We start from the raw sequence: 288358 nt of genomic DNA, 5'->3' as shown, positions 1-288358 counted from the left end.
AGTAGTGTGGTTCAGTGCTTAGCTGTGGGTGTCTGTTTTTGCTTTGAACAGCAACAGGATGAAGGCTGTCCTTCCTATCCCTGCTCCCAGGCTCCCACTTTGGTCAGGGGTTCTTGTCCCCATCCCCTTCTTCGACGGACTACGCAAGCTTCTCTTGGGGTCCTCCTTGTTTCCTAGCTCCTCTGGCAGTGTGGATTGTAGACTAGTGATCCTTTGCTCTATGTCTAAAAATAAAAAATGAGTGAGTACATACCATGTTTATCTTTTTGTGATTGGGTTACCTCGCTCAGAATTGTTTCTTCTAGTTCCATCCATTTTCCTGCAAATTTCAAGATTCCATGTTTTTGTTTTGTTTTGTTTTTGTTGTTGTTGTTGAGTAGTACTCCATTGTGTAAATGTACCACATTTTCTCCATCCATTCTTTAGTTGTGGGGCATCTATGTTGCTTCCATGTTCTGGCTATTACAAATAACACTGCTATGAACATAGTTGGACATATGTCCTTATTGTATGAATGTACATTCTTTGGGTATATGCCCAAGAGAGGAATTGCTGGATCTTGAGGTAGGTTGATTTCCATTTTCCTGAGAAACTGCCATACTTATTTCCAAAGTGGTTGTACAGATTTGCACTCCCACCTGCAATGGAGGAGAGTTCCTCTTTCTCTACATCCTCTCCAGCCAATGGAGAGGTGTTATTGATGTTATTGATTTAAGCCATTCTGACAGGAGTAAGATGGTATCTCAGAGTGGTTTTGAGTTGCATTTCCCTGATGGCTAAGGATGTTGAGCACTTTCTCAAGTGTCTTTCAGCCATTTTGGATTCCTTTGTTGAGAATTCTCTATTTAGTTCTGCACTCCAACTTTTAATTGAATTGTTTGATGTTTTGGTGGCTAGCTTCTTGAGTTCATTGTATATTTGGTGATCAGCCCTCTGTCGGATGTGGGGTTGTTGAAGACCTTTTCCCATTCTGTGGGCTGGCATTTTGTCTTTCTGACTTTGTCCTTTGATTTACAGAAAGAAGCTTCTCAGTTTTAGGAGGTCCCATTTATTAATTGTTGATCTCAATGTTTGTGCTACTGGTGTTATGTTCAGGAAGCTGTCTCCTGTACCAATTTGTTCAAGGATACCACCTACCTTCTCTTCTAGGAGGTTCAGTGTGGCTGAATTTATGTTGAGGTCTTTGATCCATTTGGGCTTAAGTTTTGTGCATGACGATAGACATGGATCTATCTCCAGTCTGAATCCAGTTATGCCAACACCATTTGTTGAAGATGCTTGTTTTTCCATTATATAACTTTAGCTTCTTTGTCAAAAATAAGTTGTTCGTAGGTGTGTGGGTTAATATCAGGGTTTTCAGTTGGATTCCATTGGTCTACCTGTCTATTTTTGTGCCAATACCAAGCTGTTTTCAGGACTATGGCTCTATAATAGAGCTTGAAGTCAATGATGGTGATGCCTCCAGAAGTACAGGGTCTTTTGGCTATCCTGGGTTTTTTGTTTTTCTATATGAAGTTGAGTACTGTTCTTTCAAGGTCTGTGAAGAATTGTGTTGGGATTTTGATGGGAATTGCATTGAGTCTGTAGATTGCTTTTGGCAAGATTGCCATTTTTTACTATGTTTATCCTACCTATCCAAGAGCATGTGAGATCTTTCCATTTTCAATAACAGATGTTTTAAAGTTACTTTTTTATTACTGTAGTAAACATGATGACCAAGGCAACTTATAGAAGAAAGGGTTTCTTTGACTCACAGTTCCAGAGGGATAATGGCTGAGAGGAGATAGCAGGTAGCAGGTGGCTAGAATAGCAGCTGAGAGCTTGCATCTTGACACTGCAAACAGGAAGCAGACAATGGAAATGGTGTAAGTCTTTTGAAGCATCCAAGGCTTCCTCCAACAAGGCCATATTGTTTAGTCTTCACCAATCAGGGTACCATCAGGGGTCCAAGTATTAAAATAATGGAGACCTATGGGGACCTTTCATTCAAACCATCACACAGACAATAAAGTTATGTTTATTTCCTTCATTCCCCACCACCCCACACACATTCTCAATATGCTTCCTATTGCCGTAATAAAGACTACAGACAAAAGCAAACTGGGCAAGAAAGAAGAAAGGGCTTTATTTGGCTTACATGTTCTGATCACAGTCTATCACAGAGAGAATCCCATGGCAGGAACACAAGCAGAGACCACAGAAAAATGTGGCTTCCCATGACTTTCTCAGTTTACTCTTTTCTGCAATCCAGAACCACCTGCCCATGGGTGGTACCATCCATGGTGATCTGAGCCCTTCTACATCAATCTTGAAACAAGAAAATTCCCATAAGCATGCCTATAGGCCAATCCCATGGAGACATTTTCTCAGCTGAAGTTCACATTCCCAGATAATCCAAATTTGTGTCAACTTGAAAAAACCAAAAACTAAAACAAGCCCCCCCAAACAACAATAACAACAAACAAATAAAACAAAACAAAACAAAATCTAGCCAGGCTCTCCCAAATTATCAAACTTTAACCCACGCAACTAAAATAACCAAGAATTTGGATGAGTCAACCACAAAGATAATCACTGTTTCTAATTGATGTAATTTGCCCTGTCAGCAAGCTCAGCAGTAGGATTCTGTATGTATGTCAATACATCCCAGGTAGGGACTATCTAGTATGAAGTAGTAGGTAGCAGAAGTGAAGTGCTTCAGACTAGGCACTCTATAAATATTCATGAAATAAGAGAGCCAGTATGCACAATAGGTGCAACAAATCTTCCCTCAATCCTATCCATCCCTCTCATATTTCAAGTTTTGTATCTCTATGCTGAAAGAGAAATAAAAACCTGTCCCTTGGCTGTGGGCAGAAAAGTCCAGGGTGTTAAACTGTTGGAGCAAGTACAGCTAGCTGCCAGGTGGATGCAGCACGCTCCAGGCTGAAGTGATGGAAGAGGCAGACAATCTGGTGCCCCAGTGTCTTCATGGATGGCCCATTTTTATTAAATTGTAACAAAAAGGAAACTCTAGAAACACATTATGTGGTTGATTTCACTTTGTAACCTAGAGGAACATTCTCCCATCTCAGTTTCCAAATGAGAACTTTTTGTTCTACACATAGTTTATTATTATTATTATTATTATTGTTCAAGCTGATTTTTTATAATTCAATTTTCTCAGGTATTTTGTCATGGTGACTTATACAACTACATTTTCTATACTCTATGAACCTATGTTGAAACATCATTGTCAAAAAAATCCCATAGTTTACTTTGGTGTTGATTCTTGGGGTTACTACTGACTAACCCCAATAATCCACCTCCAAGAATGTCACATAATTAGAATCACATTCAGTCTGGCTTTGTTCCTTTAGTAATATGCATTTATGTCTCCTCTCTTTTGTTTCATGACTTGATATCTCAGTTCTTTTGACATTGAGTAAGAATCTGTTGTTTGGACATACCATGGCTTATTTATCCATTGACCCACTAAAGGGCATCCTGGTTGTTCCAAGTTTTGGTGACAGCAAATATAGCTTACATCAGTATGCTATTTCATATGGACATAGGTTTTCAACTTATTTGGGATTGTTGGATTATATTGTTGTAAAGTTATGTTAAGTTTTGTGAGGAAACTACCAAACTGCTTTTTAGCCTGGATTCCACAGCAATGAAATAGTGGTTTTGTTGCTCTACATCCTGTCCTTCATTTGACTCAGTATTTTTCATAGATACATGGTGAGATCTCTTGGTTTTAATTTGAATTTCCCTAATGATACATAATGTGGATCATTTACATACATGCCGTATGTATCTTCTTTGCTGAGGTAATATTTTAGTTCTGGAATGAATTTTTAAGTGGATAGTTCATTTTCTTATTATGCTTCCTAAAGTTTTGTTGTTGTTGTTGAAGTCCCTGATGTGATGGTATTTGAAGATGGGACCTTTGGAAGATGATTAGGCCATGAGGTGAATTTCTGTGAATGTCTACTGCTTTTATAAAAGGTTCCAGAGAGCACTTTAGGTATGTCTTTTGAAAATACGTATTCCAAGTCCATGACCTGTCCTTTCATTCTTTTGACAAAATTTTTGTGGCTCATAAGCTTTTAGTTTTGAAGTCCAGATTATTAATTGCCTCATGGGTCATTTCTACACTGCTGTGTCTTGAAAGTCAACACCTTGATGTAGATTTTTTTAAAAAGAAAAAAAACATTATTCTTTGTGGTGGAGAGGGTAGAAGGCTCTCAAAAGTCTATTATTATTATTATTGATTGCACCTTTGTAATAGTCAATGAAGCAGAAGTAAGGAGACAAACTAAAATGGGTAGTTAAGATTTTACACAGAGAATTTCTACATAATTAGTTCAAAATAAAGGGCAAAATAATATGCTTTAGCCTCAGATTATTCTATATTCTTAGGTTACATTGCTCAAGAGAAAGTTTACTTAGAAAAAAATCCAAATTGGTCAAATCTTTTTCCCATATCATGGGAAAATACAATGAATTGAGATTCAGTGGAACTCATGAAAGCAAGAATCCCAGAGTAGCCCTAGTTCATAGTGTAGCCAGTCACTCTAGTTTTAACTTGAGGCACACTGGAACACAGGGAATAAGAGGCTTGGAGCAGCTTAGGGATGTAGTCTATTAGGGTGTCCCAAATGATGGTGTCCTGACCAGTGAGGGAGTGATTTTGGCCAGTGCTGAGACATGCAAGATCCCATACAAGGAGAAGAATATAAATGAAGTGCCTCTAAAAATGAACTATAGTTGATTGGTGTGTGTGTGTGTGTGTGTGTGTGTGTGTGTGTGTGTCTGTCTGTCTGTCTGTCTGTCTGTCTGTCTGTCTGACGTGTGCTTGTGCACATGTACAGGTCACCTGCATCTGTGTATGTGTGCATGTGGAAGCCAGAGGACCACCTCGGGTGTCATTCCATAAGAATGTCATCCCTTATGTTTTAAGACAGTGTCTTTAATTAGACTGGAGCTTGCCCACTATTCTAGGCAAACTGGTCAGTGAGCTCCAAGGACCTGCTTGTCTCCAACCTACCAGTGTTGAGCACAAAAGTATGTGCCATTATGCTACGTTTTCAAGCTCTACATATAATCATCCCAGACGAATACCACAGCCTTGGGAAGTTGAGATGAATGCCTTATCTTTTCAATTGGATGCATTAGTTCACCATTAAGCTATAGATAGTAGAGATTGTATTTCTTTATCATTATAACCAATTTTAGCACAATTTTAGTCACATAGTTAAACCTTTAGAAATATTTATTTAATGAAGTAGCAAATGACATTCTAAGTAGCTAGCTAGTCTAAGGTCACGGAGCCAATCATTTATAGAGCTGGGTATGTGCTTCTCAAGGAAAAGCCACTTTTTATTGATTTACCCAAAACAGTGACACAAAGTCCCAACAAATCTCTTCCCTATGTCCATAGAAGAAACACAAGCTTAGGCTTTATGTTCTTTTTTTTTTCTTTTTTTCTTTTTCTTTTCTTTTGTTTTTCGAGACAGGGCTTCTCTGTGAGCTTTGGAGCCTATCCTGACACTCGCTCTGGAGATCAGGCTGGCCTCGAACTCACAGAGATCCACCTGCCTCTGCCTTCCAAGTGCTGGGATTAAAGGTGTGTGCCACCAGCGGTTTTTTTTTTTTTTTTTTGGTTTTTTGAGTGCTTTATGTTCTTTTTTGCAAAACATTATGCAATTTTCAGGCAACTGAACAGAAAATAGTGGCATACATATTGTATTGTCATTTCAATGTTAAACACTTTGCTGTGACTTTTTAATCTAAGCAAATGTTTCATACTGGTAAAAATTGTAGGTCCTGGGGTGTAGGGAGAGATGCTCTGTTTTAGGAATAAAAGGAAGTTCTTGCTCAGATTGAAACATTTTGGCACAAGGCAACCCTTGTGGGCTTGCTACCCAGAAAGGTTCCTGCATTTGGGTATGCCAGAAGCTACTGTCTGCCCATCATGTGAAATCACACTCCACCAAGAGTATTGCAGGATTAGGATCCCCATCTATTCTGATCTTGAACTCTCTATGTAGATGAGGATGAACACAAACTTGCCATCCTCCTGCCTCCACCTCCCAAGTGCTGAGATAAGTATTATCCACTATGCCCATTCCAGAACTCACTAGTGATGGACTTTGAGGTGGTTGAGATGGGGTAATAGGAGTGTAAGGTGGAGGGCAGTACTGAAATTGAACAGGCATCTTAGTCATCCAGGGGCTCCAAGGGCTTAACTACTTGTATTTCAGGGAGTAGCACTAAGCTAATCATGGTTTCTTGGGGGATGGGCCAGAGAAGTTCTTTCTTATTATTTTATTTAAAAATAAACATTCATAGATGTGTGGGTTAATATCAGGGTTTTCAATTCGATTCCATTGGTCTATCTGTCTATTTTTGTGCCAGTACCAAGCTGTTTTCAGAACTATGGTTCTATAATAGAGCTTGAAGTCAGGGATGGTGATGCCTCCAGAAGATCCTTTATTGTATAGGGTTGTTTTGGCTATCCTGTTTTTTTTTTCCATATAAAGTTGAGTATTGTTCTTTCAAGGTCTGTGAAGAACTTTGTTGGGATTTTGATGGGGATTGTGTTGACTCTGTAGATTACTTTTGGCAAGATTGCCATTTTTACTATGTTGATTCTACCTATCCAAGAGCATGGGAGATCTTTCCAATTTCTGGTATCTTCTTTAATTTCTTCTTTACAGTCTCAAAGTTCTTACTGTACAGGTCTTTCACTTTTTTGGTTAGTGTTACCTCAAGATATTTTATGTTGCTTGTGGATATTGTTAAGGGTGATGTTTCCCTGATTTCCTTCTCAATGGATTTATCATCTGTATATAGTAGGCCTACTGATTTTTTTTTATTCTTTTATTAGTTCAAATTAGGAACAAGCTTGTTTCACATGTCAATCCCTTCTCTCTCTCCCCAACATCCCACCTGCCCCTAGCCATCCCCCCTCCACTCCCCAGGCAGGGTAAGGCCCTCAAAAGGGGCTCCCTAGAGTCTACCACATCATCCTGGGCCAGAGGGCTACTGATTTTTTTGAGTTAATTTTGTATCCTGCTACCTTGCTGAAGGTGTTTATCAGCTGTAGGAGTTCCCTGGTAGAGTTTTTCAGGTCTCTAATGTAGACTATCATATCATCTGCAAATAGTGAAAGTTTCACTTCTTCCTCTCCAATTTGTATCCATTTGATCCCCTTTTCTTGTTGTATTGCTCTAGCTAGGACTTCAAGGACAATATTAAAGAGATATGGAGAGAGTGGACAGCCTTGTCTTGTTCCTCATTTTAGAGGAATCGCTTTGAGTTTCTCTCCATTTAGTTTGATGTTGGCTATTGGTTTGGTGTATATTGCGTTTATCATATTTAGATATGTTCCTGTTATTCCTGTTCTCTCCAAGATCTTTATCATGAAGGGATGCTGGATTTTGTCAAAGGCCTTTTCAGCATCTAGTGAGATGATCATGTGGTTTTTCTTTTTCAGATTGTTTATATGGTGGATTACATTGATGCATTTTCGTATGTTGAACCATCCTTGCATCCCTGGGATGAAGCCTACTTGATCATGGTGTATGATTTTTCTGATGTGTTCCTGGATTCGATTCACCAATATTTTATTGAGTATTTTTGCATCGATGTTCATAAGGGATGTTGGTCTGTAGTTCTCTTTCTTAGTTGTGTCTTTATGTGGCTTGGGTACCAAGGTTATTGAAGCCTCATAAAAAGAGTTTGGCAATGGATCTTATTTTTGACAAAGATGCTATGGAAAAAAGATAGCATCTTCAAAAAATGGTGCTGGCACAACTGGATTCGGACATGCAGAATATTCCAGATAGATTCATACCTGTCACCATGCACAAAACTTAACTGCAAATGGATCAAAGATTTCAACATAAATCCAGCCACACTGAATCTTCTAGAAGAGAAAGTGGAAGATACCCTTGAACAAATTGGCACATGAGACCACTTCCTGAACATTATACCAGTAGCATAGACATTGAGGTCTGCAATTAATAAATGGGACCTCCTGAAACTGAGAAGCTTCTGCAAGGCAAAGGACACAGTTAGCAAGACAAAACAACAGCCCACAGAATGGGAAAAGATCTTCACTGACCCCACATCTGACAGAGGGCTGATCCAAAATATACAAGGTGCTCAAGAAGCTAGCCACCAAAACACCAAACAATGCAATTAAATAGTGGGGTACAGAACTAAATAGAGAATTCTCAACAGAGGAATATGAAATGGCTGAAAGACACTTAAGAAAATGCTCAAAATCCTTGGCCATCAGAGAAATGCAACTCAAAACAACTCTGAGATACCACCTCACACCTGTCAGAATGGCTAAAATAAAAAATACTAATGACAATCTATGCTGGAGTGGATGTGGAGAAAAAGGAACACTCCTCCATTGCTGGTGGGAGTATGAACTTGTAAGACCACTTTGGAAATCAGTATGGTGGTTGCTCAGAAAAATGGGAATCAGTCTACCTTAAGATCCAGCAATTCCTCTCTTAGGCATATACCCAAATAATGCACGTTCATACAACAAGGACATATGTTCAACCATGTTCATAGCAGCATTGTTTGTAATAGCCAGAACCTGGAAGCAACCTAGATGCCCCTCAACTGAAGAATGGATAGAGAAAATGTGGTACATTTATACAATGGAGTACTACTCAGCAGAAAAAAAAGCAATGGAATCTTGAAATTCTGCAGGCAAATGGATGGAACTAGAAGAAACCATCCTGAGAGAGGTAACCCAGTCACAAAAAGACAAACATGGTATGTACTCACTCATATATGAATTTTAGACATAGAGCAAAGGTTTACCAGCCCATAATCCTCTTCACCAAAGAAACTAGGAAACATGAAGGACTCTAAGGGACAAAGGAATGGACCCCAGGAATGGGAAGAGGCAGGAACTCCTGTGCCAATTGGGAGCATGAGGGTAGGGGAGAGGGAGCTGCCAGATTGAGAGCAGTAGAAGATGAGTGGAGGAGAGGAAATGGAGGAGTAGAAATATTGAGTTGGGGGATGAATAGAGGAGAGAGAGAGAGCAGGATGAGAGATACCATATTAGAGGGAGCCATTATAGGTCTGAGGAGAGATCTGGCATTAGGGAGATTTCCAGAGACCCACAAGGATGACATGAACTGACAATCCAGGCAATGGTGGAGATGATAACCTAAACACCCTTCCCCTAAAATGAGATTGATGACTACTTTTTATGCCATCCTAGAGCCCTCATCCAGTGTCTGATGGAAGCAGAGGCAGACATCCACAGATATACTCTGAGCTGAACTCTGGAACTTAGTTGAAGAGAGGGAGGAATGAAGATCGAAGGGGTCGGTACCACATTGGAGAAACCCACAGAAACAGCTGGCCTGAACAAGGGGGAGCACATCGACCCCAGATGCTGTCTGGGAGGCCAGTACAGGACTGATCCAGACCCCTGAACATGGATGTCAATGAGGAGGCCTCTGCACTCCATGGGGCCTCTGGTAGTGGATTAGTATTTTTCCCTGGTGTAAGAAGGGACTTTGGGAGCCCATCCCATGTGAAGGGATGCACTCTTGCCCTGGATACAAGGGGAAGGGCCCAGGCCCAGCCCAGGATGATGTGGTAGACTTTGTGGAGCCCTGGTTGAGGGCCCTACCCTGCCTGGTGGATGGGGTGGGGGCTAGGTTGGGGGTGGAGGAGGAGGGATGAGGATGAGGGGAGAGAGAGAGAGAAGGGATCAACATGTGAAACAAGCTTGTTCCTAATTTTAACTAATAAAAAACAAAAAATAAACATTCACTTGTTTTATATATAGAAAAGATTCCTTTTCAAACAGCAAAACTCAAGAGAATATAGGCTATTAGAATGGATTATCTGAGAAAGTAATTGAGCCCACATATTTTGCGGTTATCATGGTCTATTATTTCCTGTAGCATGACCTAACCAATGAACCAGATGAACTGTTAGTTTCTATGAATCATTACATATGTTTTTATTCTTTTCTTGACATGCATCTAAGCAATAGATAATAAGAGTTTTGATGACTCATCAAACACTGAAATACTAACTTCTAGGTTTCTTTGAATTTCAAGTTGAAATGGCCCCTATGTTGATCTCATTCAATTGTGGCTGATAGAAAATAGAAATATTAACTTTCATCAAAGTTATGTGTAATTTAGGAAAAGAATTACAAGACAGTGGCAGAGATTGACACTCTGATAATCCTGCTCAAACATATCTTCTCCAAATACTTGCAGCTATTATAATAGACATCTCTTTCAGAGTTATTTCAGTTCATTTCAATAAGAAACAATTGTTAAAAAAACGTTATTGGAAATCAGGAGGGATTCATAACATTACAGTTGATATTAAAAGAACCAATGAGTTTTGCCACTAATCCCACTTCAAAGAATGATACCCGATTATTAAGCACATTTTTTCCATTTTCGTTTTTCCTGGTTGGCGCCAGTTTTCTTGGCTTGTAATGGGATAGGCTGAATAGACCAACTTTCCTTTTCATTCGCATATTCTATGGGTCTAGTGATTCTGAATCCAAGTCACTTGAATAATGATGGAGCCATTATGTTCCTCATGAATACAGATTGATATAATAGATACTGCAGAAAGAAAGAAAGAAAGAAAGAAAGAAAGAAAGAAGGAAAGAAAGAGAGAGAGAGAGAAAGAAAACTTATGTGAACCAGAGTGGTATATGCAATCATCCATTGCTACCAAGCTGAAAGGATGCCTAGGCATACAGAGTCATGATCCTTTGGTAAGTGAACTTCAAAGTTGAGTAATTACAATGTTATAACATATTAACTATTTGAAGATTATTCTATTATTGAATGAGGCACTCCCCTCACATTCTAACTAGACCAAAGGTATCAGTTTTGTCTGGGAAGGAGTATGATAGGAGGGAGTGGGTGGAAACAAAAAACAATTCTCAGTTGGGATTCAAATTTTCTTTTGGGAAATTTATAGTTTGAAAGGAAGTTAGGATTTCCAAAGTTAAACATTTTAAGTACTGAATACATGAAAGTATTCATATTAAAATTCAGTAGATTGGGAGGAACACGTTAGCAGGAGAGAATGTTTTCCCATTGGAGAAGAGCTGTGGATCCTGAGGTTAGGGGAGGCAGAGAGCTGTAAGACATGCCTTGTTTGGCTGTATCCGTCAAAGGTCATGTGTTGTGAGCTTAATCCCAAATGCAATGTGTTGGGCACATCACATGTGTATTGGATTTCAAGCCTTCAAAACTGTAAGCCAATACATTTCTGTTCCTTATCAACTGCCCAACTGTTACCCTTTGATAGCAGAACAAAACAGATTAAGAAAGCAACACAAGCACTATTGAATCATCTCTTGAGAGAAGCTAAGTCCAATATGAAAGATCAGATGTGTGTATGCCCTATACCATATATATTTTCAAGTTTTGGACAGTAGCAAGATCTGTTCTTTGCTTTCTGATTGAAGTCAGACCTAGTGTCAAACAATTGGAAACATTTCAACGTTCAACATGCCTGGGAAGTGATAGAAGAGAAATCAGATATATGAAGTATTTGGGCAGATGATCTGAGAGCCCACAGAGCCTCTGGGACCTTCAGTAAAGCTCACGGAGCATCAGAGTGCTTGTTTCTCCTGTGACCATTATATCAAAGTCAGAGGACCTGGAAAGAGGCTTGAGGTTCAGCAGTGACAAGGTAGGCCTGATACCAGCCAGAATAGTAGAACCAAACAACAATTAAGTGAGGAGAGACTCATACAGTGAATGATGACCATGGACCTGACATTGGGCTCCATCTCTACACCCTCTTGTCCATTTCCCACCTTAGTGTTGCCCTCCAGTACAGCTCTCCTGCAGAATTCACAGGCAACTTCATGGAAAAGAAGGAAATGCAGATTAAATAGGAAAACTCTTCACCCACACAGGGGTTGACCCCCCCAAAATTGGTTCTGGCTATTGAAATAAATGAAGCAAATTGCAATTTCTTCACATCTCACTTTTGTTCTGAGATTCTATGCTCAATATGATGGCCAGCATGGGGGCCTAGGACAATGCAGGGAAATTTGCTTTAGAAATCAGTATTTCCTTCTTTAGGAGACTTTCAAACGTCACTAGGGTCCTGTACTGGCCTTTCTTCTGCCCATTGGTAGGAAGAGGCAGTGTTGTGGTTAGGGAGTATGTTGTAGTTACTTGACCACAAAGCTGAAAGCCTCACTTACACAGGATGAGAGATGTTACAGTATGATGTGGAAGGAGACCCAAAATAATATCAAACTATTAAATACGACCTAAGGACTTGAAAAGACATTTCTCTAAAGGAGAGGTTCCTCAACATCAGTAACCATCAGGGGGTGCAGCGTAAAACTACAAAAGGTATCACCTCATGTGAAACCAAAGGCAGGCACCAGCAAGGATTTGGAGAAGCCTCTGTGAAAAACACGATGCTTACAAACTATATTCAGAATTTGAATACAGATGCACTTCTTTGCAACGTGATGAGTGGGAATACAAACCCTAACTGGTAAATCATACATTTTAAGATAGAGACTGAGGAAAGGACACAAACACCTCAAAACGTGGTGCTGGAGCCCCAGAGTTTTAGTTATGCCCTACCTCTCTCCATGTGGTACCTGTCTGCTCAACTGAGTTTCTAGAAACAGATGAAAATGTGCCCCTAATATTATTCTTCCCAGACCCTGTGGTAACTTACCAGCTCAGATATATCTATATCTATATCTATATCTATATCTATATCTATATCTATATCTATATCTATATCTATATCTATATCTATATCTATGAATATGATATATATATATATATATATATATATATATATATATATATATCTGTACCTCGGACCTTATCTGAATGAGAGCACTTGATACTTGATACTTGAGCAGCTGTGATGGATATTAATAAGGGAACAAATGCATCAGGCCAGAGGAGCAGAAAACATAATTTGCATCTTCTCTCCACCTTTAAGAAGGAGGGGCTGTCTCTTTGTTTTCTGGATCTGATCTGTCATTTCTATTTCATTTGGGCCAGGTTTCAACATATGTTAAAGATGATCTCCAGTATATTAGAAGGTTCACAGTAGTCTCCTGGCCTGCTTGAGTCCAGGCTTTGCCCAACTGGATCTCATCTACCCACTGTACCTCTCAGCTCCTGTGTATCCAATAAGTGTCTGGGGATGAAATTCTTCCCCCTTTCCCAAACACTTCCAGCTCTCTGTCTAAGATTCCTTGTCTGCAATCTGTCCTCTCTCATCTGTCCTCCCTCCAGGACAGGCTACTTATCTCACTCTGCATGGCCCATACTAGTCATTGGTCACAATCCTTTGTGTACCCCAGAGACCAGGCCAGCCCATCCCCAGGAGACTCCCAGGGGTGTTTGTCTAGGCAAGGCAAGCTTGGAAGCCAGAACCTGCTTGGGGAAGTCTTAGCTGACCTCTCTGGTTCCCAGGGAGGTCGTTTGGAAGAATGCAGGAAGAAGATTAAATAGCACCCAGGGAAACCAGAACAATGGGCTAAAGCCTCAGAGATCTAGTCAAAGAAACTAGTTTTTAGGCTCTAAAGCTAACATTAATTATACATTTTCTTGAGAAATTATCACTTATCATTAGTATGCTGGATAGTTTTATGTCAACTTGACACAAGCTGGAGTTACCTGAAAGAAGAGAACCTCAGTTGAAAAAAAAATGCCTTCATATGTTTTTTCTGTAGGGCATTTTCTTAATCAGTGACTGATGGGGGAGGGCCCAGCCTACTCCCAGCCCAGTGTCGATGGTGCCATGCCTGGGCTCCTGGTGCTGAGTTCTATAAGAAAGTAGGTTGAGCAAGGCATGAGGATCAAGCCAGTAAGCAGCACTGCTCTATGGCCTCTGCATCAGCTCTTACTTCCAGGTTCCTGTCCTGTTTGAGTTTCTGTCCTGACTCCCTTCAGTGATGAACAGTGCTGGGAAGTATAAGCCAAATAAACTCTTTCCTCCCCGAGTTGCTTTGGTCATGGTGTTTCATCACAGTGACAGTAACCCTAAGACAGTTACCACATGTGCTAACAGTTATGTTTATCTTCAATTTATGTCTGACCAGTTTTGTTGTCTTACTGGACTGTGCCAATATATAATTAATAAGACTTTATTATTTACTGAACTCCTGCTAAGTGCTGGAGACCATGTTAAACACTTTCTATAAAGTTTAAAATTTAGTTTCAGATTCTGTTCCCAGTCTTCAGTTGCTGGGTGACTGAAACACAGACATGATCTCACTTGAAGACAATTGTTTTTATATATAAAACATTGGTTGAATCTTAATGCTTGGAAAGTCTTGAATACAAACAGGTTGTATGTTTAGACATTTTTCAGAATATTTGCTGTCAGAATTGCACCTGTGGTAATGACAAGGACAAAATTTTATGAAACTATCCCTAAATTATTCTTAGCTTAGGAACAAAACAATAAGGGAGGTTCAGTGAAACTCTTTCTCTCCCTTCCTTTCCCCACGAGAGTGCCCTCCGCCTTTCTTTCTCTCTATCCGCTTACCCCCTCCTTGACTCTCCTTCCTTCCTGGTCCCTTCTCTTTTTCACCATCCCTTCCCTTCTACTTCTTTTTCATCTTCTCTCTGCTCCCCTTTGTCTCTGTCCACTAGGTCTGCAGTAGTCAGTTAACATTCTATTCTTGGATGCAGAGTGGCAGCATTCTGGGAAGGTTCATGGTGGTCTCCTGGCCTGCTTTAGTCCCCCAGCTGAGTCTCATCCTCCCACCATGCCACTTAGCTCTAGTCCAAACTCTAAGTGTCTGTGGGTGGGTGGATGACCATCCTTCTGCCCTTTCTTCCAAACAGTTCAACCCCGCCCCTCTAAGGTTCCTGTGGGAAAGGGGACCAACTCTAAATGCAAGCAGAAAAGTTTCATGAGTCTTCACATTGTTCTGGGAAAAGACAAAAGCTACCAGTCTAAAATTTTCCGGCACAGCAGAAGAGCATGTATTCTTCTGCGGCATCCAGCCTCAGTGTCCTGGAAAGTGAAGATAGAATTCAGTTGAAGATCACCGCTTCCATTAACAAAAAGAATTGTACCAAAGGTCTCTGTGACATAGTATTTCCTTCGTGGATCAGGAATTGTTTCCATGGTGTGTGCACCGACCAGAACATTAGGTAGAATTCGAAAGAAGGTCTATAATCCTGGGGATTGCATTTCAAAATGAAAATTTTGTTCACTGACCTTTGTAAAAACAAAAGGAAGAAATTTTATGATATGAAAGCTGGAAACATGGATGTGAGAGCTTCTCTAATGGCATGTTTAAAGCTTGTGGGGGCATCCAAGAAAATTTGAATCATGAATAGATTCTACATGCAAAAGATAATATTCATCTGAGAACAGTATATTTATACTCTGTGGAGTTGTTCTACTTTGAGAATCACTTTCTTCTCTCACTGCAATGTTCTAACAGAGAAAATATTTGTTAGGACTAACAGGCTGAGAAGCCCCAACTCTTTTTTTTTATTTTTATTTTTATATTTTATTAGTTCAAATTAGAAACAAGCTTGCTTCAGATGTCAATCCCTCTCCCTCCCCTCCCCCCAACATCCCACCTGCTCCTATCCATTCCCCCTCCACTCCCCAGGCAGGGTAAGGCCCTAAAAAGGGGCTCCCCAAAGTCTACCACATCATCCTGGGAGAAGCCCCAACTCTTAATAGCATTTTCCTCCATCTCTAAGCATTTGAAGGGCAGGGGACCACAGAACAAATGAGATGGTAATAAAGGTGGGCTTTCTAGTTCAAATGCCATTCGTGGCCATTACCTAATCAACTGCTCTTAGTATTCCCATCTAAACCAAAGGCTAGTTGACATGTATGTTCTTCAAGTCCCCTTTCTGCACTAATAACGTATTTTGGAATGACGCTGCAGGAAACTATTTTCTTTTTTTTTTATTTAACATTTTTTATTTGAATTTGAAACAAGATTGTTTTACATGACAATCCCAGTTCCCTTGTCCCTCTTGTCCTCCCCTACCACACCCCCCCAACTAAAACCCTACCTATCACATATCCTTTCTGCTCCCCCTGGATGATGAGGCCTTCCATAGGGTGTCATCAGAGTCTATTGTATCTTTTGGGATAGGGCCTAGGCCCACCCCCGTGTGTCTTGGCTCAGAGAGAATCACTCTATGTGGAATGGGCTCCCAAAGTCCACACCTATGCTAGGGATAAGTACTGAACTACTACAGGAGGTCCTGTAGATTTCTGAGGTTTCCTCACTGAAACCCATGTTCATGGGGTCTGGATCAGTCCCATGCTGGTATCCCATCTATCAGTCTGGGAAGCAAGAGTTCCCCGATGTTCAGGTCAGCTGTGTCTGTGGGTTTCACCAGCCTGGTCTGGAGCCTTTGCTCTTCACTCATCCTTCTATGCGTCTGGATTCCAGTTCAGTTCAGTGATTAGTTGTAGATGTCGGCTTCTACTTCCACCAGCTGCTGGTTGAGGGCTATCTGGTGGCATATAAGACAGTCATCAATCTCATTATCAGTGGAGGGCATTTAAGGTAGCCTCTCCTCTGTTGCTTAGATTGATAGCTGGTGTAATCTTTGTACATCTCCAGACATTTCCCTAGTGCCTGGTCTCTCTGTAACCCTAAAATGTCTCCCTCTATTATGGTATCTCCATTCTTGTTATCTTCTATTTTCCCCAGACTCAACCTTTCTGTTCCCTCATGTCCTCTTCACTCCTCCTCTTCTCCCCTTCTCATTCTCCTCCCTCCCTCCCTCCCCCCTCCTCCCATGCTCCCAATTTGCTCAGGAGATCTTGTCACTTTCCCCTTCTCCAGGGGACCATGTATGTCTCTCTTAGGGTCCACCTTGTTTACTAGCTTCTCTGGCAGTGTGGATTGTAGGCTGGTAATCCTTTACTCTATGGCTAAAATCCACATATTAGTGAGTACATACCATGTTTGTCTTTTTGTGATTGGGTTACCTCGCTCAGAATGGTTTCTTCTAGTTCCATCCATTTTCCTGCAAATTTTAAGATTCCATTTTTTTTTTTTTTTTTTTTTTTTTTTTACCACTGAGTAGTACTCCATTGTGTAAATGTACCTCATTTTCTCTATCCATTCTTCGGTTGAGGGACATATAGGTTGCTTCCAGTTTTTGGCTATTACAAATAGTGCTGGTATGAACATTGTTGAACAGATGTCCTTGTTGTATGAATGTGCTTCTTTGGGGTATATGCCTAGGAGTGGAATTGCTGGATCTTGTGGTAGACTGATTCCCTTTTTCTTGAGGAGTCCCCATACTGATTTCCAAAGTGGCTGTACAAGTTGGCACTCCCACCAGCAGTGGAGGAGTGTTCCCCTTTCTCCACATCCTCTCCAGCATAAACTGTCATTGGTGTTTTTGAGTAAGATGGTCTCTCAGAGTTGTTTTGATTTGCATTTCCCTGATGGCTAAGGATGTTGAGGATGTTGAACACTTTCTTATGTGTCTTTCAGCCATTTTAGATTTCTCTAGTGAGAATTGTCTATTTAATTCTGAACCCCACTTTATTGGGTTGTTTGGTGTTTTGGAGACTAGTTTCTTGAGTTCTTTGTATATTTTGGAGATCAGCCCTCTGTCAGAAGTGGGGTTGGTGAATATCCTTTACCAGTTTGTGGGCTGCCATTTTGTCTTGCTGACTGTGTCCTTTGCTTTACAGAAGTTTCTCAGTTTCAGGAGGTTCCATTTATCAATTGTTGATCTCAGTGTCTGAGCTACTGGTGTAATGTTCAGGAGGTGGTCTCCTGTACCAATTAATTCAAGGGTAGTTCCCAATTTGTCATCTAATTAAGTTCAGTGTGGCTGGATTTGTGTTGAGGTCTTTGATACATTTGACTTAAGTTTTGTGTATTGTGATAGGCTTGGCTCGATCTGCAGTCTTCTACATGTCCGCATCCAGTTATGCCAGCACCATTTGTTGAAGATGTTCCCTTTGTTTCATGGTATAAATTTGGATTGTTTGTCAAAAGTCAGGTGTTCATAGGTGTGTGGGTTAATATCTATTCCATTGGTCTACCTGTCTATTTTTGTGCCAATACCAAGCTGTTTTCAGGACTATAGCTCTGTAATAGAGCTTGAAGTCAGGGATGGTGATGCCTCCAGAAGTTCCTTTATTGTACAGGGTTGTTTTGGCTATCCTGGGTCTTTTGTTTCTCCATATAAAGTTGAGAATTGTTCTTTCCAGGTCTGTGAAGAATTGTGTTGGAAGTTTGATGGGGATTACATTGAATCTTTAGATTGCTTTTGGAAAGATTGCCATTTTTCCTATGTTGATCCTACCTATCCAAGAGCATGGGAAATCTGAAACTATTTTCATAACTGCAGGTGACTGTCCTCACATTTGTGACCTGTAACACTCAGAGAAATCTTTGCCAATTTTTTTCCATAGGAGACACTGCTTTGATCACTTGTTTGAGGACCAATCATCACCCACCTGCAATGTTAATGTCAAATGGAAATCTGAGGCCATATTAAATCTAGGTTTCTGAAAGGAAGCCAGTCAAAGGCATATCCCATGGATATCTTCTCTGTATAATGCCCTACAAAGTCCAGGAAAGAACTGAAATTCAGAGCTTGGTAGAACTTTTCTGCATAGCCTTTGGTACTGCACATTCTTCATTTATCAGTTCCATTATTTTCCTTTTCTACAGATCTTGAATCTATCTCCACTCCTCTCTCTTGCCCTCATTCTTTCACTTCCAGACATATGTATCTCTGATTGATCTCTGTTTTCACGATGGTCCATTCCATTTCATTTTGGGCCTGAAAGCCATATTGGGTGAGAACGTGAAAAAATGATCATATTCACAGTTTTTCTGTATATTTATTGTGTTGACTCATCTTCACTATTAACTTGTCTGGCTTTGGAGTTATGTAGGACCCACATATCTGAGCATATCCTTGAACAGGTTTTCAGAGAGGTTTGATGGAGAAGGGAAGATCTACCTTGAATATCAGGGGCACCATCCTGTGGAATGATGTTGTAGGCCAGATTTTAAGAAAGAGAGAGTAGAGAGTGAGTTGACACCATCCTTTATCTCCCTCTTCTTGACTGAGGCTCCCTAATGCTCCTATAGTAGCACCTCCCACTTTAAAAGACTGTATCTCTGAACTGGGAGCCAAAGCAAGCCCTTTATTTTCTGATTTTTTTTGGTCATAAGAAAAAACATTTCTGTATTGTTCAGATTTTGTATACTGACCATCCATACATTAGGTACTTTTGCAAATTTAAGTGAAATGAAAAACTATAACTACAAATTGTTCTCTCTCTCTCTCTCTCTCTCTCTCTCTCTCTCTCTCTCTCTCTTTCTCCTCTCTATATATTCAGTTAGATAGAAGTAATAGATTTCTACACAGAGTTTAAAGTGTGCTGTATATAACATTATCCTACAATATGGAGATGTTGCTGGGATGTATACACAGCATATATTTTGATGCAAGTAACAGAAATCCATTAAAAACACATATATTAAGATTAAAGAGGTTATTAAAATGTCACAGAGGCATGTCAGGGCACTTGTGCTGCCTGACCTCCAGAGATGATAAAGCTCAGAGGGTCCTTTCCCCACCTCTCCCGGGCCCAAGGTCCTTTTCTGTTGTGTGTCTTTGTTCAGCTGCTCAGTTCTGCCCCATGGCTTACCTCCTGCATTTTATGATTGCTTCTCATTGTCTCTGATTTGTAAGTTACTGGACCATCAGCACGTAGGCAAAGGAAATTCTGAAAATGACTTGAAAGGGGACTTTGAATGTATCCCACCTAATATTTTTCTTTTTCAGTTAGCCTATAACTTCAATATTTAAAAGTTTATCCAGGTGTGGTGACTGTTTGGGGTTCAGGCCTGTCGGGAGTATAGCCAAGTTTTGTACAGAAAGGCCCCTTAAGGCTGTAGTGTATGGGTTGTGGTACAGAAGGAGGGGTTGGAAACAGTATTTGCTTAGAGTACTTTCCTGATACTGTAGCCAGTGTCTAGTGCTTCTTCACTCTTGGTTTTGTGTAACCTTTCCTGATTTATGGAAACTAATGCTGACTGAAAGGCCTCTGAACAGTCTTTAAGCCTGTCCCATATGACAGACCAGAGTGACTGATTGATGGTTGAGTGGCGTGTCAAATATTTGTTGACCTAACCTAGCAGGTACGCTCTTCAATCTACTCAGTCCTTAATTTGTGGAATATAAACCTGACTATTCAGGTGAAATAATGAAAAATCATCTTGATGAGAACTGAGAACTGTATGAGTCTGTGGATATAGAGACAGTTTGGCATCATGTCCACTTAGCTGAATAATAGTAGTAGGGTCCCTGGTGACTTTCTAGTACCAGGCAAGTGTTTCTTCCTGTGGAGTTGGCCTTTAATCAAAGCAGAAAGCAGCTGGTTATGCCCAAAAAATTTAAGAAAAGAAAAGTTTATTCTGGATTAGAGTCTGAGGGAATATTGCTTATTATGAGGGCAGGCATGGTGACTGCAGCATGAGGCAGCAGGTCACTCAGGTACTACAGTAGCAGAGAGAAACAAATTTGGGCACTCTGTCTGTTTACATTCTTTATTCCAGTCCTGGGCCCAATCAATGGTGCTGCCCACATTTGCAGTGGCTCCTTCCTCTTTACTTCCAACTTTCTGGAGACACCTTGACAGACATGGAGTTGATTGTAAGTCTAGTCATGTTGACAATGAAGATTAACCATTATATAGCAACACAGTAGTTGCTGTAACAAAATACCATAAAGTTGAATGGTTCCAGCAACAAGATTTATTTCTCTCAAAACTGGGAACTTGAAGGTCTAGATCAAGGTGCCAGCCACTTTGATCACTGGTAATGATATCAATGGGTGTCAGGGTTTGGTAGCACCTGCCAGGATTTTCAGGTTCATATATCTTGAAACAAAGAATTGAGCAGGAACACACACCCACCACAGAAACAGACCTTTTCATTAAGGAACAGTTTGCTTGTAAGGACAGAGAATGGGCTATAGCAGTGCAATGGCTTAGAAGCTCAGTGGTGGCCCATAAAGGACTGGGGCTCTTATAGCTCATTTTCATAGTGAGGGCTTTCTCACATGCTGCTGCTTGTCAGTCCTGGAGGGAGGTGGGGAGCTGGGGTCCAGGCTCTTTTTCTTGCCAACAAATTTCTCTTATAGCTTTTTGTATAAAACCTTCTAGACCTCACTCTCTGACCTACTCCCCTGCTTCAGTGAAAGTCCTCTTCTAGCTTTCATCTTTTTATCTTCAAGAGTTAGAGGGAAGGAGAAGAGAAACAGAAAGATCCTTGATGTATGCTCTTATAAAGGCATTCTTGTCATTAAACCTGGGCATCAATTCTCATGACTTAATACAAACCTAATCACCTTCCAAAGGCCTCATCTACAAATACTATCTTGGAACCAAGGTGCTAACATATGAACCTGAAGGACTCTTTAACACATATCCTCCTGCTTTGGGCTAGGAAAAGGAGGATGTCATCTTCCTTAACTTTCACGTGACTGCACTGTGTTTCCCCAACCCCTTCTCACCCTGGAACTACAGAGTCATCTTAGGCAGGGCAGATAAGCCAGAACAGAAGGATTAGGTCACATGGAATGAGGTTTCTCCCCAAATCTCTTGTTCTCTGCTCTGGACTGAGTCCTACACAGCCTGCACTGGGGCTGTGTATACTTCCTTCTCTGTGTCTTCTCTTCCTAGTCCTTTTGACCTAGAAAATGTTTCTTTCCTCCTTTATCTGCTTTCTTCATTGCTTTAGATCAAGCACAAGTTTAGCCCCATCATCAATGAGTCTCCTCTTGCCACTACCTATAGTTCTACCACGATCTCTGCCCACCATTCTGGGAATGGAGATGTATTCCTACAGTTAACATTCCATGTTGAAAGTTACAAATGCAGGAGCATCTCCAAGTTCAGACTGTCAGGATTCCCTGACAAAGCAAACTTGTTCTCCTCCCCAACCCACCCCTGTGTAACTGAGAATCAGCAGTGTGCTTGGCTTACAGTGGGTGGTCTATAAATATTTATGTTTTATCCTTAATAATTTTGTGAGCATATATTGATTGCACATAGTATGATTTCATTAAAGCATTTTCATATATGTATGTAGTATATTTTGATAACATTTATTTCTGTTTCCCTATTTTGTTCCCTTCTACCTCCCATCTAGGCATGCTTCTACTTTCCTTTCTATCTCTAGCTACATAAATGTTTATTTAAAAACAAAATTGAATTGATGATTGGCATCTTCACTCACTAGTGCATCAAGGTTTGCCTTTCTTAATATCTGATACCTTTGCTTCAGTGAGGCCTAAATTGTTCCCTACTGGTAAATGGTACTTCCAGTCAATAACAAAACTTGCTGACCATGCACAATTCACAGGCTCCAATATCCTATAGATGGGCGTCTCTGCTACACTTGATTTCCTTCTTAATGTTTCTTGTTCACAAGTTTGAATTGCCCTTCTGCCCATTGGAGTTTCCTTATACCAAATCAATGAAGGAGAATTAGTGAAAAGGGCAAATGATTCTAATAGTTACAACACTATTTCATGATGAGAAAACTAGACTGGAAGGTTCATGGCTAAATGGATTTAAAGTGTGAGAGGGTCTTAATCTTCAGTCACTTTATGGATAAATGGATAACCCAAGGTCATAAGAATACCCTTCTTAAAATGTAATTTCATCATTGCCCTTTCACTTCCCTGAGGCCTTGCAGCCTTTTATGAAAATAACTTTTTTTTCTCCTCACATAATATATCCTCATTACAGTTTTTCCTCCTTGTACCCTTCCCAGCTCCTCCCCACCCCCATCCGAATCTACTCCCTTTCTGCCTCTCATTAGAAAACAAACAGGCTTCTAAGGGATAATAATGAAATAAAACAAAACAAGAACTAATACATTGGACTAGAACAAACAAACAGAAGAAAAAGAACCTAAGACAAGACACAAGAAACATATATAGACACAGAGGCCCTCTCATTTTCACACTCAGGAATCCTATAAAAGTGCAGCAGAGAGTACCTGTAGGGTAAAAGAGAGAAAAACAATATATGCATAAATAAAATTAAATAGAACGTAAGCTAAAATTAAAAAGAAAAAAGCTCTGACATGACGAGACAAAGAGCCTCCAATGATGCCACTGAGTTAGTTTTCAGTTGATACTTTCTACTGCTAGGCAGGCAGTCTGGCCTTAAAAGTAGTTTGTTTTCCCAGTGAGACTCCCTTATAGAAAACTAATTTTTCATTTGCAAGTAGTTATCAATTGGAGATAGCTTCTGGGTTAGGGATGGGGACAAATGTACACTTCTTTCAACTCTAGGACTCATCTAGTGCAGACCTGTGCAGGCCCTGTGCATGCTGCCTCAGCCTCTGTGAGTTCATAAGTGCATCAATCATAGGCTCTTGTTTTCTTGGTGTCCCCCATCCCCTCCTGTTCTTACACTCTTTCTACCTTTTCTTCCACAGGGTTCCCTAAACCCTGAGAGGAGAGGTTTTATGGAGACATCCCATTTAGATATGAGTGTTCCAATGTCTCTCATTCTCTGCATAGTGTTTGGCTGTGAGTCTCTGGATTTGCTCCCATCTGCTACAGGGGGAAGCTTCTCTGATGATGGCTGAACAAAGTATTGATCTAGGAGTATAGCAGAATGTCATTAGAAGTAATTTTATTGTTAAGCTTTTGGTTTTTTTTTCTTTTTTAGAACGGTAGTGTTTAGTTTTATTCTAGGGCCCTGACAAGCTAGTCTCAAGTTTTTGAACATCCAAGCAGTGTTGGGTTTGGGTTCCATCTTGTGGAATGGGCCTTGAGTCAAATCAGATATTGGTTATTTACTACCACAAGCTTTGTTTCACCATTGCCCTAGCTTATCTTGTAGGCAGGACACCACTGTAGATAAAAGGGTTTGTGGCTAGGTTAGCGTTTACATTTTCTCTTTCAGCAATGTACAGAGTACCTTCCTGTGCTGTAGAATAAGCCCTTTGTACACTGTGAATACGTATTGCTATGATTGGTTTAATAAACAAGCTGACTGGCCAATAGCTGAAAAGAATAGTTAGGCAGGAGAACCAGACTAGGAGAATTCTGGGAGGAAGAAGGGCAGAGTCTCAGGAGTTGTCAGGGAGCAGGAGATGAACATGCCATGCTAATAAAGGTACTGCCACACATGGCAGAGAATAAATAAGGAATATGGGTTAACTTAAAAAAGATCTAGTTAGTAATAATCCTGAGCCATTGACTGAGCATATGTACTTAATATAGGCCTCAGTGTGTTTATTTGGAAGTGGCTTCTGGGATGTTTATATTCCTCTATCAAAGATACTATAATGTAGGGGTGAAGCCTGTGTGTAGGCCCTAAATCAACTTCTCCATATTCAATGAGCTATGTAGGTGTTGCCTTGGGGCCTTGCTGTTAGTTTGTGGAACACAAACAACCTGAGTTGTTTGGAGATTTCCATGGGACCCCTTTGACCAACAACTCAATTATATGAAACCCAATTCCAATACCGGAAGTTTCATTTTGTGATCAGAGGTGACTCTGTTTTCTCCACTATTTGGAGGGTTTGTTTGGATCCCTTACTGCTTTTGATGATAAACTGTTATATGGAATAAACCCTTCCCTCCCCAAGTTGCTTTTGATCATGATGTTCCATCACAGCAGCAGTAACCCTAACTAAGACACAGTCCCACCAGCAATGGATGAGAGCTCCAATTATCCCACATTCTTACCAGCCTTGGCTGTCATTTGTTATACTAATCTTGGCCATTCTTTCTGGTATAAAATGAATTCTCAAAGTATTTTTGATTTGCTTTTCTCTGGTGGCTAAGGATATTGAACATTTCTTTAAGTGCTTCTCAGCCATTTGAATTTCTTCTTTTGAGAATTCTCTATTCAGCTCTGTAACCCATTTCTTAATTGGATTATTTGTTTTTTGACATCTAGTTTTGTTGTTACTGCTGCTATTTTTTTAATCTTTATATGTTTTGGATATTAGCTATTTATTGGATGTAAAATTGGAAAAAAAACTTTTCCCATTTTATAGTCTGCTGCTTTGTCTGAATGATGGTGTCTGTCTTAGGGTTTCTATGGTTGTGAAGAGACACCATGACCACAGTCACTCTTATAAAGGAAAACATTTAATTGGGTGGTTCACTTATAGGTAAGAGGTTCAGTCTATTATCATCATGGCAGGGAGCTTGTTGGTGTGCAGGCAGACATGGTGCTGGCTACATCTTGATCAGATGGCAACAGGAAATGAACTGTCTGTCACACTGAGCAAAGCTTGAGCAAAAGAGACCTCAAAGTCTACCTCACAGTGATATGCTTCCTCCAACAAGGTCACAACTCCTAATAATGCCACTCCCTTTGGAGGCCATTTTCTTTCAAACCACCAGTGATGTTTGCCATGCAGAAGCTTTTCAGTTTCATGAGGTCCCATTTACTAATTATTGATCTCAGTGCCTGTGTTAATGGTGCTCTGTTCAAAAAGTCTTTTTTGTTTTCCAATGAGTTCAAGGCTATTCTCAATTTCTTCTTCTACCCAGTTTTGTGTATCTGGTTTTATATTGAGGACTTTGATCCATTTGGAGTTGGTTCTGTGTAGGGTGTTAAGTATGGATTTATTTGGATCCATGTAGTCATTCAATTTGACCAGCATCATCTGCTAAAGATACTGTATTTTTGCCAGAGTGTATTTCTGGCTTCCTTATTTAAAAATTCAGGTGTTTTACATTTTCTGGGTTCTTTGAATTGCCACATGAATAATTAAAAAATACTGCAAAATTATATAAAAAAACCCTACTGTTACATCAAGCGAAATAGATAAATCCTGAAATGTATTGTCCTAGGCCAAACAGGACAGGCTCATTATCCCATTGATGCAACATTTTGGAAAGGCAAGACAGCAGGAACAAAGAACATCTCAGTGGTTTTCATAGGAAGAGTCTGACTACATAAGGCCAGCAGAAAGGAGTTTGGGAGTTGAATGAAATGTTCTGTGTCTTATTTATGTGTCGTAGGTACATGACTCATCTAGAAGACAATGTATGCTAAAGTATGCAGATTTCTCTGTACAGCCATTAAAATGAAAAATATTGTATTTTCTACTGTTTTTCTCTGTGCATTTCTTCTTCACAACTGACAGTTGAAAGAGTGAGAGCTGGTTGAAGTTCTTGGAAGTTAGAAGTTGTTTTGGCTGCATCCCTCAAGATGTCTAATATTCACTGTCAACTGGATTTGGAATTACCTAGGAGAAACATCTTTGGGTATGTTGGTGAGACTCTTTCCAGGGAGGTTTAACCACATATGAATAATACTATCCTGTGAGTTGGGCACCCAGAGCTAGAAAAACAAACAAACAAACAAACAAACAAACAAAACAAGGTGGGGGGTAGGATGGGAGTCAGCCAAGTGCTTGTGTTAAATTTGTCTCTCTGCTTCCTTAACCACATGGGTAATGTGACCAGCCGCCTTGCACCTAATCACCATCATAATTTCATCCTTCCCTTAACTGTGAGCCCAAACAAACCCTTCCTTCCTGAAGTTGTTTTTGTCAGGCATTGGTCATAGTGATGAGAAAAATAATTCATACGTCTCCTTATGTTATTTTCCCTTTCCTTCCCTGTAGTATCTATTCATGAGCCCCTCTTCAATTATATATTTCCTCATCTCCTTTCCTCCAGAAACCCTATTCTTTTCCACAGTACGAAGATGTCTTTGTCCAAAAGGTTGTCTTGAATATTCTAGTGCCTCATTCTCCAAATGCTGAACAGTTTCTTCTGTGCAGCTTTGCTGGACTCAAGGCAGGTGAAGCAAGAGAGCATGTCTTTGGTCTGTAGGGTGACAAGAAGATAATGGATATCTTAGTTTCACTATAGGCGATAGCCCATTTACTCCATAATTACTGGAGGGTAACATGTCCTCACCACAACCAATATAATCTTTCTCTAGAGAGAAAAAACATCACCTTAAATGAGAAATTATTAGTCTTTCTTCATTTCTTTGCAACTTCCCCTTATAGAATAATCATCTTGGGCATTACTGGGTTAAATAGCACTGATTTCTCCTCAATCTTTTATTACATCTGAGAAACAGGACATTACCCTGAAGTTTAATAATTATCAAACACAATATTCCATTGTAATTCATGATTCCAAAGTGATATGGGAAGAATGAATTAATTACAAAGTTATGTTTCATTTTGATGAGCTATAAGATGGTGAATATCAGAAAGGAGCATAACTAATTTATCAAAAACAAAACTCCTACTTCAAATGAATATTATGTCCTTCACAATTGGTTCCATTAGAGGGTTAACATCGGTTCAAATAATAACATAATTTGTAAATATATTTGGATTAATTCTATGGCAATATTGTTTTGAGTATCCTTAGATAGGGAAAAAATCTGATGAGGATTTTAGTATCTAAAATTTCCATAGAACATTCAGAATCAATCCAGACATAGCAGATGAATAAACTGTGAGATTTTGTTGTTGTTGTTAAATGTGATCCAGGTCCAAGAAGATTGAATTTCCTAATGACCCTGAGAGTTGTTCCAGAGAAGGATTTAGAATAAACATTTAAATGATGCTGTAATAGCCCTGTAATACAGGACCCACCTTCATTTGATTTCTCAAGATTTGCTGTTAAAAGTCTCTTAAGTTGTAGTCACATGCCTAAGGTTAAGTGAGTGGTCTGATAATCTTTAAAATGCCAGAATATGGTAAGGAGATGAAATTAGATTCCTTTGTGCTCATTCTCACCACCCATTGTTCTATATATAGGTTAAGAAACAAAATGCCAGAACGTTAAAACACTCTTGATATCATACCTAGGTGATATAAGGGCAAGAATAATGAGTTTGTGTATAAGTTCTATTTTAGACCAAGGAGGTAATGTAGCAGATGGGCCTGGCATGGAGCCTGCTGTTTACTATTTCCTAGTTGGGTGCAAACATTCCTATATGTTTTTGGTGGTGAGCCAGGGATCTGAATCACAACGGTTGACTAAAATGCTCTCAGTGGAGAGTCTGATTAGAATTTATCACTCTGCTGTTGCCTTCTGGGACATGGGAACTTGAAGAAGGACTTCTCAAGCTAAGCAGACAGGGTGTCTTCCTCATAGTGGAAAGGATCCTTCAGGTCCAAGATTTCCAAAGTTTTCAGGAAGTAGAATATTTCTGAGTTTTTTCCCATGCTTCATGCATTGCTGTAGCCAGACTGAGAAGTAACCAAGATCCCAATGCAACATAACTGTCTCAGTCAAAGGGTTTGCTTGGTCTACTCACCACACTTATTCTAATGGTGTTTTATGCAGGACTTTTAGAAATCATGTTTTTCTCATCAAGGAAATAAAAATGAAAAAAGATTGTATTTTATTGTAGGGGGATGGGTATGTATATATGTATGCCACATGCATTCAGGTTCCTGCCAAGGCCAGAAGATGGCATCTATACCTTGGAACTAGAGTTGTAGGCTTGGGGTTGCTGTGGTAAAGGCCATCACCAAAAGCAACTCGAGGAGGAGGAAAGCATTTATTTCAGCTTACACTCTCAGGTTATACTTCGCCACTGAGGGAGGTCAGGACAGAAACTCAAGGCAGGAACTGCAGAGGGCTGTTTACTGGCCTGCTTCTTATGGCTTGCTTAGCCCATTTTCTTGTACAACCCAGGACTATCTTCCTGGGTGTGTCACTAATCAAGAAAATGCCCCAAAGACTTTCTTATATGGCAATATTAGGAGGCATTTTATTGACTGAAGAGTCCCTCTTCCCAAATTACTCTATCTTGTGCCTTGACAAAAAACTAACCAGGACACAGGTGATTGTGAACCATCACATGTGGGTATTGGGAATCAAACCAAGGTCCTCTGTGAGAGAAGTATGTACTCTTAACTGTTGAGCCATCTCTCCAGCCCCCAAAGAACTCATTTTAACAGCAAGGTGGAGTTGCTTCAGTGTTATGGTGTGTCTAGTCATGTTTTGTGCATGGTTACTCAGCGAAGATGCCCAAGGAAATACAGATCCAAGACCAACCAATGGAGGAGGAAGAGGTTGAGACTTTTGCCTTTCAGGAAGGAATAGCCCAGTTGCAGAGGGTATGAGATTGACACCTGCCCCCAACAAAAGAGTGTCTCTCCCTTCCATAGAAACCTAACCTACTTACACATGCAAAGGTCTGGCTCCTGGGTGGTTTTATATCCTGTCAATTTGACAATATTAACCATCACAAATTAAACAGACACACACACACACACACACACACACACACACACACACACACACACACACACACACGTTTAACTTTAAATTAGGCACAGTAGCAGACTAATACTGATAAATAATAACAAAGAGCACATTTATAATAACATCCTCTAATGAAATTCCCAGTAACACTATTTTGTTGCTTTAAAGATGTATTAAATGAGTGGGATTAGTGACCTTATGCAAGGCCTGGGAGGACATGTTTAGACCTTCCCTGTGGGCACACAATGAAAAAGAGTCATCATTTATTGTAAGAAGGTCTGTATTCATTGAAACAATAATAACCACAGTTAATGATGAGGATTTTCAACTTCATATATCTTAAAATTTTTCATGCCCTTGAATCCCCTGGCAAAAGACCAGGTTAAGCCAACAATTTAATTGAATTTGAAATAGACCTTTTGCATCTGACTTAACAAAAATGATGTGCTTTCAGAGTAGGCTAGCTAGCTGTAGGTATACTAGAATCCTTTCAGAAGAGGAAATCTCAATTGAGAAAATGCCCTCACCAGATTAGCTTGTGGGCAAGTCTGTGCAGCATATTATTGATTGATGGTCAATGTGGGAGGGCTCAGCTCACAGTGTGCAGTGTCGCTCCTAGGCTGCTGGTCATGGGGGCTATAGGAAAGCAGGTTAAGTAAGTCATGAAGAGCAAGCCAGTAAACAGCACTTCTCCGTGGTTTGCATCATCTCCTGCTCCAGGTTCCTGTTCTGACTTCCCTGGATGATGGATTACAGGCTATAGGATGAAATAAGAGCTTTCTTCCCTAAGCTTTTGGTCACTAAGGTTTATCACAGCAATAAAAACCATAACTATGACACAGATTAAGAGTGTAACTAAAGTATTATGGCAATGTTTAATCTTCTAGGAAGGAGGCAGGAACACACTTTCTCAACATTAAGGGGAATATTAGTGATGACGGTTAAATTCTCTCAAGCAACCTGCTGTTTTTCTTCAATGCTGCTAGCTGGGGTTGTTAGGAAGTAGGGCTCCCTACTTCTCCCTCAAGCAGCAATGACGGGCAGTGGCTGCCATGCTCATAGGCAGTTCTCCACTCTTGGGGGAATCCTTCAACCTTGTTTATAGGAAGAGGAACAGTGGTGCATATTGGGGGGTTAGGAGAGATCTCACATCTTCTACCAGAACTATGCCTCCCCCTAAATAGGGAAATGGATAAGTTCATATATGTACATAACAGTGGATATATGTATATGTATATATATTTGGTTTTCTATATTTTGGTACCAGGTGTGTTCAGGGCACAAGATTGAACTGTGATGAAGTAGTTCAACATTTAAATATGAGATTTCTATACAATATTTTCTGGGTGTCAATCAATTAATCACATAACTTTTCCTTTCAGGTACCAGGGACTGAACCCAGGAACTCCTTGCGTATGCTAGACGAAGACTATGACAGAGCTATAAACAGCCTGTTTCCTTATGTATGTTTCTGATCTATTAACAGTTTTTTAATTTAGTAAAAAGCTTATTAAACTTTCCTCAAATACCAAGAAAAGCCTATTGAGTTACTGCTTCATAAATGAGACCTCAGAGTGCAATGTGCAGTTCAAAACAAAACAAAACAAAACAAAGCAAAGCAAAACAAAGCAAGCAAACAAACAACCGTGAGACTCTCCACATACTCGGCTGTTTGCCATATGAACTCTCTAGAAATATCTTATAGGAAGGAATGTAGCCATGGAGAGTGGGCCAGTTTGAAAATCCGTGATTGTTATGTATGCTGTTTCCCCACTGCATGGCTTATCCCAATCTCACCAGAGAGAAAAATATGAATTAATAGCCACTGATGGCATCTTAGTTAGGTTTTCTATTGCTGCAATGAAACACCATGACCAAAGACAAGTTGGGGAGAAAATGGTTTATTTTCTTTTGCTTTCATATCACTTTAGGATGTCTTTCCATTTCAATTAACCCAAAATAATCCCTTCGAGTATGCCCAGAGGCTAACCTAATCTAAATAATTTCTCACAGTGTCCGGGAGACCTTGCCTAGGTGACTCCAGATCCTGTCAACTTGACAATCTACCATCACAGCTTCTCATAATTCCCTCTACTTTACCAATGAGATGTTGTCTGATTCATAAAATTACTATCCAAAGCTAGTTAGAGCTTTACAACAAACTTATTGAGGATTTTGTTTTTTTTAATACTTCCAAGAAATCCCTGGAGGCTCTAGTCAATATCTCTTATTTGAGTCAAAGCACGGCATGGATCACAGGGCTAAAGGGGAGTCTCACTCAGAACAGGAATGTTATGGAAGACATTGCACACTGCCCTGGCAGTGCATCTACCAGCAGATGACAGCTTTCACACCTGCTTACCGTCGGGACTGAGCCTGATTTCACCCCTGAGCAATCCCCTCCTTTTCAATGTCTTTTATCCCCCTCATCAGTCTGCATCAGTCTCTGTCTCTACTTGGTCATCCCATGTTTATCCTCCAGTCACTCTGCTTTCTCCACCTACCAATAGTACGTCACTACTGGCCACTCCCGGCTCTTGAGTATTTCTTCACTTACACAAAGTGACACCATTTTTCTTTTTCTTTTGGTTCTCTCTCACTAGCCAGAGTTCATAGTAATTCTTTGCTCAATAGTCCCATATTCTCATACTTGAAATAGTTGAGTGTCCCAGTGATGGCTTCTAAGTCCTTTTTCCTAGACACACTTACTACTTGGCTATTATCAAATATTTATACCTTCAAATGTTTCTTATATGCTGATCACTTTACTATCTCTCATGCTCCACCCGTTAAAAAAAGATGATTCATGATTTTTTATGTCTGAAACTGCACTGTGTCCCACACTGAGACTGATTGGATGTGTATGAAAAATATAATTGTTTCTATTATCAGCAACCAGTTGAACTGGACATTTTAGTTGCTACTACATACATTGATAGCACATACAAAACAATGCAGCAGAATGGAGAGAAATTGCCAAATACCTAGGAACTAGATAGATAGTATTTCAAGTCAAGAGAACTATCTGACTATATAGAACTATCTGTAAATGGTGAAATGTCAGGTTTTCAGAAACATGGGACAAAAACTATTAAACTATTAAACTTGTAGCATCAAATAACTCAATTGAAAGGGAAAATCATAAATTTATAATGGAGCTTAAAATTTCAGAATGGATATCTGAGGCTTGGAGGAGAATTCTGAAGACAGTGGCTGCCCTCAAAAATGATGTGATTATATTTTAATTTTAAACATAAAACATTACAAATAAATGCCTAGGGAGAATATCAATGATCAAGTGCTTATTTGTAATGTAGACTTTAGACAGAGTACACTAAAAATCAGATTTAAGTTCTATGTAGGAGAGAATCTTCAATAAACTGTGGGAAGTGGTATAGATAGAATTTTTATTTAATAATAATAATAGTAGCAAAAGGACCCACTATATTCCAGCTACCATACTTAAGTGCTTTGTCTCCATTAAAATAATCAAATGTAAATCTTGTAGTAAGCCTTTGAGGGTCTCTTACTAGGTCCGTTTTACAGACAAAGAGATTAAAACTAAGAGAGTAATTTACCCACTGTGGTGGTTTGAATGAAATGTCCCTCATAGCCTAGGGAATTTGAATATTTGGCCCCCAGTTGTTAGCAGTGTTTGGGGAGGCATGACCCTGCTGGATCAAGTGTGTCACTAGAAGTGAGCTCTGAAGTTTTCAACCCTCCCACCATCCTGTTGGTTTTCTCTGCTTCCTGTTTGTGGTTCAAGATGTGAGGCCTCAGTTCTCAGCTTTCAGCTTCCAGCCACATTGTCTGCTACTTGCTGTCGTGTTATCCCTATTATCATGAGCCTTAACACTCTGGAACTGCAAGTCTCAAATAAACCCTAACTTATACAAGTGCTTTTGTCATGATGTTTTATCACAGAAATAGAAAAGTAACAAATGTCCCCACCATAACATCAAAGTTTCACCTAACACAGGTCTCTGTCTCTGTCTCCATTTCCCAACCCTTCCTCCTTCCATCCCTTCATATCTCCTTTCTCACACTCTTTCTCTTTCTGTGGACCTTTCATAAAGAATTGGTATATGCAGGTGTGAGGACTGGCAAGGCAAGCTGGAAATCCTCAGACTACTGTCAGCAAGGCAGGCTGGATCTCAGCCTGGGTTGAAGTAGTATATCACAGACAGAATTTCTTTTCTTTGGGGGTGTCTTAGTTCTGCTCCCTGAGACTTTAGATCGGCCCACCAAGATTATCTCTCTCCGGTGACATTCTTTATTTATAAAGCAAATGGATTATAGATTTCAATCATAAAACATATTCTCTGCAACACCCAGAATAGTGATTGATTGACTCACTAGGGAGATAGATGTATAAAATGGACCATTTATGGTGGTTCAAATAGAATGCCCCCTCATAGTCTCATATATTTGAATGTTTGGTCCACAGTTAGTGGAACTGTTTGGGAAGGATTAGGAGGCCTAGTCTTGTTGGAAGAGGTGTGTCTGTCACTAGGGATGGGCTTTGAGATTTCAAAACCCCACACTAGGCCCAGTTTCTCTTTCTGTCTCTTAGTGTGAAGAGACACCATGACCAAGGCAACTTAATAGAGTTTATTGGGGGCTTGCTTGCAGTTTTAGAAAGTTAGACCATGACCATCATGGTGGGGAACATGGCAGAAGGCAGATAGGCCTAGCACTGAGATCTTATGTCTGATTCACAAGCATGGGTTAGAGAGTGGAGGGAGGGCAAAGAGGAGATGGGGAGAGTAGAGTGCTAACTGCAAACAATGTACACTTTTGAAACCGAAAAGCCCACCCCTAGTGATATATTGCCTACAACAAAGACAAACCTCCTAATCCTTCCCAAACAGGTCCACTAAGAGGGGACCAAGTATTCAGAGGATACAAGTTTATGAGGACCATTCTCATTCAAACCACCACACCCATTGAGCCATCTCACCAGCCTAAGTCTGTAATGTTTCATAAAGATCTGTAAAGGTCAAGGAAAACTGATAACATTTTCATTAACAGTAAGATTGCCATTCCCATAATGGCAAAAAACTGTGCAGGGTAAGCCCTTCCTCCACAAATGGAGGCAATAGGGGAAGACCCTTCAGCCAAATTGTAGTTACATGATGCAAAAGGCCAAACTAGTGACTTACCTCAGTAAGAAAACTGGTGCCCATGAAAGGATGCTGACCTAGCTGATAAATGTGATGCCAACAAATCACATGGGAACCCTGCCATTCAGGGAGATCTATCGCCTTTGTCAGTTCATTGGAATGTAAGGTGTTCCTATGAACTTTTGTACATAGTGGGTAGGAGTAATTCTTGTTTCATTTCCTTGAGGGGAGGACAATGTCTAGGTCAAACATGTCTAGCCTCTTGCTGCATGTTAGGTGCTATGTCAGGAATGGCATTAGTTTTTATTCTAGTACTTTCATATGAGGTCATCCTATCCACTCAATCTTCCACCGCAGTGCACAGTGAAGCTCTCTCAGCCTAATGGGTTCAGCAATCTCTCCTGGGCTGATAGCCAGAAGTGGATTGATGTGTTTGTTTTAAAGGACATGAAAAACACAAGGAACTTTTCAGGCCAAATGAGTAATAAGAAGGAAGGAAGGAAGGGAGGAAAGAAGGAAGGAAGGAAGGCAGACAAGCAAGCATTGCTGTTAACAGAACTATTGAGAAAAAATCTCAATGATGCTTCACAATGCAGCAAAAGTGATTCATAAGACAGAAGAACTGGCTGGGTTTAATAGGATCATTTAATTATAATGCCTCAAATAGAAATTTTCTATTTTTGCCTCAATAAAGAAGTCTGTGATGGTAAATATGAGTAAACTTTAAAAGCAGCGTCATGACTGTAATGTGATCAGTCTAGGAAGAGTCCTGAGGAAATGCTGGACAGACAGTGAAACATGAACTATGATCTTTGACAAAATGCAAAAGATCCCCAAAGATGCCCATATCCTTTGAGTAGACACACAAGACAGAGTCATCCTTTGATGTTCCATCTCTGGCTCTAAGGAAGAATTTTGGGGACCTGAAAACCTGTCTTATCAAACAAATATCCTTGCTGAGTTCTTTCATCTTCTCCTTTCTTATAATCCTTCCTGGATTTGCCTTTGAGTGGCAGTATGACCCCGAACAAAATAACTTAGAACTCAGCCTTTTTGCTGTTGAATCTGGTGGACGAAGAAACAGATCTCTAAAGTGACTTCAGTTTGATGCCCTTGTGAGATTGTAAAGGTCTACACAGAGAAATGCTTAAAATGGAGGAATATTTGGTATCAATGACTTAATTTTTAAAAGATGAATTAAAAGCTACCTTGTTCTAGAAAGAATTTAATATGATGCATTGCAGTTTTCCCAAATCTATGAATAATAGGGATAGAGGAAGGAGAAGAATCTCAGCTCAAAGGCCCAGAAAATATTTTCAACAAAATTGTAGAAGTAGTAGATGCTTATCAAGGAACAAGAAGCACAGAACACAAAATAGAGTGGACCAGAAAAGAAATTCCCCATACCGCATAATAATCAAAAGTCTAAGTGTACAGAACAAAGGAAGAACATTAAAATCTGTAAGGCGGAAGACCAAATGATATATAAAGGCAGATCCATAAGACTGACACTTGACTTCTCAATGGAGACTTTAAAAGCCAGGAGAGTCTGGGCAGATGTTCTTCAAACTCCAAAAGACCACATATGCCAGTCCAACTAGTATACCCAGCAAAACTTCCAATCACATTACATGAAGAAAGAAGGACATTCTATGGTAATACCTAATTTAAATAATCTCTATCTACAAATCCAGCTCTACAGAAGGAACTAGAAGGAAAAATTCAACCTGAAAAGGCTAGAAACACCCAAGTAAATAATACAAGCCAGACACAAGAAATAAATAATAGCAGATCAGCAAATTTAAACAACGAAATAACAAACACTGCTCATTGATTACTCTTAACATCAATGATCTCAATTCCACAATACAAAGACAAAGACTAATAAACCTAATTTTAAAAGAGCATGCATCCTTCTGCTGTGCCCAAGAAACACACCTTAACATCAAGGACAGATCTCATGGTAAAGGATGGGTAAGGAGAGAAGCAGACCTAAGAAGCAAGCTGGAGTTGTTATTTTAATATCTGACAAAATATACTTCATACAAAAACTACTCAGAGGAGACAGGGAAGGATGCTACGTGCTCATCAAAAGAAAACTGCAAAGAGGATAATTGTAATTCTTAACTTCTATGCACCATTTATTTTATGAACTTGGGTGTCCTTTTGTTTGATGCATAGATCTATGTTAACACTCAAACAGTGGTAGTGGGGGACCTAAAATCCAGTCTTGCTAATAAACAGGTCATACAAACAAAAACTAAACTGCCAAATGCTGGAGGTAACTGACATAAAAACAAATGGACCTACTAGATATTTACATAACATTTCACCCAAGCACAAAAGAATATACCTTTTCATCAACTCATGAAACTTTTTTCCAAAATTGATCATATACTTGGACAAAAAAAGCAAGTCTTAATAGATACAAGACAATTGAAGTAACACTCTGCATCCCATCTGACTACCAAGGATTAAGGCTAGGTATCAGCAATAGAAAGCTTACAAATGGATGGAAACTGAACAACTCAACTACTGAATAAAAATGATTCAAGACAAAAATAAGAAAGAAATTAAGAATTTTCTAGATTTCAATGAAAATGAATGCACATCACACCCAAACTTATTTAAGACACCATGAAGATGTCTAAGAGGCACACTCATAGCACTAAGTGCCTAAATGAGAGAGAGAAAGAGAGAGAGAGAGAGAGAGAGAGAGAGAGAGAGAGAGAGAAATCTCATACTAGTAACTTAACAGCATAATTGAAGATTCTAGAACAAAAAGAAGAAATCACACCCAAAATAGGTATACAGCAAGGAATAATCAAACTCGGGGTTGAATCAATAAAAGAGAAACAAGCAAGCAAAAACCAATACCAGGATTCAATGAGACAAAGAGGTGATTCTTTGAGAAAATCAGTAAGACTGACAAACCCTTTGCCAAATTAATTAAAAGTCAAGGGGAGAAAAAGTCCAAGTTAACAAAATTAGAGATGAAGAGAGTCATATCAGCAGACACCACCAAAAAACTCCAGAGAATCATAAGTGCATCCTTTAAAGACCTATACTCCACCAGATTGAAAAATCGAAAAGAAATGGATAATATTCTCAATAGGTACCACTTACCAAAGTTAAATCAAGATCAGATAAGCAATTTAAGCTGACCTACAGCCCCCAGTGAAACAGGAGTAGTAACTCAGAATTTTCCAGCCCAAGAAGTACAGAGCCAGGTAGTTTAGCGAAGAATTAGGGTTCCAGTAGACCAGAGTTTCAAAGAAAAGTTAACTCCAATACTCCTTAAATTATTCCACAAAAATAGAAACAGAAGAAACATTACCCAATTCTTTTTATGAGGCCACATTACTCATACCTAAACCACATAAAGACACGACAAAGAAAGACAGTTATAGACCAATTTTTCTTATGAATATAGATGCAAAAATTCTCATTAAATTACTTGAAAACTGAATCCAAGAACATATCAAAAAATCATCCAGCATGATCAAGTAGACTTTGAGAGATACAGGGATGGTTCAACATACATAAATCAATATAAACAGACTAAAATAAAACACCCCATGATCATTTTATTAAATGCAGAAAAGGCCTTTGATAAATCTAGTACCTATTCATGATAAAAGTCCTGAAGAGAATGAGGTTATAGTGGGCATACCCCAATATAATAAATGTTATTCACAGCAAGCCCATAGCCAACCTCAACTTAAATGGAGAGAAACTCCAAGTAATTTCACTAAAATCAGGAAAAATACAAGGCTGTCTATCATACCTATTTAATATAGTACTAAAAGTCTTAGCTAGAGAAATAAGACAATTGAAGGAGATCAAGGGGGTACAAATAGGAAGGAAAGAAGTCAAAGTATATTTTCTTGAAGATGATATGATTTTATTTAATTGTTCCTAAAAAGTCTACCAGGGAATTTCTAAATCTGATAAACACTTTCAGAAAAGTAGCAGGATAGAAAATTAACACACAATTTTATCAGTAGCCCTCCTAGATACAAATGACAAATGGACTGAGAAAGGAATCAGGGTAAGAACACCTTTCACAATAGCCTCAAAAAACATCTTGGGGTTACTCTAATCAAACAAATGAAAGTAAGCACTTTAAGATATTGAAGAAAGAAATTGAAGAAGATACCAAAAGATTGAAAGATCTCCCATTCTTGTAGATTGGTAGAATTAACATAGCAAAATAGGTCATCCTATCAAAAGAAATCTACAGATTCAATGCAGTCCCCATAGAACTTCCAACACAATTCTTCACAGAACTTGAAAGGTCAGTTTTCAGATGCATATGGAAACACACACACACACACACACACACAGACACCACACACACACACACACACACACACACACACACACACACACACACACACACACACAAAAGCAGGATAGCTAAAACAATCCTGAACAATAAGAGAAGGTTTTCTGGAGGTATTTCCATCCCCAATCTCAAATTGTACTTCAGAGTTGTAGCAATAAAAACAATAAAAACAAACATGCTATTGGCATAAAAACATACATATTGATCAATGAAATCAAACTGAAGATGTAGACATAAGTACATAAACCTATAGACACCAAAATTTTTATAAAGAAACCAGAAGTACACACTGGACAAAAGACAGCATCTTCAACATATAGTGCTTGTCAAACTAGATGGCTGTATGTAGAAGAATGCAAATAGATTCATAGTTGATATCCTGCACAAAACTCAAACACTAATGCATCAAGAACCTCAGTATAAAGCCAGATACACTGAAACTGATAGAAGGGTAAATAGGAAATAGCCTTGAACTCACTGGCACAGAAGAAGACTTTCTCAGTCGTATTCTATACGTAAATGCAGGCACTAGAACAACAATTAATAAATGGAACCTCTGAAAGGCTTCTACATGGCAAAGGACATCATCATTCAAAGTGGCAGCCTACAGAATGGGAAAAGATTTTTATCTATATATGATAGACAGTTATTATCTAAAATTTATAAAGAATTCAAAACTTAACATCAAGAAAACAAATAACCTAATTTAAGAATATGGTGCAGATCTAAATAGAGAATTTTCAAAGCTGAAACACAAATGGCTGAGAAACACTTAAAGGAGTGTGCAACATCCTTAGTCATCAGGAAAATGTAAATCAAAACTATTTTGAGATTTCATCTTACACCTGACCTGTCAGAATGGCCAAGATCAATAAAAACAAATGACAACTCATGTTGGTGAGGAGTGGGGTAAGTGGAACATTCACTCTTTCATTGCCGGTGGGAGTGCAAGCTAGCACAGCCACTATGGAAATTGGTGTGGCAGTTCCTCGGGAAGATAGGGATAGATCTATCTACCTACCACTTTTAGGCATATACCCAAAGGTTTGTACCTGGGTTGGTGGTTACCTTTCTTCTCTGGCATTGGGCAGAGACCCTTCCAGTACCATGAATACTAGTCAGTAGAGGTGAAGGCTGTAGGTAGGCACCAGTTTAACTTCTTGTTCAGGAAGTTATGTAGGTATTGTATTGTTATCAATAGCTTACCATCAGTTTCTGGAGAGCAACCAATAATACTGGTAATAGCCTGGTGCTTTGGGAGTTCCCATAGGACCCCTTTGGCCAAGAACTCCATTAGATGTAACCCATTCTCAGAAATGGAAATTTCATTTGTTGACAAGAGATCTCTAGTTGGGGCTTTACTCCCCCAATATTTGGTGATTGCATTTAGGTTTCTTTCATATATGTATATATTTTAAGAACCTTCTACTGTATTAGGTTTCCATACAACCCCTCAAATGGCCATAATTTTAGGTGTCCAACCCCTTTACCTCCCTGCCTGTTGGATGGTCCCATTCCAGCCTCTCCCTGACTCTGTGCATCCATAGACTTATGAGGCCTCCTCACTGACACCCACATTCATGGGGTCTGGATCAGTTCCATGCTGGTTTTCCATTGATCAGTCTGGGGGCCAAGAGCTCCCACTTGTTCAGGTCAGCTGTTTCTGTGGGTTTCACCAGCCTGGTCTTGTCCACTTTGCTCATCACTCCTCCTTCTCTGCAACTGGATTCTAGTTCAGTTCGGTGTTTAGCTGTGGGTGTCTGCTTCTACTTTCATCAGCTGCTGGATGAAGGCTCTAGGATAGTATGTAAGTTAGTCATCAATCTCATTATCAGGGGTGGGCATTTAAGGTAGCCTCTCCACTAATGCTTAGTTAGTGTCATCCTTGTAGATTTCTGGACATTTCCTTAGTGTCTGATTTCCCTTTAAACCTATACTGGCTCTCTCTCTGATGGAGTCTCTTATTTTTCTCTCCTCTATTCTTCTCCCTACACAGCCTTCCTGCTCACATGAGAAAATATTCTGGAGAAAGGAAAGAGCTGGCCAAATGAAATACAATTGGTAAACAGGGAGATAGAAGTTTAGTTTAATGCTATAATATTCCAAAGCTTCTATCTATAGCAGGGAAATAGGAGTGTGAAGTCCACCTTGGTTCTCTTCATAGTAGGGGATAGGAATATGAAGTCCACATTTGTTCTATCTATAGTAGGGGATAGGTGTGTGAAGTCCACCTTTTTTATGCCTTGCTAGAGAGTCTAGGGAGCATCACCCACATGACTAAAAGGTGGGGACTGACCAACAAACTTTCTTTTCCCTTATAACCCTGTAGATCTTCCCAGAACATTTTCTCAGCCCTTCTCGTATCCACATGTATTTTCAATTTGAACAATAATACTTTTTTTAGGTTATTTAAAAACTAGAGGCTGTTGAGTATTTCCAGAATTCCCTGAAGTGACTTATGACCAATATAATAGCTTTCGAGGCTAAACAGTTTTAATTTCCAACTTCATTCCATCTCTGTTTTCTATAGTTGTTCCATCTGTATCTCTATATGGAAGTCAGAATCCTATGTATTGAAGGGCTGAGGAGGTGGTTCACTCAATTAAATTGCTTGCTATGCAAGTGTGAGGACCTGAATTTGAAACCAAGAATCATGAAAAGCCAGGGTGGTAGTATATATCTGTGATCCCAGCATGAATCCATGAAAAACCAGTATGGTAGTACACATCTGTAATGCCAGCACTCCTGCGCTAAGATGGGGTGCAGATGCAGGAAATTCTCCTAGAAGCTCTTGGGTGAGAGAGTTAGGTGCATGCAGCAATGATCAAGAGACCCTGCCTCACACCAGGTAGAGAGCAATGCAGTGATGAAACCTGAGATTGTTCTCTGACCTTCACATAGACACTGTAGCATGTGTGTGCCTACACATACACACATCACACCACATATACTATTCATATATACATATACCATACACACACATACACACACACACACACACACACACACACACCACATCATGAACACACACACAGCACAATACACACATACCACACACACACACACACACACACACACACACACACACACACACATCATGAACACACACACAGCACAATACACACATACCACACACACACACACACACACACACACACACACACACACCACATCATGAACACACACACAGCACAATACACACATACCACACACACCCACATCATACACATGCATATACCATACTACACCACAGCATGACACACATGCACACACACACACACACACACACAAGAGAGAGAGAGAGAGAGAGAGAGAGAGAGAGAGAGAGAGAGAGAGAGAGATTATTAAGAACCCTGCATAGGAGATACCTTGTAGAAGACAAAAAGAGTCTTTGCTGCCAAATATATAAGCATTAAAAGTCAAAGCCTGGTAGAATGTTGTTAATACTTGTATTTATTTTCTCAAAACTATGCATTCAAATGTACATTATCTTCATTCCTTACATTCTAAGATTCCTGCATTCGATACATAATTGTCTGCTTCTGCTGTATACACTGGCCAGGGATTTGTTTTAATTTATAGAATCATGTCTAAGTCTGACATATTTTGTTTTTCGGAGAACATTCCTGTAGTAATCCCATGTCCCTCTAGGATGCTCACTCATTACCCAAACATGGCTGATCATGAATCCTATTATTATGCAGGCAACTGGTCCAGGAATGTGGCTGAAGTAGAATGAATTTGGTTTTCTTTTTCTAGATCAGAATGCTGTCACAGAGACGGAAAAGCATCTCAATGAGATTGCTAAATTGATAGGCATCTTAATATCACAAAAACAAACAGAACATTACTAACTAGTGAAAGCATGCAGGGATGAACAAACCAGAGAATGGTGGGAAAATCAGAGTCCAAGTAATGTCATCATTTGAGCAACCTAGTAGACTTTCCAATTTAAAAGAGCCAAGGTCATCCCATCAATCTTACCAATTCGTCATTGGTTGTTCGAATGGGTTTTGAGGCTCCATACAATACTCCTTTGTGTATGTTGGTGATGCTGTTGTGTGTAGTGTCTATTACTCTAAACATAGATTTCATCTGTTCCCTCAACCAAGATGCAAACTGTAGAGAGGGATCATGGCCTCCATACCAGTCCCTAGGACTCATGATGATTGATGTTTAGTTTCTCTAGGGCATGGGAATGCCTTCTGTTCTGGGAAAACAGAACAGTGCTTTGCCTGGTTGTAGTAGAAAGTGTGGGTTTAAGCTTCTCCTGATCTTGGCCTTGTGGCACATGCCTGTAATTCCAGTACCTGGGCAGTGAAGGCAGGAGGAATAGAAATATGAGGCCATCCTCAACTACAGAGCATGTTCAAAACCATCCTGGGTTATAAGTAACTGTGTCAAAGACAAACAAACCTAGCAATAAACAAACAAACAAACAACCCCAGCATCTTCTGGCAGCTCTGAGCAGCAACTAGCCTTGAGGCACACATGTGGTGAACATGCTCCAGTTCTGTCTTTATCTGATTTTTCTGTCACATACAGGCAGTTTCTGTGGCCTTTCCATGCCTACTCTCTTTCTCCGTGCTTCCAGTGGAAGGCACTACATGACAGTCAATGGAGTTTTATGGTAAGTAGTATGACTTCTTCCTGTCCTGTGTTGTTTCACATGTGGGATCATGTATAATAACAGAATTATACCATTTTGAGTAAAGAACTTGAAAAGAAAGACACTACTAGATAAACAGAGCCACTCAAGCAAGTTAGCACAGCTCCTTGGTAGAAGAAAATGTATGTGGCATAGAAGGGCCAGTCCCTGCACCTGGGCTTTGAGATGAAGATTTGGCCCCAATTGCCTTCCTGCCTCATCTGCCCCCCCCCCACCGCCGCCTCATTGTGATAGGTAATGAGGAGTGTCCATTAGTTTATTGGGTCCTGGCCGTCTTTAACATGCCCCCTTCAATGCATTTTATGCACACCATTCCATGAAGAATGGCCAACTTATATTCCAGCTGAACTTTATCATTGCAGTTCCTCTTCTGAGATGAATCAAAGTTTACGTCCTCCACTGTTATGCTTCCTGTGTCTGGGAACGTCTTCTGAGTTGTCAGGTGACAATCCATATTCCTCCCACTCATCCTTACAGTGGCATCTCTGCCTTGAAAAATTTTCTGAATTTTATCCTCAGCATCATAAACAGTATGCATACCATTAATAAATGTGTCTTGAAACAATTCCGCAGTACCTACACTAAAACAATCACTCATTTTATAGATCAGAAAAACAAGGCACAGTGAAGTCCAATAATTCCCTAAGGCTTCACAACCAGTGAGTGGCAAAGAAGGGTTTTGGCTCCATGTCTGCACTCTGATTTTAAATAAAACAGGTATAATTTCTCATGGTTCTTTTGGCGCCTTCTTATATTTCCATTATCTAGATGAGCCTTCCTCCTGTATAGCCTGAGAATGGGAATTAATGGAACGTATATGGCATTTGAAAGCAGGTAAGGGTTACCTGCAAAGATTATTGCAGTATTCTGAGTGCTATTTTCTTCAATTGTAGACTTGTAATATGTAATTTTCAGTATAATGGCAAGCAGGGTTAAAAGACATGATAGTTGGGAAGTTCTTGGTCTCTTGTACACCAAGGTATTCAGTTTCATTGGCTTCCCTTCTCCTTTGGGTTTCTGTCACTGTTACTCTTTGCCAAGTTATATCTCCCTTACTGTAGACTTTGTCAGATTGAAGTAGCAAAATCAGGAAGGAAATGAGTGTGTTGGTCATGCATTCGTTCATTCATGCCTCATATTTTGAGCATCTACTCTATTCAAGATACCTTGAAGTATGCCAAGGATCTGAGAGTGACCATAAGTCTTTGCCCTCACAAATGAAGCTTTGATTGAGAAAATTCTTAGGAAGCCCTATCTATTGTGTCTTCAAGCTGAAGTCTCCTATCTCATGTAATCTGTGGGTAACAGCCGCTAGTCACAAAGTATAACTACTAAGGATGTTAAATCTCTGTGCCTGGTACTGTTTGTATGGTTTGGAGAATGACTGACAACAACCGTGCTTTCAGTTTTGAATGAGAGAGTTTATTAAGTACATAGCAAAGAAAAGTAAGAGAACAAATAACAAGAGTGTGGATAGAAATAGCAGACAGAGGGCAAATCGTCTTGAAATCTAGTGCTTCACAACATCCAGCAGAGATGACTGGGGTGTCTGGGTAGTCACATGGAGTTTCTGATTATGCTTTCTCTACATGGACAAGCTTTCTGTGACTAAGCTTCTGGCTTCCTGCTACCACTGTGAGGCTTTTTTATATTATGGGATAAACAATAGTAACCTAGGTTGAAAATAGTTTGCCTGTAAGCTGCTTTCAGGACACAATGTTTTTACTCATGGACTGTTTTACAGTTCTCTTCCCTAATGAGGGATGTCCTTCTGTGTGCTGTGAATATATGTTTCTCTTACTGGTTGATGAATAAAATTGTTTTGACCAATGGACAGGAAGGATTTAGCTGGGCAGAAAAATCCAAACAGGGATAGAGAAAGGTAGTAGGTGGAGTCAAGGAGACACCATGTAGCTGCCAAGGAAGCAAGAGACCCAGGTATCACAGGTAAGCCAAGGCAATGTGGAGATACACAGATTAATAGAAATGGGTTAATAATTAAGAGAGAGATAAGCAATGAGAAGCCTAAGCAATAGGCCAAACAGTTTATTATTTATATAAATCTCTCTGTGTTTATTTGGGACTCAAGGGCTGTGGGACCAGTTGGGACAGAAATTTCCATCCATATTTCCCACCCCTGCTACAGAGTTAAGGGGCCAGCCTGATCCATGAAAAAAGCCCAAGCCAAGCTGTTTGTGGTAGGTTGAATGTAATTGTCCCCCATAAGCTCATAGGGATTGGTACTATTAGGAGGTATGGCCTTGTTGGAGGAATTATGTCACTGTGTAGGTGGATTTTGAGGTCTTATATATGCCAGACCACATCCATTGCTTCAGTCTACTTCCCGTTGCCATCTGATCAAGATGTAGCCAGCACCATGTATGCTGGCCCACCACCATGCTCTCTGCCATGGTGATAATGGACTGAACCTATGAAATTGAAAGCTGCCACCTCAATTAAATGTTGTAAAGTTGGCAGAGAACATACAGGGGAGGCAGATTCTTGTTTTCTGGGGTGAACTTGTAGAGCAGGCTTATCCTATACTTTGAGGATGATGGACCATTAGCTCAGAAGCTATGAGAGTGGATCTGGAAGCCACTGGGGATGCAGAGTGTTGTTAGCCTGGGCCAACCTGAACTCTGCGCTCTACAGTATCCCATCTCCATACCACAGGCAGTCTTTGCTATCAAAATATGCCAAAATAAATCACACTAGTTTTCATCTCTCCAACTATTGTTGAGACAAAATAGATGGAAAAAGTTAAGGAGACTTGAGAAGGTCAAGAAATTTCCCACTGGGTAACAGTCAAGGATTTAGATATAACTGCTGGGAAATCACTTTGAAGTTTGGATTAATAGAGGCAAAAATCCATTTCCTGAGAGATAGTTCAAGCAATATGTTACAATAGTAAATGAACCATGCTTCTGGTGGTTTGAATAAGAATGGCCTTCATAGGGTCATATATTTGCATGCTTGGTCCTCAGGGTGCTTGGTCATCAGGGAGTGGCACTACTTGAGAAGGATTAGGAGGTGTGGCCTTGTTGGAGGAAGTGAATCATTGGGGGTGGGATTTGAGGTTTCAAAAGCCCAAGCCAATCTCAAGAGTCTTTCTCTTACTGCTGCCTGTAGACCCTACATAAAACTCTCAGCTACTTCTCCAGCACCACGGGTTGTCAGCCTCCATGCTTCCTGCCATGAAGATAATGGAATAAGCCTCTGAACTGCAAGCAATCCCCAATTAAATGCTTTCTTTTGTAAGAGTTGCTGTGGTTATGGTGTCTCTTCACAGCAATAGCACATTGACAAAAATAATGCTTAGGGCTAAATATATGTGACCTTTGATTTTCACCTTACATATAAATCTGAAAAATGTACTTCACAAACCATCTTGGAATTTCATTTACAAAAGTAAATAATTTAAGTTAAAAACAATAAACCAGTCCACATTTAAATTTAATTTTGAGCTTTGCTTATCTTTGGACCTGGTTATAAATCATATTCATTGAGAATAACTTCAAAAGCCACAAAAACACACCTAGAACTAGAGAGCTATGCATTTTTTTAAATAACACCCTCACTTAAATCTGATCCGTAGTCAGACACGTTATCCATTGTGCCACTGTCCCGGTGCTGCCCTCACTTAAATCTAAATACATGCAATCTTTTTCCTAATAAATCCAATTTGCTCCTGTCTAAGCTACTTTCTCACTGGTGTGATAAAACACCCTGACAAAAGCAACTTAAGGGAGGAAGGTTTAATTTGACTCACAATTTGAGGGCATATGTTCTCTTAGGGCAGTGAAGACATGCAGGTAAGTCAGAGTGGCAGAATCAGTAAGCAGAAAGCAGATGTGACATGGGACCAAGCACAGAAGCCTAAAGACCTACCACACCAGTGAGATACTTTCTGAAATACTTCCTCAAATGAAACTCTACTTCTTAAAAGGCTCCACAGCTTTCCCAAACAGAAACACTAACAGCGGGCCAAGTGTTCAAGTGTGAGCCTATGATGGATGTTTCACATGCAAACCACAATGGCTTCATAGTGGCCCATCCTGGCGTTCTGAAGCATAGATCAAGTAAGAAATCCAGCCTACAGTGGGTAGTGTCAGCTCTATCTCCCACTGCTGCTATGTTCACATGTATTTAAGCCACCATTGTCTCCTGCTTGATAATTTCAGCAACCTCCTGTGACTCTCCCTGTTTTCATGCTAGTCCCTAGGTAGACCATCTCAGTCTAGATGGATCCTTCATGAACTTAATTCAGATCATGTCACTTCTCTAATCAAAGGCTGTATTCAGAGTAAAATGTCACTAGGAGCTGACTCTATGACCTGCCTGGCCTCATTTTTACAAACTCCAGTTCATCCAGTTTAGTCACAATACTCCATGCTGTTCTGACAGGCCTTGCCTGCTGTAGAAGCTTTCCTTTGTCCCCACAAGGGGAAGCTTGGAAGCTGTTCAATAGAGAGCATGCTACATATTCTTAGTTCTTAGGAATGTCACCTTCTATTGTGGACTACCCTGTTTATCCTCCAGTCCTTAGTTCTTAGTGAGAAGTTTCACCTTCCAAGGAAGTGTACCCTGCCCAGCCTTGGACAACTGCATCCTACTCTACCATTCCCAATATTATTTGCCATTTTTCTACTGAGACATCACCTTCTAGTATCATATAAAATGTTCTTGTATAGTTCAGCTTTTGTCTATCTTTTTCCCACAAGAGTATACCCTGCCAAAGAGGGATTAGTTGTTTTGTTTTTCACTGTTGTGTCCCCAGCACTGACCACACCTGTTACAGAGTAAGTGTTCAATGTCTATGCAATTTTCTTAAGAGAGGACCAAGTTGCAGCCCAGAATGAAGAGTGTGTGAGCGTCAGTGCCTCCTTTCAGGGTGCAAAGGAAGCTGTAATTGTAGGAGCCTATGTGTGCTGTGTGGCTCTCCACAAGTTTTTCAGGGTGGGTTGATCACCAGGAAAAAGATAGCTGGATTATGGTATTGCTTGTGAAGTACAGCAATTTGCCTAAAATTTGTTAATGTTAGTGCTCAAGGGCATGGATTTTGGAAAATTCCAGACTTCAATCTTATGGGGATTCACAAAAGAATAGGTTTCAGGTAGCAAGAGAAATGAACAGCAAAATTCTCTCAAGAAATCCACCCTTACACTGATTCTTTTTTTTTTTTTTTTTTTTTGAACCAAAGGAACACTGAGGAAGTTAAACACATCCTGATAGATCCATGTTAGCTACTCCTGGGTCATTGAAATTATTCAGTGCTCCTTCTGCGGCAGAGACATAAAAACTGTAGCTTTGATGCATTTTCTATAGTTTGTTTTATGTCACCACAGGGAGATAATTTCAGGAAGTCTGTATCTGGTCCATGGGGGTCTAGGCTTTGGGTTGGGAGCCTCTCATTTTGGCCATTTGGTAGTCACTCTATGAAACCAAGGAAGGAGGGCTGTAAAGAGAACTGCACAATGAGGTCTGCACTGCTAATCTCCAGAAGCAGCATGTTTTGCTGATGGGATCTTTACAACTTTGTTATGCCGACCCGAAGGCAGTATGTGAACAGCACATTTCCACCCACAGAGCCAAGCTGCCTGTTTTCAAAGAGCTTTTGAAGGCAGGTAACAATAGGGCCCCCTTCACACCCACTGAGATGGTGACTCTGTGGGTGGACTGAGCATTGTTAACTGGTAGTGTGTGTTCTGAGAAAGTGACTGTTTTGTAAAAGGAAAAAGGAGGCAGAGAGATACTGACAGAGAAACCCAGGGATTCTATATATACATCAAAACTTTTACTTCCCACAGCTGACTTGCAAGGCTAAACTAGAATTTGGAAAATAAAAAAAAGAGTCCCTACCAGCCCCTGCCAAGGAAAAAGGAAAGAAAAGAAGCTGTGGTTAGCAGGTAAGATGTTGAAAATTCTTCTGCTCTGGCTTTTATATGTTTTACACCGAAGTTCAGGTTTCATAAGTAATAGGGACCTTTGAAATAGGCGCTGTAGTCTATTGCTAGTTGCCACATTTAGAAGTCAAAGGAACTTGTGTTGGAGGACACACTCCCAGTCTGTAGATGAGAAAGTGAGGTTTAGAGATTCCAATATTTTGCCTAAGCTTATGTTTGAGATATCTTCCTGGGTTCAAAACTATGTATCCCAAAACACCCTACTTTTAAGTATTATGAGTTAACACCTAGACCTATTGTGTCTCAACCTTATCAGATCCAACGACTATGTCAATGTTCTTCTATTATTGTACTGTCAAATGCATATATATATATATATATATATATATATATATATATATATATAATCCTGTAATTTTAAAACACACTCAGCAGCCTGTTAAAAGGAGAAATAAAATGAGAGTGATTTATAATGTAACCATATAGATTCATATATGTAAATAAGCAAGCCTGACTACACTGGGAGGCTAGTGTCTCCAAATATGCACATGAATTTGTTTGGGCATGGAGATTCATTGTAAGAGAGAATATTACAAGCACCATTGACATGGATAATGTGACTTTCTGATAGAGAAACCTTTGGTGACATCTCTGAGCAAAGGACAATCTTCTGTGCATTTCTATGATAGCTGAATCCTTGAAATGCAATAAATATTAAAACCACCTCCTCAAGTTTTTGTGTTGATACATAATACACATACATACATACATACATACATACATACATACATATATACATGCTTAGATTAGGATACACATTGATGCAAAGTGGTACTTTTGCCAGTGGGTCATCCCAATTATTTTAATAGCAACAATAGCAACAAATCCACAAAGATCAAACCCAGAACTGTAACAACAATCAGCACAGATTTTCAAAACACTGCCTAAGGTGTAGTGCCACCCCCAGTAAGCAAGACTGCAATGGAAAAACCAATATGCATTTTAAGAGTTCAAATTACTTAAAGAGAACCTGCCCTTGGTAATTCTATAAAATCATGTCTTCATGTCTGAATATTCTATCTTCTTCTTATACACAGTCAAGTGAAGCTAACAAAGCTACAAGGCAGGCCCACCCAGAGCTCTGAAGATGAAGGTGAGCACCCATTAAAGGGCACACACAACCACATATATGCCATACACTGGGGTGGTTTCAATGAAAATGGCCACTATAGGCTCATATATTTAAGTGCTTGGTCACCAGGGAGTGGCACTATTTGAAAGGATTAGAAGCTGTGTCCTTGTTGGAGGAAGTGTGACACATAGGGTGGGCTTTGAGGTTTCAAAAAGTTCATTCCAAACCCAGAGTCTCTCTCTTCCTGCTGCCTGCAGATCCAGATGTAGAAATCAGCAAATTCTCCAGAACCATGTCTGCCTGCATGCTGCCATACTTTCTGCCATGATGTTAATGGACTAAACCTCTGAACTGTAAGCCAGTCCAGTGAAATGCTTTCCTTTGTACGAGTTGCCATGGTCATAAGTCTTTTCACAGGAACAGGACATTAAGACACACACTATGCCCTTTACTACCTGGGGGTGATTCTGACTATTGTTCTTATTTGTGTGTGTGCTGTGCATGTTTGTGTGTATGCATGCTTGCATGTGTATGTACACGTTGTGTGAAGGCCCAACTTTGACATCCAGTGTCTTATTCAATTGCTATCCACTTTATTTACTTATTTTTTACATTTAAAGTTTTTATTAAAATATAATTACATCATTTTCCTGTTCTCCTTTCCTCTCATCAGCTCCTATCATGCTCCATTTATCTTCTGAGGGCATCTGGGGCTCACTGATTTGGGCTAGCCTAGATAGCCAACTTGCCCCAGGGATCCCCAATCTCTGTCTCCTAAATGCTGGGTTTATAGGCTGCTAGCTGTCTCATCTGTCAGACTTTCACATGGAGTCTGGAAACTTGAACTCTTGTTCTCATGTTTGTATGGCAAGCACTTTATCCACTGAGCCAGCTCCCATTTTTGTTTTTTTGTGGTTTTTGTTTTGAGACAGGACCTCATCTTGTAGCTCAGGCTAGTCAATTGCAATTGCAATTGAAATTGCAATCCTCTTGCCTTAACATTCTGAAGTCTGGGCCTACAAACCTGTAACATCATGCCCAATCAATCGCCTAGGAGGCTCTGCCACACAACAAATAGCTCAATTCTCCTCAAGTACAAACTTCAGAGTCAGATTATCTTAATGTTTGGTTTTATTGCAACCATTCAGAAAGGCTTTTAAAAAAAAGAAGCCCAACTGAGCATGTTGATGCATCCTTATAATCTCACAACTCAGTAGACTGAGGCAGAGGATAGCCAGTTCAAGGATAGCCTGAGCTACATAGTGATACTGTAAACAAATAGCCTACACAAAGTTAACAGGAAATGGCATCTGTAACTGTGATCTCCTATAGGTAGATCCTCATCAGCAGACATATCACCATCCTCATTCTTTGCTCCATATCCACCACAAGAGACATGGCCAGTGTCAGTCCTCACTAAATACTATCTAGGGCCCACCATTGCTTCCTGTGTTTCTGGCTGTTAAGGTTGAGACCATGTGACTGGCTTGGGTCACATGTGGGTAGAAGCAGTGAGCATATCATTTCTCATGAGCAGCAGGAGTAATGAATGGAAAGCAGAGTTGAGCTCTTTCTTTCTCTTCTGTGTCGACAGATAAGAGACCTGAGTTTTCTAGGCGGCATAGTTACATGCTGATAGAATCTCCATTCCTGAGAGATTGTGTAGACCAGAGTGTCTTCTGGTCCACAATGAATGTGCTTTACAAACAAACAAAGTTGATTGAAAATGAAGCCAAGTGAAAATGATATGTGTAGTGCCTGATCCACCTGGCCTAATGGAAATGGCAACTTAATCACCACTTAGTGTGATATGAATAAGAAGGAACATAGATCCAACACCTTTTCCAACAATCCCACACCTTACCTGTCCTTAGGAGAGCCTGTGCTTCTCAGTCACATCCCATGGAGAAGTGGTACTCTGCCAGTAGGTGGGATTGTTATAATATTCTTAAAGAAATATGCTGTGTGGATACACTATTTCCTTAGACTTAAAAATCCTCTCAATTCACATTTATCATTGGCTTATGAAATGTGAACAGGCAGAACACAATGTTAAGAGTATGTTTATGATGAAACTATTGTTGACTGGAGAATTTTCCAATCAAGATTTTTGTAACATATTCAACTAACTTACCTATTACAAAACCACACAGGTGGTTTTTATTTTTTTAAAAAAATTGATAATTTCTTTTATAGACCATGCATGTATACAATTATTATATTAAATCTTATTTTGTTTTAGATATAGCTTCTGCCATGACACTTAAAGGAGTATAATCCAATGGACAGAACATGGGGTTTGGTATATGTACTATCTACAGTGTAGGAAGTAAAGGAATTTGTTTTCTTGCCTCAAAAGTCTATGAGTTCTTTGGTTGGGGATGTCTGAGTTTTTGATTATAAAACACACAATGAGGCCAGTCCGTTTCCATGCATCCTCTCTGCTTTGCACTGTGTTGGCCACATTCTTAGCAGGCTTTGCCTTTTGCTAATAAGAAAATAGCAGCCATTGAGGCCTATACCTAGAATATTCCAGTGAAGCAGAAAAGAAATGGAAATTTCTCTTTGATCCCCTACAAAACCAAACAAACAAAACATTTTTTTTTTTCTGAGCAATTGTGTCACAGGTTATTCCTAACCACTCTGGTCACGGGGACCCAGCGGTCTTAAGGACCATGCCTGGATCCCACACCAACCTCTGTAGCAGCAGTCAAAACATCCAAACCACTTGAGCTGAGGACAAGGAGAGGTGGTTCCCTAAATGTGCTTCTGTTAGAAGAAAAGGAAGAACAATAAGCAGACAAAAATAGTTTCATTCTACTACAGATTCAGACACATTTGCGTTTGAAACCTTTCAGCATCTCACTGTCTCCATGAACTTGTATAAGTTATTCTTCCTGAACCTAAGTTTCTCCATCTGCAAAGTGGTACAGGTGGTAAGGGTGGCAGGCCCTCCAGGGTTCTTACGGAGAAATGATGAGTAAAAGAGGGTGTAGCATCTTATTCAATAGAGTGTAGAAAGTACATGACAAATGGCTTCCTATAACCCCTTCACCTGGAATTGAGGAGGTAATGGAGTACTGCATTTGATGACTGATCTGGTTGTGGAAAGCATGAAAAAATGGCTTTCTTCCATGCCAATTTCATTCCAAGAGTGGACCTGGCCAGGTGCAGCAGGTGAAGGTGAGCCATGACATTAGCATCCTTAGAAGGCACACCTGCAGTGTGCATCAAAGCAGCTGTGTTTACCATCATAACTCATCAACCTTTCCACAGTAATTTCTCACTCATTATGGAGAGGTAGTTACATATTACCTCATTAGAAATAGCTCCCTATAATTTTATCATGAAAAATGAACTTGAATTAGGTCTGTGCTGCAGTCATCACCCGGCATAGGCTCCTAGCTTTACCTTCAGCATTGTGTTACTTTCCTACCAAATTTGCAATGTGAAGTCTGGCAAGAAACTGCCATTCTTCAGTGCCTTAGGCTTTATTAATAATAATGAGTTAATTTTTGTTTTTAAAAAATCTATATTTTTTAATTTAAAAAAAACGGGACATTGGTATTTCTTCATTAATCTTCATGGTGTAGCTGAATTTGTTCTGAAACTTCATTATGTAGCTAGCACAAAAAAAAAACATTTAACTTCTGTCATAGTTGGGATTTCTGTTGCTGTGAAAAACACCATGACCATGGCAATCTTATAAAGGAAAACATTTCCTTGTGGTGGGTTGCTTACAGTTCAGAGGTTTCATCCATTATCATCATGGTGGAAAGCAAGGCAGACATGGTGTTGGAACTGAGAGTTCTTACATCTTGATCCAAGGGCAATAGGAAGCAAACTGTCTCACTGAGAGTGGCTTGAGCATATATGAGACCTCAAAGCCTGCCTCCACAGTGAGGCACATCCTTCAACAGGGCCACACCTACTCCAATAAGGCCACACTTTCTAATAGTGCCACTCTCTTTGGGAACCATTTTCTTTCAAACCACCACAGCATCCAATTGCAGCTAGTTGCTTCTAAAATAGCTTTTTAAGAGTATACTGTTTAGAGGCTAATAGGAAAGAAGAAACCCACCTCCCTCTAAGCCCTTTGCAGTAGAGCTTCTGGATGCTGTTTAGGTACCAACCAGATGCTCCAATGCATCATCAGGGAAGTGGCAGCAAGAGGAAGCTGCGTGCATGGTACTTCTGTCACCTTTGCTGCAGGAACAGTTTGGGGAGATCATAATCTCGGGATCTACTCACAAACTCCATGGGTTTGGGGAGGCAATAGTGAAGATCCTGTTTGGTTTTTTGTTTCATCCTGTTGTGAAAGTCTCACCACTTCAGACTATGGCAGGGGCAGCTTCGTTCTAGAGCTGGTGGTTTTCAGACTGTTGACAAAGCAGCAGGTTCCTAGGTCTCCCAATTGTGTAGCATGGGCTTCAAGAATTTCCTAAAACCTCATCCAAGAGGTTCTTACCTCAGATACCCAGAGTGCTGCTGAACACTCCTTTCCATGCATAATTAGCATAGTGGTCACTGTGCTGTTTGCTGCTTAGTCCAAACCTTTTGTCAGAAGTGTACCTTTAGTTATCTGTTTTGCTCAGACATCAAATTGCAACTTGAAATAGAAATATACACCCCCACTTCTCTCTCTCTCTCTCTCTCTCTCTCTCTCTCTCTCTCTCTCTCTCTCTCTCTCTCCCCCTCTCTAAGAAAAACCATCATCACAGGCCTATAGTTCCCTTGTAATTTCAAATTCTGGTCTCTATAAACTTATTAATGATAATATGAATAAAAGAGATTTTTTTCAAACAAAAATATAACAAAATAAGCATGTTTGAGAAGGTGTTTATGGAGTAACATGAATTATCAGTGTTATGGGCACCCTATTGTTCAGATATTTGAATGTTTAAATCTAAATTTCACAACATGTAAGTCATAGAGATTAAGTCTGACATATTGTGGGCCAGTAGTCGACTTTCCAATAATGCTCCAGTGGTAAAGCAACTTCCCTTAATTTGGCTATTTTAGTGGTTTAATTAAGTGAAGCAAGGTTGAAACAGAATTAACAATGTAACAATGTTTCTTCCGAGGAAAATCCTGTTTTTACATGGACCCTAAGAAAATTTAAAAGTGGATGATTGGTGCTCTAAAGACTTGTCTAAATAAACTCAGTAGTCAGTCTCTACAATCTATTTTACTCAGTAGAAAAGAAAGCATTAAATGAGGGATGTTAGTGAATGAAGCGAAGACTTTCCTGGGTTTCTGGTCTGAGGTGGGAGTGGTCTAAGTGTGGTGTCAGGAGATGTCCTGATGAGTGGAAAATCTGATCAAGGTTTCTAGCATTTATAGTGGGGAAGGGAAACAAAAGGGTAAGCCTTACCTGGTGGAATAAATCTGTAATCCCAGTGACTTGGGAAGCCTGGGCAGACGAAGCAGAAGTTCAAGGCCACCCAAGCCAAGGCAACTTAGTGAGATGCCACCGCCGCCCACATGGAAATAAAAAGTAAAATGGGGCTGGATTCTGCTCAGTGGTAGAATACTTGTCTAGATCAAGATTTAATCATCAGTAATGGGGTATGGAAAAGAAGACATGAAGTTTGGGGAGCCATAAGTTTTGAGGACACACTACCCATACTGTATTATGTTGTAGAGCTAGAGAGACCACTGAATACAGTAATTTTCTGAGCATTTGTTGATCTCAGAGGAATTTTGATATGTTGTAAGAACAGAAATCCAACTGTGATGGGTTGAAAGGTAAATGGGGAGTGAGAAATGGAGACAGTGCATATACACCTTCCCTTGAGAACAAGATAGCAAAAGAATGGATGATGGCAAGTTGCTTGAGCACTGCATCAAGGAAAGTGAGTGTGTTCCTTCAGGAGAAAGTGTCAGGGAGGAAAGAAAACAAGTGTGAAAGTGCAGCGAAGATAAACAATAGCAGGTTTTTTGACTTGAATATGTCAATCACACGAGTTTAATGCAACATCTCCAAGTACTTGTAAGAGCAAACGCTTGGTAATAATAAATGAGTGTCCATTCTAGAAACAAGTTGCATTCTGTTATTAATAGAAGCATGTTTCTATTCAATTACCAGGATACAGAGAAGTTTTTATCCAACCCTTCAGCTGCCCCATCTCTATCTTACTTCACATTTATCTCACTGTTCCCCATACAGACAATAAGTTTTTACATGGTAAGGACTTTATTAGTAATGTGTAACTGAACTTAATTTGAAATTATGAAATGACAAATGATACAGAGGTCTCAGAATCCATTACATATTTATTTAACTGGTCACATCAGTTTTACTTCTTTCCTGGAAAAGTTGTCTATACTTGAAAAGATATTTTGCCACGCTTCCTCTGAAACTGCTCTACATTCCATTTCATCCTGTGAATCACAGGGAAGTTTTTAGCCTCATAACTTCATAGGCAAAGGTGGCTGGGCTATAGAATCAGGATGGAAGCTTTTACTTGGCCTTTGAATATATCAGAATCTTCTTGGTGAATAGATGTTTTGTGATCTTGTCCTTAAAATTAAAAGGAACATAGCAAAAAGTCATTGAAATTGCCATGCTGTGTCTTCCTACACTGTTCTTGGATCATTTCTAGTCCCCAGTCTGCAAGGCTGGCATTTTTTAATAATGGCATTGAGTGAACCCAGGAGCCTGCATTACAGTGATTTATCTCATGCCGTTTTTTGCAGCGTGGCAAGGTTAGACTGAGAGCCAGAGGCTCACTCAAACTGCTTTCTCCTGACTCCTGCTCACTCCCCAGTGACTAATACCTAACATCTGCATTAAATAAATACTCACAGGTGTCAACGTCTGTGTACCAAAGGATGGCTTGCTTCTCTCAACATGCCTGGTGCATCAGCAGATGCCTTCTTGGCCTTAAAATATTATATGTCATCCCAAGAAGCTGGCTTCCTGTGAGTAGTGGGTGCTAGAATAGAACTGTGTACAGTTGAAAAGCGCTAGTCCCAGCTTCACAACCACACTGCTCTAAACCTCTCTTACCCATGCCATCCATCCATGACAACAAAGTCAGCAGACATGCAAGAGAATTTATACCCATGTCACTTACCAGCTCCTTTCCATACTGATTCCTCTCTCTACACAAGCGCAATGTGTTCCTTTTCTATGAGGCCTCATCTTCCCTTAGACAGCAAGGCATGAGGCTGTCAAACATAGCAAGACCTGAACTCCAACAGTGGCCAGCTTGTCATGGGCAGTCGCTGGAAACTCAGTTATTCTCACATCTTTCTGGAAAGAAAAGTCCTTTCTAAGTGTCTTGTTGTGATAATTAATTCATGAACTTGCAAACAGATACATTAGCCTTAAATATTCCATGCCATTTGTTTGTAGGAAGTACTAATTTCAGATGCTTTTCCTGGACCAGCAACTCCACTGTATTTTTGAATCCAGTATGAATCATGGTTTCATGTAAGTTGTTCAAGATTCATACAGAAAAATGTAGGATTCTGCATACATTTTTCTGTAACTGAAAATTTTACTTCCTTAACCATCGGTGCCAAACATGTGATTGGGACACATTGCCTGGTGGTTTCCATACTGCTAATGTTTATATTCACATTTTCACCCACAGAACCAATAACTATTTTATAAGACAGATTTTTTATGACATTTAATACTTGAAGAGGTGAGTTTGTTTTTTGAATAAATCAATAAATATAAATTATATTTCTTTTCTCTGTGTTTTAAAACCACTGTATCTTTTTAGCTGATTCTTTCAGGTGTGTAAACACTACCCTGAGCCTTTGGGCGACTTTATTCCTCTATTAGCAGTCCTTCGCTGCCAGAACAGAGAGTTCTCCATGCTATGAGATCCTTTGTAAGGATTTAAATAAGAGGCAGCCTACTCTTTTCCAAAGAATAACCTTGAAGGGATGAACTCAGCATCTTCTAAAATATTTTCATCTATGATATTTGATGTTAGAAATTTCAGATGTGGCCAGGAAATATGATCATTTCAACAGTGTCTAACGGACTTCCACTTTAGCTAGTGGTAGTTTAGGAGTGTGTGTGTGTGTGTGTGTGTGTGTGTGTGTGTGTGTGTGTGTGTGTGTAGGAGATTTTCCTTCCACACTATTCCATCTTCTACACTCCTTCTCAAGGTAAGCAGTGCTATGAGTTGCTATAAATAGTTCATTACTTTCCTTTAGACACAAGTACTTTACACATACACACACATGCATGTACATTCAAATACACATATATAGATTTCTCAACATTAACACTATTGATATTTCCTCTAGGAAGAAAATATTTCTGATTGAGAGCCACTAGTGTAATTATTCAACCATTTCTCTCTCAGTATTGATTTGAGTTATTTTTTTATCTTGTTTTCCTCTACTCTGCAATAATAGCCTCTATATACATAACTTTAAATATGAATGTCTTGTTTCTATAGAATAGATATCCACAGATAAGACTGGGGAAAGCATTGCCAGGCCACTTCCTGACAGCTTATAGCAATTCACCTGCACCACAGTATCTCAAGTATCACTGTATTCTCACTAGCAGTAGATAATAAACATACCTTTCCACATTGTTTTTAAATGCACACAGATGATGCCCCAATATGCTTTGATTTATAATTTTCTTGCTTGTTCATAATGGATCATACTTGGAAATGAGAGGTTCTACTCTTAAAATAATCACTAAGTATAATGAATTTGTTGGTCATTTTTTTTGTTTGTTTTACATGAAACCTGGTCTTATCCTCTGCCTATTTTTTTCCTGTTTTTCTTAGTTCTTTGAGAGCTTCATACAATGTGGTTTGTCCTATTTCCCTCCAACTCTTCCCCAGTTTACCACCTTTCCTATCATCCAAACTTCATGTAATTTTAAAAGGTAAAAAATTCTTTCTAGACCAGTTTATGCTGCCCTACCATTCCTGGATGTGTCGTCTTTGGTTAGATAGAAGCTGACTTACAAGGGGTCACAATCCTTAGGAAACAATCTCTCTCTCTCTCTCTCTCTCTCTCTCTCTCTCTCTCTCTCTCTCTCTCTCTCTCTCTCCCCCTCTCCTAGTAGCTAACAGTTGCCATTAGCTCCAGAGCTAGTGGTGGGATTTGATGGCCAAGTCCCGTTTACTCAGAGAAGTGTGGTCTGGTTTGGGCTTGCACAGACTTTGTCCATGTTGTCACAACTACTGTGAGTTCCCAGAGCAGCTGCCCTGCTGTGTTCAGAAGATGTTTCCTTGTAGTCATTCATTGTCTTGGACTCTTAGTATTTCTCCCCCCTCTTCCACAGTGATCCCTGAGCCTTCAAAGAAGTATATGTTTTCTTCAAGCCTGAGTATTCTAGTTTCTGATTATCTACGCTGTGGCTAGTTGTGGGTCCTGTGTTAATCACAATATACTGCAAACAGAAGCTTATCAGGTGAAAGGTGAGATACATTGATCTATGTACATAACAAGTTGTTAAGAATTAGTCCAAATGAGAGATCAGGAAGGTTGAGTTGGGAAAAGAATAGAGGAGAACAAGATAAGAGATACCATAATAGAGGGAGCCATTATAGGTTTAAAGAGAAATCTGGCACTAGGGAAATGTCTGGAGATCTACAAAGATGTCACCAGTTAACAATCTAAGCAACAAAGGAGAAGCAACCTTAAATGCCCTCTCCTGATAATGAGATTGATGACTAACTTATATGCCATCCTAGAGACTTCATTCAACAGTTGATGGAAGTAGAAGCAGACACCCACAGCTAAACACTGAACTGAACTGCAATCCAGTTGCAGAGAAGGAGGAGTGATGAGCAAAGGGATCCAGACCAGGCTGGTGAAACCCACAAAAACAACTGACATAAGCAAGGGAGAGCTCTTGGCCCCCAGACTGATAGCTGGGAAACCAGTATGGGACTGATCCAGACCGAATAAATGTGGGTGTCAGTGAGGAGACCTTGGAAATCCATGGGGCCTCTTGTAGCAGATCAGTACTTATCCCTAGCATAGGAATGGATGTTGGGAGTCCCTTATACTCCCTAAGCCTAGACACACGGGGGGTGGGGGTGGGCCTAGGCCCTATCCCAAAGGATATGGCAGACTCTGTAGACTCCCTATGGAAGGCCTCACCCTCCCTGGGAGCTGAAAGGGTATGGGATAGGTAGGGTGTTAGTTGGGGGAGGCAGGGAGGGAGAGGAGGGAGAGGGAAATGGGATTGACATATAAAATAATCTTGTTTCTAATTCAAATAAAAAATGGACAGAAAAAAAAAGAATGAGTCCAATACCAAGGCTGTTCAGCAGCATAATAGTAGCTGGTTCTCCCCTAGGGCCTATGGCCTGTCTAGCCAAGGGTTCTTGGCCTGGTAGGGTTTAATCCTGTGGAGATTTATATGCAATCAGAAAGTGTTAGGTTACTCCCATGATGCTGGTGCTACTTTTGCACCAGTGAGCACATCTTTCCTGGGCAGTCATTATTATAGCTCACAAGGCTTATAGATGGATCTGATTGAGGATGACTTTTCCCAGCTAGTAGCTTGCAAGTATCTTCTGACACGGTGAAAGCTAGCCAGTAGGATAAAGTTTCCAGTCTGTTCTGTTCTGTCCCCATAGAACATAGATTTTCCATGTTCTATGACTCTCTGTTATGTCTCCAGCAGTAGGGTTTTGCTGTCAAGTTCTGAAGGGTAACCACCAAGAGCAATGACAATAGCCTGTAATGTCTGGGTGTCTATGGGACCTCACTGAACAACAATCACAAAAGAAATAGCTTGTACCAAGCCCTGAATTTTTTTTAATTGTTAGCCTCTGGTGCCTGGTAGAGGCTATAGTTCCTTTTTGTTTTCCCCTATTTTCACCAATTTGTAGGAGCTCTTTGTTAGAGATATTAATCCTTTTCGATATTTATTATAAATAAATTTAGGGAGCAGCAAATTGCTTGTCTTTTAAATTTGATTTCAGATGTAGTACTGCCTGTGCATTTTATGGGATTAATTTTGTGGAAAAACTAATTTTTAAAACAAGGAAACTAAAAAGGGAATGTCTTGCTCAGAGTTGTAACTTTAGCTCATAGTAGAGAAGAGACAAGACTGAGTTCCCACTAAGGGCTCCCCCTCCACACTGCCTTCGGGGAGCCATTACTCTCACTCTGCCCTTCTCCTTCTACACTCCATCTGTGCCTGTTTACAATAAAGAGCAGAATCAATTTGAAACTGCAGGACAGCAAGGAATAATAAAATATCACAACATAAAAACAGATCACATGCCTTGAGTACACAGCAATTCTTTTTTACAATGCCCTTTTATAGTAATCCAAGCAACCAAGTTGTGCTTAGGGAGAGATTGCTGCCCCACTGGAACACTGAGGGTACCAGAGATAGAGCAGATGGCTGTGGGGCATTCCTGACTGGGAATTCTGCCAGTGAGCATTCAGTAAAGAGGTTCAGAGATTTTCTGAGCAGGGCAGCCAGGAGACTAATATGTTCAGATGGCATGAAGCCTTTTCACAAGCCGCAGGGCTATTTATTCACAGCAGAAGGAAACAGGCCTTTTAGAAGCTCTGCCTAACATCCTAAGCATCCCATTGCATTGGAATTTCCTTCCCAATAAGAAAATGTCCTTTGAAATGTCGTTTCATCTACTAAAGTCTGTGATGGGGGGCTGAGAAATCACCCAAATTTTATTCTCTGTATTGAGACATTGAGCCTATTAATTTCTATGGGCACAATTTGCAGCACTATTTACAATACATGTCTGCAGCTAGAAACCCAGAGTGATGCTGAATAATGGCCAAGAACTTGGGTAATTGATAGAGCTGAGAAAAATGGAAACCAAGTGACTTTTTCTGCTTTCACTCTACCTGGTTTCTGTGTGGTCTTATGGAAGTCAGTCAAAGCATTATTGTTCATTCATGTTCAACTAGGGTGGTAGGAAATGAATAGAGAAGCATCTAGGATTCTGACATAACACACACACACACACACACACACACACACACACACACACACACACACACACACACACACACACACACACACACACACCACCACCACCACCACCACACCACACCACACGTAACTTCAGGTACAAGAAAATAAACACATAGCTCTATTACAGGCTCAAGAATTGAAATCAATGATACTTAGTTTAATCTGCATCCATCCTTCCTTCTCAAACCCATTTAATACAGGTTGTTTGGGGGTAAAAGTCAGCAAAATGTCCGCTTAGAGTTTAATTAATCTTTTACTAGAACTATGTGTAGCACCACCAGCTAGATTGTCAGTGCAGTGAGTTCCTGAAGTGGGTGTGCTCTCGACAGCAGTAACATCTTTAGAGTTTCACTGGACAGCATCCCAATTCCAGAGGCAGATTTCCATCCAGGTGACCTTGAGCTACAATTTAAGTGGGAATCACTTTGTAGGATTGAAGGCCCAGAAAGTTATTTAAAAGGGAAGGATTTATAATTGCCGATTTCTTAAAAACAAATAAACAAAATTAACAACAGTAACAACAAACAAAAGACCTTACAGTAAACTTTACATGACTAAAAAGGATTTAATTCTTAAAAGACAGGCTACAATAATCTAGAAAAGCAGAAAGCTTTGGTCAGAGATTTGACTGCTTTCATTCCCAGTAAGGTCTCTTTGGGAAAATTTACAACTTTGTCTAAATCGGGGCCTTTGAGAGGAGCCAGCAGAAATAGGTGCTGCTGATTCACTGGAAAAATGATGTCATATGCATTAGAGGAAACCTGCCCTTGATGGGTATATGGCTCAGGGCCAACACTTTGTGAGTTCTAGGAGGCTGACTCCGTGTGGTTGGGCATATGTAATCTAACTGACTGGATCTCTCGGGAGACCATCTATCTTGGAAATGGACCTCTTTTTGCAATAGAGGCAACCACTGAACAAATTGCTGATTCCAATCTGGGGCTCCTCCATGGGTGGTATTAAAAGTATTTCCAGAGAGCTTAGAGAGATGTCTCGGTGGTTAACAACACTAGCAGCTCTTGCAGAGGTTCTGTGTTTGGTTCCCAAGACCCACACTATGGCTTCAAATCATCTATAAAGTCAGCCCCAAGGGATCTAATGACCTCTTTTAGCTTCTGTGGGATTGTAAAAACACCGTGCACATATATACATGCAGGCAAACACTCATATACATAAAAGAAAGCAAAACACAAACCTTTGAAAAATTTTTAACAGTATTTATCAGCAAGAGTGACCTTTTCCAAATAAGCTAGAGAATACTCTTCCAAATAAGCTAGAATATGGCTTACTAGACCATATAAATGTGAAAATTATTTAGAAAAAAAGTTATGAATTTTCAAACTTTTAGATTTAGTCTTTCATGTGACCTGATTTTCACAGGCTAAATGATCCCCAAGTTACAGGTTGGTACTGGGACTGCACCGAGCTCCTCCTTCAACCTCCCCATTAACTGGATCATGTTGTGGTTCCTGGCTCTTGCTTCTCTTGCTCCAGTCACTGAGTCACTAGGCATGGGGCCTGCCTTCAGTGCCAGGTTCACACATGGTTCCGGCACTTTGTACAATCTAGCACTTTGTACCATCTGCATATCTGACCTGCTGGTCATAATACCTACTCCCCACCAGGAATACTTCTGACTGAGCTGTGGTACCACATAAGCTCCCCACTCCTTCCCCACCACTGACTGATACCTGGATTCTTTCCTGGCTGCTTCGAGGTCCAACTACCCAACTGTGCTGTTGGGCATCATCATCATATGACACTGTCACACGTAGTTTCCATGAGTGAGAAATTGCTTTTCTTGTTCAAGGGCCTGAATCCTCTTCCAGCATCTGCTGATCAGAGTAATTATACTAAAAAATGAGTCCATAAAAAGTTTTCCAGAGGCTTTAATATATCCAGTGTCTCTGTTATTACCCAGCTCACATTGCAACAGGATACGAATTTGTTAATGGTCAGAGTGACATTCAATAATAATCAGTTTGAATTAATGAGTTGACAGTGGAAATTATATTAATTGCATTTACTGCTCGTTTCACCTACTGTTTTATTCCTTGCAACTGGTACATTGACTAACACTTTTGATTGACTGATTGATGGATTGATTGATTGATTCATACTTTAACAATGTACCCGGGGCCCTTTGCAAATATTTAGATTTGAGTCTTCACAAAATTACCTGATTTCCTTGGCTCCACTCTTATGGTTGGCCAGGGGCTGGGTGAGACAGAACGTAGTTCAGTCATTAGATCAAAAGACTCAAAGCAACTTTGCTGAAACAGGAAGTATCTAAATTTGTTTGTTCCTATGATTTAAACAAACCATTTAGAGTCTTTTGAACATCTAGTATAAGCATACTTCATTAAATAATATAACTGTGGAAGTATAGTCATGCACAGAAAATCAAGCCTACAAGAAACCTTAACTAGTGCCAAATCATCCTTTGTATAAATGAGAATCCGAAATCTAGAGAACAGCAATACTCACAATGGTCCTGGGGATGGCACAACAGTGATTAGAAGTGTACCCATGTCCTCTCCACGTCACATGGCTGTAGTCCCGTTTCTAGGATGTCTATAGCTTGAGGGAAAATGTATAACCTGTCACCACCAAGATACAAGTAATCAGCAAAAGAAGTGACATCTTTCATGCAAAAAAAAAGAGTATGGCAAGTTACGTCTACATGTGTTTACACACTAATTTATTTACAATGAAGTATATTTATTACAATGCATTGCCTCTTTTAATTTTAAGTTTCAATAATAAAATGCACACCAAACATGTATGCAATATAATAGTTTAAAATGAGTGTAAAGCTCATTTGTTACCTATTTACAGATAGTATTACAGATTTTACAATGTTTCCTTACACTTAATTATAGAGGGAATTTATTGTATGGTATTTTTACTTTGAAGGATGCTAAGCAATGCAACAGTTGTTGTCTTGGATGTCACCAACTAGAAGATGCACAAATAGACTTCAGTTGCCAACTTAAAGCAGTCCCTTGATCAGCAGCAGTGTTAAATTCTGTGGAGACTTTGAATTACATGTGAATTGGCACAAAGAAAACAAGCAAGAAGAGGAAAATCAAGGGTATTGGGAGGAAACATTCTGCATGCTAGATGTTTCTGCTCTGTGTGTGTGTGTGTGTGTGTGTGTGTGTGTGTTGTATCTTGGTGTGTCCATATGTGTATATGGGTGTGTGCTTCTTGTGCATGGATGCCAGAGATCAATGTCATCTGTCCTCCTTTATCACACTACACCTTATTTTTCGAGACAGAATCTGCCACCAAACATCAAACTTGTTTCAGCTAGACTGGTTGGCCAGCAAGCTCCTAGAATCTGCCTGTCTCTGCCCTTCACCCCCTAGCACCAGGTCTACATACATGTGCTGTCATGCCTAGACTTTGTATGGGTGCTAGGGATCCAAATTCAGGTACTTTTTAATGAACGGATTCATTTTACTCACGTAGGTTATCTCTCCAGACCCTTGGGTGTAAAAAATAATTAAGAATAATTAAGAGAAGGATCCTGTTCAGAGGTTCATGGTGGTCCTGAAACTATGCTTAGAGCATTTGGGAAAGGAACCCTGGGACTCAAGTATTTAGATATTTGATATTCAAATATTCAAGTATTCAAGATTCCTTGAAGGATGGGGCCACAGTAGAGAAACAGCAGAGTCCTCTAACCTTGGTCTATGAAGGGTGGTAAGGGATTAAAAAGTGCTTGAAAGAATAATCTGGGTGCTGTATCTGACACCAGAACCCCGCTTCTCATCTCCATTGTGCACCAGAGTTGATCTAAGTTGATTCTATTAATCTGAGTCCGGTGGGGATTGCAGTACCCAAACCTCCTCCTTGCCTCCACTGTGCTCCAGAGTTGATTCTGTTGATCTGAATCTGGTGGGGATTTTTATCTTCTCCCATCATTCTTTACTGGTTCTTCCTAAAACTGTACTGGTTTTCATTGGGGATAGGCACTGTTCATAGGTGGGGCCAGAATTGTCTCATGAATCCATCAAAATCCAAAGACCTTGCTGTGCCTTCTTACCTGAACAGTGATTCCATCACCCAAGGCAGCTCCAATGGGTAAACCCATCAGCTCTTCAGTCTTGCCTTTTATAACTCATGTCAGCCCCTGTTACTATTCACAGTGTTGCTCATCTATGAGTCTTCTGGGTGTTAGGCAATCTTGCTACAAGTCAGTCCTGTAGTGTACATCAACCGGGTTTCACTTAAAACATCTGAAACCATGCTTTCACTGGGGACAACAGATGAAAGAGTTGAGGATACGGGTTTTTGAACAGACCCACATTTGAGCCCCAGATGGTCTACAACTGTGAACTTTAGAAAGATATCAAAGCTTTCTAAGCTTTGGTTTCCTCATCTAAAAGATGAAGATCACCTTGTCAACTTGCTGTAAGAAATAAATCAGCTGATGGATGTGCAATACTTAGCTCAGCACCCATCATGTGGTAAATGTTTTAGAAATGTCCCATTCGTTGCTTCAAAGACATGTTAAGGGCTCATTTACTCAAAAACTTGTTCTTCTGAGTCTGACCTCCCAATTTAGCATCCTTTGGTGGCTCCCTTCTGTCCTGTCTCCTGTCTGTTCTTATGTGCTCCTGCCACGTGATTCCCATGCAGCTCACATGTGGCTCACACTTTCTAGCCTCTTTGTCCTGTTGCTGTTATTTCAGCTGCACTACGTTCAGCCACTGAATGGCTATTAGTGCTGTACCTCCTTCCCCTGTTCTCAATTCTATCAAAGCAGCTTGGGACTCATTTTTACCAGAGAACCCTTCCAGTCTCTCCTTTGCACTTTCCTTTCTACTTAGAGAGCTAATTACAATAGCCTACTCTCTGCCTGAACCCATGTGGACCTGCTTTGCATAATAGGATATGACCAGGCACGGTTTCTAGCTAATCTTAGCCTTTACGAGAACTGGAAGCTTCCATGTGCCACTTTAGAATGCTCATGCTGGGTAAGCTAACTTGTGTATTGGAAACCTAACTACTTGAGGCTAAGGTCAAAGCTACCCATGTAGAAAGTCCACTAGAGAGAAGGATAACTTCCACCCCAGTCATGTTATCCACCTCTGCCTCCAAGATGGCCTCCAGTAAGCTCCACTACCTGGTCTTCTGTGTAGTGCTGGGACTGGTCTGCCTGGTGAGTAACAGACAACAGAAGTCCTTTCTAGTATATCACTTCCATGAATAGATATGAAAAGCTGTGTATGCTCTTTCTGGCTCTTGTTCTGTCTTAAGAAATCAAGCTCCCATGGAGATTGAGTTGTCAAAAGACATGTGTAACTTGTAACCCAGATTCAAGTTCAAAATCAAGCTGAAGGATTTCAAGTTCCACTTGACTAGCCACTGTGACTTCTACACCACCTAACTGAACACAGGAGATCCCTGAATAGACTTCATGTTGCTGAATATTTCCCCCAACCCTTCTCTCCTCCTATAGCAGCTAGTGCATATTTTATTTTCTAGTTTTAGATTTATAATGCTGGAAAACTTCATTTAGTGAAGTCGAATACCACAAAACACTTTTTTTTTTAAAATTTGTAGTTCCCTGTTAAGAGTCTGAGAATTTCTTTATGTGTATCTGTAGGCTATTCCTGCTGTAGCATAAAACAAACACAAAACAAATTTCTTCTAATAGCATCAGGCAGAACAACCTGATTCTCCATTTCTCATTCTTCCAAGTATTTATTGAATGAGTTAGCTGCAACTTTAAGTCAAACTGCCTATAAATTAACCAATATGACCCAGGATGCTAACTAAGACCCAAAATGTTGATACTCTTTTACCCCATTAGTGTCAAGTTTTGGGTGCTCTTCACTTGATTGTTTACATCTATTTTGGGTTGACTTTAAATATTAGGGCTAACAGCATGGTGGATTACTATTGTCTTCTCAAAAGGTCTCCTGTTTGAAAGACCCCTTGATCTCTCTTGACAGCATCTAAAAGGTGCATTAAAGGAGGCTCCTGCACTTCTGAAAGCTAATGATGGTATTAATAACAATGATAAAGAGTTAGTGTTATATTAATAAATCTACCAGGTTCTTGGGTGGAATGGTCTGGGAAGAAAAGTTCAATTGTTCTCAGGGTACTCTGGGTGCCCTATGGTGGATGTTACACAATGATGAATGTTGTACCGTGATGGATTTTGCACTGTGATGGATGCTGCAGTGACTTCTCTTACTTCTCTGGGCATTTTGAACTCATAAGCAGATAGAGCAATGAATACATGGGACTTTGTGAAGAGTGATGGTTACTAAACACTGAACTTAATTCATGAGAGCTTGTGCATGAGGCAACACAGAATTGTGAAAAATAGAGCAGGTTAAGGGGAAGTAATGTCTTTTCATGTCTCTCCTATGTTAAATACTTCAAGGCATTTTCCTTCTTCTTCTTCTTCTTCTTCTTCTTCTTCTTCTTCTTCTTCTTCTTCTTCTTCTTCTTCTTCTTCTTCTCCTCCTCCTCCTCCTCCTCCTCTTCCTCTTCTTCCTCCTCCTTCCTCCTCCTCCTCCTTTTTTTCTTCTGCTTCTGCTGTTTCTTCTCCTTCTCACTCCTCCTCCTCCTCCTCCTTTTCTTCTGCTTCTGCTGCTGCTTCTCCTTCTTTCTAGTCAGGGTTTCTCTGTGTAGCCTGGCTGTCCTAGAACTCACTCTGTAGACCAGGATGTCCTTGAATTCACAGAGACCTGCCTGCCTCTGCCTCCTGAGTGCTGGGATTGAAGGCATGTGCCACCATCTCCTAGCTCACAGGCATTTTTAATCATCAAAACAACCCTATCCAGTAACTGGCAGACAAGTAAAACTCTGGAAATTTAAAAACTTGGATTTTTATGATCCAAAAGCCACCATACTACTATATGATGCCATCAGCCCTTAAAATGCTAAAATAAAGATCTAGGTGAGTGCAAAAGAAGTAAATGAGAAAGTGCATTTTGGAAGACTTGTGTGAAGGGCTTTGCAGGAGGTGGTGTTTGACCTGTCTCTTTTATATTTTCTGAAATGAAAATATATTTTCCCTTTTCTTCCTCCAACCCCTCTCATATACTACTCCTACCCTAATTGTCTTTCAAATTCATTGCCTCATTTTCTTTACTTGTATATGTATATATATATAATATAAATTATTATATATATAATTGCATATATGTACATATATATCCCTAAATATGTAAATACAACTTACTCAGTCTGTATAATGATTCTCACAGGTGTATAGATCCCTCTTTAAAGAGGAAGCAAGGCTGATCACAGAGGGACTCTGAATAAATGAATACGGATCTGTTTCAAAACACTGGCTATTCTGCTCGAATCTGAAGGATTGTTTGAAGCATTTATTATTGCAAACAGAGGCTCTGAAAGGCTTTCCAACTGAACAGAATGAGGTTTTTCTAACAACCTACTGAACTCCACGGAGCCACAAGCATTCAAATAAAATGTGAAGAAAACAAAGCAATGCTCTCAGAAGGACTGGAGCCACCAAGTCGGCATTTTTCAAATTAAAAGGCTTGGGCTCTGAGCCCAGAAGACCTCTCCAAAGGTGTTTTTAGGGGTGGAGGCACAGACCCCGGTCTTTCCCAGGGGTGTGGCCTCTTAGCAGCAATCTCTCTCAGATCTTTTTAGGGAAGTCTGCTTCAGGACCATCCTTGCTCATTCTTTCTAGTCATAGCACTCTGCTAGTAGCTCTAACCATTACGGGAAATTGGGATTTTTTTTATCAGCCCTGTCTTTATTGCTTGTAATGATCTGGCTCTTTTCCAAACCTCTTCTGAACTGAGTGCTTCTCTGAATCTGCTGAAGAATATGAATTGAGATTTTCCCATTATTATCATTTCACATTCTTCAATCTAACGGATCTTCCCTGGATGTTTCTAATAATCCCTGTATACTTGTGATTGAAACATGATGTGTGGATTGAGTAGTTGTAAAATTGTAAGTGTCCTGCCTTGCAGATTTTTACAACAGCAATACATTTAAATAAGCAGTACCCAAAGCAAGAACAGAACCCTTCCCGAGCTCAGAGCCTCTTCTAGCCACTGTTTCTCAGCCCTGAAAGAAACCATGATAATGGGGTATCATTTTCCCTGGTTTGAACATATCTATAATTGGAATCACAGTGTGTGTTTCACGTCTGGCTTCTCTCTCCCAACACACTAGTGAGGTTGATCTAGGTGGTGTTCAGTGCTGCAGGATGTACAGTGTAACCATAGCTGTGGCTGGACCTCAAGTGTCTATATACCTGCGGGTGATGCATTTGGGTTATTCCCAAGCTGAGGCTAGAACCCATTAGCTAGTCCCTTTAAATCCATAAAACACATATGTTATTGATAAGAAAAAGGATTATGTTATTAATGGATATCCCATCACCACAAGCAGAAGTAACCTAAGTAAATTGTGTAAGATAGTAATTGTGCCTCAAAATAATCATATGACCTAATGCATGTGTTAATTAGCTAGAGTTAGTCATTTCAAAGTATGTATATAATTCACAATATTATGTTGTACTGTGTATCATGCATATATACAGTATAAGCTGTGAATTTGTGTGTGTGTGTGTGTGTGTGTGTGTGTGTGTGTGTGTGTGTGTGTATGAGAGGGGGGGGAGGGACAGGGAGAGAAGGAGGGAGAGAGAGGGAAGGAGGGAGAAAGAGGGAGGGATAGAGACTGAAGTTCAGTAATTGGCCACCTGCTGAAAATTGGTGGTATTACTCAATCCAAGTCAAAGACTCTGGAACTAGAAATAACTGGGTCCAAGCGCAGAAGATGGTTGGTCTCTTCACTTAAAAAACAGTGTTCCCTCCCTAGTTTGTTAATTACTTACTCATCATTCATTGGCTTCCTCTTTTTTTTTTTTATGCAAGTTTTAACTCCTTGGTGTACCTATCCAGCTCCTGATCTCCAGAACTTTTAAAACTGTGATATTAAAACCTGTTTATGAGTCAGAGAAAGAACTCAGCAGATAAAGGAGTTGCTAAGCTAGCCTAGCAGCTGGGATATGTCCTCCGTCCTATACATGTACACTGGTGTGTGCACACACACACATACACACTAAAAGTAATGATAAATGAAATAAATGGTTTATAATTCTCCACTTTAATTTATTGCACTTCTTATCTTGATGTTCTGGAATCAAAGTTCCCAAAAGAAATTATAACAAATCAGAATTGTATCAGGTAATAGAGTAAAGCTGGGAGCTGGAGAGAGAGAGCTCAGTGATTAAGAATACTTGCTGTTCTTGTAGAGGCCTGGTGGCTCACAACCATCCATACCTCCAGTTTGAAAGGATCCAGCATCCTCTTCAGACCTCCATAGGTACTGGGCATGTACGTTTGTGTGTGTGTGTGTGTGTGTGTGTGTGTGTGTGTGTGTGTGTGTGTGTAAGACACTCATATGCATAAAAATAAATAAATCATAAAATTTCAAGTAAAGTGATTTTCCTCCTGCTCATCAAATATAGATAAGTTACTTTTCTTAAGGACAGCCACAGAAATAACTGCGCCCAAGCTTCCCTGTTTTTCTGGATAAAAATCCAGTCATGAGCAGAATAGATCATGAAGTAAGTGTTCATTCATATGACCACATGCAAATTAAAAATGTTTGTGGTTCTTGGTATTAAAGGCATAGCCAACACAAAAATGGAAATATGAAGCCAATATAACTAACAAAAGTACAGTTACAAAACATTCACACAAATCATTGAGAAAAATTTAAAGCATCTGGGTAAGATGACAGATTAGCAGCCAACTCTGTGTGACTCAGAAAAATGATGAGTAAGAATTAAAAATAATAGACTCTACTCCTATGAGAGAGAGAACTGAAGAAAATAAGAAAACCTTGGTAATAGCCTTGCAAAGAAGCAAACAGGGGTAACCAATCTGTGGCCCAGCTGTACCACCCTGCTGTGGGGAAGATGGGGTCAGTGATGGCTGGAGATAGGTACTGAAAGAACAGTGAACCAGAGAGATTGACTGGGCCATGCATGTGGACCTCAAGGCTAAATACACCATGGGTGCAGAAATGACTGCAGCATCACAGACTGTGGTGATAGAGACAGAAGAGTGACACACTGGAGCTTGAAGGTGAAATTCTCCTTTGACACACTACAGAGAAGATCCTTGAGGCAGCCCCAAACCCTCAGCATACCTCTGCCACCATCTTAGGTGAGCAACCACACAGGAATGTAAGGAACCTAGAGCTGAGCTTGGTGCAGTCTTTCTGAGAAGATTACCCAAGGACTGCTGGGACAATTTTTCTGTGAGGATGTGTCTCTGTCCTTCCTCACCTGCCTAGGGAAACTTCTGATTGGTTTAATAAAGAGCTGAATGGCCAATAGATAGGCAGGAAAGGATAAGTGGGACTTCTGGGCAGAGATAGGAACTCTGGGAGAGAATCTGAAGCAGATCTGCTCAGAATGGGTCTAGCCAACCAGAGTCCTGAAGACCTTGGCTGGTGGGAAAACAGTGGCACCGAATATGAGGGCCTTATTACAATAAGGAAATACATGGTAGAGAAAAGGGAGAGATAGAGAAATGAACTGGGGGCCATGCCACAGCAGGAGTCATACAGATGTGGGTAGCCTATGCTGCCACCCCAGGGCCATGGTGTCATCTGGGCTCAGACTGCTGCCAAGGGCTGTGTCTGGGTTCATGGCCCTATAGCAGTCAGGGTCCAATTGACATATGTGACTCCTGTTGCCACTGAGAGCCATAAGGATACCTAGGGTCAGATCAGCTACCTGAGTACCAGATCTGAGTGGCCTTCGCTGCTATTCAATGTCATGGTGACAACCGGGCCAGAGTTGCAGCTGAGAGCCATGTCAGCGTCCATAGCCTTACTGCAGCCAGTGTCTATGCTGACATCCAATGCACCTGTTACCATTGAAGGCCATGCAGATCGAGGGCTGTGTTTGTGTCTTAGGGCCATACCGACACTGTGGCAATGGTGAGATACAGACCCAGCTGCTGCTAAGGACCATGCTGGGGTCCTCAGTCCTACTGCAGCTGGGGTCTATGCTGAAGGCCAGGTCTTGCCTTGCCCAGGGTTGGGGCCGCAATGTGAGGACTTGGTGGTGTCCAGAGGCCATATAGCCACCAGAACTATTTCCACCTGAGTGGCCATTTCTCCACCCAGAGGCAGGATGTCTTATGGACCCAAGCTGTTGCTGATGGTCCAAAGAAAGACATGCTATAAGGGACAAAACAAAAAGCACCGGGCAGATCTTCCACACTCCTTCAGAGCTGTTTTCACAGAAAGCCTAAGCCTCATGTGGACAGAGCACATGTGCTCTATGATATGTACCAAATTAAATACACATGCACACATGCACACACACACACACACACACACACACACACACACACCCCATGTGTGAAATTTTAACTGGCAGGTAAGGGTGTGTAATTCAGATTGGGCAACTCCTGAGGAAAATAGAGACCCACATAGAAATCCATGCCAGTAGGAAGAATGTACCAGCTTACCAGGTTTGGATTATTAAGACTAGTAACTTTCCCTATTGCCTACTCCACAGGTCAGTTGAAGAGGAAGGCAAAATTGCATTCATCACAAATAGGAAGAAAAACTGAGTTCACAATGTCTTCTATTTCTTTTGATTTGTTATTTTTAATCTAATTACACATTTGTACTTAAATTATGTGGTTGTTTTAACTTGTGTCTTGCCTGAATAGACTTCTATGACACACCTTTTTTTTCACTGTATCTACTGTAATACTTTCTTTATTGTTCTTCATAAGCCTGTGACATATACTTTTCCTATTCTTACTTTACTCCTTTGTTTCCCATTTTCACATTCCCTCTTCATTTTGCTTAATTATTGATGTCCGGAGTTCTAACAAAATCCTAAAAATCTACATTTTCCCATCAGAAACCAAGAGCCTCTGTCTCTGACCCTAATCAGGGATCCCATAGAAGCACACAAGAGAGAGTTCTGCCTGCCTCTGCCTCCCGAGTACTGGGATTAAAGGCATGTGCCACCAATGCCCGGCGAGACCCAACTCTTGAAAGATGTCCTCTGCTCTCTACACATTTGCTGTGGCACACATACAAACAAACCAACAAATGCAGTACAAGAAATCTAAAGGGAGAAATGACCACAGAGAGGATTTAAACAAGTGAATGAACTAAGAAAATCAACTCAGAAACCAGGCAAGAATGTTAACAAAGTGGATGGAATGGTCAATTTGGAGGGGAGATTCTAAAAACAGGGAGGAAAAATTTGGCAAGAAAGATAGAGTCTGAAAAAGAACAGAACATAAATAATGGTAATGAAAGAGCCAATACAGTTGTAAGCATCATCAATAAACAAATCAAACAGAATAACCAATGTCAGGGATGGGACAAAGTCAACAACAGTACAGTAATATTTAAAAAATGAATGAGCACAACTAAAACTTTCAAGACCTCTGGAATATAATTGAGAGACCAAACCTAACACTCCCGTGGGGGAGTGTGTCAAAGAGGAGATTAAATAAAGTCTAAAGAAATAGAAAGTTCATTCATGAAAACTTGGTAGAAATTTTACCAAACACAGAGAAAAAATCGACAACCAAACATAAGAAGCATTTGGACTCCAAACAGATATCTGGAGAAGAGCCGGTCTATGATGTACTATCATTAAACTGTCAACACATAAAGCAAAGACACAGTGTTAAAAGTAATAGGCATGTGTGGTGGTGGTGGGGGGTGGGATACCAAGTCTTGTACAAAGTCAGACATCAGAATAACATCAGACCTTTCATTGGCAACCCTAAAAGACAGGAAAGCATGGAATGATATATCCTAAGCCAGGAAAGTAGCTAACTGTCAGCTACAATTTTTATGGCTTACTACTGAATTAGCTTTTAGGATTGGTGAGAAAAAAATCAAAGAGTATTTCAAGGTAGGTGCAGACTAGGGCAGTTCGTGATGACCAAGTTAGTACTAGAGAAGACACTTAAAGGAAAGGGTACACAGTGAAAGGGGGAAAGCAACCTCATTCACAGGAACACAGGAAATAAAAGATTTTGTAAGAGGAATGGGTGGCACATATAAGGCTCAGGGAACACTGAAGGGGTGGAAATGTTGTTCCCAGACGATCAGGGAGTTTGCTGTCAGACAATGTCTCCTAAGAATGTCAGGAGCTAAAACCATAAAGTCTCACCAATATGACTGTCTGAACATGGGCTGGACAAAGATGGCACACTAACCTGGTCAAGGCAGAGGGTACACAAGGGAAGACCATGAGGCCTTAGTCCTAAACAAAGAACTACAGGCAACTAAGGAATGCTGACATCAGGAGAAATAGTCTTCCCGGGGGAGCATCAACTGCTTATCTGATATATATGATATAACATATGTGTACCATATGGACTGAGAACACTATACACATACACACTAAATAAATAGCTAAATAAATAATTTCTTTTAAAATGTGCAAAACATCTGACTGGATTAAAAAACAATATCCCAATTAGCTGTTATCACCAGAAAATATACATTACTGGCAAAACCAACTACAAACTGAAACCAAACTCCCAGGCAAACAGAAACCCCAAACAAGCTCATCTAGTTATTTGATAGCTGATAAAGTATATTTCAAATGAGAATTAGAACAGATAAAAAAAGCCATTACTTATGAATGGACATAAAATCATGTGATAAGACTGGGTGATTTCTATATTCCATTCTTACATTTAGAAATGTCTCCCAAATTAAAAGTCAATGAAGTCTCAGAAGTAAAGTATACTATAGAACAAATGGGCTTAACCAAATGTATTGAATATTCCATGCAACAGAAATGCAAAATCTATGAAATCTTTCTTAAAACAGAGCACGTATTAGGTCACAAACAAGTTTCATTGAAAAAAAGGTCTCTTGTATCCACTTAGATTATAGAGGAACAAAACCAAAATTCAACTGCAAGAGTAAACTACACAAATGAGACTGAACAATATATATTTGAATGAACAATCAGAAGAAATTTAATAATTCTTAGAATCAGATGAAATTACCCCCAATAAGATCTGGGCTATTGTATGAAGATCTGAGTGAAGGAATGAGATATCTCCCTAGAAGTTATTGTTCAAGGTGCCCCAGAGGCCACCAAACAACACAGCTCTCCTGCTCACCCAAACTCGATGGTAAAACCCTATTGCTGAAGACACAACACACTTTGGTTGCAATGCAGAGAAATCAAGCTGGAAGTGACCCAGTTGACTTCCACAGTGCCTGAGGATGCTATGTAGGTCACTCTATGAGAACATTATCAGGGGCATTAGCCAGCAGTGTACCCTTATGTTTTTATGTCAATTTGACACAAGCCAGAGTTGATTGGGAAGAGGGAATTTGATTAACAAAATAGTCCCACCAATTTGGCTCATGCACAAGCTGTCACACATCTTCTTGATCGATGTGGGAAGGCCAGATCACTGTGGGTGGTGCCAGACCTGGACTGGTGTTCCTGGAATATATAAGAAAACTGAGCTCTCCAAGGGAAGCAAGCCAGTAAGCAGCACCCCATGACTTCTGCAACAGTTTCTGCCTTCAGGTTCCTACCCTAAATCCTCTCCTCCTCAAGTTGCTTTTGGGCGTGGTGTTTTATCACAGCAATAAAAACACTGACTGAAACAACCCCATGTGCTAGGTTAATGTGCCCATTGATGTAATAGGGCTTGATGTCTATGAAGGTAACTAAGCACTTGCTGATTGGATTTGAGGTTTGCCTCACAAGAGAAAATTCATGATTAGTATTAAAAACCTCTTTTTTAAAAAAGAAAAAAGCAAAGCAAACATGGCTAAGGATGGCCTAAGCCTTAGGGAGAAATCTACCACTTGTAAGACAGCTCTCCTATAAGAGATGGGAAGTGGAGACAGGAGAATTTTATCTGTTGAAAGTGGCTAGCTGAACACCTGTTGCAAGGTGAACACCAACACCCAAGGTTGTTCTCTAACCTCCATAGTTGCACATGGTACCAAGGTCACCACACTAGATAGAACAGCTTTTTGTGCTCGTGGGTTGGTAGAATTAATACTGTGAAAATGGTCATGTTGCCCAAGCAGCCTACAAATTCCCCGAAGTCCCCATCAAAATTCCAGTCACATTCTTCATAGCACTATGAAAAATAATCTTAAAATTCACATGGAAACACAAAAGATCCAGCATAGCCAAAGCAGTCCTAAGTAGAAAAAAGAATGTTGGTGATATCACAGAATTATACTAATGAACCATGGTGACAAACAAGAATGTTAGTGAGACAAAAACAAACTTGGAGGCCAATGGAATAGAATAGAGGACCCAGAAGTAAGCCTGTGTAGCTACTGCCACTATTTAAAAGAAGTGTGAAAAACATTCTTTAGAAAAAGTCTCCTTTAAAATAGGGGGGTTCTAGAGAGATGGCTCAGTGGTTAAGAGCACTGACTGCTCTTCAAGAGGACCCAGGTTCAATTCCCAGCACTCACATGGCAGGTCAAAGCTGTTTGTAACCCCAGCTCCAGGGGATTTGGCACACAGACATACATGCAGGCAAAACACCAATGCACATAAAATAAAATAAAAAGTAATAAAAAAAGTCTCTTCAACAAATGATGCTGGGGACCCTGGACTTCCTCATGTAGAAAGTGAAATTAGATCCATTTATGTTACTCTTTAAAAATCAATTCAAACTTCATCAACAGCTTTAAAGTTGTTAGATGGAAACAGAGGAAGGACACTTTAAGATAGAAGTCATAGACAAAAACTTTTTGAGAAGGACTCCTATGGCAACAGAGAAATAAAAACACCAAGAATTGATAAATGGGAGTATATTAAACTAAAAAGTAAAGCAAAAGGTAAAGGAACAGCTTACAGAACAGGAAGAATTCTTTACCCACTACACCGACAGGTATGGAAAGGACTGAAAAGGGAATTACCAAAACGTCTTTCCATCAATAAACCGGCTGAGGAGACACTGTTCTCAGAGGAAGAAACACAGACGGCTGATAAATATTTGACAAAGTGTTTAACATCTTTAGTCAGAAGGGTAATAAAAATGAAAATTACTTTGAGATTCTGTCTCATGCCTATAAAAATGGTTAACATCAAGAATGAAAACCAACACTGACGATGGTGTTATGGGGAAAGAGAATGTTATGTTACAGTCACCTCATACTCACAGCTGGGGTGACTGTAAACAGAACCACTGGAAATAAATGTGGTGGTTTCTTTTAAAAACAATAAAAACAAGTAGCTTATGAGCTGGCTATACAACTCTTGGGTACACCCAAAGGATTCTTTTATCGCCCTAAGGCATCCTAAGATAACTAATCTTTGTTTTCAGATACTTATCTTCTCAGCTCAACCCTGTAGGTCAGGAGTCTGTGTCTCACTGTTCAACAAATCCTTGATTGACAGAAGCTGCAATGCTGGTCTCTGAGGTTGAAATAAGATAAATATATTTTTGGTTCAGATGTAGCAGCCATTGGATAAAATAAAAGATATTCTGATCCTGTGGTTCTGGATTTGCCTATCCATCAACTTGTTGTCACAGACTGGAAGAAAGCTAATTAATTAATGTGTGACATTGTGAGGTTGAGCTGCTTCCATCTGAACAAAACCCAACAGTCAGGGGTGATGTTTTTATCCACAAGCATTTTGTTGGAAATACTTCTATAATGACTTTGTCACTTGTAATCAAAAAGAAAAGAAAGAATTAGTTACTCCTTAGGTCTGGAAATATTACTGTGTCACACATTCATAGTGGATCCTGTTTTTGTTTTGTTTCCTTCTGTTTTCAAGTAACCTCTTTGTGTGTGCGCATGTGTGTGTATGTATGTCTGTGTGCATGTGTGTTAGTGGCTACCTGTGCTATACATGTGGAGGCCAGAGGACAAGCTTCAGTGTCATTATTCAGGCACCGTTTAACTTTTGTTTTTTTGAGACATTATCTCTCATTGGCTTGAAACTCCCAAGAAGTCAAGGTTTGCTGGCTAGGGAATGCTGGGGGTCCACTGGTCTCCACTTCCACAGTGCTGGGGTTGTTAGTATGAACCACTGTACCCATCTTCTTTACATGAGTTCTAGGGCCCATGCACAGGTCCTCATGCTTGCATAATGAGCACTTTATTGACTGAATTACCATTCAAATCTCTCAATTGTTCCTTTATTGCCACTGGGGTGAGGGTTAATTTTGAACTGGGATTTGTAGGGTGTGTGTTTCAAAAAGACCACTGGATTCTGGATCCACACAGTTTGTGACTGGTGAGTTTCATTTCCCCCTATTCACAAACAAGTTCCCAGTTTCTACTCTATGCATCTTATCGCCTGTGATGAGAATTAAATGTAACATTTCATGTTGAGTTAGTCCAGAAATTGAAATTACCAGAAACTAATAATTACTTTAAAGTTTAAGTGATTTAAAAATGAAGTTATCCAGGAGTTGGTGGTGCATGCCTTCAATCCCAGCACTTGGGAGGCAGAGGCAGGCCAGTCTGGTCTACAGAGTGCTTTGGACAGGCTCCAAAGCAATACAGAGAAACCTTGCCTCGAAAAAACAAAACAAAAAAGTGAAGTTAGCCTGATATTACAACCAGAGTTGCAACATAAATGCTGCATATGATAGTTTTAAACTTTTGTGTGCTGCTGACATGTGACCTTGAACAAACTATTATATCTCCTAGACTCAGTTTTATAACTCAAAATGGGTACCAACGTCTATTACTCAGGGATTCTCTATCAGGGACTATAAAGTGCAGAACAACATAACTGGCTGCAACTATTATTTTAGCAATAGTCTCTGTAAATGAAGCCAAGGTCACACAAACTGAACAATATGACCATGACCAAGGCCAACATAGAAAACTATGACAAACAGAAAACTGCATTTCCTTGAAGTGGGGCTACTATGTATGAGCTACCTGAATTATCCAGTAAGTTCCTTTACTGTATCCTTTTATAGAGTAACATTTTATAGGGATGACTCGATGGCCATATCTTTATTTTAAAGAAAATGTTTCTGTTAAGTGTGGCTAAAACTTTATTCTACACAGAGAAGCTGTTATGACACATTTTACTTCTCTTGTTTTCATTTCTATATTTGATAAATGTATCTTGATCCAGACATTCTGATGGGACTAATGCCAACGAAGCAGGTGCAGAGAGGAAATGGGCTATGGAGAGAGGAAAGGTACCAAGCAAACTCCCCAAACACCCAATGGCTGAGCTGTCTCATCTGAAGCAGCTGTGAGTAGGTCAGTCATTTTCAGGCTATGACAGGAGAATGATACATTCTTCCATGTAGAACCCATTTCAGATATTTGATCCACCTTGGAGTATACCAAATGTCCCCACATGCCCTGGAATGAACTCATTATTGCTTGAGTGCCAGGACACCCAATATAACCTATAATCTAATCATGCCCTCTTTAACCCTTACTTTCTTACTAAAATACCATCCCAGAACAAAGTAAGCTGTATTGCTCCAACTGCCACAGATTTTTAATTCTAATTTCTATGGAGTAATAGCTTAGACTTTTTAAAAAGCCAGTATTAGCATAGATATACTTTTAACTACTTATTAGAATACAGACATAGAATAAAGATTTCTTAAGAGATGAGGGAAAATATTCCAACAAGTACTTCATATTTCTTCATAATTACAACATTACATCTGGAGCAGAATGAATTAAGAGATCATTTGCTTTGTAATATGAATGTGACTGTTAGTCAAAATTTGAAATTAGTATAACAAAGCAAATTTGATCACTCTTTGAAATCTAAATAAGAGAGGCTGGAGAGATGGCTCAACAGTTAAGAGCACACGTTACCCTTGTAGAGGACTTGGATTTGGTTCCCAGCATCACATGATGGCTGACAACTCTGTGTAACTCCTGTTCTGGAGGATCCGTCCTGAGGGCACTGTGTCCACTTGGTATGCAAACACATGGGTATGGGCAAAACAGCCCCCCCCACAAAATTTTAAAAATAAATCTTTATTTTTTAATGTTCTTGCTTCAGTTTTTTAAATTTTTTTATTTTAATTAGAAAGAAAATTATTTTACATGTCAATCCCAGGTCCGTCTCCCTCCCCTCTTCCCCTGCCCCCCCTCAACTAACATCCTACCTATCCCATTATATAAGAATAGTTAGATATCATTTCAGAACACTAAATACATTTAGATTTTGTAAGATTCCTGTGGTACTTCTTTATAACACTCTACTGTGGTATTATGCATCTATTCAAGTTTGAAATGCTGTACACAATATAGTCACTCATTTCCGCTATTCTTAAGTGATCACAAATATTCCAATTTATTGAACATTTGACTAGATAAGTGTTTCTATTGTTTTATCAAAATCAAATAAGGTTAGGACAGGGTTTGTGCTGGAACACAGCAAGTAGCTCAGGCCAATGAGTTAGGAGCAGACATTGTATGAGTCATCAGGGGAAATCCAGTTGGTCTCATCAGGACAACCATGGATACCTATCACCCTGGGTCCTGCTGTTGTGATAATGCACATGGGGAACCTTGGAGGATTCCATGGCAGGTGAGGGTGACTGAGGTGGGGACAAGCATGCCAGGCAGACAGAGCTTAAGTGAGTTCATTCTGCCAGGTGACAGGGGCAGGCCAGCATAATGCCTGAATCCTTACACCTGGAAGGGAAGAAGTGGCTCCCCAGCATATCTTTGTTGGACCTATAGCATAAATGAAGAATAAACTTCTTTCTTCATGGCCCCACGAGTGTGTGTGAGAGCTGTCCTGGATGACACAGGCCTAGGCTCTACCCCTCACTGAGGGGACAGGTCTCAGCTTCATGGACTCACTGGCTCAGCTACCACCCAGACCCACATCCTAGACCTTGGGTTGTCCTATCCTAACATCTACCCCATCTGTGACCTGACAGAGTGCGTGAAGGGACTGGTCCTGAGGAACCATAGCTGCAGGATCTCCATGACTGGAGCAACAGCAGGACATTGGAGTTTTCGTGAGTGTCTAGTGATGATGGTGCGCCAGAGGCCACAGGCCTTGAACCAGACTCATTGCAATGAACATTTATGGGTGGGGTTGATTGGACAAAAGAGTATACTGTGTGACATACTGCGGCTCCCAATCCCGCTAGCACAAATGAAGAGGCAAGAAAGATGGAGAAGAAAAGTGTGTTTTTTTGTTTGTTTTGTTTTAAATTAATTTGAGGGGGTTTCTTTTCAGGGGGATGCTTCAGGGGTGAGGGGAGAATATGGAGAGACTGGAAGGTGAGCGGGATTGGGGTGCATGATGCAAAATTCCCAAAGAATCCGTAAAGAATTGTTACAAATATTTAATTGTATTAAATTAAAAAATAAAAATTTAAACTTACTTAAAAAATTCTCCTCCCCCAAGAAAACATTATTTCTTCATACTGTAACTCCTACTAACAGTTTCTTACAGCCTCTTTATTCCAGCAAAGAACATCTAGCTTAATTTAGAAATCTTCATGTTCCTCTACCCCAAGTTCTGTATTCTGGACAGATTTAGAGTTATATCTAAAATGTGGAAAATCATAGGACTTCTCTTTGTGCTTTTGTTTTTGGAGACTGAGAATCTACCCATATGCACTGAAGCCCTTCTATATATACATGGTTATATGGAATATATAGTATATAAAGAAAGCTGCCTCCAAACTTCATGCTGCTGCTGTGTTCATTCACTTAAAACATTCTGCAATGGACATTTTGAAATAAACATATGTTAAGAGAATTATAAACCATCAGATTGGTAAACATCAGAATGATGTCAGTGTCAAATGCAAAATGACAATTTCTTCAGAGGGAGTTGTGCATATTTTAGCTCATATTTTTATCATATCAGTGTAAAAAACAGGATGGCTTTTAACTAAAATAGTGGATTTTTTTCTGAATTCTCTTCCATTTCTGAGAATAGGAGCTTATTGCCGCCTGAAACATTTAAATCACCCATCACCATCTTCATCCAGTAAGGACTTGGTTATGTTTGATGTGCTTCTGAGAGCACTGGAAAGGGGGGACAAGGGAAGGATTTAGACGTTGCGTGGACTTGAGAATATGGGTTTGGTTGTTCTTGCAAAACTCTATGTAATTTTCCTGTGTTCAGTTTCTATTATTGCTTTCCACTCTGGGGATCTGGAGTGAAAAGCGTATGTGAGAACTAGGAATGGCTCTTTATTGAAGATCAAGACCCAGGCCTGGGTTAACCTGAAGACAAAAGGATAGAAAGTAATATCACATTTCTCTTTGTGCCAATATCCCAAGTCACTAGGGATGCTTCTAATTTAACCTAAGGGAGGTCTTAGAGAGGTGCGGAGAACTTCGGATTCCCACACCATGGAAACAGAGAGTAGCCTCCTATGCATGCCTTGTCAAATTGCCTCCCACAACAATGTGCACTGCCTTCATACTTTGACCACCTACACAAGCATCTCACCCTGCCTAGTAAAATACAGACCTTACTTGCACTGGCAAGCAGAATTTGTTCAAGAATTCATCATGTGTGGCTTTTAATCCACACATTAACTGTAACTGTCTCCTTCCTGGAGGCCATGGATTGCTTCATCTTCTGCTTGCTCTACTGGGCCATACATTTCTGAGATTCCATACATTTTGTGGTCCATTTTTCTTATGGACAAACTAGAAAGGTGTTCCCAGCTTTCCCTTAAGCGAAGGCTTAGGTATTTGTCCTAGCTGTGTGCAGACCCAGGATGCCTTCTTGACAAGTTCTGATTCAGAAGGCAGCATGGGAAAGCAGAGCCAGGTACTGACGATGGTTAAGAAAAGATGGCTGTGGAGGCAAAGGTTCTGGATTTCTATCCAAGGTGGAGTGACAGAACCAGTGCTCAATGTTAGCCATTGTAAGTGCCTGTTCTAAACCTGTTGCTGTGATCCTCTCAGAGATCTTAGATGTGACATCACCTGTTTTTTTGTTTTTCTGTCCATTTTTATTTAAATTAGAAACAAGATTATTTTACATGTCAATCCCAGTTCCCTCTGCTTCCCGTCCTTCCCCCCCCCAACTAACACCCTACCTACCCCATACAGTTTCTGCCTACAGAACACCAAATAGAGTGGACCTCGAAAAAAGGTCTCCTCACCACATAATAATCAAAACCCCAAACATACAGAAGAAAGAAAGAATATTAAGAGCAGCAAAGGAAAAAGGTCAAGTAACATATAAAGGTAAACCTATCAGAATTACACCTGGCTTTTCCATGGAAACTCTGAAAGCCAGAAGGTCCTGGATAGATATTCTACCTACACTAAGAGACCATGGATGCCAGCCCAGACTACTATACCGAGCAAAGCTTTCAATCAATATAGATGGAGAAAACAAGAAGACATCACCTATTTTTACAGATTCCTTTCTGAATGAATTGTCTTGCACTCTTGTTTACAACTAAGAACACACTGAGAGCTGCTGATGGTGTTTTCTTCTTATAAGACATTTTTTATTCATCACTACAATTTTGTAACTTTGTCTGTTAGACACTTGCATTTGATTTCAATCACCTTACTCTTCTTATTTTACTTTGAATGTTTAAAAATCTGTTTGAAATGGTCTAAACAACTCATAAGGTTCGTATTACCTTTATTTATAACTGTGTTTGTATGCACTATGGAAAAAGGACAAATTATGGAAATTGGTTTTTACTTCTGTCATGTGGGTCCCAGGGATTAAACTTAAGTCGTTACATTGGTTGCAATTGCCTGGGAAAGGTACTTTTACCTGTCTCAGAAGGTAGTTCTGAGACTTCTTGCCAGTCCTAAGTAACTTTTAAATGATTCTATGTTATACCCTTAAAGCAAAGTAAGGCAGATAATTCCCAGGTGTCTGTGAGCTTTATTGACCAAAACATACATCAATGAGATAAAGAGGAGGAGGACATAGAGATGGAGGAGAAAGGGAAGGAGGGGGAGGAGGAAATAGCAACAATAAAAGATTTGAGTTAAGGAAGGAAAATAGCAGAAAATCCTAAGATGTGTTAACATAAATACATGAATGGGGCAATCCTTACTCTATGCTACTTATTTAATAATAATAATAATAATAATAATAATAATAATAATAAGCCTCATTGTGGTAGAATGTGGAAAGAAAATTAACAGTAATGTAAACATCAGGAGATAAAAGCATGGAATAGAAAAAAGAAATTGGACTGGAGGAGAGAGTAGATTCCAAATCTCTATGCAAAGCCCTTTTCACTGTTCGTTTCTTGGATGGTTTAGAAGGTGTGCTCCAACACAAACTCCTCCGAGTGTGAAGGAACCCCTTCCAAAGGTGAGTATGGCAAACAAACATACAAACTGAACATGAAACAGCACCATGTGCAGAAAAAAGAATAAACATTATGCATTTTCAATGTGTTACATAAACATCTGTGTGAGGGGGTGTTGTGCTCTGCCCTACTCACACCACTAGGCATTTCTAATTCAGGGCTTAACAAAGGGTCCAGTGCTCACCTTCCTTTGCCAGACCCTCTTAGGAGAAGGCATGTTTATAGCTAGGCAGGTACTGGATCAAGATACCCAGAAGGTTGAAATCAACCTATCCTCTTCTAAATATCACTATTCTGAAAACATGCACATGTTCTAACTGTTGCACTTTCTATTTGAAAGTGATTTTAAGATCAAATACAAATTCAAAGCATGGTGTACTTATGAATAATCAAAGGAACAGCATCTAAAGCTGTTTTTCTTTTTTTCCCTCAAAATATCAGATCTGAGAGAAATGTTAAAAAGGAAATGAACCTTGCAGTTTATTGATGTCTTTGATATGTGGTTTGTTTTTGTTATTGCTGGTAGGCTTATTTAATATTACACTTTCAACATCAATAGGGAAGGAAATATCTCTGCCTTTTGGCTCTCCAGAATTGTGGCGTGCAACATAAGCACATGATTTTGAGTAGGACCAAAATACTGATCTGAATTTTTAGTGTGTGTAATGTCAGATAATAAGGGACATTAATGGTTGTTAAAATGTCATAATGCCCTTGTCTGATCAAGTTTTCCCGGAATACATTACTCATTGTAAGAGCCAGAGGATCAGGGACTTTGCTTTGAGATTATGTCTCCTAATAATATCAGAGAGGCTGTAGTCATCAAGTCTCACCAACACGACTGCTCAAACATGAGCTTAACAAGGATGACACCAATGGACATGCTAAAGTGGATGAGGAGAGCCAACAAGGCCTCAGTCCTCTACAAAGAACTATAGGCTGGGGGAATTTGAGAGCAGGAGAGAACACAGCAATTCCTTGTCCAGTGCCAATCCATCCTAAAAACATACATACAAGTAACAGTATATGGACTGAGCAAGCTACATTTAGGAATAACTAGGTATATACATATACATATATCATACAATAACGAGTAAAAAGGGGGCATGAATTTGAAGGACATTGGGGGTATGGGGGTAGCAGAAAGGGAGAAATGTTGTAATTATAACATCAAAATTAAAATTAAAAATTGTGCCAAGCCGGGCGTTGGTGGCACACTCCTTTAATCCCAGCACTCGGGAGGTAGAGGCAGGCAGATCTCTGTGAGTACGAAGCCAGCCTGGTCTCTAGAGCGAGTGCCAAGATAGGCTCCAAAGCTACACAGAGAAACCCTGTCTTGAAAAATCAAAAAAAATTGTGCTGAGAAAGAAAACCCAGGGAAGAATTTCAGTGTTAAGGAAAGTGGTGCCATAGATAGTTGGTCTCAACTGTCAGCTAGCTGGTGTCCAGGATCCCTTGGGAGACAAGCTGCTAGGCATGCCTGTGGGAGATCATCTCAATAGGTTTACTTGAGATGGGGAGAACTGCTCAGTGTGGGTGGCATTATTCTCTGAGCCAGGATCCTGGATTGTATAACAAGGATAAAGCAAGCCGAACCCATGCACTCATTGCTCTCTGCTTCCCTCCTGACTATGGATGCACTTTGACCAGCTGCCTCACACTGCTGCTATGACTCCCCTGACATGACAGACTGTAACTGAAAACTGTGAACCCACATCAACCCTTTCTCCTGTAAGTTGCTTTGTCAGGTGTTTCATCAGAGCTACAGGAAAACAACTAAGAAAGTGCCTTGTGTAATCAGTAGGTATCTACAGTCAGATGACATCACATAGTTAGTTGTTCCTTCTCCTGATAGGCACTGTTTCAGAAACCAAGCACAACTCACTTCCAACATCATGGAAGGCTTATATTTGACCTCATTTGGATTTGGACTTCTTTTCTTAAGAAATAATTGTTGTTCTATTGATTGTTTTAAGTGATTAAGCCCCTAAAGGAAAAAAATATGGTGTCAATTCATCAATAATTTCACTTAAAATATTTTGATAAGGTACAATATATTATGAACTTAAATTATATTTTGCTAGATATCAGTGAAATTAAATGCTTGTCCATTACTGTTTATAGTTCTTCCACTGTAGTTTAGAATTTTACATTATTTTGTTTATTCCTTTAGCTAATGGGGCCTTATTTTTCTCTCAGTGATTTGTGTAAAAGCAGGGTTAGTTAGGTTATTTGTTTTGTCTCAGATTTGTTGCAAATGTTTTCAACCTTCTTTCTTGGCTTTTCTCTTTTTTGCCTTGTAATACAAACCAATTTTCCAAAGCATCGTTGGAAGCACCCAGGCCATGAATCATAATATTTATAATATTTCCTTTGATATTGAACCTAGAAATTCCTCACTAATCAATAGGTTTGAAAAATAGTTACTTCATTTTTAATCTAGTATTTAATGGTTGTTTAATAAACTTTTCATTTGAAACTTATTTGGGTAAAAACTAATGAAATAAGGATATAGATTCAGTTTTGTCTCTCGAAAAATTAACCTAGTTGTTCTTCCTTATTTGGATGATTCCTCATTGTACAGTCTTTGTATTTTCATGTCAATTTTGGCCAAATATTTTACTGCATTGGTATTGCAAACTATTTCAGGATAGTACCAAACTGAGTTAATTATTTCACCTTCATGTTTACCGGAGAAAGTATCCATTCTTTTACCACCACCCATCTCCCAAATGCCTAAATAATTCAGGCCTGATTCTTTTTGATCTGAGCCCTCTTCTACTCAATGCAATGGTATCTCCTTTGAGTGTGTGCCTTGTTAAATCATAACTTTGGGAGCTGAGTGTGCTAGTTGCTGTAATTAACTATTTGCCACAAAGCAATTTAAACAAGGAAGGGTCTCTCTGACTCACAGTTTGAAGAGATGCAGCCTTCATGGTGGGGAAGGCTTGCTGACAAGAGGGTGGTCTGGCTGTTGCATTGAGTCTGAGGTAGGAAGTAGACAGCGACAGGAAGTGGGATCAGGCTAAGAAACTCAAAGTACCCACTCCACAGCGAAGTTCTATATAAAGCCTGCTCCTCAGCAGGGACCAAATGTTCACATGTGTGAGCTTGCAGGGGACATTCCTCATTCAAATTATAGTAAATAGTTATCTTCAAATATTGACATTTCTATTTAAGAATGCATGTTTCCATGTATTCAACTTTTAATTCTTAAAATTCTTTGATTTTGACCGTGTGGTTCTCACAGTTTTCTTGTTAAATTTATTCTATCCACTTGAAATTTTTTCCCTGTTTTTATAAATGAGTTTTCCCCCAATTATAACCCCATAGTAGGTTATTGCCAATCTGTATTTTAGATCTGGATCTGGGGATATTTATCTGCGTTCAACCATCTCCTTTATTAACTTTCTCATGATGTTCATACATATGCAGCCTGGATAATAACAATGATTTTCCTCACCTTTTTCTACTGTTATAATCTCAGATAGTTGGTACATGCTTTTATTTCATTGTCTAGCTTTTGTAAGGCCAAGTTCAATGCTGTTCATTTATTTCAGTCTTGATTTTAAGAGGGATAACCTCAGTGTTCACTCAATAAAGATAATACTGCATATTTATCTTCCTGAGAATTGTACTTTTCTAGATCTCAGTTTCCTCTCTCTCTCTCTCTCTCTCTCTCTCTCTCTCTCTCTCTCTCTCTCTGTGTGTGTGTGTGTGTGTGTGTGTATCTGTGGGGGGGGCACATGTGCATGTGAGTCCAGGACCTGTGGATGCTGAAGAAGGCACTAGATCCTTGGGAGCTGGAGTTACATGCATTGGAAGTTGCTAAACATAGGTGCTAGGAACTAAACTCTAGTCCTCTGGAAGAACAAGAGATGCTTTTAACTGCTGAGATGATTAAAGCCCCTCAAGTTCTCTTTTTAATTCACAAATAATGAAAGTTAGGATATTTTCATACAGAAATATCATACAGTTTGATCATATTCACCTCCTATATTGTCTCTTGAGCCTCATTCTTGCTGGTTCCTTTTCTCTTTTCAAATCCTCCCATCTCTGATTTTCTGTGTTTTTTTTTTTTTTTTTGAAATCTAGATTCTATGAAGGAAAATACAACATGTTTATCTTTCTGAGTCTGTTTTATTTCACTTCATATGATTTCCAGACCCAGCCACTATTGGGAGCCAGTCTTTCTCAGAGACCCTGAAGAAAGAAAAAAGAGAAGGCGAGTTCCGTATCCTTGCTCAAGGGTGGACTTGGCAAGGTCCAGGCTGAGGCTGTAGTCTGGGCCTTGAAAAGGTTATGGTTTCAGTTCTTAGGAACATGATCCCCCACCTGCCAAAGAGACTGGAATTATCAGCCATAAGCCTCTGTATTCTCAGTCTGGAATGCACTTGAGATGTCCTGTGTCCCTTTGTGCAACATCACTTGGTTAGCTTCCTGAGGGCATCATCCATTGTATGATGACTGTTTGCTGACTCTGTCACCTACCCCTCACCAACTGTATGCTGTACTTCTTTATAAACTTGTTTGTACAAGACCTCCTAACCCCAGCTTTTCTGTCTTCTTTATCCCTTGGTTCTCTCTCAGGAACCTGTCACTGAAAAATGACCTGCTGGTTCAGGTCAAACCACCTTTCTGCAAAGTTCATAATTTTGTTCTAAATTTCTAAAGAACCATGGGTGGACATGAAGTATTAGATTAACCTTTCATCATATAATGAGATATAGCTAAAAGATTTTGTTAGGTGGCCATAATATTGTTGTTAATACATCCCTAATAATCAAATATACTTTCATTCCAGTTAAAACTGCAAGCTTATAGTATTCCAAGTTCAATTTGCTTTGATCTTATTCTGGGTTTTGGAATGTGTATTCACAACTGAAATTGCTCTGTAGTTTGGGAGTCTGCTTTATCCTTCAAAAAATTAGCATAGAGGAAATTATTTCCTCATAAAAGGAATTATTTCCTGACAAAATAATTTTGTCTATGTCCTTAATTGCTCCCACCCCAAATCTTGCAGGAAGAGTATGAGAAGTTTATCCAAAACCTATATCAGGGGAGAAAATATAACCTGGGCAAAATCAATGATCTATATAGCTGCTGATTAACTTTTATTGCTACTAAGAATTAAAAGAAGAAAACCTTCCTTAGTTCTTAAAAGACAGACTCCCTGACCTACTGACCAAAGAATTGGCTACCATCTGAACAATGTGTCCCTCGATGCAGGCTGATGGTATAAGACAGATGCAAAAGTGCAATTAGCAACACTGGCAAAGCACAGGCATGAAAAGGGACAAGAGGAGACAAATGGAAAGGAATGTAATTGGGATGTGACATTCAAAGTATCATCAGCTGGCTGTAGGGTGTAGTTTTTAGTTCTTCTGTAGCTAGGTATTTGGTCGATATTTTTAAAGCACAATTGGGCTTTTGATAAGGTTTGAAGTTGTGGTCCCTCTCTGCCAAGAATCAGGGGTGCAGATTTTCTGTCTCAACACCATATGCTTTGAGACTCAACCAAGGAGCACAAAGGCTGTCATCCTCTTACAGCCTGTCTAAATGATGTCTGATCTCTCTGTCTAAACTACTTCCTCGTGGCACATCCCCAGCTTAGTTGGGGGTCAGAGGAGCACAGGAGAATGTGTTAGAGAATGACCTTTGCCTGGGCATCTTTCCTGTGCCAGTGTTTACTTTGTTCCCAAGCCTCTGGCATTCTTGGATGTCATTCTGCTCCTTGTGGTTCTCCGGGTCTTCTATGATTTTGTTTTCCTCCAGGCCTGCACTTTCTTTGGCCTATGGTCAGCCTCAGGTTCATGATCTGTTGTTTGCATCCTTTCCCTGATGCAGGCCTCATCTCTGGGTTCCAGCTCTGACAGCTTTATTGGACAGATGCCTCAGTTGCACTGACTGCTGCCTTGGCACTTAAGCTCCAGTCTTGGAACTGTCTCTTCATGTTTTGAAGCCTGGAGTTCAGTTTTACCCATATCTGGGAGCAGCCCAGACCTCTAGGGCCCTGGTCCTCACCAGGCTGCTGGCCTTTCCTCATGTTGAGATGACAGGCCAGTGAAATCTAGCAGTCCACACTCTAATCAGATATCTGGTGTCTACAAACCCATGACTGGAACAGAGATGTGCCATTTTTTTCCTAGGGATTCTCAACAGTCACCCCATTTGCATGAAAGTGCTTTCAGACAAGCAGAGTGGAAGGGCCCCCATATCCTACCACAGAGATAGCTATGGAACCAATGAGTTTCTTGTCTAGAACAAATTCTATCAGGCATTTGTCTACTGTGCCTAAAGCAAGGCCTTCTACGAGGTTGAAAATGGAAACACAGCTGTTTATAAAATGGTACCCTTTCTATGCCCACTTGGAATTGATGTGAACTTGATTTGGCTTTCTATCAGTCATAAATGTGGACAGATACTTTCTTATGATTTGCAAGAAACCATGGGAAGGATGTGGAGAAGAAATACATACAAGCACCAACAGTTCTACACTGCCAATTTATATATATACAAGCTCAATTGATCATGGGAGGTCTAATTTACATATGGGTGTGTTGTTATTCAGGAAACAGTTAATAGGACACCAGAACCCTCTTCCTGAGACTAAGAGTGGTGAATATAGGGATGAATGGTGTTTCAAAATACTCTTTTGTCAGCAGGGAACAGCTTTAGTCTAAATGCAGAGGAAGAAAAAACAAATTAGACCAACTATTAATACCAACGTTTCCACCATTAACACACATAGTCTGGCTGCTTCTTAAAATAATAAGCCATTTGTGGCCCAAAAGTTGGTCAGCACCCATACCTATGGATGGATTGTCCTAAAAATAGAAGTGAACTTCTCTCCCCAGGAGTATACTACATGCATTTTAGTAGCTAGATAATACAGGGGAATCAGCGTGTCTATTATTAAAATAAAAAGTTTGAGTGTTAGAACACTAATTTGGAGCAGAAAGACTGTGCAAGATAGACTCTGAATGGGGAAACAGAAATTCCCCTTTGAGCAGGAAGATAATGTTATAGAACTCAGCCTGTTAGCAGACCTATGCTGGGAGCTAAGTAGGGGAATGGAACTGGTGAAAACGTGAGAGACCCAATGGACACATTCAGGTTTGAGACAGAAAAGTCATGTGTGTGTGCTCATAGCTGCAGTAAGGTCACTGAAAAAGGAAACCATGAGAGATTACTTTTGTAACAAAAGACAACTGTTCTTTTTTAAATTGAAATTAAAAAAAAAACTTAAGGATGCAGGAAATTTCCCAAGAATATTGTGTAATTTGTCTTCTAACGAAGTTTTTCAGAAGTTCAAGCTATAATCCATAAATGGAAAGTCGCTTGGAAAATCCTTAATTTAGGGAGCAAAGTTCAAAAAGGAACATGGCAGATTAATTGTTCTCTAAAGGCATTTAGGACCACTCATGTGGAAGGAATATTGTTTGTGTTGTCTAGGTATACGGGGCTTTAACATTGCTCACAATCTGATATCCTTGCTCTCACAGTGCTCTTGTACCACAGGAAATGAGGCAGAATCATTTCTAACTGAGCTGGTAAGTGATGAGTTCTGTATATGCAGTTGGACCTCAGAGCTATTAGAGTGTGGAGCCTGGAAGGACACTTTAGCCAAGAATAGTTATAAATGGCGAGAAAGTAGCATTTTGGTGTTGAAGGCAGTGTGCATCACACCAATGTAGATATGCAAGGCAGAGAAACCTACTGTGTCTTTGGGTTATGAAAAATGTCCAGAATGTCTGAGGCAGAAAATTCAGACAGGAAATGCTGGAGAGGACATCTGGAGCCAGATTACAGTTGGCTTTTCTTGGCCAGTGGGTTAGTGTCAGCTTAGGATTTGGGTGCACATAGTTCACTGAAGAACCACAGTCAGCAGGAAAGACTGTGGAGAAGGGAAGAAACTCACTACATGATAAATTTGTGACAGTGACTGCTGTGGGTAATCGGGTCCTAGCCCCACTGACAACTCTCTGAGAATAGTCCTCAAAACTTTCTCTCCATGGATGAGAACAGCAAGGTCCCTATGTCCCGCGCCCGCTCTGTATTCCTCGCCAGCAAGAAATACACGCAGGACACTCGGATCCTTCTGCAGACAAGCTTTAATGCATCTTGTGAGGGGAGAGCATAAGCTTTTCCAGAGCGGAGACTGAGCAGAGACATTGAACCAAGAAAACCATCCCTATATAAAGGCTGGCCAGCCGCCTGGGACGTGTTACCCTAATGAATGGCTTCAGCTCCTCAGGCTAAAATGAGCCACGGGATAGGCAGAGATCAAAGGAATGGAGATTACCCAGCGCCTGTGAAGTAATTCACATCTTGGTGTCTTCAGGCACCATTATAATGCAGGAACCGGCTTCCTACATCCCTATTCTCATCATTTGAAGGTTAATGGGCTTTTGAGCATCCCTGGGTGACTGGGGTCACAGGTAGACCAAGCTGTAGTGAGCCAACCGTTCGGTATTTTGTCTGTGACAATGGCTTTTTGCCGTGAAAGAGTCTTTCATCAGACTGGTTCCTGGTCAGTCACTGAGAAGCCCTTTTACCTACTCACATCTTTGCTTCTAGTTGTCCCCAACCAATTGTAAGCTCCTGTTATGCTTTGTGTGGAGGCTCCGACTTTGTCTGCCCAGTCAGATGTCAGGGACTGTTTCCCCCGCTTCCCCATCACCTCACGAGTTACTGCACGAACTTAAGCTAAACATGTTCCCAATGACAAATTTGACTTTATTCTAGACACACAGATAAATGAGGACAAACTACATGATGGAGAACAACTATAGTCCCACAAACACACCCAGGATACACCCCTCAACAGATTTGAGTGCTCCAAAATTCACCTTTCCCCTTCTCCAGAAGAGTTTTACACTCATCAAATTCTTCCTCTTTATCCTGAAGAAGATCTCTCGGGGTGCTTTTTCCACCTCATTTCTACCTCAGCAAGAGGGCTAAGTGACATTCTGCCTTCCCCTCTGTGTTACCCATTTGGCTAGAGGCCTCTTAGATTTCCCTGACTCTGTCTGGGGAAGCTTTTTCCTTGTCCATTTGAGCAGAAAGATTCTCCCAGAACTTGAATGTTCACTGAGCCAATTTTTCTCACTTCCAGTCTTCCATCTGGACTTCTAAATTTCCCTTTTGCTTGCTGAGATCCTCAAGCCATATTGGCTTTAAGCTGTTATTTCCAATGCTTTCTATGATCCAGGAACTGTGCTAGATGCTTAGGATATGACAGATGGACACATTCTTGTTTTCCCAACAGAAATGAACTCTGCATAAAGTTCAACTCAAATCAGTAGGCATTTGCAGTCTGTACTATGTACTAGATACTTTTATTTGGGAGTACATGAGGAGTATAGGCATAAAGACACTTCTAGTTAGGAACAAATAACTTTAACTTAAGATGGATTCTTTGAAAATAAAACAATGCATGGCCACAGTATAAGGAAGGCTGTTCTGACTGGTAGACACCAAGCTCTGACTTTTATTTCTTTGAAATTCACATGGTTTTGCTTCTTTCATGTGTTTTATAGTTAGACTGATTCTCTTTTGTGGTTATTGAGCATATAAAAAGGGTCTCCATGCCATGTCCTACATGAAGATGCCTCTGTGTCTGGAAATGTGGACACCTTAATGTCACTTACAAAGCACAATGTCTAAAAGCAAAAAGAGTTTTTTTTTTCATTTAAATTTTCAGAGCTGAAGAAACATCCCTTCAAAGCTCTCTAGAAGTGCTCCATTGACATGCTATTAGCCAGAACCATGTAACCAGCTCATGCCCAAAGCAGCTACCAGGAAAGAGAAAGGATTGCACAACAGAGTTGGACCTGGAAAGGAGTAATACCATGGTGCATGGAGACACATACCTGCAGTCCCAGAACATGAAATCCTGAGGACAGAAAGTTCTAGGCCAGCTTGGACTATATAGGAAATATCAAGTTAGCCTGAGCTACATAGATATGATTCAGGGTCAAAGGGGTGGGGCAGAGAAAGAGAAAGAGACACATAATGAGGCCATTCCCTAAAGCACATAGACACAGTATAGATCTAAGTTTGTGTGTGAGTCCCAACCTGGGCCAGTATTTCTAGAATATATAATAGGAAGAAGATGGCAGTAGAATCTGGTGTTACACTGGGGCAAATCAAGAAAGAGCAAGGGAAGCCATCTGACTTGTGCTTGAAAGATGGCTAGTGTTGTGAGTCCACTGTTACAGGACATTTTCCCCTGGTCCAGCAAATAACACATCTGTACTTGAATCTGCAAAACTCTGAAAGAAACCATCAGTTTAGCCAGGAAGTCGATGTAGAAGCTTAAAATGAAAGCATGTGAGTTGCATAACTATTTCCTCTTAATAGAAACACTCTCTCTTAGGGGAAGTTGAAAGGATTGCAAGGCTCAGGAAGTTACTGAAATTTAAGAGTCACAGGAAGCTCACATAGTTCTAAGTTTCACAAGACCCCACACCAAAATTATACAAGCTGTAATAATTCCTGGAGCCAGAGGAGTTTTTGCTCATAGAGTTGCTTGAATGGTGTGCAGGGAGCTCCGGGGATGTGACTTTCTTCAATCACCACTAGTGCTGAGGCGGGTGAGGTGGACTTCCCATGATACAGCTGCCTTAAATCATCCTTACTTCTCTATGTCAACCCAGGAAACTCACTGGCTCACTACATCAGACTTCAGTGAAATCCTCTCTTTGGTGTATCATCAGTGTCCTGCCTGGGTGGATAGACATTCACACCTCCCTTGGAAAGTCACAAAACAATATGCTTCAATTTTGCAGGGATCTGGTGTTGTTTTATTTTGTTACAAATTTTAAAGGACCTTGCTTTTGAGCAGAAGAGATGAGTAGACCCATGTCTGGCAGAAAGAGATGATTGCTGACCCTGCACTCACAGAAGTCCCAAGTCCTTTGGACATGTCAATCACCCTTTCAAAGGGTACAGACATTCAAATTTTATTTATTAGTTTTTTCATTTATTTTTAATCAGTTATATAAAATAATGTGCACATTCTTTCCCCTATTGATTTCCAACACTGAACCACTAAATTCTAAAACTAACAGTTCTGTGTCTATTTGGAAGTCATGTTTGGTTGTGCCATGTTTCTGAACAGTCATATATCCATGATGTTTCAAGCTTTTCTGTGACATAGAAAGAAAAACGATTTTAGCTTTCTGCATAAAGCCATATTGTCAAATAAAGAAGATCATGTTTTTAAAAGAGGGAGAAGCCTCAATAAAATAAAGGGAGTATAGAGTGTATTTATATGTATGGAAACTCAGATGGGTCCTGGGAGGACAAACAGTAGAGGCTGACAGAGGTTGAATGCCTCTTCAAACATGGTTGATCATTCCTTACAGTTTCCTTGTCCCTGCCAGTGTTTTTAACTGTTTTAAGTTTTTAAATTTTTCTTCAGATAATGGAAGATGTGTGACCGGTATTCCCAATGTCTTTGAGATTACAGATTCTTTCTGATGTCTAACTCGTAGCTAGTTTGTTATCACATGTTCACTGCTATCTTTCATTATTTGTGGGAAATTTTTGTAAGAGGGCTCCCCCCAGAAAGGAATTCTATCTGCTACTACCAGGGAATGCACTGTACATGCCTACCAGCCATACATTAAACTAGTATCGTCGTTTTGCATCTATTTTAAATAAGTTATGCAAAATATCTACAGCGTGTGTTCACCTAAAATTTCTTAAATGAGTGTGTTCTATCCACACTCCATGTCTACATTCTCTTGACTTAGTCAACTTAAAGCAACACCTTCAGCAGTGCTCTGCAGTGGATGGTGGTGAGAGTTATCTCTGGTTTCTTTTATATTCATAGTATAAGACTTTGGGGAATTCCATTGTTTGGAACTTGCATGTCCCACATGTTAAAGGATTGTTCTAGAGGGTGGTACTATTGGAAGGTGATAGCACCCACAAAAGATGGACCTAGTGAGAAGTCACAGGGTGATTAAGAATGGACTGAAGGGCTCTGGAGAAATGATCATTACAATATTTTTATTTAGTAAAACCCAAAGAAATAGTGGAAGAATAGCAATAATTATCAATAACTATTTTAAAAACGTACACTTAGATCCATATAAATAGTACATGCCTCTATGTATTAGTTTTGTCAAAAAATAAGCTTTTAGATTTATGTTGTGCAGTATAGGAAATTCCAGAGGATAATACTCAAGTGATATAATAAGCACGTGATCAGGCTACAAAAACAAACAACAACAACAAAAACAAAACAAAACAGATGCTGTCTCTAACAAAAGCAAATTGCAAGGAGTGAACAAAATAAAATAAAAGAGAGTAGAGATTTGGAGACGTATCAACCAGTTGCAGTGTACGGGGTCTTGTTTGAGTCTTGGTTCTAAGAAATTGAGTTTTTGAAACATTATAATCCAATAAGAGGAAAGTGGGAGAGTCCATTAGAATAATGAGGAAGAGTAGATTGTATCAGCCATTTATACATTATAAGACACAGCTAAAGGGCTTCAGGGGCTGGATAGGGAGGAAGGGACAGAGTGTGGGCTCAGAATGTAGCTGTAAATTGCACTTGAGATTCTGGGGCTGCTTGTGGTGATGGATATGAATGGCCATTAAGGGTTTGATGACACAGCAATTGGTAAGCAGCCTGGGGAAGAGTGCCAAGCAGGAAGAGGATGTGTCTGTAGGTAGATAAAGACTCCTGATGGCAGAGAAAAGATCTGGAGAGGAGTAGGCTTCTGGTTCAAAACTAAGGGGCTCTCTTTAGACCCCTGTCATGGCAGCTGGGTGCTATTCTGAGCTTTCAGGGAGCATCTTATAGGAGCCTTTGGGAAACTTTCCTCTGTTTAAAGGATAATCCTTGTTCTGTGGCCACTGTATGCTAGGCACCCACTGTGGTTCTTGTGCATATTTAAAACAAAACAAAGCCATAGCACCTGTACATTTGAAAAAAATGAAACCAGTTTGCAGATGCAAAGAGAGACCCTCCATGCTACACTGGAAGGCTTGCTTTTTAATATCACAAAAAGACGCCATGTTGAAGAATGAAATTTCTGTTTGGCAGAAGGTAGTGACTTCAAGAGCACTGTGGGGATTTTGTGGATACAAAGCAGGTATACATCTTTACTTGTACAAGCTCCTATGAGACAAATGTTTTTAGAAGAGAGGAAACATGGAAAATACTAGCAAGTAGGAGTGTTGTCTCCAAGGGGTGTGCCAGATAGGACCAATCAGAGCTGCTTTCCAGGCAGGTTCAGTGGGAAGTCCTTCCCTGTATTTCAAAGACACAATCTTTAAATGCCATTTCTAACTCCTGTCTAGGGTAGGGACTACAGGATCTGTTATCTCCAAGACATGAAAATCCAGAGCTAGAAAGCCTACTCACCCTGATAGATCCATAGACCTCACAAAGATTGACTTAAGAAAGAGAGCGATAATATAAAGCATGTTGACCCTTTTCTAAGACTTGTTTTGGAGCTTTCTAGACTTCTATCACTTGGAGAAATAATTAATTACTCTGCAACAACAACTAGGGGCCAGTTCTAAAAGAGGTATCCATTAGGGCACGGAATGAATTAACAGTCATTTTGCAGTAACACATGTGGGATCCAGATAAGATTAACATTTTTACAATTTCACAGTCCAGTCTTCTCCACACTGGCATACTCTTGTAGGGATACACACACACACACACACACACACACACACACACGCACGCACGCACGCACACACACAACACACACACCACACACACACACACACACATAATATATATATATATATATATATATATATCCATCCTTACACATTAGCAGCACAAACATTTTAGCTCAAATAGTTATTTAATTATTAAGCAAGAATGCATAGGAAAGGATGTCCAAGTGAGTGCATTAATGTTTCTGCCATCCAAACATCTCACAGCACCACACGGTAAGTGGAGGCAAACAGCAAAGCATGTAACCAAGACAAGAGCTAGACAAGTTTTCAAAGACCACCCAAAAAGTGTAGGCTCAACAGGACCTGAGAATCCACAGTCTCACAACGCCAGAGTTGCAAGGAGGTATATTCAGAGGCTGGGGGCTGGCTACATTTTCTTCTCTTCATTGCATCCTGAATGGTGGCACACATGTAGCCTAGCAAGCTGGAGTTACCTCACCGTTACTGGCGGCCACGTGGTCCCCACCAGCTTCTATGGCTCTGAGCAAAGCCTGACTGCTCTTCTCCAGCACGTTTACGTGCCATGTTTACATGTGTATCTGCACAGCCGGCCAAGCTTTTACCCACCCATTCAAACGTGCAGGCTATTTACTCTCATGGAGCACATTGCGGGAGAGATTGTGCGTGTGAGTTCCACCCACTGCGGCCTCCACTGGCGCCGGCCGCGCTTTGTCTGGCTCCAAGTCACCATTGCAAGAGTAATGACTGCATGGTGGGCACCTGCCTGTGGGGACCTTCCAAACCACGTGAGTTCCATATGAGCAGCAGAGATGGCAGGCTCTACCATGTGGGGATGCTGGACTTCACACTATGTCCCTTCTGGGTGGGTGGCAGGAGGGCGACTCCCTGCCTTGCTAAGGCAGAATAGATGCTTGGGTGTGGCCTCGAGGGTGAATTTCGGTTGGTAATTCAGCCCTGGAGTTTAGGTGAGGCTGAGGAAAAGGCGTTCCTGGGAACATAGCAATATTCTAGAGGCTTTCTCTTTTCTTTATTTTTAAAATGTTAAGCAGTTCCGTCAGTCCCGCCTGCTGCCTGTCTCTCCCTGGTTTGGGGACACACACGCGCACACACCCCGCGCGCGAAGTTGTTTCCACTGCTCCCCAAGTTTTCAGCACGGAGATTGAGGTAGGGGAATGATCAGCTAGCTACTCCTGCCTACTGACTTACGGAAAGCCAAGTCAAAATTAACCAGTTCCAGGCCCAGAAACAGACCACAAGCTTTCCCTCCCCAAGCATTGGCCTCCAACAATCAACAATTTCCTTGTGTCTTGCGGGACCCGGCCCAAAGGGCGGCCAAATGCGCAAGGCACAGTCACACACAGTGACTAATTCAGCACTGGCGCCTTTCTCTTTTCCTGGGCTATAGAGCCTTGATTTCTCCAAAAGTACCTGCCACTTGGTGGTAGAAGCCAACCCTACCACGCACCCTCTTCCCGGGACCCGCACCTCAGCTACGCCTCCGCATCACACCCAGAGCTCGCCCAGCCTTGCACAGCGCCCTCCTCCCCCGCGCGCCGTAACTCCCTCCCTGCGCATCGCTTGTACTCTCGCCACGCCGCCGCCCGCCACTGCAGCACCAAGGGGAGGAGGCGGCGGAGGAGGACCGCAGCGTGGCAGCCCGGAGCCACTTTCCCGCCCCTCCTCTTGCCGCCGACTCGCTCAAAGGAGTCACCACTGCGCGCGCTGCAGGAGAGAGTGGCAGAACCAGGCGGCCCCGGGCAGCAAGCGGAGGGGTGCCCGTCCGGCGAAGGCTGCAGTGCAGGCACTGCTCAGGGCAGGGGGTCCCTGGCGGCTGGAACGGTGAGTAAGGAATGCCCCGCAATCTTGGCGAGAGATCTCTCTCTCTGCTTCTGCTAGATTCCCCTTCTGAACCAGACTGAGCGTTGCAGCCAGGGAACTTTTTGCATCCTTGGAGAAGCGCAACTAGCTCAACTTTGCCGGCTCTGGCCCCGAGATAGCGGCTGCAGGTGTGGAAAGCTGTCCACTGGGCGCCTGTGTTGGGGTGGGAAGGAGGCAATCTCACGGAGGCAGTGGAATGACTCCCTGGTTTACTGGACTGGGCCAAGGCAAAGGCGCGCTATCTTCGGGATTTCGGGGCAGGTGGGTGGGCAGCAGCAGGCGTTCAGGGCTGCTCCTGCAGGCATTCCCAGGCTTCCTTTCTTGGGGTGGGGTGGGGCGGGGGCTTCAGGAGGGTCAGGAGAGAATATTCAAAACAGGCAGCTGGGAGCGCCCGCCATCACTATGCCATCACTGCAGCCTCTGGCTCAACTTTTCTGCGGGGATTCCTCTGCAGATGTGCGGGTGGTGGAAAGCATAGGGAGCCGCAGGCAACTCTATGGGAGGCTAACAGAAACCCCGTGAATTTTCAAACTCTTCCACAAAATCCCCCTAAACCCGCGAGTAGCCTCTGTGCGTCCGCATCAAAAGGCTGAGAGCAGGGAAGCGGGCGGGCTGTGGCCCTTTGTAAGAATCCACACTTCTCTTACACCGCACCTCCATTCACCAAAACCCTATCGAGCGTCCACTATGCGCCTGGCGCAGCGAAGCGCATCTGAGAGTGCGAGGTTCTTGGGGGAGAGACCTTCCCCAGTAAAAAATGATGATGATGATGATGATGATGACGACGACGACGACAGCAACAACTACTACTGCCAATGGTCTCTAATTTAAGGCCAAGAGGAAATGGGGAGACAGCCCACCATCTTCTCTTGGTGGACTTTTCTCCTCCGAACCGGCTCTAGAATTGGAGTACTTTCTCCCTCGTGGCTGGGACTCCTCTGATCTGCCCGGGAAGATTATAGAATACCGGGTTGAACTTGACTGGGGCAACCAGCACCCCTCCGCAGATGCAAGAAACGTCTCTGTGGGCGTGCGGGAACCTCAGGCGCCACGCGCGGGGGCGGAGAGGGAGGAGCTGAGTCACCAGCTCTGGAGGTACCGCCTGGTCCACGAGAGCGGGGGTTGGGGGGCGCTCGCGTCACCCTCTACGTGTGGGCGTGATGTCAATGCTGCCCCACGATGGGGCGGGCGCGGCGGGAGGGAGGGCTAGGAGACCCAGCCCGTCTGGGAGCGCGCCTGTGTGCGTCAAAGGCTCCCGGGTGATGGATGCCCCGCGGCGCGCCCTGTGCAGACAGCAGCAGACTGAGGGGGACTGGGGTGGGAGCCTGTGTGCGTCAAAGGCTCCCGGGTGATGGATGCCCCGCGGCGCGCCCTGTGCAGACAGCAGCAGACTGAGGGGGACTGGGGTGGGAGGATAGACTGCGGCAGGGGCGGCAGGGAAAGCCAGGCAGGACAGAGGCTGCTGGAAGGCAAAGGGCTCCGCAGTGCGCCGCAGTGGCAGGGCTGGGAAGGCGCGCAGCCATCAGGGCTCTCTCCAGGGTACTCAGAGATGAGGTGTCTTTTGAGTCTCTGAAGGAAGCCCTCACTGGCATTCCTTTCTCCCGCCAGACTGCCTTTCTTCCTGCTTAGCTGATTGACTACGGAAATTTTTATTTTAACTCTTTCCAGTCTAGTTCTTGTCCTTAGCTTGAGTGAGAGACAGTACTCTCAGAGCCTTCTCATTTTACCTTAGTGAGCTTCGAAAGGCCTAGTGCTCACCACAAGTTTTCAAGCCAAAGCTTTCCTGGATAGTTGAACTCATCAGGTTCTCGAAGGCCAAAATATTCCTTTGGGCTTTAGGCACAGGCCCGGTGTCTAAGTGGGATTTGAGAATGGCTTAGAAAACAACGTGGCGCTTTTTCTTTCTTTCTTTCTTTCTTTCTTTCTTTCTTTCTTTCTTTCTTTCTTTCTTTCTTTCTTTCTTTCTTAAAAACCACATTCTGGGAAGTCAATAGCAAAGCCTTGACTGAATGAGCCCAAATCTGTAGTGTGCAACAAAAGGAAAAACAGGGATGGCCGGCCAGCAAGGGAGAAAAGTAGTTATTAAGAACCTAGACAAAAACAACAACAACAACAACAAAAAAGACAAAGATCTGACTTCCCATGTCTCCAGAAATGATGTGTGACCTCCTAGTAGACTGCTGCCGTCCTTCCTCTACAGCAAAGAATGGTGAAAAACAGCCTCTGGCAGACCTTTCCCCACAGAGCTTGGAAGAACAAACTATGTATGAACACAAGATAGGAAATAATCCCCTTTCCGGAAAAAAGGAAGGTTTCTTAAAAAGAAAAGTTAGGGAGCCTTTCCCAGCCTTGGTTCCTTAATGAAATTTGGTGTTCAGTGCCAACATATGCAGACAACGGTCTTTTTTTTTTTTTTTTTTTTGACACTAAACTAAAAGCTAATGTCATTAGCTGCTATCTGGAGAAGGTGGGAGGGCAAACAAGGTTTGGAGGACATCTGGCTGCTTTGGGTGATGTAGTGGAGAAATAAATGTATTTATTTCTTGTCATGGCTCCATGGCAGGGAAAGTCCCTTCTCTGGCCTGACAAATAGATTCACCTAAGAGCTTTTAGGTAAAAATTGTGCTTATTCTGTCATGTTCCTTAAATGTGGATGATGCTTCAAAGAGCAAGATGCAGTTCCTAACCTCAAGGAGGTTCCCGGAAAGATGTCATAATGTGCTGCATGTCACATGGTTACTAAGAAAACCCATTTTCTTATGCTTATGAACTGGAACTCTTATTCTGGATAAATTTGTTGATGAGATTTTTTTTTTAATAGAAACATCCGATTTGTTGAGGTGTCATCTTGGCCAGCTCACTCTTGCTGTTCATCTTACCATGCCTAACATCAGATTTCTTGGGATGGTGAAAGTGAAAATGCTCTTTGGACTATGCATTTGCATTAGGGAAGAAGCCACAACCCACCGATGTGTTATCCTGGTTCCTGATGGCTGGGGTTTCTGTCAGATACAGGCTCACAGAGCCTGGATCTGTTTAAACTCATCCTTTAGTTCAAGTCTGTTTACTAACATATGAGAAACAGATCTTTTCCTCCATCCCTTCCTCCTTCGCTCCCTAACTATATACAGTTTTCATAAATCACTACATTTCTTCGTATTTGCTTTTTAAAAACCTCTTTACAATTAAGAATCCAATGTAAAATTTTGCAGCAGATTGAGGGGCTTTCTTGAGACAGCTAAAGATAACAGCAGGATGAGGTTACCATGTTAACTCTTGATAGAGCTATCTTAATGGTATAAGAAGATACCATTTTTAAAAAAAGAAATCACAAACACTGCCTCCACTGTGAGGGCCAGTTAGTAATCACTGCAAACCATGGCAGCTTACCCTGTGGAGCAAGTAGAACAACAGGAAGTAAATAAATAGATTGGGTGAATTGGGTAGTTTGATCTTTTCTCGTCCTAAAATCTTTCATGCTAGGAAATACAAAAATGTATGGTGAGTTATAGTTTAAATTTGAATCTTGTTTATATGTTGACTATAAGGCATTTTTATTAGCTCATTGAAATTTACATGGCGCTGGTTTTTTGTTTTTGTTTTTGAGAAAGTGGTCCATTCAATTCCGTGTTGTGCCCTTTATAGTATGTGTAGCCTAATTTCTAATGAAGCCATTTTCAAAGCTTTAATTTTTGCATCATTTTATGTCATTTTCTTTGTTCTGCTAATTTCACAATTAAACTGGGATAAATATTTTGCTGTTTTTAGCTCTTAGTTTTATAGTTTGGTCGACAACCCGAATTTAAGATGTAAGAGGACATTAGTAGATACTGTGACACTTTTTTTTTTCAGATTCTTTTTATTTGAATTAGAAACAAGATTGTTTTACATGACAATCCAAATTCCCTTCTCCCTCCTGTCTTCCCCTACCACCCCCCCAACTAAAGTCCTACCTATCACATATCCTTTCTGCTCCCCCTGAATGGTGAGCCCTTCCATAGGGTATCATCAGAGTCTATCATATACTTTGGGATAGGGCCTAGGCCCACCCCTGTGTGTCTTGGCTCAGGGAGTATTCCTCTATGTGGAATGGGCTGCCAAAGTCCACACCTATGATAGGGATAAGTACTGAACTACTACAGGAGGTCCTGTAGATTTCTGAGGTTTCCTCAATGAAATCCATGTTCCTGGGTCTGGATCAGTCTCATGCTGGTATCCCAGCTAGCAGTCTGGAGAGCAAGAGTTCCCCGATGTTCAGGTCAGTTGTTTGTGTGGGCTTCACCAGCCTGGACTGGACCCCTTTGCTCATCACTCGTCCTTCTCTGCATCTGGATTCCAGTTCAGTTCAGTGAGTAGTTGTGGGTGTCTGCTTCTACTTCCACCAGCTGCTGGATGAGGGCTATTGGTGGTATATAAGTCAGTCATCAATCTCATTATCCGGGGAGGTAGCCTCTTCTCTGTTGCTTAGTTTGTTAGCTGGTGTCATATTTGTAGATCTCCAGACATTTCCCTAATGCTTGATTTCCTCTGTAAACCTAAAATGTCTCCCTCTATTATGATATCTCCATTCTTGTTATCTTCTATTCTTCCCCTAACTCAACCTTTCTGCTCCTTCATGTCCTCTGCATTCCTCCTCCTCTTCCCTTCTCATTCTCCTAGCTCCCTCCTCCCTCTTCCCATGCTCTCAATTTGCTCAGGGGATCTTGACCCTTTCCCCTTCTCCAGGGGACCATGTATGTCTCTCTTAGGGTCCTCCTTGTTTACTAGCTTCTCTGGCAGTGTAGATTGTAGGCTGGTAATCCTTTACTCTATGTCTAAAGTCCATATATGAGTGAGTACATATCATGTTTGTCTTTTTGTGATTGGGTTACCTCCCTCAGAATGGTTTCTTCTAGTTCCATCCATTTTCAAATTTTGAGGAATATAGGTTTTTGAAGTATGAACTGATGATTCTCTGGATTTCCTCTGTGTCTGTTGTTATGTACCCCTTTTCATTCCTGATTTTATTAATTTTCATGTTTACTCTCTGCTGTTTGGTAAGTTTGGATAAAGGTTGTCTAGCTTGTTGATTTTCTCAAAGAACCAACTCTTCATTATGTCGATTATTTGTATTGCATCCTAGTTTCCATTTTATTGATTTCAGCCCTCAATTTGATTATTTCCTGGCATCTGCTCCTCTGGTGTGTATTGGCTTCTTTGTGTTCTAAAGCTTTCAGTTGTGCTGTTAATTCTCTAGTGTGATTATTCTCCTGTTTCTTCAAGTGGGCACTTAGCACTATGAACTTTCCTCTTAGCACTGCTTTCAAAGTGTCCCATAGATTTGGGTATGTTGTGTCCGAATTCTCATTGAATTCTAGAAAATCTTTAATTTCTTTTTTTTTATTTCTTCCTCGACCCAGGAATTGTGCAATTGGTTGTTACTTAATTTCCAAGAGTTTGTAGGTTTTCTGTAATTCGTGTGGTTGCTGAATTCTAACTTTAAAGTATGGTGGTCTGATAAGATACAGGGGGTTTTCAGTTTTTGGTACCTGTTGAGGTTTGCTATGTTGCCACGTATGAGGTCGATTTTAGCAAAGGTTCCATGTGGCGCTGAGAAGAAGGTAAATTGTTTTGTATTTGGATGGAATGTTCTATAGATATCTGTTAAGTCCAATTGCACCGTAACTTTCATTAGTTCCTTTGTTTCTTTGTTAAATTTCTGTCTGGTGTTCCTGTCCAGTGGTGAGAGTGTAGCGTTGAAGTCTCCCACTATAAGTGTGTGTAGTTTTATGTGTGATTTGAGTTTTAGTAATGTTTCTTTTACAAATGTGGATGCCTTTGTATTGGGAGCATAAATGTTCAGAATTGAGACTTCATTCTGATGGATTTCTCCTGTGATGAGTAGGAAGTGACCTCCTTCATCTCTTTTGATTGATTTTAGTTTAAAGTCCAATTTGTTGGGTATTAGGATTGCTACCCCTGCTTGATTCATGGGTCCATTTGATTGGAAAATCTTTCCCCAACCTTTAATTCTTAGGTACTGTCTGTCTTTGAAGTCGAGGTGTGTTTCTTGTATGCAGCAGAAGGATGAATTCTGTCTTTTTATCCATTCTACTAATCTGTGTCTTTTTATAGGCGAGTTAAGACCTTTAATGTTGATGGATATTAATGACCATTGATTGTTCATTCTTGTTTGTTTTTGATTTGGTGATGGTGGCAAAATTATGTGTGGGATTCTATTCCTTTTTCCTTTTGGCTGTTGGTAAAGTGGGATTATCTATTGCCTATATTTTTCTGGTTGTAATTAACTTCCTTGGGTTTCAGTTCCTTCCAGAACTTTCTTTAGGGCTGGATTGGTGGATATTTATTGTTTGAATCTGGTTTTGTCATGGAATATCTTGTTTTCTCCATCTATATTGATTGAAAGCTTTGCTGGGTATAGTTGTCTGGGCCGGCATCCATGGTCTCTTAGTGTAGGTAGAATATCTATCCAGGACCTTCTGGCTTTCAGAGTTTCCATGGAAAAGTCAGGTGTAATTCTGATAGGGTTGCCTTTATAAGTTACTTGACCTTTTTTCCTTTGCTGCTCTTAATATTTTCTCTTTATTCTGTATATTTGGTGTTTGATTATTATGTGGCAAGGAGACTTTTTTGGTTCAGTCTATTTGGTGTTCTATAGGCTTCTTGTATTTTCATTGGCATGTCTTTCTTTAGGTTGGGGAAGTTTTCTTCTATGATTTTGTTAAATATGTTTTCTGCATCTTTGAGTTGGATTTCTTCACCTTCTTCTATACCTATTACTCTTAGGTTTGTTCTTTTCACAGTATCCCATATTTCCTGGATATTTTGTGTTATGGATTTGTTGGACTTAAAAAGATTTTCTTTGGTTGATGAGTGTATTTCTGCTACTGTGTCTTCAACTTTTGAGATTCTCTCTTCCATCTCTTGTATTCTGTTGGTTATGCTTACATCTGTAGTTCCTGATCGTTTACCCAACTTTTCTTTTCTTCCAACATTCCCTCAGACTGTGCTTTCTTTGTTGTCTCTATTTCAGTTTTTAGGTCTTGAACGCTTTCCTTGAGATATTTGTTGATATCTTGTATTTTTGTCTGTTTTTTCTTCCATTTCTTTAAGGGATTTTCTCATGTCCTCTTTGAGGTCCTCTATCATTTTCATGAAGATGTTTTTAAAGTCATTCTCTTCTGATTCATCTGCATTGTGATGTTCAGGTCTTGCTGGTGTATGTTTCCTAGTCTTTGGTGGTGTCATATTGGGTTTTCTGTTGTTGAATGTGCTTTTACATTGTCCTCTTCTCATCGTTTCTTCTGGTGGGTGTAGCAGGAGCCTTTTCCTCTCCTGGCGGGTATAAGACCAAGGTTCCCTTTTGGTAGATGCAAACAGATCCAATACTCTGATGTCTGTCCTCTTCTCATGGATGAAGGTGGTACTGTTGCCGGGGCCTCGGGAGTGTCTGGGTGTGCTGGATCCCGCTGTGGAGTTCAGATCCAGTGAGCAGATACCTGGCATCAGATGTCTCTGTGCAGGGATGCCGAACCAGAACCGGAAACAGCCCCTGCCCTACCTGGGCCATTGGATGGAGACCACGTTTCCTCCATGTTTTAATATGTATTAGAATTTCCTCCCTTACTAAGGCTGAATGATACTGGATTGTGTGCTGATTATTCAGCTATGGACACTTGGGGTACTTTTATATTTTAACTATTATGAATTCTGATCTCCCAACTTATATAAATGTCCTTCTAAAACCATGCTTTCAATTCTTTGTAGCATACATCCAGAAATAGAGCTGCTGTACCATGTGTTCTTTAAATTTTTATTTTTTGAGAAACTGGTATCCTTTTTCCACAGTGATTATAATAATATTTACATTTCCCTCTAAAACATTGATTCTCAACCTTGCTAATGTGACCCTTTAATACAGTATCCTCATGTTGTGGTTGACCCCCCAACCATAAAGTTATTTCTGTTGCTACTTCATAACTGTAATTTTTCTATAGTTACAAAATGTAATGCAAATGTCTGCGTTTTCTGATGATCTTGAGTGACTCCCGTGAAAGGGGTCATGACCCACAGCTTGAGAACTGCTGCTCTACAATGAACAAGAGTACCAGTTTCTTTTCTCTATAACAAGTATTTTTTATTTTCTTGTTTTTGTGTGCATACTTATAGCTGTACATAAGTATGCACACACACACACATGGATGCCAGAGGTCAGTGTTGGGTGTCTTTTCAGTTGTGCTATCTGTGGCTTATTTGGGGGACAGATTGCTCACTAACCCTGGAGCTCACTGTTTCAGCTAGACTGACCAGAGAGTTCCCTGGATTTTGCTGTCTCCACCTACCCAGTTCCACCCAGTTACATGTCCATGCCGCTGCACCCAGTTTTTCTTGTGGATTTTAAAGCCCATGATCAAGAAGCCACTACACCCAGAGCATATTGAAGTTCCATTTGTCACAAAAGTATTCATGTGACAGAAGGAACAAGGCAGCTCCCTTCCACTTGTTTTTATAAGACACTAATTCCCACTCGTTATAGCAGTACTCTCACGTGTTTGTCGATTCCCTGAAGACCGAAATTGTTAATATTGTCATTCTGGAAATTAAGTTCTGGATATAAATTTGGGGACAAAAACATCTGACCACAGCAGGTGCATTTATACTGAAATATTGTTTGTTGTTTACATGACACTTGGATTTACCTTGGCATCCTGCATTTTTATTTCCAAATCCAGGCAATCTTGTGTATAAAGCTCATTAATTTCACCATTAAAAAATGAAATGAAAGTGGTTGGGTTGAGGGCTTAGTTAGCAACATTGCTTGATGTTCAGGCATGGGGACCTGAGTTTGGATCCTTGTAAAAGGCATGGTGTGGTGATTTGCATGGGTAAACCCAGAACTAGTGAAGCTGAGGCAGGGGGGATTCCTGAGTTCACTGGCCAACCAGCCTAGCTGAAGTTGTGAGTTTCCAATTCAGTAAGAGATTCTGTGTCAAAAAGTGAGGTAAAAAAGTGATTTGGGAAGACACAATGTAGACCACTAACACACACATATTCTGCCTCCCTCTCGCTCTTACACACACACACACACACACACACACACACACACACACACACACACACACACACGGTAGGGGGACTAAATTAAAGTATTTGAATACCAGTTTCTCTTCACTAAACTTTAGGAGGTTGAAGACAAGATTAACGAGAGGCCATTGCTTTGTTTTGTAATCCAAGTTCAAGAAATATGGTCACATGATTAAAATATGACACAGGTGAGAAAAATAGTCTAAACGTAACCAGTTTCTTGCTGATCTTCCATTCTTTTCTGATGTGAGATAATTTTTAGCTTTGGGGGTTGTATGTATAATATGCCACTGGCATTCTATTCATAGGTAGATTCTGTAGTTTTAAAGACATCTTTTCTACTTTGCATGCCAACTTTTAAAAAGAAGCCCCCCTTTTTTTCTCATGTAACATTTGTAAGAAGGAAGAGCATTCCTTTTTAATGAATGACTCTCCTCTCTTCATTAAAACTGCCCTCCCAGAAGCAACCAATATTTTCTGAGATTCTAAAGGTGTTAGCTGGGTAATTACAATCTCTCTGTTCTCAAGGAGAGACCATTCCTGGAAGAGTCACACCCTGGGCCTGAGCCATGAACTATCCACATAGGCAGACACACAGCACCTTACATTAGAAGGGCTCTGTGTGCTTCATTTAGGACTTTGCTGTCCTCTTGCCTCTTGGAATTATGTGGGCAAGGGGCTCCATGCTTTCTTTGGTTGTGGGCTTTCCTAATTATATGATACATATGCATATACAGAGTATTACACACACCGGACTGTGCGTGCGTAGTTTTTATTATGATGCAGGCAGGCCTCTTGTTTTTTTTTTTTTCTTTTTTGTATTCTTTTTTATTTGAATTAGAAAGAAGATTGTTTTATGTGTCGATCCCAGTTCCCTCTCCTTCCCCTCCTCTCCTACCACCCCCCCACACACACACAACTAAAACCTACCTATCACATATCCTTTCTGATGCAGGCCTCTTGTTGCTCAGAGATCTAGTCTTTTTCCTCAGACTGAAGCATATCAGCTGACACATAACTCCGGGCCTCACCCTCTGCACTGTGCCTGCCTTCACCTGACCTAAGCACCGGTGTGCCAGAGCCAGACGAGCACTGGGAGCTTGTGAGGTGCTGTCTCAGAATCATCTTAGGAAACATCAGGGGATCTCCCTTCCCTGTCATTGTCCCTGTGACTGGGCAAGAAATGGGGTTCAGGCTCCAGTAATACTTTTATAGGGACATGGTAGCATGTCCCTAAGTTTCTCTCTTCGCCAATATTCAGGTTTGGACATCTACAAATAAGTGATCTTGGAGGGTTGAAATGTTCCTAAGAAAAGTATCCAAGATATTTTGTTCTTTTGTTTTAAACTAGTTGGTGGGGTCATGTGGCATGACAACCTCTGCTACAGGGAACATCCAAACTCTCTGGAAGTTCATAGATAAGGTGACCTCATTTGTCACTTTGAGTTCTGTCTACCCTCTTTAAAAGCATTTTTTTCTCTCCATACTGAGGATTGAATCTAGGGCCTCACACACGCGAGGCAAGCACTCTGTCACTGAGCTACACTCCCAATCACAAATTATTCCTTTTAATAGTTCTGAGTATGCCATTATGCCTGTTTTTCCCTTTACTTCTGAGTGTATTCACTTAGATGTTCTAGAGACTCTGGCATTCTTCTCTTGAGTTTTCATCACATCACTCCATGCTCTAGTTAATGCACATTAAACACATTACTGGCTGCATTGAACACCAAAGTAATTTAAGCATAAAGATTATTAACTTTCAAATAGTCTGTTTTAATGTGCAACTTGGGTTTCCTGTTGGCCACAGCAGGGGGAAGGAAAGATGGAGACCTACAATAGTATCCAGAGTCATTCTCTGCTCTCCCAACTTCACTTGTAGAGCATCAATCCCTTCAAAGACTCCTCAGCCTTGGCTCCCTGTAGCTCTTGTTCCCTGCTTGGTTCCCTGTAGTCACAATGATGTATTACCTCCCAGCCTGCCTTCACTCCCTAGAATGTCTTGGCCTCTGTGTGGTATTAATAGAAGCTGCTGATGTTACTGTGAGCTCTTACTGTCCTTGGGGAGATTAGAGCATGAGTGAGAGCTTGGGGGCTGGTGAGAGGACACTTCAAGGGACACAGTGTTCTGTACTTGCATTCAACTGTCCCTTCTGATGCAGCCCTATTATCTTAGGACCACAGAGAGTGTGACACAACTTTTCTTTCAGTTAGGAAGAGCTGGTTTCTGGGAGACCTCTCCATTTCTCCCTTCTAGACATGCTCAGAGTTATCAGAAAATTGAGATGAATCATTAGCAGTCAATTATTTGTGGTAGTGAAAATTATAAATAGCATAAATGGCCCATCAGAGGCTGACCAGGTCAATTGGGTCATCCAAATCATAAAGTGCTGTACAACCATTGAATGGATGAGGGGCAGTAATTAGCAGGAAATACTTTGCATGCATGTTAACATTAAAAAATCACAAAGTTTTGACCAGAAAATACGGTATGCTTTTATTTAAGAGAAACTGAGATATATTTAAAAGTATGGGAGAATAAAGTCCACACTGGCATTTTGGGGGAGTAAGTTGGAAAAGATTTTGTGTGGGAGGGGACTTATTTTTACCCCACTTTGTGCTAAAAGTCATAGGTTGTCCAAGAGGCTCCCAAAGCATTTTAGGCTATTGCCCTTTTTTCCCCAAAGGGGAAGTTAAGTCCCTATTGCTGAAGACACCATGCACATCAGACACAGGACTCAGAGGACCTGAGCTAGACCCATGTGACCCCTCCCTGAAAATTCATGGTGCCAAAAGGCTTGATGCAAGCTGCCAAAGAAGGGAAGCAACCAATAGTCCAGCTCAGCTGTGATGCCTATGAACCACAATGGCCAGTATGGCGTAGTAACTCTAAGGATGCAGTAGTGTCACTCATACCTTGGTGTTAACCAACAGCTCTCTAAATAGGCTATCTGCTCAATAAGAGGGAAATCATGGCTAGTATGGGAAAGCTAGCCAACTACTCAGAATCGGTGAGGTCATGGATCTTGGAGGAGAACCTGCAGCTGCCACTTTACTAAACCAGTATGATCCCTCATAAGTACATTCTAATATTTATCCTTAGACCCGCATAAAAGTGTAGTCCTTGTCCCTCATCAAGGAAACAGTCTTTCTGCGACAGATCGAGACCATTATAGAAAACCACAACTGATTAAGATGTAGAGTTGTGGATAGCACCAACTGCAGCCCAGAGCCTCAGTCTGCTAATTCTGAATGTCTGAATGGAGGAAGCAGGCTTATTATTTACGGCTGAATAAGGAGGTGGTTTTATGGGATACAGGGTCAACAAGGAGCAGGTTTAGCTCATCTCAGTAGGAGGCCTCTGTAGGGGAGCAGTCTCAGCAGTTGTGGTTTGTACACACTGTCAACATTCATACTTTGGCCTGGGCCAGAGTCACCTGGGCAAGTTTTGTTGTTGTTTGTTTGTTTGTCACTCCCATGGGCTTGAGGCATTAGGGTTCTTGACACCACACATTCACTCCAGCTTCCTCCACTCTCACACGGGTGTCTTAGGGCTCCCTTAATTTACAGGTTACCTGATGGCATAGGAGACTCAGAATATTTTCATACTATTATTTGTTATCTGTATACCTTCTGGTTTGGTATCTGTTCAGAGCTTTTGACCATTTTTCAATTGAATTTTTTCTTACTGTTGAGCTTTCAGAGTTGGTGATTATCTATGGGTACCGGTCCTTTTTGTTCTCTCAACTGTCTTTTGCAAAGCACAAAGCATGTTCTTTAGAATAATAAACCAGCTCTTGCTAAAACCTCAGGCTTTATTAAAGTTCCCAGATAAGTTGTGTGAAATAGTCACAAGCTGTTTTGAAGGGGACGAGCCTACACTTGATGGCAAAGGCACAAATGCTGTTTGTGAGGGCTGTGGTGTTTATTTAATGCTCCCGTTTTCAAATAGCATGGAGTGTGTCTGTCTAAGCTCATCCAAGCCTCTTAGTTGGAGTATATTCTAAAGAACCAGCCAACTGCTTTAATAAATGCAGTAAGAACAGCAGAAAAAAAACCGGGAAAGGGGCTCTTAAAATGAAGATAAAACTACTTCCTCTCACACTATAAAATGAAATTGGCAACTGCCTTCATTCACAGAGCCATTTACTTAAACCATGTTAAGGGAAATGAATAAAATCAAAGAAAAATTCCAATATTTTTAAAGAACCCTTCAACCTTTCTCTCCAACTCAAATACTTCTAGCCTTTCCTTGCTTTGTCAATGCACCAGAAGAAGGCATACATTTCTAAAGTGCACTTAATCACCAAAGACCTGCCAATTCCTGGGATTTTCTTCTGATACTGTGTGTGTGTGTGTGTGTGTGTGTGTGTGTGTGTGTGTGTGTGATTGATATATATATATATATCAGATATATATGTGATACATATATATATATATGTATTTGGAGAGAGAGAGAGAGAGAGAGAGAGAGAGAGAGAGAGAGAGAGAGAGAGAGAGAGAGAGTCTGTGTCTGTTATTCATGGTATCCAGCAAGCATAACTCTCAGCTTTCCAAGGGCTTGGGCTTTGTTGGTCTCTGCTGTTATGTCAGTTGCTAATGCATCATCTTGGTTAAGAGCCAAAACAATTGACCTGACCTACTGAGAGCATGGAGACCCTAGTCATAAAGTTGGGGAAACAACATTGGACCAAGCCAGGCCCTCTGAATGTGGGTGCCAGCTAGGAGGTCAAGGCAGTCTATGGGGCCTCTAACAATGGAGCCAGTGTTTATCCCTAGAGCACAAATGGACTTTGGGAGCCCATTCCCTATGGAGGGATACTATTGCAGACCAGATACAACAAGGAGGGCCTAGGCCCTCCCCTGAATGATATGATGGACTTTGAAGGTCCCCTGTGGAGGGCCTCACTGTCCCTGGGGAGGAGTTGGGGGATGGATTGGGGGGTTTGGTAGGGAACATGGGAGGATGGGAGGGTGAGGGAATTGGGGGATGGATATGTAAATATGAGTAATAATTAAAGAATTTAAATTAAAGATGCAAAAAAAGAGCCCTTAGAGGCCACACCAACAAAACAGATCTGCAGTGCTGTGTGACCTCTGACCTTCAGATGTTTCCCAGTATCGTCTTCCAAGACCAACTACATTAGGTTGATAAATCTTGGCAATGAAATGCACCTTAGGTGACTTTACTGGGTTATCATCCAGAAGAAATCTTTGAAGTATTAAAGCTCCTCCTTCAAAGAGGAATCCTTTCCTGGGACTAGTAACAGCCACATGAGGGTAGCAGGTATTTCATATGGTTCTGCTTTGATGCTCCAGACTATTTCAGCCAGGGAGTACTGGGATAACTTGAGGATCCTATGCGCAGCCTTGTCAGACCCCACACCCAGCCTCCCTTCTCCACTTCTCTATTCACCTCACACATGGCTCTAAGTCACAAACAGCATCTTCAATTAGTTTTTTTAGATCTAGTTATTTCATTGTATGTAGATGAGTGTTTTATCTGCATGTATGTGTAGCATGTGGGTAACTGGTGCCTGTTGAGGTCAGAGGAAAGTGTCAGGTCCCCTGAAACTACAGTTACAGATGATTGTGGCCTACCATGTGAGCACTGGGAACAAAACCTGGATTGTCTCCAAGAACAAGAGCTCTTTGACCCGAGCTAGTGACAGAGCACTGACTCCAGTCTGACAAATGGGGAACCTGCATAAGACCGAATTAGACTCCCTTAATATAGGTGACAAATGGTGTAACTGGGGCAATATATGAGGCCACTAGATCTAACACTAATGCACAAACTGACTTAGTGGAGCCCATTCTATATGGAGAGATGAGAGATACCTTGCTCAGCCTAGACACAAGAGTGTGGGAGTGGAGAGGTGCCTTGATCCTGCCTCAGTGAGATGATGGGACAGACTTAGTAGACTTCCTAAGGGAGGCCTTACCCTTTCCAAGGAGCAGATGGGAGGTGGGGGAGACAGTGGAGTAAACGGGAGGAGAGGAGGGGGGAACTGGGATTGGAATGTAAAAAAATAAATAAATAAAATAAATAAATAAATAAATAAATAAATAAATAAATAAATAAGTAAGAAAAAAATAAAGGGAGGAGAGGAGTGGAGAGGAGGACATGAGGGAGCAGAAAGGTTGAGTTGGGGGAAGAATAGAGGAGAGCAAGAAAATACTATAATAGAGGGATCCATTATAGGTTTAAAGAGAAATCTGGCACTAGGGAAATGTCCAGAGATCTACAAGGATGACCCCAACTAATAATCTAAGCAATTAGTCGAGAGGCTACCTTAAATATCCTTCCCCAATAATGAGATTGATGACTACCTTATATGCCATCCTAGAGGCTTCATCCAGTAGCTGATGGAAGCAGAAGCAGAGATTCACACCTAAACACTAAACTGAACTAACTCCTGGAATCCAGTTTCAGAGAGGGAGGAGTGATGAGCAAAGGGGTCAAGACCAAGCTGGAGAAACCCTCAGAAACAGCTGACCTGAACAAGGGTGAGCTCATGGACCCCAGACTGATAGCTGAGATACCAGCATAGAACTGACCCAGACTCCCTGACCGTGGGTGTCAGTTAGGAGACATGGACAATCTATGGGGCCTCTGGAAGTGGATAGTATTTATCCCCAGTATACGAATGGACTTTGGGAGCCAATTCCAGATAGAGGGATACTCTCTCAGCCTAGACATACAAGGTAGGGCTAGACTCTGTTCCAAATGATATGACAGACTTTGAAGATCCCCATGGAAGGCCTCGCCCTCCTTGGGAAGCAGAAAGGGGATGGGATAGAAAGTTGGTGGGGGAGGTGCAGGGGAGGAGGGGAGGGAGAAGGAACTGGGATTAACATGTAAAACAAGCTTGTTTTTAATTTAAATAAAAATCTGAAAAATATCTATTTTACTATATCATTTAATTTTTTTTCAAAAGAAGAACAAGTGCTCTTAATCATTGAGCCATCACTCCAGCTCCAAGCACTTTCAATTTTAATGAAGTTCAACTTGTCAATTTGCTTTCTTGGATCATGCTTCTACTGTTGTATCTAAAACGTCATTGCCAAACTCAAGATCAGTTAGATTTTATTCTGTGCTTCTTTGAGAAGTTTTGTAGCTTTGTGGTTTATATTTATGTCTATGGTTCATTTCAGTTGAATTTTGTTAAGAGGTGTAATGCCTGTATCTAGTTTTTTGTTGTTGTTACTGTTGTTCTTTGGATTTTGCAAGATAATGTCTAACTGTTTAGTATCACTGACTAAAATATCTATCTTGGGGACTCTCTTGTTCATTCTAAGTATCCAAATCTTTTTCTGACACTCTACTGTCTTGATTATTGTAGATTTTATAAGTCTTGAAGTAAAATAGAAGGTACTCTCTGATTTTGCTATTTTAAAAGCTTATTTTATTTTTGAAGTTATAATATAGTTATATAATTCTCCCTTCACTTTACTCCCTTCAAACTCTCCCATATATCCATCTATGTTCCTTGTCAAATTCATGGCCTCTGGGCTCAGGGGAAATTGCTGAAGATGGAGTAGAAAGACTCTAAGAGACGGAGATTTCAGGAGCTTGTTGTGAGACTGTGTCTCCTAATATGTCAGAAGTTACACCTGTAAAGTCTCACCAACATGGCTGCCCAGCCCTGAGCTGACCAAGAATAGCAATAGACATGAGTTTGTTCTTTAATGCTGAATGTTGATGTTTGGCTTCCTATATGACTTCAGAACCAGTTTGTTGAAGTCTACAGAATAGTTGCTGGTGTATTGACTAGGTAACATTGTCTACATAAAGTTAGAAAGAGTTGAAACCTGAGACTATTGGATCTTCTTGTTAATGAAAAGGACTAGTAACATTTTTAAACTCTATTTTCTCCTTTTTGTTTTTTGGTATAAAGAAACATAGTTAAACCTCCTATTGGCCTTGTGTCTTGCAACCTTTATAAATTCATGTATTAGTTCTGATAGGTCCTCCCTCATAGATTCTTCATCGTTTCGTATATGGTAATAATTACTTGTAATTAGAGTTAATTGGCTCTCTCTTTCAATCTGCATGGTTTTTTATTTCCTTTTCTTATTTTATAGTCTAGAGTCTTCAGTATAATGTTGACTAGGAATGGGAAGAGAAAATATTGTTTTGTTGCTTTTGATCTTAGGGAAGGGCATTCACTATTCACATTGAGTATGATGTGAACCAGTGGGATGTATATGCTTTTAGTGTTATCAGAGTTGATAAGCCTCTTTAGTTTTCTAAATTGCTGAAATTTTTTAATGAATGAGTGCATAATTTACCCTTTTCAGCCTCTTTTATTGGTATACCAATATCATTAGAGATATAGACTATTGCAGTTTTTAGTTTCTTCTCACTTAACTTTGGTGTGTGGCATTTTAAAAAATAAATCTCCCAGTGTTGTACAGGTGTTGTTGGAATTCCTGAATATTCACTTGTCATTACAGGGTTCTTTTTTGCATATTTTAGGATTTCCTAGTTCTTATATTTAATTGCATTTCCTTCATTTCACTTAATATTCTGGTAGATTTTTTATAGAGATTCTGAAAACTTTGCCAAGTCAAGTGAAATTTTCCAGAGACCCTAAGAAATACAAACTTTTCTAGCAACTATTCTTGTTGCTAGAATATGAGGGCCAGGTGCCCATCGTCACACACAAGTCTTTCAAAACTGATCCTTGTTTCTCATTGTCGACTGAATAGAATCCTGACAAATAATCAGAACATTTGTGACAGATATGTCTAATTAATTTTTAAACCTGCTGAGTTTATAGAAATCAATTCCATTGAAAACAAAAAAGCTGACAAAAATGAATTAGGTTAGTTTTATCTTTCCAGATTATTAAATGCTGTATGTCTTTATAATCAAAAGATAAACACATTGTTATTTGCCATTTGAGGGCAACTATCTTATTTTTCAAACTCATTACATATTTGTTTGTCTTAATTTAATTTTTCTAGATATAGGAAACATAGCCTATTTGAATCCTCAGGATGATTTTAGTTAGGGAAGTGGTTTCATGACATAAACATTGGCATGGCTTGCTGCAGGGCTTTTCTAACACCCAGAATTTCATATATCTGGAATTAAGCACTGTGTTTTTATAGAGCACTGGGTAACTTCTTTCCCTGGATTCTACCTATTGCTTCCTTTTCCTAATTACCAATCTCTCTCCTTCTGGCATGATGAATTCCAGCTTGCCTTTAAAATTCTTCTTTGAACTGTATCTACCTTTCTAAGTCTGGAAAAAGAAAACAATCCCTTTGGATAGAAGAGACACTGACTGTCATTATGTCACCTACACGGTCATTCTGCAAGTCAGTCATGGCAAATGTCGATGATTTGCTTTCACCAATACTAATCATGGATTGGCAGGGGCTAACTGTTCTAGAATAAGCTTGTCTGGATTTTCCCCAAGGCTAAAGCTGGAGCCTTACATCCTCCTAATAATAGACACCCCGTTAATGGTTGGGTTCTCTCCCATATGTACATGGGTCATAAACTATGTGGAAGTAAGCAGAATCACATAATACATTATGATGTTAACTTGTGTGAAAACTTGACAAGGCCTTAGGATGCTAAGATATTTGGTTAAACAATATTTGGGGTGTGTCTTTAAGATATTTATATATTCAGCCACCATTTGAATCCATAGACTAAGTATAGTAGACTGTGATCCCTAATGAAGAGAGACTTTACTTAACAAATTGGGTAAAAAGCTGAATAAAAAAAAACATTTTTTGTGTGTGACTGTCCTATAGCGAGGCCACCGACCTTCTGCTTTTGGATTCAGACTTGGATAAAGAATTAGAACATTCGCCAGGTGTTGGTGGCACATGCCTTTAATCTCAGCACTCAGGAGGCAGAGGCAGGCAGATCTCTGTGAGTTCAAGGCCAGCCTGGTCTCCAGAGTGAGTGCCAGGATAGGCTCCAAAGCTACACAGAGAAACCCTGTCTCAAAAAACCAAAAATAAAAAAGAATTAGAACATTCTATACCCTGGGTTGTCTAAGAGTTCTCAGCCTCCATAATTGTGCAAACCAATTAATTACACTAAGTCACCTTCATATTCATATCCATATCTGCATACCTCCTATTAGCTCTGTTTCTCTGACCAGTACTTACTTATTGAGCAGGATCAGAACTGGGACCTGCCACTTAGTCCACAGTCCTGTAAGATCTATGGTACATGTGACAATTCTGAATAAAGTAGTGTGCAACTTTCCAGGATCCTGTTACACATCTATTCATTTCTAGTGGTTTGAGCTTAGAACTGAAATATGTTTCATATGTGAATGTCTTCTTGATACATAATGTTTTCTAGGAGTGAAGTTACTTTTAAACAAAGAGAAGACTATCAGTATCACCAGTGGAGGCAACTTTTACCTGTGATGTTAAGTTGCTGAGAAGAAACACACCCTTGTCTAGGTGGTGTTTATGTAACTCATGATCTTCTGCAGTTACACACAGACATCTCAGAACTTGATTTGTCTTAAAGAACTTTTACACTGCAATATTTATAGATTTGCAAACATAGTTTGGAGGGAGGCTTGGTGCACATCCCTGCAAGCCCAGTATTTGGGAGGCTGAGTTAGAATCATCTGTTTGAGGCCAGCCTAGGCTACTGCATGGGTGGCGACACCTTGTCCTAGTATCTCAAAGATGTGGAGGAGGAAGAGAATGGAAAAGGAGAAAGGAAAGGAGGTTTGAGGATGTAGTTCAGTGGTAGAATACATTCTCAAGCATGTACAAAGCTCTGGTCTCCATTCCCTCTCATCCAAAAAGTTACTTGTCATTATTCAAGTAGTATCTTAATATTTAAACTTATATGTGAAGGAAGGTTACGTAATCTATAAATAAAGCAGCACTAAACATATTCCATTGCTATGAGATTTTGGACAGTTTTTAATTCTTTGTGTTTTGCTGCTCCCCAGGGAGTGTGAGGCCTTCCATAGGGGGTCTTCAGAGTCTGTCATATCCTTTGGGATAGGGCCTAGGCCCATCCCCTTTTTTCTAGTCTCAGGTAGTATCCTTCCAGGTGGGATGGGCTCCCAGAGTCTGTTCCTACGCTAGGGATAAGTACTGATCCACTACAAAGGGCTGCATGGATTTCCGAGGTCTCCTCACTGACACTCTATTTGACTCACATGTCCAATCAGGACTTACCAACTCACCCTAGCACAGACTCCCCCTTTTCTCCTTAAAAACCCACTCCTGAAAACAAAAGAAAACGAAACAAAAAACCACACCTGCTTGCTTGCTGCTTGCTGTCTGCTTTTATCCAATGCAGGCAGCACCGCCCACCCCCACCAGTTGCCCCTCCCAGGTAAGAAATCTCCTTTGTGCTGAGAATTTTGCGTCTGCATGAGTTCTGTACTGTCTCTGAGAGGTTGCCAAGCCTTTACATGTACTTTACTTTGAATTGCATGAAAAATAAAGTAAACTAATAAATGAATAAGGGATGTATTATACAAAATAAAGGATTTAAAAAAAAGATGGCTGCTGATACACCAGGCAGATTCTGCTGGCTTCTTCCTAATGTAATCTTTTCTTTTTCTTTATTTTTTTAGTTTGAATTAGAAACAAGATTGTGTACATGTCAATCGCAGTTCCCACTCCCTCGCTTCCTCCCCTACCACTCCCCCCCCCACGAATACTCTACCTATCATATATCCTTTCTGCTCCCCAGGGGAGGGTGAGGCCTTCCATAGGGCGTCATCAGAGTCTATCATTTCCTTTGGGATAGGGCCTAGGCCCACCCCAGTGTGTCTTGGCTCAGGGAGTATCCCAGTATGTGGATTGGGCTCTCAAAGACCCGTAGATTTCCGAGGTCTCCTTACTGAAACCCACATTCCTGGGGTCTGGATCAGTCCTGTGCTGGTATCCCAGCTATCAGTCTGGGGACCAAGAGCTCCCCGTTGTTCAGCCTAATGTGATCTTTTAAATCCTCCTATTCTTAGAGATTATTTTCAATCACTGTTTCTCATGGGATTCCCTGCCTGAGTTTTCTTAGGTTGGTGCTTGGTGGGTGGCAATGATTCTGAATTGATTCCAGAAGAGACTCTAGTGCAGTGCTTCTCAGCCTTCCTAATGCTGGGACCCTTTAATACAGTTCCTTATGTTGTGGTGACCCCCAACCATATAATTATTTTTGTTGCTACTTCCTAACTTTAGTTTTGCTACTGTTATGAATTGCAGTGTAAATACCTGGTATGCAGGATATCTGATATGCGACTCCTGTGAAAGGGTCAGTAGGTCACAGGTTGAGAATTGCTGCTCTAGGATGAAAGCCTAGTTACCTACCATGATCCACGAGCTCAGGGAGATGATTGTTCTCCGGTCAACTGAAACTGATTTAAGGGTAATCCAGAAGGAAGAAATTGGAAGGCCTTGAGAGAATTGAGAGAATGGTGTGGGGCTGAGGAGCTGACGCCTTCCTGGGGACCTGTTTATCTACATGTGGAATATCGATAAGAACTGTCCCATCTTTATGAATGCAGGCATTGTTACTGCTGGAGCAGAGCCCTCCTCTTTTATTGATAAATTCATTACAGCTAATTGTGTTCCTAAACATTCATTCTTGTGAATCTGAAGACATAATGATGGTGGAGCCTTTGGGGTATGGATGTGTGTGCAGAAGAAGCTTGTATTCAGAGACAGTAACTGAGAAAAAATTAATTCAAACAAACAAAGTCATATAAAGGTTAATATCAGCTTCCCAGCAGGCCCAAGGAGGAAAGCTTATGATTAATGTAATTAAGTGTGAGCCTTAGAATTCTAAGCAAAGACTAAAGGAATGTTTTGCAACATATAAGTAATTTATTTGATCCTAATTTTTGATGGGGGGGACATTCTGTACCTTCTTGTTATTGCCATATTATATATAATTATCTTATTATTACTTCATTGATTGGTTGACCATTATGTCAGATGTTTAGTGTAACATAAAATCTGTTTAGTGAGATTCCCAAATAAGATAGAAAATTACTGTTCATATCATACCTCATCTGATGCCTTAGGAAAAAGGTTACTACATGATTTTGAAATTAGATATCATGAAGTTTACAAATCTAAGCATAAAACTATCTGTCTAAAATTAAAGTTTGATAACCTACCTGAATTATTGAAAATCTTGAGGATGTTTTAAAGCTATTTCTACTGTGTTTGGAGCTACTGTGTAAGGACCTCTGTGTGTGTGTGTGTGTGTGTGTGTGTGTGTGTGTGTGGTCTTTATTTATTCTTGCCATTTATTGATGGGTTATAACATCCTCACTCTGAAAGCCATGGCATAGCTAACTGCCATCCCCAGGGTCTCCCAGTCACACTCCTTTTCTGCTTGGAAGGGTGGCTTCCTGCATTTATAGAAGAACGAACCACTGATTTTTAATTCCGGCTGACATATGACAACACAAAACTCTCTTTATAGCATTTTCCTTGTCTTTTTGACTGACAGCGTTGGGAATCAAGATGCCTGCCTTTCGAAGTGTCAACTTCTCAGGCCAACCATTATGCTGATATTTGACCCAAAGACTATTTGGGTTCATCATCCAGGCAGCTCAGCTTCCCATCCAGTGATGTGAGAGGGATTTATGTCAGCTTCTAGCTGTTTGTGTTTGCCCTCTACATCCCAAACAAAACTTCTCATAGTCTCCCTTCCCCCCATGCCAACATGTGTGTACTCCTTAGGCAGACTGATTTCTTAGGCCTCAGAAGCAATGAAATTGGGAGTTAATGATCAATGTACACCCTAGCTCTTATTTGAGTTTTTAAATGTGCAAAGTCTCTAATGCATAGCCTTGCCAGCAAATTGTCCAAATACCTCATTTGTGAAATGCCTGGTGAGCATTTACAATGTCAGTTAACTGTAAAATTAGCAAATGTTTACTATCACTTTCAAATATTGGGATGTCCATGAAAGGAGGGGATTTAGATAGCTCGTGGCATTCAAGTTTTAATTCTGGTTCATGTAAAGCTTCCTTGAGCCCACTGGAGTTCAAGATTAATTGTTTATTCACTTATTAGCTCACAAGCCACAGCCCTGCTAAGTGAAATAAATGTGGCTTCCCAGTATACAATGAACACTAGCATCAAAACTAGTTAGTTCACCAGTTGTTGCCTTGGGAGGGGATTTGTTCCTGTAGGGTAATGAAAGATCTGGAATTTAAGTGGAGATGGAAAGACAAACACATGACTTCACAACTGTCTTGAAATATTTAAATGGTAAATACACAAAAGATTAATGACCACCTTTTCTTCTCTTTTTAATTAAGCAGAATAGGATGAAATGGATTTGAGTAGGTAATTGAAATATTCTTTTTAAAATGTCATAGGAACTTCAACAAACTTTAAGGGGAGGCAGTTGCTCATGCCTGTAATCTTAGCATTTGGGAAGCTGAGCAGGAGTCAGGAAGTTGATACCAGCCTGGTCTAATAGCAAGTCTAGCCCCACCTGAGGTACCACTGTCTCAAAGAAGGAGAAAGATGGGGAAGTCAGTCAACAAACCAGCCATCTCCCTTATAAAAGGCTAGCCCATCGTTAGGAAAGTGAGCTTGGTATAATGCAGCCTGTGGTCACAAAAAGCACACGGGTCATGGTAAGTGCTCAAATCCAGTGTTTGTCCGTACTATAATTCAGAGTGAGACTCAGTACAAGCCATCCCCAATTCCATGGTGATTTGAAGACTGCCATCAAACACTTGCTCAGGGCAACATTTCTCAGCCTCAGTTCTGCTGACATTTGGCACTGTTCTGTGCATTGCTGGATGGGTAAGCACCTCCCTTACTCTACCCACTAGATGGCTAACCTTCTTCTACTTGTTACAACCAGAAATGTGAACAAACACTGCCACCTTTGAATTTATGAACACTTCTTTTGCTTATGTTAGTGTTGATTCCATATTGGATAGGTACCTGATGTCTGCCAAGCCATCTTCACTTTATTAGCATCCCTTCTCTGCTTACTAGGAACCACCACTGGACTTACTTAACATCACAGTCTGTAGATGGGAAGGTTCCCTCACCCTTCAGAGATTCCTCATATCATACGTCGTGGCTTGGCTGGTGCTCAGGCTTGTTAGTGTCTCCCAAATGTACTGGTCATGTATGAAGCAGTCACAGCACTGAGATCTGAAAGGTGGAGGGCCCATCGACATCCTTTGAAGATCTAAGTATTAATTGGAGAAATTCACTTCACAATGTGTGAAAGGCAAATACTTGGCTCAAGAGGTTGCTCTACCCACTACCCACCACCTGCAGGCTGAGGACTATCAAACTCCCTTGTTTCTCAGTTGATGACATCAGCTCTCAGCATCCAATCACAAGGCTACTTACTCTCCACTGCCTGAACCAAGCATGCTGCAGCCTGCACTTTCCAACTTGGCCCTGTCACTCTCTACTGCCAGGGTCTTCTCTCCACCTGGGACTTTTAGAAAATGAAATTCAAGCTCCCTGAAAATTGTGGCTATTCTCAATCTCCTAAGGTAGCTCAGTTTTAAAGTTTGAAAGGTCTCCTGTCAAGAAGGTGCCTGGCCACACCCTTGGGTACCAAGAACTGGTATATTCCTCTCTACTGCTGAACTGACTTTCAGAGAAATTGCTGTCTCCGGCAAGCCTGTGACTGTATTCCATGTCTATGATGGCTGTGGTCTTATCCTGGAGGCTCACCTTTGGAGGAGGTTTTACTTCCCTCTACTTGCAGGAACACCATTCCAGGAGCTGTGTCCATTTTGGCTTTTCTGTTGATACTTCACTTACCTTTTTCTCTGCACTTTTTTTTTGTATTGAAACAAAATCTTAATTATTTTTTTAAATTCTCCCCCAGTACATATGTTTTTATCTCATTATTTTGTTTCAGAATTTTTTTATTTTTTAGATCATAATATAATTACATTATTTTAGCCTTCCCTTTCCTCCCTCCAAACCCTTGCACATAGCCTTCCTTGCTCTCTTTCAAAATCATAGGCTCTTTTTCATTAATTATTGTTACATTCATGCATACACACACACACACACACACACACACACACACACACAATACAACCTGCTCAGCCTGTCCAGTGTTACTAGTATATATGTTTCCAGGGCTGAGAAAAGAAAGCCATTCTAGCATGGCCTCCACAAAATTCTGAAACTTTTTCTCTTTCTTGAGTTGACTCTATTTATTCTCGAGACCACTCTTCTCCTTGGCCCAATCACATGCCAGTAGACTCTACTCCACCATTTTGCCTGGTGCCTCTGCTAAGATACATTATAAAACTCAATACGGTAAACTTGAACATATTAAATCAAAACAAAAATGCATTTGTATGAACATTTATTAGAAATAACTTCTTTGGGTAATAAAAAAGATGTATGATAGAATGACTATTTCCCCTGTGGACATAATGAAAGGATACTTCTTTGTAATTTGCCTATTGTACAGAGGTTTTTTTTTTTTTTCATACAGTCACTAGGGCATGTGAGGTTTCTTTTTCAATACTGTGGGACTTAATAGAAAAGGAAAGGATGTGACATGCTGGATCTGCTGCTAGACACTTGTATTCCATTTCCTCAGAGCCTCCGCCCAGGCCCCCATCACTTCTCACTTGAATTAATACAACAGTTTCCAGGTTTAACACATCTGATGAGCTTTTTAATCCATTTATCACCTGAGTTATCTTGTAAAGTATAAAACACCTTATCTCTTTTGCTAAAGATCACTAATGACTCCATCCTCATGAGGAACTACACTGAACTTCCTGGGGTTCTGCTGGTGCCGTGCTCTTCTTGGGTCCTACTTGCCCTTATAGCACTGGCACTATGCCTTTCTTGGGTCCTTCTTGCCTTCCTGAACAAGTTCTACTTGCCCTTATAGCACTGGCACTATGCCTTTCTTGGGTCCTTCTTGCCTTCCTGAACAAGTTCTACTTGCCCTTATAGCAGCTCCCTTATCTGATTCCCATTATCTTTCCTGACCTACTAAAAGGAAGTTACCCTTTCTTCCCAGGTCGGACTCAAAATGCTTCCAATGCATAACTGAGGCACTGTGTCTTCAGCCTCTTCATGAATGTCCATTTTTTTTTTGCTGGGGTTCTTGAAGGTCCCCCTGTAGACACAGGAGGCTATGTTGAGCTTGGCACAAGTAACGCATATCGTAAAAGTGAAGATACTAAATCAAGAAAGTAAACGCTACTGACATGAGGCCACAGTGCTTCAACTAGTGGTTGTGTGTCTGTTTTAAATCAGGCTCTGTCTATAAGCCAAAGGGCTCTCAGTGTTCTGTGCTGCACTGTCAGGATTGTAGACATTAATTTGGCTTAGACAGTTTACTTGTAAGCTTATCAAGAGACATTCAATAAATATTCTTTATTAATCAAACAGGAAACATGACCTTGACTTTATTTATGAGGTCCTCATTGATGTGCAACTGTGATCCTCACTGGCTTAGGATTGTGAAGGCTTGAGTTATACTCTGCTCATAGCCAGTAGAAGCTTTAACATTTGGAAGAGCTAGAATATTTCCCATTAGTTTGGTTCATTAATATTCTATTAGACATTTACACAAATGCTTTTTGTTATAGCACCTGGTTTGCTTCACTGCTCCATTACCCATTCTGTTATAATGTCAAAATCTGCAAAACCATACAGGGATGTCTGAAAAGGTAATGGAGTGTGTAATGATGCATAATTAAAACTGCTAAAATATTCAGCATGTTGTTTAATAGATTTCCAAAACGACAGTACTTTGATCCATTATTTAACATTCTTCATTTGGTCCTTGTGCCTTTTTTATAGCCACTGAATTGAAAGATAGAAAAGGGAAAAAGGAATCTTGTTATATTATTCATCTACATCTGGAGCTTATTCCCAGCGTAACAACTCTGGGAAATGGCATTTTTTCCTTGTGCATACAGAAATTTAAAGAATAATTATGAAACAATGTTTCAAGTAGTAGAATAGTGATATTTTCTTAAAATATTAGTGATTCTTAACTATGTCTTAATTGGGTGAATAATTATTGTTGCAAAGAAATCTAAATTCTTTTTGTTCTGGTCTTGTTTAATCTCTGGGAGCTGGCACTAGCATTGCTACAGGACAACATAATAGGTTTGCATTTCAGCCTATGGCATACGAAGACAGTTTGTGGCTACTATTAATATACTAACTCTCTACACAAAATTAGATTAATAGGTCAACTATAATAGCAAATATACTGAGTTCTCACTTAATCCTTATGATTCTTTGTGAAATGTGCAATTAAAAATTTAATGTATATTCTACTAAACACTTGGGAGTACAGTAGTATCTATTTTACGGAAGTTTTTCTAGAGTTAGCAGAGGAGTGTTCCTTACTCATTTATGAGACCAATATTATTATGACTTAAAACAAGACAAAGACATTACAAGAAAACAATGCTCCAGACCCAAATCCCTCTTTGCTTGGATATACATTTCCTCAAACTTGTTTTGTCATTTGAGGCAGGATCTCACTATATGTCTCAAGCTCTCTTGAATTTGCTATGTAAACTAAGCCTGGCCTTGAACTCTCAATGTTTCTTGCCTCTGCCTTCTGGGTACTAGGATTACAGGCATGGGGTACCACACCTAGCCAGTACCAGTGAATTGCCTGTTGAAATTTATGAGAAAGATTGGGGAGATGGACGAGTCAGTAAAAGTCCCACTACACAAGCATGTGGCCCTGGGTTTGGCTCCCTAGGTCACATGTAAAAGTGGAATGTGGTGGCATGAATGTGTAATCTCAATACTGGCAAGGCAGATGCAGGTGGGTCACTGGGGTTAACTGGATAGCTAGTCTAGCCAATCAGTGGTCTTTAATTTCAGAGTGAGATCCTGTCTCAAAAAATAGAGCAGAGAGGATTTGAGGAAGACATTCAACACTGATCTATGGCCTGTGCATACACATGCATGCACATTTGTGTATGAGCACTACACACATATATACACAAAATAATAACAACAAAATAAATTAAGAAAGATACCATTTCCCAGAGTTGTTACGCTGGGAATAAGCTCCAGATGTAGATGAATAATATAACAAGATTCCTTCATGTCCACATTTGTTGGTTGGGTAGGTTGGAGAGATGACTCAGTGGTTAAGAGCACTCACTGCTCTTTGCAGAGGACCTGAGTTACATTCCCACACCAACATGGTGACTCACAACTGTCTATAACTTCAGTTCCAAGGGATACAATGCCTTCTTCTGACTTCTATAGACATTGGGCACACACATAGTATGAATATATGCATGCAGGAAAAACACATAAGTAAATATTTTTAAAAGGTATTGAGATGCATGCCTTTAATCCCAGCACTGGAGAAGCAGAGGCAAGTGGATCTCTGTGAGCTCAAGGCCAGCCTGGTCTACAGAATGAGTTACAGGACAGCCAGGGCTACACAGAGCGACCCTGACTCAAAAAATATTAAAAATTATTTTAATTATTGTCACTTATTTAAGTAAGTAAATAACTTATATGTGTATGTGTGTGTGTTTGCCACAGCACATTTGTGGAAGTCAGAGGACAACTTTCTCCTCTGCCATGTGGATCCCAGGATCAAACTCAGGGAGACAGGCTCTACCTGCTAAGACGTTGTCAGTAGTTTTAAAGAAAATGTTCTTCTATTTTGAATTTCAAATTAAATCCTCTGTTATAACACTGTCATGACTATTTAGAAATATCACCAAATTGATTTGATTATTTTACACACACACACCACAAATAAACCAGAAATTCTTTAACTATTTGTTTTCAGATTATTTCAAGTTTTTATAAAATTATTGGCTTTCTATTTTGATATTTATCAGCAACTAACATTATTCCAAAATAAGATAGTTAACGCTTCCCTCAGTTTTGCTTGAGCAGATACATATCCTGTGGAATGCCACTAAGATTAATTTTCCACAGCACTATGTGTTTAGCAAAATATAGAAGCTCCTCTGGAGGGTTTGAGGCTCTGGGGGCTGAAGCACAAACATAAAGTTGAAATTTCAAGTCTCACTGAAACTCAGCACAAAGAGGTCAAGACTGTAGCTCATGGCAGAGCTTGCTTAGATTAATCGGCTCTTCTGCATTGATTTGTGAGTGCCATTCTTTATGTTGCTTCCTCTCTTGGGAGTTTTACAATCCTGTTTTACTATTTATTTTAGATGCACAAAACTAATTCTATGAAATAAAAGAATATCACAAATTTCAAATAGTAACTAGTAGTGAGGGACAATTTAGGCATTTTTTCTTTTTTCTTTTCTTCCTTTCTTTTCTTTTCTTTCTTTCTTTCTTTCTTTTTTTTTCTTTTTTTGGTTTTTTGAGACAGAGTTTGTCTGTGTAGCTTTCAAGCCTTTCCTGGCACTCGCTCTGGAGACCAAGCTGGCCTCCAACTCACAGAGATCTGCCTGCCTCTGCCCCCCGAGTGCTGGGATTAAAGGTGTGGGCCACCAACGCCTGGTGGCATTTTTTCTTTCCAATTTGACTTTCAGTATTTTAACTTCCCATTAGCTTAGAAATGTGTTGTTGCTTTCCTATGAAAAACTGAAGTTGCTTTTAGAGATCACAACATAGCAATATAGGCATTATCCTCAACTAATTTACACAATTAAGATTCAAAGAAGTACCTAATGACAAATGCAATTTTTCAGTATTTTTTTACTCTTTATTCTGTGATTTTTTAAAAAATATTCAAAGCATCAGCTTGCTTTATAAATTTCAATTTAAAAGCAAACAGAAAGCTCGGTGAGGTCTCACAGATGTGTCTAAGTCTCTAAAATCTGCATTGACTTTGTTCCAGATTTATTGAATTTCTCCCTACTTTTTTGATTTGTTCCTCTTTTACCTCCCGAGAAACCAGACTAAAATTAACCACCTATTTTTACTCATTCATGGGCATCGTATTGGAATACAGTTATATTCATTTCCAAGACTGCTTTAACTCACCTGCAGTTATCATAGTAAAAGTCTGCAGAGGGGTGATGGGATAAATACTATCTACAGGCGGCAGTTAGTGCGTTGTAGATGGATGTAGATGAAGGAAGAATTAATTATGTGCATTATTTAACTGCCCTGATAGAGGTCAGAAGTGGCCAAGGAGCTGACCAGAGTGCTGAAATGTTTGGCCCACTTGACAAACAGGACAACATTTCCTTAGGGTATTTATTTGGTTGCAGAACTGAAGCTAAATCCAGAGGACAATTCTTAGTACCCATCTTTCTTCTCTAGCCAGCAACAGTACTAATTATTAAGACATTGTTTCTCAGCTCCAAACCTACCTTTGTGCATTCTGTTTGTCATTCTGGAAATGGTAGTCACAGCCTGAATTCCTGAGATGGCTCTATAGCATCCTTGTCCAAGAGGAGACAGGAATCAGAGAGTCTGGGTGAGGGAGAAGGGCTTCACTTTCTCATTTGCTTCCCATGGACTTCTGCTCTGTGAGGCTCTTGGGAGTGGCATGCCTTAGACAAATCTCTACTTGCAATGTTGGTATCCTCTTGCTTTAGTACATCATTTCAGTTATCACTTTTCAAGATGGTTGAGAAACTACCTTAGTGCATTGAATAGTGTCACCGCCCATAAAATTCATGTCTTCCCATGATCCCAGAATTTGGCTTTGTTTGAAAATAGGGTATTTGTAAACAAAATAGTTATGACATGGCTGTACTGGGGGTAGGGTAGGCTCTAAATCCAGTGACTCGTGTCCTTGAACGAAGGCTGTGGGAAAGAGAGACAGAGATTAGAGAAACAGATCATTAGCCAAGAAATGCCAAAGATTACAAGCAGCCACAAGGGAGGGTATGGAAGAGATTCCCCCTTAGGGCCTCCAGGAGGGCATACCTGCTGACACCTAAGTTCTGATTTCTAGTTTTTAGACTATGCAAGGATAAAGTTCTGTTATCTTAAACCATGGTATTTGTGGTAATTTGTTCGGTTGCATTAAAAATGAAAATATTGCCATATATAGACCCACCACAGCTTCAAGCAGGGGTATAAAACCCCTCTCAGGATCTCTTTTTGATCCATCAGATGAGTTAAAAGCAACTGTTTTATGAAAGTCTGATTTTCAGATCTATGGGCCCTTACTCTAAACTTAGTTAGGAACTAAAATTCCTCGCCTTTACTCATCCACCTCCCATCCTGAAGCCAGGGGGTGGTATAGTTACTTTTCCTGCAGCTGCCACCTTCGTGAGACCTTAGAGCTCCCTTTCATCTTTTTGTTAGCTGTTAACTTGATCACTATTTACATTAAATTTTCTCCTGTCAGTCTCCTGTCGAGAACCTGACTACTGTGTACCTCTTAGTTATGGCTTCATATCGATGCCCAGTGATGTCACACTCCTTGTTTCACCCCTTCTCATTTGACTTTGGTGACATATCCTGTTCTGCCTGGTCTCTTAGCCTTCACAAGCAGGCTATAACCCTCTCATCTCCTCTAGTCTCCTTTCTCCCACAGTGTTCTCTTTTCTTTCCACCCCTTTTATTCTGTCAATTTCATTCATTGTCTTTACACTCCAGTCGCAAGCATCGGCTCCCAAGTACTTACCTGTGGCCCAGAATCCTGTCCGCTGGCTTTCATCCTGGTACCCACTTCTCTCTTGGCTATCTGATAGATACAGAAGCCAAACTCTGTTCTCTACACTTCACAGCAATTCCTGCTGCTTTTTTATCCTTCATCTACTCAGTGGGTGGAAAATATGCACTCTGCTTTCTCACTTTCTTCTCAGCCTACATCAGGAAGTCCTTGTGCCTTTAGTGTCAAACTATAACCAGAATCTGACCACTTCTCACCGTGTCTACTGTTGTCCCCCAACAGTTGTCTGAAAGCCACCCCTCTTTGTTGTCTCTATTCCTGTCCTTGTCCTAGGATCCAGCAGTGTAGTCAGAGCAGTGCCTGGAGTGAAGTCACATCTCTTCTCTGCTCAGGACTCTGTAAAAGTCAAAGTCCTTACCTGAATCACTTCCTTTGTGAGCTCATCCAGCCTCCATTCCAGCCTCAGTGTTGGAATACTCCTATTCCTCCGATATACCACGTGCACTCCACACTTAGGGATTCTGCCCTCTCCTTTCTGCTTCAGACGTTCTTGCTCCATATATCCATGACTCTAAACTCCTATAATTTTCATCTCAATAACTGAATTATCTGATTATAGCTATAGCCAGATCACTCCCTCAGTCTCCTTGATTTATTCTATTTTTTCACAGTATAGATCACGTTTTGTAAACTGTATGCTTTGCTTTCATGTACCTATTATCCTTTCTTTCTACTGTTAGCATGTAAGTTCCATGAAACAGGGACCTTCCTCATTGTACCTGAAGTATACATGACACTAAGCAGAAGTCAATGTGTACACACCCAACACAGAAATAATGAAGACATTCAGAGATTAACAAGAGCTCAAGAGATACGTTGTACTCTTGAACTACTGCAGGCTCCCCAAAATGAAGACACAATGGGATTAAATTCTAACAAAGAGACTAAACAGTCTAATGGAAGAATAAACAACTCTAAAACTTAACTTCTTAGGAAAATCAATGAGCATTTTAGAAATAAAATGACTAGAATGTTTGAAATCTTCTTCAAGAATAAAATGGGGCTGCAAAATGCAAGAATTAAACTTTTTGCTTAATTCTCACATTGGACAATGGTATAATCTTGTTTCTCTTGTAAATCTAAGTGTTTAATATACAGACAGTTACCTCTGTGAATGTAATGCTGACCTTTAGGCCACTAAACACGGGTTAGCAAATATCAGCGAACTGACCCAGAGTCAGATTTTACAAAATCGCAATCTAAATATAACAAGTAAATAATAGTTTCCAAATGACACATTCATTCAGCAATGTGTTGAGTGGGGAAGAACTGATTTCATAAGTGCTGTCTTGAAGCACTTGTACTAAACCTGAATGACACAGAGGAGATTAACATAGTTCCCGCACATGGGAGACATCCAAATTGGAGATGCATCCCATATTTTAAATAATTGTAATTAAATAAGAAAAAAAGGAATTGAGAACTGATTGCATAAAATACATGAAGAGTACTTAAGGAGCCCTTTAAGGGAATTCATTTTCTTAGCAGAATTAATTTTTATAGTGCTCTCCTAAGATTGGTCATTGTTAAAAAAAGTCTTTATTCTTTTTTGGATAAAGGGTCGCTTTGTGACATTCTAGCAGGCCTGGAACTCATGATGTAGAGCAGAGTGGTCTCAAAGTTGCAGCAATCCTCCTGCTTCTGCCTCTTGAATGCTGGCATATATGCATGTGGCACTACCCATGGCTGCAATACATTGTTTTTGAAGTCAGTAAAAACATCTACAGATCCTTTTAAACTTTACAGAATACCAAGGTATGCAAAAGTCACACCAGAACAAAAGGTCATTCACACTTAGTTTATACAACAAAGTAGGAAAATGTTAAATCTATTTGTTTTTCATATGTTTTTGCAAGTGTTTGGCTCTATGGAGCACAGGAAATCTTTTTTGGGATGGGCTTTGGCCCACTTGATTGACAGAATGGGAAGTCAGCAAATAATCATAAAATGAGAAAGCAACAATAGGATTCTTTTTAAAATATTTCCAACTTTATTCAGCTGTGCATACACCCACAAAGAAAGAAGGGAAAATCCCATCTGCCCACGCTTTACATAATTTAAAATAGTGTTTTTAAAATTCTTGGTTTTTTAAAATAACGACAAAGTCATATGATGAAAGTAACTTCCTTTACAGAGGTGAAATGGGAATGATGTCTTCCCTGTAAGGACAAAAGAGGAACTGACACAGTGATAAGAATATGGGAACGGAGACAAGGCCAGATTACACATGGTCAACAGGTGCAAAGGTTGCTCTCAGTGTCTATGTTTATGTGAAGTTTCTGAGAACAGTGGCTCCTCACATTCTGTTCTTCACCATATTTTGTGCTAGATGGTTTTATGTCACCTTGACACAGGCTAGAGTCATCTGAGAGGAGAGAAACTCAATTGAGAAAAATGCCTCCATAAGATCGATTGTAAGCAAGTCTGTAAGGCATTTTCTTAATCAGTGATTGATGGGGAGGGCTCAGCCCATGGTGGGTGGTACTATCCCTGGGCTGGTGATCCTGTGTGCTATAAGAAAGCAGGCTGGCAGGGCATTGGTGGCACATGCCTTTAATCCCAGCACTCGGGAGGCAGAGGCAGGTGGGTCTCTGTGAGTTCGAGGCCAGCCTGGTCTCCAGAGCGAGTGCCAGGATAGGCTCCAAAGCTACACAGAGGAACCCTGTCTTGAAAACAAACAAACAAACAAACAAACAAACAAAAGCAGTCTAAGTAAGCTATGGAGAGCAAGCCAGTAAGTAGCACCCCTCATAGATGAAAATGACACAGGGAAAATCTCGCTTGTCAAACAATGAAGAGTTAATTCCTATGTACTGTGTTTTCAGATGGAGATATGATCAAAGGTGCTGCTTAGAGAGTAGTGATGTCATGATGCTATGGTCTAGGATATGGTGCCATTTTTTAGTTTATTTATTTAATTTTTGGAAAGTGAGCCTAATATGTAGCTGAGGGTGACCTTTTGATTCCTGACTGTCTTGTGTCTGCCTCCCAGAAGAAAGTTGGGGGAGGCATCCAGCAATTACCTAGGTGAAGAACATTCCAGAAAGATAGAATAGCATGCACAAAGACTCTGCGGCAGAAGGGGGTTCTGCTTGTTAGAAGTCAGTATGGCTGGGTAGAGAGGAGCCAATGGTGGACAATGAATCTGAGGAAGGGAATCAGGTCATATGGGGCAAAGGGCATGGGAAGGAAGCCCCTGGGTGGCTTTCAGAGTGGAGTAATGTCTTCTGCCATGTGGTTAGAAGGGATTTCTGATACTGCTGTGTGGAGAAGAGACACCAAGCGGACAAAGATAGAGCCAGAGCCAGGAAGGCAGAGAGGAGGGGCCTCAGAGTGTCCAGATGACACATGATGTCACTTGGAACACATAGTCAGCATCAGATGGGGAGAAGATGACAGAAGTGACATACTTGGCCACAACTCCTCACTGTTGTTTAAGGAAAACTTTTAAATTATTTCTTGTGATGGATTTTGGGGAGATTTTGTTGTATATGATCAGTTGCCAGCCGTGTCTTCATATTGGTTAAAAATGAGCTTTCCTGTGATAGCAATTTGTAGTGAGCTTGGAGCCCACAAAGCTAACAAAATTAAATATTTTACTTTTGGTGCATGTGATCAAAGCTGAATGACACTTATCTCTAGAAATAGGAGTATTGGTTAGTCCCAGAGAGCACTAGAAGTCTTTTTATTTTACCTGCGTCTAGTATGGGTGTGTGTAAAAGGCTCAGCCTGTGTTTGGCTTGCGGACATTGATGGTTATTTTATTGTGTGCTTTCACTAGCCACTGAACACCTCTACTTGTGTTCCTTTGGGCTAATTAGCTCAACTTAGGGCCTATCCTATCCCATGGTATCTGTATATAGATCGTATCATGTTATAAGACAATTGTCTGTTGCATGTTCCCGCAGGAATGAAAATCTCTAGTTGGAGGGTGCCTAGAGGCCTTCATTTGACTTCTTTGTGCTTACAGTTGGGTGTGGTCTATGCCCACTGCACAGCAGGTCACATAGCTGCATGCAGTGAGCTTTGGGATTGCCTTGAGCACTAAGAATCCAAGGTAAGCCAAAACATGGTCCCTTCCCTTATAGAACTTGGAACCTTGTTTGGATGGATGGCTTCTGATTTTTCTTGTGACTATTGCTTTGGGAGCAGATCTGTTCTTATACACTGATGTAATATTCAGTACCCCAGGTACAAGGCCCTAAACCCAGAAGTCACTCCTGTCCTCCACAATATACTTTCATAGCCAACCAATGAGCTTAAACATTCACAACTTAGACAAGTTGTACAATGTTGAGTTGTACAATTAAGCTCAGAGGAGGGAGAAGAACTCCATCATTTATGTATATTCTGTGAATGGATTAGTTTAGCAGCTCTTTTCTCCCAGGACAGTAAAGACTTTACTGGAAAAATAGAAAGTAAAGTTCTCTTTTCAGTGGTTTCCTTAACATCTTATGTTGTTCTTCCTAGAATGCTTGTGCATGTGTGCATATACACCTACATACATACATACATACATACACACACACATACACACACAGAGAGAGAGAGAGAGAGAGAGAGAGAGAGACCCTTGAAGTAAAGACTTCCTCTAAGCCTGTTTCTCAGCACACAGAGCTACTATGCACCAGCTGAACTCTGGCTGGAACACAGAGCATCCAGTACCATGATGCTCCAGTAATCTTACTTTGTCCATGCTCTGTGGAGAACTTGTGCATCAATAAACTCCCTGGTCTCAAAGCTGCTTATCCCCAGAGCCATAGAGTACCTATGGGGGTATGCAAGGAGGTTCTGACACCTCCCTTCCAGAGGCTACAAGCAAGGGAAACAATGACTTGGGTATTCCAGAGGGACAGTGCCCTGGGGATTTTGTCTCTGTGCTCAGGTGGTGCCGAAGTAAACACAGGCAGCTGCTTTCGTTGCCACCTCCAGGAACCTGGCAAAATGAAATATTTACCAAGCAAAACGTAGACAAAGTGGAAAGAGAAACATGCCATTTCCAGGCAGTAGGGGGGAAACACACACAGCCCTAGGGAGCTCTGTTTCCACATCTTGTTGGTATTCCCAGGTCTGGAACTTAACTGAGATCTGGGGAAAAGTCTTTACTCTCATAAGGGTAATAGGAAGGAAGCAGATTTGATACACTGGCTGGGCTTTAAATTGCACCAAAGCTCTACAAATATGCTCCTCACATTTCCTTGGTTCCTGCAACAGGATGGACAAACAGACATTCATATTAGAGTTTTACTTTGTAGGCTAAACCTTAGGGGACACGGCAATGATAATCCCTGGGGAGAGTGAGTCTCAGTTCCTTGACCCCTAGGTATGCTCTCAGGGTGTGGTTCAGAACACAGCCAACCTAGCCAATTATCATCTTTCTGTTTTAGAAAGGAAATCCCAGCATCATTCCTGTGATCAATAAATTCTGACTATATGTTACCTTCTTCTACTCTTTAATTTCAAGTAAACTGGCATTCACTGGGCAGATACTGTTGACCAAGTGTGGCCTTTCATGTTTTAATCTTTACAAAAACACTGTCCTTGCACATTCTGAGCTGTAAGGCTGGTAATAGGAGCAGTAGCAGCAGCACTGGAATCCATGTGTGTGTCTGACTCATAAACAAGATCACCAGTTATGTCTAAAACTTAAGTCATTTCATTGTGTGTGTGTCACCTATTTCTCAAGGGATTCTGAGTTCTTGTAAGGATTTGGGAGCACCTGAGTACTTGTTACACTAAGGTAAGAGATGGGAGGCATGACTACTTTGATTTTTCTATTTTGGGGTTAAAGTAATTCTTCAATGAGTATTTGGCTGGCTCTATACCTGCCCTTAAACACACAGAGGACATGTCTAATTTATAGACGGTGTTCACTTCTTTTTCTTATACGTCCACTGATAGGCAAACAAGAGGGAATAAATGACTCCAATTTTGTCACAGAGTAGCTACCAGGAACAGCTAGGTTTCTCTTTGATTGCTTTGACTTTTCATCTGATTGTCCTCCTCCCTCTAGCCCACCTCTAAGGACACTAAATACCTGGAAGTTATTGACTCATTATTGTAGTCGAAATAAGTGTGTCCACAAATGTCAAAGGGCAGAGCTAATGAGATCAAGGAACAGAGATTCTGTCTCCAGTGATTGGGTGAATCAGGTCCTAAAGGAAATCCTTGTTTTGCCCCATGGAGCTGTATTCTTCTAGATCCTGGCACTTCCTGCTAAGGCTTAAATGTGGTTCATGACTTAAGAGCTTGACCCCAGACTGCCTCTCTCTTTTTCTTGGGCCCATGGCACCGGCAAGATGGGCAAGTGTGGTGGTTTCCATACTGCCAGGAGGCTGTGAAGTCACTGATGGGACCAGAGTGGCATGATAAAAAAATAAAAATAAATAAAATTTTAATAATAAATAAACTTATTTTATTTATTTAATAATAAATTTAATAATAAATAAATAAATTTTAATAAAATAAATAAAAAAATTTAAAAAGCCCACTTGGACACAACCCACTTTTAGTGGTGACTTTCATGAAAAGGGAAAAAGTAGAGATTGAGGCCAAACAGCCAAATTCTGCTATCTGGAAGTGTGTCAGGATGCAGCTCATCAAGAATGGCAAGAAGATCATAGCTTTCATGCCAGTGATGGCTGCTTAAACTTCATTGAGGAAAACGAAGTTCTGGTTGCTGGGTTTGGTAGAGAAGGTCATGCTGTAGGTGATATTCCTGGAGTTCGCTTTAAGGTTGTTAAAGTAGCCAGTATGTACCTTTTGCCCCTGTTCAAAGGCAAGAAGGAAAGACGAAGATCCTAAATTTTGCCGGTGGAAACACAGCAATAAATTTTCATATTCTGAAAAAAAAAGAGCTTGACCCCAGAGTGTTGGTCAGGAAGTAGTGAAAATTGGAAGGAATTACATCACTGTGGCACTACCTCAATGGGTTGATGTTGGTCTCCTGAAGGGAGTTTGCACTCACAACAGTGATTTGTTATTTAAAAAGCAAATCTGGCTCCTCCCTGGTCTCTGGCTTACTGTCTTACCCTGGAATCTCTTCTTCATATAGCCATTTTCCTCCCTGCTTCTCTGCCATGCTGTGACATGGCTAAGGGGGCCCTTGCCAGAGGCTGAACAAATGGAACCACATGATCTTGGCCTTTCAGCTTCTGGAACTCTAAGCTAAATAAATTTCTTCTCTCTATTAAGCATATAGATTATGGTATTTTGTTATGGCAATGGAAAATGAACTAATGCATCTCCCTACTCTATGCTTAACTCACACTCAATCTCAAGGCTCTTTCCATAACCTCCAGAGCCCCAATGATCTGTCCCTAGTCACTTTTCTTGATTCTGTCCCTCTGACTCTGTTTAGCTACCCATCTTCCCTATCTTTCTCCACTAAGGGCCTTTGCTCTTCCATGCTGTTCTCTGTGTCTGAGCCACTGGGTAACAGCATGACTTACATTCTGGTCATATTCAGCTCCTATTCAAGTTTCATCTTCTACTCAACACTCCCTGGACTACTTGTCCTAGAATACCGCCTCCACTGGGTAATGCTGCATCATCCTGTTGAGCAGCCATTAGCTAAGTGTAGTTGTTGAGATACAAAGTGTTCCTTTCCTGTTTTGACAACACCAATATAAGAAATCAGCATGAATTGCTCCATAGAACTGCTCTGCATCCCTACCCTGCCTTTTTTTTATTTCTAGGACTCACTGCTGCATGGAAGTATGTTCCTTTTTTTCATTATGATGGCAGAGGAGGAAGTTCTATACAAACAGACACTTAGTGTCTTATTTAGTCTCTGATTTGAGCTCCTAAAATAATGTCTGATGTATCACAGGCTCTTAATAAACATTGAATGATTGATCTTTTAATCTCTGGGGAAATAAGCAATAGTCATGGGGGGTGGAGTCTGCTTCTGTTCCCACCCCAACCACATGTCTTCCAGGCCAGGCTTGCTGGAAGAAACTGGGCTCCATCCAGGCTTTGCCCACTGAGTTCCCCTCACATGATTCTCAAGTCCCAGTGGAAGAAGCACATTCACAGATGGCCCTTTTCAAATCTGGAAGTTGCTCAATGCTGGGGAACCGACTGCTGGAATGTCACTGGTCAATTAATCGAAATGAAGGAATGCCTCTGTACATGTGTTCAGATTTTTTTCTTTCAGCTGAGTGTTCTTAATAATGGGGATTTTTTATTGTTCTGGGGCATCTGGTCTGCCAAAGGGTTATAGGATGACTAGTGATGACTTGGGGACAGAATCTAGGAGTACTAAACTTTCCAGGATCAACTGAAGATGCCCCATGTCTGCTTACCCCTTCTTCCTGCAGAGCAGTGTCTATGAACATGGTGTCAGAGAAGTGCCCAGGTAACCAGGAGGATCTAAGATGGGGAGCTCATCTGAGACTGTCTGTTCTCAGACTTCCCTTCCTGAATTGTCCTTTAGTAGGTCTGACTCAGTTTTTGCATCCCAGGTCATCTACTCTACAATGGATGCTCCCACAGATGCTGATGAAATGCAGGAGACAGCATCCAGACCACCTGATGCCCTGGTGGGAACAAGAGCTTGTGACCAGATTTATACATCATGGTTCTGAGAAACCAATAAGCAAACATACAAATCAATATAAATATGTTTAAAATACATGTATTTACCTTGATATTAAATAATTGGCACCATAAGGAACTATATAAATTTCACTGAGTAGCATTAAAGAAGGCTTGGATAACATATTTATCCTGTATCGAGTGAGATATCTATCATTAGACTTTTTTAGTTCTGGAATTAATTTGTAAATTTAGTGCAATAGTAATAGAAATTTCTTTGAAAAAAATGGCCAAGCAACTCTAAATTTTATTTGGAAGAGAAACCCGATTAAAATAATAAAAATATACTTGAAAAGGGATGAATCATGAAAGGAACATGCAATGGTGCAAGACGTAACAAGGTAAAAAGTTAAACTAGTAAAGCTAAGAGTAAATGAGGATTCCTGAAGCAGAAGGGGAATTAGAAGAGGCATTAACACATGTAAGAACTTGGTTTCTTGTCTGAGGGATATCTTAATACTGTTTCTAAAATATTTGGGATCTCGCCCTACCTGGTACAGTGTACAAAATAAGTTACAGAACTAAACATTAAACAATTAAACTAAGACTGATTCTACTATAGATGTATACTTTAGAAACTCAACAGGGCAGAAAATATGAACATAAAGTAGATTATATAAAAATGATTTAGTAGCTATTTGTGGCAAAAAAAAATCACCATAGATAAGATCATCTTAGAAAAATATTTACAATGCATACTAAAGCTTCTGTTCCTCTTAAAATTCAATAAGCAGAAGACTGTTAGTGTCTTGTGTCTGCCTTCCAAACCACTGCAAATTGAGTGGTTTGAAATTTACCTTCTGTCTGTTATAGAGGCCAGAACCCCAGCATGGAAGTATTAACAGAGCCAGTTTCTCCAACAGTGACCTCTTCCTTGGCCTCTCAGGGTGTCAGGGTAGGTGGGTCTAGGACCCCTTGGCTTCTGGCTGTTTCTGTACTCACTACTGCTTCCCTTTCGTGTTTTTTCTGTCCTCTTTCACAAGGACAGTTGTTCCTGAATCTACAGCATAACCATAGTCCAGGGAGGCTTCATCTCAATATTTTAACACAGTTACCTATTTTTTCAGCTAAGATACCAATTATAGATTCTGGTGGCTAAAACACAGACATGCATTTCTGGAGGGGATCAGTAAACATACTGTCAATCCGAAATGAAAATGGCACAGGATGAACATTTTCCTGAGAAAGTTCAATGACAAAAACATGTTTTTCATTTATCTCAACAGCCAATTTCTGGTATAGGGGAGAACACAGGAAAATAGAGCACTTTTTAAATCTTTCAGTATGACAATATAGTGGTGTTAAAATTGCCAAAATTAGGTTTTCCTTTTGACCTCAGGAATTCTCAGTACACATTGCTAAGATTAAAATAATAAAAACAGCCTAATTGCCCAATGGCAGGAGACAGGTCAGGTGAATAATAGCCCAGTGCAAATTAAAGTGGTAGAATAATATCTAAAAGCAAGAGAAAATTTCAATATCAAAACAGGTTATGAACACATCCCTGGACCTAGATTGTGAACTGAGTGCATTTCTGGTCCCCTCTCCCCAGCCCTATACTCTAGTCCATGCCCTGGTAATATTTCAAAATGCCACTTAAATAATGAATGGGTGATCCAAAAGGACAAAGAAATCCTCAGGAGCTAGAAATGAAAAAAGAAGACAAAGATACGAGGGGACTGAGACCATGTTGCAAGTTATGATTCGTGTGTAGTTAGCAGGCAAGCTAGGAGCTAGGAACACACTGTTCACCCCTACCTGGTAGAAAGGACATCCTGTAGTGGTCTTCTATAGGCAGAGGTTAGAAAATGCCACCCAGCCAAAATGTAAACCCCAGGTCTTACGGTATCTGTGCACAATTGGGGGTCCAGAACTACTGGGAATTAGACAAGCTAGTTCAGCAGTTTGTCACCCCTTTGGGGCTGTAGCAGAGGCAATCACAAAGTCCTATAAGAGAAACAGAAAACACACAGGAAGCTTCATAGGGCCCTGCATCCCAGCCTGAAAGGAATCTGTCAGAGTACTCTGGATTTTTTTGAGGGGGGAATTTTTAGACCTACTTTCACTTTTAAAACTTATTAATGACAAAGATTTGTGTGATTATATCTCTTGACCAAATACTAGAAACTAAACCAAAGAATATTAGTCTTTAACACAAGAATATGCAAAGCCAAATCCCATTAGCCATCAGAGCAGCAATGTCACTACTTACCAGAAAGCCACTATCCATTCATGAACTTGTGAGAATGAAGTCAACCAACAGCTTTCTGCTGTTATAGACCTCATAGCATCCTTGAATAATGCTGGAGATTTTTTTGGAGATCCCTGGGTGGCATTCTGAGAACTACCACTCCAGAAGGTGTGCTGACAGCCAAAACTTATTGCACATTGGAATTGTATGGCTTGAGATAGCCACTGACACAAGTTGGAAATTTCACAGTGGAAGAGTTACAGATGACTGATCTATAGCTATAGTTACAGCGATGTAAGCAGGGCTTCAAATACATGTGTTCATTGTGATCCAGTTAGCTCAATGCTCATATCGCCGCACAGTCTAAATGCTGGAAGTAGAATGGCTGATTGTTAAGAATGACTATCTCTGGGTTAAAGAAATATACGTGTGTGTGTGTGTGTGTGTGTGTGTGTGTGTGTGTGTGTGTATGTGTGTGTACAGGCATAAGCATGTGTGTTTGTGTAAGTATTGCTGAATTTTTAAATTATTTTCCTAGGATATCTGCTATGAGGTAATGTCTTCTTTTTCAAAATAAGGCTTGAAGTGGATGGTGAATTTAGGAAGAGTTGGGGGTGAAATGGAGAGTGAATATGATCAAAATACAAAGTATAAGATTTTCAAGAATTTAATAAAAAGTTTTAACATAAAATTTCCGTTTAATCATCCTTAACTGTACACTCATAATATTCTGCAACCATCATCATTGTCCTTCTTCATAACCCTTTATTTTGTAAAAATTGAAACTTTCTATGCTTCAATAACAGCTCTCTGTTCCTCCATTCTCCCTGCCTCAGGGAACTGAGTTCTTTCATAATAAGTCCTTCTGCACAATCCCTTTATACTAGGCATTTGTGAAAAGTCTAGATGATTCTCAAGCTACTGTGGTGGCACTATCATTTACCAAAAATTCATTTCCACTACCGGCTCACAGTTTCACTAAAAGGTAGTTGATATGGTGCTTTGCAGGGTGAGCTCTGGAGTGGGCCTGCACAAATTGACATCATTCTCTCTTGAGACAAAGGCTTGCTGTGTAACTCATTCTAACCTGACATTCACTGTGGAGAGAACATTGGCTGCTGTTGTGGGTAGCAGTATGCAGTGAGAGCACAGTGTTTTTAAATCTATGGAAAGATACATATGAGAAAGATGTCCTGTCGAGCATCTGAAAAACATGTACAAGTTTTAGGGAAGAGGGGCATCCCAAGAACTGGTTATGGTAGTGACGATGAGGAAAAGAAGAAAGGAAAAGACTGAAGGTGGGGGCTCTGTTGGAGAAACAGAAAGAGATAAGGCTTGGAGGACTTGCAGGCGGAGGTGTGAAGGCACATCAAACTGGGCTTTCCTCTTACTGTTGGACTGGGGTGAGCTCTGAAAGGGAAGACCTCCACAAACAAGAGGTGGGTTCTAATTCTGTGATTGCCACATAAACTCACTTGATTAACTGCCAGTTCTCTACAGATACAGCTGCTGTGGAAAGGAAATACTTGTGTCTATTCAACAGCAGATGCAGGGCTAGGGAAAATGCAATTTGACAAGTGAAATGGCAGTCTGAGAACTGAACAATGAGTTGTTCAATGCAAGGAAAGAGAGACCAGGGGGCTCTTCTAGTCCTCATCCAGCCATCCTGTCACTGGATATAGATGTATGCCTTGTGAGCCTAAACATGGCTGTGTGTCTTGTGAGTCAAGTTATATATCCTTATAGCTTTTCTTTTTTTTTAATTTAATTTGTGAAGAATTTCTTACAATGTGTTTTGACCATAATTATTTCCTTTCCTTCAAATCCTCCCAGATCCACCCCTCCCTCCCTACCCATCCAATTTTGTTACCCCTCTTAAAAAAAAAAAAAAAAAAAAAAAAAAAAAAAAAAAAAAAAAACGCATCCAGTCTGAGTCCAATTCCTGCTGCCCAAATACTCACGTGTAGGACCTGTTCTAGAGCATGTTTTTTCCCCCGTGAAGGTCATAATCTTAAAGGATTATGACCCTGACCCTGCTTCTCCCAGCAGATATTAATCCCCAATAATAGTCCTCAGCTAGGAGTAGGACTTCCTACCCTCACCCCCACACCCCCTCCTGTCTCCATGCTGAGACTTTTTTTTCTAGCTGGATCTTGGCCAGGCTTTATTATGCATGTTTTCACGACCACAGTGATTTCACTTGTGTAGCTATCCTGTCATCACTGGGAAACAGTTTTCTTATAGTCTCCCACCACCTCTGGCTCCTAAATATTTCTACTCTCTGTTCTTTGATGGTCTTTGAGTCTCAGGGGAGCCTTCTGAGACATGATGTTTGTGTTTTAAAAGCTGGAATGTAGTTAGCTTCATTCTCAGCAGAATGCCTGAGTACAAAATTCTTTGAAACAAAAACGACAATAACAGCCTTGGCTAGCTGCTCCAGGTGCTGGTTGTACTTGAGCAAAGGAGCAGTATAGTGTGCTCACATGTGTGTGCAATCAAAGCAGGGAGAGTGCATTCTGTGTCTTTCTGTGTCTGTCTGCTGCCATGTGGGGAAGTGAAAAGGGCCCAGGATCTGGGTGGTGGAAGGCGTGGGGAAAGGAATAATATACATCTCCCCTGCTTCTTCTGTGCAGCTCTGTTCTGAACCACAGCTGGATGATGCTCTTACAGCCGAACTGCTGAACACTCCGTGGACACTTCCCTGCTGCACCTTGGCCTCAGCTGAGTCAAGATGGAAGACTCCTACAAGGATAGGACTTCACTGATGAAGGGTGCCAAGGACATTGCCAAGGAGGTGAAGAAGCAAACAGTGAAGAAGGTGAGCCAGGCAGTGGACCGGGCCCAGGACGAATACACCCAGCGGTCCTACAGTCGGTTCCAGGATGAAGATGACGATGATGACTACTCCCCACCTGGAGAAACCTACAATGGGGAGGCCAATGATGACGAAGGCTCAAGCGAAGCCACTGAGGGTCATGATGAAGAGGATGAGATCTATGAAGGGGAGTATCAGGGTATCCCCAGCATGAACCAAGGGAAGGACAGCATAGTGTCCGTGGGACAGCCCAAAAGAGATGAGTACAAGGACCGCAGAGAGCTGGAGTCAGAGAGGAGGGCTGATGAAGAAGAGCTGGCTCAGCAGTATGAGCTGATAATCCAGGAGTGCGGCCATGGGCGTTTCCAGTGGGCCCTTTTCTTCGTCCTGGGCATGGCTCTCATGGCGGATGGTGTGGAGGTGTTTGTGGTGGGCTTCGTGCTACCCAGTGCAGAGACAGACCTCTGCATTCCCAATTCAGGATCCGGATGGCTAGGTGAGTGCTTTATGTTGGAAAGATCTCTCTGAAAATGCTTTAGGATCATTTATAAATATATTTATGGAGCACAGAATAAATAACTCTCATCTAGAGCATTGCATTTCTCCAGCAATTATTAATGAAAAATCTTTTAAGAACAACAACAACAACAACAAAAAAAAAAAAAACAGAAAAAAATTGTGTAGTGAGTACCTGTACAGAATCTTACCTGGGTTCTGTAGCTACCTTTTCTGATGATTTCTTCATGTTTTATATATCCATTAATACAACTTATCTGTGTGTATTTTAAAGTAAGTTAGAGAAGTGGATTTCAACCCACTCTAGGAAAAGTCATGTGCCATTTACTTGTTGTGCAAATTTTATAAAATCTACACATACACATAGCTATGACATCACTAGCAATACAATCTTGTAGGTCACCATTATGAATACAGCCTTTTGTTAACCAACATACTAGTATATATCACATGGGTATTTGGCAGTATAGACTTACATTGGTGTCTCCTTTACTGACTTCAAAGGTAGCTGGGGATGTAGCTCAGGGGTAGAGCACTTGCCAAGCACATGCAGAACCCTGGTTTAGATCCCCAGTATCTTCAAAGGAAACCTGGGTGATACTTTCCTAAATAGAAATTAATTCTATGAAAGTCATGAATGTTGATTTCAGATATTACATCTAATATTGTCACTTATTTCTAGGACACTGATACTTTTTTCCCTATGATCTGTGAGAATGTTTGCTTATTTTTTTCCAATTAGCTTTATACATAGAATTTTCTATAGGTGATTTTAATTTTGTTTTCAGGGTCTGTACCTTCATCCCTAAGCTGGACAAAACTTCATTCTCTAATATGATTTTAAAATAGACTTCAAATCTTAATAATAATTCAATTCTATGTGTTGAAATATGATTTCTGTAAGGTGTCTAGATAACAGATTCAATTTTTATATTCAGTTCACCATACACCCAAGGTTCTTATTCTTATGCAACTGTAGTGAATACTCGAGGTAAATTGGAGAGACAGACACACACAGTTTAAGGGTCCATGTCAACTACTTAATACACTAAGTCAGAAGGTGTTACTATAAATCTTTCTGCCAAAAGCTGCCTGAGCCCCACCATCACGTGTGTGCTTTATGTCAGCCGCCTGCCCAAGTTAGGCCCAAATGAATACACAGAAACTTGTTTTAGGTACAAAGCTGCTTGGCCAATGACTAGGACTTCTCATCTGCTAAGTCAGTCTTAACTATCATAAACCTATATATTTTATAAGACTTATCTTATCGGACACCTTATTGGTGTCTCTCCTTGCTGGGATCACATCTTGCCGCTGGAGCAGGAGAGGAAAAAAAAGGGGTGCTTCCTGTTTCTCCTTCACTTAAATATGAGTCTCCTTGCTATGCCACTTCCTGCCTGGATCACACTTCTCTACTACATTTCCCAGAATCCTCTTTGACTCCTAGTCCGGTCTACTTGCTATCTCATTGGCCAAACAGTATTTTATTTAACAATCAATAAGATAAATATACACAGAAGTACTTCCCCATCAAGAAGGATTTTTAAACTCTTCTTAGAAATTTTGCCTCGGGTTGGAGAGATGACTCAGTGGTTAAGAACATTGACTGCTCTTTCAGAGGTCCTGAGTTCAATTCCCAGCAACCACATGGTGGGTGACAACCATCTCTAGTGGGACCTGATGCTGTCTTCTGGCATAAAGTCATACATGAAAATAGAGCACCATATACATAAAATAAATAAATCTTTAGAATAAAAAAATCTGCCTCAAAGAACATGTTTGTGTGGATGAAAATCTTTACATGATTCAGAATCTATAAAAGAAATCAGAATGCTACTGTCTGTATTTCAGGAGACATCTATAAACTAGAAACTGAGAACATATAATTTTTTATTTTGAAAAATAGTTTATTAAATAATGTCATAATCATTGATGCAAAGAAATTGTGTGTGGCTAGATGTCACTTCTCAGCTTTCTCTCCAGCACCACAAGAGATAATCACAAAGGAGAGAAGGACTGACATTGTTTAATTCCTTTAAAGAATTTCATTTTTTAAATTAGTCCTCTCTCTCTCTCTCTCTCTCTCTCTCTCTCTCTCTCTGTGTGTGTGTGTGTGTGTGTGTGTGTGTGTGTGTGTGTGTGTGTGTATTTCCTTCTATGTAAATGAAAGAACTGAATCCATGAAAGCAGATTGTGAAGGGCCACAGGTGGGTTGGTGAATAACTTACATATTTCTTGCTGATAGACTCATGTGTGTCCAACCATCAAAATGCAGACCTTACCATGCTCCACAGGAGAAAGTTTAGCTATTCATCAAATTTATTCTTTTTCAGCAGATCTCTTGTATCTGACACTGTGTTTTGCTTTGCTGGTTTTCTTTTCCTTTGGTGGGCAAGTGTATCGGTATAAGCCTGATTGACCAGGAATTTTCGAGATTTTGCCAAAGGGACGTATCAATAGAATGTTTTAAGTCAGAATTGTATCCACATGGGTCCTTAATCATTGCAGCCTTAAATTTGGAAGAGAACCCTCTTCAAGCTATGACACTAGATTTTATATCGGAGATATTACAGGAAAGCCCAGACTAGACTTGCCTTTCTCCTTTATCTTCATGGTGCTGAATGGAAACACAGCATTGCTTAGGATTCCCAAATCAGTCTATTACAGAAGCCAGCACCGACGAGACATGTCTGCAGGTGGCGTTGACAAGTGTAGGTAACACTGCAGAAGAAGAGGCTCCTGGGTTGTTTCATCTGCCTATGAATGTTGCCCACTCTAGTGCATTGGAGCTGCATCCTCAGGAGGACTTGTTTTCACTTAAGGGTGTGAGTCCCTAACAGAAGTGTTGTTATGGTTTCATGACTACCTTCCAGACTTGCATTTCAATTATTTTGCCATTGTAATTTCACTCATAATTGCATTCTAACAGAGTCTCTTTAGACAAGCATTTAAATTGTTTTGCCATTTTCATTTCATCAGATAATGGCTTTGTAATATAATTACCACACTAAGTCATAGCAATGGGATCAAAATCAGAAAAGAAAGATGCATGACCCATGCTTGGTGGCATTTTGTGGATATGGATTTGCAAAATAAATTTTCATTTGCTACTAAGCATCATGCTAATTTTCTCAAGGAAAACCAGGAACAAAATATGACCCAGTTTATGTTTTAATTATTTGTGGGGTTGATCCTCTTTTTGTGTTTGCCCAAAGACTGACTTAGAATAACTAGGGCATACTGTGTGTACATTTGTCTGAGTACACAGATAACATTGTTAATTAGACTGGAAGAAGTGAGAGTAAATATTTAATTATCTAATGAGCTATTTCTTGAGGGAATAAATGTTGTCTTTTTAAGGTAATTCACCCCCTGTTGCTATAGCCGATTTATTAAGCATTTATGCTATGCAAAGCATAGTGATACCACCAGAAATATAGGAGAAAAATGGAAAGACAGAGAGACGGGGAGAGAGGGAGGAGGTTTACCTACTGGAGTCTATAGGGAGAAATGGACATGTCTGCAGACTCCCAGGACAAGGGAGCAAGAGTCAGTGGCCAAAAGGGAAACAAGGCAAACTTATTAAGGGGCAGGATCCTGAATAAAGTAGTAAAGAGAAGATGGGCAATAGTCCAGAGGGGGTAGCAAGGATAGCTTGTTGATTCATTTGGAAGAGAGTGGTCTGCCAAACCAGGAAATGCAGAATGCAGCTTTTGGCAGAAAGGAAATTCCCATTTTACCCAGTCTCACTTTGGAGTCTTTAGGGAAGATTGAAATGTCCTTGGGTTATTTCTCTGTTGCAAATGAAATGCCAAGGAGTTAGGAGCCATTGTGTTTAAGGTGACAGTGCCAGTGGCCTTCACTGGGGTGATAGTGGTTCTCTAAAATTAATGCATAGTTTTATAGCAAAGACAGAAACCAGCCTCAGTGTCTGCACATTCATTTGTTGGCTGCTGCCAATGGCTTTGTGCAAACATGGAGAACAGGCTTACAAATTTCTTAAGACGGTGTTTAGGGACATGACCACAGAGCATAGATTTCCTGCCTTTGGTTGAGGGCAGTGTCCTCTCAGACAGTAGTCGTCCTTCTTGCCCTCTGAGTCAACGCTGCTGAGGTGTCCTGTGGGGCCACGACTGGCTTAGTTCCCATCTCAAGGCTAGTGAGTAAGCACACTGCGTTCTAACGCTGTAATGAGATGTGGCCATTTTAGGTGCAGCCTTGCCCCGTGCCAGCCCAGGATGACAGGACAGCACCTTGCTGGCTGCCCGTCCTTTGCCTCGGCAACAGTGGGGCTGGCCTCTCACTCATAGACTTACTTCTTCTTACACCTTGCTAGTGGATCAGGGGACTTCACGTAATTAATTCAACTGCTCCCTTGTTTAGGGCTCCAAAAATAAGTACTAGGAATCAAACCATTATCGTGGTCAGCAGTGATTGATACAAACTTGTTGGATAGCTCAAAAACACTCTTGATAACTGATATTAAATCATTTAATAAACAAGCATTCTGTATATGCTTATGTCCTTTGTCCTTTTCAAGGCAAACTGTAACTATAATCTCTAATTCTCACATGCAGTGATAATGTTAGGACATGAGTTTTGAAAAGCACAATTGGGAAAGAGTCAGGTAACTGGAAAAAATAAAAAAAAGAGAAGTAGATGGTGTTAACGAAAATGGAAACACCCTCTCCCCCAAGGATCAGGTAACATCAGAGAAGAGGGAAAGGGAAGAATTTAAGGACTGGAAGCTAAGAGAGTGCCATGGGATGCCACCATTCAGATAGGGTATTTCAATCATGAACACGCAGCAGCTATGGATCCCTATACCAAATCAGGCCCTTTGTGCTTCCGTTATGGATAGAGATGGTATAGGTGAGGCCACACCTCTTCTTGAGGCGGTATTGACTAAGGGTTGCTAGAGGAGGAGGAAACCAGAGAGAAGCTAGTTGGGAAGAAAAGCCTGGGGGCGGGGGGCGTCCATAATGAAAAGAGGCAGTGAGGGCTAATAGAACTGTTGTATATTGTGCATATGAATGAGACTATCAGAGACAAAGAAAATTTTAAGATTAAAAGCATATTATATGTATATGGGAGGGGGTTATGTGTATATGGGCTGGGGGTTACAGTGAGTGCAGTGCCCAAAGAGCCCAGAAGAGGGCGTCAGACTCCCTGGAGCTGGAGTTAACAGATGTTTGTAAGGCACCCTATGTGGGGGCTAGGAACCGAACTTGGGTCCTTTAGAAGAGCAGTCAGTGTTCTCAACCACTGAGCCATCTCTCCAGCCTAAAAAGTAATTTTAAAAACTGGAAGTAGCAAGGACGTTTAATTCACTAGGCATCAATTGAGACCACTGTGAGCAGGGAGCTTGGCAAGGTACATTGGGAAGTATTTGGGGGAGTGTTTTCTGATCTTTTCCAGAGTGTAACTTGTAATGAGATGAATTTCAGTACAGTGCTCTTTGTCTATGACGGTGAGCACAGCAGTTGTCTCTCAGAGCACAGAATCACTAGGTTTGCCTTTGAGAAGTTATGGAAACTCATCTAGGTTGTGACATTTAAGCAGATATTTGGAGGATAATGAAGAGCTAAATGGGCAGATAAGATGGGTGGAACTCTGGGAGAATGTGGTAGCGGTGATGTGTTTGCTAGGATCTTGTTTTGACTGGGGTGTGGCAGCTTTGGATCTGACTGAGGTCATGCTGTAGGTATATTGTGCAAGACCTTAATGTCAAGAGAGTGGGATTGATTTTATCCAGAAGCAAGAACAGCACTATTAGATCAGTGTTTGGGGAAGCCACTCTGGCAGCAGTGTAAGAAGTGAATTAGATGGAAGACAAAAAGTCAGGTGGACATGGAAAAATCTATTTTATTGATGTATAATGATTCACAAATAAGTTAAACAATTCCATTCCTCAGTATCTGTATCTTTATGTCAGGAGTAAGAACACTAGATTTGACTGGGTGTATTAAATGATAAGAGTCTATGTGGAACTGTTCACAAACCATCAGGTACATCACAAATGCTGATAAATGGTCACCATGGCAGTCAACACTGCAAGTGTGAAGGTCACTTGGGAGGTTAATGCAACAGCTTGTGCAAAACACATGGCAGTATGAAAAACCAAGTTAATTAGTTGTGTGAAAGACAGGTTGGGGAAAGAGAAATGCAAATATTTAAAGTAGGAGAACGGTAAGTGTGAAGCCGGAGATAGTGGGTAGAGTGACGGAGATTGAAGACAGAGGGGGCTGAACAAACTGGGAGGCTTTAAATCACTATGAGGGTGTTGTGCTGTGAGATCAGAGAGAGGCCAAGGCCAGAAGGGTAGAGGGGAGGGGGCTTCTGAAAAGGCAGGCTGAACCAGACAAAGAGCAAGGCTAAGCAGGAAGGTGAAGATGACCAGTGGGGAGTGGACAATTTAGCAAGAGTTAGGGAGATGTATGCTCTGAAATAGACAGCAGTCAGAGGTACAGGACGCTTCCTTCATCCTGCCTCAGAGTACTTAGATTACAGGCTTATGCCTCTATGCCAAGCTTATTTTAAATATCCTATCCAGGCTGTAGGTTACTTCAGCTGCCACAATGGTGCTAAAAAGTGCTTGGTGTATCAATTAGGCAGCCATAATGGCATGGCCATTGTGTGCAGAACAAGCCAAGGCATGAAACTCCGTTCCTGTTATTTGGGGAACCATGGCATTTCCCAGATGTTGGTACCTCAGTGAGTTAGGCAGTCCTATTATCTTATTGGGGAGTTGGGAACATGGAAGGTTCTGTTGATGTCTGTCATTCTGTGACCTGTGCTGAATACCAGCTTAGAATGTGTATAGAGTACATGTTCTCAATCCCATTGTCCCTTCAGTTTCCTTGTAAATGATGGCTGTTCTCTTCCAAAGTCTGCTTCAGTAGAGGTGACCTGATGTAAAAATTCATCATATCTGATTTCAGGGCAATCTGTATCTCTACAGAGGGAAACACATAGAAGGCATTCTTACACAAGTCTCTGAGCACTGTGGCTAGCATCTCTCATGCTATGTCTGTGTTCCAAGCCAACCTGAGAATATCAAGAGCTCTAGAATTTGTCCCTCAGAAATATGGTTGCCATCATACCATCATCAGTCCTAGTCTCCTCAGCCATTTTGTTTTTCATCTTAACTGACCATTTAGCATTATGGATTTCTTTTCCATCTGTCTTGGTGAGGTTGGGACCTGCCTCCACACAATGTTGATATGTGCAGCTTCTGAGCATTGTTGGATTGGGGAAAGACTCCATTCAGAAAGTAGGTCACATCCTGGACCACAGTTTACAGGGTCCCCTGCATTTCCTGAATAAATATCCTACTTGAACTACATATTAATTTTTCTTTATAATTTATAATTTCTTTATAATGTTATAATTAATAACATCTACAATATTAGCTAGAGTTGATTCATATTTTTATTTTAAAAAATAGAGGTTGACCAAAAACACCAGATGAAGAAAAGAGTCGATATTTATATCTATAAATGAAATTTTACCAGCCATCTTATTTTTATCTTTAGTTGCTCTTAAAAGTGTTTAATTCCTAAATAATTCTAGACTAAGTAGATGTTTTTACAAATTTAGTGTTTATTTTAAAATAGAAATGGGGCTGGGTTTTTCATTTTGCTTGATGCTCTACTCTCAACTATATCAAATATGATATGCATTCCTGTATCTTCAGCTGATGGCTAGAATATTCATTCAATAAAACATGCTGAGCAGCTGGTGAAACCCACAGAAAGGCTGGCGAAACCCACAGAAACAACTGACCTGAACATGGGGGAACTCTTGCTCCCCAGACTGATAGCTGGGATACCAGCATGGGTCTGATCCAGACCCCAGGAACATGGGTGTCAGTGAGGAAACCTCAGAAATCTACAGGACCTCCTGTAGAAGTTCAGTACTTATCCCTAGCATAGGTGTGGATGTTGTGAGCCCATTCCATATAGAGGAATACTCCCTGAGCCAAGACACACTGGGGTGGGCCTAGGCCCTATCCCAAAGGATACGATAGACTCTGATGACACCCTATGGAAGGCCTCACCATCCAGGGGGAGCAGAAAGGATATGTGTAAGGCAGGGCTTTAGTGGGGGAGGGGGTAGTAGGAGAAGAGGGGAGGGAGAGGGAACTGGGATTGTCATGTAAAACAATCTTGTTTCTAATTCAAATAAAAAATCTGAAAGAAAAAAAAACATGCTGTGCATCTAGTATTCACAAGATACACACAGATTCAGGAGACACAGTGGAAAATAAGACAGAAAGTATGCCCAGGGACCTTATGCATATCTTTCCACCACTCTGGTTTCTATAATTTTCACTTGGATGATGGAATTTCTCTTTCTCACTTGCTCCCTTGCTTGCCACATGCAGGAAAGATAGTTTCCCTACAAGGAGGCTAAAGAGCTTTGACCTGAACCTCCTACCCTAACTTCTCTGCATCCCTCCATATATTCCCTTATTCCATTAGGTGTTAACAAATATCACATTGGAGATTGCTGTGTCTGATATTCTGAAAACTACCAGCTCTGAGTTTCTGAGATTTCCTCCCAGAAACTGTTTTCTGCTGTTAGACTGTGAGAAGAGCACAGTGACTGTGTACTGTGCTTTGAACCATTGTTAAAACATGTCAGATTCCTTATTGCTGTGGGACTGGTGTGTGCAAGCCAATAATTTAAAAAATGAAGCATATTTTTCTCTTTTAAGTTTATTCCAATTTATTATTTGGCATCTTGGGTGTGCTCTGAAATTTAAGATTGTTGATTTGTCCCCTAAAACTGTTCACTGTATTTGGGGATCCACAGCTGTGTTCCCTAGAGGGTGGCTTCTTTGTCCTCCAGGTCTACTTCAGTGTCTCTGATGAAGCTTTGATCTGTGCAGTGAATGTGCCCTCCTGGCTGTCATCTTAATCTTATTTGAATTTTAAAATGATTAGCTCATAAAGTATAGCCTATACACCTATACTAGCAAAATCTTATTTGGATTCATTATTGTCAAACAAGAAAATAAGATTAAACAATCTATTGCCATTATAGTCCTGGGTCTTATGTCCTGCAGTCCTTTGCATTCTGCCAAGGAGAAATGTTTCTGACATGAGAGAAACTGGACCAAAGTAGCATGCAAAGCACTCATCCATCCAGGAGGTCTCAGTGGCCTGCAAAGCATTTGTCTGACCATCCAGAAGGCCTGATTCATTGTCATGGAACAGGAAGTAGAAGCTTCATGTCATGTTCTAGTGATATACAGTTGGTTGATGCAAAGGTTCTAGAAAGGAGAGTGGTGATGATTACACATCACTGGAGATGTCCTCCCTCCCACAGTAGGTCCACTGAGATGACCTCCATCCCTCAGTAGGTCCACTGGTATGTCCTCTATCCCAAAGTATGGCTACTGGTATGACCTCCATCCCACTGTGCAACACTCGGAATATACACCATCTCATGGTAGGCCTGCCTTCAGGTAAGTATGCTGGGCATAGTCTGCACTTGGGATACTGAAACAGAAGAATCTGAGTTAAAGGCAGGCTGGGCTACATAGACTCTGTCTCAAAAACAAAAACCAAACCAACCAACCAAACAAGAAACATAAACAAACAGGAGAACAGGGTAGTAGTATAGCTTACTACTAGTGCCCATGGTTAGCATTCCTGAGCAACTGGCTTTGTGTCCCAGCAGTAGTCCCCAAAAATAAATAAAACAATATTTTAGTTTCCTTAATTATAACATATCACAGACAGAAAATACATACAAACATAGGCATGTAAACACACACACGTACACACAGAGAGGAAGGGAAGAAGGGAAGGAGAGAAAGAGAGAGAGGGGGTAGGGTCTTGTCTAGAGTCATCCCTTTCCTGATTCAAGGGGATGCTGGAATTGATGAGCAGCCCTGCACAGACAAGGAAGGAGGGAGAGCTACTTTCTCTGCCTGTTGCCGGAAGCATTCTGGAATTCAGGGTCCAGATGGGCTCAGCTCTTAGTCAGTGATGGCTCCTCTTGCAGAGTCCCCTGTGCAATTTCAGGATAATTCAGGGCCCCAGTTTTGTCTTTCTGACCTCTCATGAGTACACTGGACTAGTGACTTCTGGTTCATCTCTCAGGCAGCATTTGAGGAGAGGGATGGACTTGGGTGGGATGAAATATGCTTCTCAAAAGCCAGAGGAGTCCAACATTTGACCTCAAACGTCCTGGGGTTATTAGTTCACTCGAAATCAGATAAGTAATCATAAAGTGTCACTTGCTGATGGAAGTTTTTGCTAAGTGAGTTATTTATTTTTTTAATAAATTAAGCTCACCTCTATCAGTGCCAATGTTCTTTGTGCTAAAACTAAGGATTTTTTATGGAAATTAGGGTGATTTCTAAATGTCTCAAAAAGGCAAAATTAAAAATAAATGAACAGAACCATAAACAAAAACTCTTAGGGTACAGTATAGCTTAGTGGGGGAGGTCGGATCCGTTAACATGGTAAGTTTTAGTTTCCAGAAACACTTAACACAATACAAAGTGAACACAAATAAAGACCACACCTTGATTCATCAGTGCAGCCGCTGTGATATACCTTCCCTCTGTGTTCCTTCCTCTGCTGTCACTGCTGCCATTTGTCCCTGACTCATCCCTTGATGCTCTGTGCTGGTGTAAGAAGCTAAATGGCTAGGTTTGTTGATAAGTGCCAACAGATAGTGAGTGTGAGCTTAGTCCTCCAACTAGGGCCTCATGACACATGTCTGAGATTAACAAAAATCAAGTCCACACATGTGGCCCAGTGGGCTAAAGACATCAGCTGTTTGGCTTTTGGTCCATTACTGTAAATCTTTTTTTCTCTAATCTCAAATAAGACTGGTGGCTGTATGCCAGCTAAAAGCCTCAAGTCATCGGCAGCTTCAATTTCTTTTCTACGATCAGAACAAATGACTGAAGAGTTTGGAATTGATCCAAAAAAGATGTGAGGCTTCAGCATTTTCGATTCCCTATTCACTGGGGTGTGGTTCCTGCCTACGGCTGTTCTTTGTCCTCTGAGCTTCCCTTCCTAAAGGGCCCCTGGGATGGAGACTCTTGTTCCTTCAGCCTACTTGCCCTTTCTGTTCTGATATTCCTGGGACGCACAGGGATAGTGGTTTGTATTTTGTTGTATCCTTTCCATGACTTGTTAGTATACAGGCGAGTGTGAACTCTTAGGAGAAGCCTCAAGCTACGTAACTCAGCCCACTATCTTTTCCTCTATTTGTCACTCACTGCGCCCTCCAGATTTTCCAATAGGGGATAGTTAGAGTTCAGACACCCTGTCAAATTTGAAGGACAGAGATAATAGAATAATAGAATGATTTGTTTCATAAGAATGTCATGTGTGATATTTGGGACACAGTTATACTGAAGATAATTTATCACTTATTGACCACCTGAAATTCAAATTCAGCTGGGTGACTCTACTACTCTCTGTGTTGGCAGTGAGAATACAGAGACTAGAGGTTTTTTAGCCTTATTGATTTCCTTATTTCCCTTAATTGAGTCACAGCCAATGCTACAGCATCGGAACTGGTTCTAGGATAGAGCTGGGAAGTTGAATGTTGCTGCATCTCATTGTGCTATCCTTATTCAAAGGTGAATTTTAAAACTCCCATCTCCTGGACTAGTATTTCTAAAATAAGAGCATACACAAGGCCTGGGGGTTATGGTGATCTAGAGTCAGCTTGTGATATTTAACACTAAGGCTGTGATTCACTTTGATACTCAAATTAAACCCTGCTAGTCCTGTGATGTTTAGGCTTCCCAACCAACATCCTCAACAGCTATGGTAAGGATGTAAATGATATTTTGATTTTAAACAGTTGCCAGGGTAAGGACTTGGAGAGCCAGCAGTACTTGGTAGAAATGTTTTCCCTATTTACCAGCATACAGTAACAAAATGAACAGAGGGTACTACAAACCAATTCAGGTATGTTTGTTTGTTTGTTTGTTTGTTTGTTTGTTTCTAACAGCCAGTATCAACAGCTGAAGGATGTACAGTTTCTCTGCACTAGTGGATACTGACTATGTGGTCTGTACTTTTTCCTTCACAGTGGGGGAATCTCGAATCTCTAACCATATCCACAGCCACAGATCTCTGTGTGGGCTCCATGTGTGCAAGGCACAGTATGACTTTGCTTTGTGGAAATAACTTCTAGGTGTCCGAGTCACAGTGATGCAATGATAATATGATTCCTTCAGATGTTGCTCTCCCTGTCCAGCCACATGAAATTAAATGAATTTTCTGTGAGTAACTTTGTTTGCTCAGAAGAACATAGTTAGGCCAGAAACGTGAAAGGTACAATTATGTCAGACTAGCTGTTTGAAAGCTAAGTGAATCAAGCTTCTACAGGAGCAAAAAGTAGTCCGGCTGTGGGTGTCAACTTTGCATAAACACTCATCCCACCTGTGCAGAGGGAGACTTTCTCTGTCTATCTTGGTCCCACTGGACCAGGTTCTCTCCACCCACCAGGTTCCTGCAGCTGCTATAAAACAACCACTCAGAGACTTAATGTATATTTATAATTGTTTGGCCAATAACTTAGGCTTCTTACCGGCTAGCTCTCTTTTAATTATTAACCCATTTCTATTAATCTTTGTATTGCCATGTGGCCTCGGCTTACTGGTGATGCCCAGGTCTCTTGACTCCCTGACAGCTATGTGGCATCTCTCCCCTGTCTTCCTTCTCCCTCCCTCTTTGTTTGGAATTCTCACCTAGCTAAATTCTGCCTGTCCATTGGCCAAAACAGCTTTATGCACCAACCAATAAAAGAAACACATAGTCACAGCATACAGAGGACATCCTTCATCACACTTAGAGGTAGATCACACAGGTGAGAAGTAGGTGCCCCCACCCAGTGCCCTCTGTCCATTTTTATTATGTTTAGTTTCTACTTAACAGTTGTGAAAGAGAGGAGGTGGACATGAAGTCCCATTCCCTAGCTGAGGCACTGTTGGTAATTGATAGTTTCTGGGAGACAGGGTGTCCTTTTTGCCACTGGTAGGTCTACCACACTCCAGTTGAAGGCCACACATCCCTGAATACATGATCAACACCATTTGAACTTAATGGGTAAAATAAAAAGGAGATGAGCTGGGGGAGGGGAAGGGTATGTGGATCTGGGAGGAGCCAGAGGAGGTATTAATATGGTCAAAACTTGTTATACAAAATTCCTCAAAGAACTAATATTAAAATCTTTAAAAAGTTGTAATATGGGTAGGAGTTCAATAAACAACATCTGTATGGAATCTCCCTTTCAATACAGAATTTCTCACAGAGAAAGGACACCAGCAGGGGGCCAGTACCATCATCTATTCGCTACATCCTTAATAAATCCGTGCAAGACATTATGGTCTATTGTGTGACATACAAAGATCAACCAGATACCAGGACCTGCACACAAGGTACCTTGTTTTCCAAACAGTGCCGGAACAAGGTTAGAGATTTATTCTATCTGAGTGCAGGAGTGGGTTAAAGAAGGGCCTCAGAGAAGCATAGTATTGTGCTTGGAATTGTGGGTAGAATTTGGAATGTAGAAATGGAACTAGAGATAGTAGAGTAAGCAAGGGTACAAACTCATGGTGATCCTGGGCCAAGGTTCAACTTAGTTGAAGTGGTGCATGCTCAAAGGAGAGCAATTGGAAAGGCCTGCAGTACCTGGAGAGCCTGAAATGAATTTATTCTGATGCTAGTGGGGCGTGGTTGATGTGTTAGCAGGGCACTGGTGTGCTGAGAATTCTTGATTGGGAGACCACTGTTTGTGAAATGGCTTGAGGAGGTGTGAATTCAAGACAGTGAATCAGCCAAAACACCCCAGGCCAAAGCAGCCCTGACAAGAGGTGACAAGGGCCTGACAAGAGAACTGAAAAAAGAAGTGTTCATCCATGGGCCTTTTCAATAGATGAGCTCCACGGCCCAGGGGAGACCTTAAGCCCAAGTGTGTGACCTCAGTAAAGATTGATGTGTTAGGACTAGCAAGAGGAGGAGGAACTCGTGTGCATGAAAATATGCTCTGGTACCCTGGGCTGGAAAAGCAGGAACCGAGAGTATCTCCCTACAGGTGACCCTTAACATATAATAGAGCCTGACTGGTATGTGGTGGCTGGTAAATTTCCATTGACTTTGAGATGCCGACCAAGCTGTTCAAAAGAAACCATCCAAGAAGGCACTGGGAAGGCAGTACTGGGCCTGCTGAGGAAACTAGCCCCAGGGACGGGCACTGGGGAGACCTCAAAATAGAAGTAAAACTGAACCCGCAGGTGCGAGTGGCATGCTGAATCAAGAGAGCAGAGGATGTGAGCTAGGGATGGATTTTCAGTGGAGGTTTTGGGGAAAGAATGAAACATCATCAGATAAGTGGTTGAAGGTAGGGAAAGCCTCACTGCCTGGACATAAAGAGAGGAGGAGTAATGGAAGACGGTTGTGGTTAGGACTGCTGTCGACTTCTGGAGCAGATCTGAGAGCAATGCCCAGGCAGTGTGATGAGAATGCTGTTGCCAAGCCGGAAAAGCACTGACGTCAGATTAAATGCTAAATTCCATTAGAACGTATACCTTTTGTTTTGAAGTTATAATAGAATTACATTATTTCTCCCTTCCTTTCTTCCCTCCAAGTCCTTCCATGTACCTCTCCTTGCTCTTTCAAATTCATGGTCTTTTTTTCATTAATTGTTAGTACGTGTGTGTGTGTGTGTGTGTGTGTGTGTGTGTGTGTGTGTGTGTGTCCTAAATATAACTTATATAAATATAGTGTTACTCATATGTATATATTCAGGGCAGGAGAAGGAAATGTCTGTTTTAAATTTCATTATAAGGCACTTTGGTATATATTTGTTTTGGTTACCACCTCTAATATAGTAATTATACCATGGACGGGAATAGCTAAAAAAAATAAATCAGTCATCTTCTGAAAAGGAAAATTTTTGTATTTGTATTCATTACCTAGTATTTATGTATCATTATGTATCAATAATCACATCTAGAATATAAAAAGGAGATAAAATGGCAGAACACAAGTGGCCTTAATCTTATACTCTCTTGCTTTATTGATTTTTTTTCCAGATTGGAAAACCATGTCTGTTATAGGTAACACAATATTTCGTAAAATTGACTTTGTCGAAATGTTACCATTTATGTAATCAAGTAGCAATTTTGCAATGGGACAGGATTGCCCAAGACAGGCATGTGGAGGAGGAGGAGGTATGACATGATTTTGTTTATAGAAAATCTTCAGGATTCTACTATAAAACTATTAAAACCAATGAACAAGTTTAGCAGCATCTTGGCTTCCTGAGGCTGCTGTAATAAAGTCCCACCCACTGGGCAGTTAAAGCAGTAGAAACTGTTTTCTCCTAAGTGTGTGTGTGTGTGTGTGTGTGTGTGTGTGTGTGTGTGTAGGTCCGACATTAAGGGGTTGGACTCTACTAGTTTCTAATGTCTATTGACATTTCTCCGTGTCTTGGTATGTCCAGTCTCTGCCTGTGCTCTCATATGGCCATCTTCACACTTTGCGTCTCTCTTCTTGTCATAACAGCAGTAATATTCGAATAGGATCTTAGTCCATTACATCTACAATGATACCTTCAGTGTATCCTTAAACTTATATAACCTAATCAATAGAGAATCAAAATTAATTGCTAAAATCAATTGCCTGGCCATTATTTTAACCACCTAAAATGAATTTAAATTAAGAAAAATTAAGTCATTTTTTCATAATAGCATCAAGAAGAATAATATTCTTAGAAAAATGACAAATGAAAAGTTTACATTCTGAGAACTAAAATGGTTATTGAAGTCATAAATAAATAGAACAAGCATTATGTTAATGGAAGTTAATGTTGTGAAGTTGGCAGTAGTTCAGAAATTCATCTACAGATTATAATTCAGTTTAACCATTATGACAATTCCGGCTTGGTTCTTTATAGAAATTAATGTGCTAACTCTAAAATTCATACAGAATTACTACTCTGAAAGTAATATGGAATTCTAAAATAATTGATACTTTGTCCTTGTTCAAGATTTCAACAAACTAATCCAACAGCATGAGTTTAAAAACTATAAGAAACCCAAGTAAAATAATCAGTGATATTTTAAGATTTATTTGTGTATGTGTTTGTGTGTGTGTGTGTGTGTTCAGATACCCTCAGAGGCCAGTAGAGAGTTTTGGCTCCCCTGAGCTGGACTGACAGCTCGCTATTATAGCACATATTATTCCTCAGAATATCCCTGTGTTAGTTACTTTCTATTCCTGTGATAGACACCAGGACCATAGCAACTCACAGAGGAAGAACTTACTTGAGGCTTATGGTTGCAGAGGGTTAAAGTCCATGAGGGCAAAGCAGAGGTAGTGGGCAGCAGGTGAATGGAGCAGCAGCTGAGAGCTCACGTCCCAGATAGCCAGCAGGAAACAGTGAAATGGGCATGGTGTACACTTTCAAAACCTCAAACCCTGTCCCTAGTCCATACCTTCTCCAATAAAGCCATAACGCCAGTCCTTCCCACACAGTCCCACCAACTAGGGACCAAGTATTCAAATGCCTGAGGCTTATGGGAGACCACATGCAAATGACCACAAACACTAAGAGGAAACCACTATTCTGGTCTTTGTTTTAAGAATAATAAGGCCAGAGAAGGCACTTTGCCTGAAGTTACATGCTACTAAGTCCAAAGCTGGATAAACAGCTGGACCATGTGGGTGATGATGAAGAACTTTCAGACCCAGGGACCAACATTCACTTGTTTTGTTTGCTTGTTCTTATGGTTCTGAGGGTTGAATCCAGAGCCTTGCATGTGCTAGCAAGCATTCTGCCACTAAACTACAGCCCAGCCCTCCTGCTGCCCGTTGCTCGAATCAGACTTTTTTTTTTCTAAACTGCTCAGCGGTTTTCAAACTTATTATGTAGCTCAAGATAACCTTTAACTTGCAATCCCCTGCCTCAGCTTCCAGAGTAGCTGGGATTATAAACCTGTGCTACTATTCCCAGCTCCTAGGTCTGCACCGGCTATGTTATGCCTCAGCTTTCTTTTTATAGTACCAACCTGGAGGAGACATTTGATCCCACAGAGAAAGCAAGAATTCCGAATGTGGGGCGTAGAAATGACTTCCACCTGAGGCTGTCTTCATGGTGGGGTTCTCATTCAGGGCAGCAGGACTCTCACAGGCTGGGAGTATTAGGCAGTTTCTCACTGCTTTCTCCTTACAAGGAATACCAAAGCTTGGTTAGGATATGGTAGAGATTCCCGAGTTTCCTAAATACACAAGTGTCCTAATACTGCTGGGCTTTTTAACTGTGAGTGTAAATCACTGACCTCTTCCAGATTAAAATCAAAATTCAAGCACTATGGGCTCCCATCTCTGACTGGGAAGCCTTCATTCATTGTCTTTTGGCTCCTCCTTCTAGTGACTCCCCTGCCCCTTTCTTCTCTTCAGGATGCCGCCTCTTGTGATCTAAGGTGACCCTCTGAGCTTGAGTTGACTCAGCCTCTGCCAGAACAACTCCAGTGACTGCCCAACCCCTCCTAGCCTGTCACCCTCTTTCTATCTTGGGTATAGGTTAGACAAGGATGGATGGAGCTTCTCTGGCACACTGGCTACAAACAAAAGCAGGCTGAAGAAAGTATTTCCATGAAATTCTAGAAACATTCATATTAGATCCATTGAAGGGTAATTAAGTTGGTAATTTAATCGGAGAATCTGTGATGAAGAGCAGTGGTCATCTTTGACAAATATTCAGGAACCTCATCCAGAGGGCTATGAAGGAAGGGTTCAGTGAATTTAACGCCTGCGCTTTCCTCTGGCTTTCTCACCCAACTTGTCCTACTTTCACAATGAGGTGAGGCCAAGAGATCTTTTCTTCATCAGTTTTACCCCTCTTACTCCTAAATAACATTCTGATGTGTATGTACTAGAAAGTTCTGAGAACAAAGGTTCTCATTCAAGCTTCTCATATGCTATAAAAACAAACTCCCTTTGCTATGAATGTGCAGGCCATAGAGAAGTTGGTAGTTCTAAAACAGTGGTCCAGCAAGGCTCCAGTAATGGGCTTGACTTGATGAGAAATCCTCCCATCCCACCTCGCCCTGCCCTGTTCCGCTCTGCCCTGCCCCACCCCACCACACCCTACTATGCCCCACCCTGCTCTATAAGCCTACTTTATGAGCACCGTTGGTTGATTATTCTTTTGGGCACAACATTGATCTTGATGAGTTCACTTGGTGCTAATGTGTGTATTAGAAGAACTTGCAGACACCCCCCCCCCGTCATTCTTTACTAATGAACTGCTTATAAAGTATCGATGACCTAACCTTATTCCTGGGTCAGGCATTTTCACTAAGAATGAAAGAAAATAGAACAAAACAGGAGCATAGGAATAATAGGAGAAAGCTCTGAATATGTACTGGAAATGAATTAATTCAAGAGCATTAGATGGCTAGCAGTTGGGGAAAGCTGGCTGGTGAGCCATTTAGAAGCATCCCAATTCCCAGAATCACCATGGCAAAATGGCTGTCTTCCAGTATACTGATGGGACAAGACTGGCTCAGACCTGTGTGACTAGTGCCCTGAGTTAGCATCTGACCATGATGTCATAGTCACAAGAACTGTTTAATTGTAGGAAAATATGGTAGTGAAATCCCAGGAATCAAGGGTGTTAGAAAGGTTTATAAAGCCATATTTTGTCTTAGGCTTGTCAGTTAGGAATTTGTTTCTGAATCTGAGAGAACATCTGCATCAGAAAAGATAGAATAAAACTAATATATTCCACATTAGTACCACACAATTCCACCCACTGCACCAAGCCATTGTCAGATTAAGTCTTTGCTTAAGTCTGACATGGGTAAATCCCATGTCAACTGAACATTGGTGATAACAAGGTTCTTAACTGATTCCAGGTGCCAATTAAGGAAGCTACCAGACAAGGCTAGGGCTGCTTGGAAACTAGTCATTGGTATGACAGTATGTGGAATGAGGAATTTGAGAAAGGCAAGTCAATATGCTAGATAGTGAGATAATTTGACTTCATGTGAAAACCATGCTAGTGAACAAAACGCATTATATTCATGCATGAAATTCTCACACAATAAAATGAAAAAAAAACATTCTGGAAGAATAGCAGTATTGATTAGTGGAGAAATAGCAGGGTCAGTTGGAAGAGAGTAATTTTCCAAAAAAGGGTCATGGATGTAGTATGCAGAGCTAGGTGATACCTATTAGAAATTAAACTGAACAAAAAAGGTATTGGTAAAAAAAAATAAAATAACATCAATAACATTGTCAAACAAACATTTGTCTACAGAAATGTTTATATCACAATTAGTATCACCATTTTATGAGACCTCCCTGCTTCTGGAATTTATGCTGGAAGAAGAGGAGTAATAATGCAAGAGAATGATGGTTCTATATACATTTGCTCTCCTCGGATCTGAAATGTGTGATGCTGATGAAGTGAATGCAAGAGGGGTATCCTGAGTCCTCCTTGCCATGGCCCCAGGCACAGGGGTTGCTCCAGACTAGGGAACTAGGGAACTTTCCATGAAGGCCAAATAATTAATAAATACTTTAAGCTTGCTGCCACCTGTAGTTTCTGAAACGTATTTTTCTTTATTATTATCCTGTCTTAAAATGTAAAATACGCCAGGCCCTTATTCCCAGAACTTGAGAGACAGAAGTGGGAAGATCTCAGTGAGTTTAAGGCCAATCTTGTTTACATGGAGAGTTCTAGACTATCCAGGGATACATAGTGAGACCCTTCCATCTTAAAGCAAAACCCCAAGATTTGCCCTCTAACTTCATATCATTATATGAATAATGGTCCAGCAATGAAACATAGATTATTGCACTTCTCAGACCTCATCAGAGAAGTCCAGAGAATTAGTGTCAGTGGTGAGTTCAGCTACACATGGGACACCTGCAGCACATCCTCACAAAGGCTGAGGGAAAGATTATAAAAGACAGGGAGACAAGGAGGACATGAGCAAAGCAGAGTCTTCTAGACATGGCAGGACTACTGTATTCATGAGCTTGTAGCACCTGTGGCTGCCTGCATAAGACCTGCAAGATCAAGCCAGTCAACACTTCAGTATGGAGTAGGAAGATTTTGTTTGTTTGTTTGTTTTGTTTTTTTATTTTGGTTTTTCGAGACAGGGTTTCTCTGTGTAGCTTTGGAGCCTATCCTGGCACTTGCTCTGGAGACCAGGCTGGCCTCAAACTCACAGAGATCTGCCTGCCTCTGCTTCCTGAGTGCTGGGATTAAAGGCATGTGCCACCAATGCCCGGCAAGATTTTTTTTGTAATTTTTTTATTAGTTCAAATTAGGAACAAGCTTGTTTCACATGTCAATCCCTTCTCCCTCTCCCTCCCCTTCCCCATCCCTTCCCCCCTAACCCTGACCTACCCTCAACCCCATTCACCCTCCACTCCCCAGACAGGGTAGGGCCCTTGACAGGGCCTCCCCAAAGTCCACCACATCATCCTGGGCTGGGCCTAGGCCTTCCCCCATGTGTCTAGTCCGAGAATACATCCCTTCACATGGGATGGGCTCTCAAAATCCCTTCTTACACCAGGGAAAAATACTAATCCACTACCAAGGGCTCCCTAGAATGCGGAGGCCTCCTAATTGACATCTATGTTGAGGGGTCTGGATCAGTCCTGTGCTGGCCTCCCAGACAGCAGTCTGGGGTCCATGTGCTCCCGCTTGTACAGGGCAGCTATTTCTGTGGGTTTCACCAGCCTGGTACTGACCCCTTTGATCTTCATTCCCCCCTCTCTGCAACTAAGTTCCAGAGTTCAGTTCAGTGTGTAGCTGTGGGTGTCTGCCTCTGCTTCCATCAGCCACTGGATGAGGGCTCTAGGATGGCATGAAAGAGCATTTAGGTTATCCTCTCCACCACTGCCTAGATTGTCAGTTCGTGTCATCCTTGTAGGTCTCTGGAAATCTCCTAGTGCCAAATCTCTCCTTGGACCTATAATAGCTCCCTCTGATATGGTATCTCTCATCCTGCTCTCCTCTATTCTTCCCTCAACTCAATATTTCTACTCCTCCATTTCCTCCTCTCCTCTCCTCTTCTCCTCCAGTCAGTAAGACAAAACCACAGCCCACAGAATGGGAAAAGATCTTCACCAACCCCACATCTGACACAGGGCTGATTTCCAAAATATACAATGAACTCAAGAAGCTAGCCACCAAAACACCAAACAATGAAATTAAAAAGTGGGGTGCAGAACTAAATAGAGAATTCTCAACAGAGGAATCCGAAATGTCTGAAAGACACTTAAGAAAGTGCTCAAAATCCTTGGCCATCAGAGAAATGCAACTCAAAACAACTCTGAGATACCACCTCACACCTGTCAGAATGGCTAAAATAAAAAATACTAATGACAATCTATGCTGGAGTAGATGTGGAGAAAAAGGAACACTCCTCCATTGCTGGTGGGAGTACGAACTTGTAAGACCACTTTGGAAATCAGTATGGTGGTTGCTCAGAAAAATGGGAATCAGTCTACCTTAAGACCCAGCAATTCCTCTCTTAGGCATATACCCAAATAGTGCATGTTCATACAACAAGGACATATGTTCAACCATGTTCATAGCAGCATTGTTTGTAATAGCCAGAACCTGGAAGCAACTTAGATGCCCCTCAACTGAAGAATGGATAGAGAAAATGTGGTACATTTATACAATGGAGTACTACTCAGCAGAAAAAAGCAATGGAATCTTGAAATTCGCAGGCAAATGGATGGAACTAGAAGAAACCATCCTGAGTGAGGTAACCCAGTCACAAAAAGACAAACATGGTATGTACTCACTCATATATGAATTTTAGACATAGAGCAAAGGATTACCAGCCTACAATCCTCTTCACCAAAGAAACCAGGAAACAAGAAGGACTCTAAGGGAAAAATGCATGGACTCCAGGAATGGGAAGGGGCAGGAACTCCTGAGCTAATTGGGATCATGAGGGTAGGGGAGAGGGAGCTGCCAGAGTAGGAAGATTTTATGAGCCCTCACGGCTAACTGAGAAGCTTGGACAGTTGGTGGCTTGGGAAAATTTTCTTTAACAGTGTGATCTCTGGTGGGACCATGCTCTAGTAGTTATCTTCACACCTAGGAGTATTATGGCAGGACAAATTAGACCTGATGGGTTATTGAAAAAAGAGGATATGAATATGGGGGTTAAGGAGGTAGGGTGTCAATCTGGCAGAAGCTAAGGAGAGGAGTTGGAGTGAATATTATCAAAATACATTGTATATAATTCTCAAATAATAAAATTTCAATATAGTGTTATAAAATACATCATATAATATATAATGTATAAAATATGAATGTTAAAAATATAAGACATTGTTAGCTCATGAGCTATACCTACACATAGTTTGAACACCCCTCTTACAGACCTGTTCACTCCTCTTTACTAACTAGAATAGCTCTTGCAATTTTGACATGGTCCTTCTGTCTTAATGAGCTATAGTCCTCTTAATCATCTGATGTAACCCAAAGGATAGAGGTAGACATAAGTTGCCTGCTTTATCCCTTCTTTGTCAGCCCACAAAATGATGCTACCCTGGTTACTGCTATTGCAATGGGCATGAAAGACTTTTATCTCCATGTCAACAGTCATATGCCTTTTGCCATCATCCACAGAAGAAGCAGGCTATCTCAGACCCCTTGTGAGTCTTAGAGTGGGGAGAGAAGGCCAGGATCTGAAGTGGCAGATGGGAGGACAAAAAACTTCCTTGGCAGGTGAATGATCCAAAAGCGGGTCATTCCCCAGCACAGTGACACCGTCTCACTTTGAAGTCTCCAGGTTTCAATTTTGCACTTGTAGGTTCAGGGGGTGGGGTGGAGCTTTGATGCCTTCTGAAGGCTAGAATTTGCAAGTCACAGTAGGAAAGAACCCAAAACATAAGATATAAATTTCATATTGTCAAATGGCCAAGATTAAGCCTGATTCAGCCCAAAAAGTCAGTCGTGGTTGCTCACATTTCTAATCCCAGCACTAGGAGGCAGGAGGATGGAGAATTGGAGGCTGTCTCAGCCTACCTAGCCAAACCCTGTGTTGAAAATGTAATAAGTAAGTAGGGAATGTATTCTTTAAAGTCAGACTATAATACAGCTTTGACTAAAAGGCAGATTTGATGCTGCACGCAATAGTGAATGTTTAGACACTAGTGACCATCACAATTGTTTAATGGCTCCAACACAGTAAAGTGACAGCAAGCTCAAAAATTTCCCACATCATAGACAACTTGTTTTCTGATGGGATGCTGTCAGTACCACTCTGAGGGTATAGAACTGTAGGAAAACTAATTAAAATGGCTAAAGAATTAAAATGTAAAAGATAGAAAAATCTTAAAAATTCACTGTTTCCGATACTGAAACTAAGGTTTGAAATGAGGAGCCCTGGCAGCTGAAGCTGCCAACTCCATGGCCATCCGTGAAGCATTTCTGCTTGTGGACACATCAGGTTGTGGTGGGGCTTTCCAAGAGAGCACCTATTGGTAACATCTACATGGCAGTCTTGGGCTATTCAGGCTTCACAAACAGATGCAAACCTCCAAAAGTATGTGTCCAACTCAAGAAGGTGGAGGTTGCATGATGCTTTATGACCTTCTTCAGGAAGCTCCATGGCACAACTTCTGCTGTGCTTCATTGGCCCAAGAACTTTTCAGTCAGGATCAAAAAGAGGAGAAGCATCATAGACTGTACTGCTAGACACAGATGTCACAAACTACCATGTTATGCAGTCACTGACATACATGCAGGAGGCATTTCTGCTCTGTTCCATTCTACAGCAAATAATTTTTTCTTTGACCCTTTTTCAGAATACAGTGTTTCCAAAGTATTATTCCTACTTGTCAATGAAAGTTTTTCTTGTCCTGCCAGGTCCCACTGCCCTTCTCAGTTCCAAATAAGCACACAGATGCTATATTAGTTATTAAACTGTTGGTTGATGGCTAGGGATTCTTATTGGCTAGCTCTTTCTTCACTATTAACCCATAACTATTAATCTATGTATTTCTACATTGTCTTATTTTACTGGAGAACACCTGATGGGTCCTATTCTCCCAGCCTCCACATGGCCTCCCCTCGGAAAGCTCCCTCTTCCCACCTTTCCCAGAATTCTCCTCGTCTCCTCGCCATGCCTATCTTCCTCTATTTGCCGAACAGTGTTTTATTCATCAACCAATAAGAGAAACATATATACAGAAGGACATCCCCCATTACCTACCATTGGGAATTTTATATTAGTGGTTCCAAGTCTTTTGGATTTTATAGTCTATTTTTTAATGAGGATTTGACATATGGAAGACATCTAGTTGACTAAAGAAAGAATCGAAGATTAACAATAGTAACTTCAGCACACACTACTCTTTCTGTTTCTGTCAATGCAGAGCATAAGACAGAAGCCAGGTTTACATAGAGCAAGAGGGAGCACAGGCCCTTGGAATGAAAGGCTGTCTTTCAAATGGAGTGACTTCCTCTTAGGAAGAACCACAACATTGTTATTGTCTTTCTCATTTCCCAGTGGGATGCTGGTAACTTTCTCACAATATCTGTTGTATAAGTGTACATTTGGGAATCACACCTCCTGGCAAAAAAATCTTAATTATGTAATGCATAACAGTCTCTTGGGACACTCAGGATTTTATAGTCCAAATTTGATTTTCACATTATCCCTGCCAATTGCATAGTTGCATATATGAAGGATTTCAGTTTGAGCCAAACCTTTGGTGATGCTCTTGCCCTTGGTTGCCTCCCCAGAGGTGGGAGGTAAGTTACTATTAATAAAGACACCATGTACTTTGGACACAGACCCTGGAGGATCCAAGCTGCATCTGATATGAAAGCCCCCACCCAGAGGATTAGCTTTCATGGTATCAGAAAGCATCATGCAGGCTTCCAAAGGGAAATAATCAATATTCATACCCAGCTATGGCACCTATGAACCACAACAAAACCTGTGTGGCACCATTATCCTATCGGTGTAATAGTGGTACCTTGGCAGTAACCAATAGCTCTGATGGTTTGGGATGGAGGAGCCCTTGTTTGATGCTTCAGCACTAACGACAAAATAAATCTCAGGTGTCAAGAAATGCTGCCCTAAATTCAACTCATTCAACCTATCATAAGTGGACTAGATGCTGGACATCCACAAATTTACTGTCCTGGACTAACAACCTAGCTACCTGCCTATTTGAGAGGAGTTAGGGGAGGGTTTTGGTGAAAATGACCAAAACACATTGAACTAACTTTTTAGAGCATCACAGTGGTGATATATTTCCCCTAACACATAAAATCTACTGTGAGATCTTCTGGTTACTTTGATGCCTGCCACATAAACTTCAAAACAATGGCAAAATGAACAAAGGGCTTTGTAGATAATTCTCAGGAATGGGTCCCAAGATGACTCTTGGATGACTTGTGTAATTTATTTCCAAATAATTTTGCTGATCTAGCACTGTGCTAACCTTTGAGTTCACTCTGGAACCTACTTCCCTGGCTAGCATGTTCCCAGGGTCTGAAATGTTCAGACTTAAGTGACGGGAACCCTGGCCTTGACCTGCCTTTTATTGCTGCAGAATACCAAGAGACTTGGCACACATACAGATGAAAACTTGTTTTCTTGTTCTGCTCCTCTAGTATACGGTACCTTTTTAAACTTAAGTCTTTGTTTCCTCACTGTGGAAACATTACAGCATAACAGAGACTTCTCTTGGAAAAGCCCTTTCATTGCCTCTCTTATTCTTAGGCTTGAGGGGAATAATACTTTCTCATAATTTTGTGTGTGTGTGTGTGTGTGTGTGTGTGTGTGTGTGTGTGTGTGTGGCGCGTGTGTGCGTGTGTTGTTGTAGAAGCAAGGCATGTAATGGCATCATTCTTCCAAAGTGGCCTGCTCTTTCCATGAAGTGGCATTTGCCTGTGTTTGCTTTAAGAAGTCTCTACTATACTCAGGCTGTAGTTTCTGGTGCTTCTGTCCCACGGCACCTGCTCTGCCTTCCTTCCTTCCATCCAGCTATGTGTTTTTGCTTCTCTGGATTGCAGTTGCTGTGATACACGTCTTGTTTCCCTGACCTCCCTGCTCATTCGCCTTTCATCATCCACTCTCTGTCAGTGTTACTGTCATTAACAACAGCTTGGGGTTTCCTTTCCAGAACTCACCAGGGATTTCTGGGACAAACTCAGCAGTCTTCCTGAGCTCTTCATCTGTGAGCATCACCTCGAGACACTGCCTTTTCCTCCATTCTCCTCCACCTGGAGCCTCTTCTCTTCTTGACAACCTTTATAACTCTTATTTTCCCTCTAAATATGGCCATTTTTTCTTGGGGTTTTGTTCTCTTTCATTTATTCTTGCAGGGAAATCACTTATTTTCCAGTTTACAAACTTCCCTATTGTGGTGTGTCCCTCAAACAAATTGCACCCTCCCCAACACACTCCTGATATGGTATTAAGATTTCCATGGCTTCTTAGAAACTCAGCTCTAACCCTCAGTCACTATATAGCTGCCACAGGCAAGTATTTGCTTGACGGGAGTAATCTGCAAACTACAGCCTGAAGATCAGACTCAGCACACCAATACAATATATATATATATACATATGCATATATATATCTTTATTGGAACATAATAATGACCTTTTGTTTATGTGTTATCTGTCCATTGATGCAACAGCAGATTTGAATAGTTTCCACAGAGTCTGTGTGACTCACAAAGGGTAAAATATTGACCCCCTAACTCTTTTTATATTAATTTTTTTATTTTACATATCACCACAGTTTCCCCTCATTCCTCTTCTCCTATTCCCTCCCCCCCACCTCCTTTCTACCTGCCCCCATCCACAACTCAGAAAGGGTAAGGCCTCCCATGGGAGTCAACAAAGCATGGCATATCAAGGTTGAGCAGGGCATCCCACTATAGGGAATAGGTTCCAAAAAGCCAGTTCATGTACCAGGGATAAATTCTGGTCCCACTTCTTGGGGCCCCACAAACAGACCAAGCTAAACAACTGTCACCCTCATGCAGAGGACCTAGTCCAGTCCTGTGCAGGCTCCCTAGCTATTGGTCTAGAGTCTGTGAGCTCCTACAAACTCAGGTCATCTGTCTCTGTGGGTTTCCCTGTCATGATCTTGGCCCATTGTTCATATAATCCCTCCTCCCTCTCTTCAACTGAACTTCCAGAGCTTGGCCCAGTGCTTGGCTGTAGAGCTCTGAATCCGTTTCCATTTGTTAGTGGATGAAGGTTCTATGATGACAATTAGGGTAGTCACCAATCTGATTATAGGTGAAGGCCAGCTCAGTTACCCTCTCTACTATTGCTAGGAGTCTTAGCTGGACCTCCAACTCTTTATAGAAAGTTTGTGATTCTCGAACAAGGGCTTTGACTTCATCAGTTCCCCACTCAGGAAACCATAAATGATTCCTAGTGTCTTTGCTAGTAATTGTGGTGGTTTGAATAGATATGGCCTCTATGGACTCTCGTGTTTGAATGCTTGGCCCATAGGGAGTGGCACTATAGGAGATGTGGCCTTGTTGGAGGAAGTGTGCCACTGTGGAGGTAGACTTTGAGATCTTATATACTCAAGCTTGGCCCAGTGTGGTACACAATTCATTTCTTGTTGCCTGGAGATCCAGATGTAGATCTCTTAGCTCCTTTTCCTGCACCATGTCTGCCTGAATGCTGCTTTGTTTCCTGCCATGATGATAACAAACTAGACTTCTGAAACTGTAAGCCAGTCCCAAATAAATGTTTTTCTTTGTAAGAGTTGCCATGGCTGTAGTGTCTCTTAACAGCAATAAAACCTTAAATAAGATAATAATTAACTTTCTTGTTTGCTATTTAAAGATTTTTCTCTTATGGAATATTAGACTCATCCATGCTGCAGCAACGTTTTCAAGTCTGGATATTATTATACTGTATGTGAATTTTCACACACACACACACACACACACACACACACACACAAGCATGCACGGGCACACACACCCTGAACAACATGGAGTTCTTGTATACTCTGTTCTTTGCACCTCCAAGTTGTGCACACTATCTTCTTCCCTTAATTTGGAACTTCCCTGGGAAGGATCATTTTAGTGTGAGACCTCTCATTCATGACTCAAAATCCAGCACCACCACCACCACCTTCCATGTGAAGTTTCAGAAGTCCCTAGACCTAATTAAGCTGATCCTTCTTTTTCCCCTTAAGCACAATGTCCTCACTTTAATTACGACATGTGTTTGATTTTGTAGTAATTACTTTGAGCATGTTTCAATCTCCCAAGAAAAGGAAGGTTCAAAGACCCATCTCCACATTAGAATTGCATAGGAAACTTCTTAAAGATGTAGTTTGTCTAGGCCCCGTGTGGGCACAAAACCCCTAGGTGAAGCCTTGCTTGTTTCTGAGATGAGTCTGTTCTGCAGTTCAGGCTTTCTCAGGATCCTCTCGCTTCAGTCTCCAGGAGCTGGGAGTACAAGTGTGTGGCACCATGACTGCTCTCCTTAGAAGGTATTGTGTAACAGTTTCCTCAGAGACAGAAACCTACCATCCTATAGGAAAGCTCCTTAATTGGGAAGATAACTCAAAACCGCTTCAGGAAGTCCCTGAAACTGACAAGATTCCCTAGGCCCCTCCCTACTGCAGAAAACAATAAAAGCTGAGAATCCCTCTCAGAAGAGTAAAGTTAAGCTGCAAAGAAGACTCTGAGACCAGATCAGCTGCCTAGAAGATGCAAAACCAGCTGAGCTGCCTAGAAGAGGTGTACTCCAGAGTCACTTAGATAAGATACCCTCCAGCCTGTTGCACAGCTGCAGGCTGTGCAGTGTGCTCCTTTTTTGTGAGCTGGAGCCCATGTGATATAGATGTTTGAGTCATTTCTGCTCCTGTGAATATCTCCAATAAAACTCATTGGTTCACTGAGTTACACTTTGGTGGCATCTGTACTTTGGTCTGTCATGGGATCCCTATCTGGGGTGAGTAGACGCGTGGTCCATCTCTCCAGGAAAAGTATTGTCACATAACAGATGGTTATAGTGTACATATAGATACAAAGCCATCTTGAACTTGGTAGTGAACTGCTGAGGAGAAAAGGCCATGTCCTGTTCACATTTGGCAGCCTCTCTTTCTTCTCTGCTCCTCATACTTAGCAAGCTGTCCAGCTTGCAGCAGACATACAAACAAATTGTGGTAATTACCTATCACTGGCCGCCTTTGTTGGATCAGGACTGGGAATAGTGCATTCAGTCACCACTTTCCTCTCTCAGCTTACAGCTTGGAGTGAGGGAAGCTTGAAAAGCAAGGATCCCATTGGGGTAGTACAAATGTGCGATGTCCATCATGTACCAAGAACCAGCTTCCATTAATCTTCTTCTTCCTTAATACCTGTTATTGTTATTATAATTGTTACTATTATTGTTGTTGCCTCAAATACCAAGTGAATTCCAGCTGTCTGCTTCAAGGGTGGGACTGAAGACCATGCCTGTCTTTTACTGTCTCTCCTATCCATCCGGTATGCTATATCTTAGCCATTTGACCAGAGACATTAGAGAGTACACTGGGCTTCTTTATTAGAACTCCCAGCCAGTCTCCCTGCTCAAATGATTTGGCTAATGCCTATGACATTCATATGCTGTTTAGAGCCCAGGTGGACTTGGGTAAACTGGCAGTGTTGCCCATCTAAGCAGCCAGTCTCTGCCTCTGCCTCTGCCTCTGCCTGGATGACACACTTAAATGTCAGGCTTTCCAAATGTGAGTCAGAAATAGGCAGTAGATGGCATCTGATATTTACAGTTCTTTCTAGCTAAGGTGAGCTGACTTTTGTGGTAAATATTCTCCAGTGCAAATTCAAAAGTTTTCCTCGCTTCATTCATATGTCTGTGGTTTATTTTCCTTGGTTTTATTTGATTTTATGAAAGTCTAAAGATGTGAGCACATAATGCCCCCGCAGTGGCTATTGTCAATAATAATTGAAAACCAGGGATGGGGCAGCTTAGTGATAGGGAACTTAAGTAGCATGTATGAGGCCCTGAGTTCAATCCCCAGCACTGTAATAAGTACAAAAAAATAAGTGAATAAATGAATAAGAAGAAAGAAAGATAGGAAGAAAGGAAGGAAGAAGAGACAAAGTGAGAGGTTAGAGTTAGGTAAAGCTTATTAATGATGAATTCTGTAAAGTTTCTGTCTGTAAAATTAGCTGGCATGGGTGTGTGCACTTGTCTGTGTTTGTGTATACCTGCCCAGGCATCTATATATGTGTATATCTGGAATTTTATAAGTTAGATTATTTCTCCAGAGCTGTTTAATGTGGCTCCTTCTCAGTCCTTGAGATGTGAGAGGCTCGATACTGCTATTCGATGTCTGTCTCCTCTTCCTATCAGCCCTTACCGTTCCCTCCTGTGCTTTCCCTTTTCTGTATGTCTCTCACCAACAGAAATATTAGAAATTGCTGCTTACTGAGCAACTGTGTGTCACCCAGTTAAGAAACTGATTTATCCCATTTAGTCCCTCAGAAACCCTGTGAGATAGGATCTATTATTAGCCCCATTATACTGAGGAGAAAACTGGGGCACAAAGAAATTAAGGAACGTACCCAGGACCACAGGCCCAGGAATGGGAGAGACAGATCTAGGCTATCTGTTTCCAGGCTTGAGCACTTAACTCTTTGTTGCCTGGTGCAATATTCAGAGTGGTAAATGATGGGGAGGGAGATTATTGCATTAAAAAAATATATTCTAAAAAGTTTTCCTTCCTCCTTCTCAATGCCCATTGCCTTGGTAATGGGGTCCCTTCTAAGTATCTTTTTCTTTTAGACAAGTTCTTGCTACCTAGCCAGGCTGTCCTTGAACATGTGCTCCCATTGTTTCCACCTACCCAGTATTGAGATTATAGATTACAGATATATACCGCCATGCTTGGTACTTGTCAGCATTTTCAATGACAGGGTCTACTAAAGTAAGTGCTGAACTTGATTGACATTTTTGTGTTAATGCTACTTCAAGCACAGAATTCTAATAGAGAAGTGGTAAGAAATTGGAAACTGTAGATAATGAGGAAACCTGTACCCCTTTAAGCACTGAGTTGTGGTAGAGACTGTGGCAGTTGGAGGGGCGTTGGGCACTGAGATCAGACCTTTATGGACTGTGATGGTGTTTTGTCAAGAGACGACCAATAATTCAGACAGCATGTTAGAGGTCTGGGGACTCTGTTCAGAGGGCAGCAGATACAGACACTTCCATGACAGTGGTTGGGTGTGGAAGATGTGTAAGAAACCAGCAAGGGGAGATCTCCTCCCCAAGATCAAAGCACAAGGCGAAGCCATCTTTGTAGGGTCAACCAACCATACACCCAGCCCAGCCCAAGCATTTGGCCTAGGAAGACTCTGAGATACTGACCTAAGACCTTACAACCGGTTATTAAAAACAGACTCAAACTAGGCTTGAGCAATTTGACTTCACTCCAAGGCTTTTTCCAGTATGGACTGGAAAATCCAAAGCAGAATCTTTCCTAAAGGGAACTGGAGTGGGGGAGGCTGTGAGCTGTGGAGTTGACTTTAACTCGCTTCTGAATGATTGCCTTTAATAAGATAAAACTCTTAGTAAGTTATTGGTGGCTGTCTCAGTGACTTGTGCAAGCCTGATTTCTTTTAACCCAAAGCATGTCTTCATGAAGCATTGCCTTATCTAACCAAATCATGGTTGATATTTGGTAATGGAAAAGTTGGCACAAAGTGTACTATGTACAGGTCCTTAAATGAAGTGTTTAACATGTTGGCTTACCTTCATTTGAGTGTCTTGCATGCGGAGAAGTCTTTGCTCTAGAAGGGGTCTTCTGACTGAAGTTTACCGTTGTCTTTCTTGCATCCTCCCAGCTGTCAGTAGCTTTGATTTTTCAGGCTCACAATTCTCTAGTGTACAGTGAGACTTTAAGACATGCTACCCCCAGTCTGAACACAGACTCTTCCATTAGGCCTTGGTCTCTTTTGGTTATGTGGCTCACATTTGTTTGCTAGCACCGATTCTTTGTCTTCTTTCCAAAGTCCTAAGTTCATTTTCATAGTAATAGTTTCTGTTCCTTTTCCGCTTGTTTCACTAGTTGTGTGATTGATTTGTAAGCAAATGTATAATTAACAACAAGCATGTGCATGTGCAGCAACCAGCCTTCGGTAATCACAGATTACCTACCACCAGTGGAAGCAGAGGAAAGAAGGAGGAGCCACAGTGAAAAGGCTTCCAGTGATGGGTCTCAATGTGCTTGTTGGGGGTGGGTTGGGTGAGGCTGTTTAACTCAGTGGGTTAGAAAAGTAAACTGTGGCTACGTGAAATGAAATGAAAGGTTCTTTACCACTGTTTAAAGACAGCACATAGGCTCTATTCAAGACCATCACAGTAGGCATGGCAGTCACTGCAGTGGGGGAAGCTAGGCTCAATAACTAGTAAAAGGAAAAATAAGAATTTACAGCCAAAGAGAAAAGTTCCAAGGAGGTGGGTGGGAAATTACTAAGAGAACACATCACGGGGCAAGAGGCATTCTCACCATATTAGTCTAGCTGAAGGCAAACAAGGACACTTAGACATCTACTGAGGGATGCTAGAGGGTGAGGAACCTGATTGGGTATAAAGGATGTCATTTGTGGGTATGTGTGCTCAGGGTGGGGGGAATCCTGGCTTATCAGAAGTCTTGCTAAAATTGAACAAAGCAGAGAGGAACACAGGTAGCCAACAGTCAGAACCTGAGATGAGAGGAGCCCAGCTGATAGGTTAGGTCCAGGAGGGAGTCTCTACTGGTGAGCTCCTACTGGAGGCACACCCTGGGTTTGTGGGAGAAAACTCTACCTTTGGGGAAATAAGTGTATCTGCTACTTATGAAAGGAATAATATCTAGAAATATTGAGCACAATATAGAAAATAATGGTATTTTCTTTATTTTTTGACTACAACAGACTACATTATAGTAATCTTTCCAAACATTCCCAGAAATGTTGTTTTTATTCAAAGGGATTCATTGCACTTTGACTTAGAAGTTTTAACATAAGAAACACCCTTTCCCCATCTAACAGGCGGATAGGATCATTATTGCCTCATGGAGATTCCCCCCACTCCTGGGAAATTTAGCATGTCACCATAGAAAACTTTTCCTTGAAATTCAATTTCTAAATTCATGGTGCAGTGAATTCTAAAGTCATCCATTAGTCATAGATAGCCAAAATGTTTAAAACCATTTTTAATAACCACTTGGCAGTTACTATGAGGAAAACAAAACTGTAGCTGGTTTCCTAAATTGTTCTGCTTTGTTTAAATGTGGTTTAAAATGAGGTTAAGAGAAAAGATGGGACCCACCTTCAGGGAATGTCAGGAGGAATCAAAAGTAGCTTAGCAGAGACAAAAATGGAAATGTGATATTTATCAGGGGAAACAAGGGTATGATTAAATCAACTTGAACCAGCCTCATGTTAGAAAATGCCTTGATGACAAAGTCATACTCAAGGCCTTGGGGTTCTTCCCTGAAGACTAACTCACTGGTCTGGCAAAAAAAAAAAAAAAAAAAAAAAAAAAAAAAAAAAAAAAAAAAACACTTTATCAGAGCTGCTGTGGAAAGGGTGTCAAGAGCTTGTGTCTCAGGCCAGGTTCAACCCCCTGATAGCTTTACTGGGTTAAATAAATTTATAAAGAACTCAAGAGTCACAGTCCAATATATTTTATATTGCTCTCCCAGAATTGGACTAAGACTCACCTGTAGTCCTAGGAAGACAGGTCCCAGGGAAGGAGCCCTTTCTTTTGTGGAGGAAGGAGGGATTTCAAGACAGTGTTTCTCTGTGCAGCCCTCCCTGTTTGTCTTGATACTTACTCTGTAGACGAGGTTGGCCTCAAACTCCACGAGTGTCAGGATTAAAGGCATAGGAATCCCCACCCAGCATAGAAGCCCTTTTTAAGCCTCCTGCTTACCCTTTTATGATCTCCAGTTCCTCCAGGGAGCTCTGACTGCTTGGTGTCTTTAGAGTTAGAACATCCTATAACCTATGCCCCCCGCCATGAACACATATTAGACCCTAAGTAAGAAATGTTATTTCTGAGGATGTTTAGGTGGAAAGCATACCAGCCTAAGAGGACATTCAGACTCACAAGAGCATACAGATCATTTAGGGATCAGGTGCAAGTGAACAAGTCAGTCCCAGAAGTCCAAGAACTTGTGCTCCTATCGAAGTCCTTGGCCCAAAGGTCATAGTTTGAAAATCCAAGGTCTAAAATGTGCAGTTTCAAAATCTGCCTTCTTATAACCTCTAGTCCCCTGACTTCTGAAATGAGGGGCTCTGGCTGAAGGTTCTGCCAGCCATGGCCAGCAGAACATCAGGAAGAATGGAGAGCAGAGAAGGCAGGGGACATCCAGAATGTACAGCTACTCCAGGTTCTTAAGGATTCCCTGCACAATGCCATGAATATAAAGTGGCAAGCTGGACACAAGTGGGAATTACAGTATGTATCCTTCCACTCTGAGTGATCACAGTTTTACTCCCATCAAGCATTTGTAAACATTCAAATGTTTGACTTTAATTAGATTATATGATCAACAAATGAAAACTCTAATTTCTATGTTCTTCTCTTAAATAAGCTTTTTGGTAGGTTTAATCCTTTCCATAGCTTGCCCAGTGGAATACTCTAATTGCCAACATTAAACAAACATAATTCACAAAAGATGCTACCTTCATAGCTTAAGCATTTTTAACCAGAGTGAAAGCAGAAGGAACATACAGCTTGGTGTTACACTCTGTATCCTGATAGAGTATAATGAGCACATGAGGACCCAGCACCTCCCAAGATGGCTTACCTTCTTCAGCATTGTTCTGGTCTGGCCATTTATCCCCAGGAGGCCATGGAAGGTCTACCATGGGTGTTGCCCACTGGGTTAATTTTTGATAAGCCACTCCGTCCATATTACAAACTATGTTCTCTCAAGAGGCCAATATCTAAATATCTTCATGACCAGGGGAGTTGAGGAAATGGGGAATAGTGGGTGATTAGAGTCTAGGGGATAAGGAGGAACTAGATTAACTACTTGCCTCAGATTCATTTCCTTTAAGTGGAACAAGGTTGAGGTCAACCAGAAACTCAATAGCTAGAGTGCCTACTTTATGCCATCTGGTTCTTGATGTGAGCATAATAAGTTATTTCCAAGATGAGCTTGGCAGAAATAACACAGGTGGTATTTAAACTGGAAGGTCCAGAGCCACAAGACCTGGTGTTTTCAACACACCATGAATCCTGAGAACAGCTCCAGGATTTAGCCTGAGAAACATAAACTCACTACCGTGATGTGCCATTTTTCTATCTGTTAGATCATACTACATAGTCTGTCAGCTCCATCTTCCATAACATGGGCTAATAATGCCTTCTTTTAAAGATTGTAGTGAGGTTTAAATGAACCCAAGTATGGCAAGTTCTTCAAAAACCCCAAAGACACAGTCAGCGTGAGTAACAGCAGGGGCTGTTACTATCATGGAAAGAGTAAATGAAGTCTAAATGCAGTGGCACCTGCTTGTAACCCCAAGGACTTGAGAGGCTAAGGCAGTAGGATCGTGAGCTCAAGGCCCACCTGGGCTTCATAGTGAGACCTTTTCAAAAGAAAGGAAAATGGAGGAAGAGGAGAGTAGAAGGAAGGGAATGAAGGAAAATGCTGGTAAGTGGTTGTGGATTGAATGCAGGCAGCTCACTTCTGCTGTGCCCTCAATTCCTGCAGCAGAGTAAAGAGGGAACCACAGAGGGATCGGATTAGTATTGCTGTTATGACGGCTTTCTCTTAGGGTGGAAGGAAACTGAAGGACCTGGTGGGGGAGGACATGTGAGGGGCTTTGTTTCTGAACCTATTGTAAGCAAGACTTCCAAGTGTTTAAGTCCCAGGAGCTACAGGCCACTCACTCCTGACCATTAGACACCTGCCTTCTGATGTGTAGGCATTTTTAAAGACCCTGACACCATCACAAAGTAGCTTAGCTTTCATATCCTGAGAGGTGTGACTGACAAGCCTGTGCCTTTTATTGTATGCTGTCAATGAGGACTAGGCTACATATGCATTACTCAGACAAGTCTGTCTGCTTTGTGTCGATGCATTTTTTAAACCATCTTCTGGGCCACTCAGGTCTCATGATATGAGTAATCTCTATTGAGAAGGAGGAAATGATGTGTAAATGTGTGTAAAGAGAGAGTGATGTTTGCAATACACAGTCCACTTCTTTGCAGTCGGATTGGAAACTGGATTTGGTAAGGAAAGAGTCTGATTGACAGTTGTTCCAATACTTCCCTTTTGCCATGGATGTGTGAACAGTCTTTATGTGATGGTTGGAAGACCTTGCCAAGTGTTTTCCTCTAAGCCTCATATTGACTCAATATGTGGTCACTAATGATTAGGGGGATGTGACTGTTTAAACAGGAAATTTCATAAACTAATCTCCATCAATAAATCACACCCCCCCCAATTGCCAATTGCATTCTTATGCCAAAGTCAGACTATCTGGAATGTGTATTTAAAAATAGCACTTAGACAAGTGATTCATGCCTAGAAATCCTAATACCCAGGAGGCTAAGGCAGGAGGATCATGGCAAGCCTGGTCTATACAGTGAGCTCTAGGCCCATCAGGAGTATACAATAGGATCTTGGGGTGGGGGAATGAAAGTAAAAAGAAATGGATGAAAAACTGAAGTAAGCCTCTTTAGTGCCCATCTAGACATAAGAAACCTTCACTTGTGTCTTTTATGTTGGACATTTCATTGTTTCAGAAAAGTTTCTGAACTAACTCTCGTCACACCTAGGTCCCTCAACAAGGTTTACACAGTGTTTGTCCAAGGTTTATTTCTCTTAGAGGACAGTGAGTTAGAAAAATCAACTGAGGGGCTGGAGAGATGGCTCATTGGTTAAGAGCACTGACTGCTCTTCTAGAGGGCCTAGGTTCAATTCCCAGCACATACACGACAGCCCATAATTGTTTCTCCTATTCAGGGCATCTGATACTTCATACAGACATACATGCAGGCAAAACACCAATGTACATAAAATAAAAATAAATAATTTTTTTAAAAAGTTCTGGAGAGATGGGTTGGTGGTTAAGACCACTGGCCGTTCTTCTAGAGGGCCCAGGTTCAATTCCCAGCACTCACATGGCAGCTCACAACTCTCTGTAACTCCAGTTCCAGGGGAATCTAACATGCTCTCTCTCTCTCTCTCTCTCTCTCTCTCTCTCTCTCTCTCTCTCTCTCTCTCTCTCTCACACACACACACACACACACACACACACACATACGTACACAACACCAATGCACAGAAAAATAAAAATAAATAAACCATGAGAAAAAATTCAAGTGTCCACTCACAGTGACAGCAAGGGGAAAGTCTAACTCCTAGTTTTCTATTTGTTTTTCTTAGGGGTGGAAGCCAACATTAACATTTCTTGACATACTAAAACTATTCCTCGTCTCACTGAACTCTTGGCTCTAAGAGTCTTCTCTGATGAGAAGAGTGAAAGAGCTAGAAACCATTTATGTCTCATCCTTGTAATCACTAAGTCCACTTACCTCAGCTCAATAGAAAGGGCCAGAGTCTTCAAGTGAGATGGAAAGAAGGAAGACACAGAACCATCTAGAAGGGTTAAGGTCTGGCCTTAGCACAGGTCATTGATGTAAACAGAGTTCTGAAGCAGTCTGAGGTCCACTTTTACCTTGGGGGGCCCTTGACTTGATTTCTCATCTTGTCATTGTCATGGTGATACATGTTTGGACCAAAAGTGGGAAACCTGCAGTCAGGCTCCAGGATTTCTCTGTGAGATTTCTTGTGCCTTTGCACTGCATACCCATCCTCACAAGGCTGGGGCGGAGTGTGACAGGAGTCAAGGCTGTCAAAGACCTGGCAGAGCTAACCTCCAACCTGCCAACCAATCACTGTATCCCTAACGATGAATTTTTAGAGCTATTTTTCCTCTGCAAAATGATGGAGTGTGTTTCGTGCTTTGTTTGCTCTTACATGTGCTATTTGTTCCCAACCTCTGACCTGTTCTTTTGTTTTCTGTGTGTTGCAGGCAGCATAGTGTACCTCGGGATGATGGTGGGGGCATTCTTCTGGGGAGGACTGGCAGACAAAGTGGGAAGGAAGCAGTCTCTCCTGATTTGCATGTCTGTCAACGGATTTTTTGCCTTCCTTTCTTCATTTGTCCAAGGCTATGGCTTCTTTCTTCTGTGTCGTTTGCTTTCTGGATTCGGGTAAGGTTTTCTCCATCATATTTTATAATAATGTGTTTACTCACCATTGTACAGTTTCACTCTGCCAGATCTCAGCACCAAGAAAGATACTTGTAACACATTTCTTCTATTTTTGTGTCAGCCTAAGAAGCCACAATGTTGATTTCTTAAAATGTAATTATAGACATTTAAATCCAAGAAAGTACCGAAACACCCATGGTGGGTGGTATGATAAATTACCTCTGGGGAAATGGTTTTGCTCACATTGGAATTCTGTTGAACAACAAAACATATTCAGAAACACACATAACTTTTGAAGATTTAAGAACGAGCTATACCTACTACACTGGGTCACATTATAGGGACTGCTCTTAAATCCAGGATTAGGTTATATCAAACACTGTGGCTTTATTGGTCTAGGTTGCCTGTGTGTGTTTAACTAGGTGGGAGAGCCTGCTTTGGGAAACATAGCAAATTTTGTCTGTACATTCCTGATTTGGGCAGAGTTAGCTGGAGTTGTACTACTCGCCATGTGCAGGAGTGTAGGAACATCAATGATATAGTTGTTTTCTTAAAAGAGACAGAACCCAATGGCATGGTTATGAGAGTATGAAAAACACTACTTTAATAAGGAAAACATTGTAGAAATATAAATTTCTGACTCCTGATTAACAACTGAGAGATAGTTTTTTCAAGATGTTGTCAGGAACTGTAGTTACCTTTTTAATGAAATAAGAGAGGCAGGATGGTTTACAGGTTTGAGGAGTTACCACCAATAGCTGTTGATAGCAACCTACAGAGCAAACACAGTTCTGTTGAACAAAGTCAGAGAACCCCAGTACATCTTTCTCTTACATACATGCTCAACTACAGCCAATATTTTTCAGAATATTGTTAATATGTGCTGAGCAGACGCCAAAGGGCTAGAGCCTGCAGATACAGGACAATTGTGCAACATGTTAACTGCCTGAGGGAAGATAGCCATAGGTACTGTACAAGACGTAAAACAAGCTGTGATCACAATGGCCTGATCCTTAATGTCTGTAAGTCCTAATGCTTCCCAAAATTGAAACAGAGAGCTGTTAAATTCTTATTTAGTCTGTATAAGCAGAGATGTTCCATACTGAATGAAGAGAACTCTAACTCAAATCATTGAACAGTTATGGCTCCTCAGTCAGCTTCCAAATAGGCAACACTTTACAGACCCAGAACTTGCATAAGGGAGAAGCCAAGTTCCTATGAGGAAAGATGCCACTACATCAGCGAAAATTAATTGCGAATATTTCTCACAATCTTTCCCCAAAGGCGATGACTGTACCTAGATAGATAGATAGATAGATAGATAGATAGATAGATAGATAGATAGACAGACAGATAGATAAATGCTTCTCAGATCTTACTGGACACTGACTGGATTTAAGTAGACCAAAGTCACATTGTAGTCTACCAATCAGCATAAGGGCTTTGAGAAGAGAGGTGATCAGTGACATTTTAGCTCAGGTTTGGATCACAGTTGGCCAGGAAATTGTCAGCTCTGTTTCATGCTTGCTTGATTCTAAGGTTCCAGAATGTTCTGTTGGAAGAGATATGTCTGGCAGTAGCAGAGTCTAATCTGGCAGAGCATCTGCCCACCAGGTTCATTTATTTCAAAGGTTAGAACATAAAGAGAAGTCCTAGGTCATCAAGCCCAAAGCTTTTATGTTGCAGATTTATATCTGAAATGACTATACTCAGTCCTGTTAACTTGCAACATCATAATTAAGTCACCTGGACAGTTAAAATCCAAGACTTGGATGTCTTCCTGTCATCCTTGCTGTGAATGTAGAAGGGACAGGGGGAAGGTTTGATTTTAGGGGGAGACCTGCCTGGGGGTATGGTTTCACTGTCTCTTCTCATCTCCCTCCCTCACCCCCCTGAGTGGGATTGCACTATGAGACTCAGAATGAATGGCCTCCAGCACATGGTGCTCCTGCCTCAGCATCTCAAGTGCTGGTATTACAAGTGTGTGTTACAATGCTCAGATTTCTGCTTTTGTTTTTCTTTCTTTTTACCAAGCCAAGTCTTGAATGTTTCCTCTTAGAAAATAAATACATCCGGCTGGCATAATCTTTGTGACTTTAAATGTTTATTCTGTACAAAGAAAGATTTTCCTGCTGGGTACATCAGTATTTGTTGGGGTGAGGAACAGGATCTCACTAATTGTCCATCTGTCTTTCATTTTCTCAAATGAATCTCACACCAGGGCAACACACGTCCCTCTTATCCTTTGTTACAGACAATTAAAATGCTGGGAAATGGAGTTGGCACCATTAATTCATTTTCATTTGCCCCAGAATTAAATTATTTGTTTCCAGTCACTGTTAATTAAGGGAATGATAATGTGTTGGATGCCAGGCAATGTCAGAATTGAGAGTTGCTCACTGAGAGCCTGGCACTGGTGAGCATGGTGGCCAGGAGGAAAATAGAATAGCAACAGTAATGAAAGCAAAAGTTCTTTGTTTCTGTGTATTGGAAATGAAAGAAGACTCATGTCTCCCAGTGTGAGCAGGGCCAAGCCATGAATACTTCATAGCTGTGCCCAGTGTTCATTAGCTGATTGGGTGACAGTAAGAACACTATGGCTGGGGCTGGAGAGATGGCTCAGACGTTAAGAGCGCCGGCCGTTCTTCCAGAGATCCTGAGTTCAATTCCCAGCAACCACATGGTGGCTCACAACCATCCGTTATAAGATCTGGTACCCTCTTCTGGTGTGCAGATATACGTGGAAGCAGAATGTTGTATACATAATAAATAAATAAAATCTTAAAAAAAAAAGAACACTATGGCTGTGTGGAATCCTTGACACTAACCAGGATTCTCCCATGAGCTTTATTTTCACAACTGCTTTTAAAAATTTAGACAATGAAAAATGTTTTCCCTTAATTAAAAAATCAGAGCATAGATAGGCTGTTATTTCCAAATGGTCCACAGCCCCTGGGTTTTCTGATTTTTGGTCTGATTCAGAACTATACAGTTTTCCATTCTTAAGTGTTTTCGATTAAGAAATAATTTACTGACCACATTGAGAAAATGAAAATTAATTTTTAAATTTTTAAGATTTGAGAAAAAAAATTCTTACCAAATACTTGAATAGTGCTTGCTTTGTGAGAGGTGATGGGTTCGGCATTGTATGCAATTGACTAACCTAAGCCTCATTGGTCCCCGTGAGGAAATACTATCATTCGTGTATGATTATCTACATATTGCAGATGAGGAGGGTAAGGCACATGAAAGTGTGGCAACTACGGGAGGGTACACAGTGACTGATCTAGCCAAGTTTCAAACCTAGGGTCCAGTTCCAAAGCTGGTGATCATAACTCTGTCTGAGACTCAACTGGAAATGACTCTGACTGTGTGTGACACCAAACCCCAAACATGATGGGTGTTTCTAAGTGTTTTAACAGATCTGTCCAAGAAGATCTCTGACCTTATAAAACTGAATGGGAAGGCCTTTCCTGGAATGTGCTTGGAATATGTTTAATTGAAAAATAATGTCAAACCAAACTATACACAGGGGAGTAATGTTTCCTTAGAAGGTTTGTTGTTCAGCATGGAAACCAACTGGCCACAAGTAGCTACCAAATGTCTTAAATGTGACTTGTCCAGCTGCAATATGTTTATGATAAGTGGAACAATCTATTTCTCTAAAATTTGAAGACTTGGAGCATGTAAAAAATGTACTATCACATGGATAATTTTACAGATAATATGTGCTATGTGATAATTCTTGGTAATGAGCATATATTAAAATTAAACATGGTTTGTTTCCTTGTTTTAGTATCTCTTCTAAAACACACATAATTATGCATGTGGCTCTGCTTACTCTGTATTTCTCTTGGAAGGCACTATCTTAGACAGTGCCTTTTACAAGGCTATCTGATACAAACGTTAACCTTTTTTTAGCAAACCTTGTCTCGCAGTCTATCTTATGATAAAGGTAATGTTGATCCCACTGAGAAAGGAATGAAGCAAAACAGCCTCCACACCCAGAACATCTGTGATCACACATTAGCCATATGCACTGCTTAGAATTCATCCTTAGAGACCCTTGAGAGTGGAAAATTGTGATTTTTTTTTATTTTTTTATTAGTTCAAATTAGAAACAAGCTTGCTTCACATGTCAATCCTTTCACCCTCTCCCTCTCCCTCTTCCTCCCCTCCCACCAAACCCCCACCTTATTCCCCCTCTGCTCCCCATGGAGAGCCTTTCCAAAGTCTGTCATATCATCCTGGGCAGGGCCTAGACCCTCCCCCATGTGTCCAGGCTGAGAGAGCATCCCTCCATGTGGGATGGACTCTCAAAGTCCCTTCTTACACCAGGGAAAAATATTAATCCACTACCAGTGCCCCATAGAGTGCCGGGGCCTCCTCATTGACAGCTACGTTCAGGGGTCTGGATCAGTCCCATGCTGGGCTCCCAGACATCAGTCTGGGGTCCATGTGCTCCCCTTTGTTCAGGTCAGCTGTTTCTGTGGGTTTCACCAGCCTGGTCCTGACCCTTTTATTCTTCATTCCTCCCTCTCTGCAACTGGGTTCCAGAGTTCAGTTCAGTGTTTAGCTGTGGGTATCTGCCTCTGCTTCCATCAGCCACTGGATGAGGGCTCTAGGATGGCATAAAAAGTAGTCATCAGTCTCATTATAGGGGAAGGGCATTTAGGGTAGCCTCTCCACCATTGCCTAGATTGTCAGTTGGTGTCATCCTTGTAGGTCTCTGAAAATCTCCCTATTGCCAGATCTCTCCTCGGACCTATAATGGCTCCCTCTGTTATGGTATCTCTCATCCTGGTCTCCTTTATCCTTCCCCTGGAAAATTGTGATTTTTGTATATAGCGCCTGCAAGTGGTGGTCTACTTTGTGCAGAGCTTGAAGGAGTGAAAGGAGCGGTGGAGGAATAATAGGGGGATAGATGGGTAAGTAGAGATGTAGAGGGAGGGTAAACAAGGTGTTTTCAACAAATGACTAATTAGTTGGATCTATGTGCTTTTATAATTTCTCAAAGATAATTGTAATTATTACCTCTATCTTTATTTGTGTAGCCATTTAGGTGTTGGGGGAATGTATTCTTCCAACTTTCTCAAGAGCTACTGTGTACAAGACCGCTTGGCATCATGACCTGTGCCCTATCATTTCTCCCCAAGGCACCAGGTTGCTTTTGCAAAGGCATGTGTATCTACAGACTTAAGGGCTTAAGGGAACCAATATGACTGTAAACAAGTTAGGAGAGCTGGACTAATATATTTTGTTACCGTCTTTTGTTAGCAATGCACAGATTTGCCCAAATTATGTTTACAAATCAATGTTTTCAAATGACCAAGTTTCCTATAAAATATTGTCTTTATATTTTACACAGTGTTGAGAAAATAACTTTCTGTGTCGAAATATTACTTTTTATATTTTGGTTTTGAAGATTGGAGAACTAAAGCTCTCCATTGGCTGAGGAGATCCTTAACCAGTAAGTGTGCCTGTCCCAATTATTTCTATCTTGATTGATTGTTTTTTCAAGACAGGGTTTCTCTGTGGAGCCCTGGCTGTTGTGAAACTCTGTAGACCAGGCTGGCCTCAAACTCACGAAGAACCACCTGCCTCTGCCTCCTGAGTGCTGGAGTACTGGGATTAAAGTCATGAGCCACCACTACCCAGCCCTAACTTGATTTATTATAACAAACATGTGCTTTCTAATCAACATAGCACCGTCGTCTTCTGTGTCAACCTAGTCTGCTCAGAGAGTTTGCAGTTTGGACTCTTCCATCTAAGCTAGAGCAGCCATAAGCATGGATGTACACGTGTCTCTATGGTAGGATATGGGGCCCTTTGGGTATGTGCCCAAGGGCAGCATAGTTGCATCATATGGAAGTGCAAACCAATACTGCCATTACGGAAATGAGTGTGGAGGTTCCTCAAGAAATTAAACGTTAAAAATAGATACTGACATCTTTTGAGCTGTTACTTGGATTTTTTCTTTCTGGGTGCAATTTAAAGCATAACTAATTGCTTCTGGATTGCTGTGTGATCTGTCTGGCAGCACAACGTCTTCACTCCTTTTTTTTTTTTTTTATTCCAAGCAAGGATTAAAATGTTATTTTCCAAGTGAGTGAGTTATTTGTGGCTGTGTTGCCTGGCATAGATTAGACCGTCCACTGTTCTTTGTATATACCCATAATACTCATCTTAATAAAAGCTGCCAGGTCTGCTCACTCCTGGTGGGTTTTGGACCCTGCTTATCATCTGTGTAGGACAAGGGGCTTCACAGTAATTCCTCAACTTCCTCCTCAATTACATTCTCACATAATTTCCCACTTCCTAACAAAAATGAAGGTAGAGATAAAAGATTATTTGAAAAGTTACATTGTGAAAAAGCTAAAGTTAAAGTCATTAAAGTATTATTTATATGTGTGTGTTTTATGTTGTATACACATGTGCTTGTGTTTGTGGGTATGCTCACTCATTGGGTTCCTGTGTGGAGGTGAGAGACTGAAGTCTGAATGTTTTCCTCTATTGCTTCTCTTCCTTATTTTTTGAGGCAGGATCTCTCACTGAACCTGGAGCTTACAATTTCCACTAAATTGTCTGGCCAACTCTTGGCCCACAATCCACCTGTCTGTCCCTCAGTGTTGGAATTATAGGTGTGTTGCCAAGCCTAACCTATTTACATGGGTGCTGAGGATGCAAGCTCAGTTTGTCATGAATTCACTTCAAGCACTGAACCATTGCCTGAGTCCCTACAGTGAAATTACTCTGTCACTTGTTTGCTGAAGAATTGAAAGAGGAACAAAATTACTCAGTAGAATCCTGTGGTGGTTTAAATGAAAATGGCTCCCACAATCATGTATTCGAGTGTTTGATCCCTAGGTGGTAGAACTATTTGGGAAGGATTAGGAGGTGTGCTCTTGTTGGAGGTGGTATGCCAACTGGGGGATTACTGTTTGATTGATTGATTCTCTTGTTTTTGGGCCTGTGGCAAGGCAGTACATCAAAAAGCAAGTAGCCTGTGGTAGAGTGAACTGCTCACCTCATGGAAGCTAGGAAGTAAAAAGGATAGATCTTGGAGGAAAACCTACAACCACCACTTTATTAAACCAGCACAATCCCTAACCACATTCTAAATATTTGTCCCTATGCCCTATGAGGTAAGTGTAGTCCTCACCCTTCATCAAAGAATCCTCTCTTTGCCACAGACAGAAACCATTACAGAAAACCACAACCAATCAACATGCAGAGTTGTGGAGCCCAGTCCAAGAGGATTAATCTACAACACAACTCCCACAACTAAGGCTCAGGTAACATTATTGTATGAGCTGTTTGCTGTGAGATTGTATCTCCTAGTAATGTAAGAAACTACACCCATAACATCTCACCAATGTAACTGCCTCACATGAGCTGAACAAGGACAACAATAGACATCCCAAAGTGGAGAGGGGGAAGACATGAGGCTCAACCCAACACAAATAATACAGGCAACTAAGGAAACTGAGAGCAGGAGTCTTTACTAGGGAAGAATGCACCAATTGGCCACCCAATATCAAATAGTCAGCTCTGAAGGCATACATACAAGCAACAGTATACAGACAGGGAAGATTATAATTAGAAATATACGTATGTACAACCACATATATATCTGCATGTAAGAACAATTCTTTAAAAAAGAGGCCATGAATTTATAAGAGGGCAATGAGGGGTTTATGAGAGAGTTTGGAGGGAGAAAAGGGAAGGGGTAAATGATGTAATTACATTGTAATATCAAAAACAGAAGAAACATTTTTAAAATACTGGAGGATGAAGCCAGATGGTAGTGACACATGCCTTTAATTCCAGCACTCAGGAGGCAGAGGCAGGCGGATCTCTGTGAGTTTGAGACCAACTTGGTCTATAAGAACTAGTTCCAGGACAGAGAAACCCTGTCTTGAAAATCCAAAAAAAAAAAAAAAAAACTGGAGACTGGAGGATGTTGGTTCAAATACTTCCAAAGCACAACCCCAATAACATGACACCTCCAACTAGATTCCACCTCAGACGTTCTGGCACTGTCAAAACTGGGTAGGCTGGAGATAAAGATTGGAGTGCATGGGTCTTTGAACAAAACTCATCAAGCCATAGTAGCCAGCATAAACTCAGTATGACACAGCACCAGAAAGAACATTACCCTCCACAATCTGGACTGGAGCATTGAGGGTGTCGAGACAGTCAAGCTTGTGCAGAAAGTAATCTTTGATATCTTCGATCACCTGCTACAGTAACCTGATTCAGCTTATCTAATTGCTTCACATTTCCAAAAAGAGAGAGAGCCTTGCCTGCAATGCTTGTGTGTTCTTCATCTTGCACAGTGTCCCACTCATGACTTTGTCTTGCGTTACTGAGAAAAATAGGTAAATATGTTCTATGATATGTACCAAATTAAATCACACACACACACACACACACACACACCTGATATCTGTGTACTGGAGGGAAGTCCCAACTTACTCTAGGAATATGTTTGAATCTGTAACTTCTTATTTTTAGAGTTTTACAAATATTGTTGTTAAAACCTAAAGTCAATGTTACTTACTAAAATTAATATTATTAATTATTTAAAATTTTATTTTCCCAACTCCAAACTGCCAACTATCAATATTCACATTCATTTGTGCAAATTTATATGAACTTATGCTGGATTATTTTCTTTCTGTATAATGTAGATTGCAATGGTTATTCCTTCTATGCCTCCTATTACCAAGGATAATTAAGATTTGACATTTTGGAAGCTAATAAGAGAGACTTAATGTCTGATATTGAAGAAGTTCCTTAGGAACCACTCGGCTCTGATTGCTTCATTTATGTAAACATTCCATCACAGATTAGTTTCAAAGAAAGGACCTTGAGCAGCATTTAATAGCTAGCTATCATGTTATAATGAACAATAAGGTTTCCATGGTAAGGAAATTTAAGGATGTCTCACCCATCAAATAGTATAAAAGACAATTATTTAATCTTTGCATTATGGATTTTTAAAATATGAAGCCAATTATATTTTTCACATTAAATCTCCATTCACTGTAATTGTTTCTCATCCTTAGCACTGTTAATATTTTGGGCTGCATAATTCTTTCTTCCTGGGGACCAGTCGTATTCATTGAGAGATATCGAGCATCCTACCTCCTTGTTGCTTGAAGCACCTCCTGTGTTGTAACAATTCACAATGCCTCCAGATAGCTCTAAACATCTGTAGTCATCCACAGCCATAGGTCAAAGGAGAAAAAACAAAACAAAACCACTTTTTAGAGCTACTGATACATGGCCTGTGAGAACTCCCATTAAAATATTTATCTCTGATGTGTTCTCAGAAACCATATCCTAATGTGGCAAGCAACATCATAAAATAAAACAAATAATTAGGTGTATTGTTCCCTCATATTTTACCATTTTGGTTAGCATGTGAATTTCATTATGTTTTCATACACTTTCTCTTGGTCGATATTTATTGTTGTTTATTAACATTGTTTTTTCTGTATGGTAGATTCTGATTCAACCCTCACTGAAAATGTTGAGTGTTAAAAACAGCAATGGGAAACCTTTTTTAAATTTGCCAACATTTGAGGCTGTGCTGTGGGAAGCTTTATCTTGCCATCATCAGTTTTTGTAGAAACTAAATTATATTTACAAGACATAAATGCACCTGCTTTGTATCTTGTCAAGAAATTTTTATTGATGGTTATTATTGCAGCTACAACATTTTTATGAAAGACATCCGAGTGTTTTAGAAGCTCCTAGAATGTCCATCACGGTTTTCCAGCATCTTCTGGTAAGCCTCAAGTGAACTCTTCTTGTCATATGGACCACCAGGGCTTTTGAGGAAAGGGTGGTCACAGTGACTAAGGCACACGGTAACTCAGGGACACTGGGAGGTATTCTGGCCCAGTCCTTACATCTCAGTGTCCTCAGCTTCTTTTGTGGTGAGATTGATTTAGGAAGGGCACATGCCCTTGTTTTTCAGGATATGTAAGTCATCAGAACAGCGTAGTCCAGGAGAGCTGATGCACCTATTTCAACATGGAAAAGTCTGAAAATGTTAGGAGTAATCCGTGGTGTATGCCAATGGACCAGGTGACAGGGCACAAAGGCACACACCAGGCAGTTTCCCAGGCAACATGCAGCACAAAGGGATATTTTCCTCTGAATAGAGCAGGCTACAGAAGATGGTAATATTTTCACTAAAATAAATGACCAGCCCACAATAAGAGAGTGAGTGTTTGGATTGTCTTACAGATCGTGAGAACCAGAATGTTGCAAAAGATCTACTATCACCCCACACTAACTGCTCAGGGTCATTTATCCTTGGAGTACACACAGACTGAGAGCCATCCATGCAAAAAGGACCGCATTAGAAAAAAGCAATGCATCAAAACGAGCTTGATTACTGAATACAGTATTTTTCTCTTCTTAACTTTGACTTACTGAGAACTAACAGGCAGTCTTAAAATTGTAGCCATGTCGGAGTACATTTATCTCAGTTTCAAGGTGCCTGACATCTTGGCATGTAATTTTGCTTTCACGAAGTATGAGTTATAGCTGTTCCATTCAGAGTGTCTAGAATCCTAATGAACTATTAATTAGGATGTCAAGAGTCAGTCAAAACTAGAGCTTATTTTATGCCCTGAAAACTGATGCCAGGGCTAGAGATATAGCCCAGTGGGCAATACTTTTACCGTGCATACAAGCATAAGGATCTGAGTTTGAATCCTCCAAAACCCTGTGAAAGCCAGATATACAGTGTAACCATAGAGAGAGGTGGGAAATGGAGATAAGAATCCAGAGAAGCTTGAAGGAGAGCTACCCTGTCATATGCAATGAAAAGCCAACCAACAAAGAGATTCTGTCTCAAACTAGGTGGAAGGCCAGGACCAACACCAGGTGTTGTCTTCAGACCTTCAAATGCACACACATATTCACACACACACATTAATGTATGTACACACACACACACACACACACACACACACACACACACACACACACAGGTGGGGGTGATGCTACACAACAGGGACTTAGCAAGAAATGATTTGTGAGGGACACATTCTATTTCCCCCTGAAATTATGTGTTGCTATGAAATCATTTAAAGCCTATTCAGACATTGTTGAATTGTAAAAGTGACCTAGCATGAGCTTTTCAAAAAAGCCAAATGGAATTACCAGTCCACCGTGTTATAGAACCAGTCAGTTCTCACTGCTTAGTATATACATGTTTCTATTTTTTTCCAACTTTTTTTATTTGAATTAGAAACAGGATTGTTTTACATGACAATCCCAGTTCCCTTCTCCCATCCATCCTCCCCTACCCCCCCCCAACTAAAAACCTTATCTGTCACATATCTATTCTGCTCCCTCTGGATCGTGAGGCCTTCCATAGGGTGTCATCAGTGTCTATTGTATCCTTTGGGATAGGGCCTAAGCCCACCCCCCTGTGTCTTGGCTCAGGGAGTATTCCTCTATATGGAATGGGCTCCCAAAGTCCACACCTATGCTAGGGATAAATACTGGGCTTCTACAGGAGGTTCCATAGATTTCTGAGGTTTCCTCACAGAAACCCATGTTCCTGGGGTCTGGATCGGTCCCATGCTGGTATCCCAGCTATCAGACTGGGGAGCAAGAGTTCCCGGATGTTCAGGTCAGCTGTTTCTGTGGGTTTTGCCAGCCTTGTCTGGACCTCTGTGCTCTTCACTGGTCCTTCTCTGCATCTGGGTTCCAGTTCAGTTCAGTGATTAGTTATGGGTGTCTGCTTCTACTTCCACCAGCTGCTGGATGAAGGCTATAGGATGGCATATAAGTTAGTCATCAATCTCATAATCAGGGGAGGGCATTTAAGGTAGCCTCTCCTCCGTTGCTGAGATAGTTAACTGGTGTCATCTTTGTAGATCTCCAGACATTTCCCTAGTGCCTGATTTCTCTGTAATCCTAAAATGTCTCCCTCTATTATGATATCTCCATTCTTGTTATCGTGTATTCTTCCCCTGACTCAAACTTTATGCTCCCTCATGTCCTCGGCATCCCTCTTCTTCTCCCCTTCTCATTCTCCTAGCTCCCCCCCCTCTTCCCATGCTCCCAATTTGCTCAGCAGATCTTGAACCTCTCCCCTTCTCCAGGGGACCATGTATGTCTCTTAGAGACCTCCTTGTTTATTAGCTTCTTTGGCAGTGTGGATTGTAGGCTGGTAATCCTTACTCTATGTCTAAAATCTGCATATTAGTGAGTACAAACCATGTTTGTCTTTTTGCGTATATACATGTTTCTTGTTTGAGGATTTGGTTGGTGGACTAGGACCTAGGTGCTGCCCATGTGTGTGCTGATGTTAATCACCATATTTCATCAGAATACTTTTTCAGGTGTCTCACTAGGAATTTTAGGTAGTCGTAGTATTCACAGCCTAGAGAAGAAGAAAGAAGCCTTTACGCAAGGGACTTAGTGCTGACTCTTATCAAGGAATGCACTGTGGGACTGGGGAATACTATTCAGTAGTGTATTGCTTGCAAAGCATGCACAAGGCCCAGGGATTGATTCCTGGCACTAGAAAAGTAAGCAAGGAAGGAAAGGAAAGAGAAGGATAGAGAGAGAAAGGGAAATAAAAGGAAGACAGATACTATGGCCCATTACGATACACATGAATATATGTATATAATACATGATTATATATGTTAATGTACACCACAAATGCTTATAGAAATAAAGGTTTCATGAGATGGACTTATGCTTTTCCTTATTACTTGAATTGTGATTAAATATTTTCATTTCTATCAAATTTTCCAAGATGCTATGTAGATTGCTAAATTGATTTCACAGCTCATAGACTGAGTACACTAGCAGAGCAGTCTGCCCGTGACCACTAGTGGATGACTACAGCATCATGTCAGCGGGGCCAGATATTTAAAATGGTGCCATATTTTGACCTCTCATTTAACTCTAAGAATTATACACTCTGTGGTTCATTTGGTCAGGCCAATTTGCTATGAAATGACCTTTCCTTAAATTGCATTTGCTGAAGGCATGACTAATAGTCCTTTATTGTATTAAAGGCTCAACAGAAATCAGTTGTTAGATGGGTGGACATGTTTTACTCTTTGACATTACATTGTTTGAAATGCCAATAGCAATTTACCTTGTGGAACCATAAATGAAGGAATACAGACGTTTAGGTTAGATCTCTCTCTCTCTCTCTCTCTCTCTCTCTCTCTCTCTCTCTCTCTCTCTCTCTGTGTGTGTGTGTGTGTGTGTGTGTGTGTGTGTGTGTGTGTGTGTGTGTGTGTGTGTGTGTGTGTGTGTGTGTGTGTGTTGATCCAAAAGTAAAGCCTTTGTGTCTGGCTTTAAATGAAATGTATAGTAAGGCCTTTGTGTCTGGCTTTCAGAGAAATGTTTCAGCAAAGCCTTTGCTATGTTTGGGTTGATCAGTAAAGGCTTAGAAATTGTTTTGAGACTGTTTGAGCCTTGAAAACAAGATCTTTCTCTGGAGAGTCTGCACTAGGTGCTACGTGAGAGCTTGCAGCTGCACCAACCTTGGTTCTAAGACAGTCCTGGCAGATCTGGCTAAACAGTCCTGGCTAGCCATAATCAAAAGGGACTGAGATTTGTGTGGGTTGTCTGTTCTCACAGGCAGCAAGAGCAAGATAACTTGGTTAGCTGGGACCTTTCCCAGCCTCCTTTAACCTTGTATATGTTTGAATAAAGTAGCTTGAGTGAGCTAGCTGGTTGTCAGTCTTTTCCAAGAAAGCTGAATGCCTCTGCTCCTATGGAAAATGAAGGCTTGGCATCTTGATGACCTTCTCTTACTACTGTAGCATCTATGACCCAGCATCTATACATATATATGATACATGTATGTGTGTTTGGTTTTTCTGTGCAGCCTCGACTGTCCTGAAACTCAATCTGTAGACTAGGCTGGCCTCAAACTCAGAGAGCTCCACCTGCCTCTGCCTCCCAAGTGCTGGGATTAAAGGCGTGCACCACTACCACCACCCAGCCTGAAACAGCATATTTAAGATAATAATTTGAAGCAAATTATTATCTGAGGCAGTTGTTCCAAAATTTTGGGTCAAGACTGTTTTGAAATTACAATGAAATCTGTGATTTGTCTACAAGACTAGACCAAATTTTAATTGTGTAGACTCTTACTTGAGAGCCTTTCACATGAGTAGTTTACCCACTAGTCAGTCATACTGTATCTTCAGGTCAGCCAGCGGCTCCTGTAACTACCCTTTCAAGGGGGATGGAAAAATTCTCCCCAGTGATTCCTGGCCCACTACTCTGTAACCAGCCTGTCCCATGACAAACAAGGTTCCAGGGCCCTGGGCTACTTTGTTCCAGTTAGGAAAGGTGCCCCCTCTGGGAGGCAAATTGGAGAAAGGTGTCTGTCTCCTCCAAGCAGTTCTGCCCCTACAGGGAGCATGTGTGGTATGTGCCACACAGTTGGTCATTGCCTGAGCACAGAGTGGTTCAGGCAATGAACCACTGGTGCTCACCATCTGTTAAGAATGCTTGCTACTCTTCTAGAAGACCCGAGTTCAATTCAAAGCACCTATATGGGTGGCTTACAATCACCTATATGTAACTCCAGTTCCAGGAGATCTGACACTCTCTTCTGCTCTTCATGGGCACTCACATGTATGTACAAACACACATATGCACACACACACACACAAATAAGTAAATATAGCTAGATCATTTTCGTTTAAGTCAGAGGAATGAGCAAAAGATCGTATTTGGTGCATATATGGTGCAAACCCTTATGTTTGTACTCATTCAGCTGTCCTATCTCCTGGATAAAAGTTAGAACCAATGTAGGAGGTGAGTTTGTCAGTATGTCTGTCAGCACATCACTCCATCAGCCTGCAAGACCCACTGCTGTGCGGTAGCAGCAAGGGACTTAAGATGGCAGACAGCGCCCTAGAGGTATTTATAGGTTCCCTACAGTCACATGGATGAGACACATCACAGTGCTTCTCTTTGTTTTAATGAATCAATTAAGATGCTTATTTAAAAAGCACCAGAATGTACCAGAGGCTTGGGTTACACTTGAGCCCCAGAGTACCTCTCTTGTTAAGGGCCCATGGATTCTCCCCATCCCCACTCTCTCCTCCAGCTACGGTGATGGCAGAGGCAGAAGAGAATGTTCAGCCCAGTTCTCACAGGAAAGGAAAACTCATCATGGGCTTTTCAGAGAAGGTTCCACCTTATGCTTGTACATTGTCTTTACCATGTGCTGGGATATCACATTCAACAGGACAAAAAAAATGTAAAATACTTGAATTAGCTTGTATCATAACATTAATATTATTGAGATTGTCTGTTTCCTAGGCTGAAGTGATTCATTCATTATTCTGGTCCTGCTCTAGTTCTTTGTAATTGGTGGTAATTATTATGCTTTTCTTTTTAATACAAAAAAATGTATAAAAATAAAAACTTGAGAAGGCAAAAAAAAAGCACCAGAATGTTGTAACTTTTAATAACTATCATGTAGACTAGCCAACACTGAGCACAAAACCCATCTGAATTGCAAGTGAAGCTGTAAGTCACACAAGTGGGATACCACTGCCACCTTCTGCCCAGATAGCTTAATTGCAATTTTAAGTTTGGGTAAGGCAGTAATGTGCCCGTATTCATCATGGAGATGGTATGAAATAATAGAGAATGCACGTTGTTTGCTATGCCAGGGGTGGGAGAGAATGTGTTGCTAGAGTCAGCTTTGAATTTGCCCTTCCCACCTCACATTAGCTGTCCCAGGCCCAGTCTCATGTGTTCTCTGTACTTCTTGCAGGATTGGAGGAGCCATTCCAACCGTGTTCTCCTACTTTGCTGAAGTCCTAGCCCGGGAGAAGCGGGGTGAGCACCTCAGTTGGCTCTGCATGTTCTGGATGATTGGCGGAATCTACGCTTCGGCCATGGCCTGGGCCATCATCCCACACTACGGTAAGGGGCTGGCCATGTTTCAGCTTCCCTCTCCATCTGCTTCCTCTCTGTCCTGAGCTCTGGCTTGAGGACAGACAGTACTGTCCTCATCAGGTGTCTGCCATTCATAATGCTCAGGAGGCATTGCTCTCCATGGAAAAGTCTGTATAAGGTAAGATTGTGTCAAATGGTCCTTTGGGCGAATGGATAAAAGGCAAGACTTTTGCACAGTGCTCTGGTCACTCCAGCCACCGCTGTCCCCATAGTTGGGACTTCTGACACTGTCTCTGCATGCAGAGGTTGAGTACTCAATCTCTGCATGACTGCCACTTTCATTTCTAATGCTGCAGATGCCTGTTGCAAATCCAGACCTCCTCAGATTGACCAGCCAGAAATCTGACCTTTCCCCAACCCCGCTCCTCACATTCTATTGGTTTCTATAACAGTCCACAGATCTCAGGGAAATGCCTACCTTGAGTTTCCCAGTTTATTATCAAGGATGTTACAGAAATACAGGTGAGCTGCAGATGAAGACATATGGGGAGGGTGAAGAGCTCCCATGACTCCTCCAGGTTCACCATTGCCCCTGCACTCCATGAGTTCAGCAGCGGGAAGCTTTCAAATCTCATAGTCTGTGGGCACAGTCTAGTAATTGACCAAGTCTTAGCCAGAGGACAGGGTGCACCATTGTGGTATGTCTTTCAGGTGACCCGTTCTATGCAGGAACCCAAATTTAGATTCCAGTTGATTCTGGGCCAAAGGTGCCTACGTGTAGCCTTGTCCTCCATGAGAATTGTCTTCTGCCACCATCCAAGAAAGTGGAGATGTCACCTTTACCTGGGACTTAAGGACGTCAGCTACCCTCAGAACCTTAGGTTGTAGAGCAGCATTGAGTCCAGGCCCCTCTCAGTTCAAATTAACAAGGGGAGAAAGACACTGGAGAGAACCGTGTGTGGGGACAAGAGAAGGCAAAAGGAAATGCAGACCTTTTGCAAAGCCCAGCCTTACTATCCATGGTTCTCAAAGCTACTGCTGGTCCACCCACATGCAGCCTTTGTGGCAATTAAAGTAAGGCACTTGTGGCTAGTGAGATGGTTCATTGGCTAAGCATACATATTATGTTTTCAGAGGACCTGAGTTCAGTTCCCAGCACCCCACATCAGACAGATCTCAACTGTCTGTAACTCCAGCTCCATGGGTACCCAACATCTCTGGTCTCTATGGGCACTTGTGGCATTCACATGCACATACCCACACCACAAACAAACACAAATAAGAAATTAAAAGTAATAAAAATAAATCCTTCAAAAGTAAGGCACCTTCTGGGCGGGCAAAATTATAGCTCCGTTCATCATTTTAGCAAGGGAGACAGCTCCCCTGCTCCCCTCCTTTCTCTTTCCTTTCCTCCCTCCCATCTGCCCCCACTTAGCCCTATCTAAGCCAGCCCTTTTCTTTGCCCCATCCTCTCATAACATCTCCATTTTTTGGCTATAGCCAAACCTCTCTCTGGAGCTCCTTGGGTCCTTGGGTTGATTGCAGATTCCTTCCCAGCCCTCCCTTCCCATCATATTACTCAGAGTCTCATCTGCCAGCCTCACAGACGAGGCCATACATTAGCTTCTGCAAGCTGCTCATGTGGTTGCTTTTCTTTTGCTTTCCATGCTAAGGATTCAGCTCTTCTGACTCCCCTTACACTTCCCTGTCTTGCAACCGTGCGTGTCCTGAGAATATTTTTGGTGGCCAGCCATCAGTAGCTAATCCACAGGAATCAGTGTACTTAAGCTCTTTCATTTTAATATCAAAAAGAGCAAGCTACTTCTTCTGTAACTAACCCATCTATTAAAATTAATCCATCTCTAACTAATCTGACTCTAACTGGAATGGTAGAAGAGGTCACAAATCACAAAGCTACTTGTAAAAAGTGAGAATGCAAAAAAATGAAATGCCAGGGGCTGACTTTAATTTTGATGTGGGTGGAACCTTGAGAAATAATGACCTGGATAGTAAGTCAGTCACAGAGTATTAAAATTTTAGGGCCATATTTTCTTTAAGTCTTCCCATTGCCATAAGTGTAGAATCAACAACAAATTATTGCAATCAGTCCTGTCTGCAAATTAGAACCAGCAGGGAGATCCTTGTAAAACACATTTGCTAGACTCACTGTTGCACTCTTGGATTTGAAGAGTTTTGTTTGCTTTTTAAAAGTTAAAATTCAAAAGCTCCTATGATGAGGTATCTGCAGATGAGGCTGATGTCTGATGGGTGGGCTTTTTCGGGTGCCTTCAAAGAATCCCTTAGCCAGGTGCTTAAGAATTGTGCACATGGAAACTACACTTTTTTGTAAATGTTTTCAGTAAGTTTTCCACTTCCCACAATCAAATCAGATTCTCTAGGCTGGGGACTCAGTGCTGTTTTTATTTTTACTCTTTCTAGCATAAAGTAAATATGACTGACAATTACAAATTATATATGGTTAACGTGCACAACCTAACTTTGTGTACATGAAAGATGGCTCAGCCAGTAAAAGCTCTTGTCATGACCTGAGTTAGACAGGAACTCACATTGTGGAAGGAGAAAACTGACTGCACAAGGCTGTTCTCTAACCTCAACATGGTATGGACTCCAAGGTACACACACACACACACCATAAAATGAATGCATAGATATTTTTAAAGAAAATAGAGAATTAAATGTTTAGGGGAAAACTTTGTATTTCCATTGGAAATTCTGCTTTGTGTGAATGATCCAGAAGCCCATTAAAAACAGAAGCAGGATATTTGCTCCTCCTCCTCTGCTACTCCATCCTCTCTCACTGGTGAGAACTTTGAGGACCACTATCCTTGCAGGGAGCTGTATGAAGGCATTTGAGAGCACAGTGCAGGGACTTGAAGGTTTGGTCTGGAGGGAAAGTGTGGATAATCGACATCCACATGGCAAATGTGGTTCGGTGATGAGTGCACACATTTGGGCAGCTCATGCACACAGGGCTCTCTTGACTGCTCTGATTCAGGATGCTTCTTTCCTGCCTATGGGGAACCCATCAGTAGGGAGCCTGAGCCTGATGATACAATGGCTGAGATACAATGGCTGCACACAGCCTCCGAGGCAAAGCAGATATTAAGTTTGGTCCAAGGGTTCTGAAAAGATTCTTGAGCAGTTAGATCCACCACTGGGGGTGGGGAGGTGAGGGGGTGGGATGGGGGGGTCTTGATGGCTTTATGGCCTGGTGAGTTAAGACATGAGCTGCTAATGCTAGGAGCTAATGCTAGATAATGGGATCGGCCTAGTTTTTAGACCAGCATCAGATAATGATGCCACTTTCCCTCACATCATCAGTCTTTGGCAAAGCTGAAGCTTTACCCAGAGCCAGGTAGTTGCTAATATCTGAAGGACTCCAGCATAAATTTGCTCACCTATAATCCTAGCATTAAGCAGGGCTGAGACAGAAGGATTGCCATACATTCAAATCCCTCTGGGCTGCATGGTACATTTCAACACAGCTCAGGCTACACAATGAAGCCCTACCTTAGTCTCTATCTTCTGCCCCTCCCCCACCAGCTAATTAGGTCTCAGGAAACATCAGGCTTTGATGTCAAGTTCTCAGGCATCTCCCTTACTCATCCCTGAACTCAGGAGCTGCTGGGCTAGCTGACTGGCTCCCAGTGGCTGAAGCATTTCCACTAGAATGAGGGGTCGGGGAGGAGACAGTAAAGCCATGGAGCATGTCCTGGCCTCAAACACTAGGTGTTCCTAACAGCTGCAACTAGGTGTGGAGAATGTGCTGTCCTGGGCACCCATTCTCAAACACAGGCTTCTGATCCCAGTGGAAACTGGCTACCAGCACTTAAAGGAACAGTCAGGTTTTCCTCTGTCTCAGAAGTTGTTATCGTAATTGTATATATCTGTGGAGTATAATATTTATGTTGACATTGTTCATAATCATCATATCACTTCTCTCTTTCTACCATGTGAATTCTGAGACTGAAACTCCAGAGTCCACAGCAAGCATCTTTACCCACTAAGCCATCCCACCAGCCCCAGGCTGATTCTCTGTCAGCACCTGTGAATTACACAGTGACAAATGGGACCTTGCAGGTGGTTTTGTTATGCTGATATCATTTTCTTAGATGTAAACCCAGAAGAGGCTGGACCCTGAGTGCACTTATTTTTACACTCTTGAGACATATTTTTTGAGATGTTACATTTGTTTATTAATTCATTGTTGTATGTTTGTGCATGTGCACACATTTGTGGTACGGCACTTGTGTAGAGCAAAGATGATAACTTACAGGAGGCCTTTCTCTATTTGCACCGTGTGGGTCATGGAGGTGGAAATCAGGTCAACAAGCTTGATGGCAGGCATCCTTACCAACTGACCACACCTCTTCACACTGTTGTTTGTGGTAGCTGTACGTGCAAATTCCTAATAGCAATGCTCAAGAGCTAACTTTTTCTCTCCATCTTCAGCGGCATTGGTTCTGTTTTAGGATGGCTGTTCTAACTGGGGTGATGGTCCCCCACTGAATGTGGGTGGAAACAAGCGGTATTTTCAGAAGCAGATAAGGCTCAGATGGAAAAGTCCTCCCCACATTCTGCTTCTTCTCCCCTCTGCACACGCTCCGGTAATGAGAACACATCAGCATTTAATGGAAACCCAATTACCTTCAGCAGAAAATGGGAGCAGGGGCTGACTCATTGCCCTGGTCCTCCCATCTGAAGCTTTCAGTGAGGCCCCTGACGCAGGGGCTGCTGCTTCACTGGAGTGCTGTCCGCTCCATTACACTCCCTGTCATTCTGCTTGAATGTGCATCGGATGAGGTGTTCTCTCCTCTGCCGTGTACATCCCAGTGAGGGACAATGATGCTCAGTCAACTAAGGGAGGGGATTTTGAGCATGAGGAGCCTTGGCCCTAAAAGCTCGCTCACACTGTAGTCAGTGCCCAATAGCCCCCTAGGCTGTGTATGGCTCACCCTTCACTGTGAACACCACAGAACCAAACAGCACATCTGTACAGCCCAAGTCCATCCTGCACACCCCTCCCTGCCTTCAGCAACAGAGAGATGGTGGCCTGAAATATACACATCTTTCCAAGTTGTCCAAATTACACTGTACTTGAATGAGACCAATGCATCTCTTTCTTACTGAGGAGGAAAGCAGAGAAGACCACACTGTTTAGGGGAGGAATATGGAGGCATCTCTTGGATCACAGAAGAAATTGTGACAAGTAACATCAGTCTCTACGCTACTCTGGTACTCCTGGCCACTGCCAGTCAGCATTCCAGTGAGGAGTTAGCCTGGTAACCATGGCAACCCCCAGTAGATATCCTCAAAATTGGCTACCACTTACAGGCCTGTTGGTGGGAGTCTGTAATTCTGACTATTTGGATGCTGAGGCATGAGGGTTGCAAGTTCAAGACTTCCCCAACCTACAGAGTGACTTCAAGGCTAGCCTGGGCAACTAAATGAGAGCTTGTCTCAAAAAGGTAAAAGGGGGTTCTGAATACAGCTCAGAGTTAGTGCTCCTCTATGAGCAAAACCCCGGGGCCCATCCTCAGCACCACAGTAAAACAAGCCAAGTGGCCGCAATATTGGCTGTGGCATTCTCTTCTTCTGTAGAGGCCTTGAATGTCTATGCTTAGTGTGAGCACAGAAACTACAGAGAAAGGTCAAGAATGAGCCAAAGCATGTGACACTGCCCAAAAGATGGGGAGTAGGTGAGGGAGCTAGCAGTTAAGACAATGAAAGAGAATCCAGAGAACACAACACTGTAGAATCCCAGTGACCTGGAACCCAAGGAAGCCTCATCCTCCACTCATGCTTATGGGATAAGTTTATTTTCAGTGTACACATAAAATGCAAGGGTATAAATTACAGTGATTATCTGCTTTGATGCTGACATGCAGAACTGTGTGCCCCTGTGCTACCATCACTGCTTGGTGGCACTATAGCTTTGTGACCAGGGTGCTATCCTTTCCTCAGTCAGTTAGTTCAAGTCTACAGGCCTCTTTCCAGTATAGTGCTTTTGTATGTAAAAGTAGAATTACACGTGAAACAATTATTGCCAAGTATAGTTGGTAAAATGTATGAACATATGGCAACAGGTGACAGGGATGACCACTACCATAAAGTTTAAATGGGTATAAGGATTTAAGCTAGAAATCACCTGGTATTTCCTTCAGAACCTGAAGAAGCCACTGGACCCTGGGTCCAAATTCCTACATTTTATTTCTTCACATCAGTTAAAATTAGAATTTACTAGATATAAAGAAAAATCAACTAGCAGGAGGCATAAACAAACTTGTTTTCTATTGCATAAGATTGTCTGCAGGCAATCCAGAGTCAGTGTCATAGCTCAATAGTTGTCACCAAAGACTTTAGTTTCTTCTAAGTGTCCCACCATTCCTAGCACAGTTGTTAGTTGTTAGTCAATGAATATTGTGGGCAACACAAAACAGGAAATACATAGAAGGATATGATATACCTGTATTCCTGTCAAAAATGACCACATCTAGCTGCAAGAGAGTCTTGGAAATGTAGTCTCCAAGCAGCAAGAGTAGTACAGTCAATGTGAGGACACAGTGACCATCTCTGCTGTTACGATAAATCTTTCCACCAAAGCCGCCCAAGCCCTACCTCCAAGTGGGTGGTCTCCGCCAGCCACCTGAGTTCTGCCCGCGGCGTGGATGGACAAAATAATGCAGACATATGAGGTACAAAGCTGCTTGGCCAATGACTAGGATTCTCATCTGTTAGCTCAGTCTCAATTATCATAAATCTATATATTTTATAAGACTTATCTTATCGGACACCTTATTGGTGTCCCTCCTTGCCAGTGGCTCACATCCCACCACTGGAGGAGGCGAAGAGGGGGCACTTCCTGTTTCCTTTTCTTAAATATGAATCTCCTTGCTATGTCACTTCTTGCCTGAAACACCACTTCTCTACTACATTTCCCAGAATCCTCTTTGACTCCTAGTCCTGCCTAACTTGCTGTCATTGGCCAAACAGTATTTTATTCAACAATCAATAAGATAAACATACACAGTATGTGAGGGTTGGGGAAAAGTACCCCCAGCCATTATAGAACAGCTCTACCCTTGAAAGCATTGGACAATAATCATTTTTTCTAATATTTTTTTATTGTCTGACACAAACTGCTAAGCCTAACTTGATAAACCTCTCTCTAAGGTCTTGCATTAATTGTATGGTCTGTAAGGACTTCCTGTGAGTATTTCCATATTTTGAAGTAGACAAAACACATGTGAGGTTGGGGCAGTGTTCTCTGAGAAGAACTGTTCTAAGAATACCCTTGCTAGGTTGAGTTCATAGTTAACCTAATTAGATCCCTCACCCAAGGCTTACAATTAGCATCATTATCAAGTCCTGGTAACTAACTGCTTTGCTTCTAAGTGTACTTCCACCTGGAGGAGCATAAAGAGCCAACCCATCCCAAAATGCCTGTTTTTTGTCTGTCGTGATCATTCCTCGGACTCCCCTGAATGTTGCTGAGCTGTCTTGGGAAGCAAGAAATGGAGTTTTGCAGAAGAGCAGAGAATTCTTCCTTTGTATCTTACAGTACAAGTTGCTGAACTTGGATATCATTTTTTCTTCCATGTGTATGGTGGGGTCCTCAGAATTCTAATTATCTTTTAACTATTCCAGATTGTTAAGGTAAAAAGTTGTAGAGTTACCTTCTCTGGCAGTTCGGGATACATAATATTCTTTCATTTATACAACTTAAGCCAAACCTATTTTTTTCACATAACTTAAGAGGCATTGGTGGTAAGTGAGTTACTACTCTCTTACCATCTGATTTGATGATTATGTTGTGTGAATCTGATTTGGTGATTATGTTGAAGTTATTAAGTGCAAAGTCAAAGTACCTTAGTTTTATCCTGGGTTGTTTTTATAGGGTACCAAGATAATCCAAGAATATCTTAGCAAATATGCCATTTGGCATACATGCACTTGTAAGGGTTCTTATGTGATTGCCTGAGATGCTGTTAGCCACACAGAATAGAGCCTTATTTGAAGAGGTCTTTAAAAGGGAAAGTGTTTAAGTTTAAAAGCACAGTGGGGGGATCTAATTGTTCCACTTTGGAAAGTAATTCTTCCTTAGGAGTTTTCTGGTCTTTTCTGAAACACTGCACAGTTTCCTTGAGGACAGATTGAAGTTCATCTCCCATTTACTATTCATTCTTTTATGCAACCTGTTAGGGCCTCTCCAGATATGCAGCCCATCTTGCTGTAGAATGTGTAAGAAATACAGGAGTTGGTTGAGGTTCTGACAGTACATTTGCCAAAAACGTGGCAGTGAGTCTAAGCAGTAAAGAAGTAGCAGAGGTTAGGCTTAAAATCCGGCAAAAATCAAGGAGAAAGAATATTACAAGAGGAAAATACGGTCAAAGCAGAGTGAGGTGGCTGTAACAGATCTTAAACAATGCTCTTGTTCAATCTTGTGGTAGTAGAAGGAATTGAATAATTAAACCACATGTGTATTCATTCCTTGCCTAGGCTTCCCTGTAACTAATGGGGTATCTTAATCGCATGGCTGGCATAAGTTTGGAAATTGGTTGAGGGTAGTAGAATGAATACACACATACACACATATATGCTTGCATGCATACATACATACATATATGAGTGTGAGTGTGTGCGTGTGCGTGCGTGCGTGCGTGCGTGCGTGCGTGTGTGTGTGTGTGTGTGTGTGTGATTATATTCCTTTTTAAGTTATCTATTATCCAATGGGAGTTGAACTGATGGATCAGCAGTTGAGTATTCACAGTTCTTGCTGAGGACGTAAGTTGGATCCGCACATTGAAGTGGCTCACAGCTGCCTATAACTCTAGTTCCGGGGCATCTGATGCCTTCTTCTGACCTCCATGAACACTTGAACTCATGTGCAGCAACCAGGACACAGACACATCTGTACACAAAATGTAAAAAATTAATCTTCAAATTATTCAGTGGAGAAGTGGGTTCTAGGAGTGTCTCCCTTGCCAGTAATGGGGTGAGGTCTTCACTTAAATTATTTGGTAAAGGTGTAATGCTGTGCTTTGGGGCTGAAAAATATTTTACTTAGCCACCTTTTTGTGCCTGGCTAGAGGTTAGAAGCCAGCAGAGTTTCTGGGCTAAGATAGGAGCACAGAGAAACATCTCATCTGGGATAACAGCAAAGGGTCAAGACCTGATTGCAAATCATCTTTGTTGTACCCCATAGCTACACAGCACCGCTTCATCAAAAACTTGGATGAATTAAGAAGTCCACCTTACAGGAGCCACCTTGGATTCCTCTGTTCTTTGCCCTAAGAATGAAGTTACTAAGTGGAGGCAGGTTCACATCACCTGTAGGTCACATAAAGTGAAGGAACAGGGAAGGAAGAGGGACTGAAGGAGGAGGAGTTGGAGGCATCCTGGCTTCACTTTGCTCAAAAGCTATCCAACTTGAAAGGGTAGAAGGTGATGACACCTTACATGGTAATGGCCCTGGTGACATGAGAAGGTTTTCAGAAGCTTTCTTACGATGCTGAGAAAAGTCAAACTCATGACCATGTACTGTCCTCGGGGACTAGCTAGGCAGAGGACAGCCACAGGAAGCAGTAGTAAAGCCAGCTCTTCACAGGACTGTGTCCCCTCTGTCTCTGCTATGTATGGTTTGTGCCCAAGGCTGCCCCTGACTGGGACAGCTTCTGTATCCACAAGAGTGGAGAAAATATAAAGAAAGACTGTGGAAGGAGCATGCCCCATCTCTAACTCCAAGGTAGTGTGGATGGAACTAAATAGAAAGAGCTATTTATCCAAAGCCTTGCTGGGGTTTCCTTCCACACTTTCCTGTGCCCAGTACACACATTCCTCTGCCTCAGAGTTTTCTTTGCAATCTCAATAAAAGATGACTATGTACCTTTGATTCTCTTAGCAATTGCTCAACTCTGAAGCCAGAAGTCAGATGTTATTGTGACCTCCATGGCACTGAATACAGTGTCTGATCTAGTCTGGCCTCAGAATTTTGTTGATCAAAATGGTACAAAAGCCCTTTGTATGTATAGTCAAAGGCAGTTGCTCCCAGTTAGTTCATTTAATTACGTGAGCTTGTGCTGCTGAGAGCTGAGTTTTGCCCTGTGACTCACCATGTTTAGGAGTGGGTTCCCACCCCGGGAGTTGTTGTGGCAAATGGGGCTTGTTGACGTAAAAGAACTCCACTCCAGCTGAGTGTGGTCCTGCAGAAGCAATTTCCTAGCCTAGCAGAATCATAAGGAGCCCTGCTGCTACCCATCATGCACCCAGGGTCTTGTCATGGCTATGCAGGTGCTGCAGTTTTGTCATTGAACATGGTCTCAAGCTTCATGTATCTCTTGCTCCTGCCTCATCTTCTAGCCTGTGACTCACATTTGAGTTTCAAAGCATCATATCTGTGGCCTTTGTTCCATGTACGGTGTGGGGCATTCTTGGGTACTCTGTTGTATCAGAAGGCATGTCCCTTATCCCACTTGGGCATTTCTAGAAGAAAAATCTCTGGGCATGGCTGTAGTTTGAATGGCACTGAGATGTCCTGAATAAGGCTGAGGTGACCAGACAGATTGCAGGGAGGTTCTGTGAAATCTAAGGGTACCTGTCACCCATGGTGGGAAAGCCGGTCTCAAAACAACAAAAAGTGAAGGGAAGCATAAAGTTGTTTGGATTGAGATTTGTATATATAGTTTTAAAGACTTATTTATTATGTATACAGTGTTGTGCCTGCATGTATCCCTGCAGGCCAGAAGAGGTCACCAGATTTCATTACAGATCGTTGTGAGCCACCATCTGGTTGTGGTTACTGGAAATTGAACTTTGGTCCTCTGGAAGAGCAGTTAGTGTCCTTAACCTCTGAGCCATCTCTCCAGTCCTCTGAGATTTTTCTTTTTCAGAACAACAACAAAAAGTGAGAGGAAATCATAAAGGGGCTGGAGGAAGAGAGTTTGAATTAAGATTGTTTTATGCGGAGGACTATTATGTGGTGTACTAATTCAAGAGAAAAATATGATATTTCTAAAAATATATACATGCTGATTAAGTACACACCATTCCTCAAGTATGCCCAGAGAAGTGCATATATAGACCCACAGACCCATGCAGATAGATATATTCATAGTAATATTGTTTGTGGGAAAAAAAAAAGATCATTGTCAACCCAGCTGCCATCACTAGGGTAATGGATACATAAAAGGTGTGGAATCCCTGTGTAAGAACAATTGTGGCAGCAGGGTCTAAAAACATAAAAGCACAGAGTGGAGAGAAAGGGATAAGAAAAAAGAAGCAAGGACTAGACCATGTTGCTATTACATTGAGAGAAGACTTGTAGCCTACTTTACAAGGAGTTATTCAAATTCTAATCTCTGATTAAAAACACATTGGCTGTAGGTAGGGTGATGGGAAGGGGTGGGGTGGATATTGATACAAAAGATAAACGATGAGCCTTATTTACACAATGCTTTAAAAAAAAAACAGAATGTGATAGAAGATACAGTTTCCTGTACCTAAGGTTTAAAAAAAAAAAATAAAAAAGGGAACCAGTGTTAGGGGTTCCATTAGAGTTCATAGTAAGTATTCATATGGATTGCCCAGCATAAGATGTATAAATGACAGAAATACAGAAGCACTGTGAGTCCCTGACTAAGAATCCACAACCTGTCCTCATTTATATTCCTACACCCTGGAGGTCTCCAAGCCTTGATGTCTGACTCCTTCATTGGAAAGTATTTACCATCCCCTCAGCAGCATTCTGAGGCCAGATATTAAATCCTTTATAAAAGTCAGAGGATGGGCTAGGAGCTCTCTGCATTTTCTTGCCAGGTGCAGGAATCTGTAGACAACAAGCAGCTGTGAACACAGGATAGTCATTTCCAAGGTCACCAAAGGCCTGAGTCAGCTCAGCTGTGCAATAGGTCCCTGAAGCTTGTCCCTCCCGTCTAAGTGAAGCTTCATACCACTGGACAAGTATGTGGGATAAGTGGTTTGCTAAGGAGCTTGATTTAGTCTTTCCACAGTATAAACATCCTGTGTAGCAAAATATCATGTTACACACAGGCACTGTAGCTCAGTGGGAGAACTCATGTATCAGGAACTGGGTCTTATCTGTAGCATTAAAAAGACATAGGCATACCCCCGCCCCCGCCCCCATACACACAGAGAGATCATAAAATCTTCCTGCCCTCTAAATATAATGTATAACATTGTCAGTTTTCAAAAGATGACAGTATTAACGTTGCAATGGTACTGCAGCCATGGTTGAGGTTTTTCCCCTGAACTTGGGAATTTTGCTTCTGAAATCTTATTTCACAATAGAGAAGCTGCGCCAATTCACAGCAAGAACCAAGCTCTGTTAGAGAGGCAGCTGCATATGTAATTCTTTTAAATAAATGCTTTATTTCTTTAGCGTACCTTACATTGCTATAATCCGGGGTGCATGTGGGCATATTGGTTGGATTTTTATGACTGTGATGTATTATTCAATAGATATTTAAATGTAATGGAACCTATAATTTAGAAGTACCCCTGGTATGGTTCTAAAACCACCCAGCCACAGCAATTTAATATTTGCCCTTTCTACTCCGACGAAATTAAGCATATGTATCAAACATTCACACTGAGTAATGCAGCCATTATTACACCAGTCTCTGCGTGCTTCTTAGGGAAATCATGACTCAGATGCTAAAGAACACCTTCACATAACCTGGCCCTTACCAAAGGCAGCACAACACGTTCAAGGTTGGCCTGCAGTGGTTTTAGACAAAAGATTTGGAAAACGCCCAGAGCAAAGGTGTTTGTTAGAGCCTTTAGCTTTTGAAGAGACAGGTGTTTTAAGCTTCTGCTGCTGTGACTTCCAAATGGAGGACTTCACAGAGAGAAGCTCCTTCCCATTTGCTGTCCTGCCCTGTGGTAGAGCAGAGATAGGAGCAGTGGATTACAGCCTGGCTCAGGCTTTGTTCCATTGATCGCCCTTAGCATCACCACCACTGTCCTGAGAAACAAGCTTCCTTGTCTCCTAAGAGCATCGTAAATCATGGTTTCCTTTTAGGGAAAAGCTATTGATTTGTTCATTTGTGTTCCCTCTTCTCTCTGGTGCACGCTTTAGTAGGAAATTGCAGCTTCCTTTATGCAGTATATTATGACCAATCAGAAGGGCGGCCTGTATTACCTGATGTACAATGAGAGGTGACACGGGTGAGGAATTTCACACCGATCATCCTGCTGCAAGTGTAATCAACAGATAAAAGCATGGGCACCCGGCTGCATGTGCCGACCAGCCCTCATCAGAATTATTTACTGCCTTCCCTGAGGCAGGGACAACCAATCAGTTTAGATGGAAAAGCCAGCATAGTGGAAGGCAGTGTATTTGTGTTCCACTATGTACTTAAAGCCAGCAAACATTCAAATTTTGTTACACTGATTTGGGCTTTGAGGCTAAAATTAAGCTATCAGGCCCATACCCCAAAAATGTTGGCTTAAACCCTTTATGTACTAATTAATTCTCTAACCCTTCTTATTATTTACCTCACCATTTTTTCAGGTTCCATGGTCACAATACTTAGCTCCAGTCTCCTTCTAGTATGAATTGAATTAGAAACAGCTTGCTAGCCATTACCTCACTACTTATTGGTACATCAAACCCATGATACAGAGGTAGCAACAAAATGCTTTGTAACACAAGCTGCAGCCTAAATAATTTTTCTTCTCTCCAGCATATTAAATTATGCACTAGGTAACTATTAAATTATAAGCAACTTAGGTATAATTTGACCTAATTAATACTATTCCACAAAGGATCTAAAAGCAGACAAGACAGAAGGAGACTTATATAGAGAGAAATGGACAAAAAAAAAGAAAGCAAAGATAAAACATATAATGAGAACTTAAGAGTCACAAAGCCAAGAGATAAATGAATATCCTTAGGGAATGTGGAGGTCCCATAACATGTCCTGGCAAGAAGGTGAATAAGGCTACATCAGGTTTCTTTGCTGTTATCATATAGATTTTTCTAAGGCAGGGTATAGCTCAATTGGCAAAGCTTTCTGTACAGCAGTGATAAGAGAAAACATTCTCGAGCTGAGACATTTGTGGTCTGATGGTGAATATGTTTATGGGGAGATGTTGAGCTTATAAATAAGACTAACAAAATTAGATCAGTGCAAACAATTAAATGCAAGCAACACTGTAATATGGATAGTATTTACAGTGTGCTTTACACTCAGGAAGAATTCTGTCCTTGAAGTGCACGGTGTGGCTCACGTTGAAAACCGCAGACTGCCAGTTTTACTAGACATTTGCTTAGTGCAAATAATTATTAAGGTAAAATATACAAGCAGAATAAAATAATAATGAGTCTGAAAATGAAGATTTTCAGATCCAGAGAAAAACACTGCCTCTTTACAAATCTACATTTGTTTCTTTTCGTTTCGCTTCAGACACATTTGACATATTCCATTGTGTCTTCTACCTCTTAGGACAATTCTTTTTGCACATCAGATGATTAAATTGGAGGAGACAGTTGAACTGCCTCCATTCCCCATCAATCCTGTGTGAAACTGAAGAATGTATATTTTAGAAGACAAAATGTTTTTAACCTAGAGACTAGAGCTCGTTGCTGCTCTTCAGTGAAGGAGACTGCATTTTCTTAGAGGGACAAAGCCCTTGCCTCGACCAACTAGGTTCAGTTCTCTGGGATAAGTAAGATGAACCTTGTCAACATCAGTCTCGTGAAACTCCATCCTCCTGCCTCAGCCTCTCAAGTTATAAATACATGTCTATACAACCATACCCTGCTCCAAGATTCTCAATATGGCTTCTTAAGTACTGAACAGAGTTGGCTTTGTGGCCCAAGGGGAAATGAAAGCTATTTCACATCTTCAGGTACATTTTATCTTTTTCAATTAGTTATTAAGTCCAATACCTCATTGAGATCATAATGAAAAAGAGCAGGTTTCTGTCCTTTCCTCCCCATCCTCAAGAAAGTGACTACTTTCATCTTAGACTTGTTGCCTCTGTGTTTGCCTCGTTGTTTAAATAAATTATGTAGGGATGGCAAGATAGCTAATTGGGAAAAGACACAAATTTGGCAACCTGACTTCAATCCCCATGGAAACAAAGGTAGAAGGAGAGAACTGATGCTGCAAGATTGTCCTCTTGCCTTCATCCATGTGCTGTGGCACACATGCACGTGCACACATACACACATACACACAAATACACACACATTCACACTAATAATAACAAAGTAAATAAGTAATTTCTGTAAACACTCAATTTCCCATTTGATGTGTCTGTCACACACAATCTTATTCTATGCACTAAAAATGGAAGTTGTGAGCTCATGCTCCTATACCATGCCACTCCAAGTTTCGTTTTGTTCTACCCTCTCAGTAGCTACCTCACAGCATTCGGGAGAGCAGTGGGAAATATAATCAGAATTTGCATCATTCTTACTTCAGTTGAGCTAAGTAGTATCTTTGAATATTTATTTTTGACGTTCCTGAAGTTAGTGACTATTTTCAGTTGCCGTGTTCCTCTGTGCCTGGCACAGATTCTCTCCATGGTCCCAGCCTGTCAGTGTCATTGACAACACAATGAAATCTCTTAGGTGACCTGTTTTCCCATCACATTTTTCCAAGGACAGTCCTGACATCATGAATTGACTCCTTATTCATGGAATGGCTAGAGCTTTGATGTATGCTTCCTTTAGGTGGAAGACAATCTCTGATAATTTCCTTTGAAAGGATAAACTGCCAGTGCCTTTACAAGACTGTATGCCAGGTATAGAATTGGAAGCCGAAGTCATCTTGCTTCAGAATAGTTGGAGATCTTCCTCCACTATCATCTAGATGACTTACCCTATGTTCATTTTCTCTGCTGTACACCCTTAGATGCTCAGTAAAATACTACTGACCTGTGCCAAAGCTTCTAATGGGTCTCTATGGTCCACTTGCTCCCTATAGTCTTTGTTCCCTAGTCCTTTTCAACAAGGAAACCAGAGTGGTCCTTCAAAAGCATAGGTCTGTCCTGCTGTTTCTGGCTCTACACCTCCAGTGTTTCCTAACTACATTTAGCAGGAAACATCAAGTCATGATATTGGGCTTCTTAACCCTACTTGACGTGGTCCACATCTGACCTCTCATCTATTAATCTCACATATATGTGGTGATGCAGCCTTACTGGCTTTATTCTAGTGGTCATACCAAGCACATTCCCCTCTGGAATGTTCTTCTCTCAGACATCCCCAGGGACTGCCTTCTGTATTCCTTGAAGAGACCATTCCTAACCACCCGATATAGAGCAGTAAACTCAGCCCCAGCCCATGCCCCTGTGCCCTTACATTGACTTATAATATGCATTCAGGATGTACCCAGTTAGAATAAAACCCCATGAAGTCAGGAGTTTAGTCTCATCTAGTTACATGACCCTTGGATATAAAATGGGTCCTGGAGTGATGGGTTTCTGAAAAATACTTGTGGAATTAACATTAAAACTTTGTCCACATGTAGTCTCAATCGTTTGAGGCACATAAAACAAAATGTCAAACAGAAATTACATGAGGTCCAGTTTTTTCTGTCAAAGAGCCAGAGTCCAGACCAATGGGAATGTGTGTGAGCTACAAAGATGGTTTATGGTTTCCTAACTGCCATGGTAAAAATAAAAAGAAGTGATCCGGAAAAACAACTCAGGTGGTAAAGGCACTTGCAGAGCCCAATGACCTGAGCAGGTGGTAAAGGCACTTGCAGAGCCCAATGACTTGAGTTTGACCCCAGAAACCCACATCATAGTTGTTCTCTGACTTCTTTCTATACATGTATGTGCACACCCGCCCACATACTCACACACACACATACACACACACACACACACACACACACACACACACACACAAATATGCTTTAAAGTAAATAATATTTTATTTAACATACATTAATATACAAATTAGACATTTACATATTTTTATGCCACTAAATCTTCAAACCTGGCAAGTTTACTGACCTTGTCTCAATTTGGAATCAAACTTTCATTTGTATTTAGAGGTTACAGTTCCCATTTGAAAATGTAGATTCCAAGTTTCGCTGCATCCCTGTCACCCTGGGATAGCTCTCCACTGTTCCCTGGGTTAATTATTTGTTTGGGGGACCTCAAGCCTTGGACTAACACCCTTTTCGGTGGGAGACAATCTCTGGCAAGAGTCCCAACCATTCTCAATAATTTTTGAACAACTGAATTAATGCCATTTTCTAAATATAAATTCATTAAAATTATCCAAAATTCCTCATTCAGTTCTTTCGTAATACTGGCCATATTTCAAGGGTGTAGTAGCCATGGACAGCTCGTAGGTGACATATTGGACAGCATAGGCCTATTGGACAGTCAAGGTGCTAAAATACTTGGTTGTGAGCACAGACATGAAAAGATGATACAAAGAGGAGAGCCAAGTTCTGAATGCTGCTTTTGCCCTCATCCTCTTTATCTCACTCTTCAGGACTCACATGTCAGCTTTTCTCATAGATTTCCCATTTGGGTTAGCTCCCCTCAACTATGAGCCATTATGACACTTTCTAGCGCCCATGTTTCATTTGTTGTGGTATGCTCTAATTATTCTCTATATATCTCTATTTGCATTTCTCATTAGTTTATAAATGCTGAATGGCTAGAAAACTACCATTGGTGATCCCCAGTGCTGAGTCCTCGATAAGTGTTTGTGAATTAAATGAATGAAATAAATGGTCAACGTTAAATGAAGAAGGACTAACCTTGTTAGAACAGAGAAGCAAGGTGTGACGGGAAACCAGGACACAACGACATCGACAAAGACACGAGCTCTGTTTGTGCAAGTTATCATGTCAGATGCTGCTGAAGGCCCCTGGGGGTAAAAGCTAAGATGAAAACCTATCATGAATTAACCAGGGGCTGCTTTGACAGCAGTCATCAGATACATTCGGGCATACCTCAGAAGCTCACCAGTGTTCTCAGACATTCATAAGTTCTTTAAAAGGCTGGCTTCCAAGTTTTAGGCACTGTAAATGTGAGTATATTGAGTCTGAAGGCCTGGCTTACTTTGAATGTTTGGTCAGCTAAGATCCTTCTGTTACTGCGGTCCCCTAAAGGACAGTTGCTGTGTCTGCATACTAACTGAAACGGTGAACGACTTGGAGCTGGCTTGGGTTGTGTGTGATTTATGGGCATTTGATCTAAAGATACTTAAAGGATGGAGTTACTCGAGCCAGGAGGAGAGAAAGATGTGATTAATCACACAAGACAGTTTACTAAGTGGCTCACTAAAACACTGCAGTAAATGCTAAAACCGGGACTCTTGTTTCAACCATGGAGGCAGGCGAGGGTGTGTGCATGTGTGTGGATGGGGTAGAACACGAGACGACATGAACACATAAGGCACAAAAGGATGTTCTTCCAGTATGTAGAAATGATTGTGAATGTGGGATTCTCGGGGGGATATATTTGGCTTTTAAATTATCTTACATTCTGTCTAAAGTTATCTATCATGCAATGGCCAAGCTCCTAACTCTGTTTCATCATGAGGCTTCCTGGGTGTTTGTGAAATGGCCAGGGAGGAAAAAAAATGCAGTTTTACAAATTCATATTTTACAACTCTATGTGAGTTTTAATTTTGCCATTTCTCTAACTATTCCCTTACTTCCTTCATGTTATACAACCTATAGATGTAGAGTTCCTTTTGCAAAAATTACTGGCACTAAGCAACCTGAATACATATCAGAATTTCCTAGTATCTCTCTAAATAGAAAAATAACTATCAATAATATGTAAGTAGTTTTGTTGAGTAATTTGTATTAGCTGTGTGTTCTTTCTGCCTAGGGTGCACTTGTAGTTGTTCAGTAACTCACTCTGTCAAGCACCCATACCTGTTTCTCTAACTCTAGAATGTCCAGATCACTGGCCAGCTGTGTCTTTAACTATAGGCTTCCACAGGAAAGGTCTTCCTGACTCACTGTCATCCTGAAATCATGACAAATGCTGGGAGTCTAAACAGCAGTGTGCGGGGAGTCAGGAAGAGTGGCGTGGGGACCTTGTGTAGGCTCACCTTGTACTCAGTAAAGCAAGATATCCCAGTGTCGTGCTGATTTCCCGGCTGGAGGACACTAAGACTCATACCTTTGTGACTCTTCCCTCCACTCCACAAACACACAAACACACACACACACACACACACACACACACACACACACACACACACACACACACACGATGCATGAGCTAGGAATGTGTCTCAGTGGAAGAGCACCTGCCTAGCATGTGCAAGGCCCTAGGTACAGTCCCCAGCATTACCAAAAAAAGATAAGAACCTACTTGTATTTCCCCCACCCAATGACAATTCCTACTGTGTCAACAGAAAAAAAAAAGAAAAACACTAAAGTTTCGGTTAGTGAAGTACCCTCAAAATAGTAGAATGAAATGGATGAGTTATAAAGAGACTAAAGTTGGCATCCTTAGTTTTCTTTTGAAGCCACTTACTGAAGAAACAATTACAAATGATTTAATTACCAAAAATGTGCATTGGTGACCACTGCAGAATGGAAATAAAGAAACAAATATTTAAAAACCAGGAACACCCAATAGTGGTAGTGAACACCTTTAATCCCAGCATTCAGTAGGTAGAGGCAGGCAGATCTCTGTGAGTTCGAAGCCAACCTGGTCTTCAAAGCAAGTTCTAGGACAGCCAGGACTACACAGAGAAACCCTATTTCAAAATAAATAAATAAATAAATAAATAAATAAATAAATAAATAACTTAGACTCTTTTTACTTGGGGGTGTCCCAGTTTCCCCACTGGTAAAAGCCAGGGCAGTGAAGATCACACACCTTGCAGGATTAACTGGCAGTCAGGGTGATGAGGTAATAAAACCCAGTTCTAGGGAGGAAGAGGAAATCACAGCCACACCACAACCATCTCATGACATGGTGTGTGTGACAGATGTGATCCTAAAATGCTGCAGGAAAATGTTTTAACTAAATGATATTTTCTATGGACTGTAATTATTGGTGTGATTCCCAAATACTCCTTAGTCAATGGCTCACCTACCTACTGTTCACTCTCCTAAGTGGGCTTTGGGAACCAGGAAGCACACTCCTCCCTGTCAGGGGGTTGTTTCTTGTCTGTGGTCACTGTATGCGTGGAATTAGCACTGTTGCTGATGTCTTCTCCTTCCTAAGGCTCTTATCCAGAGCACAGGGAGTGAAGAGAGGTGCTCAGGAGAGGAATGCCAATATCCAGAAAGCATTATTCTAAGTCTACTAGAAAAGTAGTCAATCTGTACTGTGGAATTTCAAATTTAAGTCAATTAAAAAAAAAAAAAAAACCTGTGAACCAAAAGTAGCTTAATCCTTTGTGTTAAAACTCAAGAGCTGGGCTGGAGAGATTACTCAGCAGTTAAGAGCACTGGCTGCTCTTCCAGAAGTCCTGAAGTCAATTCCCAGCAACCACATGGTGGCTCACAACCATCTATGACAGGATATAATTCCCTCTTCTGGCCTGAGATATACATGCAAAGCACTCATACATAAAATGTAAACAAATTTTAAAAACCTCAAGACCATTAAACCACCCCAAACAATAGCTTCTAACCACCCCACAAAGCCATTACCATTAGCTTCTAAGATTAAATATGCAAATGAGAGGCTACATGAATGCTAATGTTTTATAAATAAACAAATCGGGTGTGAAATTCTAGGTGGATCTACCCCCCTTGCCTGTTGCAGTATTTTTACATTTTTTTTACATGTGTATGTATGTATGGCTTTACGTGTGCTCAAATGTCTGTGGGCACTTGTATTGCAGGTGCACTTGTGTGCACCTGAGGATACAAGCCCAAGTTGACATCGTAAGCCTTCCTTGATCACTCTCTACCTTAGTCACTGAGGCAGGATCTCTCATTTGAACATGGTTCTCAATACTGGCTAGCCTAGCTGACCACCTTGCTCCAAGGATCCCCATCTCAGACTTCGGGGTGTTGGAATTGAAAGCAGGCCACCACAGTCACACAGCATTTATGTGTATGCTCGAGATCTGAATTCTGCTCCTTACTCGTGGCAAGGGCTTTGTCCACTGAGCCATCTCCCTGACTAGCATGCAGTGTTTGATTGACAGTTACTATTAGGTTCTCTGGAAAGAGGAAAGATTATACGAAAGAAAAAGGCAATTTTCCAAAATCTTCAGTGGGGATGGATGCTGGAGTCGGTTTGTCTGCCTGTCCATTTGCCTTCAGATGCTACAGAACTGAGGATAATACAAGTCTAGGATCTATTTGTTATCTTTGATTTACAAACAAATGCCAAATAGCTCGAAAAGGATGAATAGACTCAGAATTGAATTGGTTGGAGGACTCTGCTACAGTCAATGTGTGCTTACCCATCTAAGTATGAAATTCCTTTTTGTGGTCTTTTGTTTTTGTTGACTTTATAAATAGGGTCTCATGTGACCAGGCTAAGTAGCCAAGAGTGACCTTGAGCTCCTGATTCTTCCTGCTACCACATACCACCAAGTGCTGGGATTACAGGCAGGTATCAGCAAACCCAGCTATGTCAGAGTTAGGCTCAGTTAGAAAATGGCTTGCCTCACAAGCCTGATGACCTTAAAACATATATGAAAGTCTGGCCCAGTAGTACACATCTGTAAACCTGGTGATAATGAGATAGGAGGCAGAGACTGGTGGATTCTTAGGAGCTATGGAAAGGGAAACTTGTATGGCCTACATGGCCAACAAGATTCCGGACCAATGAGAGACCCTGGCTCAAACAAAAACTGTCAGGCACTGAGGCCTGGCACTAGGGTTGCCCTCAGACCTTTACATGCATGACCCCCACCTACATGTGTACTCCCCACACAAATAGTTAAGTCATTAGTAAACATAAAAAGTAAGTTCTGTAACAGGAGCTTAGTTCTCTCTGAGATACGTGCATGAAAGTACATGTCATAGTTCTCCAAGATGGCTTCCATCATGCTTTGATTCAAGGCTGATGGCACAAGTCAACATGTAGTCCATATTTATGGAAATTTTAGGTCAGCTGCTCCCACAGATTTTGACTCTAGAGTCCATTGATGTTTTTGAAGTACTCACGCAAATGAGATAAGCCTTACACCCAGATGTAAAATATTTATCCTCCTACTGTGATAACGTTAGTTCAAAGAAAGAGGGAGGATGGCATGGGAAATAAAAAAAAAAAAACTCGGGAAAGTGAATGGTGCAGCCACATCAGCCATTAAATATTCAAGATTGGATTTGAACTATTGTGACACTGTGATATCGAGTCAGTTTGAGAGGCATCTAATAAGACGTGAGGCCCAGGTAATCACGCTGACACAGCAGCTGCTCCTATTTGGTTGGTAAGATCACTAATTTTTATCACTAATGTTCACAACAAAGATGAGCTGGACGTGGATTCCTCTTGCTGTGAAGATAGTCATGTGTATCTTTCTCTGCCATGAGGTAAGGAAGTACAAGTCTTCCACTGCCTGGTTCTGCTGGATCCAAGTGCTGGTGACATGTAAGAGGCTGCACAGGGCTGTGTTTTATGCAACCTCTGAAGCAGCAGTGAGCTAGGTCTAGTCAAAGACTGCAGAGCCATGGGGCACATAAATCTTCGGAGTCGCAGCTAACTCAGTCAGCCATTCAGCAGCTCAATTTTGTGCCATGATACTGGTAATAAGATTTTATTTTCTGTGGTGGTAGTTTAATATTAACACTCAGTGGCTTATGGTGGCATTTGCTGCACAATTGGGAGGTTTATTCTGAATGTGGGATTTGTGGGACATTCTTCTAGTTCTCTTTCAAAGTCACTTCCTCCAAAAGTCAGGCATGAAAGTCAAATAGGGTTGCCTCCTTCACAGAGAACAAACGATGCATGTCCAGCCTGTCCCCTCCCTTGGCCATGTTGTTTCATTGTTGTTTTGCTTCACATCTTGTCTTTCTTTAAATATGATCAAGCAGGGCCCAAACCTAATAAAATACCTACCGTGTATTATGTACATGATTTCCATTTCTTACATGTGTTGATATCAAAAGTGTAATGACTCAAAGCTTGCTTCTTTCCTTTGAGGACACTGTAGCTTATTGTGGCTGCTGTCGGTTGGCCTGGCTGCAATCATTTCATGCTAACCAATTTCCACATGCTGTGGAAACATCGTCCAAACCCCAGGAGAATTCACTGATTCTGAACCACCTCCTCCCTCCCGTTTTCTAGATGACTTGAACAGATGGTACTGGAAGAAAAAGGCACCGCATGAGAACTTAGAGAAACAACTATAGACATTCTTCCTGTGTGGGCCACATGAACAGGGGTTCATCCCACCCCTGTATTTGATCAGTATCATTAGAGTTGACTTCTGAGTCAGTGTAAGGAGCTTGGAATAGAGGAGGGAGAGATGCTATGGCCATACTGGCATAACACAAAACAGAAAACTAGATGATCAAGAGTAGAGCCTGGTCCTTTATAGCCAAGTTGGCACACCTTCATCTCCTTCAGCATCTCAATAGGTGGGTTTCTTCCTTCTTATTCTGTTTCCTTTTTGAAAAAGAGGAAACAAAAAGGACTTCTTGCCCACAGCAGGGCAGCCATTAGCTTGTAAGTTACCCCCTGGCAGCTACTTCACAGGCCTTGTGCCTTCATCCCTGAAGCCTTCCCTATCTTGATCCACTTCCGTTACTGCTAGCAGACGTGTCGCCTGAGAACTGAGAGAGGGACATCTGATACATATTTACCCCCGATTCTTCTCCCTAACTCACCCTGCGCCACCCCCACATCCCTGTACCTCCCCAACTTCATGTCCTTTTAATTTTTTTAAAAAAGATTTATTTGTTTTATTTTATGCGTGTTAGTGTTTTGCCTGCATGTGTGTTATTTTCACCGTATGCAGGTCTGCTTCCCTTGGCAGTCGGAGGGTGTCAGATCCCCTGGGATTGGAAGTACAGATGGTTGGGAGCCACCATGTAGGTGCTAAGAATTGAACCGAGGTCTTCTGTTCTGCAACAGCAGCAAGCACTCTTAACCACTGAGCCATCTCTCTAGTCCCCTTTTATTTTTTTAATAACACATTGAGTCCAATGTATTTTTTAGCTCTTTGTATAGCCTATACACTAATCCTCTGTCAGCAAAGATTTTCTTCTCCAGAATTTAATTTCTTATTGAACCCATCTGGGTAGAACCAGAGGTGTTCCCAGCCAGTGTTTATGCTGGTGGTTCTGGAAGCAGCACTGTGCAGTGTTAGAGATGGATGCACATCTATTCAGTATTTTACCACAGGACCTTCGGATCTCTTGATCTTATTAGCAAGGATTTTCTATCCCAGTGGCAGCCATTCCTTATGGGCTGACTCGTGACCTTCAATTTTGTGATATTTATTTATGTGGTTTTCTGTGTGTGTGTTTGCCTGCATGTATCTCTATGAACTACATGCTTGCAGTGCTTGAGGAAGCAAACAAAAATGCAGAAGCAGGAGGATCTCATGAACCTGAGGTTTCAGAGGTCATGAGAGACCACATGGGTGCTGGGACACAAACTCAGCTTCTCTGGAAGAGTAGCCAGTGCTCTTAGCTACTGGACCATCTCTCCAGCCCCAGAGCATTTTGTTTTAAAGATGGTATGTGACCACGTAGCCTAGACTGCCCCAAACTCACAGTTCCCCTGTCTCAGCATCCTAAAGTGCTGGGAGTACAAACATGACCACTGCTTACAGCTTCTAAACATTTTACTCCCGTTTCCTTATTGAGGCCTCCAGACAACAAGGTCATTATTATGACTTTCATATGCAGATTATAAAACAGGTTCAGAAGAATGAGCTTCTTGCTTAAGGACATGAGGCACCAGAATTAGGACTGTTAACCAGGTTAACTCCAGAGGCTTTAGGTCCTTAAAATAGAGTGACCAAACTCACTGGCCAAGAAATATACAGTAACCAAAAGCCAAGTCTAGCTCAGTGCATGGGAAGCTGAGGCAGGAGGATTGTAGTTTGAGGACAACAGACTACAGCTGACTTCTCGGCCAGCATGAGCTGTACAATAAGACTCCACCTCAAAAAAAAAAAAAAAAAAAAAGGTTTTTAATACTGGGAGGTGGACTGTGTGTTGAAGTCAAGCCAGAGCCACTAAGTCAGATTATCTCAAGCAAACAAACAAAAACCAGAAAGAAATATGTTGTGTAGCTCTGCTGCTGTGTTCACGTTCCTTAAGTGGATATACCTGAAGCACAGATGCCCATCATCAGGCTAATAATCTGAACCAAGGGGCGTGTGTAAGGATGGAACAAGGGGTGAGGAATGATCACCTCTAATAATCAGTAAAGGTTTTTTTTTTTCACCAGGCTTTTAAGAAAGTGTCACAATGAGGTCAGCTGGTACATCATGCCATTAAATACCATCGTAACAGAACAAATGAAGTAGCTGTTAGTCAAGCCCCTTCCATTGTGCTTACCTATTCCAGTAGATAAGTGCTCTAACAGTAAGTAATATTTACTCCTGGATACATAGGCCAATTGCAAAAATTTCTCCATCTCATGGTATAAAAGCATATACTTTCATAGAGCTTAATTTCAAAATTTATCACAAATTATGTCATGTATGTTTGATATATTGATTAATTGGGGAATGGCAGTCATAATAATAGCCAAGTTGATGTAACTTTTATCTTTAGAAAACCTGTGGGTCACAAGACATAGTTGCATGGTAAAGTCTTTGAAGTGTGGTTTTGCCTATAAATGTACCTTAGTTTAGATTCTGAGGGGTGGAAATTTGAACTCACAGAGGAAAGGGAATTGTATAAATTTCTTTTGAGTCAAAACTAATCCCCAAGGCTTTTAAATGGCTGATGACCAGTTCAGAATTGCTGATTTTAGATGCCACTGACCCATCTCCAAAAGTAGCACCATGGATTTATCTGGGGATGTCTTTTAGCTATAAATATACTCAGAGTTATGATGGGAATGTTTAGCTTCTGCCTAGAAATGTGGAATGGGGAGTTTCTCTCAAATCTTTGGGACTCACTGAGCATAAAGCTGGGCTCCATTCCATCTGACCTGAGTCCCTGGTGGAGGGATGCTGCGGCCCCCCCCCCAAGAGTGATGGAGAGATGCTGCAGCCCCCTGGGAAGAGTGATGGAGAGATGGAGAGGTGCTGCGGCCCCCTGGGAAGAACTGCTTCTCAGATTGTTCTTTCCCACATTAACTTTCACCCCAGAAATCAGAATTCTTGCTGTGAGAATTTTGTCTTTGTGAAATCACTGTTTCTTCCTGGCTAACTAACACTAAGTGAGAGTCTTTAGCTTCTCCCACAGGTGTAGTATAATGTAATGCCAACTATCGAGAGGTGCTAAAAGGAATAGTTCAACTTTCTTCCCATGGTAGGATGTTTTTAAAATCTTGCTGAGTTTTGAAAAATGTGAACTGCTCCCTTCCCAAACAATGGGAAGTAGAAATAATGGTCTCTCTTCAGCAGCAGCAAGGCAGAGTAGGAGCATTGATGTGCCCTTCTTAGTTCTGTGCTTTTTGAGAGCTTGGTGGAAGATGTGTCCTGAGGCCCAGCTGGAGCCCATCCTGACCCCATAGTCCTCAAGCCTTAGGTTAGCTATCCAGTAGCACTGCTCACCTGGTCTCACTCTTCCAGCCCTTACAAATCGCCTGATTTGTGTGGGAAATCCCTAGTCTGAATTGTGTGATACAGACATTCAATGGGAACTACTGAGAGCCCTCACTCTCAACAGACTGTGAGCCAAGATTCATACTGCAAAACCCTCCTAAAGTGTGCTGAGGGTGTAACTCAGTAGTGATGCACTTGCCGTGTAAGTGTGAGAGCCTGGCTTTGATGCCAGCACTCAAAGAGGGGAGAAAATATTTATGACTGAAGCTTATGGCTATCACTAAATCCTCTCAATTAATTAAATGCTAAGAATTATATCAAATCCAAGATGTAATTGTGTTTACCTCTGGGTGGTGAAATTGGGTGGATTCATTTCTTAAATTTTCTGTCTTGCTCCACTTTGCCATGCTTGTCTGTGTTGTTTTGTTACCAGAAACAAAAGCATGGCTGTTACATACTAAATGAAAATGATGGGTGACTCTAAGTTGGTGTAGTGACGCCAGTCCATACTCTTTCCTGGTGCAAGTTCAACTCGGAGTTGTTTTGAATTTTTCCAAAGTCTTCTTACCTCACCATCCCAAGTGTATTAACTTTGTCTACAGTATTTATGTGTGTGTTATATGCATGTGTATGTTACATGTTTTTTGCACATAGTCAAGGAGTGTATGCCTATATACAGGTCAAAGGCTGACACCAGTATGTCTCACCTTAACCTTGTTTGGAGATAGGATCTCTCACTGAACTGGAGCTGGTCTTTCCAGCTAGACTGGCTGGTCCAAAAGAGTCTGGGCCCCCGTCCATCTCCACTCCTGGGCTGGGATTACAGGTTCATGTGCTGCTGTATCCAGCTTTTGTTCAGGGTGCTGGGGATCAGAACTTGGTCGGGTCTCCTGTTTACACTGCAGACACTTTCCACATTGAGCTGTCTTCCCAGCCCATGGTACACTTGTACTTTTTATTACTCACTGCCAGGAAATTCTCTGCTCATCAAAGGCATTGATTGCTCTGCCATATAGGAACCAGAAGAATTAAAATACTAGCAATCCCTCATCCTGTGATTAGAGATCATTATTAAGATCTGAAGCTAGCTCCACTAAGTCAACATATCAAAAAAAAAAAAATCGCTGGATGTGGTGGTACATTCCTTTAATCCCAGCACTTAGGAAACAGAGGCAGGCAAGTCTCTGTGAGTTCAAGGCCAGCCTGGTGTAGATAGTGAATTCCAAGACAGCCAGAATTACATAATGAAACCCTGTCTAAAAAAATAAAAAATAAGAAATAAGAAAATTCCAGGTACATTAAAGTTTCTTTCTGCCAGGGATTAGCAAAACTACAATACTTTCTCTGAGATATGATGCTGGCTTACTCTCTCCTGAAGTACTCTCTGGACTGTGGTTAGAATCTTTCCAGTCACTTGCAGCCAAGACTAATAGTGTTAAGACCATTTCTATGCTATTTATTTTTCATAGTTTGGAACCCTTCCCCTCTGCCTTAACATGTGGGTGGGGCTCCCTTTCATCACCCTAGTATGGAGCCTTTTTATAGTCCTCCTATCACATATCAGATTGAGTTCCATATATATGGAACACACACACACACACACACACACACACACACACACACACACACACACACACATATATATATATATATATATATATAGAGAGAGAGAGAGAGAGAGAGTTTGTACCTCAAACCCAGATAAGGAAGAGGAACTCAGATGTGTGTGGTTGTTTTTATGATATGGTGAACAGAAATTTCCACTTGAAAAACTTTGTATCTGCATCTATTACTCCTGACAGTATATGCTTGGTCTTTAGATTCTTAAAAGTAAGGTGGATCCGAGGCCTCAGTGCCAAAAGGCAGGGCATGAGGTCCCCGGGAAGGAATGTAAGAAGGTGGCATCTGACTGAGCACACAGACTGGGAAAGTGATGGAGAACCAAAGAGGAAAGGAGAAAAAATTACAACAGCTTTCACTACCTTCGATTTTTCCCACTTAGACCCACAAAGCCTGAGCAACTTTGAAGGACCCTCAGGCTTACGTGTAAAAGCTATCAAGAGGAGCCTTTTAAAGATCCTAAAGACTTGCGCGGGGGGGGGGGGGGGGCGTGTTTTCTGAGCGCAGGGCGCCCTCCAGCGTTGGTTAGCGTACATCACCATTCACTGTTACTTAAAACGCCCTACAGGGACGCAGCCTTGTGTCTCACACTTAGATTTGTGAAGAGCTTTCTCATTTTGTTACTTCTGAATATTCTGGCCATCGAGGGCTCCCGGGTACTTTTTAAAATACATTTGGATTTGCTTCTGTGTAGACTTGAGCTCTTAGGGAGAGGAAACCAGTTTCCAGGAAATGTATTTCCCAGGACTAACCCCTTTGAATTGGTTAGCTGTTCTTTCTTTCTTTCTTTCTTTCTTTCTTTCTTTCTTTCTTTCTTTCTTTCTTTCTTTCTTTCTTTCTTCCTTCCTTTCTTTCTTTCTTTCTTTCTTTTTTTCTTTCTTTCTCTCTCTCTCTCTCTCTTCCTTCCTTTCTTTCTTCCTTTCTTTTCTCTTCCTTCCTTTCTTTCCTTTCTTTTTCTTTCTTCCTCTCTCTCTCTCTCTCTCTCTCTCTCTCTCTCTCTCTCTCTCTCTCTCTCTCTCTCTCTCTCTCTCTCTCTCTCTCTCTCTCTCTTTTCCCCCTTTTGTGACACAGTCTCACTAGTTGACCCAAAATGGTCTGGAATACGCTATGACACCCAAATTGATCTCAAAACTGAAGGAAATCCTTCAGCCTCATCTTCCTAAACTCTGAGATGACAGACCTCAGCCACCATGCCTAGCTTGCCCAGCATGAATCATACCTCTTCCCAAAGCTTTCCAGATATGAACTCCCTCCATCCCAGTGTCAAAGTGCTCATGTTTTTAGACCTTCCTAGAAACAACAAACACTTCTACTTCACAGTGGGACTTACTGTTCTCCAAAATTACATTTGAACTTCTGCCTACCTCTAGCCACAGAATGGCACCCAGAACCTTCCCTTCTCTTCTCCAGTCTCATTCAATCTGTGTCTATATCAAAGCACGCCTCCTACTTGTTTGCTTGGCCTAGTTGTCAAACTAGGCATTTGAAATACTCAGAAACCTATACAAGTTCTTATGTGCCTCAAATAAAGGAGCCACAAGATTAAGCAAAAGAATTCCTTGCTGTTCTTGCTTACTGGTTAATCTTCTCGAATAACACATGATCTTGGTAATTAATCTTCACACTCACAGCTGCTGCTGGAGTGAAGTATTCTCTGTGGTTCATGTGGCATATGTGTGTACCACGAGTGATATATTGTGTATTGTGCCTGGTGTGTGCATGTATTGTGTGTCAAATGTATTTTTTCAGTATGCATGTGATATGTGTGGCATATTATACAATGTGTGTTGAGTATGAGTAATACACGCATGATATGTGTTTGGTGTCAAGTGTGGAGTATGTGAAGTATGCATTTAACATGAGTGTGGTATGAATGTTGGGATGCAGTGTGCTCTGTTTTTATAATGTGTGTGCAGAGCATATGCAGGATGTGTGGTGTATGCTATGTGTAATGTATATGATTATATATTGTAAATGTATAATGTATGTGTGTGTGTGTGTGCAAAAGGACTTCTTAATTGGTCTAGTTAATAAAAGGCTGGAGTCAGATATACAGGGAAATGCTGAGAGATCAGAGAGAAGGAACAAGCCACAGCACACCTTATCTCCTAAGTGTCTCAGCAGAAAAGAAGCGATTTCCTGTTTCTCCCTGCTTATATCTGTTTCTGCCCAGCTATATCACTTCCTGTCTGTCTGTACAGACCTCTATGGTTAGCTAGTGACAAGCTCCATTCTCTGAGCCTCAGACAGGCTTTATTTGTGCAAGAAAAATATCACCACATGTGTGTCTATGTATAGTGTGCCCTGTATGTATGTATATGTACAATGTATGGTGTATATGGTATGTTACACATAGTACGTAGAGTGCATATGCTGGATATATAGTGTTCCCTGTGTATATATAATATTTGTGAGGAGTATGTGTGTGGCACATGCTGTGAGTGATGTTTGTGTGTGACTGTGTGGCATATGTGTGGAAGCTACATGTGTGGGTATAGTGTGTAGTGTATACCAGGCTTATGTGTGCTGTGTCATGAAGTGTGGTATAGGTATATTGCATGTACTATGCATATATCATGTGGGGTGTGTGTGGTCTAGGGAATATGCTTGTGAGGTGGTATCAGGTGGGTTGTTGAAGGTGGAGCACTACTGAACTCCCAAAGGCCAGAAGGGTCAGATCAACCTGCCTGTGCTTGAAGAAGCCCTAAGGAGGAGATGGCTCTGGAGAAGCAGGAACTCTTTGAATTAACTGTATCTACAAGCTGCTGAAGCCAGTTCTCATCAGAATGGCCTGGTGAGACAGTCAAAGGCAGGAGAGCCAGCCCCAACTTTGTCTGTCCTTCAGGGCTGCCCCACCCCCGTCTTGAGCAGCTGACTCAGTCGTAGGGAGCTTAATGATGGCCAGTGGGTCCTGGGAGATGCTTGAGTTTTGTTTTCCTCTGCTGTAAAAAGAATGATACCTTTCAGGTCTAAGCAAACTCACTGTCAACTAAAATAGGGTGAAACCCAGAGATAAAATGTATGATGTTTCAAATGAGAGTAGCTTGTGCAGTGTGGAGAGGACTCCAGCCTGGCTGACTTCTGGGAATGCAGACTTCCTACTACATTCTCATCACTACTCTCTTATGTTGGGTAATTTATACACAAAAAGTACAAAGATCCCAAGTGTGAGGTTAATGGTTGACGGTTGTGTACATCCGTGTGACCACCACTGAAATCAGGATGTAAAACATTCCCACTTCCCCCAAATTCTCTGACTCCGATTTTTACTCCTTTTCCTCTTCCACCTGAGATGAGCCACTGTTTGGTTTCTGTAACCAAAGCTGAGCTCTGCCTGCTCCAGAAGTTCACTCAGATAAACCTTAGAACCTTTTGACTCCTCTCATTCAACATAATGCTTTTAAAATAATATATTCATGTTATCAGTAATTCTTTTCTTTCACTATTAAATGGCATCCTGGTGTGGAGAAAGTCACCATTTATTTCTCCGTGATCCTACAAATGGACATTCTGGTTGTTGCCAGCTTTTGTTTGTTTTTCATTCTTTTGCTGGAAGCATCTATTTCCTAGGGTTTGCTCACTGAACATTCTCCCAAGGGTCTTCCAAAGGCTGTTTATGTACTCACTTCTCTTAGATACCCCTGATGGGGTCACACCTACTCCAACCAGGCCACACCTCCTAATAGTGCTACTCCCTATGGCCCTATGAGGGCCAATTTTTATTCAAACCACCATGTTCCACTCCCTGGCTCCCATCAGCTTGTAGCCATATCATAATGCAAAATGCATTTAGTTCAACTTCAAAAGTCCCCATAGTCTCTCACAATCTCAACCCTATAAAAATCTAAAGTCTCTTCTGAGACTCATGCAGTCTCTTAATTGTAATATCCTGTAAATTCAAAATGAAAAGGCAGATCACATGCTTCCAACATATAATGGCGCAGGATATATATTACCATTCCAAAAGGGTGGAGAGAGAGAAAATACTGGACCAAAGCAAGACCAAAAACTAGCTGCACAAACTCCAAACTCTGCATCTTCATATCTAATGTCAAAATGCTCTTCGGATTCCCCAAGTCCTTCTAGCTTTGTTGACTGCAACACACTTCTTCTCTTGGGCTGGTTCTACTCCCTGTTAGCAGCTCTCCTTAGCAGGAATTCCACTACTCTGGCATCTCTAACATCTTGGGATCTTCATCTTTCACAGCTTCCCTCAATGGCCTCTTAGGCTTCCATTCGAGGACACCCCTGTCACATGCCTGGCCTCGGCAGCTTTTCTTAGTCTCTGAGGGAGAGTTCACAATCCCTTTCTTGTATCTTTGACTCTAAAGCCAGAATCATATGGCTGAAGCTGCCATGTGACTGGGACTGGAAGGAACATGGCCCCCTTGTTCAATTACCAGCTTTCTGTTTCCAATGGTTTTGATCTGTAGACCTCACTGGCCTCAAACTTAAAGATTCTCTTGCCTCTACCTCTGTTGTTCTGGGATTAAAGGCGTGTGTCACTACACCAGGCCCTAAACCTTTCTTTAATTCCTTTTTCACAATTTGGAAACTTAGCTGGATGGGATCTTTCCCTGAGCTCACCACTCCCTTTATCCCATGTTAATATCAGGTTTTTCTTTTGATCTGTTTATCTCCTTGAACACAGGACCAGCCTTTGTTCCACTTCCTGGTATCCCTTTTCTCCTCAATCTGTACATTTTGTATGTTTTCTTTCTCAGCTTGCTCCTTTTCATTATAGATCTTCATAAGAGTGAACACTAATAACCACATAATAGAATCAATACTAGGCTGTTTTGAAATTTCCTCTGCCAATGCAACTAATCCAAAACTCTCCAATTTAGCCTCAGGCAGATTTTTCAGACAAGGGCAAAATGTTTCAGTGTGCTTTCTTATAGAATCCGGGACCAGAAGCCCAGGGATGGCACCACCCACCATGGGCTGGGCCCTCCCCCATTGATCACTAATTGATCAATGCCTTACAGCTGGGTCTCATGGAGGTATTTCCTCAGTTGAGATTCCCTCCTCTCTGATGACTCCAGCTTGTGTCAAGTTGACACAGAACCAGTCAGGACAGAGGGGTAGCCTTGAATAAATGGGAGCCCAATGGAGCACACGCTGTAAGGAAATATGAGTCCAGTGGTGACAAAGGAACCTTAGGGTCAGGGACCATCAATTCTGGCTAGCAGGGTAGCCTCAGCCCTGCTGGCACTCATTAAAATCCTTTTAGATCCATGCTTATCAACGACCCTGTTGTAGAGAAGAGAAAACGAGCATAAAATGGTGAGCTCAGTATGGCATTTTCCTCAACTAAAATAAACATAGAAAGAACCCCACATAAACCAACCATTCCATCTCTGGATAGACCCAAAAGAAATAAGAATAGGGGCCCAAGCAGAGGTACACTTAAAGCATCATTCACCATAGCCAGAATGAAGATGAGATCCAAATGTCTGCCCATCACCAGCCTGGCAGATGCTCAGAGTGCTCGTATTCACAGGATGCCACATTACTTGCCAAAAAGGAAGGCTGCTCTGAGATACACTGCAGCATGGATGAATCTTAACCCTGTGCTAAGTGAAGTTAACTTAGGCACAAAGGCTTGCATGGTCCCTCTTCTACCAAATGCCTTGATTAGGCAAATCCATGCAGACAGGAAGTGGAAATGAGTCTGCCAAGGACTGAAGGATGGTAAAGCAGACAGTTTCAGGTAGAAGAAAAAGTTCTAGAGATAGGCAGTGGAGATATCAGACAATCCTATGTGAAGGGACTTGCAACGACACTGAGTTTCACACTGAAAGATTGTTTAAATGGGAAACAGATCCACAGTGAAAATAAAACATATCATGGTCAAGTTCCTTGCCCAGGATCACACAGCCAGCTAATCTGTCACATGGTCCTACTGAGGCCAAAACCATGCATCCTTCCCAGAACTGCTTCCAAGCTGACAGGTAGCACTAGTTACCACAGCACCTTTTAAAAGCTACATATTTGGCAGTAGACATACCAGTGGGGCAGGTACAGGTTTAGGGGCTGTTTTTACCTTGTACTGTCTTTACTTGTTCTTCAAGGGGCATTTTAAAGTTTGTTTGAAAGATTTGTAGCACTTTCAGATAAATTTTATAGCAAATGGGAAAAGGAATCAGAGGAACATGTAACAAACCCAACATTAACAAAGCCTAACATACAAACATGTTCTTATAGAAAAATCACATGCAGCATCCCCTAAGAGTCTTTCCCTTTGCCTCTGAAAAGAAAGCATCCTCAGGCCTCATTTCTATTAACTTGTCATGGAGTACCCCACCTGTGTAATGGGTAGGCCTAGGATTGTTGAGAGCAATTTTTTTCAGCCTGGGATTATTGACATCTTGGGCTGGACATTCTGACTCAGGATGATTGTAGATATGCCATGCATTGACTGTTTTGTAGCATCCCAGACCCTACCCACTAGATGCCAAAGGTCACCCTTCTTCTTCAAGGTAATGGCTATCAAAAAATGTCTCCAGACATTGCCAGATGTTTCCTGGGGTATAGTTAACAGATTTAGCAAATGCTTGGTTAAATTTGAATTTTAGATAAATAACATTTTTTAGTACAAGCATATCCCAAATATTACATTACAAATGTCCATGCCTCCTCTCTCCACTTTAAAACATATTAGGTTTTGAAAAACAAAACAAACAAACAAAAAAATAGGGGCTGCAGAGTTGTCTCTACAGATAAGAGTATATACTGCCTTCACTGTTGCAGTGGAACTGAATTTGGTTTCAAGCACCCATGTCAGGAAGCTCATAAGTATCTGGAACTCCAGCTCCAGGGGATCTGATGCCTCGGTGGGTACCTACACTCAAGTGCACAGACATACAGAGAGTGAAGGGGGAGGGAACTTTATATTTTCTTCTAATTTAAACAATGTCCTGGACTTTATCTGCCCACCCTATAAGGATTGTTGGAGTATGAAATAAAATGACATAAGGGTGTCTAACATGTGGTGGGTGTACTGTTAATGCTCTAAGTGCCTAAGGCCACTCCACCTATGTGTTTGCTCAGGTTTCTGGTCCTTTCCCAACACCATGGGTCTGGTGGCCTGGCCTAAAAACAAAGGAGCTCACATGTACTGGGAATTAGCATTCTAGCAAAGCTAGCTTCAATGACCCCTGCCAGGACACTAGTCTGCTTGTACCACTAGAGTGCTTTGTCACTGAAGGCTCCCTGCGTTATTAGATCATTTCTCATAAACAGCAGCCAGTGATGCTCAATGAAAAATGGCTGCATTAATCCCAGACTAAGTCACTCTGGGTTTGATTTTACTGGCGCCATAGCCCTAGAAACTCATTCCTCAGGATGCACCAGAACCAATTATTTCCACAGTCAGTTGCAGCCAGGAATGTATTTGAGGGCAAAGATTAACGGCTCACATAGTCAACCTTTCCAGAGAGCAGAGGTGAAACTCTACTCTGGGTAGATACTGACACATTGAAACAAAAGGAAGAGGGGTGGAAAGTGTAGGAAGAGCACTTGACTGTCTATTGCAAGGTCATAAATCAGGGATGGGCAAAGTGAATCTGTCTCTGCCAGCCATTTAATTGATTTAGGCTACTAAGGTTTTACTTCAGACAATCTGAAGGAATCATGCTTTATAGATGTGTTGGAAGACACACGCCTTGGAGTTCAGTATTGGCTTGCTGACTTGTGAATTCTTTATTTTTCTAAAAGGAAGACTAATATGTGCTTGAGGAGGTATTAACTATGTCCATGAGGAAATAAACTCCTTAATACATAGGGAAGTCCATTTTGCATATAGATCGCATACCGAGATAGGACAAGCTTTGCTACAGCTGAGGTGAGGAGGTGAGGAGGTGAGAAGGATGGCAGGATGGGACAGATTCCAGTCACCAACAGCTAAGAAGCCTTCCCACTTTGTTCAGTCCTGTTAGTGAGTTTTCATTGACCTTATCCAATTTTTCCAACTTCTATAATGTTGCAAGTTTGGAGAAAGGCTCTTTGAAACAAAGTTACTACAAATGCAAGTTCTTCAGTTGCATTTGGGGGTATGCCTTGAAGGGTTTCGCATTAATGTGTAAATGGGCATAGCGAGATGACTCGTGGCTGTGCTGTAGCACTCCGAAGAAAGGTTCTCACATTTTTTAAATCTCTACTAGTTTAAAAAGTTACACTGTCCCATGTTGTATCTTCAATAGTAACTCAAATAAGCATAGTTTTCTAGGTTGCTTCCCTTTCCCTGCCACTTGTATGGGCTGCCAATGACCTCTGCCAGCCATTAGGGCATGAGGAAGTTTGCTAGTAGAGGCGGGAAATGGGTCTTGATTTCATCCAGGGTATGTTGTTCGATTCCTGGTGATTGACTGTTTGTGCTGTTGAACCAGACTTCCCACAGAAAACAAATAGAGTTTAACCCAACAAATGGGGGGGGGGGAATCCAGTAAGAATGTAGAAGGTATAAACAGCATGGTCAACAGACTTGACCTTGGATATCCATAGACTCTGAACCCAGTAGCTCCAGAGAAAACATTCTTTTTGATCACTCACAGAATGGTTTTTAAATTGGACTACATACTATGCTATAAAGCAGGTTCTAAATATTTAAAACCTATCAAACAGATATTCTTATCACATTGAAATTAAACTAGAAATATTTTTTAAGAAAAATGTATGTTTGAAAACGAGAAAGCATAATAGACATGTTGCCAAATAAATTACTTTGGGGGCTGGGGAGATAGCTTGAGTGTCACTGGGCTTGCCTTCCTAGCATGGCAATCTGAGTCTGACCAGTGAGAACTCACATGTAAAAAGCCCAGCTGTGTTAGTTTACACTTGTATCCCCATGGAAGACACAGTGCCAGTGTGTTGGCACAAAACCCTAGCAAATTGTTTGGGAAGAGCTTGTTAGAGAAGGCGTGAGGGATGGACAAGGGACAGCTCTTTGAGACTGGGTGGACTCACCCTAAAAGATTTTAAGCTAGTGAGATAAATTATCTAGGTTTTTAAAAGAAATTTATTTGTATTTTACATGTATGAGAGTTTTGCCAGCATGTACATGCACCACATGTGTGTGTGGTTCCTGAAGAGGCCAGAGGAAATATCAGATCCCCTAGAACTGGAGTTACAGATGGTTGTGAGCTGCTGTGCCAGGAAATGAACCCAGGTCCTGTGCAAAAGCATCCAGTACTCTTCTTAACCACTGAGCCATCTCTCCAACCCCTGGGATCTTATTTTTATTACCCAGAATGCTCTTGATTATATATTAAAGCTAGAACAAGCCAACTGGAAGTTGGGGACACCATTAGAGAGAAGCAGCATTCAAATAACTTAATGACAGGACCTGGTCAGTCATAAGAGGTGGAAGGCAAAGTACTGGAACCAGTGGCCCCTTTCCAGGTCATGTGTTACCTCAGTTGAGGACTGTGAACTGATCCAAGGCTCAAGGTCTCAGAGTCAGAGTGCTAACCATAATACGTGTAAGAAAATGTGCCATCAGAAGACACAGCCACGCAGAGCTGAGCCAATTGTGCCTTTGTCTATTAAGGCAGCCCAGCAAAGCTATGAGTGGGGAGGGAGATAAAGGAACAAGTTTTGGAGAAATGCAGAAATAGAATTGCATTGCTCAGTAACTGACACCACCAGGAGGGAAAAGAATGGAGGCCACCACCACATTTCAAGGCAAGTCACTTATTCTCTGCACTTCAGCCAATCATGAATCTCAGCATTAACTGCTTCCCACAGCAAAAAGCAACTTCTATGGTCAAGGTTGACTGCAGCAGTAATCTATGGATATGTACACAAATACTAAGAAGCAGTGTGATAACAAATATGCCTATTTAGCAAAACAACAGTAATAGGTATCCCTGTTCTCTCTCTCTCTCTCTCTCTCTCTCTCTCTCTCTCTCTCTCTCTCTCTCTCTCTCTTTCTTTCCTATTTTGGCTCTTTGGGAAACCCACCACCTATCTACCAAATAAATCACACACAGAGACTTATTATTATTTATAAATGTCCAGCCTTAGCTTGGCTTGTTTCTAGCCAGCTTTCCTTAAATTATCTCATCTATCTTTTGCCTCTGGGCTTTTCTTATTTCTGTAATCTTACTTTCACTCTTACTCCAGAGCTGGCTGTGTGGCTGGATGGCTGGCCCCTGAGGTCCCCCTCTCATCCTTTTCTCACTTCTTGATATCATTTTCTCCTCCTTTCTAGCTTTTGGTTGCTCTGCTCTCTACTAGACAAATCGGGTGTTTTAGGCAGGCAAAGTATCAAGGTTTCACAGAGTTAAACAAATGCTACATAAAAGAATGTAACACATCTTTGCATCATGAAAGCAAAGGTTCCACAGCATAAACAAATTTAACACACCCCACCCCCACCTCTGGGATCTGTAACATCCTGGACCATGGGCTTTTGACCAGTTTACAATACCAGGCTTGTATTGTTTCCTGACAAGCACACCTCAAAGACAATTGGAAAGTAGCTTGCTAACGGATGTAACTAGAAGAAACCATTCTGAGCGAGGTAACACAATCACAAAAAGACAAACGTGGTATGTACTCACTCATATGTGGATTTTAGACATAGAGTAAAGGATTACCAGCCTACAATCGACACTGCCAGAGAAGCTAGTAAACAAGGAGGAACCTAAGAGAGAGATACATGGTCTCCTGGAGAAGGGGAAAGGGCCAAGATCTCCTGAGCAAATTGGGAGCACGGGAAGAAAAGGGAGGGAGCTAGGAGAATGAGAAGGGGAGAAGAGGAGGGGTGAGGAAGACATGAGCAAGCAGAAAGGCTGAGTCAGGGTAAGAATTAAAGAAAACAAGGATGGAGATACCATAATAGAGGGAGACATTTTAGGGTTACAGAGAAATCAGCACTAGGGAAATGTCTGGAGATCTACAAAGATGACACCAGCTAACAATCTAAGCAACAGAGGAGAGGCTACCTTAAATGCCCTCCCCTGATAATGAGATTGATGACTGACTTATATGCCACCCGATAGCCCTCATCCAGCAGCTGGTGGAAGTAGAAGCAGACACCCACAACTCCTCACTGAATTGAACTGGAATCCAGTTGCAGAGCAGGACGAGTGATGAGCAAAGGGATCCAGACCAGGCTGGTGAAACCCACAGAAACAGCTGACCTGAACATCGGGGAGCTCTTGGTCCCCAGACTGATAGCTGAGAAACCAGCATGGGACTGATCCAGACCCCATGAACATGGGTTTCAGTGAGGAAACCTGGGAAATCTACGGGACCTTCTGTAGTAGTTCAGTACTTATCCCTAGCATAGGTGTAGACTTGGGGAGCCCATTCCACATAGAGGAATACTCCCTGAGCCAAGACACACGGGCGTGGGCCTAGGCCCTATCCCAAAGGATACGATAGACTCTGATGACACCCTATGGAAGGCCTCACCATCCAGGGGGAACAGAAAGGATATATGATAGGTAGGGTTTTAGTTGGGGGGGGGTTGTAGGGGAGGGAGAGGGAACTGGGATTGACATGTAAAACAATCTTGTTTCTAATTCAAATAAAAAAAAGAAAGTAGCTGGCTACTCCCACACACCACATCCATGCCACTATTGTACCAGTGAGCACACTTTGCCTGGCAGATCAGTGTTGTGACACTGAGAGTGCAACACTGGGTAAGCACATTAGTGATCTTCATCCCTAGTGGCCTGCATAGCACTTCACAGACCCAGAACTACAAAAGCTATCCAGCAGGGAGGAAGTTTTAAGGTCAGTTCCAGTTTTAACTTCTCTTTATTTTTTTTTTCATTTTATCTAAATTTTTTTAATGGGTAGGTATGTTTTGTCTTGCATGTTTGTCTGTGCACCACATGATTGCAGTGCCTGGGAAGACCAGAAGAGGGGATCAGAGTGCCTGGGACTGGAGTTAAAGATGGTTGTTAACCTCCATGTCGGGGCTGAGAATTGAACCCTGTCCTATATAACAGTACCTAGTGCCCCTGTTAAGTCATTTCTCCAGCCCTCCCCCACAGACACCCCAGGTTGATTTCTTTATGTCCTAAAACCAAAGTCTGTTGTGTTGGGAATTTCTGGGGCCTCACTGACCAGTAAGTAGCTCCTTGGAAACTGTCCCAAGCCCCATACTGAGATTTTATTTATTTTGGGCCAGGTGTGGTGCCACACACCTTTCATCCTAGCTCTAGAGAGGCAGAATCAGGTGGATTTCTGTGAGTTGAGGCCAGGCAGATATACATAATGAAAACGAGTAATAGTAGGAATAACTCATGTCTTCTGAGCATCCACCCATGCAGGGTATTGTGTTCAAACTCCTTTTTTAAAATGTATTTATTATATTTTCAAATGATCTTACAAAGTGCAGCCCATACAGGTTTCTCATACATCCTTAGCTTTGGTTACATCAGCCCCAACACTCCTCTCCTGTGTCTCCCCTATCCTCAACTCCCCAATACTAAAAGGTCAACAAAAACAGTTCTCTTTCATACCAAGACACAGGGCTGTCTCTGGTGCTTTCTTGTGGGTACCCATAGGTCTGAACCATATTCTCAGTGCTCATGTTGATCACAATCAGAATCCATGCCATTTCTTGAGAAAATGCCAGTGTTGAATAATGGCACGGCTGTAATCCCAGTTTCCTTTCCCCTCCTCCCAACACCTGAGTACGCAAATGTCAAAGACTTGCAACTGTGGTTTGTTTTTCCTTTTTAAGTGAGAAATGACCTAAGGTTATAGAGAGTTTACAAATTAAAGAAATGTCAGAAAAGAAAGTGCCCGTGAGCAACCTCCTGCCTTGAGTAACTACCCAAAACAGCTTAGTACATTTCCAGCCCACGGCTTTTCTAGATTGGGTATGTTTTCTGTGCCTATAAAAATGAAATCATTGCTATTCACACTGTTGGGGGAAGTTTCTCTCTTTGCACTTGGACACTTTCCATGTTACATCAGAAAGACCTGCCTCGTTAATGTCCAGTACTCATATGATTTTTATCAGGTGGTTACACCATAGTTTATAGCCCTGTTTACCCACCAGCATCATTATTTATTCATCTATCTGTCTTTATTTGTACAAATGAGAAATGAACATTGTTGCAGGAGGACTGTCCAGCTGCAAGCTGTTAAACCTTAGCATCCCTGATGGTACTGGCTGCCTGACAACCCGAGTTGCTAGCCAGACATTCATATTTCATGCTGATTATGTAGTTTTTCTATTTTAAGCCAGTGACTTGTTAAGGGTATAAATTTTTCTGTCTGTAGCAATAATATCAGAAACTCGCCTGGCTATTGTTCCACATGCACACATTTTTCCCACTGGAGAAAATGAACTTGAGCCTCTTTAATAGAGAATTTAGCTGGTCTGTGCCTTGAGAGAATACCAAGATAAAGATACACAGATGGTTTACCTCTTAGTTATTCAGACTTGATATCCCATACAATACTGAAGGTTTTCTTTAGTGCACTGGAGCTGAGTCTTGAACCTGAAATCTCCCTTCTTGACAAAGACAGTTTTATTGATAATGCCCATAACTGGTAACCAGAAAGCAGGTCAGCAAGTGGGTACCAACATACCAGGGATCCCAGGACAAAGCCTAAAAAAGAATGTGGGAGCCAGTGTTCTTTCCCTCCCTCCCTCTCTCCCTCCCTCTCTCTCTCTCTCTCTCTCTCTCTCTCTCTCTCTCTCTCTCTCTCTGTGTGTGTATGTGTCACATACTTTGCTTGTATTCCTTGTATGGGCAGCTGAGGAGGCAGTCACAGGACCCTGCAGGGGCAGAAGGGTGAGGCTGGCAAGGACGTGAATTACTATGCAAGATGCATCCCATGTTTATTAGCACTACCCTGATTAAAGCCAGACTGTAACAGCCTTCTTCTTAAACACCCTAATTGAGGTCCTCCCTTGCATGGAATTTACATTATCTGTAGATAAATCCCATAGTGTGACATGTTAATGAGTATTTCAGCAAAATCCAAAGAACAATTAGAAACATCAAGTTGACAAGAATCATTTTTAAAGACACACACACACACACACAATAAAGGGCACAGTGCCAATGGTAAGGATTCATTTGAAACATACAACTCACTTTCCTGGTGAGTGGGGTTTGACTCCACTGCCCTCTTTTTCACCCTCCTTTGAGATCGTTGTGTGGTGTCAGTGAAGAGCTGGAATTCAAATTTAAGCTTCTTGAAATGTCACTCAGCAGAGCTGCGGGCTCAAGGCTGAGCGGTGACAGTGCTCAGGGACCCTGTCCTTCATGCTTTTCTTGTCTTTAATGAATAGAATGGTGTTCTAGTTTGTAAGACATCCACATCATTTCTCAAGTCCCCTGTGGTGACTGTCTTCCTCTCAGGCCCCAGGGTATTCTCATGAATCTTTGACTCTAGTAGGTATGTTATGGGAGGTGGGGTGCCCATTTCCCTTGCCAGGACTCCTCTCACTGCCCAAGGACACACCTCCTCTCTCCAAGTCAGTCCATTATAGAATAATAAGTAAAGGGCAATCAGTCTTGGATGACCTCACCTACTTCATAAGTATAGACTTTAATTCTTTCTAACTTTGACATTAGAAACTCCAAAATTTGCTTTATGCTGAGTTGAAAATGAGGAAGGGAATTTGGCCAGAGCTCTTGAGAAAAGACTCTGAGAACACAGGGCTCCATCCATCTGGTCTGCACTCTATACTTTCTTCCTAACCTGGTCCAGCATGAGTCATATGTCGTCATCGTGTTCCCTAACAAGTCTGCCTCTTCCCCTGGACTCTGCCTCCCCTGGAGCAAGAACTCAAGTTCACAATCTCCATGCCACATGTGGTGACTGCCTCTCCATGCCACGTGTGGTAACTGGCACACATAAGCATGGTGTGTAAGTGATGGAGAATGTCCTTCTGTATGCTGTGAATATATGTGTCTCTTATTGGTTGGTGAATAAATGCTGATTAGCCAGTAGTGAGGCAGGAATCATTGGAGGGGCTACCAGACTAGGAGAATGCTAGGAAGAGGAAGGCAGAAAGGAGCTGCTGGGGTGCTGGGGGTGGGCAAGAGGTCAGGACATCACCAGTAAGCCAAGACAAGTTGGAGATATATAGATTAATAGAAATTGGTTAATAATTAAGAGAGAGCTAGCCAAATAAGAAACTTGAGCCATCCGCCAAACAGTATATAAATAATATTATAAGCCTCTGTATAATTATTTGGGACTAAACGGCTGTGGGACTGGGCAGAACAGAAACTCAGTCATTATGTAAGTATGAAAATGAACGAAAAGGAAACAAAGAGATCAGCAGATTTGAGGAAAAATGAATTAAAACCATGACAACACTTCAATAAGTATCAGGAAAAATAAATGCATTTTTAGTAGGCAAACAATGGTGGGAAGGCTTTGCATGAACAAAGCTGCAGCGCACTGCACATGGCCATGCAGACAAGGCAGCCACTGTGGAGGGTAAGTCAATGTCTTCCTGTAAAACCAACTGGATATTTGGGGGGTAATGAGGTGATTCAGCCAGTAAAGGTGCTTTGCCACTGAGCCTAACAACCTGAGCTCAGTTCTCAGGGGCCACAGGGAAGAGGGAGAGTACAAGTGAGTGCTCATAGCACACACATAAGAAATAAACAAACAAATACATATAAAATCTAATAACATTTACAAATGAATCCAAACAGAAACCTAACATATGATTCAAGTGTCTAACCTTGTATTTTCAAAAACAAAGCTTTTGATGTATTAAGAAAATGTTTATAGCAGCTTTACTAATAAGTACCCTAAATCAGGGACAATCCAACAGTCTATAACCCACTAACATATGTGACAGTTTGTATGAGTCTCCAGTGAGTCATGCTAAGTATAAGAACCACATTCACAAAGTTGCATGCCAGCCAAGTGTGGTGACATGTGCTGGCAATATGCTAAAGGCGCCTCTGCAGCCTCCTAGGAGACAACTGTAGTCCTTGTGATTCCCAGCTTCTACTAGTCTCCAATATGCCTTGGCTAGTGGACCCCTTCCTACAAATTCAAAGTCCACAGTGCCACACCTTCAGATGTAAATGGAGTTCTTAATTGGTCTAAGTAATAAAAACCTGGAGTCAGATATAGAGTAAAATGCTGAGCGATCAGAGAGAAGGAGCAAACCACCACCACATTTTACCTCCTTGGTGTCCCAGCAGACAAGAGAGTGAGTTCCTGCTTCTCCCTGCTTACATCCTGTTTCTGCCCAGCTATCTCACTTCCTGTCTGTCTGTATAGATCTCCAGACCTCTATGGTTAGCTGGTGGCAAGCTCCATTCTCTGACCTTCAGACAGGCTTTATTTGTACAAGCAAGGTATCACTACATTCAGATCTTTCTCCCCTCCCCTCTGGTCTCACTTCCCTCTTATCTTTCCCTCTCTTTGTCTCACTCTGCATACTGGTTAGTTTTTTGTTTTGTTTTGTTTTTGTTTTGTTTTATTTTTGTTTTTGTTTTTTTGGTTTTGTGAGACAGGGTTTCTCTGTGTAGCTTTGGAGCCTTGCTGGCACTCGCTCTGTAGACCAGACTGGCCTCGAACTCACAGTGATCTGCCTGCCTCTACCTTTCAAGTGCTGGGATTAAAGGCGTGCAGCACCCAGTGGTTAGTTGTGGTTTTTTGTCAACATGACACAAGTTAGAATCATCAGAGTCATCTGAGAAGAAGAAGTCTCAATCAAGAAATTCCTCCCTCAGACTGGAATGTAGGGGAGACTGCAGGGCGTTTTCTCAATTAATGATTGATTGGGGATGGCAGAGCTCACTATGGGCAGTGCCACTCCCAGTCAGGTAGCCCTGAGTTGTATTAAGAAAGAAAGCTGCCTGGCGGTGGTGGCGCACACCTTTAATCCCAGCACTCAGGAGGCAGAGGCAGGCAGATCTCTGTGAGTTCGAGGCCAGCTTGTTCTACAGAGTGAGTGCCAGGATAGGCTCCAATGCTACACAGAGAAACTAAAAGCAAAGCAAGCTAAGCAAGCCATAAGAGCAAGCCAGTAAGAAGTGTTCCACCATGGCCTCTGCTTCATTCAGTTCCTGCCTCAAGTTCATGCCCTGACTTCCCTTCTTAATGGACTGTATGTTATAAGATAAAATAAACCCTTTCTTTCCCAAGTTGCTGTTGCTGTTGGTCATGATTTTTATCACAGTAACAGAAAGCAAACTTGAACACTGTCTCCCCTGCTTGTCTGTCTTTCTAAGGATGCTTACTTACATTTACATTTGGTCCCACTCTACAATACTGGACAAGCTTTTTCTCTTTGGGATCCTGCACTTAATAACACTCATGACTTTCTTTGCCTGGAACATCTGCATTCTTGGGACCTGGAAGTCGGAGTGAGAACCTCTGATGGGGGTGAGGTCACTTTTCTAGCTATCACAGAAGAATTCTGATCCACACACTGTAGTGACATGGTTGAATCACGTTGACCTATTTCTGTTGAAAGGGTCACCTTGTGACTCTCATTTTGAACTGTGACACCAGAGCCCTCTGTCTCTTGTCTTTGTTCTCCCTTCCTCTATTCTTTGGAAAGTGTTATACCTGCAATTTAACTCCGTCACTGAAGGGGTTTTTTCCCCCAGTGTCGAGAATAATAAGGTTTAGAGATCTTTAAAGAGTCTTTATTTGAAGCTTTGAGGTCACATAAAATGTACACAATATGGTCCCTTTGTTCTGTCATAGTTTCTTTTGCATTTTGGATATGTGAAACTTTTGAATCTAGGCTATATGAGACATTGGACATAATCATGCTTCCTGAATGCTAATGGCATAATTAACTTAGCAACCCACATAGTCTCTCCATATTAAATTCTTGGAACAAAACTAATGCAAGATTAATACTGCATGCCACTGATGTTGATGGCACTTGTCAGCAGCACAGTGAATGAGTTGTCATGTGCATAATTCTGGGTGCTGGTATACAATTCCATCTTGAATCCTGGAAGTAAAGATTCTGTAACTTCAGCTTGTAGCTCTCAGGATTATGGGGTTATGTCACTTCCAGTGTCTTCCAGGATCCCCACAAAAGACAACCCACAGCTCTCTTGGAGAGGGGATGCAGACTTTGGTTTCAGAAACCTTATACTCCCCAAGCTTTGCTGAAGAGTGGTGTCTCACCTCACACAGTTCCTCTGTCCCTCTGTTAATCCCTGTTTTGTCTTCCATTAGATTCAATGAGTCTCATTCTTTATTTGGAACCCTATTTGAGTTCTGCTTTCAGCATGATATTCATTCAAATACCAGTTCCTGGAGGGCTTTCTATTTATACTATCTATCCCATCGTGACCATTCTTATTATATTGTATTAAAACGTCCATTTTTATGATATCCCAGCATTTAAGATGTCTGCTTAGAAGTTGGGATTCACCTTGCTAGTCCCCGTGCTGTCTATCAACAGAGATACAAATCCTTTTTTCTAATAAGTGCACTGTAAAGTCAGTTTTCCCCACAAATGGCCAATAAGGGTATTGTAATGAAAGGACTGTTTGAAGAACTGTAGAGACTGTAAAGAGAAACTGTAGGACATGCTAGAGCACCTGGAGTCCCCAAATCTCAAAGGACAACAGTGGGAGAGCTGGCTGTGAAGAGCTGGGGAGACCAAAGGAGGACACTCCTCTGCCTGGCCAGGGCAGGGAGAAGGGCAGGGGAGGATAAGGAAATTATATCTTACACAAACCTAGTTGGGAATCAGATGTGGTAACAGATGCATATAATCACACTGGTCGGGGGCAGAGGCAGAAAAATTATGAGTTCAAGGCCAACCTGGGCCAGATAGAGAAGCCTGTCTGAATTCCACCCCCAAAACCTGGTTGGGAACTGGATGTTGAAATCCACAGTGGGCCATTTCCTGGGATAGAGTGGAACATGGTCTGGAAGAGTAAAAAGAAGACATCCAGCATCGTGGCCTGTTGGAAGGCATATTCTCCCACATTGACCTTTAGGGTTTTGTTTTAGGGAATCCTGCATGTACCCTCGGCTTAAATCCTGATCCTTTTGATTTTGGACACCTTTGTCCTCATCTCTGCGTGTGGTGGGGGGATCTTAAATTGAGCCTGGTATTGTAACTGATTCGAAGATCAGCTCACCCCTCTGTGGACAGAAAGACGACCTGCCCAGCTGCAATGTACAGGGGCTTTCCTTAACTCTTCTGACATTTTCCAGGATGGAGCTTCAGCATGGGCTCAGCCTACCAGTTCCACAGCTGGCGTGTGTTTGTCATCGTCTGTGCACTCCCGTGCGTCTCCTCTGTGGTTGCCCTCACCTTCATGCCAGAGAGCCCTCGCTTCTTGTTGGAGGTAATGCCTGTTGTTACAGAAGTGCGTGCCCATGCATGCTGGGAAGGTTTTTTGCTGCTTCCAGGAAAGCATGTCTGCCTCTTCAGGAGGTGCATTCTCCCTTCCTACCATGGGATTTTACAGGGTTTGGTTTCATAGAATCATGCTTTAAGCAAAGAGGGTGTGTAAAAGCCGTCTCACAGCCAAAACTGTGCATGTTCTTCCCTAAGCAAATAGCTTTCACTCCATGATGGGGATTCTGTTTAATAAATGAAGCCTTGCTGTCCATAGGTGCTATTTCTAGTTGAAGGTACATTCTTTGAACTGCTGCTTTATGGTGGTATCCTCAGCCTGTGTGCTTCAGTGGAGAAGAGCTGAACACAGTTGCATGAAGACCTTCCCTGGGCTCTGAAAGGCAAGGGTAAGAATGTCTGGCTTCTAGCTCTGACTACCTGTGTATTTCTTAGGTGGGAAAACATGATGAAGCCTGGATGATTCTGAAGCTAATTCATGATACCAACATGAGAGCTCGGGGCCAGCCAGAGAAGGTCTTCACGGTGAGTCTGCTCCTTAGACAACCCTTGAGTTCCCAACACATTTTCTGTAAGGGGCCAGACTTTTAAGGTCTTGCCAGTCATAGAGTATTGTGTGTAAGTATGATGAGTGTGTGCTCATGTGTGTGTGTGGGGGGGTGCGTGTTCACATGTGTGTCAATGTGTGTGGAGACCAGAGGACACCTCAATGTCAGCTTCAGGAATTCCATCCTCATCCTTTGATATGGTTGTTCATTGGAGAACCAGTTAAGCTACATGACCTAGATCACCAAATCTGATCCCGACCTCTCCAACAATGAGACTTGTGTGTATCAGCATGTCTAGCACATGTATGTGGGTTCTGGGGTTTGAACTCAGGTCCTCACACTTGAAAGGCAAGCTCTCTGCTAACTGAGCTATCTCCCTTCTTCCCCAAAGCAGGATTGTTCTTAAAATAAAGAACCACAAGGGGTTAGAGAGATGGCTTCATGGCTAAGAGCACTTACTGCTCTTCCAGGGGACCCAGGCTTGACTCTTAACACCCACTTGGTGGCTCACAACCCTCTGTGACCTGGTTCCAGGGCTCTGATACCCTTTTATGGCCTCCAAAGGCACCAAACATACTTGATGTCCACAGAGCCAACAAAATAAAATATATTTCAAATAATTATGAAAAAACAAATATTATTGACTGGATAAGTGGAAGCTCTCATAAGTTAAATAGTCTATTTTTTTAAGAACAAAAAAAAAATCTAAAGGCTTCATCGCTTACACACTGTTGAAAGCCCAGAACTTAAAAGCCTGAGACAGGAGGATCTCAAGTTTAGGATTCACGTGAGCAACATAGTAAGACACTACCTCAAAAGAAAACAAAGTTCTCCATATACTTTATTTGAAAACCCATAGTTAACTCAAAAGTGGCTTTTGTTAACTAGAGACAGTGTCTTTCCCATAGTCAAAAGGAGAGTACTACCTGCCTAGCACAATTTGAAAGATACCCAGAGACCCAGCCTCCAAACAGTAGCTCCAATATAATTGCCGTCTGGGATATTGGCAGGCTGAAAAAAAGAAAATAAAAATTAAAAAAAAAGAAAAAACAGGAAACTAAAACTCACTCAGCCCCTAGGGAAAATAACGTATACACTTTTGTGTCCTCTTTATTCAAAAACAGGGATTTTCTCCCTCTCTCTCTTCCTCCCTCTCCCTCCCTGTCTCTTCCTCCCTCCCTCCCTCCTTCCATCCTTTTCCTTAGCTCCAAGAGACTACAGATGTACATTGTCACATATGTACACTGTCATGCTGAATCTTCATCTTTTCTTTCTCTTATGTAACTAAAGAGTCAGGGTTGATGCTCGAAATGGAAACATCTTCTGTTGTAGCCATCTGTGAGTGTCTGCTGGCCCACCACTGGCTTAACCTATGGGTGAAGGAAAAGCAGGTCATAGTGACTGACACTCTATGGATAAACATTGAATGGGCAAGTGTTAACAACTACAGTTGAAAGTCAAATTCAAGCCGGGTGTTGGTGGCGCACGCCTTTAATCCCAGCACTCAGGAGGCAGAGGCAGGTGGATCTCTGTGAGTTTGAGACCAGCCTGGTCTACAAGAGCTAGTTCCAGGACAGACTCCAAAGCCACAGAGAAACCCTGTCTCGAAAAATCAAAAAAAAAAAAAAAAAAGAAAAGAAAGAAAGAAAAAAGAAAAAAGAAAAGAAAAGAAAGTCAAATTCATCAAAGAAATGGTTCCCCCACCCCACCCCCCAAAAAATAATCTCCAGACAAAGTAACTCTACATGCAGAAGCTCATGAGTCTGGTGTTTACCCTGCTGCATGGGTCATTGTGGTGATGATGCAAAAGGAAGCATTTTTGCCTTCGGTCATTTCATCCCCATTGCTCCCCGTCCCCATTTCTCTATGGCATTCCCCATCATTAAGTCATATGCAGTTCCTTCAGGTGTGCTTTAGATCTGTAGATCTTCTGCCAGTGTGTATGCAGAGTTCTTACCAAATACCACTCTCTGTTCAGAGTTGTGTTTTGCTCATTCAAAATAAATAGCCTAAAATCAACAACTTCAGGAAAGGGAACTCAACACTTTCTGCTCTGTTGTTGTCCACAGGTAAATAAAATCAAAACTCCCAAACAAATAGATGAGCTGATTGAGATTGAGAGCGACACAGGGACGTGGTATAGGAGGTGTTTTGTTCGCATCCGCACAGAACTGTATGGAGTAAGTATGAGATTCGAGACAATCCACATGCCAATTTCTGACATTTGGGGGCAGTCACAACAGGGACCAGCTATGCCTGTCCCACAAAAAGGACTTGTCCCCTCTGTCTAAGACACCTGTCTCTTGCACTAGGACGAGGCAACTGAACCCCTTTCAGCTCAGTGACTAGCCAGTATGCTCCATGGTGAAGAAGGAAAGGGAAAGGGAAAGAAAAGGAGTTAGGGCAGGAGGATTGAACATTCAAGGCCAGCCTGGGAAGCTTGATGAGAACTTGTCTCAAAATTAAAAAGTAAAAAGAAGGCTTGGGGATGTAGCTTAATGGTACAGCACTTGTCTAGCACTCATGAGGGCCCAGGTCCAGTCACTAGTACTACAGGAAAAAAACGAAAAGGAGGGAGGGAGGGAAGGAGGAAGGGAGGGAGGGAGAGAAGGAGGGAGAAAATTCGAGCCTTTGCTTCTGTATTGATGTTAAGACTTTATGTTGTAATTGAAATTAATTCAGCTCTGCAAAAAGCTTGGCTCTTTTATAATTTGATGGGAAGAAATGGGGAGTGAGGTTCCTTACGTTACTATATATATATATATATATATATATATATATATCACTAACTATCTGATATTTCACAGATTTGGTTGACTTTTATGAGATGCTTCAACTACCCAGTCAGGGAAAACACAATAAAGCTCACGATTGTTTGGTTCACCCTGTCCTTTGGGTAAGTGACATTTAAATTCTCAGTGGACAAAATCAACTATCACATTGTGACTCTCAGTTGTTTCTTTGTCCATTTTTTTGTCCTTTCTTTCTTTCTTTCTTTCTTTCTTTCTTTCTTTCTTTCTTTCTTAATTTTCATATGGCTCAATTCTGCTGACTTGCCCAAAAAGGATGTTTCTATAGCTTACATTTGCTGGCACTCACGATTTTTGTACCTAATAAACTAAGCCTTCTATTGATCTTTCTGGGAAATGGGTCTGGCAAACCCTGTGGCATCTGGGAAGTCACATGGAGTCCTGGGTGACTCACCTGTGTGCTGCCCTCTGTCCTTCCTTGGCTCAGCCCCAGCCACACTGGCCTATCTGCTTTTCCCCTGAACTTGACTGGCTGTTTCTGCCTCCAGCTCTGCCTTGGCTGCACCACCCCCACCAAGAGCACTGTCCCAGTCTGGCAGCTGCCCTCACTCCCTCACCCCCTTCACCTCTCCTCATGTCCCCTTCTCAGTGACTCTATCCCTGAGTTAGCTCCTTCCTCCCTCCCTTCCCCCTCCCTCCCTTCCTCTCCCTCTACTTCCTCCCTCCTCCTCTCCTTCCTTTTTTAAAATCACAATTTCTCTATTCCACACTCACTGTTCCCTTCTCAGCTTTATTATTCCTTGTGGCACTTTTATTTTCTACCATACAAAATGTTTTTTTAAGATTTGCTTTACTTGAACCTGGCAGTAGTGGTACATGCCTTTAGTCCCAGCACTCGGGAGGCAGAAGCATATGGATCTCAGTGAGTTCGAGGCCAGCCTGGTCTACAAAGTGAGTTCCAGGGCAGCCAAGACTATTACACAGAGAAACCCTGTCTTGAAAAAAACAAAAAAAAAATTTTCTTTGCTTATTTTACATGTGTGTGAGCATATGCACATGTGTTATAGATGCCAGAAAAGAACACTGAATTCCTTGAAGCTGGAGTGACAGGTGTTTGCAGAATACCAGTTTGTTACATAGGTGCTGGGGGCAGCAAGGACTAGTAACTGATGAGTCATCTCTGTAGCTCCCCCAAATTCTTTCTTTTTAATTCTGTATAAAGAATAAAAAAGAGGGTTGGAGAGATCCCATAGCCATTAAAGACTAAAGCTTACAACCAAAATTTCAAGACTAAAAGTTAGGCCTCTTGTTCTGGAAGCACCATGAAGGAATGGTTTTAAGCTACCTTTATCTCTGTTATACACACACACACACACACACACACACACACACACACACACTCACTATATATATTATATATATATATATATAATATATATATATAGTATGATGCATAATAGGACCTCAGTAAATAGTTGCTACCATATGAATAAAACTGCCATATGCTTGCATGTTCTAAGAATGGTGAGGGTAAAGTTGTGGTTTTATTCACTGATACTCAATATCTCTACTTCAGAATTATGTGTATAACCCTGTTACCTTATAATAACCCTGCACTGCCAGGTCAAAAAGATCTGGGTGCTTGATAGAGCCCAGTATTAGCCATACAGGTTCCATCTCTCAGCATCTGTAATCTAAAGCAAGCAGAGAGGCGCCTTTCCTACTGCTGGCAAGCTGTGATGAAGGGAATGGGGAATGCTTTGGGTAGGGATCCTGGGAGCTCATTCTGTTATTCAGCTTGGTCAGCCATGAGATTTCATTCCCCATTTCTATATTCAGAGGCAATAGCTCAGTGATATAGTACTTGCCAGATATGTGTGAGGTCGTGGGTTCTATCCCTAGTTCTGGGGGGCGGGGGAAGGGGGGTATGTTAAGTAAATTCTCCCAACTTCTTTAGAAGAGAGTGATGGAAATGAATAGTATTGGGTTCCCACCATTAGCTCAGCACAAAGTTCGGTATGAAAAAGACAAAGATAAACAAAAAGAAAGTTCTCAACATAGCCAATACCCAGGAGATTATCTGGGTAACTTACTCATTGCCGAATAGAGTTTAAGTTTTATCACTTCTTTCCTGAAATCTCAGCACTACCTACTATTGAAAGGACAGTCAGCAAATGTTTGCTGAATAAATAAAACATCAGCTAAAACTCCACATCATTGATGGTAGATTTCCCAAGATAATGTGTTTTCCTTGTCATTTAAAAGTTTAGCTTTATGACTCTGACTAGAGCGCAACCCACTGGTGTTGTAGCCCTGAGTCATTGCTTGGTCAGTGACCACTCTCACCCTCCCACTGCACAGATGCATAGCTTGTGAGGGGCATGGGGGTGGAAATTACTGACAAGTAAATGTTTGAAAAGTCCTGATGACAATGATGATGATTACAATGACTCATTTGGTCTTTGGGGTACACTTGGTGTGGTAGGCATTTTGAATCCCATTATATCTGAGCAACAGCCTATGAAAGGTGATTAGTCCTGTATCTGTATAGTCATCATAAGTGTGACAAGCCAATACTGAGCCAAGGGACCCAAGTTCATGCTGCAGACAAATGACAAGGACAGGACTTGAAGGCAGTCTATTTGCAAACCACTTCCTCCCTTGAGCATCCGAGCATCGCTGGGCTAAACTAGAAGAAAATTGGAGCATACAACAAAACAGTTCCCTGGTGCACTCCACCCAGATTCATAACATCCTGGATCAGGCCAGGTTCATGAACATGGTCCAGGGGTCACAATTTGGAAACTACTACATTAGAGTGACACTATCTGATGCAAATACAATTTGATCCACTTATTCCTTTTGACAGTTTGTTCTGGTAGTGACACCCACAAAAGAAAAAGAATGGGTAAATTTAATTAAAATTTAATTCTAATACTGCTTAATTTAGCTCGGCTAGTAGCTAGCTCTGCCCTCTGACTCCAAGTAAGCTTTGTTTGTCAGAACACAATCAAAATATCACACAACAACATAGAACATCTGAGGCCATCTGGGCTACATGAGACCTGGTCTCAGAATGAAAGATAGGTAGTGTGAGGGAGAGAAGGCTGGGGGAGAGGGAAGGAAGGAAGAAGGAGAATGGAGCAGAGGAGTTAAGAGGGAAAAAAAAGAAACCCCAAATGTCCCTTTCTGCTGCCTTGAACCCCTCTGGGAAACATGGCTCCTACTCTAGACTAGCAGTGTCACAGTCATGAAGGAAGCAAGAACAATGCTCCATTAGTAAAAGAGGCCATCCTGTGGACTCGTCCTGGATCCCAGGACTCTTTTCTACCAGGCTAGCAGGCAGGCTTGCTTGGTGGCCTTGCGTCTTAATACTATCACATGGGATTTAGGATCCTGTTTTGAAGGGGACATACTTAGACCATAGCACTGTGTGTGGTTACAGGATGGATTTCATATTTCTTCCCAAAGAGCTTCGGGAATTACAAACCTGGAGGTTCCAGCTGTCTGTCTACCTTGTTTTTGCAAGGGGAGAGGGCAGCATACCAATTATTGTGTGATTTGTTCAAATGTTTCAAGATGCCAATTGAACTGGAAGTGCTTCTAAGAGCCACTGCCACCCTGAATACGACAGGGAGGCCCTTGTGGCCTTGTGTGCACTGTTACAAACACACGTCTCTTTGCCTCCACAGGTACTATGGATTGTCTGTTTGGTTCCCTGATGTCATCAAACATCTGCAGTCAGACCAGTATGCCCTGCTAACGAAAAATGTGCAAAAAGATAAATACACAAACTTCAGTATTAACTTTACCATGGAAAACCAGATCCACACTGGAATGGAGTACGACAATGGCAGGTCTAGACACTTTGACATAACTTAGCTTGCTTCGTGGGGGTGTGCAATTAATAAAAAACAAAGCCTGGTGGGGGTTTCCAATTGTATTCTTAGTTATCTGGGAATGGACTTTGATAATTTAGAATCCGCTTTAAAGATACACACAACCAGTTACTTCAGAAATTGGATCATGGTCCTCTTGGAATTTAAACAAAAAACAGCAACAAAAACACTTGTAAAACCACATGGTCTCATGCTTACTGAGCAACAGAACTAACTGGCCAGGATGAGAAGAGAGCTTGGAGGCCCTTGAAGGCTGATGAAGAAGTTAGAGAGGAGAGGAGGGGATGGTTTGAAGAAGCAGGAAGGGCATGAGAGTCATGTGACTCTCCATAGGGCACTTCCATTTATGGAAGACCGTATCTCAGTCTCCACAGCACAAATCAAGGGCTGGATTTCAGTGTGTCGGGCAGCCTGTGGGTTAGAGAGCAGAAATGGTCTCCCCAAATGAAGGGCTATGAAAACAGCACAAGGGTAGCAAGGATGTGACAGGACCAGGCTGTTTCTTAATGTTAGGTGAGCCAGGGTCTCAGTGAGGTGGGGATACCTTTTCAGAGAGGAAAACAGATAGACAAGGGAACCATGTCCATGTGCATGTATCATCTGAGCTGAATATGGACTCAGAGTAGCTAATTTTTCCTAAAAACTGTCTTCGTTTTTAAAATGATGAAAGCCTTTAAAATTCCAAGATAATCAAAATTGCCCAAGGAAAAACCTGTTCATTAAGATGAAAAAGACTTGTGGCCTGGATAATGGATACTTGCCAGTATTGGGGGGGGTCATTATTCTAATTGGCAATTTAATAAGAGCCCTAATTATCTTTTCCAGGGTGTGTATGATGGTTTTGTTTATTAGCAAGTTTTTCAATAATAAAATTTATGAAATTTTAAAAACAAAGCATAGCACTCAATAGAAACTGAAGAATGGAGGCCATCATGTTGCAAGGAGAGACGTAATCACAACCCAGGCCACATAGCACCTGCCTCATAGCCTCCATCACCCACCTTAACCACCAATGTCTGCACGTGTGTTTCAAAGAAACTTGAGCATCAAATTCTGCAACTGTGGGATGAATATTTGTGTTTAAAAGTATTGTCCTTCCATTAGAAATTTCTAAGATACCAACTGGTGTGATGATGCATGCCTGCAATCCCAACCCCAGGGGAAAGGAGCAAGGAGGTGGTGCGATTGAGTCCAGCACCATACATAGTATGTGCCACACAGTAAGAACGTGTTTCAGAACAACAACAACAAAAGAAAATTTTAAAATGTCCTTTGTGTCTGTGACAGTCATAATTTTAGTAATATTTATTAACATTCTAAATGGCATGTCTCATTAATTAACTGATGTTCAACATATTGATAATATAATAATTAGTAATTTTAACAATTCTACCATAAAATCCTTGAGCTGCATATGCTGGCACACAACTGTCATCCCAGCACTTGGAAGGCAGAGGCAGAAAAAATGTGTGTGGGGTTGAGGCCGGACTGAGCTCCAACACCAAAATCTGTCTAAAAAGTCCAAACACCAACTGGGGAGATGTCTCAGTGTGTAAAGTGTTTGCCATGAAAGCCTGATGAATCCACACAAAAGCCAGACCTGATTACATGCACATTTGCAATCCCAGCACTCCTGCGGAGAGATGGGGGTGGAGACAGAAGAATCACTGGACGCTCACGGGCCAGCTAGCCTGGGCTGTGTGCAGTGAAAAACAAGGAGACCTTATTGCAACAGGGTGGAAGAGCTATAATAGCAATGGAGGTTTTCCTCTATGATCCACACATATGCCATGGCACCTATATGCTCACACTCCCTCATGCAGACAAAAATGTGTGCACACACATGGGGACCTTATAAACATAGATTTTGTAATTGAAATGCTTAGTTTAGATGATAGAAGAAAGGTTTTGTCTTTCAGAGAACTTTGAAATACTGCTGCTGACTCATTTTAAATGACAGATTCCCTGTATGGTGTTCCCCAGTGGACACCCTTTATGCCCTCCCCTGGGACACTGTAGACTGCACAGATAACTAGGAAGTCCTTCCTTGTCTGTGTGCATAGTGTTCTGGGAGAACCCAGAGACTTCTTTGCCAAGGCTCTAGACAGCAAGAAGCAGGAGGGAGAGGCTTACCCTTTCCTTCTTCAACCTTAGAATTTTACACCAGGAATGCCCTGTGTGTATCACACATTAAAATTGCTTCCCTTTCCCAAATTCAGGTTCATTTTAAATTTTTCAGTCCTCACAACCTTTCCTCCCTCCTTTGGCACATTTAACTGCTTTTACTGTAGGCTCCTGGAGTGGAGAATTTGAAGCTGGTTGGTCTGTGAGTCCACAGTACATTTTCAGTTGGTAAATGCTATTGGGCATTAGGATGCCAAAAAACTTGAGAGTACAGAGCAAATTGTTCTCAATCAACTTATGTGCCTCTAAGGGTTAGTCTCTTTCTCTACTAAGGGCCGGATAACATCCTCCTCCCTTTGGCTTGCTAAGTATACACCGAGTCTCTACTAAAGAAGCAAGACTTAAGTAAGATGCACACTTACCCATGGCTTTAGCGAGTCCAGATCAATGACTCATGGGCTCTTTTTAAACCCACTATCATCTCCACTACCAAGAACTCCACATTGCTGTACTTTAAAAATATGTCTCACTCCATTTCATCATTCTGCATGTTTCCAAAGGTCAACAGGGCCCTCATATTTTGATTTGGCTCAAGGAAAATCTTTGACTGTGAGAAAGAAAAGACTCTTGGAAATAAGTGTGCATTTTTGCACCCTTGTTAGTCACCCCTCCCACCAAGAAGCAGAGCTCCCCTGCTCTGCCATAGAAGGTTCTAAACTTAAAATTAGACTTTATGAAAAACTCAGAGGGCTAGGGTTATAGCTTAGTAGTAGAGCACTTGTCTAGCATGTGCAAGTTCCTAGGTTCAATCTCCATCGCTGTAATATATAAATATAGGTAAAAATCAAAGTTCAGATATTAACACATCCTCAAGTGAGATTCGCAAGTCTCAATGGAGACTTTTCCAAAAAACGGAATCTGGGGGGAGTCTAGAGGATAGTGATGAAAGCCAAACAATCCAGAACCACAGTTCTAGGTCTCAAGACTTTTGCCATCATCTCAAAAAACCAACTAGTATCATTTCTTCTCCTGACAGGAAATAATATTGAACAATGCTGCAGCCAAAAAAGCCATATGCCCAAGGCCAAAAGGATAAAAACAAAATGCCTAGAAAACCAAGGTGCCCTTCATAACTTAAGGATTGTTTATAGCAGGGTGCCATAGCACTAAATCCATTTGACTTAGTTTTGAACTCAAGTAGGTAAAAGTCAATTCATGTGTGTGTGTGTGTTTCTACAGATTCCTCGGAGTCAAGTTCAAGTCTGTAACTTTCAAGGACTCAGTGTTTAAGTCGTGCACCTTTGACGATGTGACCTCAGTCAACACCTACTTCAAGAACTGCACATTTATTGATACCCTTTTTGAGAACACAGGTGAGGGATGGCTTACACTACTAACAGTGGCAGCAGGGAGCCTTCAGAGAGCCTCTGTCATAGCAGAAATGTCATAATCATGTGACAATGGGGCCAGAAGCTTGTGTGGCAGATGGAATTAAAGTGCGGATGAACTATTTCCCAATATCAGGTAGAATCAAAAGCAAGCTGGTACTGTTTTGCTTTCTTAGATTGAATATAGAGGCTTACCCAAGTTCAAAGGTGGCTAAATAAATAAATAAATAGCCTTTGGGGGAACACGTCTTAAAGCGAAGAATTGACCTGTGGGGTGTATTTGTTTTTATAATATTGATTTCACAATCTGGTTCTTGCTTTAGGAAGCCTAACTCTCCAGTTCACAGAGGTATGTGGCTCTGCTCCATAACTTCGAATAATACCATAGCCCCAAGTGTGTAATGGAGTTTCAGAAACCTTCCAGAGAAATAAAGGAAGTGGACAAAAGTGTGTAATGAAATTTCAGAAATTCCCCAGAGAAATAAAGGAAGTGAAAAACCCAGTCTGGACCATCAGACACTTACAATCTCAGACAGTTTTCACAGTACCGGAGACTTAGAAAAGTTAATGGATTTCATCACAATGAATGACCTAGCAACCTTAATAACAACTGACCTTGGAGCCTGGTCTAAATGACTGTAGTGTTCATGTTTTCCCATTCCCACATATTTGTCTAGAATCATATCCTGGCACCGAAGGAAGATTAGTGTCTGCCATGTTAGCACTCCTGGTGTCTTTGCACTCAGTCAGGAGCCAGTTCTGCCCCACTCCAGTGAGAACCAGGGCAAGTGTTGCCTTCTAACCCAAAAAGCTGTTCTGAGGGAGTGGAGGCAGACTTCTGATCAGCAAGGACAATGATGGGTTTGACCTGAGCTCCATTAGCAGAACCTACCACTATGTAAAATCCTTCCTGGAGTGAAAAGTTCAACAATAACAAGATGCATAGAGTCTGGTGACCTTCATAGGAGATTGACCTTCACTCCTTCTGTGACTTTGTATACATAGACCTTAAATTATGAATGCTGTTTCAAGGACTCAAAGAGAGTCCTGTTTCTTCTGTGTTCCTCAGAGTTCCTAAACATGAGAATGATGAGGTCAACCCGGGTATAATTTAAAACAAATTGTTTTTATGCTTGTATTATATAGAATCTATTGCTACTAAAGACAGTGGTCTTTATGTAACATGGCAAATATAAAGTAATATTGTAAAGGTGTAAGCAATAATATAATTAGCAAAGGCCAACCATAGGGAATCGGGATAACTGGAACTAGCTAATTTAGTCCCTTATCCAACAAAGGCAACTCTCCATGCTGTTACTTTGTAATGTGAGGACCCAGACTAGCTCTCATGCTCCAGCAAAGAGACATAAAAAGTCAAGCCAGCTCCAGCCATGGTATCATCAGGGAATTGGCAGTATCACTGCTGAATATGGGGGGGGGGTAACATATGTCCAAGCAGTGTATCTGTTGACAAAGGGCAGGAAGCAGGCAACACCTGGGCTTTACACAAATTAGAGTGTCTTCAGTTAGCTGGGACTCCATTATGAGTCATCTAGTGTTCCAGAGACTCAGGTCTGCTCAAACAGCCCCAGGAGGTGTTGGCACTTCTCATTTCTTTCAGTGACACCCTCTGAACAGAGACTGACCTCTCAGGCCTCCAACCTCCACAGTGTACTGTGGCTTGCACATATTTGTATGTACACACACACACACACACACACACACACACACACACACACACACACACACACTTTTCTGAAGATTTATTTATATATGCATTGGTATTTTGCCTGCGTGGATGTCTGTGTAAGCATGCCAGGTCCCCTGGAACTGGAGTTACACACAGTGTGAGCTGCCACGTGGGTGCTGGGAGCTGAACCTGGGTCCTCTGGAAGAATAGCCAGTGCTCTTAACTGATGAGCCATCTCTCCAGTAACCCCCCTCTTTAAAAAAAAAAAAAAAAAAGGTTGTACTGGAATATTTACTCATACAATCCCCCAAGAGACATAGAAACTTTGGGCTTCATATTAGAGAGGGCTGGGTAGAACCTTGGCAGTTGAATAATTATGTTTTAACATAAAAGTCCTGTTTCACCATGTGCCATGAGCTGAAACATATGCCCTGTGCCATTCTTTTATGCCCTGTTACCACCCATATCTGTCATTTGCACCTGACAAGAGCTTGATGGGTTTTATTTGTTGTTGTTTCTACAGATTTTGAGCCGTATAAGTTCATCGACAGTGAATTTCAAAACTGCTCATTTTTTCACAACAAGACAGGATGCCAGATTACTTTTGACGATGACTATAGTGCCTACTGGATATATTTTGTCAACTTTCTCGGGACATTGGCAGTGTTGCCAGGAAATATTGTGTCTGCTCTCCTGATGGACAGAATCGGGCGCTTGACAATGCTAGGTGTGTGCTTACATTCCTGGGAAGAAAGGGAGCTGTCCCTGTGATATAGAGAGAACTTGTTTCCTACCTTGCTCCTTGCCCCTTAGAAAAGCATGTCCATAAGAAATCCCTTAGGCCTTTCATTATGACTGAACTGAAGTGAAAATTGTGTCTAATTACATTTCATATGAGCAATCCCCATGAGTTACAGACTGAAAAACTAATTATGTATAACTAATGTATATTTTTCCATGGAAGTAGATGAGTAGGGGATGGTGTGCATTTGTACACTTCACATTCAAAAGGCATTTAGACTGCTTTTCAAACAGGTGGATACACTTGAACTTAAGTTCTGTGGAGCCCCGTCTGCAGCTTCCCCATGGAGCTGTTTTCGGAGAGAACTTTGAGAACCAAAGGTCCTCACCCTGCTGAGATAACAGGACACACTCTATCTTTTGTCCTCTGTTGGCAGGTGGCTCCATGGTACTCTCAGGGATAAGCTGCTTCTTCCTGTGGTTTGGCACCAGTGAGTCCATGATGATAGGTATGCTGTGTCTGTACAACGGATTGACCATCTCAGCATGGAATTCCCTTGATGTAGTCACGGTGGAACTGTACCCCACAGACCGGAGGTAGGCTGACATGGGACCACCAAAAGTTCATTACAGAACAAAGCAAACTGTCACACCCAAGGCATCGAAAATTCACAAAATATCTAGTTCATAAACTTGTTGGTTTTGCTTGTATCTTTCAACTCCTAACAGGAGTTAATGGGACAGTGCAGAAATGTAATTCCGGCCATGATTTAACATGTTGACCAACAATAACAGGGAACTGTAATGTCACGGCAAACATTTAATAGTCGGTCTTAACCTCCATTGAGGGGACTTCTCAGGCCTGTGAGGGTCATTACCTTATATACCCTGTACCTGTACTAGCAACTATAAAGAGGTAGAAGACGTCTCTTGACCTTTCTAGTCTGTTGGAAGAAAGCCTTATATATTGACACTTATTAAAAAGGAGGCAGGAGAGATGGCTCAATGGGTAAAGCACTTGCCATTGTCAAGTGTGAAGACCTAGAACCCACATAAATCTGAGCACAGTAGCAGGAGCCAGTTCTGCCCCAAATCCAATGCTTGTAGTGGGAGGTAAGGACAGGAGAAGCCCCCAGAAACTCGCAGGCCAGCCAGACTGGGGCATGCTGCAGCGAACAACCAGGATACTCTTTCTCAAACAAAGTGGAAAGAGGGAGCAGCACCTCTGTGAGGTTTTTTCTCCCTCTTACTGGCAGCTCAGTTCAGGAGGCAGGAGAGAGACGCAGTCACAAGTTTCTCTGGAAGCAGACTGCAGACCAGTATCTAGGCGCAAATCTGTGTATGTTCACTGTCATATATGCATACTTTACTCAGTCAGTTCGAGAAGGTCATATTGAGTTACTATCTAATGACTCCAAATAGCACAAAACCCATGCTATGTGAGGGTATACGGGCGATAGGGCAATGACAGTATGCCTACTGACAAAGGGCAGGAAGCAGGCAACACCCTGGGCTTTGTCCACAAATTAGAGGGTCTCCAGTTAGCTGGGACTCCATTATGAGTCATCTAGTGTTCCAGAGACTCAGGTCTGCTCAAACAGCCACGTGAGGAATTGGCACTTCTCATTTCTTTTAGTGACACCATCTGAACAGAGACTGGCCCCTCAGCCCTCCAACCTCCACAGTGTACTGTGGCTTGCACATATTTGTATGTACACACACACACACACACACACACACACACACAACTTTCTGAAGATTTAATTATATATGCATTGGTGTTTTGCCTGCCTGAATGTCTGTGTAAGCATGCCAGATCCCCTGGAACTGGAGTTACACACAGTTGTGAGCTGCCACGTGGGTGCTGGGAGCTAAACTTAGGTCCTCTGGAAGAACAGAGAGTGTTCTTAACTGCTGAGCCATCTCTCCAGTACCCCCTCTTTAAAAAAATGGTTGCTACTGGAATATTTACTTATACAATCACCAAGAGACATGAGCACTTTGGGCATCATATCAGAGAGGGCTGGGTAGAACCTTGGCAGTTGAATGATTATGTTAAAAGCATAGAAGTCCTGTTTCACCATCTGCCATGAGCTGAAACATATGCCCTGTGCCATCTTTTGTCTTGTGCAAAATTCCCAGGTTTTATTGCCATGGAAGTCCTCTGCACTGAAGTATTCTGTAGCCTTTGAAAAGAAAGGGAACACACCCCACAAACAGACTATATTGAGATGTTTGAGCACTTGATTTGTTACTGATCTGGTGTCATCCTTCTGACTTCATTTCACAATTTATTGACCACCCCTAGGTATATCCTGTACAGGGCAGACTCACATATTTATTTCTCAGGAACATCTTCACATCTTTTCCTGGCTTATAAGACCTGTGTTGGTACCTATATGCCTAACTTCCTAGTGAGCATCCAAAGCACAAGATACCTGCTTATCAAACACTCTTATCACATTCTTAGTAAACTCTCTATCATGTTCTTAGGCATTGAGAAGAACATACAATCTGCATACAGCATCCCCTTGACCCAGCCAACCTATGTTCACTCTCTATGTGTAGTGAACACACTTTTTCCTTTGTCAGCATCTCATTTTGAAAACTGCACCCACAAAATTGGGCATTGATGGATACATTTGAAGTCATGCCCTCCGTGTTAAAGTGAAGCTGTGAGAGCCTCCTTCCCATTTGCTTTACATTGTGAGTTTGATGGAATTTTAGATTAAATCAACTGGTCACATGACTCATAGGAGGATACGTGATGAGTGTTCTCTTGGGGAGGTGCACTGGCTTTGAAAAGGAAGAAAAGAAAAACTCAATAGTTGGGTAGGCCTTTACTCTGAGAAACATTAGCAGCCCTGATTCTGTGCTTGGAAAGGTGACACACTCAGTAAAGAAAAGATAAACTTGTTATGTGAGTTCACTTGGGTCTTCCAGGAATTGGGTGTACAAGAACTGGGTAAACCCTGCATGCTGTTTCCTCTCAGCGGAGGGCAGGCCCATGTCAGTTCTGTGTACAGTTCCATGTACATACAGTCACAGCGTGGTCTGATTGGGTCCCTGGAAGGAAGGGACATGGTGGTTTCTGTGTCAGGTTTCTTTGAAGAGTGATGTCTGAACTTGGACTTGAAAAATAGTGGGTTACAAGAACAAAAGGAGGCAAGAAGAGCAGGGTAGTCTGAGAAATGCCACCTGAAAAGCCCTGGAAAGAAGAGAGCTAGCAAAGTTCAGCAGAAGCTCAGTCATAGAGGCCAATACATTGATCATCCCATGACGACCAGAAGAGGGGGCTTATAGAGTTCACTCTAATGCTCAGAGAGGAGGCAGAAATCTTACTTGCATTGTGCCCCAAGGAAGATGTACTCTAGAGAAAATGTAGATGGGGAAAAGGAGAGGTCAGAATCCCACATGTTTGTGGATACTCAGGGGGAAAAAAAAGATAACTGTGTAGTTGGTTATATATTGCAGTGAGAGAAAGGAGTTCTCAAAAGGGGGAATCTTTGTTTCTGCTTGCACAGTTGACCAGATGGTTGTGTTGTGCTGAAGCAGGGGCACTCTGGAGGAGCAGAGCATTTAGATTGGAGTCAGAGAGATAATGAATTCCATTTAGAGGGGGTTGAATCGCCATGTCTTCATGGAGCTGTCCAGTGGACATTAGAATATTATGTCAGAAGCAAAAAGATGCCTCAGCTGGGGATAGAGCCCACTGACTAATTGATCCAACAGATACTTTGGGAATGCATATCATGTGCCAGAGTGGTTTCAGTCACTGGGATCCAAGAGTGCTCAGACAGCAAGTCTGGGCTTAATGGAACCTATGCTCTGGTTGGGAGAGACAATCAATAAACTACTAGATAAGGGAAGTGGACATAGCATATCAGTTGGTGCAGAGTGCTATAAGGAAAAACAAAACTACCCAGAGGCATAGAGAATGCTGGCATCAAGGAGGGATGTAGTTGCAATAGCAGGGTCCAAGAGATATAGATCCCGTAAAGTGACATTTGAGTAGATACTTTGGAAGAGAGTTTTCACAGCATAGGTGACGGTAAGTAACAAGGCCCCAGTAGTATGAGGGAAAGGGATCAGTTAGAGGAGGGGCTGAACTGGGCATGTCCACATTTCAATGTCCCCCTCCTCACCTTCTCATCTTAATACCTTTTCTTATCAAAACTGTAAACGTCTCTCAAATCCCAAGTGTAGCCATGTGGTACATTTGCTTTCTTTGGCCAGGATATCTTTCATCTAGCCAGTGGCTTTCTGCTGCCACCATGTGGCCATGGCAGAGTTCTTTCATTCACACTTTCTATGTCTTTCAGCCTTTCCCTCCCTGGAGTTCAGGCCAGGACCCACACCTGGGAGGTGATATAATCTGGGCTCAGGCCTCCAGTCCCTGCACAGGCCTGGGACTGGAGGATAAATCCTTCTTGCAGTGAGTTCCTTCCTTTCCCTGGCCACTGGCCTCCTCCTTCCTGTGCTCTCAAGTGTGCACAGTTCAGATATGACCTCAGAAGAGGTTTGAAAGTAAAACCCTGGCAGCTCATACCTGCTACCCTCTGCTAGTCTTGATGGTCACTGCTGTCACCCAGGTCGCTGGGATTTTTCTCATTCTCAGTGAGCTAACATCAAACCACTGGCCAGAGTTAACCCCCTAACTCCCTCCCCTCAGGACTGTTCCAGTTCAGACAGATATTTACATTTCCTCCCCACAGCCAACCAGTAACAGTAACCCTGACCTTTACTGACCATGGGTGGGGTGCCTCCATAGGGAGACCACTCAGGCATCCTGTGCCTTGGTGGGTCCTTCTACTGCCAGCATTCTCTCTGTCACCACCATCATCTGCTGTTCTATAATAACCTCTTTTTCTTTTTTAGATTTTGGTATGAAGGACTCTTTGAACGACTACCTTACCTATATATTCCCAGTTTACTTTTCACTGTGTTCCATATCATCACATTCTTTCTGTTTGCATTTTTACATGTTTACATTTTGGCCATTGAGCAGAGTCCGATTCTTTCTGTCTCTGGCAGTTAGAAGTGGAGAGTGAGAGCTGAGCATGGTGGCTTGTGTCTGTAATCCCAGCACTGGGGAGACTGAAGCAGGAGGATTAGGATTGCACATTTTAGGCCAGCCTGGGCTACATAGCAAATTCCAGGACAGCCTGAGCTATGCAGTAAAACCTCATCTCTGAAAAAATAAGGGGGGGGCATGAAGGGAATATACATAGTCTTTACCACAGCCCTACTACCACAGTGTGGTGCGAGCATATCCGGCTTCGTGTAAAAACAGGATGGATGAGAAGCAGATAAGGGAAATAGTCATCCAGCCCATTCTTGAGCTGGGAAGTCACCTCCCTCTATTCCGAGTACTGAACAAGTCCTTGCATGGAAGGGCCACAGGCATTGTGATGTAGTAAAAGCACAACCCCTGGCTTGTAAACTCATCAGGCGTTGGAGTCCTTGTTAAGATATAGTGTTCAGGCTTGTGTGCTCTAGGACCTGGAGCCATACCAAGAGTACCATACCACTAGTTTGAGTCTGCTGGGCTCAGGGGATGTCTGGTTTCCTACTGTGCTAATGGCAGGGCATTCTTTCCAATCAACTGCATGCCCTAGACCCTGCTCATATCACCAATGAAAACCTGCATGCCCTAGACCCTGCTCATATCCTCATATCCTCTACCCTTGCCAGCTTCTAGAATGGTACATCTACTGCAATCATTGCCTGCCTGCCGACTCCTGATTTCTTACTGCCTTTAAAACCTGTGTTATAGTTAGTGAACCACACTGCTGAGCACATGACAAGGGGACATTAGTTTATTACTTACTGTTTACTATGTGACACTAACTAAAGGATTGGTTTCTTAAGACTAGGACTTGGTCCTCATCATTTGTTGAATGAATGAGATACACATCTTAAGCTGAGCATGGTGGCCCATATAGCAGAGCTTAGAAGTCAAAGGGGGAGGAGCACAAGTCAAGGAGGAGGAGCACAAGTCAAGAGGGAGGAGCACAAGTCAAGGAGGAGGAACACAAGTCAAGCGGGGAGGAACACAAGTCAAGGGGGGAGGAGCACAGTCAAAGGAGGGAGCACAAGTCAAGGGGGAGGAGCACAAGTCAAAGGGGGAGGAGCACAAGTCAAAAAGGGAGGAACACAAGTCAAAAGGGGGAGGAACACAAGTCAAAAAGGGAGGAGCACAAGTCAAAGGGGGAGGAGCACAAGTCAAAAGGGGGAGGAACACAAGTCAAAAAGGGAGGAGCACAAGTCAAAGGGGGAGGAGCACAAGTCAAAAAGGAAGGAACACAAGTCAAAGGGGGAGGAGCACAAGTCAAGGGGGAGGAATACAAGTCAAAGAGGGAGGAGCACAAGTCAAGGGGGAGGGGCAAAAGTCAAAGGGGAGGAGCACAAGTCAAAGAGGGAGGAGCACAAGTCAAAGGGGGAGGAGCACAAGTCAAAGGGGGAGGAACACAAGTCAAAGGGGAGGGGCAAAAGTCAAAGGGGGAGGAGCACAAGTCAAAAGGGGGGAGGAGCACAAGTTCATGGCCAGCCTAGGTTACATAGACTCTGTCTCAAAAACAAAAAGCAAAAAAAAGAGAAGGAAATGTGTTTTGTAAAATTTTCCTGGGAGTGGACTATAGTGTTCCTCCATTTCTCACTTCTGAAATAAGTCACTTAGACCAGTTTTGTAGGCTTTCTCCACTGACCCCTCAGTGTCCCTGTTCCACTTTTGCCCCTGTAGTCCTTGATCTCTGGAACCATGGTTGTCAGCTTTCTCCCTCACACAACAGCGCCTGCTGGAGACCTGTTCCTGCTCCCTCTGCTGCGCCAGTCATGTTGCCTTACTCAGGTTTCTATTGCTGTGAAGAGACAGCAAGTCTTAGAATGGAAAACATTTCATTGGGAAGGCTCACTTACAGTTCAGAGGTTTAGCCATTATCCACATGGTGGGAAGCAAGGCAGCATGCAATGGCCTCTCTAGGCCTCCATTCAGGGTCACCCCTGACACATGCCTGGCCTCAGCAGCTTTCCTCAATCACAGAGGTAAATTCCATAACTCCTTTCTTCTATCTTTAACTCTCAAACCCAAACCATGTGGCTGAAGGTGCCAAGTTCTCCTGCTTGCTGGGGCTGGAACATGGCTTCCTTGTCCAATTACTTCTTCAACAGCTGTGTGTTTTCAATAGTTTCCTTCACTGATTGAGCCTGGCTGTCCTAAAACTTGCTCTGTAGACCAGGCTGGCCTTGAACTCTTGAGTTCTTCCAATTACATTTTCACAAGCTGTTTTAGATGATTTCCTTCACTGAGCTTGGCTGTTCTTTAAAAACATTTTTGTATGGTAGAAAATAGAAAGTCCACAAGGAATAATGAAGCTGAGAAGGGAACGGTGAGTGTGGAATAGAGAAATTGTGATTTTAAAAAAGGAAGGAGAGGAGGAGGGAAGAAGTAGAGGGAGAGAAAGGAAGGGAGGGTAAAGGGAGGGAGGAAGGAGCTAACTCAGGGATAGAGTCACTGAGAAGGGGACATGAGGAGAGGTGAAGGGGGTGAGGGAGTGAGGGCAGCTGCCAGACTGGGACAGTGCTCTTGGTGGGGGTGGTGCAGCCAAGGCAGAGCTGGAGGCAGAAACAGCCAGTCAAGTTCATGGGTTCCTGAGCTACACAACAGCATGAATGGTTCTTGACCTCAGATGAACTTCCATTTGCTGCCCAGTATTCTTAGTCATTCTATTCTTCTTCACCCTGGCCCAGGCCCACACTTTCTAGCCAGGGTTATCAGATTCAGTGATAAGACACAAAGGATCTCATTATTACCTTGGTTTCATGGTAATATTTTATTTTGGCAGATACAGGCAACAGGAAGCACCTAGAGTATAGAGGGACTTTGGGAAGGAGATGGACAACCCCCTTGAGCCTAGGGAGTCTGCTCAGCCCACAGTTCATGAGAAACTTTCTTTTCCACCTGAGGAAGTGAGGAAAGCAGGTTGGTGGGGGTTCAGGCTGACATTGAGGAAGACGCTACCCTTTTCAATAAGACAAATATTTTCCATTAGGTATCAGAAAGCAGTGTAGGGACAAGTATGTAATTCAGCAGTAGACTCACATGTACCAGAGGCCGGGTTCAGTCCCCACCACTCATACAGAAACAAACTGAACCCAGCCTTCTGACAAGAATACAGACTGATTATTTTCTCTGAAAGAAACAAGATGGTATTTTGGCATCAATAAACAAATATCATCCAACTAATACCCATGAAAATGTCCAAAATTGCCCATTTGAATGCTTCAAAAATCTACTTCTAACATACTTGGAAGCGTTCAGGAAATTGTTCATTCACCAAGTATCACAGGCATCCTCATGCCTTCGAGAAGGGTTCACTGTGAGCAGCAGCAAGGACTGTGCAGCCCCCTCTAGATGGAGCTGGCATAAGGGTCTAACTCTACATTAGAAAATGCCCAGGGTTACAGCAGTCAACTGTGTAGAGCAGTGGTGTGAGCCGAAGCTACAAGGAAGGACGGCTGAGGACCTAGGAGAGAGGAGACACTGAGTCAGGGAGAAGCTGCCAGTGTACGCTGAAATAAACTAGCTGTGGTGTGGAAAGCAGACCAAGCAGGGCCAGGAGCCAGTCTGGTCACTCATGATTTGGAGTCCTTGAACTCTGAAGCTGTGGCAGGTTTGCTGCAGTTAACCTGGGCTAGAGAGACCCTGTCTCAAAAAACAAAAACAAACAAACAAACAAACAAACAACAAAAAAAGAGTGGGAAAGTTGGAACGATCTAATGGGGGGGGGGTGGTCAGAATGCATTGCAGCACAGGCTACACAAGCCAGGAGAAGCCCTTTCGTCTTGGTTCTTTTGTATCTCTCCTCTCACCCATCCCATAGGCTCAAGCTCCCAGTCTCCTCTAAGCAGCACCCTCATCATTTTTTTTAGCGAACACAAAATCTGCTGTGTGTTTGAGTGTTAATTGCAAGATCACTGATGTTACCCCACATTTGGAAACCTCACTAGCCAAAGGCACAATGAGAGAAATGGTTACACGCTAAACAAAACGTTCAAACACTAACAAACAAGACAAAACCTCATAGGAGTGATTTTTTTTGTAATTAATTTTTATTAGTTCAAATTAGGAACAAGCTTGCTTCACACGTCAATCCCTTCTCCCTCCCCTTCCCCGCAACCCTCCCCCCAACCCTCCCTCAACCCCACCTGCCCCCCACCCCATCCATTCCCCAGACAGGGTAGGGCCCTCGACGGGGCTTCTCAAAGTCCACCACATCATCCTGGGTCGGGCCTAGGCCCTCCCCGATGTGTCCAGGGCAAGAGTGCATCCCTTCACGTGGGATGGGCTCTCAAAGTCCCTTCTTACACCAAGGAAAAATACTAATCCACTACCAGGGGCCCCCTAGAGTACAGAGGCCTCCTCATTGATATCCATGTTCAGGGGTCTGAATCAGTCCTGTGCTGGCCTTCCAGATAGCAGTTTGGGGTCCATGTGCTCCCCCGTGTTCAGGCCAGCTGATTATGTGGGTTTCACCAGCCTGGTACCGACCCCTTTGATCTTCATTCCTCCCACTCTGCAACTAGGTTCCAGAGTTCAGTGTATATCTGTGGATGTTTGCCTCTGCTTCTGTCAGCCACTGGATGAGGGCTCTAGGATGGCATAAAAAGTAGTCATCAGTCTCATTATAGGGGAAGGGAATTTAGGTTTTCCTCTCCACCATTGCCTAGATTGTCAATTCATGTCACATAGGAGTGATTTTTAAAAAGAGAGCAAAGTTGTATAAAAGCTCTGCTTGGGATCATTTGCATGATTGGAAACAAGCTGAAAGGGATTCGGAGAGGAAAATGATTTGTTAGCGGAGGGGAAATGTATGTTTTCTTTTGTAGTCTCCTTTATTATTTAACAGTATATCCAAGTCAATTTTAAAAAGCAAACATCCCTGGGAAAGTAACAGTGTTCTCAGTCCTGACACACCTTTTGGTCATAGAATTTCTGAAAAACACCAATGCCTAACCCCAAGAGAGCAATAAAATCAGAACCCCTGTGGGTGTAGCCTCTGCCATTGTTGTGGAGCATTGCTGTTTGTATTTGGTTTTATATTTTTGCTTTAAGACAGGATATCTCTTATGTAGCTTAGTCTGGTCCTACATTTGTTATGTAGCCCAGGCTGTCCTAATCTTGTAGTTCTCCTGCCTCTACTTCCCATGTGCTGGGCTTATAGGCCTGTGCCACCATATCCAGGTGGTATTGCTGTTTGAAAAGCTCCCAAGTACACTCAAGTACAGTGTTTATACCTGCCCACATACCTTAGATCAGTCACCTAGCCATCCTAACCCTGGGTTGGCAACAGCTGTGTACAAGGGCAGGAAACATGGGCTTAGGGCTGGAGAGAGATAGCCCATTTGGCATTAAAGAAGCCTTTGGGGTGTGGTAAGGTAGACTGGTAGGTAGCATGAGATAAAACAAATGACGTGTGTGTGTGTGTGTGTGTGTGTGTGTGTGAGAGAGAGAGAGAGAGAGAGAGAGAGAGAGAATGAGTGCCTGTTATCCTTGACCAGACAATCTCCAGCTGTCCCCGTGAGGCTGGTCTTGTTCTCATGCACCCCTTCTGGGGTATCTCCCCCATTAGTATCTACCCCAAGTCAGATCTGCCTGGGCCCCCATGCTCATAGCATTCTTCATCCTCTGTCCCCCCCACCCTGCATTGTCACCATCTGTCCTCACGTGCTTCAGTGAGAAGAGAGCCTTCAGTTCTGTAGTCAGTGCCACATAGGGCAGTGCTTGGCATGTAAGAGATGCTCAGTGGCTCGATACCGGGCTCAATGGTGCCTACCTGTAATATGGGTACTCAAAGGTGGAAGCAGGAAGATGGCGAGTTCAAGGCTAGCCTGGCACATAAACAAATGAAAACTTTTTTAAAAAGCATTTAATGAGGCATTATTAAATTAATACAAATAAATGCACAGGATAATATGCACATAGGTGCATGTGCACTTAAGATAAATTTGCTTAACAAGTACTCAAGGGGGTTTAGGCCAGTTAGCATTATAGTTTGTGCAATCAGACAGGTTCAGTGTCAAAATAGCTCTTGCATTGACCTGGGAAAGTAGCCTTTGTTCACATTATTGTTTCTGAGACAGATGAAATTCATGTGTGTTTTAAATAACCCGTTTCCAGATGAATGTTTACATTGAAATGTAGCCTTGATTTAAGCATAGCCTGTACTTTTCCAGATGCCCCATGCTGAGTCTTGAGTATTCTTTTTATAACCTCTATGGATCACTTGACTAAGTGGAGGGAAAAAGTTCCTTCCAGAAGCTCGGCCTAGAAGGGTTCCCTTTTAGCAGGCAACATCTATGAAAAGAGCCTGCACTCCACTATTCCAGGCCTTTGCAAAGTATATCAATTACTCTTTCCCTAGTAATTTCATCAGGAGGTGGGGCATGTTAGAGCAGGGGCTAATCATGGGGCTTGACACATGCTAGGCATGGCCCTGAGTCCTGCAGATCTTCACTTTCTCCCTTTCATCCAAAACATATGCAGCCCTCCTCAAGAGTATGAAGAAAGGAGCTGATGGTTAGGACAGTGCTAGTCTCCCTCCATCCACACTGAAGCCAGCAGTTATCCTTACCCAACCTCCATTAAAGATAGAATGGGGTTGGAGAGATGGCTCAGTGGCCATCTCAGATGGCCCAACTGCCCTTCCAGACCTGGGTTTTGATTCCTAGTGCCCAGCACGTGGCTTACTCTTAACTCTACTTACAAAGGATTACATGCCCTCTTCCGGCTTCCTTGGACACTGCACCCAAGTGTCCATACATACAAAATAATAACTAAATAAATCATACAACAATATAAATAAACTAGAACCCACTACATTGTGAAATCCTTCAAAGAACCAGCCAAGCTTCACCTTGGGGGAGATAAAATGGAGAATGTGGTTAGAGTAGGGAAAGGATTTATGTGTTAAAGATGTGTGTACGAAGTAATAGAGAATGAAGTCTGGCAGGAGAGAAGTGCAGAGGGCAGGGCTTAGAGAGAGATATTTCTGTCTCCCCTTTTGATAATTGCTGGGTAAGAGGAGGCAGAAAAAATGTCTTGGTCTGAAAAAGAATACAGGGCCCAGCCTTCCGCCGAGAAGTCAAGTGGAGCTCCTCACGCTCCATGTCTCTTGCCCTCAAAGGACTTTGTGAGCATGAGATGACAGGCAGAAGCAATGCCCTTGCTTTGAGGAAAAGCAGAGATGAAATGAATGAAAGCTGAGCTGTAGAGCCCCTAGGAAGACTTGCTTTTGGAGTGCTTTCTCTAACACAGCTGGGCCCTGGATGTGCGGAGCATCACACTCTCCAGCTGCAGATATTTGAAGGAATAATTTACGCACTCAGAAAAGGGCAGGCATGATTTCTTGAATTGCCTAATGCTGACACTAACTTTTCATCTGAAGCCTTGCCTCAGCTTGGGAAATGAAGACGGAGATTGTTAGGAAACAAGGATTTGTTCATCTTCCTTAGAGTCCCTGGGTACCAGATGCTTCCAAAGCCAAAGTCATCCATGCCACCCTGACATCTCCAGAAGTCATCCGGTCCCCAGTTCCGGTTCCAGTGATGTGAGGGTATAGCCCTACCCATTTTATACCATGTTCTGGGTTGTAGCAGAGGACCATGGCTTAGAGACATATGGGTACTGTAGCCTAAATGTAAATCCTACATGGGTCATTCTGAAGCCTCAGAGTCCTAGACTTCATCATGGCAGGGGAATGTTTTCCTTTTTCTTATCAGCAACACACATGCTCTAGCTGTTTTCCCCCAGCAGGATGTACTTTATCTTAACACCAGAAGATGAAGGGGACAGCTCATGACAGTTCGTCAAAGGACCAAGGGGAGCCAGGGCTTAGGAGGGGACAGGATAAACAGGTAGCACTCAGCAGATTTCTAGAGCAATGGAGCTATTTTTCTGAGTGCTGCCATATTGTATGACAAATGTCATCATCTATTTGTCAATCACTATAGGAGGCCCAACACCCAGAGTGAGTCTAGTGTTAGTTAGTGCTAGCCCTTCAAGGTACAAGGATAGAATGGGGACCCGGCTCTGAAGGGACCGGGTTTATATAGGATAAGGACTGACATGTTAAAGATGTGTCTAAGCAATACCTGGGAACAAGATCTGGCTGGAGAGAGGTGCAGACCATATTGTTCTTCCCTTTGGGTGATTGCTGGGTGAGAAAAGGTGAGAAAACCTTATCTCTACACCTTGTGCTTTAGGTCAGGGGGAATTGAGCATGAAGAAGTGCTCTCTATTTATTTTAGGCTTGTTTTGTTGTTTGCTGCTCCTTTTTAGATGTGTGTGAGCTAGCAAACTCATTGTTAGAGGGCATTAACACCCAGCCTGGGCTCCTGAGCTCAGGGGTGAAGGGTTTAGAGATGTTCCTTTTCTTTGGAGTAGCAAGTTGCTGGCTGCATAGGAACCACAATATATTTGGGGGTTTCTGGAAACACACGGTGCAGAACATAACACTGTTGTATGAGCTATGATGAGCAGTTGTCAAAAGAAACCCCACACCTGAAGACTGACAAATCAGTCACAAAGTATGTGCTAATTGCTCCATTCTGCAACACAGAAGGTTCCGTTTCCTTTGTGGGTTCAATGAAAAAGTATCCTAAAACTGTTGTATATGTAGTCTGTCTTTAATCCCCACTGACACTCCGTGAGGGGTCAAAACTCAACGAACTGGTAGAATATCAGAGGAAAACTCACATGCTCTCAGGATGTCAGTGGGAGATATAAAATCATGAGCAAAATTCAAGTTTCCTGCCCAGGACACAGAAAACCACCCAATACATGAATACTTCATAGATGAAGATTTTAGTTTGCCAAAGAACATGCATGTGGGGGCTGAGGGTGGAGCAAAGTGATGGATGGGACTAGCTTAGTGAGTCTGAGGCACTGGGTTCAATTCCCAGAGAGAATGAAGTGAGAAGAGTGTTGGGGGGGAGGGACAGGATGAAAAGACAGAAGAGGAAAAACCTCACATGCCTGAGTATCTTAGATGCTAACAGAAAGCAGACAAGATCTTCAGGCCCATAATCTGATCCTTAGATCTGTCTCCCACAGAGAATTCTGATGAGGATATGATTTTGTGTGTGTGTGTGTGTGTGTGTGTTTGACATGTAGGGTATGTGCATATACATTTGGAGGACATTGGGGTGTCGTCTTCTCTTATTACTCCCCTTCTTTCTTTCTTTCCTTTTTTTTTGGGGGGGGCTTTTGGACACAGGGTCTATCATTGTACCATTTTGGCTAGGCTGTTTGGTTGTCTGACTATAGAGTTCCCAGTATCTGCCTTCCTTTCTTTAGCTCCCATCCCCTCCCCACCACTGGAGCTACAGGAATGCAAAGCCCTGCTGTTGTTACACGCTCTGGGGTTTGAATTCAGGCCCTCTTGCCATCTCCCAGCTGGTGGTAACACTACATCATGGACTACCATGCTCATTCCTAATGCTGAACACTTCCAGTCTGAAAGCCAGTATGCTTGTAGGTTTCAGATTATAAAGCACTTTGGATTTCAAACTTCTGGATGAAAGGTGTTCAACTAGGAGTGTCTACACACATATTCCAAACTCTAATCTGAAACAGTTAAGTGTAGTTTTTTTTTTTTTTTTCTTTAGGGGCCTGTCACCCAGCTCCCAAATAAATACATGGAGACGTTTTCCCCTTTATGAGTGCCCAGCCTTAGCATGGTTCTTTTCTAGACAGCTTTTCTTAACTTAAATTATCCATCTACCTTTTGCCTCTGAGCTTTTTACCTTTCTTTATTTTGTATACCTTTTTTCTTTCCTTTCTACTCTGTAGCTGGTTGTGTAGCTGGGTGGCTGGACCCTGGCATCCTTCTCTTATTTTCCTTTTTTTTTTTTTTTTTTTTTTTGCTCCTCCTCTTCTCTCTCTCTTCCTTTTATTCTCTCTGCCTTCCAGCCCCACATGTTTCTCTCTCCTGCCTAGCTACTGGTTGTTCAGCTCTTTATTAGACCAATCAGGTATTTTAGGCAGGCAAAGTAACACAACTTCACAGAGTTGAACAAATGCAACACATCTTTTTCCATCATTAAACAAATATTTCATAGCATAAAAGAATGTAACACATCTTTAACTAATATTCCACAACAGTTAAGATCCCGATATTTCACATTAGGAATGCTCAGTCTGTATTTGTTTTCTTCCTGCTATCAAAAACATTAGGGATGTTATCGGGAAGTTCATCTTCTTGGTACCTCAAAGAGGAGGACACATCTCCATTACCCCTGAAAATGCAATTGACTTTAATTGTTTAAAAATCTAGCACATTCAAGGAGGGCTTAGGCCCTCCCCAAATGATATGACAGACTTTGAAGGTCCCTGGTGGAGGGCCTCACTGTCCCTGGGGAGGAGTTGGGGGATGTATTGGAGGGGATTGGTAGGGAACATGGGAGGATGGGAGGGCGAGGGAATGGGGGGATGGATATGTAAATATGAGTAGTAATTAAAGAATTTAAATAAAAAGTATATAAAAATTATAAATTAAAATATAAAAAAATCTAGCACATTATACTGACCTTGCAACAAATACCTATAATCACAGTTCTCAAGAGGCTGAGAAAGGATTACAGGTTCAATGTGAACTGATTCCCACAAGGTCTCTGATCTCCACATATATTTCACTGTAAGCCTGCCAACCTTAACAGACATGAACATACACACTAGATGAATAAATGAAAACTAAATGAGCATAAAAAATAAGATCTAGAATATAAGAGGAAATTGAAAATAAAATAGGTCTAAAGAAACCCATTGCCATATCATTGCATTTCACTCAGAAACAACATTTGAATTTCCTTCTAAATACAGGTATCACTGAACTTATGGACACTTAATAAAACAAAATAACAAGTCACATTTGTAAAGAGATGAGAACTTGCTAGATCACCCAGTCCCACTCCCTGGGGCCTTTGCTGGGATAGAGGAGGTGGCCCAAACTGGGCAGAGGCAAGCCGGATTCTATCCTGAGAGGATTTATATAGAGTAACGTTGACTTTTACTTAGTAGAGCCTTCCTTCCAACGCCCATTAGGCCAAGACAGATCTTTTTTCTTCAGTTCCTGAGTAAGAGTCAGTAGAGCATTAAGAAAGTCCACAGGAGACTGGACACAACACCTACAGCTGGCTATTCTGCTTCCACATTTGCTGGCATTTAATTATCTGCTCCACTGACATGCAACACAATCTCCTTAAAGACCATCGAAAAGGACTGCATGAGACTTGTGGGTCTAACACTGGACTCCCGCGTGTCGTTTTCTAAACCTTGTCCGTGTTTCTTTCTCTTGCAGAGCAACAGGCTTCGGCTTCTTGAATGCGCTCTGTAAAGCTGCGGCCGTGCTGGGGAACCTAATATTTGGCTCCTTGGTCAGCATTACCAAAGCAATACCCATCCTGCTGGCTTCCACCGTTCTCGTGTGTGGAGGACTCGTGGGGCTGCGCCTGCCCGACACACGAACCCAGGTTCTGATGTAACGGAACAAAAGCCATCTCCTTCTCCCACCGTGGGTCGGTCCTCCTGCCTGACTCGAGGCTGCGGAGTTTTTTGTGTGTATAGAAAGGCGGCCGAGTATCAGAACACAAACTTTTGCTGTGACTTAAAAAGTGTAGCTGCGTATCGTCTTGCCCCTCCAATGTGACTTTGCGCTATTTTGTTTTTTTTCCGGGCATTGTTATCTTTTTCTAAGCGTGATACTCCTGCCTCCCCGTGCCCCGTGGAAGTGTTCCTAAAATGTCTCAGTCAACCAGGCTTTCCTGGAGATTCTGTTCACCGACACTGAGAAGCTAAAAAGCCTGTGCTGGTGTAAGAAATAGACCCCGCCCCTGACGCATCATTAACAGGAAGTTTAAATTGGCGTAATTGAGTTTGTGCTGAGGAAAGGGATTTCTTTCTTTCTTTCTTTCTTTTTCACACAGAGTGATATTTCCTGTTTACTTAGAAAAAAAGGACACCCAGTCACCCTAGCTGTTACAGCAGGGTGTTTCAAGAAAATTGTGTGACACCAAGCACGCCTGGCAGCGAACGCCTGCTTGAGCTGCAGAAGCCAGATTTTAAACGGAAAGCCGGATACATGAGAGGGCTGCAGCCATCACAGTGTCTGGGACTGTGGCAGTAGTCAGCAGTGTTTGAAGATCAGAGATCCTCTGCCTTTCTTTGCATTCCCTCACAAACTGCCCCGGAATTGGCCAGATAGCCTTTCTCCCAAGCAACCGTCTGGCAGGCTGGACAGCATCTCCTGGTGGAGGTCTGTCTGTTTTACCTCTGGAATCTCCATGAGCGTGGAAGGAGAGGTCAGCAGGACATTCCCACGGGCCAGCTGTCAGCTAAATGACCTTCTGGTCTCTCGATGACCGCCCCTCCCCCAAGCCCGTCCTTTTACACATCTTTGAAATCTGAAGCCTCCTTGTAGATTTGCAGCCTATGATAACAGCCAGCATAAGTTCCATATTTAAACATTTTCTTTTTAACTCCCCCTGTCTTGTTGGAAGGTGACCCTTGTAGCTTATTTTCTGCTATTCCTGCATGACCACAGCCCTGGGGCTTCCAGAGAAAGGAAACTTTTGTTTCCACTAATCATTCTGTTCAAAGATGGCCCTGCTCCCTGGAGCCCCGCCCTCTCCCTTCCCCTACCACATTCCCTGATCCCTCCTGGAGCTCTAATTCTGTGAAAAGCTCTTTGATTAACATAAGCCATTAATCCACTGCCCCAGCAAGTAATTCAGGCTTCGTGGAGGGGACAGCCTAGAGTTAAGATGGGAAGCTGCAGAGAGTAGTTCCCTGGAGATAATATAGATAGTCAGAGCCAGGACATTGAGGATATCAGAGCAAAATCTGCAGAAAGAGGTGGCCGGAAAAAAGGAAAATCTTTAAGACTAGGCATGATTGACTTGAAAGATACCAACAAAGCAGGGACCAGAACAGAACTCACCTCTGTTTCCTTTTACCTCCCTGGGAAACAAACCCGTATTTAAAAAAAAAGAAAAAGAAAAAGAAAGAAAGTTTCACGTTATTCATTTTCCATGTGGGTTAGTTTCCACCTCCTATTTGCCCGTGATTTGTCTTCTTAAAAAAAAAGGGGGGGGGCATGTGGGACCCAGAGCAGATCTTTTGGTTGAATGTGGTGTGTAAAGAAAATGCTGCAAAAGTAAGATATGACTCTCTATCTCCCCATGCAAAGGGAAAACCAACACATACAAGGACATTGTTTTCTCTGCTCTTGAGTGGTAGTGAACTTACTGGATAATCTTTAGCCTCAAATTGCCTTTTCTCTGTCTTATAGTCTAACTACATCAATTACATTCCAAACTGCAAGACATAATTATTCAGAATTTTATCTGAATGCTGGGTTGGGTCAGCATGGGATAACCCAACAGAACCCTACTTTGTAAGACCAACTGCCATCTATCCCCTTCATCAACCCCAAGCTTTCCAGGTGGCCCAAGAGGGACCTCTTGTAATCGCCTGGACAATCAGTGGTCACAAACCTTCTTGGTCACCAACTTTCCCACCTCCCATGCTTTTCCCTCAGCTTTTTCATTGTGCATCACCTTTATTGCCCATGGCGATGTCCTAGTTGCTTCCCAAGTATGTGGTGTAGCTTGCTTGGGTTAACTAGAGATTAAGATATAACCATGAGAAGCCCGAGTTGCATGAGTGTTACAGGCCTTGACACCTGGGCAGTCATCTATCCCATTTCATACACAGCAAAAGGAAATTAAAAGCTGATTCAAAAATGAAAGAAAACAGCCCCATTTGTACCTGTATTTGGGACTCCGTTTCTAACTAAGATTTCCCCCATAGCTCTTCAGTATCAGTCCAGAATGCTTCCAAGTTTTACTGTCACTGAGTCTTCTCAATAGGAAAGGAATCAAAACAAACAATAGCAAAGCAGCTGCTCTCAACTGTGACTTCCATATGCCTCACTCTACATATCGGGTCTTAAAGCTCACTCTCAGTCCTGCTTCCTGATCCATCTTACATCCAAGACAGAACATCAGTGGGGTCTCAGAGGCACAAGCTCCACAACCAGGCAGATCTTCCTGGGGCAAATGCATTTGGTTTTAGCCCAAAGGCCAAGAGTTAAGTCACTGGTCATATTGGTCCTCAGTTTTCCCATCTGTAAGAAAAAGGATGATACTATTTTATTCTCCGAGATACCTTGGGACTACAATGAGAGTAGCTTCATCTTCTCTGTCTTCTGTTCATTTATAAATCTCACCAATCAGTCAGAGCTCAAGTTTGCACCAAAAACTTATTTGCTTTCAGAATATCTTCGGACATCAAGGGAGGGGTAGTGGAAGAGATGTGGTGATGGAGGGAGAGTCCAGTGTTCCATTGATAATGTTCCAGCAATGAGATTAGTGCACCTGGAGACATTCTAAACTCTAGGATCGATTCCAGATCATTCCGTGGGAATACTTTCTGATGTCTTCTGCCAACAAAAATAGAATACGATATTCTCCAGTTTGTTTCTATCTTATATCAAAAGGCTTGTACCTATTTCTTCATTAAGATGCCTTATTTGTTCATATACAAAAGGCCCAAAGCCAGGATTTAACCTTCACCTGGAATTGTAGACAACTGACATATTGTTTGGAGTCTAATGGCTATATATCAGGTTTCTTTTAAATCCCATGTTGTGCCAAACTTAGACTAGTTACCAATCACACTCACCCACACCCCCAAAAAGGGTCAAGCTGAGACAACAAAAACACATCAACACAGTAGAGTGTTCTGAGGTGGCCTATGTGCTTCTTCGTGTTTTTCTTCTGCTGAGCGAAGTGTCTATTTTAGGTAAAATGTCTCTTGTAATCTAACAAAAGGAAGTTGTCAGGCTCTTACATGCCTTGGGTGTCCTTCACCGTTTCAGGAAACTGGCGATTCTCCATGTACTGTTCTGTCGCTTTCACTACTGACCATTCCCCTGTCAACAACTTCTCACCAACCACATGCAAAGTCATTGCTGGGGCTTCCTTCCACTTTACTCAGCTCCCAGATGCACTTTAGTCATCCAAGCATTTTGAGCCACAGGGTACACAGTCTGTGGGTCTGCTTAGGTCATTGATTAAAGCTGGTGGAGCTGGGTAGAGGAGAGAATTGGGTAGAAAGGCCAATTTCTCCTTTCATGAGATTGTTGTCTAAGTACTGGCCTATGATTGTGCTAGGTGTTCAGGCACTGGGCTGCAGGCAGATACTTAACCCTCTGCAGTATTTCTTTGAGAACAGGGAGAGCCAGGGGAATGAAGAAAGGACAATCTTATAATCATCTCACAGTACCTGTTAGGCCTATCAATGTCTTAAGTCTCCAAGTTTTAAACAAGTTATAACCTACAACAGGTAGTACAAGAACCATGCAGTGACAGAGGTGATCTGTGACAGAAGGAAAAACTTCTTAGTTAGACTGTCTTTGTGGGAGGGGGTACTAAACAGTTCTTGAAGCAAGACACATTCATGCACATGTTTCTTCATGTGGTCTCAATAGGAATTTGCGCTAAGATGCTGTTACAAAGAGAGTTGACAGCAGAGATAGCCAATTCCTTTCTAGAGATGCTCATTTCACCAGAGCTGTTCTTTACAGGGCTCTAGGAAGTGTGTTCCCCTCTGGGCATGACAGAACTCTCTCCAGGGCCTCAGCAAGCCCTGGCAGCTGATAGCTGATCTCTGGCCTCTCCCCCAATCCTCCCGGGAGGTGTTTCATTTCTGATGTCAATCACAGTGTCTTAGGGACATCCAAAAGGTACTTTCCCCTTTTCTAGCCTCAGTAGATAAGTCACCCAGAAAACAGGTTGTGACAACAGGAGGCCAAGGAGGCTACAGGTTACAGTTTGAAATGGAGTGTTCTGAAGCTGCAGCGCTTTGGGGTTCTAGAGCCTTCAAGGAGGCAGGGCAAAGAGAGAGTGTAGTCACTGGCCCTCTGAGCACCATTTTTCACTCACCAGATCTGTCCATGTCCTCCGGGCAGTTCATATTCACTTCCTTCCTTTCATTAATGTCCTCCTTCCTTCTTCTTGTCCCCTCTTGACCATAGCAGTGTACAAAAGTGAGGGTAAAAGCTGGGCAGTGGTGGTGCATGCCTTTAATCCCAGCACTCTGGAGGCAGAGGCAGGTGAATCTCTGAGTTGCACAGAGAGTTCCAAGATAACCAGGGCTACACAGAGAAACCCTGTCTCAAAAAAAAAAAAAAAAAAAAAAAAGGGCACCAGAATACGGATGCATTCTTAAGCAAGGAATGTACATGTTCTTACCTTTGTGGAGCACAGAGGATGGAGAACCTGGGGGAATAGGAGTGAAGTGACATGGTGCTCCATGGGTCCCTGTAAAGGTTTGGGTTTCTGATGTCCTTCTAGCCCCACACTCTGATAAGATTAGCATAGAACCAGAGTGGCCTGTTTCTGAGCAGAAGACATCTTTGTCTTCCGAAAGGAGCACTCCTCTCCAGGAGCATGACATTCTATGAGAAATAGATGGTACATAGCCCCTCCTCATCTGTGTGAGTCCTACTCAGCACTGAAGGTCAGATGTTTAAATTACAAACGTTGCCCAACCTCAGCACCCAAACATATTTGCATGCCCCCCTAGAGCCAAGAACATCGAGAACTAAAAAAGAGGAAACAGCCTTCAGCCTTTGGTTCAAACTCAGATAACTTTTTATGCCAAGCTAAAAACCTTCCTATAGTGCCCTAAGCAGCTTCCAGGATCTCTGAGAAGGACTAGCCAGCCAGAACATAAGGGATGGTTCCAGCTATGGCTGGGAACAGGCTCAAACCAGTTTTTTTTTTTTTTTCCCTTCTTCTTTAGTTTTTCAAGACAGGGTTTCTCTGTGGCTTTGGAGGCTGTCCTGGAACTAGCTCTTGTAGACCAGGCTGGTCTCAAACTCACAGAGATCCGCCTGCCTCTGTCTCCAAGTGCTGGGATTAAAGGTGTGTACCACCACTGCCCAGCTTCAACCCAGTTCTTTAGAGGCAGTTGTTTAAGCTTCAGAAATTTTAAGAAAGCCAGTCAAGAAACATAGCCATCATTAAAAGTTAAATACAGTGAAATCAGTTATATTTTAAAGCAATATATATTCAGAACTCATCACTTCCTACTTATTTTGCTACATTTTTGTATTAGCCATGCTCTTGAGATAATATATGCCTAGTATATCTCTATTATGGAAGTACTGTGCAATGGTTCCTATTGGACGCAAATTCCCAATGACAGGGTCAATGACATTTTCCCGAGCTCATCCACAATGGTAGCATTTATAGCAATGAAAGCAACAAATGCCACAGGTCAGACTCCTCTCACCTCTACATACTCCCAGGCATTGGTAAACATTTACCAGCATATCACTATCTGAAGCCCTGAAGAATATTTGGCTTCCTGTAACTCAGCAGTAGCATGCTTTGCTAGCATGCACAGGGCAAGGAGGTTGGACATCCCAACATACAGACCCAGGCCAGGTGGAATTGAATGTCCCCTTGGGCTTGTGAGTCAGCATTCTATTACCCATAAGTCCATGGGAAAGCAAGATTTAGCAAGTACTCATGTCAGTACTCGAAGGCACCCTTCCACATTCATATTGGCTCAGAATAGGACCAGCCTTCAGAGTACCCACCGGCCTCTGGGTGTTGCTGTTTCAGGAAAAATCGTAGGTAAATTAGCTGTTTCATGCACCTTCCCAAATGTGGTTGTATATTCTCTGCCTGGCCCAGGAACACACTGAACAGACCATAAGCTCTTTGTCAGGGTCTAAAAAGGAAGTCCCTAGAAGAGGTTCTTCCAGGTACACTCCCACTTTGGTTGCCTGCTCAGCCTACAACTCCACCCTGCTTTTGTCAACAAGATCCTGGCAGTGGTCCTGTCCTTGGTTTGGGTGTATGAGTGTTTTAGCTTTCCATTCTTTGCCTTTTCTCTTTTCAGTGTTGTGTCTGCTGTCCCGCTGTTTGGTCCAGTCCCCCTGTTGTACTGTATATATGTGCTGCATGTGTGAAACCTCAGTAACTCCAATTTCAGGTTTCTGGAGTCCCCTTCTCAAGTTCAGCTGATCCTGCTATGAACTCACCTTTCTGCTATGCTCCTCTGTGTCTCATTTCCGATTGCCAAAATGTTGGGCCAAGTGTATTTTCACAAATGGTCCAAGACAGCCATGTGTGTATCCTTGTGAAAGGGCATGCTCTGTGCGGGATGGCTCGTGTACAGTGTAAATCTATCACATGTGGAAGTGTGTATACATTTGTATGCCAGATAGCTATCACTCATGTAACAGCTACAAAGATATTTAATGTATATCAGATTAATAAAAGAGCATTTTTGCTCCATTATATTCAAATAAAGCTTGCTTGTGACTGCTTCCCTTCCAAACCAACAACCCTCAAGGCACTGGCATCTTTTGCTGGGTTTGGTGGGGCGAGTTTGTAATCCCAGCGTTCAAGAGGCTGAAGGAAAAGGGTTGTGAGTTTGAGGCCAACCTGGCCCACATAGAGAGACCCTGTCCTAGGGAGGGAGAAGGAGAAAAACAAAGGAACAAATACGAAACACATTTTTATGTCCTCAGCTCTCGAGAAAGCCAGTTCCTCTAGTGTGGGCCAGTTTTAGTCGCTTTTTGTAGGCTGGTTCCATGGGTACTGATGTGTTGTTGATTTTACAGGAATACTTTCCAATGGTTACCTTGGGCCACTGTGAAGAAAATGCTTGTGTGTGGGGTAGGGGGAGGTGGAACAGATGCTTGTGTTATTTTGCCCTAAAGCAAGAACAGTTAACAGATTTCTATCCACACATCGCCTCTAATTAATTGATATTGATTGTTAGAACATTCATTTGAGAACAATGAGATGCTCTATTTGATGATGTTCAAATTAGAGGCAGACACAAAGACTACATATCTGCTGTTCCCCAAAGAAAACTTTTTACTGGTTTTAACAGAATATCCATGTATCCCCTTGCTCTTCTTTAGTAAAGGGTCTTGCTGAGTTTACAGGATACACTCCAGGGATCCTCCTACCTCTGTTTCCAGGGTAGCCATGACAACCAGCTCATATCATGGTATCTCACCAAGAATTTGGGTTTCTAATTGTGTATGTGTCTGTGTGAATATACACCATTTGTATGCAAGTACTGAAGAGAACTACAGAAAGTGTTGGATCCTCTGAAGCTGGAGTTACAGACCATCATAAGCTCACAGTGTAGGTGCTGGGAACTGAACTTGGGTCCTCTGGAAGAGCACAAGCACTCTTAACCTTCTTCCCAGCCCCAAGAACTTTTTACAGACAACGAAGTTCTTACAACTCGAGTTGACAACATTAATGATGGCCCAGGTTCTTTCCCTCTTTTAGATCAGCTCTCCTTAGTGTGCTAGTTTTCATCCTCATAGAAACTCAAATTAGTGGCGGGAATTCTAAATAATCTAAGGGCCAGAAGTAGCCATTCCCTATTCCTAAGCCTTTTTTGCATAGAGAAGAAAATTCTGAGTCCTTCAACAGACTTCCCTGGCTCGTTGGCTGGATTTGCAGCATCTGCATACTCCTAAGCCACAGGGAATGGGATCATGAGTACCATATTGCTTAGAGCAGACAAGATTTATGTCTCCATAGGGCTTGAGAAAAGCAGGCCTCCCTTGAAGCTAGTGGCTCTGACACCTTTGGAGTTTCATGAGCAAGGAGTAGGGAAAATCACTAGAGGGAACTGTGAGCACTGGAGCCAGGCTGTCGAATACTAGTAGCAACATGCACCATTTATATTTAAACTTAACTACAATCTAGGATTCTGCTGCTCAGACACCCTTAGCCATATTTTGGGCACTCAACTGTCATCTATGACTCTGGTGGTTGTCATGTTCTTTAGTACAAATAGAGAACATACACTATCATGAAGGTTCTATTGGCACGTCTCTTTCTGCAGGCTTCCTTCTCTTGGTACCTATCTTCACTTCTTACAGGCATTCTCCCTCAAGGTCCTTTCTTATTGCCATAGCAACCGTATCACTCTACTAATCTCCAGCCTAACCATCACTCCATGGAGGTCTTAGCCTTTCAGATCTGGGCACTTTAAAAACCAAAACCAAAATCAAGATCTCCTTAAGTAGCAAGCTCATCTTGACTCACACTTCTCCTATCTTTCACCTTCCTGAGTCCTGGGACATCAGACCCGGGCCACCACAACTGGTCTTAGTCCATATTTTTAGAAGGCCATAGTCAGCATCCCCAAGGTCTTAGGCTTGATTAAGAATAAAAAAGCACTATCAACTAGTTTTCCTTTCTTTCCTGTTCCATGATGAGACTTTCATGAGAGAGAGCACAAAACACTGTAAGTTTCAGGCATGATGGGAGCATAGGATGCTAGCATGCAAGATTAGTAAGCAAGGAATAGTATGAGTTCTTTCATTTTCTTTTTTTCCCCTTTGCAACTTTTTCTAAGTATATGCAATGTGAATATGTGTGAATGCTTATTTACTGTGTGTGAATTTGAGTGAATACAGGTGCATGTATACGTATGAATGTGTGTGCACATGTGTACAAACATGTGGAGGCTGAAGTTGATGCTAGGTGTCTTCTTCAATTGCCCTTTACTTTATCAAGGCAGCGACTCTTGTTGAACCCAGAGCTCACCAGTTCTGGGTAGTCTATCTCTGGGGACAGCTTGTCCCCAGATCCCCTGTTTCTACTTCATACTGGGATCATAGACAACTGCCATCTCCTCCTGACTGAGCTTTTACATTTGCACAGTATGGTGGTTTGAAAGAAAATGGCCCCCAAAGGGAGTGGCTTTATTAGGAGGTGTGGCTTTGTTGGAGTAAATATGGCCTTGTTAGAGGATGTGTGTGTGTGTGTGTGTGTGTGTGTGTGTGTGTGTGTGTGTGTGTGTGTGTGTCTTTACCTCTTTTCTCTTTCCTTCCCCCTTCCTTCCCTTTCTAATAAAACTTCTCACTTAAGTTCTGTCTGCCTGGCATGTTTGTCCGTCCACTTCAGTCACCCTCACTTGCCATGGAATCTGCCAAGGGACACCATGCAAAGTTCCCCACACACTTTATCATAACAGTGTGCCACTGTGGAGGCTGGCTTTGAGGTCTCTTTTGCTCAAGATACTGCCCAGTATTTCAGACCATTTCCTGTTGCCTACAAGATGTAAGACTCTCAGTTATTCTCCATCACCATGTCTGCCTGCTGCCACCATGTCCCACCATGATGATAATGGACTGGACCTCTGAACTATAAGCCAGCCACCCCAATTCAATGTTTTCCTTTATAAGAGTTGCCATGGTCATGGTGTCTCTTTGCAGCAACAGAAACCATAACTAAGACACAATGAGTGCATTATCCACTGATCTCTCAGATCCTCATTCCTTTGTGAGACAAGGTCTCAGGTAGCCCAAGTCAGCTTTGAATTTCTGATCATCTTGCTTCTGCCTCCCAAGTGCTGGGATTACAAGTATGTGCCATCATGGCCTGACTTACTTATTTTTCAACCA

The 288358-nt window shown here is 41.6% G+C and overlaps 1 protein-coding gene, 1 non-coding gene and 1 pseudogene across 3 annotated transcripts; all 3 read left to right on the top strand.

Moving 5' to 3' along the window:
• Nucleotides 1-134167: 134167 nt before the first annotated feature.
• LOC113834208 lies at nucleotides 134168-134271 on the top strand. The gene has a single exon (XR_003482586.1). It is a non-coding gene; the product is annotated as a U6 spliceosomal RNA (small nuclear RNA).
• A 4914-nt stretch (nucleotides 134272-139185) lies between these two features.
• Nucleotides 139186-139690, top strand: LOC113834124 (annotated as a pseudogene).
• Nucleotides 139691-146406: 6716 nt separating this feature from the next.
• Sv2c (synaptic vesicle glycoprotein 2C) lies at nucleotides 146407-278384 on the top strand. 2 transcript variants are annotated; one of them, XM_027401696.2, is made up of 12 exons: nucleotides 146407-146986; nucleotides 185070-185250; nucleotides 201047-201198; nucleotides 248558-248691; nucleotides 249138-249227; nucleotides 251320-251430; nucleotides 252058-252146; nucleotides 255693-255857; nucleotides 259263-259396; nucleotides 261625-261828; nucleotides 262280-262439; nucleotides 278201-278384. In XM_027401696.2, the coding sequence occupies exons 1-12, from the start codon at nucleotides 146407-146409 to the stop codon at nucleotides 278382-278384; spliced, it is 2184 nt and encodes a 727-aa protein (XP_027257497.1). The 2 variants fall into 2 exon arrangements, with proteins under 2 accessions (XP_027257497.1, XP_035295020.1); XM_035439129.1 differs by lacking the exon at nucleotides 261625-261828.
• The last annotated feature ends 9974 nt before the right edge of the window (nucleotides 278385-288358 follow it).

The sequence above is a fragment of the Cricetulus griseus genome, chromosome 2 (assembly GCF_003668045.3).
Source record: "Cricetulus griseus strain 17A/GY chromosome 2, alternate assembly CriGri-PICRH-1.0, whole genome shotgun sequence".
Taxonomy (NCBI): domain Eukaryota; kingdom Metazoa; phylum Chordata; class Mammalia; order Rodentia; family Cricetidae; genus Cricetulus; species Cricetulus griseus.
This window is presented reverse-complemented; position numbering and strand designations above follow the sequence as displayed.

Excerpts from the sequence above, each read along its gene's own strand:
- Sv2c (XM_027401696.2), top strand. The coding sequence starts at position 146,407 with ATGGAAGACTCCTACAAGGATAGGACTTCACTGATGAAGGGTGCCAAG. Across the intron at positions 146,987-185,069 it reads TTCAGGATCCGGATGGCTAG|GCAGCATAGTGTACCTCGGG; the intron begins GTGAGTGCTTTA and ends TGTGTGTTGCAG. Across the intron at positions 259,397-261,624 it reads TACCCTTTTTGAGAACACAG|ATTTTGAGCCGTATAAGTTC; the intron begins GTGAGGGATGGC and ends TTGTTTCTACAG.